The sequence below is a fragment of the Sinohyriopsis cumingii genome, chromosome 16 (assembly GCF_028554795.1).
Source record: "Sinohyriopsis cumingii isolate HCF-2022 chromosome 16, ASM2855479v2, whole genome shotgun sequence".
Lineage (NCBI taxonomy): Eukaryota > Metazoa > Mollusca > Bivalvia > Unionida > Unionidae > Sinohyriopsis > Sinohyriopsis cumingii.
Genome location: NC_142976.1, coordinates 43,948,438 through 44,161,335, shown reverse-complemented (window position 1 = coordinate 44,161,335; position 212,898 = coordinate 43,948,438). Strand labels below are relative to the sequence as shown.

At 34.3% G+C, this 212,898-nt stretch overlaps 3 protein-coding genes and 1 long non-coding RNA gene across 9 annotated transcripts; 2 read left to right on the top strand and 2 right to left on the bottom strand.

Moving 5' to 3' along the window:
- Window positions 1–13,209: 13,209 nt before the first annotated feature.
- LOC149780331 (acyloxyacyl hydrolase-like) lies at window positions 13,210–82,048 on the bottom strand. The gene is made up of 19 exons (XM_089937207.1): window positions 81,917–82,048; window positions 81,128–81,284; window positions 78,122–78,227; window positions 74,331–74,402; window positions 71,055–71,125; window positions 69,367–69,427; window positions 55,249–55,319; window positions 53,463–53,511; window positions 48,295–48,442; window positions 43,832–43,897; window positions 41,962–42,084; window positions 40,564–40,603; window positions 35,655–35,729; window positions 31,953–32,028; window positions 28,815–28,970; window positions 25,243–25,302; window positions 24,059–24,161; window positions 21,671–21,747; window positions 13,210–16,354 (listed from the first exon to the last, which is right to left on the bottom strand). Exons 1-19 carry the CDS (start codon window positions 82,023–82,025, stop codon window positions 16,223–16,225), a joined length of 1,752 nt encoding a protein of 583 aa, XP_089793333.1. The 5' UTR covers window positions 82,026–82,048; the 3' UTR covers window positions 13,210–16,222.
- A 164-nt stretch (window positions 82,049–82,212) lies between these two features.
- On the top strand, window positions 82,213–172,994 carry LOC149780329 (uncharacterized). 4 transcript variants are annotated; one of them, XM_089937202.1, is made up of 22 exons: window positions 82,213–82,312; window positions 91,839–91,977; window positions 95,080–95,205; window positions 97,383–97,545; window positions 102,979–103,339; window positions 108,776–109,136; window positions 111,245–111,405; window positions 115,138–115,623; window positions 116,972–117,083; window positions 121,749–122,620; window positions 125,061–125,203; window positions 132,215–132,268; window positions 133,762–133,806; window positions 140,924–141,068; window positions 142,683–142,821; window positions 144,906–145,061; window positions 146,577–146,749; window positions 148,805–148,877; window positions 155,041–155,150; window positions 157,667–157,861; window positions 159,254–159,426; window positions 169,525–172,994. In XM_089937202.1, the coding sequence occupies exons 1-22, from the start codon at window positions 82,295–82,297 to the stop codon at window positions 169,649–169,651; spliced, it is 4,332 nt and encodes a 1,443-aa protein (XP_089793328.1). In that variant the 5' UTR covers window positions 82,213–82,294; the 3' UTR covers window positions 169,652–172,994. The 4 variants fall into 4 exon arrangements, with proteins under 4 accessions (XP_089793328.1, XP_089793327.1, XP_089793329.1 ...); XM_089937201.1 differs by having other exon boundaries at window positions 121,707–122,620; XM_089937203.1 differs by lacking the exon at window positions 133,762–133,806 and having other exon boundaries at window positions 121,707–122,620.
- On the top strand, window positions 106,764–108,157 carry LOC149780330 (uncharacterized). The gene is made up of 2 exons (XR_016415056.1): window positions 106,764–106,888; window positions 107,706–108,157. It is a non-coding gene; the product is annotated as an uncharacterized LOC149780330 (long non-coding RNA).
- Window positions 172,995–176,761: 3,767 nt separating the features above from the next.
- Window positions 176,762–203,712, bottom strand: LOC149780328 (TAR DNA-binding protein 43-like). 3 transcript variants are annotated; one of them, XR_016415055.1, is made up of 6 exons: window positions 203,388–203,712; window positions 200,160–200,213; window positions 194,757–194,926; window positions 192,867–193,007; window positions 183,138–183,912; window positions 176,762–180,977 (listed from the first exon to the last, which is right to left on the bottom strand). XR_016415055.1 is itself a non-coding variant. In XM_089937205.1 (5 exons), the coding sequence occupies exons 1-5, from the start codon at window positions 203,647–203,649 to the stop codon at window positions 183,262–183,264; spliced, it is 1,278 nt and encodes a 425-aa protein (XP_089793331.1). In that variant the 5' UTR covers window positions 203,650–203,712; the 3' UTR covers window positions 181,024–183,261. The 3 variants fall into 3 exon arrangements, 2 of the variants coding, with proteins under 2 accessions (XP_089793331.1, XP_089793332.1); XM_089937205.1 differs by lacking the exon at window positions 176,762–180,977 and having other exon boundaries at window positions 181,024–183,912; XM_089937206.1 differs by lacking the exons at window positions 176,762–180,977; window positions 200,160–200,213 and having other exon boundaries at window positions 181,024–183,912; window positions 203,388–203,711.
- Between the last annotated feature and the right edge of the window lie 9,186 nt (window positions 203,713–212,898).

The following is a 212,898-nucleotide window of genomic DNA, read 5'->3' as shown; positions in this document are numbered from 1 at the left end:
AAAATATTAAACTGATTGGCAAAATAACAATAGCCATAAGAAGGTTTGAGAAATGTTTATTTTAGTCTTATTCCAGCGATAACAACGTAATTAGAGGGCGCTTCAGTCAGCCCGAATGCCACCATCTTACTATTTTTGTACAGAGAGGGTATCCCTATTTACGGGGCTCCCATTCGTTTAACTTTGATTGATAATTTCATAATAGCGGGAACATTTTACGTCATAACCTGCGCAAAGGAAACTATTTGGCTTTTCTTTTAAACTATACGTTATTGGTAAGAATCTGATACGGCTCAGAGAATATTTTCATGAAAAATACACAAAAGATGTGGATCATGGAGGGTTTCACGCGGGAGAGGTTTTATTTATGTATCTAAATATAGAATGTGTCAAGAATATTTTGGTATTTATCTTCGTTTCGTGGGAATATAGTTGTATTATAACGTACCCGCTGTATCATCTTTAACCGGAAATGTGTGTCAGTTCTCTCCCTTGAGTATCTGGGACAACAGTCCACAGGAGTCTGACGTTTTATCAATAAAGTACGGCAAAATCTTAGTCTTACATGTAAGACCTTGACGCTGACATTTATGTTGTGTGCGTCAAGGTCTTACAGCCTAACTAACGGCGCTGTGTAGCGTGTTTTTATGTCGACTAACATCGTTACGAGTGTGTGTGATGTCCAACACGGTCACATTATCCTGACACCAGGCCAACCAGTCCTAACACTAACCTCTTAATGTTGAGCGCCAAGCGAAGCAGCTGTTAGTACCATTTTTGCAAGTCTTTGGCATGACTCGGCCGGGAATCTAACCCACGACCTCCCGCATCCGAGGCGGACGCTTTAACCCCTAGGCCACCGGAGCGGTTAACAGCGTTACGAAAGTCAAATTTTCAGGAATATTTCACACAAATGACAACTAAAATAACGACTCTTTTCTACAAAGTAAAGTCATAATGTTTAAGTCTGACTTTACTTACTCTGATGTCTTTTCTCTAAATAAATTCAAATTCTCACCAAAAAATGGACCTGTTTTCAAGTTTCGTTGGCCTACATTTCAGTTGGCTGGAAAGCGATGAAAGCCGGAAATGCCGAAATCGGGTTAAGTTGAAATATTACTCTTTAATGAAACGAATAAAAAATATATTATGCCTATTGGAACTGTAAGCAACGGTTCGTTTCGTTCAAGAAACATATCCCCAACATGAAGTTAAAATAATTTTATTGGCAAGAATACGGTTTAGAACTTAAAATGTCCCACAAAATTAAAAAAAAAAAACTTTGGTGTACTAAAATTTACCAATTTAGGGCAATCCCCTTCATTAATAAGCCAATGCATGATAAGATCTCTTTGATATGAAACACACCAAAAAGATTTTTTTATGATGGCTTGGTTTAATTTTAGTGAGCTCAGGACAGAGCCGCATAAGTGTCCCTGGAGCCAAATAGTCCATATTAAAATCTAATTGTGTGGATTGATTGTATGACTCCATGTGCAGTATTTAAGTACCGGCGCTGCGTTACGGAAATGTAATAAGGAGAAACCATCCAGTTATGAGGTAGGCAGGCACTTGTGAAGTTGTGATGTAAATGTGTAGTTGTGATATTGGTGGTCATGCATTAACTAGAGGAAAATTATTAGAGTTTCTTTCGTTCGTTCACTAACGAGACCACTTGCATGTAACAATATTAACGCTCAGAGTTAAAAAGGAGATACAATATACAAGCACAGATGAACGGCTAGCATCTCTTGCCCATCGTAAAAACCTTGCATAATATCTGCATGAAACCTTTTATTCAGTTTTCTTGTGTTCCCGATCTAATTTGGCGAAATGTGTTATGAACATTGAACTACCCATTAATTAACATGTATATCAATATTGCTCTCTGTGTTAAAAAAAGAAAATAGATCATATGTACTTGTCTATGTTTATATAAAAGATTGAAATAGTGTTAGCTCTTCTTGATGCCATCTTTGGTCAGTAATTCAGAAGTAAAGTGCGCAAGCCTACAGCAAAATAAGGTGAACTTTTACCGCATAAACGGGGACGCAATTTTCCGACTGATACACATGAGGTTTTGAGTCGAGTGGGATGTGTGTATCGCTGGATATAGCATGATCTGAAAAATACCGACAAAACGGGGAGGTGCTCAGATACGCTTTTTTTAAGGTTTATGTCTTTAAGTAAGGTCTTGGCATTCTATTTAAGCCGACATGACATGTCCCCGTTTCGAGGTGTTCCCCGGTCTGTTGGTGTCTATTCACAATGATGCCCCCGGTACGCACATTTTACAAACGCAGACACACACACACACACGCGCGCGCGTTTTCGACAAGACACACACAACATTATTATTTATAATTTTGCATTTCTCACACACTTTTACCCCATAAGAATAACCGAGACTGGACACAAATAGTATGTTTCTGTGAAGATCCAACTAGGATTGTATACGTTATCCCACGGTAATCGACCATCGTCTCAGTCAAAACATCGTACAGTGACCTGAAATCAACAAATGTATGCAAGCAATCATACAAAATTGATGCATTTATGTTTAAAGACAGTACAGCGGTTGCACGTTTCATGTTTGTATATGATTACCAAGGAGTTCAAAATCAAGTTTACAATAACGTTTCTCATATTCTTTGCAAATATTACTAGTATTACTTGCATATGCGTACTCTTCTTCAATAAGATTCAGTGGACCAGTGTTTCTGTCACTGATATCGAATGACGTGTCTGTGTCGAGAATCTGGTCAATTGTACTCGCACCATATTGATCCACTTCAATTTCCGTTGACTCGGCCACAGGAATATCATTCGACAACTTACCAATATTAGGGATCTATGAAATAAATCAAACAATAAAAACCATTCCATTTTCTATTTTTCTTCGCACCAGATAATGATTTTTTAAAAAAAATTTCGTCATATTTATAACGGCAACTTATGACTTATGGAATATAAAAATTAAGGCAGTCGATGACCGAGTGGTTAAAGCATCGCCTTACGAATTCATCCAACTCACCGTCGCAGGTTCGATTCCAATGTCAGACAGGTTCAAACTTTGCATGTCAGAAAACTTGGTACTCGCTTAAGGTAGGTCGATGGTTGTCGCTGGATGTATCCGTGCTCTTTACCCTCACCACCACCACCAATATCGCCAATAGCCAAATCAGGGCACTTTTAGATTAAAGATGTCAGCACCATTTCTGGATAACCGCCACGAATTTTATGAGAAATTAATCAAACATATTTTTTACTTGTTTGTATATACAACATAAATATGCCATGAACACGATTTTATTGTTGTTTACCTTATTACAAGTGTCCTTACAATTCCTCGTTCGCCTTATGAAGTTTAAACACTTGCACTAAACTCCCCAAAAAACGGGTCTACTGGCTCATCTTGGTTTTCATCTGATACAGCTATGGTCACAGGAACCCATTGTAAACGATTAAGGCATATTAATGAAAAGCAAACTTTGCCTCGAATAAACGCTCACAATGAACAAAATAGTGTTACGACTTGTCAGTACCATTTCTGGATTAGCGCCATGAATTTTAGGAGAAATTAATCAACTATATTTTTACTTATATATATATATATATATATATATATATATATATATATATATATATATATATATATATATATATATATATATATATATATAACATGAAACCCACACGAACAACAATTTACTGTTGTTACCTTATTACAAGTTTCAATAAAATCACCCATTCTTCGTATCGCCTTATGAAGTTTAAACACTTGCACTTAATTCCAAAAAAGAGGGATCTACTGGCTCGTCTTGGTCTTCATCTGATACAACCATGGTCACAGGAACCTGTTGTAAACGGTTACGGTATATTTATAAAACACAAAATTTGCCTCAAATAACGCTCATCTTGAGCAAAATGGTGTTAAGATTTGTCAGCACCATTTCTGGGTAACCGCTGTGAATGTTATGAGAAATTAATTAACTATATTTTTACCTGTTTATATATACAACAAAGTTGGGTTCACCATCTCGTCTTTTTCTTCACCTACCACCGCCATGGTCATACGTGGTAAAACTGATTTCTTATATTTTAGTTGCTTTATATCATACTTGATTCAATTCTCTGCATGGCCTGCATGTAAAACTGATATTTACAGCCTCCCTGTATGCCAGAAAGGAAATTCCTAGAATAAATAATTTATTATATAATCTTTTTGGGTAAATGTTTTCGATTCATGCTCTGTAGGATGTACAATTAAAATATGCAAAGGCAAAAACATTCATACGAGATTTAATGGAACACACGATGCTAAATGTCGCCATCATTAGCAGAGAATTGTCTTAAATAAAGAACTGTTTCTTAATTTATTTTTGCCCTGTGTTATAAAAGTTAGCAATGGGCAAAAGTCTCGCTCGTTGATAATTTTATTTTCAATGGCCTGCACCGCCATCTTTATATGTTTCATTGTAGTACTTGTGACTTCGAGAACATGTCGAGTACGTAAGAATAACAAATGTGTTTGCTCGTGCTGCCCAGTTTCAAATTGAAGTTATGCCACATAGAAGTGAATATGAAGATTTTCGCACATGTAAATTATGTATCTATTTTTTAAAGTTAGTGCATACGCGTGTGTTTTAAGCATTACGATTGTTTCACATACTATGACTGACTGTAACCAATTCTAAGGGTAAAACGAATATATGTTATTAAATATGGTTGATATTGGTGGCAATATTGTATATTACCTTATAGCTTAAGCATAGTCTTATTAATATGAAAATGTATGAATATATTTAAAAGTGTACTTACCAGTGTTGCACGTGCGATGTTGCCTAAACCCACACACCTCACAATCAATTGCATACTGTTGTGGCCTAACTTCCCGAGCACAATGTGAACATACGCCATTATACGGATTGCTTATCTTTTTTTTAATAAATGGTAATAAATTAATAGACGGGTATGGAAAGCATATTATGATGAAACAAGATGAAACAATAACGACAAAAAGCTTAATTGTGTGTCGTTGAGATAAATTGTACACAGCAGGTAATTTAGTAAAACAATGCTAAAATTAAAATAAATAGAGTGTAATAACATTAGCATACAAATAAATCCATAAGCACCTGAATCAGTGATCACCAGTAAAGACTTTGCCGTTTATATAGGTATTACATGTTGTAATTATCTTATTATTTGTTGCTGCTCATTCGCATATACCTTATGGGGGTAGATGTTTCCTCGTCCCGTACGAAGTACAGATAATCGTTCGGGGTAGTTCAGTCAGGAGTGTCTCAGTAATCGTTACAAAAACTTTTTAAATCGTATGACACATCAAGCTCTGTTGAGACTGGAGGCATGGGAAAGAGTTGTGATTGTAGAGACTTGTATTTGCGTCTTAATTGTGATTATCAAACTTTCCTAACATATTAAATAAATCTGACACAGAAAATAGGTAAAGGAAGTGTGAAAAGTACAATGCGAACGCTGATTCTTTCCTAATATCCGTACTACAATCTGCGTGATTGGTAAATGTCTTCTCTTTGCTATCCGTGCTTTATTTTTGTCCAGGTGTTAATCCTCACTAACCAGTGCTTCATTTTTTGCAACTCAATTTTAGCAATATATGTAAGTCATTGACTTAGAAGTGCATATATATGGGTATTGTAGAAAAGCTATCCTCTTCTTATTATTAATAATCAATGTTTTAAAGGGTCCTTTGTAACCCGGGCCTTTTTCTGACCCGTTACCGTTATTTGGATAGTAAGACATAGCACTAAAACAAAACCAACATGTGATATGTCTTACATTGTAGGACTAGGCGAAATCTCTGACAACATGAAATCACCTTATCGGTAATATAATGTTCATTTATATAACCGATAAGGTGGTTTCATGTTGTCAGAGATTTCGCCGTACGTTATTGATAAAACAGTCTGACGTTTTATCAATAAAGTACAACGGAATCTGTGACAACACGAAATCACCTTATCTATTTAATAAATATACATTAAAGTGATTTATTGTTAGGCACTTAACTGACAAAACGTCAGACTCCTTCGGTAGCAAATATATACTCAATAAATATAAATATCATTGCTACCGCTAACTGTAGTCCTACAATGTAAGACATAGCACACACACCCCGAACAAAAAATACCGGGTGATGTGTCTTACGTTGTAGGACTACCGCTAACTGTAACCATCAGCTTGTTTTTATTATTACTGCTACAACATAGTATAAAACCTGACCAAAACCTTTGGATACTAAATTAATGTAGTTGTAAAAATAGATTAATACAAATTTATACTTCGCAGATGAGATGTGATTGCTTTCTGTGTGAAGAATAAGACACACACACACCCCGTAATAATTTAAAAGAAAATTTTGAAGATTTTATGGTTACGCACAACTCATGCTATTGTAGCATCCATACCCCCTGCATAATCATCTTCGTTTGTCTGTATTCTGTCATTATTTTACACTGTTCAAAAATTAAGTCAATATTGTTATGACAAAAAATAATCCAGCTATGCAATAACGCAACTGCAAAGTAATTTAAATAAATAAAAAATTAAAAGGTATATACAGTACTGTATTTAACTGTTCACAGGAAATATTAGAGAAAAATCAATATTTTATGTAAACTTACAGTCATAAAAACAATATTTTTAGATGAACTAGTCTAAACAAATTATCATACAGGTAGGCATTTGAAAGGAATAAATACCTGGATTGTCTTGTTACATTTTCCTTATAGATTTCTTGTGAAAAGTAAGGAGGCAGATGTTACCAATATCTTTTGTTTTTCACTTTCACATGAATAAAAACAAGCTTTATACATAATTTGGCTTTTGGATTGGACATACACTCATAATTGTAAATTCTGAGTTATTAAAGCTGAACATTCTGGATTGGCCGAGGCACATTTCCCCAATATTTCCTTTTATATACAACATACATTAGTGAATTATGCTTCAAGAACAGTTTGGTTATATTCTCTAGTGACTGCTTCTTTAATTAACCCCAAAAAAATTTCCATTACTGGATTTGTTTTCAATATATACACTGTACATAAAAGGTTCACTTTCTGGAGAATTCTTTTTTGTTTTGCTGGCAATAAAATAAGTTGTTTGCACTTGCTATGAGTAAAAACCATGAAAAGGAGTATATATTATTTGCTAATTTGTTATTTCTGACACTTTGACCTTCTGAAAAATACCATATTTATTAACCTGAGATGAAATTTTAAATTTGGCCTGTTATCCCTACTTATTCATTGATTTCTGTAATAACGGGAGAGGATAATTTCTGGAAGACTGGTTTTTAACATTAGTTTGTGGTGTGAAGATTGGCTTCTAGCAGAGATGGTAATGCTCATGATGTCTAGCATGGGTACATCATGCAGCAGACATGTTGCATCATGTCCCACCCGGTCACGTTATCGTCACACCAGGCCAACCAGTTCTAACAGTAACTTCTTAATGCTGAGTGCCAAGCTAGTCCATTTTTATATGTCATTGGTTAATTTCGAACCTGTGACCTCCAACATTCAGAGTGAAAGGTCTAACCACTTAGATCACCAGTGCGGTATCATGTTGGAGATGTAATATCCTCTTGTTTTGATTTGATGAATTCAATATATCCAGCAACAACAAAAATTATCAAACTATATCCGTTCAGTTGGTACTGAGTGATAGGAAAGTGCCAGAATGTGTACATTTTTAATAATATGTATCCAGGAATTAAATTGTGAAACAATTCCACACACGAACTCCTGTCAAACCACCTTGTTGACATTGTGAAAACAGGGTTCATGTTGGTTCATGTTGGCTACATGTTTTAGCACATGGGCTATATAATGAAAAATTAGTTTTCCATTGCATTGAAGAGGCAACAAATGATGCTACAAGTTTGTCGGTGGAAGAACTTTGCATTTGATGTGGCTTTTTTACTGTCAAACGTGTTTCACATCAATGTGTTCTGTTAAAAATTCAGGATGGCATGTTGGAAAATGACCATATTTACAGACCAAGTGGTAGAACAAATACAAAATAATACACATGATTTGTTCTCCTTGAGTTTTTTTTCATAGCATCCAACAAGTATAAAACATTGGTCTATCATCCAAAACAAACAGTTGCAAGGATCAAAATGTTAGATATCCATCACTTCAGAGTTATTAATATGTTAAGAGTCCAGGTCTTTTAACACAAATCAGTCTTATTCATACTCCCGTGTGTCGTCCAAACATTATCCTTGAGCTTCTAAGTTCTGGCATTGTTGGGGTTCTTTTGTTGTTGTTGGATTTTTTTAATTTTATTTGTACAGATCTCCTTTGATTAGCTTCGTGCACATATTATATCGCCCAGAATAATGTGTCACATCCGTGCCACAGACATTGGTACAATTTTTACAGGATAAGTGGGTTTATCAAATCATAGCCTTGAAATGAGTATGACCCGGTCTTCTTTTCTCCACAGTTTATGGCATGTTGTAGCCCTGACTTGAGTTTTGCACAAGTATTGAACCAATGGAAGGCCTTGGTTCAATACCGACAGTTCACCAGTTGATACATTTGAGATGGTACAATAGGTAAAGTGTTCTCGGGCATTACATTTCTTAGGTACAACAATCCACAGGCTTTGGAAAGCCTTTCTTTAGATTATAGAGACCATTGTGATCAAGAAATAATTGTCAAAAATTGCACAACAATTTTGCAAAATGTCCACATTAATCTGACAGTAGTGGAGCATATCTTGTTGAAAATCAAAAGGATCAGATGGCCGAGTCTGACATCATGTGTAGAAAACTTTATGCTGTTCTGTTAGCATACTTCCTGAGTGCATCATTTACCTCAGTGTCAAAAAATGGGGTCCCATAGAAGCTCTTACAGACATTGCCATGACAATATATTTATTCTTTTATCATTAAAATATATGCAGGTATGTCACATCTATGATGATTACAATGAAGCCCTATTTAAAGGTAGAATTAAAATATGACTTTCACTTAACAAACTCCCCATGTCATATCGAGTGACAGAACATGCTCGTCTTTGCCCCTTTGTTCATGGCATGCCCACGGAATAGTCTGATCGTTTCATGATAGCAGACTATTTGATTTCCATGGTACTTTCTCTCTCTCTCTCTCTCTCAGAAAGAATGCAAAACCAGCAAGTTTTGTAAAATTTAACAAATCATTTTTTTCTTTAGAAAACAAAGTGAAAACGTACCAGTAAATGGAGTTTACAAGAATGTGAATTAAATCCCAAATCATCATATAAGTTCTAAGTCCAAAAGTATAGAATATCCCAAATTAATTCAAAGTCTTGAATGTGCTGTTGTACCAATAGTCCTGAATGAGCTGGTATACGAATAGCCTTGAGATATCCCAATGAATGAATTCACTATAATTCCAAAGTAGTATTTCAGTCAAAAATGTTAAAGAACTGTAATTCCAAATGAATAATTTAAATAAATGATTCTCCTCAAATTATAATCAAACACAACAGCAAATTATTTCAGAGTGTTATAAGAATGAAGACTTTGCTGACAAAACCATCATATATACATCCCCACTTGACTTAAGTCACAACTGCATTTTCTGGAGAAAAAAAGTTAATCATCATAATTGAAAACTACAGCAAACTGTAAACAAGTCCCAGTCCTTGAACTTAAATTCAAGCAAACTGTAAACAAGTCCCAGTCCTTGAACTTAAATTCAAGCAAACTGTAAACAAGTCCAGTCCTTGAACTTAAATTCAAGCAAACTGTAAACAAGTCCAGTCCTTGAACTTAAATTCAAGCAAACTGTAAACAAGTCCAGTCCTTGAACTTAAAGTCAAGCAAACTGTAAACAAGTCCAGTCCTTGAACTTAAAGTCAAGCAAACTGTAAACAAGTCCAGTCCTTGAACTTAAAGTCAAGCAAACTGTAAACAAGTCCCAGTCCTTGAACTTAAAGTCAAGCAAACTGTAAACAAGTCCAGTCCTTGAACTTAAAGTCAAGTAAACATCATGACAAAAATCAGGTACATAATAGAAATTCCAAGGGAAAAGCTAAGATCCCAAAGTGACTGCTATCACATGTGGCTGTAATAAACTCATTGCAGTGGAGTCCAAAATGGGGTGTATCTTTGGGGTACATAGCTTCCAGTGATGTATAAAAATCCATCAATATAATGCTTTCAGCGATATATGCAATTCTCTTGCCTGCAAACACTGGATCAATGTGATCATCCTTATTATGCATATGCTTTGACGTGGAGAGTTGCAAGCAGTAAAACTGACATTTACTATTGTCTCATCTAGGCATATATAAGCCTACCAAACAAAACAAACCTCCCACACGTTTACAGCAACAAACACACATCTTTACTAAGAACCAATCTTTAAAATTTGTTGCATTTTTTTACTGAAGAATTAAGTTGCACTTCTCTATCCCCATTTTGACGGGTACATCCATCAGGCAGTTGAGCTGTAACGAGCTTAGTCAGTGACACATTTACTGATTACCCAAGTAAAAAACAATGTGTAAACCAGACTTGATGACCATTATTGATTTTATGACATAGAAACAATCTGTAAACCAGACTTGGCTACCTTTATTGATTTTATGACATAGAAACAATCTGTAAACCAGGCTTGATGACCTTTGAATTTTAATTTGTTAATGTGTTTATTTGACAGTTTCATGCATAAACAAATCAAAGGCAATTTGATACAATGATGTATGCAACATCCTATGATTGATGTCAGCTTGCTGTATGTGCCATTTAAACCTTTTTAAACCTTTTCATCTGGCAGTTATGTCCTTTAACTACAGGGATTAATGAAGCCTGATATGTGTATATATATATATATATATATATATATATATATATATATATATATATATATATATATATATATATATATATATATATATATATATATATGTATATAATAAACTGACTATGAACAGTGCAAAACTAGTATCTAACTAGCCTGGGCACTACTGAGTCTTTTTCAAAGGCAAATACAAAACACAGACAAGACAAACGAATAAAACAGAAAAACTGTTGTCTTTGCAAAACTTTACATGACTATGACTTGTTGCAGATGCTGGAAGATATTTTATATTGACCTAGAAATCAATGAGCCATAACAACATCTGTTATTTTATGTAAAGTTATGTATGCGCAAATTATATTCCAGATAATTCATTGTTATAGTGGTAATTATAGGTTACTGGGTGACTAATAAGCAAATTTAGAGAATTATTTAAAAGAAAATGTGTCAGCTGCAAAAAGATAATTTTATCTGTGAATGGCTGGTTTTTTCTAGTCTTCTTGGTTTAAACTGCTTGGTTTCAATGTTCTAAGGCAGCGTATCCAGTAAGATTCCTTTTCTTTCCTGGTTTCGGAACTCCAGTTGGGGTTGTGAGCAATTGCAATAAGTGTTATATCACTGAAAGTGTGGCCAAGGGAGGAGAAGTGTTCTGCAACTGGGTTTTTGTACAGCTTCTTTGTCATTCAGTCAGATCTATGAAGGTTGATCCTTTTGTGTAGCTTTTCAGTTTCTCTGACAGACTGAAGGCTACAGATCTTACATGTGATGCGATAAATTACATTCTCTGTTTTGCTCATTTTGTTTGATCCATGTATGTTCAGTTTTTCTCTACTCACTGTGCTAGAAAATGTCATGGTTTCTATTATATGTTGACAGGTTTTGCACCTTTTATTGCCACAGGGGCCAGATTGACTAGTGTGGTCTTGGTTAGTGATTGGTGTTAGCTTCGCCCTGACCAGAATGTCCTTGAGGATTTTTGGTCTCCAGTAGGCTACTACAGGTATGTTTGGGAGGATTAACATTAGTGCAACACACGATTCCACGGTGGACCAGTGTTTCCTGATGATTTTACCTATTTTGGGGTTATCTGGATGGTTACAGGTCAGGATAAATGGTATCCTAGCAGCCTTTTCCTTCTCTCCATATTTTAGTAGGTCATTACAGTTTGTATGTTTTGCCCTTTGGGTTGCCTCAGCAATCAGGTCTTTGTTGCAGCCTCGGTAAATTGAATGTTTAGATAACTCTTCAGACCTTTTTTGGAATGTTTCATTATTGGAGCAAATTCTGTGTATCCTCAATGGCTAGCTATATGGGATGTTCCTAACGCAGTGTTTTGGATGATAGCTATTTGGGAGGAGATACTGGTGTTTGTTGGCTGGTTTCGATTAGATCTCTATATGGAGGTTTTTTTTTTTACCAGTCTGGTAGTTGTGTCCAGGAAAACTTGGTTTGAGTTGGAGACTTCTGCTGTGAATTTTTATTGAAGGATAGAAGTTGTTTGTCTTTGATATGAAATCATCCAAATTTTCTCTTCCATGTTGCCACTTCATTTCTATATCATCCAAAAAGTGCACCCACTGGTATGGTGCAAAAATGGCCCCTTCGTATGCCAATATTTGTATGGGTGAACTGGAGGGTCAACTTTTAGCATTGGTGGAACTTGCATTCATCATAACATTATGACTGAAATATTGTTAAAGCTATGTTAAAAATCCATATCACACACACACTCATACACACACTAACATATATATATATATATATATATATATATATATATATATATATATATATATATACACACACACACACACACACACATACACACAGGGATTGATTAGGGCACAAATGCAAAACAGTTTCCAAATGTTTCAAGCAAAACAAGCTATTCATTATCTGAAGGAAAAATTTACATCCACTAACCACAAAGACCAGGAGATATTATTAACTCCTGCATGTTTGAATAATTGGGACATATGAACAAAGGATTCAAAATAGCAGAAAGAAAGTAGAACAAATTGATATGCGGTCTTAAAACTTATAAACTTAGTTGGATAACAAATACCAAAGAAGGGATTATCATGCATATCGTGCAGAGAATCAAAATGTTTCGACTTAATTCTAGTCTGGGAACAAAAGAGTCAGACACCCTGTGTGGCAAAAAAACTCAATGCTAGCAACAAAATGTACAATAGAAATTATATCCCAGTAAAGTTATGCATGTAGCTACTTAAGAAATATGATCATGGTGTAGCAAGAGTCAGGAATGTGTGTGTGTGTGTGTGTGTGTGTGTGTGTGTGTCTGTGTGTGTGTGTGTGTGTGTGTGTGTGTGATCATTATGACAAACAAACAACAAACCCAAAAGAACCGTAAGTTTGTTTAGATTTAATTCAATAGCAATCAACTTCTGAAATCTCAAAAATAGATAAAATATTGGCATATTAAAATATACATATGAAAGGAAAATTATGGTAAGGAATGTAAGGAGGTAAATAATTAATAGAAAATATAAACAATTTCCTGATTTGTGTAATACAAATAAATTCTTACAAATTGGTCCATTCTTTGAACAGTATTAACCAATAAGATGTTGTAGACGAAAGTAAAAAAAGTAAATGATAAATTGGTACATTGTTTTATGATTTACATGGAAATTCTAGCCTACATGATTTCTACATCTTTTGAAATTGTTCGGAATATACAGACAAAAATGAGAACAACCCAGTCTGTATGATGTTTTTTCAATACATGCAGCTTGACTACATCTGATTTTATATCTCAATTTTGATTATTATTTTTATCCATTTTGCTACTGAACAATATTTGTCAACTATTTATATAGGTAATGTAAGTAGGTTGTCTACTTGAAGAGTGTATATATAAAAAACAACTAGTCAGTCATAATCTACTACTATTACTACCATAACAACATCTACACCCACTCCTCACCCCACAAGAAGAACATTTGGGAACCAACATAATGCATTACAACAACTTGCTACTGTTCGCAGAAAGATTGGAGGAAAAAAAATTGACAACTACTACTTCTGTGATACCCATTTCTAAGAAATATACCCGAGACCAGCAGAAGCGTTAAAAAAGTAATATCTTTTAGAAAAAGACAAAATATTAAAGATGATGGTAGCAGCACTGAGAAAGTATGTTGTTATTGTTGGAGTTTTGTTGCAATAGAATATGTTCAATTAAATTGTGGACGCATACAGTGACAATTCTGTATGTTATTACCTACCAGTACCTACTGACACCTACCTACACGCATAATTACTGGCAAGAAAAGAAAAGAAAAACAACAAAACATTTGCACCTAGTCTCTATTAATCATAGTGGAATAAATTCCACTGAAAATATATTGCATTTGCATATCTGTATATTCACACTTCACTACATTTGTGCTAACATGTCATGAATAAAAAATAATTATTAAGTGAAGAAAAAAAGTTAGTTTTCTCAAAACTTTGTAAAAATGCCCAATAAATTCAAGCAAAAATGCAGACATTCATTTAACAAAATCTCAGGAATCTATACGAACATATTTCCGTAAATAAATATTGCACACCTATGAATAATAAATAGATGACTAAGTCATTGTCATAGTATCAGTTCTTGAAGTACAAATGACTAATTGGGTTACTCTCATAGTATCAGTTTTTGATGTACAAATGACTGATTGGGTTACTTACATACTATCAGTTCTTGAAGTACAAATGACTATCTGGGTTACTTACATACTATCAGTTCTTGAAGTACAAATGACTGATTGGGTTAGTTACATAGTATCAGTTTTGAAGTACAAATGACTGATTGAGTCACTTATATAATATCAGTTCTTGAAGTACAAATGACTGATTGGGTCACTTACATAGTATCAGTTTTTGAAGTACAAATGACTGATTGGGTCACTTATATAATATCAGTTCTTGAAGTACAAATGACTGATTGGGTTACTTACATAGTATCAGTTCTTGAAGTACAAATGATTGATTAGGTTACTTACATAGTATCAGTTTTGAAGTACAAATGACTGATTGGGTCACTTATATAATATCAGTTTTTGAAGTACAAATGACTGATTGGGTCACTTATATAATATTAGTTTTGAAATACAAATGACTGATTGGGTCACTTCTATAATATCAGTTTTTGAAGTACAAATGACTATTTGGGTTACTTACATAGTATCAGTTCTTGAAGTACAAATGACTGATTGGGTTACTTACATAGTATCAGTTTTGAAGTACAAATGACTGATTGAGTCACTTATATAATATCAGTTTTTGAAGTACAAATGACTGATTGGGTTACTTACATAGTATCAGTTTTTTAAGTACAAATGACTGATTGGGTCACTTACATAAGATCAGTTCTCGAAGTACAAATGACTGATTGGGTTAGTTACATAGTATCAGTTTTTGAAGTACAAATGACTGATTGGGTCACTTACATAGTATCAGTTTTTGAAGTACAAATGACTGATTGGGTTAGTTACATAGTATCAGTTTTGAAGTACAAATGACTGATTGGGTCATTATATAATATCAGTTTTTGAAGTACAAATGATTGATTGGGTCACTTACATAAGATCAGTTCTTGAAGTACAAATGACTGATTGGGTCACTTACATAGTATCAGTTCTCAAAGTACAAATGACTGATTGGGTCACTTACATAGTATCAGTTCTCAAAGTACAGATGATTAAGATTAAAAGTGAATGCTGTCAGAAGTAGAGAAAGAAGAACTCTGTTTGAATTAAATGTTTCCTTAAATGCATGCAATTAATGAAAATGTCAACATTTGTTCTTGATTTGTTACAATACACAGATATAACGAATTTACTAGGAAAATCAAAGACAATTCCTCCTGTTCATATATCATATTTATGTCCATGAAATAGGTGTTTAATTTTTTGAGACAATTATCTAGTAAATGAAACATATTTTCAATAATATATTAATACTGTGAAAAGATTTCATGAAAATTACACAATTCACACATAGCTGGTAATCGAATTCTGGTCAGTGGTACACTGATATCTCTGTTATGTGATAGTTAATTGACTTATGCCATTTTAAGCATAACTTACTGAATCTATTCCAGACAATGATTTATTTGCATTGCTTTTCTATAATTTACCCAATTATAGAAAAGCAATGCAAATATATCATTGTTTGGAATAGATTCAATCAGCTGTGATGCTGCAACAGAGTTTCATCGCTGCAACTTATCTTAATTTGATAAAATGCAAATAGCTATTACATCCAGAACAAATGGGAAACTAGGAAAATCACATGGCTATGAAAAGGATTGATTACAAGTAACCCCCTTGATCCCCATTGTTCTATGACCCTGAAAAGGCCTGATTACAAGTAACCCCCTTGATCCCCAAAAATCTGTGTGATTTTGTCATTATTAGGGTTAACATTTCCGATGAAATTTGGATACAACTGCTCCAGATTCTTCCATGTTACATCAGCTAACAGAGCATTGGCTTGCTGAAGAAAAAAAAACTGCAGGTAATTTACTGTACAAACTTATGACCCTTTATTAATATGGTCTCTGACTTAATATATTTCTCATTATCCCAACAGCTCTTACCTGTGTCCTTAATTTTACAAAATACCCCACTTTTATTAGAGCAGAATTAAGTTTTCAAAAGACCTTGAAAGATTAAAAGCATTCTGTGGCATGTTAGATTTTTAGTTAACTCATCTCAATAGCATTAATACCACCATTAAACCAAATCATTCTTTCATCTGAGTGATCGCATATTTAACACTTGTATTAAAAGACGACTGAACCACGACCTATGCATAGAAAATGGGGGGGGGAATAATGTTAATTATGTCATACATATCTGCTATTATAGCATAACTATCTTTATTCTAGGCACTAGTCTGCAGCCCAAGAAGAAATTACACCTCCAATTAGTAATTGGTCTAGAAAGAAAAACTGAAGAACATAATCCCAACCTGACTGTTCAGGTATTATTGAGAATATTGTTCTTCTTTGACCTGAACTGAGACTAAAGGACATAGGGTGGGGAAAGAAGTGGGAATTAGGCAATAATTGCAGGTAAGTATTAAACAATTATAAGTAGTTTACCCCATCCACCCACCCTCCAAAATTGTATACTACATTTTAGTAATATATTGCCTGCTATTATTGCACTGCTGAATTGTCGAGTCTGGTTGGTGACTGATAGTCTAAAGATAAGCTGTTAAGTGAACTTACCATTTTCTCTATTAAACTGTTCTATGCCAATTTGAGGATGGCTTGATAACTTGTGGCTTGACACTACTGAACCAAAAACCCAGGTTAGCAAAGAAGAGGAAATGAATCATAGGTATCAATGAATCATATGCAACCCTTCTGCACTGATAAGGCCTACATTTAAATCATCTCCTCACCAATGCTAGGTAGAGAAGGGAGGCTCTCTTACGGGTAAGGTTCTCAAGGAGACTAAACTTAAGAATTTATAAAGAGGTTTAGATAACAACCAAACAATGCAGCAAGTTCCAACTTGGCATTCCAGAACAAGAGACTGGTCTGTGAAGCTCAAAGTACCTGATCTGATCAGTTCTGTAAGATGATGGTCTGATCCTTTGAGAACCTTAGAGTATTGGAGAGGGCTAGCCCTTAATGGTGGATATTGATGAGTTTTAGCCTCAGAAGAAAGAGAAGTAAATTAGCAATTGTGGTTAAGAGGGATAGATAAAACCAATGCATTTGCAGCTGCAAATAAATACAGAATATTATCCACTTTGCATCATAATTTTGGAAGTTGACTGCCTCATGGCCTGGGTGATGCAATTAGCAGCCTTGCCTGAAAACTGATCTTGGTTGATAAATCATTTGATATGAGACAGGCATGATGACTGAGAATGTGGATTGTTGTATTGGAGAAAAGATCTATGCCATGAAAGCAGATTCCTCCTCATTGAGGATCCAATAGGGTTGTCTATCAACAGGTCAAGAAGGCCACTAAATTATGACCACTGGGGTCAAAGAGGAGCTATCAGGATGAGCTGCGACATAGAGGTCCTATCCCTGTGAAGAACTTATGGGATTATTCTGAAAGGTGGGAAGGTGCAAATGTACAGATGATCCCAGTTCAGACTGATGATATCAACAGCATTCTGTTTTTTAACTGGTGATACATAAGAGAGGTTTGTTGTTCAGCCTCATATAAAACAATTCTACTAATGGCTTCCCCTACAGCTAGCAATTGGTGCAGATACCATTCTGTTAGGATCACATGATCCTGTCTGGAAAGGCTGTCTGTCATAATATTTCTCTTGCCCAGAATGTGGCATACTATGAGAGTGATATCCTCCTGGGCTGTCCATCGGAGGAGGTTCCAGACTTCCAAGCAAATGGAAGAGACATGAGACTTGACATCTGAGGCATGCCACAACCTATATGTTGTTCATGGTGACCATGATTCAGTGATGTCTTCTGTTGTTGATGCAACTTTATATTGCTAGAAAAACAGCCAGCATTTCTAGGTTGTTGATATGAAGGGAGATTCTTTCTGAGATTAATTCCACAAAACTACCCCCTCTGTTTCCAGGTGAGCACCACAATCATAATCTGACTTGTGAGTGCACAGAAAAGAGTATGGCTTGTGGACATTAATCAGAACTTCAGGCAGAAATTAGTCCTGATTTTACCATAAACTCAGATGGTGATGAAATTTGGATTCCATGGGGAATCTGAGCAAAAAAGAAGTCTTTGTAGAGGATCCAAGCTGGTTTGTGTGTCCCCATCTGAGAAATGTAAAGGCAAGCAAACTTTTCCTTGATGGGTTAGGAAATTCAACCCCATGTAAATAAAACTCAATGAAAGAATCAGATCCAATTTCTGAAGGCTGGGGATTATTCCCAAACAATTTACTATCTCCCAACAGAGTGACAGGTCCTCGAAAGGCATGTCCTGTGCATCAACCAGTTGTCAAAATACTGGATGACCATATGCAACCTGCTATTACACACATCATCCTAGTACAGGTTCTTAGAGCAGACTGAAGGGTTCTACCAAAAACTGAATATCCTGTAGGAAGATTTAGACTGGAAGGTAGGCCTTCTGGATTTCTATGGAGACCACCCAGTTGTCTGATTTTATGCCATTCTTGTCTCAGCTGGATGATCTGAACTATTCTTCCTGAAGATTTTTTATTAATGGTGAATGATTGATAATGAGTCAAAACTTTCCCTCATTTTCTGAAACCAGGAAGATATGGGAATAAACCTCTGAAATTTAGATGTGTGTCAACCTCTCTACCACACCCTTCTTCAGAATGGAGAATGCCTCTTCCTTTAGGGAAACCAGGGAACTTTCATTCAGATGAATGCAGTCCCCTGTAAATCTGTAAATATGTTTAAATGAACATGAAAAAGATTGTGTTTCCTTTGTACCTGGAAGGCAGGACCTCCTTGTATCAAGAAGTGTGGATTCCTCCTATATAGTAGCTTAAAACTTCCTCCCCCCCACCCAGGAAGTGTGAGTGATTCCACCCCTACAGAGGCAGATGATTTATGTGCCCTGAAATTAGCCATGGCCCCCTATTTTACAGCAGTTGGCTAATTCCCTACAGTAATAAGTGCCCTACGTCCCTTCCTGGAAATGGTTGGGTTCTTCCAGTGAAGAAGAGTAGGAAGTAAGATCTTCCTCCTGTCCCTGTATGTATAGTGGCTTTTGGCTAAGTCCCACTCTTCACAGCAAAGGGGCAAAATGAAAAACCTTCCATGCATGCATGCCAAATGTGGGGGGGGGACTTCAGTGTTCTATGCAGATCTTTATTGCCACATTTACAAACACCTTGAAGCACAATAAAATGTTGAAATTAAGTACAAAAATAAACTATCAAATGGAATAAAAAATGGATGGGTAATACTTATCCTAACACCATTTACTAAAAATAGGGCTAAAAAATGAAGCACTGTTTTGCTAATGAAGTACCTAGATCCCTCAAAGTTAATGAAAAAGGACACATAATAATTATGCAAGGACACTGGGTGAAAATATCAATTACAACACAAAAATGTGTATGATTGACAGTAGATATGCCAAAAAACTATGTAGATGAAGAAAAACATAAGAACTATACAAAGTTAAAAAAGAAGGTCAATATTCCAAATGACAGAAATAAATTAGGAACCAGACCAGAATAATGTTGTTTTTTGTTTTAGACCTGCAATTATAATTGGGGGAGGGAATATTCAACTTGGACTGGGGGCTAGCATCATGAAAACAGATAGCAACATGATAATAATAATACAATAGTAGCATTGGATGTTATTAAAAGCCAGCATTACAAGCATAGTTCATGCTTCAGTAATTACCTTCATTAGCTGCAACAGCTGATGCATGAAAAGCATGCAGTCCAATCAAATAATTCCTACACTCATTCTCAAGTACAATACATACATAGTTAACCTGTTAAGGGTAACAGATCACAATAATACAGAAAGTTTACCATTGAATAAACATTTATTCCCACTTCCAACTGCACCAATCAGAAAGGGAAAATACAGCACAGAAGAATCCATGTGGTCATGAGCCAGCACAAATACTTTATATTAGCAAAGCATAAATGTAGGTCACAGTGACATCTTGTGGTTGAAAAGGGATGTAGTGCTAACAGAAATACATCTGATTTTCAAGTTTTATGATTTGAAAATGATTTGAAAATAAACAACACCAAATAAATGACCTTAAAACACAGAATTTGATAAGTCATTTTGTCATCAAATATAGATCACAGAGAACTCATTTTGCAACAAAGGTGTTATACTTATCAAGCAGCATCCCCTGACCAAGTTTCATGATTCTAGGTAGAATAGTATGGATATAACATGCCAAAAACGTGGTTAAATGCCAAAACTTAACAAAACCATGAAATCTTGGTCATAGTGACTTACTTTTTAAGAAGGTGCTGTTCTCATCAAGAAGCATCCCCTTCCCAAGTTTCATGATTCCATGTATGATCTTATGTTTACAGTGTGTAAAAGACAAAGCCAAATACAAAAACCTAACTAAGAATGTTCATCAAATCTACATTTAGTTACAAAGCTAGTTCTTTTAGCCCCTCCCTGATGGCTAATTATTTTGAAACTCACTCCAAAATGCTGATGGGAATCCAAGAAGAACAAAAGGCTGTGAAGACACCAATGCCATACTGATACAATATCTCTGCTTTATTTTGTACTGGTGATTTAAAAAAAAATCTGGCAAAACTTGACCCTTCTCCCCTCCTATACACATGCATACTTTTTTACACACACACACACCCCACCTGTGTATGTACACTTGATCCCCCCCCCCAAATTCTATAGAACAGTCTATATTTAATCCAAACAAAAATGTCAAGGATTAATAATATGAACATTTTAAATAAAACAGATAGTAGACCAACGTTGAATGTCTGGTTGCATCAAAGAAATAGGCTATGTAACTTTAAAAAGTTTGTCTAGTGTCTGCTAAAACTCAAATACCGACTGAACCCCGTCAAACAGGTTAAGTATTAGACAAATTGTTATCGAGGCTTCACACACACACACACACCCTCTGTTTTCTATGCATAAGTACATTATCAGTAGACCCCCCCATATGCAAGCGTATGCATTTGGGTTAACCCCCCTGCGCACTCAATGCATACGTATTACATGGATGGCCCCTTACCTGTCATTTACCAGTTTGACTAACAATTTCTGATATTTTTATTAGATGAAAGATGACAGAAATAAACAACTTGACAATAATGAGAGGTAATAAAGCAAGTACTTGATCCTGTCAAAGTGTGTACTGACCTGATTCGTGTGGAAACCATCCACTGGTTCCAGGAGCTGCCATAGTTCTCCACCTTGCTTTTTCCACTGATCTAGTACTGAAGAAGGCAAAAGTGTGTAAATTTTAGTGTAAATCACAATCTTTGAGCATAATGAAATTATAGAAAATCTTTAATTACAGAGTATTAGCAACATATAATTTTGGCAAAGTAGTGAAAAATAATGCATTTTTGTTTTGTTGAAAACACATTACAAAATCATTAAAATGGAATGTAGTCACTTTATTTCAACACCAAGATTATCCAGCCATGAACATAAATGCAAATGCTGTCAAAAATAGGAACTATTCCAATAAATTTGTAATCACAACATTATTCAACAGAGATCATTTTAAGCAACAGCCCCTGATCCATCTTTCTCACCTGGTAGTTTGATATCCATATTATTTGCTTTTGGTTTTAGCTGCATATATGATTTTAAAGTAATCCCTTGCTAATGCCAAAGCTACAATTTTACAGTAGCTTCTCACTAATACTGTAGATATGATTTTACAGTAATCTGTCACTAATACCAAAGATGATTTTACAGTAATCCCTTGCTAATACCATAGATATCATTTAACAGTAATCCATCACAAATACTGAAGATATGATTTTAAAGTAATCCATTGGAAATAATGCAGATACAATTTTACAGTAACCCCTTGCTAATACTGAAAATGTGATTTTATCCTAACCCCTAGCTAATACTGCATATATGATATTACAGTAACCCCTCACTAAGACCACAGATATGATTTTACAGTAATCCCTCACAAATGCTGTGGATATAATTTTACAGTAACCCTCACTAATACCACAGATATGATTTTATAGTAACCCCTCACTAATGCCACAAATATGATTTTACAGTAACCCTTTGCTTATACAGTACCACAGATATTATTTTACAATAACCCTTTGCTAATACCACAGATATTATTTTATAGTAACCCCTTGCTAATACCACAGATATTATTTTACAGTAATCCATCACACATACTGTAGATACGATTTAAAGTAATCCATTGGAAATAGTACAGATATAATTTTACAGTAAACCCTAGCTAATACCAAAAATATGATTTTATACTAACCCCTTGCTAATATCACAAATATGACTTAAAGTTTACAGTAACCCCTTGATAATACCACATATATGACTTTACAGTAATCTTCACTAATACCAAAGATGATTTTACAGTAACCCCTTGCTAATACCACATATATGATTTTACAGTAATCCATCATAAATACTGTAAGATATGATTTTAAAGTAATCCATTGGAAAAACTGCAGATACAATTTTACAGTAACCCCTTGCTAATGCCGAAAATATGATTTTATACTAACCCCTTGCTAATACTGCAGATATGATATTACAGCAACCCCTCACTACACAGATATGATTTTACAGTAATCCCTCACAAATGCTGTAGATATAATTTCACAGTAACCCCTCACTAATACCACAGGTATGATTTTACAGTAACCCCTTGCTTATACCACAGATATTATTTTATAAGAGCCCTTTGCTAATACCACATATATTGTTTTACAGTAACCCCTTGCTAATACCAGAGATATGATTTTACAGTAATGATTAATCAATCACAAATACTGTAGATATGAATTTAAAGTAATCCATTGGAAATACTGCAGATACAATTTTACAGTAACCCCTTGTTAATATCACAAATATGACTTTACAGTAACCCCTTGATAATACCACATATATTATTTTACAGTAACCCCTCACTAATACCACAGATATTATTTTACAGTAACCCCTAGCTAACACCACAGATATTATTTTATAGTAACCCCTCGCAAATACCACAGATATTATTTTATAGCAACCCCTCGCTAATACCACAGATATTATTTTATAGTAACTGACCACTAATACCACAGATATTATTTTACAGTAACCCTTCGCTAATACCACGGATTTTATTTTATAGTAACCCCTCGCTATTACCACAGATATTATTTTATAGTAACCCCTCGCTAATACCACAGATATTATTTTATAGGAACCCATCGCTAATACCACAGATATTATTTTACAGTAACCCCTCGCTAATACCACAGAAATTATTTTACAGTAACCCTTCGCTAATACTGCTGCTCCTCATTTAATGTGGATTTGGTTGTTGTTGTTGTTGTAGGGTTTAATGCCATTTTTCAGCACATGATAGGCTATACATGGTGGCCAGTATTATTGGTGGAGGAAGAACCCGGGAAAACCCCGGAAAGAACCACCGACATTAGGAGTCTCAAAAATCTCACAAATTTTTCTCATTCTTATTATGTGTATTTTGATTGGAAAAAAAGCATAGAAAAGGTTTTTAATAAGAAATGTTTGTACCTTGATAAACTGGGTTATCTGAATAGTATAGTTCAAAGTTCTTATATGTATTTTTGTTTTTGTCTGCCACATCTTTCAATACAGCACTTAGCTCCTCAGCTCTCTGAAATTGTAGAACCTATTTTGTTAAAAATTCATACCAAAGAAATTATGAAGGTCACATATGCAAAGAAGAGCTTAACTTTTAAATATCAAGGTCAGTTACATTTAACATCAGAAACCTGTAATAATGGAGCAACTGAAGTCTCCTTTACAAGACTGTAATTGTAATAGACATTTGTCAATGGTCCACTTCCTACAAAGAGATATAGCAATAAATATGCTGATGAGTTTAGTATATAGTCTGTAGACCATTCTATGTTTTAGAACTGTTCAAGATTATATTTTAGAAATGGGTTGGGGTGATAAACTGTCATTGGGTGACAGCCATAAACCATGCAACATTCTATTCCTGTTGTATTTCTACACATTTATATACATGCCACCAAGGTGTCTTCTTTATGGCACAAGATTATTAATTACTCTTCAAACAGGGTTCCAGTGTCAAGATTCAGGAACATTTAATAATTTAAAATAGAGATCATGCATGGTGATTATAAAAATATTTTGTTCATGAAGATAGACTCAGATTCCAAAATATGTAACTCCGTGTTAGAGTTCATTTCTTTGAAATAAAGCAGAAACAGACAGGAAATTTTTCTTTGACTGCAATTTCACTGCAATAACTCAAAAGTTATTTTGAGTCTGAGCACAAACTAATGAGTACAGTAAAATCTGTCTTAAATGGCCACCTCTAGGAATTAAGAATAGTGGACTTTCAAGACAGGTGACTGCCAAATGGAGATAAATTCTAACTGTAATTTTTGTCAATGAAACTTGAACAGTTTGCTGTTAAAGGAAGGTTGTTGCTTAATATAGGTGACCTTTCAGACAGATCTGACTGTAGTTGTAAACTTCTGAATTGATTTTGTAAACTTTGATCTCAGTTTATATTCAGATCCTCTTTTTTTGTATACAGTATGTGTGAATTGTAATTTTTCTGGTTGGGTAATATTATCCTTTGCCAACATAGTGAAACAAACTTACTCTATAATGCAGATTTCAATGAATTGCTATTTTATATCAAACAATGTCATTTATATTACTTATCTTCATAATAAATGTATGTAGATAAAAGGTAGTACCAGAGTTGTCATTTCTCTCACTGTGCTATTGGTATTCATCCAGCCAGTGCATGGTGAAATCTGTATAATAAATGTATCAAATATATGTGTTTTGTTTCAAGGTGGCAGAAAGAACAAGTATACGATGTACCCATACATCAATGCTCTGATGTATTTATATGCCAGATAATGCAAGTTCTTTCCCCTGACTTTGAGCAAAATATAAATGTTTTTATGTATTTATTACATATCCACTCTTTTACACTTTCCAAAGATTTTTGGCAATATTGCGTGGATTGAAAATATATAAAAGTTTTTGATTCCATGCCTCTAAGAATATTGACAGACATTGTAAATATATCTAGACGGTATGAGTCTGACTGCCATAAAGAGATACTGATTGAAAATCTATGCTGACACCAGATTAACCCTGTGATATTAAATTTGTATGTAATAAATAAGAAAACAATGTAAATTACTAAATGTTCACGTGCAAAACTTCAAAAGAAAACTGAATCTGATTCAAAGTAAGTAAATATTACATCAGTCTGTGTATGTCACAAATATAATACATCAACACTGTGACAGTTGTTGACATCAAACTGTGTATGTCACAAATATGATACATTGAAAATATGACAGGTATTGACATCAGTCTGTGTATATCACAAGTATGATACATCAACACTGTGATGGGTGTTGACATCAACTGTGTATATCACATATTTGATGCATCAACACTGTGAGAGGTGTTGATATCAATCTGTGTATATCACAAAACTGATGCATCAACAATGTAACAGGTGTTGACATCAATCTGTGTGTATCGCAAATATGATACATCAACACTGTATCTGATTCAAAGTAAGTAAATATTACATCAGAGTATGACACAAATATGATACATTGACACTCTGACAGGTGTTGACATCAATCTGTGTAAATCACAAATATGATTACATCAACACCGTGACAGGTGTTAACATATGTGTATATCATAAGTTTGAATCATCAACACTGATGGGTGTTGACATCAATCTGTGTATGTCACAAATATAATACACTGACACTGTGACAGGTGATGTATATCACAAGTATGATACATCAGCATTGTGATGGGTGATTACATCAATCTGTGTATGTCAGAATCACAAATATTATACATCAACACTGTGTCAGTTGCTGAAATCAGTCTGTGTATACCAAAAGTGTTGACGTGAATCTGTGTATATCACAAATATGATACATCGACACTGTGAGAGATGTTAACATCTGTGTATATCACAAGTATGATACATCAACACTGTGACAGGTGTTAACATCTATGTATATTACAAATATGATAATCGACACTGTGACAGGTGTTAACATCAATCTGTGTATATCACAAATATGATACATTGACACTGTGACAGGTGTTAACATCAACCTGTGTATATCACAACTATAATACATCGACACTGTGACAGGTGTTAACATCAATCTGTGTATACCACAAATATGATACATCGACACAGTGACAGGTGTTAACATCAATCTGTGTATATCACAAATATGATACAGTGACACTGTGACAGGTGTTAACATCAATCTGTGTATATCACAAGTATGATACATCAACACTGTGACAGGTAATGACATCAATCTGTGTATATCACAAATATGATACATCGACACTGTGACAGGTAATGACATCAATCTGTGTATATCACAAATATGATACATCGACACTGTGACAGGTAATGACATCAATCTATGTATATCACAAATATGATACATCAACTCTGTGACAGGTGTTAACATTAGTCTTTATATACTGGCTTTGTTTACATGCTATCACATCATATTTAAATATAAATATGATGAAATTCATTTCATCATATCAATACTATTTTTGTCCTAAAAATTGGGTTGATAAAAGTCCTCCTGACTTGAAGTGAAAACGCCTGATCAAGTTTGGTAAATATCCTGATTGTATCTTACTGGACAGTAAAATGCATGTAAACTCTAGACATAAAACTGACAATAAGATTTTATGTATTTTGGATAAAAAGTCTATCATTCCCGAGTACAATGCAATTTCACACAATTATAATGGGTAATAACTGAGATACAGTGGTTTAACCACATAAGAAAACAACAATTTGACATTAGATACATCCTAATATGACATCTGTTTCCTATATGATGACATCATAATGCCTGAATGACATTCTGCCCCACCCCCTTATATATATCTAAACACACAGCAGAATCTGTTTATAATGAATGCAAATGCAATTAAATGTAAGTTACTATGAAACACACTGTAATTATAGGTTACTACATTTGTATGGGAAAATATGAACAAGTGTTTTGGGTGGAATACTGCATGACCTTGGAAGTGCAGTATATCTGACAAAACAAGTTATCCATCTGACAAAACAAGTTCATATTTTCCCATACAAATGCAGTAACTTTTTTATTATATGCTCATTTTTCTTATTCTACCTAGGGTTTAATTATATAAACAAAATACACTACAAGAAACAAAGTAACTGAATATGCCATATTCCAATCTAAATACACAAGCACAGATTCATCATTACACAACATTATTAATGCACACATAACTCCACCCAGATAAATTTGAACTTAGTTGCACGCTAGGCATAACTTTTGAAAGAAAATGGCATTTTTGTCTACTTAAAATTGAAATTTAGATTCACATTGTGAATGAATGCGCACTGCAACAAGTTTTCTATTTGATCTGGAATGAATAGATTTTGGTATTTTTGTTGATTCTGCGAACTTATGTGATTATGGACTGGATTCATCTGTGCAAATTCTACATGAAATACATCAGATTGAAGTAGCGAGGGAGAAGCGTGTTGACATCTGGAAGTGTGTTTCTGGTCTGTCATTGAATATTTGAAATCATAATGTGGGAAAAATATAAAGTCTTTCAATTGCAATTATCAAAAAGATGCTATGGAATTTAATGTACCAAAATGTACATTGCCTACTATGTGAGTGTACATGATTTGTTTACAAAAAGTGCTGGCCATCTGTGTCTATTGTTTGTTTATAATAGAAAGTAGTTCCTTTATGAATGCAATATGAAGTTGCACACGAGTTTAGTATTGTAAAATACTGAAAGATTCTGACAATGCAAAGTTAATGGAGAAAAAAATGAGCATATAATAATGTTGAAAATAATATTTATAATGAAATTTGGTCATATCAACATGATTTTTTGGTCTTTGTTATCTCTCTCTCTCTCTCTCTCTCTCTCTATATATATATATAAATATACACACACACACACATATACACACACATACACACACAAAGAATTACAATAATTACATCATCATTTCCAGCAACAATTACTGCATTATATCACTAGCTCTCTCTCAAGACCTTTATATTGGGTATCTTTTACAGATGTAAAATATTTGATTTTGAGATATTAATAGGCTGATGTTGCATTTTAATTTCACTTTCCATGTGAGTGGATTCCTGTTCACCTTGTTTACTTGTTTGCGTTAGTGTGACATTGTTTGATTATATTGATCTTATTAAATTTTATATATAAATATATACACACACACCTCTAAGCAATTGAAGTAATCATAAAATTCTGCGTATGTGACATCATTGCGGAGGGAGCCAACTGGATGAGTCCTGTTACTGAGTCCCTCATAGAGCAGACGTCCATCTGCAAGCCCCACCAGCATAACATGACTGTTAGCAGGTAGACGACCATCCTGAAAGAATACATGCTAGTCCAACAGGTGCTGTAATTTACGGCTGATTTTATAATTATAATTTAGCTTTACTGGAGATTCATTAGTGTATGAAGTAAAACAGATTTTTAACAGCTACACGGTAGTTTACATTCACTTGAATTTTTTTATTGCCTTATATTCTGATATTAGATACACAAGATGGTGGAAAAGTGGAATCATGGGTTATGAATCAGTATAATAAGTTTTCTGCCATACATTCCTGTCCACTCTGTAACTTTATACCCATCTGAAATTTAGGGATAAAGCTTGGAATACATGAAAAAATGTACTTACGTGTTTTGAATGTTAAGAATTTTTAATAAGTGAAACTATAAATTACCTGTTGAAACTTTTCAATGGAGTAAAAATCCATATGAAGAAAGAAAATGTATAAAATTTCAAAAGAATATTTTGGGCGATGTATTCATCTTGGAGTGTGAATTCTTCAGGGATGCTAGACTGAATTTGGGTTTAACTATATTATTATATATGACTGAATACTTTGAAATATCAACATTTAATGACAAACAAGAATAAAATCCTAGTGCAAAATTTAAGTTATCAAAATTGAGAATGAATTAGAAACTGATTAGTGCCCTGGATAGTTACACATTCCAACTATTTGTGATTCTTTTAAACATTAAGTGAAACATATCAAAAGTATTTTCATATTTTCATTAAAATCATTGATTATTTTTCATTAGATACTCCTTGGACTTATAATCTTTCGATAATCCATGCCCTCTCTCTCTCTCTCTCTCTTGTTTCTTGTCCCTTGGCATTTGCATTTTCTCACTTCTACCTGTTATTTATAATACAACATTTTTAAATAATAGAACTTTGATTTTACTTAACTCATATGCCTAACTATGATATTTTTTTAATAAAGTCTTTTTTCTACTCTTTTTGGTTTGGTAGTTCTACAATTTTTTAAACTATTTTAATGAGATTATTCCTTAGTGACAAGTGAACACCTGCAAATACACCTGCAAAATCTACTGAAATCAAATTTAATTTGAAGTGCTTTCTCTGTTTTCAGTCTTTTTGGCAACTTTTGATTATGAGAAGTTATCTGTCACAGTATCTGAGCAGTGTATACATGATATCAGTATCATAACTTCGCATGCACAACTTTGATCTTTGTAGGAAGGTTAATTATCATAAAAAGCGTGCTGACCAACAATTCTATAAAGTTATCTTGATATCAAAGGAAATCATTAAATCTATCTTTAGTAAACCTATGAAAGGAAATCAATCTAAAACCACCCTTTCCATTCACATCTTATGGAGAAATAGTATCTCATGTTTTACTATAACAGTGTCACAGATATATTGCAGGCACATATATAGTCTCTGCAAGTTGAGGCACCAAGCAGGGCATGCACAATTAGTGGATAGCCAAGTTCAAATTCAAGGGGTGTAACCTATATTCTGCTAATGCCTATAATTAACTCCCACATTACAAATTTATCAGTGTAATAAACACAGACTTGGTCTGTGGAAAGCAAACACAATATAATACACTGTAGTAACAAACACCTTGCTATAATGAAAGATTGGAATAGACCCAAATTCATTTGTTATAGCGAGGGATCAAAGCACCTTAATGGCAAAGGATCAAAGTATCTTAATGGCAAAGGATCAAAGTACCTTAATGGTGAAGGATCAAAGTATTTTAATGGTAAAGGATCAAAGTACCTTGAAGGCAAAAGATCAAAGTATCTTATAGGCAAAGGATCAAAGTACCATAATGGTGAAGGATCAAAGTGTCTTGATGGCAAAGGAACAAAGTATCTTAATGATGAAGGATCAAAGTTTCTTATTAGCAAAGGATCAAAAGCATCTTAATGGCAAAAGATCAAAGTATCTTAATGGCAAAGGATCAAAGTACTTTAATGGTGAGGGATCAAAGTATCTTAATGGCAAAGGATCAAAGTACCTTAATGGTGAAGGATCAAAGTATCTTAATGGTGAAGGATGAAAATATCTTAATGGCAATGGATCAAATAATTTTAATGGCAAATAATGAAAGTATCTTTATGGTGAAGGATCAAAGTATCTTGATGGCAAAAGATCAAAATATCTTAATGGTGAATGATCAAAGTATCTTGATTGCTAAGGATCAAAGTATCTTAATGGTGAAAGATCAAAGTATCTTAATGGCAAAGGTCAAAGTATCCTAATGGCAAAGGATAAAAAAGGATAAAAATATCTAAATGGTGAAGAATCAAAGTATCTTAATGGCAAAGGATCAAAGCATCTTGATGGCAAAGGGTTGAAGTATCTTGATGGCAAAGGATCAAAGTATCTTAATGGTGAAGGATCAAAGTTTTTTAATGGCAAAGTTCAAAGTATCCTATTGGCAAAGGAAAAAAGTACCTTAATGGTGAAGGATCAAAGTATCTTGATGGCAAAAGATCAAAGTTTCTTGATGGCAAAGGATCAAAGTATCTTGATGGCAAAGGATCAAAGTATCTTAAAGGTGAAGGATCAAAGTATCTTTATGGCAAAGGATCAAAGTTTCTTGATGGCAAAGGATCAAAGTATCTTGATGGCAAAGGATCAAAGTATCTTAATGGTGAAGGATCAAAGTATCTTGATGACAAACCCAAAATTAATCAGCTTCTTCAAAAAGGTTCGTTTAATGCAATTATTCTATCATAATTTAGAAATAATTAGCATGCAAAATTTGAGTTTCATTGGTTCTAATGGCTGAGAGCTTTATAGAAGCAGGACCTGGTTGCTGTAAAAGCCAGATTCTTGCTAGAGAAGATGCACTGGAAACAACACTAAATTTGTTGAACATATTCCTACAGGAAAATTCTGAAAAAATTGGATGAAAACTGGACAAGTGGTTAAGTGAAAGTAGCATTTCAAATGCTAAAGGACAAACAACAGGTGACATAGCTGATGTGGCCTTTGGTTAAATTGAAAAAACAACTGATACAAATATTTTTATACCAGAAAGTCCAGGGTTGCCAGAACATTTTTCCGCATCTCTTTTGGAGTTGTCATATCAGCAAATGTATCTGGGTGACTGAAATATTGCAAAAGCTGACTGTTATAATGCAATCAACTGAAAAACCAAATGACCTAAAAATGATTACTGTCTGTACTTGCTTATAAGTCAAATTCAACTGCAAACTGCACAGACCCATATCTGCCATCCTATATTGTGCCAGAAGATCTGGGTCTGTGCAGTTTGTTAGGAGTAATCAGTAGAACAAAACAACATAGACTCTGATCTGCAGATGCATTATGCTATATAGCAGATCAGGATCTTTGTTGATGCAGTTTGACTTGACTTAATAAGTGAGTATAGATGGTAAAGCAATTAAAACACTGCTAGATTAAAGTAAATTAATATTTTATAGGATACGAAAAAGCAGTAAGTAAGGAATTTTTTGGAGCATTGTCAAAAAAGACAGGTTTAACCAAACTCACATAAATATACCTTTATAAACAAACAAATAATTACCATTTTATGAGTTAGGTTATTTCAGTTGCAACATTTAACAAGAGTATTGTTAACAGAACATTATATGCCCACTACCTGTTTAATGCAGACACCTGAATATTTTGGTACTAAAACTATTTTTCATCTTTCATTAACAGTGGCCTTGATGTTTCTTTCTTACTCTTCAGTGAAGCCATCTATAAAGTTTGGTCCTGGTCTGTGACAAAGGAGTAATGTTTTGTGCAGAAACCATTTCTCTTTTTTCATTCACAGTGATCTTACCCTTCAACCATTTGGACATAAAATCTGCATGCTTCTTCCTTACTTCACGTGCATGTGTGTGTGTGATTTGGATTTGTAACAAAGCTTGAAAAATTTTTCAGTCATATCACTACAATGTCTGCAGTGTTGCAGTTTAAAGTGATGTCTTAGCACTGATGCACCATGCTGCAGACATGTGGCATCATGTCCCATCCAATCACATTATCCTGACACCAGGCCAACCAGTCCAAGCACTAACCTCTTAATGCTGAGCATTAAGCGAGGCAGCAGCTAGCACCATTTTTTAAAAGTCTTTGGTATGACTCAGCCGGGGTTTAAACCCATGTCTGAGGATGATGCTCTAACCACTTAGGCCATCTGAGCAGTCTACCTCAAGCACATTCATTTACAAAGTTTTGTTGAGGTACATAACTCAGAACTAATGCTATTGTGCAGAAACCATTTTTATTCTTTCAGATACACTGACCTCTACCATTGACTTTTGACCCAAAAAGTCAATAAAATTCTTCCTAATCACATATGCAACTGATCCACAAAGTTTGGTAAAACTAAATGATGGAGAACTCAAGTTATTGTGCAGAAACAATTTATCTTTTTTCAGTGATAGTGACCTTGCCCTTTAAACCCCAACAACCAGTAAAGTTTTGTAACTGCAGATGATTGAGAGGTCAAGTTATTTTCCAGAGACCATTTTTCTTCTTTCAGTCAAAGTGACCCTGACCACTGAGCTTTTTGACCCTGAAGTTGATACTAGTTCTTCCCTACATGAAGTGCAAGCAGTCCCAAACTTTTGGTAACTGTAGGTGATGGAGAACTTGAGATATGGTACAGAAATAAAATTGGTAACAGACAGACCAACGGAGGATCGAAGAATGGACTACCATCTCATAATATGCTCTGCCTTAAGGTGGGCATAAAAAAAATGACATCTGTGAATCTAATAAGCTGTCTGAATGGCAGAATGCAAACATCAGCAGCATAGAAATCCACAATAAATTCTGAAGGAAATTTTGATGCTATTTTTATGACTTCCCATTATATAGTGCCATGCATTATGCCATGCTTGGGTACTTTTCAAGAAAAGTTCCAATTAGTGTTGTTGAGAGTGGATTTCAGTTTTGTGTTTGAGGATTTGTGGATATTAATGTTGAATTTACTGTTGCAAATTCGGTTTGACTGGCAGTGCTAATCTGCAGACATGTAAAGAAATAAGAAAATGTACAGCTCAGTCTCTTACAATAAAATGGTCTCCCAAGAAAAGTCTTAAGAAGTTTTGCTATTTAATCTTAAAAGTGCCTTGCATCATTACACTTTGACAAAATGATTATGTATTTATCTTCCTGATTAGAAGTCCAGATAGATACAAGAAATATTAAAAGAAAGTTTTCTGAATCAATTTGGAAAAGGTCTCTGATATGAATGAGAGTAACTAGAGCACACAGCTGACACTATAATGTCACATATAGATAGAACTAGTTGCTGATATTGTAACCTGACCTCATTTTATCATAGGTCTTAAATGAAATCTAGGCTTAAGACATTTACTTAGTTTTAAGTCAGATATTAATTTCAGCCAATCATATGGCTGGATTCTAAACATAAATTTGAGTCTATACTTAAGTTCTGTTGGTGAAATTCAGATACAGTCATGTTTAAATCAGTGCAATCACTTAACCTAATACAGTTAATTAGGGATAAATTCAAGGTGATCAACAACAATATAAGAAAAATCCTAATATATTTGGAATTTCAACTGCAAGAGTTCACAAATGTAGAACTTCTTTCAGCTGAACTGAGTGATGGATAAACTGACACGAACATACAGATGAAATTCCATTGAGGTAAATTACTTATAATCACATAACATTTCCATTATTTTAGCTTCATGACATAAAAGATGAATGTCACATTGTGCCATGACACTTAGCAATGCCACAGAGCAAGGTCAATGAGCAATGCCAAGGCCCTGACTATATGATAACTTTAATCTCAAACATGTAATAACTTCAATCTCAAACATTTAATATAAGATGTATGAAACTTGCTGAATGAAACATGATGGTAATAATACCAGCAGGGTGGCAACATATACTGGTTGAGGATCAGTTTTCATTGCATACCAACTGTTGATCTCATAGGGCTGACATCTGGTGCATGGAGGAGAATTTGTGCTTATTATGCATCCTTTAAAAGATTATTTTGTGAGGTACTTTCAATAATTAAAATCTGTATGTGTTCATTAGACATCTGCAACATATGAGACCTACCATGACAACTGGAATGTCATGAGAATGGGTCCTCTGCCTATGATATTATCTAACTTGTGTCATAAATTTCATATAAAACAATCACGTACTTAAGATATTCTATACATTAATGAAAGAGCTGGCACAATAGGCAAGAATACAGAAATTTCATTTTCACAACGGCCAAGTCAGTTAGTAACAAAGTAAATGAAACCAACTGAATCCCAATAATTTTTGCAAGATAATCAAATGGACTAGTAATTTAATCAATACAAAATTATTTCAAGTAATTTGAATATAAATCATTAGTGTCAAAAAATGGTCTGTAAATCTAAAGTCACAATCCAAATTTCCTCAGAAATAGGATAACCTCTCTAAGATATAGCTATAATGATATTGCCATGCAAACAAAAAACAATACGAAATGAATATAAAAACAATACAAAATGAATATAAAATAATATGAAATGAATATAAAAACAATATGAAATGAATATAAAAACCATATGAAATTAATATAAAAACAATATGAAGGTAATATAAAAACAATATGAAATTAATATAAAAACAATATGAAATTAACATAAAAACAAATATGCTGATATTAGACATACTGCACTGACTTCCTGAAGCTGTGTTGTGAACAGCCAATCAAAATGAAGCTTAAAACAAACTTACCCATTACAGACATCATTGCCTACTAAGGCATAAAAGACAATAAGAGGGTAATCCATCGAACTGTTACGGAACAAACTGAAAAAAGTATCAAATATTATAAATATTTTACAGCATTAAAAGCTGGAAAGATTATACTCTATCAAAGCTCAAATCTGGTTTCTAAATTTAAATGTTAAAATTAAACTTCCAACTTTGCTTTTAAATGTAAATTTTTAAAAACTTCAAACCTGGTGTTTAAATATATATTTAAAAAATTTGTTAAAATAATCATATCTGGTTACATTGTATTGAATGCATAGTTATAATATTCATCCAACATCTTAAAATTGAAGACATTTAAACATTAACTAAAGATGCTGTAATCTAACAACAGTTTCATTTGCCTTATTGCTTTATCATTGCTGACTTCAAACCTATTGATATCTTGCTGACTACAAACCTATTGACAGCTTGCTAACTACAAACCTATTGACAGCTTGCTGACTACAAACCTATTGACAGCATGCTGACTACAAATCTATTGACAGCTGAACAGTCATGCACATGTCCTGTACTGATATGTGTTGGCACAAATTATCAATCTAACAGAATTTTAGGTATTGTTAAAGTGTACACGAAAATCTAAACTTGTAAACTCACTCAAGAAGAAAAATGTTATATTCATAAAGAAAGCATTACAACTAAATGCAAAATATATTACATGTATATACGTATGGGTTAGGATCCATATAGCATGTTATGCAGTCTGGGTTGTTAGTGGCAGTGGCACATGTAGTTCCCTGTTTCACTATGCAGTCATCTCTAAGGCAGGGTGGTTAAACAACTTCAACACTGGAGGCTACATGAACCAATAATGTAAAGTTTGTAGGCCACACATTATATATATATATATATATATATATATATATATATATATATATATATATATATATATATATATATATATATATATATATATATATATATATATATATATATATATATATATATATATATATATATATATATAAATAAATAATACAAATCATGTGGCAAATAACAGTCCTTTCAAGTACACTGGATCCAGCAATGGATCATGTGTGTCAGGGATTGATTGAGATAAATGCAATAAACTGACAACGAACAGTGCAAAACTAGTATCTAACTATCTAACTAGCCTGAGTGCTTTCAACTCTTAAAGAGTCTTTTTCAAAGGCAAATACAAAACATAGACAAGACAAACAAATAAAACAGAAAACCGTTGTGTTTACAAAACTTTACATAACTGTTTTTATATATATTTTATTTTATTATATTATATTCTACAGGAATTAAGCCTTTAAATTTATTATGTTTCAACTAGTTTATTTCAACTTGTTGTGGATATGGATTTAGTTGAAACATAATAAATGTAAAGGTTTTGTTTTTGCCTTTGAAAAATTGTCAGTTTATTACATATATATAATAGTAATTACACTATAATTATAGCACTGATATTTTGTATGAGTCCAGGCCAGAAAAGAATGACCCATGGGCCACATTTGGTATGTGGCCTGTAGTTGGATCACTCTGATATTAGGGTAAAAGTTTTGTGTACAGAAGGACAGCAAGGGGGTAGAAATACAAATGGTTTTAGGGTTATTTGTTGACTAGCAAGGGGTAAAAATACATGATAGCAGCAAAATTATGATTATGTGTTCCTAACTTGCTTTCAACATCTTTGACCATGCCACCAGAATCAGTACCTTGGAGTAAAGAATACATCCATTTTGTATCAAGCTGAGCTTCTATACCATCTGAAAGCTGACCGTGTTATAAATTCTGTCTCTAATTCAATTTGAGATATGTATTTAATATTTCCTCACATACTGATATCACCAAGGATGATATCACAAATATCACCAAGGATGATATTACTGATATCATGAAGGATGATATGTTATCTTTAATGTGCGGAAGTGTGACTTTTACTATTGGTACCTTGTGTGTCACAATTTACACCACTGTTACATTTATGGTATTGTTATATATAAAATATCATATAATTAACATCTTATTAAGTGTGCATTTGTTGTTATCTTGGTTGGACAGGTTATTCTGCTGAAGGTGACTGACATGTCTGTGTGGCATCTGGAACTAGAATTACAAGGGATCATCAAAGGAATGGTAACATAAACATTTGAAGGGAATATTTACTTTACCCTTTATTACCATTTGAGCAGGTTTGGGGTGTTCTGATTGAGGGGGTATGAATTGTTTCTCATTCTTATAATCAGAAAAAATGTAAAAGTCATTTTAAATTGCAACAACTGAAAGTTAAATCCATTCGGTTTGGCTTGGTATATTTTTGCATGTCAAGGTTATTTGGTGAGGATGAGAATAAAATGAAGCTGATTCAAAGTTTTAATTTTACAAAAGACCAGAATGCTGCTTACATTTTAGAAATCTGAAATAAGTTTCGAAACATTGGCGTATGCATGAAGACGAGAAGAAGCCAAAGTTCTGAGCAAGTATAAAGAATGACAGTATTTGCTCACAAATGCCACATGCACCAGACTGCAGCTAACAGCATAGAGTTTTGGGAACCGATTAAAATTTAAATAATGATGGTTTATTTGTCATAAAATCAGTTGGAGATATTATCTCCATTTTTTTCATTGACAATGTCATTTTCACATACTTGGAAATGGTCAAGTTTCTTGTCTCTGATAAATTCAAACAATTCACAAGCACATTTTTTTCACCTGCCATGTTGCTGTTGTTTAGGTTGTACTCAACAATACAAGGCTATATTAACTCAAAAGTATTTTTCACATTCAGGTGACCCTTGATTTAGGCCATAAATCCTGAGGTTATGGCATAAATGGCAGATAAGGGTCTATGCTTACGATTTATAGTAGCCATAAATCTGCCAGTGTATTATGTGACTGTGGAGTTAATTCTGTGTTCATCACAAATAGGTATATATTATACAGTGGGTAAATACAGTAAACATTAATAACAGCAATTCTGATGGCATGAACAGGGTCAGAGAACAGGATCAAATAAAGCAGTTAGAAAGACAACCACAAGACATATTTACTAGCGATAATTTTGTTCAGAAAATCCCAAAAGCTATCCATTACCTATTGCTTTTCAAAAAGATTTAACATGTATTCAAAGAGACAATAAACTGCCCAAACATTGGGTGTTTTACACATTTTTCATGACAAGTTTTTATTTGTTATCTGACAAAGAAATGCCATAAGGATTTTCATGATGAATATAAGTAGCAACGCAATAAAAAGGTTCCATAAAATGGAAACGTGTCTTGCTGATAAGATACAATTTTAGAATGCTGGGAGTTGGAACTATCTCAAATATTCTTGAGCAATAATAAGATTTTTAAGATGACCACCAAATTTGCCATATTGTATCTAAGATTAGCACCATTTTCATTTTGGCCCAACAAGGCATCATATAAAGACTACTGGTGAAAACCCCAGGTGTAGTGATAATAAGATTTTCAAGATGGCCATCACAGCAACCATATTGGATGTAAGATCAATACCATTTTTATTTAGGCCCAACTAGATTACATAAAAAGTGTTTTGGTTAAAACCCCATGTCTATATAAGCATCATTCTGGTGGTGTAACTATAACCAGATTTTCCAGATGGCCACCATAATGGCCATATTGGACATCATCTCAGCACCATTTTCATCCAATACCAATTTCACGTCTTAAGCAGGCTTCTCGTGAAAACCTTATGTCAATATGATCTGACATTTACAAGCTTAGAAGGAATAGTGATAACAAGATTTTCAAGACTGCTGCTGTGGTGGCAAAACTGGTAGTCATATTGACACCTTTTTCATTGAAGACCAGCTAGACAGCCCTTTTGGTGAAAACTTCATTTTGATATGACTATCCATTCAGAAGGAGTAATGATAATAAGATTTCATAGATGACCATCATTAGCAAGATCAACACCATTTTCATTTAGGACCAAGAAGATATCATAAGAAGTCTTTCAGTGAAAATTAGACACCATTAAAAATATTCTGCTGAAAACTCAATATACTGACATGACTTCCCATTTACAAGGAATAATAATAGCAAGATTTTCAAGATGGCTGTCATGGTGGCCATATTGTTACCATTTTCATTTAGGACCAGCTAGACATCATAACAAGTCTTCCAATGAAAATCAGACTTAGTTTTTCTGCCAAAAATATTGAAATGTTTAAATCTGTTATCTGATCTGTGATGTAAGTTTATGTACTTTTTGAGAGACTGGCAGTAGTGTCCTGAACAAACTTGCCATTGGTACATTTTGTATTGAATTGCATATAAAAATAACATTTCCAAACATCGGTGCAAAAATATGTTTAGGACAGAGTCCTATATGTATGTCTCAATGAATATAATTCTCCAACTACTTCTGAACTACACAGCAAACAAGAAATGATTCAGTCCAAAACTACTTAAATGGTAGAAAATACAGTTGACTGGAAATTCAAACTACTTTATGATGTTTACATTCCAATTATCAAATCAGAATAATGTGATTTCAAAAAGACAATATTCCCTCAACCATACACTAATGAGATAAAAAATTATGGCTGATTTATGGAGGTGATCTGTATACAGGGGTTTGATTAGAACTAAAACATCTTTATTGGAACCAATATATGTGGTCAGTCTGCAGAGAAGGGATTGGTTTAGGGAAGTTTTGCTCTAATTCCACATATCTTGACATTTAATTCCAGAAACACAATCAATAACTTTGGTGCTTGATGGTAGGATGCCAGTAGCTTTTTCTCCTTCATGAGGGCTGGGGTTGGGTTATGCTAGGTGTTGAGATGGATGCATGTGCAATGTGAGACAGCAAAATCCCATAATGGTTTTCAGCACAAAACTCATATTCAGTACACAAGACTGATATACCTGTTCTCTATTGTTTCAGCCATTGATCCAGATCTAGCACCTTAAAAAATAAAATACTTAACCAGTCAATCACATGGTGTCTTGCCAAGACATTCAATAAAATCATATAATTTCAATACAGCAGCTTGATACACAGTCCCAGCTGATATCAATGATTACCTAGTTGGGATCAAAAGGGAAAATCTGCTTTATTTAATTAAAATAGAAGGATTGATAATGTTTTAGCTTCATCTACCGATTAATCCAACACTTACAAGCACCAATCATCCTTCAGCTCAGAAATAATGTCAATTGTTAAAGTTCAGATCAATACAACTTCAATTCTTCACATTTTCCCCCTGTTATATTTTGGCATAAAATATTTAAAGTTATCAAAATTATGCACAAAATTGAAAACAATTCACAAATATTGTTCTATGTACCCATTCCATCAACTCAATTAATCATAGAACATATTGTTGCAAAATTTAAAAATGAGGATTGAACCAGGGTATGCAGAAGAGCAAAGTGAACCCCAAAATACAGTGCTAACAAAGCCACGGGTATGCTGTCACCTATCCTAGGTCCAGTGCTCTAATCAAGCAGTGTTTCAAATAATTTGGACCAATACAATGACAATGCTCTTTTAAAGTTTTCCAAGTATGCAATATGTTGAATTTTAGTCTAAACTTGTCAGTGGGCACACTGACAAAAGAGTGTATTCAATATCACTCTGACTAAAGGACAGTATCAAAAAAGCACAGAACATAAGAAACCGGAACATTTTTTTGGGTACATATATACTGTAAATAAGTAAATAGAGATGAAAACAAAAGATACTGTACCTTATCTGAACATATTAATTACTTATTCGAAATCAGCAGATCATGAAATCTATATGCTGATTAATTTTTGGGCATATATAAGTACATAAAACCTCCATTATTAAAAAAAATGAAACATGGTGAGGATCGATTTCTTGAAAGGCAAGGCAATTTTGTTGTTTGATGGTTACAGATAATGACATAAAATATATTTATGGAAGGACATCCTGGAGATGCTGCAAGAAAGATGGCAGTGGTGGAAGATTGAAGATATTGAATGATGATGTCCTGTCATCACCGTCTCAATCCAACAAAAAAACAGTGTTGAAAGTTATGTTGCAGGGACATGCAGTAGAAGGTACTGAAAAACCAAGGTTCAGATAATACAACAGACTACAAGTGGCATATCATTGAAAGCTGCCAGTCATTTCCCAGTATGCAACACATCAAAGCACACAACTGAATACCAAAGGAAATGGAAACATCTGTCATATCCTATCAACAAACCATCTGAGACATGCAGATACATATTGTCTTCAAATGACAACCAGAGTGGCATAAAAGGAAGAAAGTTTGAAACTGTACTCAAACCTACCATTAACTCCCAAGTTTTGGAAGTCTCTGAAGTTGCAGTGATTTCTCTGCCACAGTCTGTAGTACAAGGAATCTGTTGGTCCATGAATCACATGCTGCATGCTGTCAGTTGCATTCATGAAGCCTAGCACACAAAAATAATGGAAAAGGATACATTTTACTTTGCTGAATTTAAATTAGGTACAACTTACTGTCAGCAATCTTTTATAAAGAGGATCAAAGTCATACATGATGAAGGAAACTGGACAAGGGAATTATCTGTATTTTTTCACAACAAATAGAAGATGGGGCTACTTTTCATCTGATAAAACAGAAACTGGAAAGCAACAAAATATCTCAGTGCACTTTTCCATTTTCTAAAAAATATATAATTATTAAGTTTACAGTCTATATGATGTAGTTGAGAAAAGAGAACTAAGGAAAACTATATATGCTAAACATATTATGTTTATAAAACACAGTTGGTACAGATCATACAAAGCCTGGGAAAGCTACAGAAAGCAGAGAAATTTGATAAACAAATTAAAAAACAAGTCTCTGAGAACATCCGTTTGAGAGAGGTGTGCTGGGGACATTCAATATAGAAACATGTGGTCAGTTATTAAACCATTATTTTTAAATAAATGTTTCAGTTGCCAAGATAAAATCATTCCTGCTGAAGGTACTCAAATTTTAAACAATACCAGGGAAATCTGTGAAATCTTTACAATTTTTTATGTAAATGTGGCACTAGAAATTGGTAACAATGTTCCTTTAGACCCTGTAACCCATCAAAGTATCAAGGCTCATAAGAACAATAATAACAAATACAATTTTTAAATTTAAGCAAGTTAATCATGAAGAAGTGCATAAGATCATAAGATGTTCAAAACTGAACAAAGTTTGTTGGGGTGAGTATCAAATTCCTCTTAAACTGTTAAAAGCTGGGGCACCATTCCTTTTTGACCATGTTAAAGATCTAATTGAAAAAAATTCACATTGAAATAGTTTTCTTCATGGTCTGAAAGAAGCTCATGTAGTTCTGATTTTCAGAAAGAATAATCTTCTTGATAAAGTTACTATAGACCTGTCAGCATTTTACCCATATGAGACCCAGTTAGCATCAATTTTTGAGAACATTTTTAACAAACATTTGGGTGCTTTTTGTGAAGGTCATGAATGCTAGACCACTCTGTTATATTTACTTGAAAACTACAAGAAGGCTCTTGTCCAAAACAAATATGTATCAGCAGTTCTGATGGATTTATCCAAGGCGTTTGACTGTCTCCTTCATGATATTTTCATTTGCAAATTAAGGGCTAATGTTATGTCCAATGGCTCAGTAGGACTCTTACTGGGCTATTCTCATGATGTTTTCATTTGCAAATTAAGGGCTAATGTTATGTCCAATGGCTCAGTAGGACTCTTACTGGGCTATTCTCATGATGTTTTCATTTGCAAATTAAGGACTAATGTTATGTCCAATGGCTCAGTAGGACTCTTACTGGGCTATTCTCATGATGTTTTCATTTGCAAATTATGGGCTAATGTTATGTCCAATGGCTCAGTAGGACTCTTACTGGGCTATTCTCATGATGTTTCAATTTGCAAACTAAGGGCTAATGTTATGTCCAATGGCTCAGTAGGACTCTTATTAAGCTATCTGTCAAATCAAAAGTAGCAAATTAAGATAGATATACCCATTATATATATATATATATATATATATATATATATATATATATATATATATATATATATATATATACATGTATATATATATATATATATATATATATATATATATATATATATATATATATATATTAGCACATTATTAGTCACACTGTACATGTTCTACTATTAAATTCTGAATTTTTTGTCAGTCTTACCTGTTGTAGAGGAGAGTTCTGGCCAATCAAATTCATTTTCTAAGATAAATGGTAGCAATTCAAAGGCTTCCTGCAAGGAAAATATATTGTTTTGCCTAATTTATGTATGATGCATACCAAACATTGAACACCTGACTCCATTATGCAAACCCATACTGCATTAGAATCAGTGCTGAATGTTTACAAAATGTACCCCTCAATAAGATTTTTGGAGGGGTGGGGGGAAACAGCCTTATACATTTGTCCCAAAAGTAGAAGGTGATTGTATTATCAGACAAAGATATACTTAGTAAATATTTGGAAAAATTGGGTACAAAATGTGTTGAGGGGTTATCATCAATCATGGGTTCAAAATGGGATAAATTCAGTATCTATTAATTTAAGCGAACAGCACAGAGATTGATTTGTCAGTGCACTTTTGATAACTTTTACTGACATGTTTACTTAGATATGGTTACTTGGTTTGCAGACTTGTTTAATTTTTCCTGCTCTGAATTTAAACAAAATCTTTATCCTATTCTGTATATCTGAATTTGATGATGAATATTCATGCAAGCCATGTACTCAATTAATAATTCCAATTGTTATGAATTGACTAAGTTTTCTGCAATGTGATTGGAAATAAATGGTCATGTGATACTCATTTGGAAATGTTTACACATCAGTAAATTCTGGGGACTACTTTCATTTCACAGTCAGTTTCAATGGCACTTTAGGAGAAGCTTTGTCTATACCAACTCCTTACACCATAATAATAACAACAACATGTCACCCCACCCCCCATGATTTCAGATCAAAATTTGCAACCCAAGAAAAAATTGTCAATGAGAAAATCAAATAATGTTATCACACAGTCCTTCCTGGACTCCAACACTCACCTCTGTTGCCAAAACAAAGCATATAGCAGGCTTTATGAGCCACTTTACATGATTAATGATGGAAAAAAGCAATAGCATGGTAAAAAAATTATACAATGTGACAACATGTCTCAGACTACTGATATGACCTGTCATGTCACTCTACACTATCTATAATACCATATGAGTCAACGACCTTTGTCTAACCAATGAGGGTAGGTATTATGATGCAGTGAGGAGGCTAATGAAAGAAAACCACTTTGATAAATACCCAACCATGATCATATATAACCCTATGCTATGATGTGATCAAGTTATTCTAATAATCATTTTTCTATCAGGCAACAGCAAAGGATATACACTGAAGCAATAGATGTACTATTCTATTTGTTGTTGTTGTTATAGGGTTTAATGCCATTTTTCAGTGCAAGAGAGGCTATACATGGCAGCCAGTATTAATGGTGGAGGAAGAACCCGAGAAAACCCCGGAAAGAACCACCGACCCATGAGAAGCTTTCTCACATATCCACATTGTCTGAGCCTGAGACTCAAACCAACGCAGACAGAGGTGAGATGGCAGTGATCCATGATGGAGAGCGCTTTAGACCACTTGGCCACTTGGGGCCCCTACTATTCTATCAGGCAATAGCACAGGATATACACTGAAGCAATACAATACTTTTCTATCAAGCAATAGCAATGGATATAAACTGAAGCAATACATGTACTTTTCTATCAGGCAATAGCAAAGGATATACATCGAAGCAATATATGTGCTTTTTCTATCAGGCAATAGCAGAAGATCTACACTGATGTAATACAATACTTTTCCATCAAGCAATAGCAAGGGATATACACTGAAGCAATACATGTACTTTTTCTATCAGGCAATAGCAAAGGATTTACACTGAAGCAATACATGTACTTTTCTATCAAATAATAACAAAAGATATACACTGAAGCAATACATGTACTTTTCTATCAAACAATAGCAAAGGATATATACTGAAGCAATACATGTACTTTTTCTATCAGGCAATAGCAAAGGATATACGCTGAAGCACTACATGTACTTTTTCTATCAGGCAATAGCAAAGGATATACACTGAAGCAATACATGTACTTTTCTATCAAACAATAGCAAAGGATATATACTGAAGCAATACATGTACTTTTTCTATCAGGCAATAGCAAAGGATATACACTGAAGCAATACATGTACTTTTCTATCAGGCAATAGCAAAGGATATACGCAGAAGCAATACATGTACTTTTCTATCAAACAATAACAAAGGATATACACTGAAGCAATAAAAGTACTTTTCTATCAGGCAATAGCAAGGGATATACACTGAAGCAATACATGTACTTTTCTATCAAACAAAAGCAAAGGATATACACTGAAGCAGTACATGTACTTTTCTATCAGGCAATAGCAAATGATATACACTGAAGCAATACATGTAATTTTCTATCAGGCAATAGCAAAGGATATACACTGAAGCAATACATGTACTTTTCTATCAAACAGTAACAAAGGATTTACACTGAAGCAATATATGTACTTTTCTATCAGGCAATAGCAAAGGATATACACTGAAGCAATACATGTACTTTTCTATCAGGCAATAGCAAAGGATATACACTGAAGCAATACATGTACTTTTCTATCAGGCAATAGCAAAGGATATACACTGAAGCAATACATGTACTTTTCTATCATGCAATAATGAAGCAGAGCCTTTGTTCAGGCCATGATAATCAAGCTGTCCAGGCCCTTTCCCTGAGAGCAGTACATACACCTTTATATTGCCAAATACATAAATAACTATTGATGTCACTGACTCCTTTTATGGGACTTGAATTTATTTTTCTCAAAGATGTGAAATTGCAATAGTTGCAGTAATTTAACAGTGACCAAATTAACTTATGCCATGGCCAGGGCCATGATCGAACAATTAGGACAAAAGTCCTAGGACCAATAATGGTTAGGGGACCCACTGCAATCATAAATTTGCAATTCATAAAGGCCTATTGGAGGATTTTTCATAGGACCCACAAATCCCTGTTCACAGCCCTAAATTATGCTTAATTTAAATAAAGCTAAATATCAAAGCAAAATATTGTTAATGCTAGTAAAGTACTCCCTCACTGTTAGGTCATTCATTATAACACTGTTCTTGTTACAAGGTAAGTATAGTCATGGACCCCGTTTCATTAAGTGGCAGTAAAATTAAATGTATCTTGTACTTCATTACAAGGTGGTAAAGGTTAACTTATGCTGATGTGAAATAAAGTAAAATATTGCTGATAATAGCACATGTAACAAAGTCATCATATCTTCATATCAGTATTATAGTACTCTCTTATCATAATGCTTTCCATGTGAGTCAGTGAGCCATAGAGTAAAACATTACAGGAAAAACAGCCATATAAAAAAAATGACATATTTATAATTTGAGAACCTTGGTTAGAGATTTCCAGTAAAACATAATTGGGACCTTGGGAAGGCACTTCTGATAGGTAGTAGTCACCCATATACACAATTTAGAACTACCGGTATGCATCATTTTCATATGAACTCAAGATGAATCACAGTACTCTGGCATATGCAGTAAAACCTGTCTTGAAAGACCATTGCTATGACAGACCAACTGTCTTGAGAGACCACATTCTCAATACATGGATATATTCAGTATATAGTATTATGATCTGTCATGGCAGACCACCTGTCTTGGGAAACCATTATTATTTAGCAGAATAGTTGGTCTTTCAAGACAGGTTCTAATGTATTGGTTAAAATATGTCTTCCCTGGCTACCATACATGTTTATGTGAAACAGCCCTAAACAGAAAACCCCTCGAAATCTGAAACTTTTACTTGGTCCGATGGGATTTATATATATATATATATATATATATATATATATATATATATATATATATATATATATATATATATATATATATATATATATATATATATATATATATGTGTGTATATATATATATATATATATATATATATATATATATATATATATATATATATATGTATGTATATATGTATATATATATATATATATATATATATATATATATATATATATATATATATATATATATATATATATATATATATATGTGTGTGTGTGTATATATATATATATATATATATATATATATATATATATATATATATATATATATATATATATATATATATATATATACATAGAGAGAGAGAGACGTTTTACTACCACTTAATGAAATGGGATCCACAGTCATAATGATGTTATAACAGGAACTATGTCATAATGAAGTATCTTATATCATCTATGCTTTGCTCAATATTTTGACTTAAATTACAAATAATCTGAAATTCTGATCTGGATTTTTTACGTTTCTGTACATGCATGAAAATATAATTTAGAACCAAAGCCAAATATTGTCCCATACTATTTTCAAAAAAGAAAATGTACAAATCTATCAACTTTGTCCCAGCAATCTCATTTTAATGCAAGAAAGAACAATATGTAAGTTAATATTTAATTATTTACAGTATCTTTATTATAGTTGCTCAAGAAAATCAAGAAATATTTAGAACTTGCCACTGATAACTCTGAGGAATTGAACCATTCTCGTGGGAGATGGAAATGTGCTCCAATGGAGTCACCCAGAAGAGCAATCCCTCGGGGCTCTGTACCACTACATAAGAGATCTTCATACGTGTCTCCTGTAATAGGATCTTTACCCTAAAAAATAAAGAAGTACAGTTACATTCCTTTAAATATTCTAGAGCTGATACTCATCCTGTTGCACAAGAGACCTAGATATGTTTGTATATGAAAGAAGTTATTTGTCTTTACCCATCAACTATTCATTTGAACTTGTAGATGTGGCACATCCTACTTTGCATGTTCCAACATCTTCATTCTTGTCCACTCCCAACCAGAGGTGGTGTGTGTTCTCAGTCCCAAAAACAACATTCACACTATTCTTTATGTTTGGGTGACAAAGACCACAATGTTGTCATGTCATGAACCAGCTTGCCCAAAGACATTTTTTGTTACACTCACAGTAAAATGACTGTGCAATTTTCATGCACCATGTTCATATTTAAGCAAGAATTCATTTATGAAAGATAGAGAAAACAATGATCTTGAGCAAGATCAAGTTCCTTGAACAAGATTAAAACAATGCCCAGAATGGGACTCGAACCCATGTCCTCCTCATCCTGTGCAAGCACTGCCTATTACTACACCATGCCACCAATTTGGGGAATACAATAATAAGTTTTAAAAATATGTATTGTATTAAATATACAGTAAAGATTGTTGTATAACATTCACAGGAAACTGGGAATTTTCAAATGCTATAATTTAAAGAAAGGTAATGTCTGAATTCATTGTGTATTATTGAAAATATTTAAGTACTTGTCCATGTTAATGACATTGGGCAAGTGGTAAATGATATTTAAGTCCATGTTAATGACATTGGGCAAGTGGTAAATGATATTTATGCAGGCATGATTACTTAAGAACTCATATGACATGGCAATAAAATTTTCAGACAGCATGCATTTGTATAAATACATGTTATCATGAAGAAAAAATAAACCAGTACGTTTTACCATCCAATGAAAATGTCCACATACATGTACATGTACTAGCCAGAAAATCATAAAAATCACTTTTATGTGAAACTGTTTTTATTCAATAACTTGGCTACTTTCTTGAAATCAGTAATTTCACAAACAATATCGTCATGGTACAACAAATTTATTTTTCAATTTTTGATATCACATGTGTGATAGTGTCACTATCTAAATTAGCATAATCCAAGAAATCAACATTTTTTTTTACCAAACAAAAGTAGGAATCATGCATGACAGCAAGGAGAACAACAGAGCAGCATCAATGTCACTGGTAATAACCTCTATTTGCTCACTAAATCCTGCTTTGACAAAAGAGTTTGCAACACAATCTGTCAAAACATCATGCCATGCATGATTTATTATATATACTGCATCAACATGATTTTTTCACACTCAACTTTTTTGTCAAGGTGAGCGAGGTATCTTTGGATTAGAGCACATTGGTACTTTGACTTCTATTCCTCACAGTTTGTTGTTGTTGTTTAATGCCATTTTTCAGCACAAGATAGGCTATACATGGTGGCCAGTATAACTGGTGGAGGAAGAACCCTGGAAAACCCCAGGTAGAACCACCAACCCACAAGAAGCTACTGGCAGGCTTTCTAATGTACCCATATTAGCTGAGCCTGAGACTCAAACCCATGCAGACAGAGGTGAGATGGCAGTGATTTGGAATGGTAAGTGCTTTAGACCACTCAGCCACTCAGAGCCCCTCCTCCTCACAGTTTGTAGCTTTGTGTCAAAAAAACATTTTTTCTTTTTCTGACCAGTGAATTTTCCGACATTTTTATAACAGTCAGAATTTGAAATGAACATGAGTTATTTACTTTTTCAAGCTGTACTTATTTAGTCAACATTCAAGTTTAGGATGGTAGCTAAAGGATACTTCTAAATTATTTAGTTGTACTGAACCAGCAACCAATGATTCTAAAGTATGAATAATGAATGAGGTGTGATTATCATGCCTTTGTTATTGGGCATCTGTAATAGGCTTTTATTATTCACAGATTATGAAAGATATGTGATTAGCATGCTTTTGTTACCCAATACCTTTGTTGTTTAGCCATTTTTATTTAAATGGTTGCCAATGTTTATCTGGTTATGGCACATCAGGTGATAAAAATATTATCTCATTTTGGCATGTCAGGTGATAAAATTGTTATCTGGTTTTAGCATGTCAGGTGATAAAAGTATTATCTGGTTTCGGCATGTCAGGTGATATAAATGTGATCTGGTTTTAGCATGTCAGCTGATAAAAATGTAATAATTGAGCAAATTTTCTCAGGCTGACAAACAAATCAAATCCTGTAATCAATTTAATTTTGCAAAAAAAGGAACATCATATTAAAGCTTTGGGAATACATAGTAATTAGGAATTTGGCCAGAAAAATTAAACATTTTAACGGATAAAATGTTGTATTCAAGAAAGTAATAAACAATCCTTAGTGTACTATAAAAAATATCTTGAAATCATCAAAACTGCAATTCAAGCTCTCACAAGTATGAAATTTGAATGTATGCAACTATATTAATGTTTCTAATGAAAGGAAAAACTAAAAGGTGAACATGTAACAGATACCTATTATATTTGGCAAGGAAAAGTTTGAAGAATGTACTGGTAAAACAAGTAAATGCATACAGTAAAAACTAAAGAGATTGTTTAAAGATCCCAACATTATGCCCATCACTATCATGCACTTTAATTAATTTAAAATTGGACTAGGCTCCATCATGTACTTTATTCAATTTCCATTGGACTAGGTGCCATCATGCACTTTAATCAATTTTCATTGGACCAGGTTCTATCATGCACTTTAATCAATTTCCAATGGACTAGGCTCCATCATGCACTTTAATCAATTTCCATTGGACTAGGCTCCATCATACACTTTAATCAATTTCCATTGGATGAGGCTCCATAATGAACTTTAATCAATTTCCATTGGACTAGGCTCCATCATGCACTTTAATCAATTTCCAGTGGACCAGGCTCCATCATGCACTTTAATCAATTTTCACTGGACCAGGCTCTATCATGCACTTTAATCAATTTCCAATGGACTAGGCTCCATTATGCACTTTAATCAATTTCCATTGGACTAGGCTCCATCATGCACTTTAATCAATTTCCATTGGATGAGGCTCCATAATGAACTTTAATCAATTTCCATTGGACTAAGCTCCATCAAGCACTTTAATCAATTTCCATTGGACTAGGCTCCATCATGCACTTTAATCAATTTCCATTGGACTAAGCTCCATCATGCACTTTAATCAATTTCCATTGGACTAGGCTCCATCATGCACTTTAATTAATATCCATTGGACTTTGCTCCATCATGCACTTTAATCAATTTCCATTGGACTAGGCTCCATCGTGCACTTTAATTAACATCCATTGGACTTTGCTCCATCATGCACTTTAATCAATTTCCATTGGACTTTGCTCCATCATGCACTTTAATCAATTTCCATTGAACTTTGCTCCATCATGCACTTTAATCAATTCCATTGGACCAGGCTCCATCATGCACTTTAAACAATTTCCATTGGACTAGGCTCAGTCATGCACTTTAATCAATTTCCTTTGGACTAGGCTAGATCATGTACTTTTGTTGGAATTTCTTTCCAATGCTGATGACTGTATATGTCATTGAAACAACTGTTTCAAGGCTTCTCTAGCTTTTCTTTCTTTGTTAAGATCTGATTGCACATAAACAACATAAACAATACTGCAAGGCATCTATTCCAGACACTTTGTGTAAAAGTTGGTAAAAAGTCTATTCAACAATTATTTTTTAAGTTGTGGATATGTTTCTCTACTTTTAGTGGTGAATTTGCATCATTTGTTCAACTTTGAATGCTTTAATGCCAAAAGGCTTTCTTTAAAGTTTGGTCATATTCTGTTGAGCAGTTTATGTTAAGAAGTCATTCAAAGGTCTTTCTGTTGTTAGGAACTGTGGCCATATTTATTACTGGATCAGTGTCAGTATTATGAAATTGAAAGCCCTCTCTGCTTTAACAAATTTGGTCAAATTCAGTCAAAAGGATTTTGAGAAGTTTATTTGAATGCTTTTATATTTTAGCAACAATTTTTGATGAGGGATGTACATATTTTGCAAACATTTAATAGGTCTTCATGCCAGGGTGCATTTTATCAAGTTCTATCAAATCCTATTTAGTTGTTTTGGAAAACAAGTAATTCAAAGTTTCTTTCTATTTTAGTAATGGTGGCTGTATTTGATGGCAGATACATGATGCATGACACACAACAGATGCAGGCCACAGCAAAGCTCACTTGGCCTTATGGATTTCTGCATCTTCTTGGTAAAAAAACGAAACAGTTCTAAAGTCCATTCAAAGAATCAACATGTAAATAAATCCACTGTGTAAACTTTCTATGTGAGCTTCACAAGACATTAAGTTTCATAGTTCAGAAAACATCTCATTTTATTCACTCCGAAAATGAAGATTTTCAATATCTTTCTTGCTGCTTGTTTTTCAAATAGGAATCTTTCACTGAACATTCAGCAAGTATATATGACCAACATACAGCCATAATATATCTAACTCTCTTGATAAGATTCGCATTTTATACATCTGAAAACTTTGAGAATTTCTTCCAAATTAGGGAATTCATTCCGTGTTTTTCAAGAACATGTGATTTTTGTATGTGTAATTTTTTATCTTCCTCTGAAGAAAAAACCCCAAAACAATATAATCAGAAGTATTATAAGGCCAAGTAAAATATTCTATGTTCCTGGCTTGAAAAAGTTGTGTTTTAGGCAAGATTTTCAAAAATAAAATTAGCTGAATACTGATTCATATATTTTTAATTAGTTCCAATTGTCACACTGAAGAACTATGAAGTATCCAAAAGTGGTTAATACTAAATACCGAAACAATAAAACATCTGGAACAGACAAGATGTGAAATTTCCTGAAACTAACATCAGAAAAAATAGAATTTCAAAATGGATGATTGTATTAAAAGAAATATGAAATTTCTCGGCCTTAGTAAATTCTCAACATGATAATAACTTCTGAGAATTTACTGAAACTGGAGCCTGACTCTCCCAAATTTTTCCTGTAAGAAACTAAATGAAGATTACAGTTTACCTTTATTCCATTGCAGTTAGAATCAACATCCATATCTGAATCAATAGGTCTGAAATGAAAGTCATAGAATTTAAAAACAAAGTATATTAATAAAACAAATGATGACTACGGCTAGTACGTATTTGCATATATCTAATTATTAGATGTTTTTATATATTTTTTATTATTAAAAAGTGATAATAATAAATTTATCAATATGTTCAAGCTTCAACAGCAGTAAAAAAAAATTAAATAATCATTTGACAAACTGTGAATTCTGTAACATTTATGTTTGTGGGTATCTATTTGTGTGTTTCTGAAGAAAATGACATGTATGTTGATAACTCATAGACACAATACTGAAAGAGGAGAGGTAATATTTTCTTGAATCTGGACCATCATGTTATTATTGTGTCATTAAATTTGTAGCTTACATCAAAATCCATGAAAATTGGACACCATAAAATCAATGTAAATTGGGACACAACAAAATCAATGAAAACTGGGACACCATTAAGTCAATTAAAATTGAGATACCATAAAATCAATGAATATTAGGACACCAAAAAATCAATGAAAATTGGAACACCATAAATAAACATCATTATTAGTAAACTTATTCAACAATATTAAAACAAAAAATGTGTTAAGGGACATGAATATCCCACCACAGTGCCTGAAATGAACAAAATGCAAACTTTAACTAAAGTGTGGAGAACAGACAGATGAAAGTACAAGGTTAACACAGGCTAATCACAGTCATGGTGGGGCATGAAAATGATGTGATATCATTTAATTTAAACTTAAGACCAGCATTATGGGTGAATAATGATATATGACAACATTAAATTTGGTGAATACATTATAATAACCATATCAATGGCATAAAATATTTAGGTATAATCAAGAAGGACTCTTGTGTAGCGAACATTTTATAGAGCTGGACTTCTTCCATATTTCATTACAAAATATGACATGATCTGAGATGTGGGCGTATACTCAGTGGTGACTGATTAAATAGAAAACACTTAAATTGAATAATTGATTAACTGCCTCTCCTATTAAACTTATGTGCCAAATTTAATGGCAATCTGTTTATTTAACCAAAGTTTACAAAGAAAATGACATTCTAATCCCTCTCTCTCCTTTTTTAACACTTTTTGCAGGTGAGACAAAAACTCTTTTATCGGAACTGACTTTAATTAATTTACAATGGACCAGACTCCATCATGTGCTTTAAGCTATTTCCATTGGACTAGGCTACATCAAGTACTTTCACATAAGTAATATATTTACCCATTAATTTCTTCAGTAGCTTTGTACTTATTTTATGTTTAGGAACAATTTGAGATACTAATTTGTGTTAGGTCTGTAAGGAAGTGACCACTGAACCATATCATACTTTGTAGGAAGGAATGGGGGGGTGCTATGACTGATTTGGGAAAAGGTCCTGCTTCCAAATAGCTTGAAAGCAACACTCTTACTGTCACCTGTATCAGAAAAGAACTAACTCTATCATTCATACTGATTTTATAAAAATTATCTTGAGAGAAAATAAACAAAATGTCATGGTTGGAAAGAAAATCCCAGGTCACCTACCCCCTAATACAAAGATTTAATAGCAAGAACCTAAGGAAAAATCCTAATACATGTAATGGGTTCTTCGAACATGAATCCACACCACAGTGCTTAAGAGACTGACCAAAATTCAACATTTAATTGCAAATATGAATGAATGGACAGATGGGTGGAAAAAGATACTGCAAGATTTGAAGTGTAATTATGTAAAATGCTGTGAACATCCTACTTAGCCCCAGGGTGAACTTCACCGTTTGCATCATCACAATCCTTGCCTCTCCAAGAAAAGCCTCGAAGTGTCTGCAAATAGGAAACCATGAAGATAAATTAAAAGTAAAGACTTAATATTCCTAATCAGGCTTGAAAAGCCTCTTGTCTCAAGCCAAGAGAAAATTACCTCTAATGAACCACTTTTGCATTAAAAACATCTGGTGTAGACCCTGGTATGTCCATCCAGTGTGAACTTTTTGTTAAAGATTTTAAAGACAATATCTCTTATTTCCAATTGTGGATCATCTTTACACTTTGCCCACAACTACACCTTGTGGCAGGGAATGTCTCTGGAGATAAAAGACTAAGAGGTAAAAGGTCAAAGTCTTGTGGAGGAGGGGACTGCAATGGTTTAAATTTTAATTTTATGCAGGTGGTCAATCATGAAAGTTTCTGAATCCAGCAATATGTAATTTTGCCATGGCTTATTCATCATCAAACACTACAGCTAACTTTGCAATTGGATATAAATTATCTCTATGGATCTGGAGGTCAAAAATTCAGAGATCAAGGTCAGAGTGGTTAGTTAGATATCTTTATTTTATTTTTGATGAATCCTTGAGAATAATGAATCAAAGGTTCAAATGTCTCAAGGTCAAAAGTAGTTGTTACTAGGCTGATATATTGTGGTACATATTGTGGTACACCTTGACCTTGGAAGACCTATTGTCATTCTACATGTATGCCACCTTTAAGTGTAAATCACTGAGTCACCATGTGTTTCTGTGCAAATTATTGTCATCCAGCCATGAAATATGAGCTTAAAATTATTTGATTTTACTCTTTCTTACCATTATCAAAACAATTTTGACACAAATAATGTAAAACCTGGATAAAAAAAGTGTATGTATTACTTTACAAAATTATTTAAGTACATGCATATATGTGCAGTTAAATCCATAAAAATACAACTGTTTGTAATGTTTTTACATTTATGCTTACTCTACGTCTGGTTACTTTTTTGTATTTTCATTGGTCAAGGTGAGTAAATTTAAGAGCTGGTGTGAAACCATACCCAGTCACAAGGAAAAATACCAGGTCACTGTGATGTGGTGTTATGAACTATGTCATTTACTCAATGTTTCTTGGCCATGCTTCCAGGTGAACATACCGGTAATATAAAATGGTGAACAAAGAGATCATTAAGGTCCTTGGTTGGATAAATTCATTAATAGGAAAATGGAGAGCAAAGATATCATTAAGGTCATTGGTGGGGTAAATTCATTGATATGAAATGGTGAGCAAAGACATCATTAAGGCCATTGGTGGGATAAATTCATTGATATGAAATGGTGAGCAAAGAAATCATTAAGGTCATTGGTGGGGTAAATTCATTGATATGAAACAGAGAGCAAAGAGATCACTAAGGTCATTGGTGGGATAAATTCATTGATATGAAATGGTGAACAAAGAGATCATTAAGGTCATTGGTGGGGTAAACTCATTGATATGAAATGGTGAACAAAGAGATCATTAAGGTCATTGGTGGGGTAAACTCATTAATATGAAGTGGAGAGCAAGGAGATCCTTAAGGTCATTGGTGGGGTAAATTCATTGATATGAAATGGTGAGCAAAGATATCATTAAGGCCATTGGTGGGGTAAATTCATTGATATGAAATGGTGAGCAAAGAGATCATTAAGGTCATTGGTGGGATAAATTCATTGATATGAAATGGTGAGCAAAGAGATCACTAAGGTCGTTGGTGGGATAAATTCATTGATATGAAATGGAGACCAAAGAGATCATTAAGGTCATTGGTGGGATAAATTCATTGATATGAAATGGTGAGCAAAGAGATCATTAAGGTCATTGGTGGGATAAATTCATTGATATGAAATGGTGAGCATAGAGATCACTAAGGTCATTGGTGGGATAAATTCATTGATATGAAATGGAGAGCAAAGAAATCATTAAGGTCATTGGTGGGATAAATTCATTGATATGAAATAGTGAGCAAAGAGATCACTAAGGTCATTGGTGGGATAAATTCATTGATATGAAATGGTGAGCAAAGAGATCATTAAGGTCATTGGTGGGATAAATTCATTGATATGAAATGGAGAGCAAACAGATCACTAAGGTCATTAATGGGGTAAACTCATTGCATGGTTTCTTAGTGGCTCAGAATGAAACAATATCAAGTCAACAGAAAACATACCTGCGCTTGGCACAAGCACCTCACCTGGTAAGTTTCTTTCTGAATCAGTACCATTCAATACCATTTACTATTCTGACTCTTTACCATTCAGCACCAGTTTGCTAACAAGTCATGTAGCTAGTATTATCAACTTATCAATTATACAGCAAATTAAATAAAGATGATGCATCAATGAAATGCAAGATAGCAAGAACAAATTAAATAAACAAAGTATATATATATAAGAAATCATGCAAATCATATCAGAAACAGAACAATCATCAGAAAAAAAGAATTTAAAATCTTTGATGTGGATTTTTCTTCATAATACATATGCCTATTTGTTCTACTAAAATATTGAAAGGTTAATATACATCCAGTTATTGTAGTTGCTTATTAATTGATTAGGAAAGTAAGCATCAATTTCTGGCAGAAATATGGCATTTGCAAATATCCCTTTTGCAACACATTACCTCTGGCTCTGATTTCATTTGTTTTCTTCTTTTATTTCTTGTACAAGTGTGATTACTGTGAACTAATGGTCAACAATAGATGAATTTCTCAATCCCTAATAATCAAGGCAATGCTGGTTGTCATATGATCTAGTTAATTCAAAGTGAAGCTTAGGGTGTGTGCCTCATGTTTGAGTACCTAAGCCAGGTTTAGGGTGTATGCCTCAAGCCTGAGTACCTAAGTCAGGTTTAGGGTGTGTGCCTCATGTCTGAGCATCTAAATCAGGTTTAGGGTATGTGCCTCATGTCTGAGTACCTAAATCAGGCTTAGGATGTGTGCCTCATGTCTAAGTACCTAAATCAGGTTTAGGATGTGTGCCTCATGTCTAAGTACCTAAATCAGATTTAGGACGTGTCTCATGTCTAAGTACTTAAAACAGGTTTAGGATGTGTGCCTCATGTCTAAGTACCTAAACCAGGCTTAGGGTGTGTGCCTCATGTCTGAGTACCTAAATTGGATTTAGGATATGTGCCTCATGTCTAATACCTAAATCAGTTTTAGGGTGTGTGCCTCATGTCTAAGTACCTAAATCAGGTTTAGGGTTTGTGCCTCATGTCTAAGTACCTAAATCAGGTTCAGGATGTGTGCCTCATGTCTGAGTACCTAAAGCAGGTTTAGGATGTGTGCCTCGTGTCTAAGTACCAAAATGAAGATTAAGGTGTGTGCCTCACATCTGAGTATCAAAGTAAGGCATGATCTGTAATAGAGTGCTTAGATCCATAATGATGTATTTAGATCTGTAATGATGTATTTAGATCTGTAATGATGTATTTAGATCTATAATGGTATATTTAGATATTTATTGATTTTTAAGGTCTGTAAGGATGAAGTTAGATATGTATTGATGTATTTAGATCTATAATGGTGTATTTAGATCTGTAATGATTAAAATAATGTTGTATTTAGATCTATACTAGTGTATTTAGATCATTAATAGCGTATTTAGATCTGTAGTGATGTATTTAGATCTATAATAGTGTATTTAAATATGTAGTGATGTATTTAGATCTATAAAAGTGTATTTAAATCTGTAATGATGTATTTAGATCTATAATAGTGTATTTAAATCTGTAGTGATGTATTTAGATCTATAATAGTGTATTTAAATCTGTAGTGATGTATTTAGATCTATAAAAGTGTATTTAAATCTGTAGTGATGTATTTAGATCTATAATAGTGTATTTAAATCTGTAGTGATGTATTTAGATCTATAATAGTGTATTTAAATCTGTAGTGATGTATTTAGATCTATAATAGTGTATTTAAATCTGTAATGATGTATTTAGATCTATAATAGTGTATTTAGATCTGTAGTGATGTATTTAGATCTATAATAGTGTATTTCAATATGTAGTGATGTATTTAGATCTATAATAGTGTATTTAAATCTGTAATGATGTATTTAGATCTATAATAGTGTATTTAAATCTGTAGTGATGTATTTAGATCTATAATGGTGTATTTAGATCTGTAATGATGTATTTAGATCTACAATAGTGTATTTAAATCAGTAATGATGTATTTAGATCTATAATAGTGTATTTAGATCTGTAATGATGTATTTAGATCTACAATAGTGTATTTAAATCTGTAATGATGTATTTAGATCTATAATAGTGTATTTAGATCTGTAATGATGTATTTAGATCTATAATAGTGTATTTAAATCTGTAGTGATGTATTTAGATCTATAATAGTGTATTTAAATCTGTAGTGATGTATTTAGATCTATAATAGTGTATTTAAATCTGTAATGATGTATTTAGATCTATAATAGTGTATTTAAATCTGTAATGATGTATTTAGATCTATAATAGTGTATTTAGATCTGTAATGATGTATTTAGATCTACAATAGTGTATTTAAATCTGTAATGATGTATTTAGATCTATAATAGTGTATTTAGATCTGTAATGATGTATTTAGATCTACAATAGTGTATTTAAATCTGTAATGATGTATTTAGATCTATAATAGTGTATTTAGATCTGTAGTGATGTATTTAGATCTATAATAGTGTATTTAAATCTGTAATGATGTATTTAGATCTATAATAGTGTATTTAAATCTGTAGTGATGTATTTAGATCTATAATAGTGTATTTAAATCTGTAATGATGTATTTAGATCTATAATAGTGTATTTAGATCTGTAGTGATGTATTTAGATCTATAATAGTGTATTTAAATATGTAGTGATGTATTTAGATCTATAATAGTGTATTTAAATCTGTAATGATGTATTTAGATCTATAAAAGTGTATTTAAATCTGTAATGATGTATTTAGATCTATAATAGTGTATTTAAATCTGTAGTGATGTATTTAGATCTATAATAGTGTATTTAAATCTGTAATGATGTATTTAGATCTATAATAGTGTATTTAAATCTGTAGTGATGTATTTAGATCTATAATAGTGTATTTAAATCTGTAATGATGTATTTAGATCTATAATAGTGTATTTAAATCTGTAGTGATGTATTTAGATCTATAATAGTGTATTTAAATCTTTAGTGATGTATTTAGATCTATAATAGTGTATTTAAATCTGTAGTGATGTATTTAGATCTATAATAGTGTATTTAAATCTGTAATGATGTATTTAGATCTATAATAGTGTATTTAAATCTGTAATGATGTATTTAGATCTATAATAGTGTATTTAAATCTGTAGTGATGTATTTAGATCTACAATAGTGTATTTAGATCTATAATAGTGTATTTAGATCTATAATAGTGTATTTAGATCTATAATAGTGTATTTAGATCTATAATAGTGTATTTAGATCTATAATAGCGTATTTAGATCTGTAATGGTGTTTTAGATCAGTAATTGTGTATTTACTTCTGTAATGGCGTACATGTATTTAGATCTAAAATGGTGTATTTAGACCTGTAATTGTGTATTTAGATCTAAAATGGTGTATTTGGATCTACAATGGTGTATTTAGATCTATAATAGTGTATTTAGATATGTAATAGTGTATTTAGATATGTAATGGTGTATTTACATACATAATGGTGTATTTAGATATGTAATGGTGTACTTAAATTTGTAATGATGTATTAAATATATAATGTATTTAGATTTAAAATTGTGTATTTAGATCTTTAATGATGTATTTAGATCTATAATAGTGTATTTAGATCTATAATAGTGTATTTACATCTGCAATAGTGTATTTAGATCTATAATAGTGTATTTAGATCTGTAATTGTCTATTTAGATATGTAATTATGTATTTAGATCTATAACATTGTATTTAGATCTATAATAGTGTATTAAGATCTATAATAGTGCATTTAGATCTATAATATTGTATTTAAATCTGTAATGATGTATTTAGATCTACAATAGTGTATTTAAATCTGTAGTGACGTATTTAGATCTATAATAGTGTATTTAGATCTGTAGCAATGTATTTGGATCTATAATAGTGTATATAGATTTGTAATGATGTATTTAGATCTATAATAGTGTATTTAGATCTATAATAGCGTATTTAGATCTGTAATGGTGTTTTTAGATCAGTAATTGTGTATTTACATCTGTAATGACGTACATGTATTTAGATCTAAAATGGTGTATTTAGACCTGTAATTGTGTATTTAGATCTAAAATGGTGTATTTAGATCTACAATGGTGTATTTAGATCTATAATAGTGTATTTAGATATGTAATAGTATATTTAGATATGTAATGGTGTATTTACATACATAATGGTATATTTAGATATGTAATGGTGTACTTAAATTTGTAATGATGTATTAAATATATAATGTATTTAGATTTAAAATTGTGTATTTAGATCTGTAATGATGTATTTAGATCTATAATAGTGTATTTAGATCTATAATAGTGTATTTACATCTGCAATAGTGTATTTAGATCTATAATAGTGTATTTAGATCTGTAATTGTCTATTTAGATATGTAATTATGTATTTAGATCTATAACATTGTATTTAGATCTATAATAGTGTATTAAGATCTATAATAGTGCATTTAGATCTATAATATTGTATTTAAATCTGTAATGATGTATTTAGATCTATAATAGTGTATTTAGATCTGTAAAGATGTATTTAGATCTATAATAGTGTATTTAGATCTGTAAAGATGCATTTAGATCTATAATAGTGTATTTAGATCTGTAAAGATGCATTTAGATCTACAATAGTGTATTTAAATCTGTAATGATGTATTTAGATCTATAATAGTGTATTTAGATCTGTAAAGATGCATTTAGATCTATAATAGTGTATTTAGATCTGTAAAGATGCATTTAGATCTATAATAGTGTATTTAGATCTGTGGTGAAGTATTTAAATCTATAATGATGTATTTAGATCTATAATATTGTATTTAAGTCTGTAATGATGTATTTAGATCTATAATAGTGTATTTAGATCTATAATAGTGTATTTAGATCTGTAATAGTGTAGTTAGATCTGTAATGATGTATTTACATCTGTAACAAAGTATTTAGATCTATAATAGTGTACTTAGATATGTTATTGTCTATTTAGATATGTAATTATGTATTTAGATCTATAACACTGTATTTAGATCTATAATAGTGTATTAAGATCTGTAATACTGCATTTAGATCTATAATATTGTATTTAAGTCTGTAATGATGTATTTAGATCTATAATAGTGTATTTAGATCTATAATAGTGTATTTAGATCTGTAATAGTGTAGTTAGATCTGTAATGATGTATTTACATCTGTAACAAAGTATTTAGATCTATAATAGTGTACTTAGATATGTTATTGTCTATTTAGATATGTAATTATGTATTTAGATCTATAACACTGTATTTAGATCTATAATAGTGTATTAAGATCTGTAATACTGCATTTAGATCTATAATATTGTATTTAAGTCTGTAATGATGTATTTAGATCTATAATAGTGTATTTAGATCTATAATAGTGTATTTAGATCTGTAATAGTGTATTTAGATCTGTACTGATGCATTTAGATCTATAATTGTATATTTAGATCTGTAATAGTGTATTTAGATCTGTAATGATGTATTTAGATCTGTAACGATGTCTATAGACCTATAATAGTGTATTTAGATCTGTAATAGTTTATTTAGATCTATAATAGTGTATTTAGATCTGTAATAGTGTATTTAGATCTATAATAGTGTATGTAAATCTGTAATTGTGTATTTAGATCTATAATCGTGTATTTAGTTCTGTAACAGTGTATTTAGATCTATAATAGTGTATTTAAATCTATAATGATGTATTTAGGTGTATAATAGTGTATTTAGATCTGTAATTGTGCATTTAGATCTATAATAGTGTATTTATATCTATAATAGTGTATTCATATCTATAATAGTATATTTAGATCTGTAATGATGTGTTTAGATCTATAATAGTGTCTTTAGATCTATAATAGTGTATGTAAATCTATAATAGTGTATTTAGATCTGTAATGACGTATATAGATCTGTAATGATGTATTTAGATCTGTAATAGTTTATTTAGATCTATAATAGTGTATTTAGATCTGTAATAGTGTATTTAGATCTATAATAGTGTATGTAAATCTGTAATTTTGTATTTAGATCTATAATAGTGTATTTAGATCTATAATAGTGTACTTAGATCTATAATGATGTATTTAGGTCTATAATAGTGTATTTAGATCTGCAATTGTGCATTTAGATCTATAATAGTGAATTCATATATATATTAGTATATTTAGATCTGTAATGATGTATTTAGATCTATAATAGTGTATTTAAATCTGTAATGATGCATTTAGATCTGTAATAGTGTATTTATATCTATAATAGTGTATTCATATCTATAATAGTATATTTAGATCTGTAATGATGTATTTAGATCTGTAATGAGGTATTTAGATCTATAATAGTGTATTTAGATCTGTAATGGTGTAATTAGATCTATAATGATGTAGTTAGATCTATAATAGTGCATTTAGATCCATAATTGTGTATTTATATCTGTAATAGTGTATTTAGATCTGTAATTGTGTATGTAAATCTGTAATTGTGTATTTAGATCTATAATAATGTATTTAGATCTATAATAGTGTTTATAGATCTATAATGATGTAGTTAGATCTATAATAGTGTATTTAGATCTGTAATTGTGTATTTATATCTATAATAGTGTATTTAGATCTATAATGATGTATTTAGGTCTATAATAGTGGATTTAGATCTGTAATGATGAATTTAAATCTATAATAGTGTATTTATATCTATAATAGTGTATTTAGAACTGTAATTGTGTATTTAGAACTGTAATGAAGTATTTAGATCTATAATGGTGTATTTAGATTTATAATAGTGTATTTAGATCTGTAATAATGCATTTAGATGTATAATAGTGTCTTTAGATCTATAATAGTGTATTTAGAACTGTAATTGTGTATTTAGAACTGTAATTGTGTATCTAAATCTGTAATGATGTATTTAGATCTATAATAGTGTATTTAAATCTGTAATGATGTATTTAGATCTATAATAATGTATTTAGATCTATAATAGTGTATTTAGATCTGTAATGATGCATTTAGATCTATAATAGTGTCTTTAGATCTATAATAGTGTATTTAGAACTGTAACTGTGTATTTAGAACTGTAATTGTGTATTTAGATCTGTAATGAAGTATTTAGATCTATAATAGTGTCTTTAGATCTATAATAGTGTATGGAAATCTATAATAGTGTATGTAAATCTGTAATAGTGTACTTAGATCTATAATAGTGTCTTTAGATCTATAATAGTGTCTTTAGATCTATAATAGAGTATTTAGATCTGTAATAGTTTATTTAGATCTGTATTGATGTATTTAAATCTATAATAGTGTATTTAGATCTGTAATAGTTTATTTAGATCTATAATAGTGTATTTAGATCTGTAATTGTATATTTAGATCTGTAACAGTGTATTTAGATCTGTAATGATGTATTTAAATCTACAATAGTTTATTTAGATCTGTAATGATGTGTTTCGATCTATAATAAAAAGAACATCACAAAGATAGTCCATGCAGCAAAATCATCCCACTACAGTACTAAGATCATGGAAAGTTCCAGCTGCAAAGAGCTCTTCAAGATAACGAACAAGCTAATGTCAAAGAACAAATGTACATCACTTCCAACTACTTTCTCTCTAGTCAACCTTCCAGACTTGTTTGCAAATTTCTTCTGTGACAAAGTACAAACCATTAGAGATAAGCTTGACAACACAATTTCAACTGACTCATCATCACCATACAGTTGGGATACAGAATTTCAGCAGCAACCATTAGCAGCATTTGAACCTGTCTCTATGGATTTAGTATGTACAATCATGATGAAGAGTGCACCAAAGTCATGTGAACTTGATCCAATTCCAACATCACTGCTGCTTGAGTGCTTAGATCCAGTATTGCCTTCACTAACTGATGTTATTAATACCTCTCTCTCATCCGGGGAATTCCCATCATTTTTAAAAACCGCCATTGTAAAGCCTCTGCTAAAGAAACCAACACTCGACCATAATGATTTAAAGAACTACCAACCAGTTTCTAATCTCCCATTCATATAAAAAATCTTAGAAAAGGTTGTTCCATCCCAACTAGTATCTCATCTGAATTCAAACAGTCTTTTTGGCAATGTACAATCTGCATATAGCCCTTGCCACAGTACTGAAACTACTCTTCTAAAAGTAGTTCATGACATTCTCTCTGCTTTGGATAGTGGAAAGATTACAGTCCTCACCCTGTTTGATTTGTCTGCAGCATTTGACACAATAAACCATATATATTACTTCACCATCTCCAGCATGTATTTGGCATTCATGATACAGCCTTATTTTGGTTCAAGTCCTACTTGGTCAACAGGACACAAATTGTGTCTGCAAAAGGAATACAATGCCCAGTTAATCTATGTTGCGGTGTTCCACAGCGGTCTGTTCTCGGACCTGTTCTCTTCATTTTATACACTCAGCTGCTCTCAAGTGTCATAGATCATCATCCAGTGTCTCACCAATTGTATGCTGATGACAGGAATATATATAAATCTAGCCACCCAACTGAAGTTGATGCTACCATCCAAGGTGTAGAGAGGTGCATTTCTGATGTGAAATCATGGATGACATGTAATAAGCTGCAGATGAATGGTGATAAAACTGAGGCCATTCTGATCACAACACAAAGACTTTCTCAGTCACATCCTTTGCCTCAAACAATAAATATCAGTAATACCGACATTAAATTCACACAGCCAGTACGAAACCTAGGTGTGGCTCTGGACAGTACTCTCACGTTGCACCAACATGTCATGAACATATGCAAGGCTGCATATCTTGAGCTGAGACACATCAGCTCCATTCACAAATATCTTTCAGTTGATGCCACTAAAAAACTTGTGTGTTCATTAGTACTTTCAAGACTGGACAATTGTAACTCAATTATGTCTGGTTCATCTCAATATCTACTTCAGAAACTTCAGAAAGCTCAAAACACAGCTGCCCAGATCATACTTAGAGTACTACAATCAGAGCACACCTCCCCGCTGCTCTGTACCCTACACTGGCTATCCATTCAATCCAGAATCAAACACAAAATTTGTTCTCTGTGCTACATTTCACTGATGGACTCCAGTCCAACATACCTATCCAACCTCACCCATGTGTACACACCAGCAAGATACTTATGCTCCTCTTCTGACAATCGTATATTCATTATTCCCACTATGAAAATGAAGTTATATGGACAACAATCTTTTGCATACCAGGGCCCAGCAACGTGGAATGAATTGCCCACTGAACTTAGACACAAAGACACAGTGATCCTATTCAAGAGTGCTCTTAAAACTCACTTATTTCGACTGCAAGAACAAACTTAAAGACCTAATAATGTTCCCTACCTTAAATATTTACTGCATGTTTTTATGTTTTCTAATTTAATGGTATTTCTTTTCTGTGATAATATCATTATATATGCTTTTTTATGTTATAAGTGTTGTGTAATGTTGTAAAGTGCTTAGAGCTTCTAAAGATTAGGTGCTATACAAAGTCCTCATTATTACTATTATTATCATTATTATTATCTAGATCTATAATAGTGTATTTATATCTATAATAGTGTATTTAGATCTGTAACAGTGTATTTAGATCTATAATAGTGTATTTAGATCTATAATAGTGTATTTAGATCTGTAATGATGTATTTAGATCTATAATAGTGTATTTAGATCTATAAAAGTGTATTTAGATCTGTAATAGTGTATTTAGATCTATAATTGTGTATTTAGATCTGTAATAGTGTATTTAGATATGTAATGACGTATTTAGATCTATTATAATGTATTTAAATCTGTAATAGTATATTTAAATCTGTAATGATGTATTTCAATCTGTAATGATGTATTTAGATCTGTAATGGTGTATTTCAATCTGTAATAATGTATTTAGATCTATAATAGTTTATTTAGAAATATTATGGTATATTTAGATATGTAATGGTTGTATTAAGATATGTAATAGTGTATTTAGATCTGTAATGGTGTATTTCAATCTGTAATGATGTATTTAGATCTTTAATAGTGTATTTAGATATGTAATGGGATATTTAGATCTGTAATAGTGTATTTAGATCTGTAATGGTGTATTTAGATCTGTAATGATGTATTTAGAGCTGTGATGGTGTATAAGTTGTTGTAATACAGGGAACAATCTTTTAAAACAAATAACAAATAACATAATCAAAAAGTGTCACAAATTGAAAGTGTTCTAATAACTAGATGTTATGTTCACGATCCATTACACAAGACTTGCATCACTTCAAAACCAGTTGGAAAAACTAGTGTGACCACAGTGAATTTACAAGAACAAAATATCCTTACTTGTATCTGTATATATGTAATAAAATATCCTTACTTGTATCTGTACATATGTAATAAAATATCCTTACTTGTATCTGTACATATGTAATAAACTCTGCACAAAAAGAAAATCAATCCTGAAATCAGTACGGTAGAAACAAAATTGAGGTTACATTGATTTTCATAACATTTTCTGTAATTACTGTATACACTTGGTGATTAGATGAATCCATCTGCAAACTGCACAGACCCAGATATGCCACATCCAATGTACTGTCAGATCTGTGTCTGTGCAGTTTGTAAGGAGTAATAAGTGGTCACATAATGTGAATGCAGATTGGGTCGATGTTGTTTCCAGTTGGACTCAACCTATAAGTGAGTACAGAGAGTAATCACAACAGTTTGCAATAGTTTTAAAATACTGGAGACAGTTTGAAAAGAAAATGAAGCAGCAGATTTACAAGTTCAACGAAAAGGGAAAATTTATAAATTTCAACCCCGAAAATCTCTACTTTTGCATTATCCATCTGTATATTGGCGGTTATGACACCCTCCAAAAAAACTTATAATGGTAAAAAAAGCATGCGTTCAGTCTAGTATTTAGGAAAAATATGTTCAGCAAAGGAAAATAACCTAAAAAAATAAATAAGGTTTTACACAGTGGACATTGTCTTGGATGTAAAGATTGGACATAAATAAATAAATAAATAAATAAATAAATAACATGGGATAAAATTACTTTATGGGGGATGGGGTGGTGGTGAAATGATTGCTACCTTCAGCAAGTTGTTGACATTTATTACAAAAGGAATACATAAAACTGACTTGATGAACCAAAGAGATCATTATTCCGAATTTAATTCATTTTATAAGAACAACCTTAATTGTGTCACCATATTTAATTCATAACACTGGCACCAGGCAGTGACTTTACACATTAATCATTATTTTTGATCACTTCTGCAAAGGAGATAGCTCTTACATATGACCATGAAATGGTTATATACTTTTGAGAAATCCAAATATTTAATACCAATTAAACAATTAAGTTAGAATGCAAGTTGTAATAATATTTATTTCATATTTATTTCATTAAAATGCAAGGGTCTGTTATTTAGTTGAAAAGCATTGGCCTGTATATTGTGAAATGATCTGTGAAGATGAACAACTGAATGTGGATATGACTGTGAATAATTACACAGTTTCTTAAGATACAATTAAACTAAAATTGATTTGCTTTTGTATTCAACACTGTGATTTTTGTTTACATCATGTTGTCTTTTATGTTCATCTAAAAAATAATAATTGACAAATGTATAACTTGAATTGTTGTAACATAATGTTTGTACTAATTCTATAAATATGTTCCATCAAAAATATTAATTTTTCCAACATTTGTAATGAATGACATCCATTTTAGTTAACTTAAAAAATGAAGGCAAGAAACATCAAATTGTACTTGTCCAGCAAAATATTTAGCTTGCCCTAATAAGGAATTTTTCTCATGCTACCATGTCTTCGTGTGCAGCTAAGTCAAACAGTAATGATTTCTTTACTTACCTCATATGGACTAAAGCGATCTGAGTCCAAGTCAACACCAGGATCATGATTATCAAAGACTCTGTTGAATACAAAAATATTATCTTCCTGTATTACATGCCAGCTTTGGGGAGGGAGGGTGTGAAGAAAAATGGCCCTACTAGCATAAGGTTGCTCTCTGAAGAGAGAATACCCAATACTAATCATGCCATTTTGTCCTGCATCTCAACACTAGTATCAAAAACTTGTCCCCTTTATGAGAAGCCAAATGTCTTTTAGGACTTATTTTCTCAGTAAAACCATACATCTGACAGAACTTGTCCTCTCATGAAAGTCAGTCTCTGTAAAACATGTTTTCTCATGATAAGTCACACTTCTTACAGGATTAAAGAATTGGTCCTGTCATGAAAGTTAGTCTCTGTAAGACTTGTCTTCTCATGATAAGTCACACTTCTTATGGGACTAAAGAATTGGTCCTGTCATGAAAGTTAGTCTCTGTAAGACTTGTCTTCTCATGATAAACCAGACATATCATAGAACTTTTACTGTCAAGAAAGTCAGTCTCTAATAGGATTTGTCTTCTCGTGATAAGCTAGACATTTTATAGAACTTGTCCTCTCATGAAAGTCAGTCTCTAATAGGACTTGTCTTCTCATGATAAGCTAGACATCTTATAGAACTTGTCCTCTCATGAAAGTCAGTCTCTAATAGGACTTGTCTTCTCATGATAAGCTAGACATCTTATAGAACTTGTCCTCTCATGAAAGTCAGTCTCTAATAGGACTTGTCTTCTTATAATAAACTAGACATCTTATAGAACTCATCCTGTCATGAAGTCAGTCTATAGTAGGACTTGTCCTCGTATGATAAACCTGACTTCCTATAGGACTTACCCTCTCTAGAAAAGGCTGACTTTCAATAGAACTTGTCATCTTGAGAAAAGTCCAACTTCTTTTAAGATGACATTGCCATTGCTGATGCAGACTTTTAAGGGTAGTAAAGTAAATGTCCATGATAGGCTGGTGTTCCAGCAGAAAAAAGGGATAGTCCACACCCTCCCCTACCCTTTATAACATCTCCAAACATCCATTTTTATCTTCCTAAAACTGTGTTATTTTTCATTAATCGTCTGAAGGATACAAACTTTAATGTGCATTTGTTTGTTTCATCTACCAAAAAGAAACTATTCAGTGTCTTAGCACAGCAGTATGTTCTTTGGTCACAAAAAAATGTCACATTGTTTAAAAAAGTCCATATTAATGCCATGTGTCCATGAAAGTATATATTTATGCCCCTCATTCCTTAACAACAGTCTTACTTGGTGCTGATAGTACAAATAATCTTAACATGTGCTATTTAAATTCTTCACAATTCTTCACAAAATGAGTAAGCATGTATGTATGTATGTATGTATGTATGTATGTATGTATGTATGTATGTATGTATGTATGTATGTATGTATTCAAAACATGATAGGCTATAGAGGGCAGCCAGTATAATTAGTGGAGGAAAACCCACATGAAGAACCACTGCCCCATGAGAAGCTATTGGCAAGGTTTCTTACATACACACATATGCTGAGTTCGAGACAGACAGATGTGAGATGGCAGTAATCAGTAAAGCAAGTGCTTAAGATCACTTGTCCACCCTGAGTCTCCTGTGTGTGTGTGTGTGTGTGTGTGTGTGTCCTTGTTAACATTGATACTCACAATTTTATCCAATCACAAATTTCCTTTATCCCAGGAAGATCACAAATTTTGATACCAATCTTCATGGGATTCTGCAATGTAACAAAGAAACTGTGATTGTAAAACATATTCACCACAGTTAAGTATAAGTCCAAAAATTTTTCAGTTGTCAAAACTGTTATAATGAAATCAGAACTGAATAAGGCATTCTATGCATCGTATGCAATGTTCTAATTTATATTTGCTGTTCTTATTTCTCCTTCATTGATCAATACAGAAAGGTTAAAATGGAGATATACTTTCAATTTAAATTTTTGTACCTCATGAAAGGACAATTCTTTTCAATCTTCATTTTCTACCTCCTCTCATTTTTCCCATGATGATTGCCTACATTTTTTGTCTCAATCTTTTTTCAACCTTTAGAATGACTTGTGCTAACTTATTTTTGGCGATTTTTAAAAGCTGCAATATGCTTGGAAGAAAATTTTGAATAAATGGTACTGACATGGCTCTTTATCGTATTAGCGCTCATATACATTATAATCACTAGGTTCATATTTGATTACCTATTCTCTTTTAAAAAATTAAAAAATTCCCCTTTACTTCTATTTTGTTCACTTGTTGTAACTACATTATGCATACAAAGAACACTTTAGAAATGATCATTCAATCAATACACCTTTACAGTAATTGATGGTCTGCTTATTTTGGAATGACATCACACATAACAGTAAAGAGAGTCTAATTCAAGGGAGGTAATGCAGTATGTACTGTAGACAAACTAACCCAATGTTGATTTTAGTGGTAAAATTTCGAGAATTTGATGGGAGTAAATTTTACTTGAGAAGTAGATATTTAATCTACAGTTATTGATAAACAAAAAGTTGGAAACATTTACTCACTGATTATTATCTTCATTAATTGACTTTTAATCATAATAACAAAGTTCGTCATAAAATTATATGTCCAAAAGTTCAAAACTGTTTAATAAATTGAAAATTGCTGTAATAACCTGAAAACTGAAAATCTAATCAGGCCATCTACAGATAAATACAAATATACCTATTAAATTTAATTTCTTTATCTCAAATAGTTATTTCTGAAGTCAGTTACTTTCATCTGAATCCAACAGTTAGCACCAACAGAAAACTCAGTTAAAAAATCTATTATAATGCATTTTGGTATATCTCAGTCTATCTTCCTTAGCTAAAATTGTTCTTACCACAATAACACTCTTGTAGGAGTAAACTATATTGTGTAAACTTGATTGATAAATACAGTGTTTTTCAATGTAAATCAAGGCATGTATCTATAAAAAAAATATTAAAGGTTAATAACACTTTTAAATATTTTATATTTAATTTCAAAATATCTAATATTTGTATTTTTGATTTAAAATATTTCATTGTAATACTAATTATTAATAATTTATAACCATAACTGATGATGACTTTTGATGTTCTTCTTCTTAACTGATTAATAATTAACTTAACTTATAATTTACCAAATGTTTTGTCAAATTACATGACAGTTATGAAAATAATATGGTATTTGGTTCATGCGTATTGGGTAGGGATTTATTTTTCAAGAGGCAAAAATTAATTTTGTAAAACACATTCTTACATTCTTTAGGTGGTACATATCTCAAGACTTTCATATTTTTTCTTTCTTCTAAATTAACATGAAAGTGTTTTCCACTGAAATATTATCTGTTAAGCCACAGGTATATACAACTTTAAATTTTATGGGTGATACATATATATATATATATATATATATATATATATATATATATATATATATATATATATATATATATATATATATATATATTAGGGATAGACAAGTGTCTGACCCAGCCACACAGGTTTTACACTAACCAAAAATATATACCATGCCCTACCAGGTTTGGAGATAAAAACTGTATTACCTCCCCTCCAGTCTTTTTGGGTAGTCAGTAATAAAATAAATCAAAAATGTAAGAAAAATGTTTTACTGTTGAAAAAAATGGGAGTGGAAGGGATGGTAGTGATGGGGAAGAAAAACAAGACCCAGTAAAAACTGACAAGCCAGGTAGTTCCTTTCTGTGTACCTTACAAAATTTCCCTATCTGTCCTTTCCTAATATATATATTAATATATACTTAAAAATTATATCACTGAATGGTTCATATCACTGAATGGTTCATATCATATAATATTAGAACAAAGTCTTTATACATGAAATAGCTTGCTATTATCAACTGTCAGAAAGATAACTTGAAAGTAAAGGTTTTATATGATCATGAGTAGAATTCTTGATAAATGCAGTTATATAAAATTTAACTACAACATGGTCATCAGAACGAAAGAAAGATCTGAATAAATATTACAGATGACAGCACCAATCAACTGCACTCTAAAAGTTGATACCAAAATGTGTACTTACAGCTCCTGGAAAATTATAAAAATAAAAACAGTGCTTTTGGTATTTAAAAATAATCTTTTCCTGTGGTGCCATCTAATCAAAGGTAATATACTAATGAAAGGCATTATGTTTAAAATGTTTCAGTCAATAATCATTATCATCATCACTCCCATAACCCAAAATAGGTTGTTGAGATGCACCAGATGACTTCACAACCAATTCTCTCCATCTTTCCCTGTTCTCTACTGCCCTTTGGGAATCTCCAAACCCCATGCCTGTCCACTCTTCAATGTTGTCTTCCAACCTCTTTTTTTCTGTCTGCCACTTCTTCTGCACCCTCACACTGTGCCTTGCAAGACTGTTTTTGCCAGTCGAGATGATCTTGAGACATGACTGTACCACTTCAGTTTGCATTTTTTCACAGTGGTCAAGAGGTATTCATAGGGTCAGCTGGCTCATTAGAGCCTGTTGTGAATCTCTTTGTTGGTTACATGGTCAATGTATGAGATGCCCAATGAAGTTCAATCATAAATTGTTTAAAAGTAGATAAAATAAAATTACTACATTTCTGTAATTGCCCGAAAATCTAATCAAGTCATCTACATATGGATACAAATATGATATGCAAATTTAGCTTCTTGATAAAAAATTTCTACAACTCTGACAGATAGATGGACTATGCAGATGAATACAAAAACAGGTAAGACCAAAATCATTTTCATCAGTTACTTACCTGTTATTGATAATTATGAGAAAATTAAACAATAATGATTCTTTTCTTAACCTGATGTAAAAAAAAAATTCTCACTCAGACAATATTGAAAATAATTTGTCAACTTTAATTTGAAGTACCACATGGAAGACAATATAGTCTCAACATTGCCATACAACCTTAAAATATGCTTTGTCTTTCTCCATGTTTACCACAAGATCTCTTGTAGAGTGAATTTTCCTTGATTTTAACTGAAAAAGAATCATAAAACAAGTCATTTTTTATAAATTCAAAAATAATTATCAACGAAAAAATTTAAACTTTTGTTTTCTTGTGTGCATTTCTAACCCAATTGCCATCCGTACTTGCTTATAAGACCAGGCCAACTACAAAGGACACAGATCCAGATCTGCCATTGTATAATGTGCTGGGTCTGTGCAGTTTGTTAGGAGTAATCAGTGGAACAAACATCACAGACCCTGAACTGCAGGCGCATTATGCTATATCGGATCAGGATCTTTGTTGTTTGCAGTTTAACTTGACTTATAAGTGAAAATATACTGTAATAGATTGTCATGTATATCAGGATAAGTATATGGAGTTAGTAGCATATCAGCTGTAAATATGGTTGAGGGAGATAACTGTTATCAAGTCCATTAAGCCCTGCTGTCCATTGAAAATTGTTGAAGTAGCTAAAAACTATATTCTATGATAGACATGATTTGCATTGACTTTTTAATAATATTAATGTATTTCCTTTCAGTTATTTCAGTTTAATAATTGGATTTTTAAAATTATTGGTCATATTATAATAGATAGGGACTTTCATCTAAAGTACCAAAATTTCAGAAGGAGGATTATGAGGGCCCATAACACTACCAGGCTGGATTGGTTTGGTGTTTTACAGTAAATCAAGCAACACTTTGAATGCTATCATGCACAGGCAAGTGGAGGAAAGTGCCTTAAACAAGGTAGCCAGTCTCATTGATCTAATGGTGAGAAATTAACCTGCATGCTTTGACTCATGAGTTCAACACCTTAGCCATTAAGCCACCATGATTCTAGAACATGCTCAAATATCCAATGAACCATATCATTTGGATAGTATTTCAAGTGATACCTTCCATGTCAGTTATTAACCTTCCTTATTAGTTCACCTGCTACAAAGCCATGGAGCTTGTGTTATGGAAATGCATTCATCGTGTGTTGTATGACATCTGGCTGTCAACAATTGCTTGTTACCATGCTGGAGGTCATACTTCTGAACCAATAGTGATGAAACATGGAATGTAAGTTTATATTATCAAGATATAAGAAGAGTCCAATAAGTAGTGAGATCCATTCATACTGATGAGGTGATCTTATTGGCTGAACCTCTTGAGGCCAAATTTCTGATAACATTTTGAGCACACTTTGAATATATTATGCTCATCATCAAGACCTTGAAAAGTTTGATAATGCCTGAGATCCATGCATATTAATGTAATAATCTTTCATCTGCTTGGCTGAATTCGTTATTATTCTGGAGATCATACTTTTTCTAATTCCATTTTGATCAAACTTGGAACATATGCTTATATTATCAACATCAAGGAAAGGCTCAAAATGATCAAGATCTATGAATATTAATGTGATGTTGCATCTGATTGGTTGAGCTTGTTACCATGCAGGCCATATATTTAATATCATCCAAATCACGACAAACACGAGTTTTGATTCCCAAACCTCTTATTTATAAAAACATTATGCGCAATAATACTTCATCAAAAACAGAAAAGAAACCCACTTAACTTTCTTTACAATACAATACGTCTCTAACCTGTGGTCTGTTAAACAGTAACAAGCAGATTATACAGCTAGAGATAAACAACCACATTCCATTCTTAAGTGACTGAAAATAACAAGGGTGATTTTGTATTGGACAGTCCTGTCAGCATGCTGTGGGAGATCCCATTAGACTAATTTGCATAGGGAAAGTACAGTAGTGGAACAACTCAGATCATTTCAAGTTGGATAAATCAGAGATATATTAAGATTATTAAACTTCATGCTTTGCATGAAAATGTTTAAGCCATGTTTATAAATGATTACTGATTAGTTCATGATCAGGGGAATGCTGTGGGAGATCCTATTAGACTAATTTGCATAACAAAGTACAGTATGTTTGTAGCTAGATTTTACTCCATGCATCAAGGCAAAGCATGATCAGTAGCTAGAATTGTAAGTGTTGGAGCAATATTTCCATGGGGTGTGAATCATTCTCAATATTAAAATGCAACTGTAAATTTGGCTCTGTGCTAACTGTAAATCAGGGAAGAATGAAACAAATAATAATGTAGCAGAGCCCACCAAACTGAATTTCAGAACTCCTGATTTCCAGAGTCTGATTCTGTGAAATGCTGCAGCAAGGAGGAAATAAGGGATACTTTGCTCATACTATAACACCATATCAACATTTTTCATTCTAGAGTATGAAAATATGTTGACATAAAAACATCACCCTGCATTGGGGCAGATGAAGAAAGACCATTTTCAATGCTAAGAAATATTCAACTAAATATTCAGGAAAATTTAAACAACAGTAACAATCAGTCTCTAAAGAGTACAAAGAGGAACACCACTGACATCTGCATCCCCCTCAAACCCTTGAATAATCTATGGAGAGAACCAAAGTTAGCCACAATAAATTAACAATGTAATCACTTGTCCAATGGAACTTATAAAGACAGAAGCACTGTAGTATACTTATGCCATGTCTTTGTGTATGTGTGTGTGTGTGTGTGTGTTTGTGTGTGTATGAGAGAGAGATAGAGATTGTGTGTGTGTATGTATTTGTGTGTGTGAATAGAGAGAATGTGTGTATGTATGTGAATGCATGTGTATGTGTGTGTGTGTGTGTCAGTGTGTGTGTGAGAGAGATTGTGTGTGTGTGTGTGCATGCATGCATGTGAGTGTGTGTATGTGGTGATAATATCTGACATTGCTATATCTATTTTATGCTAGAAAGTATATTAAATGTTTGAAAGAAAACATTTATTTTATCTCTTATTTAAATTTGACATTCCAATCATTTCCAATATGCTTATATGAGTAAAAGACTTATTCTCAACGTCACTTATTTGGGTCATGCACACTCAGACCATAAAACACACTCTGAGTCTTTTGGATCCATTTTGAGCAAACTATCTGTAGTGTATGACAGAATATTATGAGCCCAACTTCAGTCAAGAGGGAATAATCCCAACAAGTACAACAGGCGAAATGCCTGAAAAAGACTTTCTATGGCTCAGGCATGACTAGCAATGCTGATAAAGGGAACAATTGTTGCATCTTGTGCTGATACAGGCAACAACTATTTTATCTTGTGTGCATCAGCAAGCACTGGGGCTTGAGAAAATAGGGGAAAGGCTCACTCTAAAAATTCCTTTACTCATGCTCCGTTACATGTAACAGTACAATGAAATCAATCATCACTAAGAATCATTATAAGGTATTATATGACACTAAAACATGCAGAGTTTATACCAATGTGACAACAACAAAAATACAATGCTTGCTCCAAAAAGTAAATGTCAACCAAACAAAACAGCAATATCTATTCTTAAATTTGACTGATATAATGACAATCTAGAAAAATCACAAATCAACAGACTAGATGCATATATACTGCCCATCCTACATACATATCTTGTTGGAATATGAGATTTCACGTTATCTTAATACTTGATCTGCGACCCCCTCCTCCCTTCCAAAAACCCAATAAGAAATAAGAAAAAAAAGTATGCCCCTAGTGCAAAAGGTTATCACATGTATTTGACAAATTTCTTTCAAAACCTTTTAGGGAGAGATATATTTACAGACAAACAGATAGACAGACAGGGAAACAGAAAAATACAATTACAATATCTGGAATGCTTTTTAAATGAGTGTAGAGCTAACGATTACAAAATGACCACATTGGTTCACTCACTCCATATGCTTTCTTAGGGAAGAGACTGCATTCTTGTTTTCCTGACTGTGTAAAACAAAAGCTCAGTTTGTGGCAAACTGTATCAGGTGTATCATCTTCCATCAGTCTAAAAATAGATATGTTTAAACTATAGCTGCATCAAGATGATTACTGTATATATTCGCTTATAAGTCAAGTCAAACTGGAAACAAAGATTCTGATCTGATGTTATGATTATATAATATTGCACCTGCAGATTAGGGTCTATGTTGTTTGCTGTACTGTTTACTCCTAACAAAGTGCACAGAACCAGATCTGTCAGTGCATTATGTGATGGCAGATCTGGTTCTGTACTAACTGTAGTTGGACTCATAAGCGAGTATATATGATAATTTACCTAATAAATTTGAGCAAAATAGTTTTCCAATAATGTCTAAATATAGTTTTTAAGAAGATTATACTTAATTAGTTCATAAACACTCAGTCTATCCAACCACACCATGTATATATATCAATACAAACACATCTTTGAATAAATTCTGACAAACTTTCTCATTACCCACACCTTGATTATTACAAGCATCTCCCAAACTACAGGTGTAAAGTACTCTGCTAATTTCATGAACTCATTAATTACAATTGTTTATGAAAAACCATTTAAGTTGCATGTTGCAAAAATGTTGAGGAAGTCATCAACTTGATATTTTAAGCAATTGTAATTGGCATTTAATTGATTTTACCATATACATAGGTTAAGGCATATTTCTTCTTAACTCTTTATAAATTTCATGATGTATTTTCAGTAATTTGTTTTAACTGCTCTCAATACCAGAGGCATGATTAGAATGCCAGAAAATAGCCCAGAAGATAAAAAGGGAAATATCTTTACACTGTATATTTACTGTACTAATTTTGTAGAATTTAACTTCCAATCCCCATTCATCATATTTAATCTTGTTTAGCAATCATTGCATTTAAATTTTTTAAAGCTACATTAAAAATCCAAATCACACACAAGCACACACACTATATAAGATACTTTGCTAATTGTGTAAGACACTTTGCAAATTGTCAAAGATACTTTGCTAATTGTATAAGACACTTTGCAAATTGTCAAAGATACTTTGCAAATTGTATAAGATACTTGCAAACTGTATAAGATACTTTGCAAATTGTATAAAAATAATGAAAAGAGCAGTGATGGATTAGAATATAACCTTAATATACTGTACACTACCAGGGTAGTTGAAGGTCAAATCATTTATAGTTTATTCACAGGCTTTAATATTTTTATATATTCTCTTTAGAAAATAATCACATCCAGGTGTTCTACTAGGTTTTTTTTTATAGTTTTAGTCCAAGACTTCCATGGTTGGAAATTTGAAAGTCTCATACCTATCACTTGGAAGTCCCATCATTACACGGACTTGAAAACTTACATGAATATAAATAAATTTTAGCAATTTTTATGTAAAGAGAGATATTATAATGCAAAGAGAGATACTATAATGCAAAGAGAGATATTATAAAGCAAAGAGGGATATTATAATGCAAAGAGAGATATTATAATGCAAAGAGAGATATTATAATGCAAAGAGAGAAAAAAGTATATTAACAAAAATATTAATTGTATAGCATTTCTGAATAGCATCTATTTGGATGAGACATCATGAAACACACATTTCCATCTGCAAACTGCACAGACCTGATCTGCTATTGCAAATTGTACTGGCAGATCTGGGTCTATGCAGTTTGTTAGGAATAACCAGTAGGAAAAAAAAAACAGCCCTGATCTGCTGGTACATTATACAATAGTAGATCATGCTAGCAAGTATATACTGTAGTTCAAGATTTTCAATGGCACTGATGTTGATATATTAAATATAAATGGAGCTGCCTGGTGTACCCAGGTAGATCTATTTATATTTAATATATAGTTATTATTGATTGAGTTGTACAATGATTGAAAGAGCTGGACAATTGATAAACTGGATAATTGAAGACCATAAACAAGATATCTAAGAAAGTTCCTAATTATTCAAGGCCATTAATGTTAAAATATTTACATTGTTTATAGTCAAACATGTTGTTTTTATGAGAACTTTCCAAGGTCACTGTAGTCTGTTCTTTGCTTTTCATCATAAGTCTCTTTCACATCAATAACAAAATATAGAACCAAATGCTAACAATGTCAATGCTCAAAATGCTCATGTATATGTTCAAAATGTTCATGGCAATGTTAAAAATACTCATAGCAATGCTCAAAATGTTTATGTCAATGCTCAAAATTCAAAATGCTCATGATATAATGCTCAAAATTCAAAAAATACTCATGGTAATGCTCAAAATTCAAAATGGTCCTGGCCACACTCAAAATTCAAAATGCTCATGGATATGCTCAAAATGCTCATGAAATCAATGTCTCACCTTGAGCATACTACTGTTATTACAAATCATCTACTGCCTTGCTCAATTTGAAATGCACAAGGCATAAATAATATGGTAGCTGATGTCCAGGACCCATGTTTCTGACTTATGGATTCATCTATTTTTAACACACCAAAAATATGGTGGATTCTGTCTCAGTTGAGCCATAAAAGGTATATTAAACCATAAAAATAAAGATGTAGGCAGAAATAATGACAGAAACAGACAAATATATTTACAATTGTATTATACAGAGTATTATGTACTATACTGGTGTGTTGAGACTCAGGTGCCATAGGACCAGGACCACCATACATCTTATTTAAAAATCTGGAACACAGGGAAAAAATTCTTCTTTAGTTCCTGTAATCTATGTTCACATATTATAGATTTTTCTTTACAATATGTATGGATGTGTGTATATATATATATAAATGAAAGATATTTCCTTCCTAATGTAAATACTAAATGTATCAAAGAATAATCTCAATTTGAACATTCTAACAAAATGACCAAAAAATATTTAAAACAATAAAAAAACCCACAATAAATAAGTTAACATCCTAACAATTACGCCAAAAATGTTCCCTAAACTCTCACATATCTATAAGGATGGGACCAAAGAAGTCCACAAACTCCTTGCATGCTTTCTGGTAGGTGCCTGGGAGGTATCCACAAATCCGATCTAATGCATGGATAATACTTTCATTGTGGATCGCAGAGGTTTGCTCAGCTAGCGCCACTATTACTGTGCATGCTGAAATAAATAAATATTTAGAATTTAAAATTAAAAAAATTATATAAAAAAATTTATATTAAAATAAATTCAGTTGTTAATATAAAGTCTTTTTACTAAATAATAAATTGGCTATATACATACCCATCTCTATGTGTGTGTATGCAACAATTTATTGTCTGAATAATCATTCACTTTGGTAAAATTAGAGAATACTGATGAATGCAGACACAGAAGTTTAGCCCTTCCTAATTTTGTGGTACTTAATGTTTAAGATATCATTATACAAGTTGTACAAGTATCTTTACCAAGATGTTTAGAATGTATATTTATTAACTTCTAAAAAAACAACAGTAAGATTTTGTTTATCAGCAATGAATTTCGAATTGAAAGAAAACACCAATATCTGACATCATCATATCTTGTTTAAAACAGGGAACCAGTCCAATTTTTATATTTAACATGAGTAAAAGATTCAGTAACTAAATAAATACAAATTAAACTTTGTAAAAATGTTCATATTAATTGCCGACAAGGAAATCCTGTTCAGCACAACAATAGATCAGGATGTAAAATTCATTAAGTTAAAATAATTCGACAATATCTGACATGTCAACTGATCTTGATTTATTTACAATAATGTGACAACTAACTTGCACATGATGCTCCTCCATTTGCGTCTGCACTGACAAGAGATGACTGAACAAACAGAAAAATTGCCAAAGCAATTATAACTGTTGACTTTTGCGAATGATACTCCATCTTTGAGTCATGTGCACGTTCCATATTTGGAACTATATCACATGATTTAAGATAATAAGAAGTCATGTGATCAATCAGTATCACATAAACACTTAAATGTGTCCAAGAGAAGGATTATTATACGCTTCAGCGACATGAGCCTAGATCTCGTTGGCGTGCGAGATTTCACGTTACCTTAAACCGCCAAATTCAAAGTGATTAGGTCAAGGTGTCGGCAAATTTTCAAAGGAAAACACCGCAAGTCTGATGGTTTAAATAAGACATAGACGATGGATCCATACACAGAGGTGATGAATATGTTTTTATTTTATACTTAAATGTGGCTTAATTTAAGAATGAAATCAGTCTTTTTTACCAATACTTTGAAAAATATTCTTGCGTTTACTGTTATTATATGGTTCTTGTCCCTAATTTGTACTCTGGCCCGTGGCCGTTCACTCAGTTATAATTAAATCAGTTTATCACTATGATTTTCATATTATCCGCGATGCAAATGCATGGCATATGATGCAAAATATTGCTTTAGATCATTTTTTCACTGGCTGGTCTAATAAACTTGTTCAGAATCAGTGTTCTACACTTGGGTGCTGTGTCACAATTTAAGATGGCCGACTTGAACCTATAACAAGCACAGGAAATGAATAATGAAGTACAAGCTTTTGTAACTAAACCATACATTTGTCAATAGAGTTGCATCCAATAATGATCATAATCAAGTCTGAATTATTTTGTCATAATACTTGGCTTTATTTCTCTAACTGAAACTAGTGGGTGTGTGCAATTCAAAAAATGTGTTTATACAGGACTGAGGTGCTCATCAACTACTAGTCAGAGTTTCCTCTGATCCTTGCCACCCCATTTTTGATATTGGACATTTATGTTGGAGTGTAGGGTCAGAGTCCATTCCCTATTGAAAAGTTGAAATTCGCCGACACCATTTGGTGTTGGCATGGGGTAGCCGCTTACTAGCCTGCACACCAAAATTGAACATTTCATTGAGATATACTGCATCAAATCAACAGAAATATGATTTTTTTCTCAAACATTGAGATCATAGCATTGGTTATGTATTTAATCCTCTGACAGACAAGACGAATGTACATTGTTGCTAAATTTGACCTGGATCTGGCCATTTGCATTCCTTGTCATGTGACAACACAACTCTTGCAACCTACATGTCAGTGACATCAGAGGTCGTGCAGTCACTCGGACTAATCAACTTCAAGCTTCTGAAATTTGTCTACATACTCCGCAGCTCCTTTGTGGTGTGCAGACCATTTTTCTCTGCACACTTTATGCATGGAAATTCCATGACTCTTCTTGAACCTTTGAAGCCATCCTTCACTATAGTCACACTCATGTTCTACTTTAAGTTCTTTACGACACAAATGAGTCTGGTCCATTACCATCCTGACCAACAAGTCCACTCTGACGTCGAAACCATTCCATCATCACTAGGTCATGCTCAGAACTCTTACCATCTTTCATAGTTTTTCTAAAGTTCATTTGCTTATTGGAATCATTGTCTGAATAAAATTTCAATATTTTGTCCCTCTGCTTCTTTTTTTTTTTTTATAAACAGTTGATGAACCAATGCCATATGTGTCGCACAGCTTTTGCGTGGAAAGACCACAATCATTTTTCTCAACAGTTCTACTTTATCCTGTATCGATGACTGGTGTTTACGCTTGATGCTACTACTGATGTTTGCTTCTTTCTTACAAGCCTTAACTAGGGTTAATTCTAAGTAAAATAAGTAAAGAATTGCACAAAATACAAGTATCACCAACAACAACTGCAGCGTAAACAATCCAAGTGAGTGTGCACCCAGTAAATTAATTTGGCAGTGTCGGGAATTTCAAGTGCCCTCTCGTAATTTTGTCTGAACTAAAAGAGGTGCTGGACCATCCGTTGCCAGAAAATCAGTGGTTTACCTCTTTCAGTTCTCAAAAAAGCATCATCCCCACATAATTTCAACTTGACATCTTCCTTGGCATTCAACCAGTCAAACACCGCTATCAGGCTCATTCAAGTAGATGATTGACTTAGCTATTATCCTTTTAGGCAATTTGCTATAAGGTCATGTTTCGTTGCCCATTTCTGTATTTCTCTGTTTGTCACAGTCAGCTATGTGACCAACAAACACTGAGATAGAGGGGGAGAGCTGTCTGGCAGCATTTTAATATTCAAAAATAGTCTTTTTAGTACCTTATTGTAGGTTTTTACAGAGTGTGGCCTGTATTGAGAGCATTGTTGCTAGCTAAGGTGGGTTCGATCCCCGGGCGGGTCATGCCAAAAACTTACAACAATGGTACTAACAGCTGCCTCACTTGGCACTCCACATTAAGAGGATAGTGTTAGGGCTGGTCGGCCCGGTGTCAGGATAATGTGACTGGGTGGGACATCATGCCACATGTCTGCGGCATGATGCCACAGTGCTAGACATCACTATAAACTGCTATATGACTGAAAAATTGTTAAAGCTACGTTAAAAATCCAAATCACACACACACACATTCTGATGCATTATTTTTATAGATAAAGGTTCTTGCAAAAATAAATTTCAGCAACAGTATATTTCATCTGTTGCCCAATTGTAATATCGATCGGTTGATCGAGAGAGATGTTTGCATGCCCTACATTTACTCCATCCCCCCTTTGTTATTGTTCTTACGATGCGCAGATCTGATAAGTAGAGAAACCATTTAACTGCAAACTGCAATAGTTGTATAATAAATAACTACTCACCTGTACATGCTCTAAGGGTGTAAGACAAACTTAACTGGTGATCATGAAATATATATATATTACATCACAATAAAATGCCACACTGCAGACATTGTAGCGATATGATTGAAAAATTATTAAAAGCTACATTAAAAATCTAAATCACACACACACACACACAGAGCTAAGGTGGGGATAACTTTAATATGCTTTTAAAAATTAACATTAGGCCCGGAGATCAAAACAGGTCTCTTACTGCATCATACCCTGTGTTAACATGATAACATCTTGCATGGAATTATTGGTTTTTATGTCATGTAGAAACCCCAAATCCTGATCATCTGGCATTATTTTAATTTTAAAGTAAGTAAAGGCGTGGCAAAATAAGTAAATTCCATTTTATCCTCTTATTCTGCCAAATATTCGTTCCACACATACAATTTTAGAAAGAGCAAGATACCATTTATTAAGATTTTTTTTAAATACAATTTTAGCCTATGTGCATTGCCTGAAATTGAATTTTGAATTCAGTGGGTCACATGTGTAATCCAAACCTGAAGATGCATTGCCAGGATGATGGAAGTAGTACAGATACTTAGTAACATCATTCTTAAGCTCGAAAATATTTTACATTGCAATTTTTAAAAACTTTTTAACCAAAATCAGAACACCATATAAAAAATTCATAACTTTCCAAAAACAATATATGTAACCGCTCTGGTGGCCTAGTCATTAAAGCATCTGCCTCATATGCGGGAGGTCATGTGTTTGATCCCTGGCCGAGTCATACCAAAGACGTACAACAATGGTACTAACAGCTGCTTCGCTTGGCGCTCAGCATTAAGAGGTTAGTGTTAGGACTGGTCGGCCCGGTGTCAGGATAATGTGACTGGGTGGGACATCATGCCACATGTCTGTTGCATGATGCCCCAGTGCTAGATATCACTATAAACTGCTACATTGCAGACATTGTAGCGATATGACTGAAAAATTGTTAAAGCTACATTAGAAAGTCCTAATCACACACACACACATAAGATATGTAATTTTAATAAGACTGATCACCAGCTTATGAGGTATAGATGTCTGAACTGCTACTTTGGTGATTTTCAGTGCCAACCTATTATAAATACGACTTAACCCATTGCCATCCTGTCAAAGTGTTAAGTATAATCTCAAATTTTAATTTCCTGCTCAGTTTTAGGAAAAATATCTGAAATTGAAACAATTGATACGCACACACATTTCGCATTTTTGATTCATCCTGATTGTGCCTATATTTTTGAGTAAACCAAAGTGATGTGAAGGCTCTAATGCATAATCAGAGACAGTTTATTTCAAATTACCATACACAGAAAAAAATGAATACACGTTTTAAAAGTCTGTTTTTATTTACTTGTATAAATTTATTAATACCGTAACATTTATTTAGTTTAACTTATTATAGACAATATTTCCTTTTTTTAGTAAATTTTTCAAGTTCCCCTCTTTTGAGGGGGTCAGAAATTTTGACAACTCATTATTTTGAGATTTAAATTTTTGGACATCTCCCAGCGTTATATCTTAAGGTTTAAGGGGGGGAAATATAAATATGTGATAATGAAACCATCATAATTCCAAAGAAGTTAATGTTATATTTTATATGTGTATTAATGTGCCATGGACATAAAACAATCTGGCTGTTGGTATATCACATTGTTATATGTCTTCACATTAAAAGCCGTGGTATATGTATATATATTTATAATATATTGGTTACCTTACTTGAACTACCATATTTGATGTATTTTTTTGTGCACAATCCAGTTATCAAAATAATAATATTTAAATGCATCATAATTTTTTGTACATTTCACTTTGTATTTTTCGAGAGAAAAAATACATTAAATTATCGCACATAAAATTTCTAAGAAGATTTACATTTGCAAAAAAAGATCGAAAATACTGTATTGCCATTTTATTGTTACAAACATTAATAATTAATTGTTGGTGAGAAGATACACTGATTGGTGTATAAGTATGGGTGCCTGTCACATAAGTCTGGGGGGGGGTCACATGATCCCCCAATCATACTGAAACATATATATATATATATATATATATATATATTCATTCTGACAAGTTTAATCATGCAAATGAAGCTGAAAATGTCAGAAGATTCATGTATTTAAAAAAAAAGGTTTAGTATATATCAGCTTTAGTCTCAGACTGCTTACTATACTAACTCTTCCAGCTGTGACTGACTGACCCCACCCTGCCAAAAATCCTGTGGGCGCCTATGTGTATAAGCTCTCTTATTGTCATTACAATATCTACTGGTGTTTATTAACAAATGGACAAAGGACTTCACAGACCATACCTTTAAGTATTGTCGTTATTTAGTTGTCCTTATTAAGTCTGTCACCGTAACAAAGCACAGCGTGCATTTTAAAATTAGTTTGATGTTTTCTTATCCAACGGATATTACATCTCAGTACCTGTTAAAGTGAAGACCACAGACCATTGGTCAACTAGTCTTACTGTTTCATTATAGTCATACAAACATAAAATAGAAAAACCTTGTCATTTTCCATCGTAAATTTGAAAGTCACACTCTGATAAATCGATATATATATATATATATATATATATATATATATATATATATATATATATATATATATATATATATATATATCTTTTAAGTGATTGTTCTGTTTTGACTTGGATATATCTAACATTTTATTGCAAATATTTTTTATGATATACCCCACTGTTATCTTTATTGGCAAGTTCAAATAACAAGTACTGCGTATGATCACTTGTCCTTATAGCATCTACTGTATTAAACAACAGCTTCAATAGCACACTGACAGATTTTCATTTCCCTAAAGGACACACGGTACTAATGATATGGAAAAATGGGAACCAGCCTGGAAATGGGTGAACATAAAATAAAGTATATATGGGTTTGGCTGACCAGGATTGGCTAATAATGTTAAGTTATGGTTTAGGAAAAAGAATCCTTCGAGAGCTTATCCTAGTTGTAAATGAAAAAAAGAATAGAGGCATTGTTTTATTGATGGAATTTTAGTCCTTTAACAGTCTTGAATTTGGAACACTCATTACTAAAATTAGCACCTGACTCTTTGGTGCAGAATTAAAAGCACATGTTTCAAACACGTGCAGGTCCAGAAAATGCAGTGGCTCATATCCTTTCCTCAACGCATTAAAAAAATGTAAGTTTTTGAATTTTTAATATCATGGTGTTTGCATAGGTTTACTATGGGAACTGAATTAATACTGTGAGTCCTATAGAGAGCCTCATTTCCTTAGTGATAGCCTTGCTGATTTGACCTCTAATATCTATTCTTGCACTCAATCTGGTTTCAACTGGATAACCAAAGTGCTAAGCATGTTTAATTACCGTGTAAATAACATTGCATAGTCATGTGGTTGTTGTGACAATGTACATTGTGATTAATACAAGAAAGAATTGTTGATTTAACTGTATATTGATAGTGGAATAACGTAGAAATACATGAGGATTATTACAATCGTCAGGTAACTGAAAATATTCTTTTTTCTCTTTGCAAAAGCTACAAATAAAAACCACCCTAAATAAATACAGTCCTGTATACTGACAAAATTTTATTTCATCTCACACACACATGCACACATAATCACATCCATTAATTAAAACGTGATTTCGTGTTCTTTATTATTATTTTTTAATTTGATGAGATTGTTGCTGTACAAATACAAGTTGCATTTAATTTCTTGACAACGTGGGCTCTCGTTGCATACAATTTACCAGTACATAATACCCATAACTAATACATGTTCAAACCATCTTAATCGTTTTGCCAACATTACAGCTACATATGCTCTAAATGCAGACAAGCTTACACACTGAGACATAATCCTACATCTCATTCACTAATAACAACAAAAATCATTTTGAGTGCTTTTATTTTTATCGTAATTAGATTCTTGAATTGAGAGCACAATGAGACAGAAAATATGTTTACTTTGTACGTTTGTACCGTTAGGTTGTCGAGTAATGTGTGTTCTATAGAACTTGTTCAGGTACGACCCCTTTATTTTTCATACATGGTCAATACCACCAAATGATAATTATTTATTTTACATATAGATTTTTGTATACTGAAATTAATAATTATTTTTTCGTGTATGAAAAATTATATGAAATACAGTGTGTCGTGTATTTTTCAAATCTGGTAACCTTAAAAGTGTATGTTTGGATGGAGAGATGTATGCTGTGTATTTTGACCATGTGACTTTAAAAGAGAACAGCAGAAATTATACATTGCAATAAATTATAACAGGGTACACCTATATTACATTATTGTATTTGCAAATTGGTAAAAATACTTATTCAGTTACCACTTAAACAAGACTTTATTTTTAACTTTAGAAAAATCCACTATTAAAATGGCAGTCAGAAAGTAGACCTGTGAACCCATATGATTTTGTCCTCAGTCTTAGGAAAATGACCCTCAAGATGTGAACTTTTAATGAATAAAGCAAAAACTATGGAAATAAGATTGTTGTGGTACAATCCAGAAAATAAGCTTGTTTTTCATTAATATTTAGATCTGAGTTTCATATTAGATTTCGTGGAGTTATTCAGCGAACCAGACTAACTACAGTTCTTGTCTGCCCTAAAATGGTAACATTTTCTTTTAGTGAAGTCCCAGTTAATAGGAAGACTGCAAAATAGTTTTCCAAAATGCTCCTACTCTGAAATGGTGCACATTTATGCACTAAGCATCGGCATCTCTAGCCATTCATTTTTATTATCCACCACAGTTGCATTTGCATTGGAACCTTTTGTTAGGTTATTGGAAGGGCAGTAACAAAACAGCATGTCCTGCAGCATGTATAATGTGGACACAAATGCCTTTCCCAGGAAGAACAACTGGATTTGCACCCAATCGCTTTGAGCCACTTTTAAATCACAAGAAAGGGATATATTGTTATAAATACAGGAAGAATCCTATTGATTTTGGAACTCAAATGTCAGGGTTTCTATAGCTGAAAGAATTGTTTTTGCAAAATAATATTGGTTCTTTGTGACATGACTCGACCAAACTTTGTATTGTTATTGTGGGCTTAGCACCATTTTTTAGTTCATGAAAGGCCATAAATAATGAGTATAAATGGTAGGGCATAACCGATTAGCATTTTTCTACTGATTTCCGATTCCGGATTTTGGGCATTAAATTTTTCCAATTCCGGATACGATTCAATTAATCGGAAATGCTAAATTTAAAGGTTTTTCTAATTAACTTTTTAAACCGTGTTACACACGTTTTGCATATCACAACGATGTCACAAGGGGAAGGATATGGCAGGACTATAGCAAAATGCAACGAAGTTCAAAGCCACAAAGAATCCATGAAATTTTTTATTTTTTTGCCAGTTCCGACCCATTCTTTGTTCAACAATTAGTTGATCTTGCCGCCAGGCTTTTATTTTCCCGCCTTAATCGTTTATGTCAGCAAGCGGCCAGTTCCATCCTGTACTTTATTCAACAATTAGTTGATCTTGCCGCCATGCTTTAATGTCGCGGTCAAATAAAAATAAAACAGGCTTTTGTTTGGTCCTATAAAGTTGGCCTCTTGCGGAATCATTTTCTTTTAATACCTCATTAGCATGTGTCAATGTATTCAATATTATGCCTTCATTATTGAGGATGTTGACATAAACGGGTAGGACTGTATTATATATTTTAATAAATTTAAATCTTTCGGTCTAACTCAAGTATTATCGTTTCACCCCGTTGTGTTGACCATATTGGACTTTTCTGACTTCTTATTTAACTTTATTAACGCACTATCAAATGACACGCAGTGTTAGACACGGTACTATAGAAATTCAACTTTATTATTTTTATTATCCGAATCGGTCGTTCCTGCCTTGTCCGACTCCGATTAATCGGAAGTTCATACTATCCGGTGGAATCCGATTTCCGGATCAAAAGTCGGTTATGCCCTAATAAATGGTGGAGGAAGAACCGTGCAATAACCAGCAACTCAAGGGAAGCTACTGTCAAGCTTGCTAACATACCTGCATTGGCAGAAGTCAAGACTCAAACCCATGTGGATAGAGGTGAGATGTCATTGATATGTTAATTCGAGTGCCTTTTACCTTTGGCTACCTGGGGACACAACTTTATGTATAGCTTGCACTTGGGGTAAGGAAGAAGACTTTTGATTTTGAGGTTAAAATATCAAAGGTCATGGTCACTTAATGAAAGAATGATGATTTCTGCACAAGAAAATTAGTTTTACATCACAGATTTGGTCTAAAACCTTATTTATAAAATTTAGATGGTTACTTATTAACTATGGGTACAAAAGAAGATCAGAATTGCCAAGGATGATTAAGAGGTTCAGATATCAATTCAGTTCAAATTTAAACCGAATTTGGAAAAAAGAAAATATGGTGGCTTGTGCTGTAATTTGCAGAATTTTGCTATGAAATTGCAGAACTCTACTAATGAATATGCCTTTTTGAAGATGTAGAAATGATATCAATAAGGTGAACTTTGGTAACAAAGGGTTCTTTGATTGAGTACTAAATCAAAACTTTTATCAGACTAAAATAGAAAATTAAGTAAAGGAGGGATTATTGAATAAAATTGATGATAATAATGCGGACATAGTACAGTGTTTAATTTTTAGGAGGTCTAAGTGCTTTACATTATTTGATAACACAAAAACATGTACCATGATGACACTATTACAAAAACAAACAGCTAGAAATTACAAAACAAAAACATGCTGACAGTAATTAAGGAACTAAACATTAACTCTTTTCATGTGTTTCTTAATGTGTAATGACTTGGATAGGACACAGACATGGGGCCATGAATTCCAGTTCATCATTGTTCTGGTACACTATTTAAAATCAGATGTGTGACTAATTTTCATTGCAGAATTTGGCAGCTACTTGTGATGTTCTGAAAGTAAACCCCCATCCCATAAGCTGTGACCCAGAACTGAAGTCTGGTGTTAACATTGTATGAGTTGAAATTCGGATATGTTAGGTTCTCCTTTATTCATCTTAATGTTTTGACAGAGGTTACTGGAGCAGACCAGATTAAGACGGGAGCGACTGAATGAAAAGCTTGGAAAAACCCCTGATCCTGCCCCAAGGAAGAGAACACTTGAGGAAAATACATCCCATAATATCATTCAGCCCAACTTAATAGATGATGGTAAGCATTGATACAACTGTAAATGTTTAGGGAAGGAGTACTGACATTTAAGAGGGAATTAACAATGAAATCAACATACGGCTTGCAAATATAATGCTGCTGTTCAACTAAGTGTCAGTCCTGCAGCCTCATGTCTGAGAAATGTCCAAGTTTTCCTCCAACCCTTCCAACCCCATTTTAGATATTTTGATGCTGGGGTTGGTTTGAAAAGTATGATTTTGCTGACACCCATGTGGTGGTTGGCACAGGGTAGCTTGTTACTATTTCATCCAGCAATCTTAAACTTCCATACATCAAGCTCTACCCACATGAAATCAATTGGAAATTACGAATATAACATTTGGTGTGTTTAATTTTTATGTGATTTCATTTCATTAAAAGCAGTGTTTCCTCCAAGTTTTGATGTTAGAGTGGCATTGATATTTTTTTATCAGTGTATGTACTAATCAGTAAAACTGTAGCTTCAAGTTTTGAAATTATTTCACGTCATAATATAACTTAGAAAATACTCACTCCATAGAAAATACTAACTCATATACATGTATCAACAAAACCTTATGGTTTGACTGTAAGTCTTTCTAACTGGTATGACCTGTAAGTAAAAGCCTACGGAATAATAGCGAATATTATGGACATATGGTTGGTGAGGAGAGATCTGAAACTCGCTTGTTCATGTTTGATCTGCATCAGTTTCACATTAGGTTCACTGGAGTCGGTCAGGGAACCAGTCTACGTTTTACATTAGTATATCAGATGCTTTAACCTGCCCATTCAGGCATCTTCTGACTTGTGTCACTATAGTATAAGAGGAAACATTCATATATTTTTCTTGTTTGGCCCAGTCTGACTCTGATGATGTCCACCAACATAGCTAATTTGAAGGTGTAGTTATTGCAGCAGAATATCCGAGATGAATTCAACACTTGGCTACTTGTTGCTGCCCTTACTTAATTTACAATTTTTTAAGATCAATAGAGACCTTTCTTGAAAATGGGTGAATATAGTTCCAGTACCAATTATTTCTCTTTTCAATAGCATTGAGGGGAATAGATAATAATTTAATGGGGGAAATTTTTATTTTGAATGGTAAGGCCAAATAAAAATGTGTGGTTCTGATTTAATTAGGTGGGTTGGGTAAGTATTAAAACTTCTAGTTTTTATTTTATCAGTATTGATTTAAATAAAGCATAAATTAAAAAAGCAAGCTTCAGTCGTATCTTGAATGGAAGTTAGATCATAGTTAGGTTTCTTTGAAGCATTATTTGTGAATTCCACAAAGTAATTTCTGGCATTTGTAATCATTAAAGTACTGATACTGTTGACTTTTCTGGCTATTTTGAGAATGGCAGAAAAATCCCACGCTGCAATATAAACAATTGTGAGCTTAATCACTATCAGGTGCTATGGCCCCACCCCCAAAAATATGAGTTTCTGATTGTACTGTTTTAAACTTAGAGAAGTTAAATAGGTTTTATTGAGTGTGTATATATATATATATATATATATATATATATATATATATATATATATATATATATATATATATATATATATATATAAAAATAATGAATAGTATATATAATGTACTAAGCACTTCAAGTACTGGGCTAAACCAGAACCATTAGATATAAAAGATGCTCAGATGCACAAATCGATTTTGGGAATTTGTATTTAAAAAAGTTTTTATACCCAGGGATGATTGACTGACCAGAAACACATTGGGTGTTTGGCCTAAGGGTAATCATAATCTAGATCAGAGGTGGGAAAACTTTCCAGTGCAAGTGCTGCGTACACAAATTTACACCTTGTCGTGGGCCGCATAGTTCATTAAGTAAAATGATTAATATTTGAAATAGCAAAAACAAAAGGTTTTTCTAAATAACATCATAATTAATTTTCTGTTAATATTTGAAAACTTAGACTTGAAAAGAAGCACATTTATTTGATAATCAGAGTCAATGCGAATGATTTGTTCCTAGGCCACATGAAAACCATTGGCGGGCCGCAGTTTGCCCACCCCTGATCTAGATGAATAAACTTTTTGCTTATTGCAAAAAATTGACAAAGCTAACTGAATGACGTAACTGGGTTTTCAGGATTCTTACACAGTTTGGGGAAAATGAGGTAGCATTTTCAATGCCTTGAAAGTTTGGGAAAATCAAGCAGATTACACTGAGGTCTTTAAATGTCTTTGAAAATTGAAATAAACTCAAACATTTTGATTTCTTTTCATAATTACAGATAAAATTGCCCAATGTTGTTAGATTTGAATGTAGTTGAGTTTTCCTGGTTTCTTTCTTTTCATTAATTATATTTTGAATTTCATCATTAAACAATATTGTAGTATTTTGTATTCGTTGTTTTCTCATATAACATAACTTACGTTTGTGAAAATATGTCTTGAAATCTGTTTGTGGTATTTGAAAGTTTTGGAAAAGTCTTTGAATTTATCATTAAGAATTCTGTATGAACCCTGGCTTTTTTAAGGATTCTGCAACATGGACATCAGTCATTTAGATCACTGTAAACCCATGCTAATAAGCAACATGAATGCTGAGCCTCTTCTGATAGAAGAGAAAGGTCACTTTTTCTAAAACTAATATGAACTTCAAATGCTGTCATGCAAACAGTGAAATGCTTGAGTCAGAATGGTAAGAATACCAAATTTTTGTCTTCTCAATTGTAATTTCTGTATATATTTGCTTACAAGTCAAGTCCAACTGCTAATGACATTGAACTTGATCTATTGTCATATCGTGGTCTATGTTTGTTCTACTGAGTACTCTTAATGAACTCTTATCTGCCTGTGCATTATGTGATGGCAGAGCTGTGTTCTTGCAGTTTGACTTGTGAGTATGTATATAAGTATATATGTGTTTGTATGTATGTGTGTGTATATATATAAATCTGTACATGGAGAATCTGGTCTCTCAAGACAGGTTTTACTGTGTGTGTGTATGTATATATATATGTATGTGTGTGTATATATATATACACACACACACACACATACATACATACATACATACACACACATGCATAGTAGTTATTTGGTGATAGTTGAATACATATTTAGAATTTGTTTGTTTTTTGCTTTGTTAGATTCTCCAAAGAGACATTGTGTCAGGGAGGTGGAAAACGCTGTTCATCCAGACACTCCAGCCATCACTGGAGTCAAGTCTCGACTGACTGTGCTGACGCAGGCAAGACAGCAGTGGTCAGATCCAGGCATGTACTATTCAGGATGAAACAATACAAATTAGATCACTCGTCATTCTGTCACATAATCCCAACAGTCACTTTCTGCTTCATTCCATTTGTACTGAAGAATCTTCATTTAGTTTGTTTTGTATACCATTGTTTTATTACTTACTCTTGGTCAAAATAAATTGATAACCACGTTTGTTTGGTGGGGGACTTTAGTCTGATCGACGCAGTATCGCAAATTTTATCCTATCTGTTACTTCATCAATGTTCAGGTAAGCATCAATAAATGTAGCTAAAAGTGTCTAATTCATTTTAAATATTTTGTTTAAAATGAATAAGGTACTTTTATCTACATTTTGTGTGGCTGCTCTGATAAATTATTGAATTACAGATAAAATTTGTGATGATGTGTGGAAAGATCTATAGTGTCGTGGTGTTCCATTTTGAAGACAGTTCAGTAACTCATTCATTTTTTTATTCTTCAGTTTTGTTTACAGCTTAATTTTCTCCACTTTATGCAAGTGATAAACCATGCATTAATGAGATTAAATAATTAGAGTATGTACTGGTAAAATTTGGTCATGTACTGACTTTTGCCAGTACAAGGTGCAAATAGTAGCGCAACCCTAGTGGAAACAAAATATTTATATTGATTAGTGCCTGCTCAATATGCTGATATCCATACTACTTCGAGCATTTGCACTAATATTGTTTGTCCACTCGCGTTTGTACTTTTATGTAACTTTAAAATGTTAGTAGTTATCACATATGAAAGGAATTTTTTGCAGAAGTGTTGGTCAAGAAAAATATCAAAGGTGAGAATATGGGCCTTGTTATAGATTATAAAATGTTTCGATTTTTGAGGATTTATTTATAGTATCGGACATAGATGTTCTGCAAATAAATTTGGTCTCCATTGATCTGCTTAACTATTGTAACTATGTTTGAAAACATTCAGCTTTGAAAGCTGTTACTTCTGCAATGTGTAAAGGCTACTCATTGGCCTATTGTTTACACTTGATGTAATGTGCATGTACCAGGCTTTGTTTTACTTCATGCATGGCTTAATATATTTCTGGACTGATGACTGGCCTCAAAACTGTGATTGCAGTCTAAAAAATTTGTTTAAATTTTAAGAGTAGTGGGATTTCGGTTTACTGAACATTTTGTATTGAAATTAAAGAAGGAAGAACTTGGAAACCAGAAGAATATTTCAGTTTCAAGAGGGGTTCCATTTAGTGTGTTTTTGCTCTTGAGACGTTTCCACCATCATAATAAGCTTCTAGAAAAGTGTTAATAAGCAACACAGTAGAATAAAAAATTAGTATTCAGATTCCTGTGGAAAAAAGCTGGAAAGGACACAATTACATTTATTGAACATCACGTGCCAATTTAAGTATGTCTCGTAGCGGGAGATATGATTGTTGTCATTTGAAATGGAAAAGAATTTCAAAAGAATTATGTCAAGTTAGCAACAAGCCACTGATCTGCATAGGGTTTAGAACTAGAGTTTGTGCAACTGTACTAGTGGTACATACGTCCTTTACAAACTTTTTCAGTTGAACATAATGTTTATCGTCAATGCATTAAACTTTTAATTACATTTTCCATCTTTACAGAAGCAGATATTGATATTTTGCTACACCTTACTGAAAACTGGTCATTCTTACAGAAAATAATCAACTGCCTTACTGAGACCGACTTGTCAGGGTTGGCATGTCTGCTAATTAATAATTTTTTTGACTCCTATTAAACTTGCCACTGTTCCGGTGGCCTTGTTTTTAGAGCATCCACCTCGGATGCAGGAGGTCATGTGTTTGAACCCCAATCCAAGTCATACCAATGACTTCTAAAAATGGTACTATCAGCTGCCTCACTAGGCACTCAGCATTCAGAGTTAGTGTTAAGACTGGTCAGCCTTGTGTCAGGATAATGTGACTGGGTGGGACATCATGCTGCATGACTGAGGCATGATGTCTCCATGCTACATATCACTATAAACTGCCACACTGCAAACATCATAGCGATATGACTGAAAAATTGTTAAAGCTACATTAAAAATCCAAATCACACACACACTTATTAAACTTGCCCCATTCTAGTCATCATATGGTGGTGATACTTTGAAAAACAGGCTTGATAGGACTGTTGGAGAATATACTCAGTAGGAATATATATATCATTTAATCTTTGATTAGGCCAGGAAAATGGAAGAGATGAAGCCCCTCCCGCCATGTTGCAGCAAACCATTGAACAACGGAAAGACCATTCTCCCGAGCCTGGTAAGAGGAAGAATCGTTTTGCACAGCTGGCACAACATATCAATAACTGGGAGGATGACCTAAGTCATCACAAGATACAGTAAGTTATCATGCTTTTGATTCTTTTCACACTTATGCATCCATATTAAGACATCAGTATCATTTTTCATATGATGGCGATAGTATCGTGTTACTAGTTTTTATCCAAGTCAGATGGGGGGGGGGGCATGCATAGGGATGGTACATCATTTTACAGTAGATGAGAGACATGTTTGGGTTGAAAACTTGTTAAAATGCTTTCCTTTTTTTACTGGCCCAAGGTTGCCACAATCTGCTTTCATGTTTGAGTTTCATGAATTTACTTACAGAAGTAGAACTTCTGCTTGCATCCTGCACAGCTTTCACTTAAAAAGGTTTGAATCCAAACTCTTAATAAAGGCTGGATAGACACCAATGAAATTTTCTTTCGAATTGTCCCAAGAGTACATATACTTGGTGTGTGTGTGTGTGTTGGCTGTTGGTTAAAGGCATCTTTTTTAGCTTGCCACTACAGAGAAGAGATGAGCTGTTGTACTGCCCCAAGTATTTGTGTCTGCACATATACAAGTATATACATGTATTCATCTGAACTGCATCTAAACCATTCTTTGGTCTTAGGCAAGTTATAAGTGGGTTTTTGTAACACTTAGCTCTTGTGTAAGGGCGCTAACTTTATACATGATTGTACATTCATATTGTGACTTTGCTTATTAGAAATGGTTGTTCGTTTCAATTTGTGATTATTAATATCTCTTGTAACTCACAATACATCAAAATATCAAACGAAGAAATTCATTGCACATGCAGTTTGTACAGAACAACATCCATTTTTTAATTTGGTGTGTTGTTGAACCCTGATAATATTCACATGACAAATCGACAAATGCTTGAGCCAGCATGGATCCTGAAAAGTACCACACCTCCATGCCAAAAATAGGCCATAAACTTTATTCATAAGCCATTGATTATGAATACTTTTTGTGGTTAGGTGAATTTCATCGACATTGTTTTGTATAAGCATTGTGCAATTTATATGTATGCAGTCTGAAGAGATGTGTACCATGATATCAAAAGTAGGCACCATGATCTTTTGTTATCATATAAGTGATTGTGTATACCTTGCTGTTTGAATGAGTTTTGTGGATTCTTTTTATTGTAGTCATCAAACTATACATGAGAATTGATTCATAAACATACATTATCACTTATCAATGAAAAAGTAACCTACATCAACCACAGATGGCAACCCATTCTGACTGGCAGAATTGATTCTGATTTTCATGTTGCATAAAATTTATGCAGGTGAGGCACATCTTGGTCACTGATGTATATATAGATCATGCAGTGCACAAAGAATTTTTTTTAGACACATGCCCAGGGCTGGTGACTTAAATAAACTCCAAGCCCTGACTGAAATTCCACAAGCACAGACTCCAGTTTCCATTTGCCCAAAATTTCCCTGTTTTTAATATTGTCAAACTTTGCAATAGCTACAATTCAAATATGAATTCAACAGGGTTCAAAGGGGTTTGAAGATAATGCAAGTGTCATTAGTTTTCATCACTACATTTACTAGGGACTGGATGGTCCTTGTGTTCAAGCTTCTCTGCTGGATTCTCTGAGTGAATCCTGGTCAGAACTGAGTTGAAGTATGTCAGTGTGTTTGCAGTATGTGCAAAGAACTAATAGCTCACATCCTTCTGCTTTTTTTTGGGCCTGCATGCTTCACAAAGTTAAATTCTGTCAACCAAGAGTTCTGAAATTTATTTTTGTCAATCAATGCTGGTTGCTAATTGCTTCCGAAATCAGCTTAAAAATTAATTAAACTTTCAACACTGTTCTGACAACTAATATGATCATGCTTTGCATTCTATATATACAGTAAAATCCGACTTCAAAGAAATATTGCCAAAGTTCACAAACTTTTCAAAAGTATAATACATATGGCTTAAACATTCTCATTCAGGCAATGATATGTAATAACTTTTGCCTTGTACACACATCTAGCATCTCTGATTTACCTGTAATGGGTTGTTCTACTTCCTGGTCCTACCTTTGCAAATTTGCACAATGGACTCGCCCACTGCAGCCTTCAAATATCTGACCTTCAGTTTCTGTTACTTAAACTGCCAATGTGATAGTTTTACATTAGATCCAATCATGACTGCTTACCTTTTATGTGTAACATATAATGGGCATATACGGAAATGGTGGGTTTCTTTTTTGTTGTTGCAAATTGTGTCAGGTAGTTTGGGTGTACAATATCATTTTTAGCACAACACACTGTGCTTCAGTTTGATTAAAATCAGATCTCATTTTCACATAGGACAGTGGTGATCTGTTTTAGATTGCACAGTGTTATGGCAGGTATGTCAACATCTTGAAAATACATTTTCACATTTTGTTAGTTTCCTCAGTCAAATTAGATTTTTTTCAACTAGCCTGATGGGCAGAATACAGGATGGGTCCGATCTAAACTTAAAGGTGCCCCATGTGTTGGGCTATAAGATTTTTTTTAGCACTGTCACAGAAATATATGTAATATCTAATTCTTATGTGAAATCATATCTCAACTGAATATTGACCAATCCAGAAATCAAATCAGCTTACCATATTTTCATGCATATATCCAATGGGTTATACAGGATTTTACATACCTCACACATGCGCACACACACATTGACACTGTGTGTCTTGGTGGATGGGCTATATTAATTCTTTTTCGCGCAGCATATTACTTTTAAAAAGTACAGTTAAAGTTGGTGTTAAACAGAATGGAAGCTGGGAAGTTAGTGCTAGCGACAGTATTTATTAATACACATACCTGAGCAGAGTTTTATCTACAAATGGCTTTAAGTAAGTCATTTGACTCATGGCATAAAACAGTGAGTCAAAATCCAAACCTGAGTCTTATTCAATTCGATGATCAGTTTTCAGTGGTTTTTAAAAATAATATTGTTTAAATACAAAACAAAAATATTAGTTATATAATGTGACTAAAGCCAATAAGGCAATCCCCTTGCCAGAAGCATCTGAACATTATATATTTGTTAAAAATCTTGTTGATGGTTTCATGTCATCAGAAATAATCGGAGCATATATGAAAGGCATTTATTGTTGACTGTGTCAGTGCTTTCACCTGCCACTGATGTCACAAATGACAAATTTTGCAGGAGATTTATAAGACTATCCTCAACATTTGATAGGCTCTCCAACCACTCTGAACAGGTAGTAGCCTAATTATACTGAATGGCAGAATTCTTCAAAATGCCAATGGCATCATTTTCTTCAGCTGTTAAGTCGTGTATTAAATTATGAACAGATTTGTATTTTAAAAAAGGGATGTCTTCTACACTCAGCCAATGTACATGCTTAAGTAGCACTTTTACTGTTCTTGTATGGAAGAATGTTTTTTTAAACCTGCATTAAAATCTGCCTGGCGCTGTGGAACTTCAATCAGCAGTTTGTGTTCTGGCAACCATGCATACCTTGCCATTTTACTGTTCTGAAATTTTTTTTTTAATTTTTTTATTTTTATTTTTGCACATTTGGTCATGGATGTCTTTTTTTTTGTTGAGCCTCTGTACATGTACGGCAAAACATAAAGGCATATTCACTGTCAAATTCTTCATGCGACTTAACTTATTGAAAACGTAGCCAGCTGTGTTTTCAACCATTGCTGCACAAATTACGTTTTATCTTACAAGTAACCGTTACCTCATTTTTGGATAATGAAGGCTCCACTGGTTCGATAACAATACTCTTATCATTGGTCATAAATGCAGTCCAAAAGATAATTTAGTTTGTTTGGGATCAATTTTAATTCTTTTGTCTTGGACACCATCTTTAGTCGAATGCTGACAGTATCTTGGAACAAAAGGCATATAACTGAGCAAATGGAAATTGTAGCTTCATTGCGTGACAAAGGTGTGCATTAAATAATAGATTCTCATGAGAATCACTTCAAAATCACGTGTTTGTTTTCAGCCTCTTTCTTGGGTGGGGTGATTATACGTTTCTAAGTTCCTGTTGCTACAAATGATGTGACAGTTACAGGTCACATAAGGTCAGATCCAGGCTCCATACTCAGTTGTAACCCTATGCATTATGATAACATTAGCATAAGAAACTGATGTGCACGAGTTTTCCATGTTTGGGAGAGTTGTAATCTAGCCATTAAAGTAGTTAGACCAAACCTTAATTTTGTGTTAATCAGCAAAATATAACATTGGGTGCATCATTTTACATACCAGCAACGATTTTTGTGCGCCAGATTGGAATAGTCTGCATATTTGATGCATGACACATGGGTAGATACCACACTGCCTAATAATCTTCAATCCTGTAATACTAGTGTGCAACTCTGGCATTTTAACAGAAATATTGAAGGAAACCTAACTAATGTTTATTCAGAAAGTTGATCCTCACTGTTGGAATTTCTGTCCAAACCATCAAAGCTTTATTCTGTCTTCTCTTGGAAAATGTCTGTTATTGTTATAAGACATGCTTCAGTAATAAGTGTTTCCCGCATCAGCATCACCATCTTTGTCCAACTGCTACTGTTGAACTTGTCCATTTTGCTGAAGTTTTCCAACCTTGGTAAGTCTTTTGTGATGGTTGCTGCTTAATATTACTCCTAGCGTTCACAACCCATTTGCACACCCCTGTGTACATTGTGATGTGATGTAGTCCGTTGATATTAGTTTATGTTAAGGTTTGTGCAGGGCATAAGTGTTGGAAAGGTGTGCTCGATCTTTTTATACGATTTTTTAAAATTTTGCTGGCTATATGCATTGTAGTGCTCTTATTCACATGGTTAAAGTTAAAGACAGATGCTTTGCTAATAATGGTCAATGAGGATCGTACCACAGGAGAAAAAATGTGTTCAACATTTTAACTGGACTTTGCAAGGCCTTGCCTTTGCAGTTTTCTTTGTGGACTTCATTCTGAAAAGTGATAGACAAGATGACTACAAAGCATATTACAACTAAACACCAATTTACATTAACAAGATTTAATGCCTGTAAAAAAATTTAGGATAAAATTTTTGAAATATTCCTATATGTATGTTCAGATTCTGAATTTTTTAAAGCTGGCATTTGTATTTCACATTAGTGGCAAGCATGAATATCTTCAGGGAATTCCCTGATTTCAAGGATTTTTCTCTTCTGCTGATTAATGATTGATCCAATAGGTTCAAAATAATCAGAATTTAAGGATTTGCTACAGGTATGGATTGAGAGAATTTTGAAATTTTCATTTTGATGCCTGTAGTTGAGTTTGGCATCTGTGCATTTTGACCGTTGACCAGTACAAAACTTGCTTCAGAACAAATACATACAGACATCAGTTTCTTTTTCTGGTGGCTTTTTCTTTCGTATAGAAAATTTAAATGCGAGAAAAGACTTTTGGATGAATGTTATAGAAAATTTTTGGTTATTTAGCTTTTGAATGAACTTCTCAGTATAATTTAAATATAATGCTATTGTTGCAGAAAAGAGGAAGAAAAGAAGCCAAGATGGCAGCCACCTAAGCCAGAACCTGAACCATTTCAAAGCCAGCAATCATCCCTGTTATCATCTGCTGTTGAATCTAGAGAAAGACGACCCTCAGTACCAAACGCCAAAAAGACAACACCACCATCCCCCAAAAAGACAGCTGCTCCTCCTCCTCCTCCACCCCCACCTGCACCCATTGTCGTACCTGTCGTCTCAAGGTCTCCAGTGGCAAAATGGTCACCAAAGAAGAGTAAAGCCCCTCCACCACCTACAGATTCTGCAGTCAAACCTAGCACAACAGCAGTACATTTACGTCAGCCATCAGGATCCTTAGTGGCTGAGAATCCCAAACACCAGGCAAGTAGGAGCAAGTGTCTGAAACAGTTTAAAACATAAGATACAGGGTTAGTTAAGCCCAAAATTTTCTACGAACTTGGAATTTTCAGTGTTTCATTAAAATCCTTAAAATTTGAATTTCCTTTAAGTGCCAAAAGTATTACAGTGTTGTAACGTCCCTCAATCCTTCTTGTGTTCTTTTGACCATCTCATTTCCATGCAATAACTTTAGTTTTATGCAGTCAATCTCTATTAAACTTTGTGGATATATTGCACTTGATGTAAGGAAGAAGCCCATTGATTTGGGGTCAAAAGGTCAAAGGCCAAAGTGACTAACTGAAAGAAGAAAATTGGTTACAGCAGAATAACTTGGGTTTTACATGAGAGACCTTGACCAGAGTTTGTGGATGGTTGCCATTGGAGCATGGAAGAAGCCTGTTGATTTTGGAGTCAAAAGGTCACTTTCACAACAAAATTAAAAATGGTTTCTGCACATAGATTAAAAGTCTCAACCAAATACCTTGTCCAAAGATTGTGTAGGGATATCACTTATGGTAAGGAAGAGACCTATTTGAGTGTTAAAAGGTCCATGGTTAAGGACGTTTGTGTTGTCAGCTATCAGCTTGTTATGTCCTCAGTATCTTGGACCCTTTTCTACCTACATTTATGAAATTTGGTATGTAACCCAACCATACCAAAATTATGTGACCCCATATTCATGCTAGAGTGATTTATGTTTTTCACCTATTTGTTCATTACATCACTATTTAACCTACAGTGAATGATGATCATACATCGTGTTTTCAGTGATTTTATCCTGTTACAATCAGTATCTAAGACCCTCTTCTATGTACACTATAAAAAATTTAGCATTGAATCAGTCTCAAGGAAGGTAACTTGACCATACCAAAACAAGTCACTGGGACATCATTTTTACACTTGAATGACTTATTTTCAGCTATCTGTTAATTACACCTTTAGTATTTTAAACTGTTTTACCTACACATGAAAATTTATACATTTTCCCAAAAGGTTGTATCACCTTGAAATAATAGAGAATTGAATTATGTAATAGCTTAAAAGGGTCAGATGTGTTGCCATAGTTACATATGCAGTATGTTGTGACATATATGCTGCAGCTGGATTACCTAGGTTTCATGAGCAGTAATTTTTGTCTGATTACAAAGAAGTTCTGGGTTTTGGATTGATGATGACTCACCAGAAGTCTGTCTTTTGTCTGGACTGAGGTTAGTGTTTACATTTAGGTTATTTTCTCAGACAGTGTTTGGGAGTCATGGCAGTTCAGTTGGTAAAGCTTTGGACTTTTAATCCAAAGGTCATAGGTTCAGTGCACACCCAGGTCAGATTTGTTCTTTTCTTTGTGTTTGTATTTGAATGTGTTTATCCATTGTTCAAAGGAACCAGAAGATCTACAGATACTGGTGTGTGTGTGTATGATTTGGATTTTTAATGTAGCTTTAATAATTTTTCAATCATATCGCTACGATGTCTGCAGTGTTGTAGTTTATAGTGATGCCTAGCACTGGGGCAACATGTCGCAGACATGTAGCATGATGTCCCACTCAGTCACATTATCCTGACACAAAGCCGACTAGGCCTAACACTAACCTCTTAATGCTGAGCGCCAAACAAGGCAGCTGTTGGTACCATTTTTGTAAGTCTTTGGTATGACTCGGCCGATGCTCAAACCGACGACCTCCTGCATCTGATGCAGACACTCGAACCACAAGGCCACAGAGCAGTCTTACAAATACTGGTACCTGATGAACCAAAAGAAATTTATATTATTCGTGCTTGCAATAAGGTCATGCAGCGAATGTCATCCTGCTTCATGCACATGATTTAAAGTCATATTTCATGTACAGATATGGTCTCTGCAAATAATTACTTATATAGTTGGTAGAATCCAGAACTCTAAACAGTATTTGTTTTAAATTAGAATTGACCTCTCATATAGCAGTAGAATTTGTGTTTCTAATACCAGAATTTATTGAAATATTGCAGACAATAATGAGATCATTTAGCATGATGATATATTGTGTTATTGAATGCATTTGTCTGATGGAAGATCTATCCCACTTGACTTTCTCTATATCACTCATACATATGAATTGCAGACCTGCCAACTCTTACGATTTTGCCTTAAGTCTTACAGAAATGACCTTAAAATATGGACTTTAGGAGTAAAAAGCACAAATTACAGAAATATGATTGTTTGTTGTAAAATTTGGATTATCCGCATTTGATTTGGATCCTTGTTTTAGATAAGATTCAGTGGAGTTGGTTAGTGAATCAGACTAACTTGACAGGAGTGCCTGTGATGCTTTAAACTGCATTTATTTTGTGATGCAAGACATCTGCATGATCAAGCTGTTGCTTATTTTTTCAAAATATGGCATCCAACAAGACAATACACTTTTTTAAAATGTTTTAATAGTTGGTACACGAGAATAAATGGGAATATTTAGATTGGGGGGGTTGAAGCAGGAATGGCATCAGTTATGTTTAGTGGACATGTGTTGATTTGGATAAGTCTTGTTACAGGAAAGATAATTGCCATCACCATGGTTCACATGAAATGACATTTTTTAAGGATTAAGTAAAGATGGGTGATAGCAAGAAGCCATGTAGTTCCATAGAGTTTGGAGCCGCAGTTTGTGAAACTGTACTGGAAGTAATAAAAAGGTCCAAGTGAACTTTATAAACTTTTTTGTTGAACACAAATTTTAATCTTTCTGCATCAGTACTGAATCACATATCTGGACTTTATCGACTGCCTTACTGAGGTCTTGTTAGGGTTGACAGGTCTGGAATTTGAAATAAATATTTTCTTTTGCTACTAATAATATGTACTGGCAGCCTCCCTTAAGACGTGTAGCACTTTCGACAGAGCAACGTAAAAACGATCATCTTCTACCAGCTATATCGTCATTGTTAGATGAACCACCAATATTACAATTTATGCTGAAATAAAGTTCATTTCTTGCTCTTTTTAACTGTTTGTTTGGTTTGCTGATAAAAATAAGAGAATGAACAGTAATTTTCATCTAAAAAAAACACAGTTTCATTGTTGGGCACGATTCGGTCAGCTGAGTGCCTCGCAGTGAAAGCAAGAAATATTGCCTTCGCTAGGGAAATTCCATTTAAACTCTGAAGTCACTGGGTCAACACCTAAAAATAGCACCACACGGTAGAGCAGGGAACGGCCTTTATTTTCATATAAGTTTGAAATATGTATGTTTAAATTAACTTTTCTTGGTAAGCATTCAAAAAATAGGTTCATTTTTCTGGCTAAATATCTCGGCCATTTTTTAAAATTGATATATGATACCTATATGCGCTGGAAAGCCCAATTTTCGCTGAATTTAATGATATGCATGGCTTCAAGATCTTATTAAAGGCAGCCAATCGCAAGCGTGTAAACCGCAAGGTCATATTCAAATATCTCGAGTCACGCCCTGTGATGTGATTCCGAATGAAATGGCTGACCTCTCATCGACAGGTGGTCCAGATTTTGGTCTCGTTTGTGAGAAATTGCAAAGCACATTGGTAAGTATTGTTTTTCTTGCTTTTCCAAACATTCATGAATATTTTTATGCATTTCTTTTATTTTAATTTTAATGGATTAAATAAGATACTCTTCGATAAAATGCGTGTATACTGCGACAGGAAGTTCACAATTACCGTATGTTAACCTATCTTGCATTCCGAGACTGCGAGAGTGATTTAATTTTAATAAATAGTAACTACCTATATTGAGTCGATGAATTAGTAAAATGAGTGAATAATTAATCATTCTGTTCATAAATATTTTGTTTTTTTTTTTTGCTCATTTCCTCACAGTTATTGGACGTTTATAAACCGGAAGTAGGTTTCTGTTACGATGTATTTCTTCGTTCTGTTGTTTTTCATCCAAATATTTTTCTTGGTCGAAGTTTCGTTGTTATTTTTAGTTGGTCTCTCTGGGAAATCAGCACTTTTATACTGTTATCATACACAGATAGTAATTAATCTCTGTATGTCTGTCTGTTTCTTTGCTATAAAAATAAATAAAAAACACATTTCCATCCTCCCAATCTAGTAATCAATCATTCAATGTCATGATTTGGTATTATGTATAAATATATCAAAACGTTTTTTGGTAAAGTAAAATAAAACAAAATATGCTCACAAAGTTAAACATTTAAAATTCTACCACCTGAAGATCTCAATCTAGAATATACACAAAAAAAAATATTAAAAGTTTGATAATTTTTGTTTACAATGTTTAAGTTTCAAACTGTGGAAGAAAAAAAATCAGTTTCCCAAATCTTGCACTGATACAGGTCTTATAAATTATTAACTGTGCTGTTTTGCACTTTTACAGAGAATGAAGACTTCCACCGTATGTCTACATGGTTGATTAAAAAGGGCAAAGGAGAAAAATAGCCCTTGAGCATCAAGAGCAAGATGTCATCACCTTCAAGTTTTTTGATCCAGCTCCATCAGCTTAAAAGTAAATTTCCAGTCACATTCTGATCAAATTAAAGAACTTTTTGAAAAGATTTGCTCAGCCTCTTGTCAAGATGATTTTAGGCATACAAATTTGCAGAAGGAGATACATCATGCGCTGACAGCTGCTGCAGAAGCAAATTTAGAATCAATTTCTGAATCAGATGTTTTGTTGTTTCTTAAAGTTTTCCTGCAGTATTTGTTTTATTGAGATTTTGATATTATGCAAAGCTGACTGGGGATTTTCCAAACAGACATGACATTTTGATGTTGAATTTGTTATATAACATGAATTTTTATATTTCAATAAAATTTTGTTATTGGTTGTGCAGATTTTACTTTTTTGTGTGGTTGTATGTTGACGTCATGTAAGTTCTGCCCAGGGGGTAGGGAGATGTTTTTTTTTTTAAATTTTTTTAAATCCACGGAATATAGAATCATTAGATAGATTACAGCAATCTGAACACAATACACCTTAAATTTTAAAAATTGATAAAAAAATGGCCAAGATATTGAATTTTTAATATTTGCGGCTGTATTTGCCGCTGACCAGTTTAGTGAAGATCGTTAATTTGGGGGGTCTGCTACATTGTTATTTCCGATAATTGAGTTCCAAAAAAAATTGAGCAATGTCTCTGTATAGAATGTAAGAGATCTGGAAAGTTCCAGACTTAAACTGCAATTAGTTTCGATAATATCAACTACTTAATTTGGCCATTTATGCAGTTTGACAAATTTGAAGAAAATCTCTGCATTTTATGAAGAATATTTTTACCCATAACTTTTGAACCAGACGAGGTAGACATGTAATCTTTGTTTTGTTCTTTTAGTTTTATAAAGATCTATCTATTGGTTATAAAATCCACACAGAATTTCTAAGTTGAAATTTTGGCTGCCAGTACATACTAATAATTGGTGAATTAATGCAAGGATGCATCTCCACAGGTAAAACAGGCAGAGGATCGAACCCCAGTTAATGCATCTGATCTGGAAGATAAAGTGCCACAACAAACTTCAGTGGAGAACACAGTTAAACCTCTGTCCGAACGTATCAATACATGGAAGACTGACACACCTATCAAGACCCAAAAACCAGCAGACCCAGCTCTGCAGCCTGTGTCAGCCCGCATGGCAAGCTGGGAGCAAAAAGTTTCCCAGACTCCCACCACAGAGAGAGCTGTCTCCACCAAAGTTCTTGCCACGCCTAAACTAACGTGTACCCCTGCACAGCAGACTGGTTCGGCTGTGAAGAATTCAGCTCCACCAAACACAAAAAGTTTTCCTGTGCAGACACCACAACAATCAGGTATTATAGTATAACTCATATGTTTTAATAAGTATGCAGATATGCTTACTATGTGCATATTGTTGACATGGAAATCAAACCAATGTAAATATGTTGACATTTTCAAGTATATCCCAGATTTGCCAGTCATCACATGGATTTCATTTTGTGCTCAGCTGACATTATCCCACTTGGCAAGTTTTAAACACTGTTTTAGATACTTCACTCCAGTGCATGACTGGTAGTCAGTTATTGGTGTATCCCTCTGGACAAGAATTACATCATTGGCAATTGAGTATTTTATTACTAGGAAACTAGATACTGTTTTACTTGTACACAGTTAGTATCAATCATTGCCACTGAATCCAACAGATGTGAATGAGACTCCTGGATTTGACAACTTGGGTCAGTTTTTGCCCAATGTGGAACTGCTAGTTGGAGCTCTGTGTTGTCTCATTTGTGACAGCAGCCAATGAGACTGTCTGTATTTGCAATTCTTTTAGCATGATAATCAACCTTACTGATATTAAAATTCTTTTGCTTCATTTTTGAAAGTTTATATGCATAATTTTTACACATTAGACTGTTTTGCAAAATTCTTTTTTCTTTTACATAGTATATGGCTTATATAAATTGTTGGATCTGTCAATTCATTTCCTATAGTTTGCTTAAATTTTTAAATAATAACTATGTATTACAGTCATTTAGATTCACACGAGTTAATAGGTGTAATATGCCCATGATAACAAAAAAAATGTATTCTTGTGACTTTTCTGTTTTCAGTATCATGAATATATGTAATTCTGCAACATGTATACGTGTAAATGGCTTAATTTAGTTTACAGCCTGTAGATGTTTACAAAATTGCTAAATATATCAACAAATATGTATGCTTCTGTCAGTGATGCAGAAATCCCGTTTCAGTTAAATTATACATTTCTACATCTCTGCATGGATTCGGCCAATGTGGGTATGTGAGAAAGCTTGCCAGTAGCTTCTTGTGGGTCGGTGGTTCTTTCCAGGGTTTTCCTGGGTTCTTCCTCCGCCATTAATACTGGCCGCCATGCATAGCCTATGCATTGAATAGATTTTGCCATGTTCTTTTGTATGGTATACCGCTTTGTAGTTTGTTACAGTGGTCGATTGAATAAAGTGTGATACCACATCATTTTTTTCATTTAATTCGTTATCAGATTAATTAGGACCAATTATCAAATTTCTGTTGTTAATGACGGAACCATAATTTGCGCTGTTAAGTGAAATGCACAAAATCTCATAATTTCTTGTTATAGAAATGTACCTTTCAGAGGCAGAAATTGACTTCATCTTCTAATGCTAATATTTCATGACTGTGTTTACAATGGCCACTGCTTTGATTCTACAGAACATCTGCTAAGTCAAGTCTTTATAAGGGAATGGCGTAAACAAACGCTGACTATTGATAACCGAAACTTACTAGCCCATCAGACTATTAACATTATGAAAGGTGCTAGTCCGACAGGAAATCTGCTAGCCTCGGGCTAGCAGACTACCGCTAATTTCGAGCCTTGTGTACAGAACTTGTTACATCTAAGGTCACATTATGGGGCCTCCACATTGAAAATAGTCATATCAAATGGGATTCTCTGCTGGAAAAATCATACTTGAGACTCTAATTTTGTATGTATATGATCAAAACTGTGATGTTAAAAGGAATGGATCACAATTTAAACTGAGCTATACAATCCAAGCATGTGGCCATTGGTGTTTTATTGATTTTATGAGTCTAAAAAAACACATGTTCTGTTTGGGATCGTGCTTAATGCAAACAGCAGAATGTTTAACATGCCAAAATATTATAATTTTTTATTTTTGGTCACAGTACGTACTTAAGTTGTCACTGTTCTACATGAAAATTTATGAAACAGCTTTTAGCATTCTCAATAGCATAAGCTGGTGTATTTATGGCTTCAGTGATCAGTTTATTTTGGTACAAGATAGAAATCAGTGTTGTGGTTGGCAGACCATGTTTTGCAGATGAAACAGTACCATTATTTTCTTTTCCATTGGCTTATACTCCTGAAATGTACAGTTAATTATCAACTCATTTCTGTTATTTCTAGTGTTTTTTTGTTTCTTTCTTGTTTTAGAAATGTCCGACACTGACCCAGCTTTGAGGCCTGTGTCAGACAGAATGGCAAGTTGGCAACAGAAGGATGCGATGGCTAATCCACCTCGGGAGGAGGAGCCCACAGCATACTCTGTGCTAGCCAGAATGTCAGCCTGGGAACATGCATCCTCATCGAACCAGGTAAAATTTTGGATTGTTAACATACCCTTGTTGAATCTCCATGGTCCAGTACAAGGTTCATACCAGTCCTTACACATAGGAAATATACAAACTTGTTATTAAACGTTAGTAAGACAGACAAAGTGCTATTGTTTTTAGAAGAAAAGGTAAATTTGTTAAAAGATCTTTAATTGTATTTTGCTGATTTTTTTCATCAATAATATCACCTTTATCGTGGTGGTTACTAACAGATTTTTTTGTTTATCGAGAGAACTCACATGAAACAGAAGTCAGGACATCAATCGGCACACCTTAAAAGAATCTTTGGATTCTTTCACTATGGAGGTACAGAATCAGACAAGTTAAGATGATGAATCTGTGTACAGCATTAACATTACAAAATCACGCGAGATGATTTGCATTAAAATTACATCAACTGTTGGTACTCATAATTGGAGTCATGGTCTTCATTGCGGGAATATTTGTTTTAGACAAATATTTGTTCTTCATTGCGGGAATATTTGTTTTAGACATTAGAGTCGATTTGATTTTGCTGCATTTGTGAAAATACCAGGTGTTTGTAGCTTCAGTTTGTTACTGCTAGAAAAGTGGGAATGGCAATTATAATTGGTTGAAATGAAATAAAGATTGACAAATGAAGTTACTACTCATTTTCATGATTGTATATTTGATTTTCGAGTCAAATTTCCAAGATTGTATCATACGCTCAAATTTAGGGCAAATAAAGTTATTGACCTTTTTTCACAATAAAATTTTTGTTAGCAAAAAAAGTTAAATAAGTTATAAATTAAAGCGTACATTTTCTTTTTGCTTTTCAAAAATTTGCCCACTAAAATACCATCAGATTCAGAGGGTATTATTATCAGCAATGAAGTAATCTGACAGTGCTGAGCCTAACCTAAGTTAAATATTTATGCTTTTTTCATACAGGTAATTTGTTGTCATTGTGTGAAATTGTTTTCACAAAAATTCATTATATAGTGTATTCCTGGATTTTTGTTTATTTTGTAAATACTTGAGAGTGTTATGACATCATGTATTGTTGTGTATGTTATTTTGTGTTGATAATTAGTTTTCAAATTACAGAAAATGGAAATATAGATTGTATTGTTAAAGGAATGTTGAATAAAAGCAAAAATTCTCACTGAGCTTGAAAAAGAATTTGAGAGAAGACCCAAACACTGACATTTCAAATACCATTGGTATATCACTGCAAATACTTGTTTGAATAGTGTATTGCATACAAATAATTGATACATAAAGTTGTGCTTTTGGATTAATGTTATTGAATATTTTCATCACTGTGAGTTTAACAAGCCATTGTGTATTACTTACTTTACCTTGTCTTATTAATTCATAGTTGTGTTTAGTTTGATGTTTGGTCCTGACATTCAAGACATTTTTCCTTATAATATCCTTACCCAATATTTTCATAAAATGGTTTGGCCATGCCAGTAGGATTATTCTTGCCTCTTTTGATTAGAGAGGAGTGTTTTTGTCACTTAAAATCAGTGTTAATTGTGTTGATACTTCCATTTTAGGCAGTTTGGTATCAAGTTAGAGATACGAGTAAATTATGAACATGTATGGAAATAGCACTGTACATATAAAAATAAATATTGTTAATCTAGACACTTTAATGTAGATTTATTTTGTTGTTTGGTCTAAGTTTTGGATAGTTAATTTATTTTTGTGGATTTAAGTATGACTTTATTGTTTTTCAACAAAATATTTTCTTTGTGTACCATAATTCCTGTACAGCTGTAATGTTCTTATTGGTAGTATATGGCTATTTACAGACTGTATTCCACATTTAATGCATAGAGACACTGGTTGTTGGCCCTTATCATTTCACTCATATTGTCAATTTTAAACAAGTCGAACCTATTGCCTGTCTTTGAAAAGACTTGCTTCAATTTCTGCTTTTGAATTTGAATGATTCATTTAAAAAGTATAAGATTTAATTTGTTAGTGCTATCATTTCCAGTGATTTAATAACGTAGGAATGGTAATTAAAAGTGTCCTTTATATATTGGGAGTCAGTCAATGGTACACTTCCAGACTAGTTTTTGTAAGCAGTGGAAATAACTGTCAGTCACCTGCCAGCTTCATGATGTTATAATAACCTTAGGCATTGCTTGTTCTGAGTACTTGTTGTTAAGTTTTTACTGACAGGGATGACTACAGATTTAGCGATTATTTATTTCAATTGCAAAGACACAAAAAGACATGTAAGCTAGTGCATGGTAATAATTTCAAAGTTAAAATTAATAGTAGTTCTATGATTGCTACTGTAAATCTTTTCATGTAAATAAGAAAAGTTTCATAAAAGTAAAAGAATTTCCCAAAGTCATTGTTCAATTTAATTCAAATTATGGCATAAGACAGGGTTTGTACAGTCTTTGGCAGTTTGGGAAAAATGAGGTACCATTTTCAAGGCCTATTTGTTTTAGACATTAGAGTTGATTTGATTTTGCTGTATTTGTGAAAAATACATTTTAATTTCTTTCCATAATCACAAATACAATTGTCCAAGGTTGTTAGATTTGGATGTAGTTGAGTTTTCCTGGTTTCTTTCTTTTGATGACCCGTTCAGTTTTATTTCATCATTAAACAATATTGTATTTTGTATTTGTTGTTTTCTCATATAACATAACTTGTATACAAAATGTTAGCAAAAATAGGTCTTGGAAATCTATGTTTGTGGTCTTTGAAAGTTTTGGAAAAGTCTTTGAATTTATCATTCAGAATTCTGCATGAACTTTGATAAGAAATTGGGTATATTGGTATAGCATATGAAAAAACAAACAAAAAGTAGTTTTGTGGTCATGTATTGAATTTCGAGCTTTATCGTTTTTTTTCTTCTTTTTTTGTATTGGAGACCTGCCATGTTTATCTTCTGCAAAGGAGCTGTGGTGGCTCACTGGTTATTGCATTCGACTTAAAACCAGATGTGTTTAAAATCCTGACCCAGCCAGGTTAGCTGTTGTAGTGAATGTTTCTGGTCAAGACATTTTACTCAAATTGCCTTTTCTGTTCTATGAATACCAGTCAGCCATCAGTCAACCATATACAGCAGAGATTTAAAGATTTATGGCACTTTATTACACAGTAATTCATGCAAAGACATTTTTCAGTCAATAGCAAAAGTGGAATTATGCATAAAGTTGAGATATGGATTGGTATTGGTTTTTGGTGTTTGATGGCACAGTAACACAGATTCGTTATTTAGTGCCCAGGCAATTGGAGTAACATGCCTTGCACAAGGACACACACAAGCTGATCTGATGGTAGTTTTCAACCCCACACACTTTGATCGTGAATTCAGCACATTAATGGTGTTTGCCTATTGTGACATGAAGGAGAGCATATCAGGCAAGAAATTATGAAGACAATTTATTAGGACTTTTGTTTTTATCTATGCTTCAGGTTTGGAGGAGTCAGTGGTATTTCTTTTTTTTTTCCTGAGACCTAGATGCAGTTATAGAATAACTTAATGTCAGAAAGGAATGCAGGCTTGAGTTTGCAAAGTTTTATTAAAGATATAAATGTGGTACAATCATGAAAACTCAAATGTCAAGCACTTTTATTCTACTTGGCATGACTTGAATGACTCTCATTTACATCATAATGTTCAGAGTAATGGTAAATGGAAGTAAAAAATTTGTGACCAAAGCTTTGAAATTTTTTTTAAAGCTTTACTTTATATATATTTCCATTGCATTTTAACAGGTGAGCTATGTCAAGAAGGTTGACCCTGGTTTGTCTCCACAACGTTCCCCAACCAAGGATAATCTCAAACCTGTCTCTACTCCCAGCAAATCCAAGGCAACAGTCACCTCTTGCGAGAGTTTCAAGGACAGTATTATTGAGAGAGCCCACCAGATCAGAACAGGACAGTCACCTATTCATACCCTTCCACCAAGACCTCCAAGTCAGACAAAGGGACTGGGCAACAGTCAAGGTTCTCAGTCCCCTAGGGCTGGGACATCTCCAGTGCGGGGTGCCACCACCCCAACTAAACAGGGCTTGGGTTCGCCAACCATAGTTGGCAGTGCCACAAAGATGCTCCAGGAAAGATTGATGGAGCAGACAGTGAATAGCAAAACAAACCAGCTTGCTGACAAAATTCGTCAGGAGAGGATGGCAGAGGTGAATGCATTAAAGAACAGATGGCAGAATGGAATACTGAAAGATGATACATCATCAGAGACAGAGGTTTGTTTGCTTTCTTAGAACAGATTTAATATTCTACAAGGAATAAATGTGGTGTCTGGCAGATTTGCCAACACTTATGATTGTGTGGTAAGTTTTACAAATTGATGCTAAAATTATGGACTTAAAAATAATGGTCAATTTCTGATATTGTTTTATTATTGTTTGGTTCAGATTGAGTTTTCACATTAGACTTGTCTGGTTCTGGGTTTTCATTTTATGCTACATGGATTATGGAAGGGAAACATACGAACAATGCATTTTTATCCTGGATGCTTTAAACCTACCTAACTCATTCAAAATGCCCAACTGGTCAAAATTTTGATTCAACATTTTATCATCTGAAAATATTCAAGTGAAAATGCATTGAAGGCGGAGAGGAGTCAGTCTCATAAAGAGTTTAAACAGTGGTCACAAAGGTATTTATAAAAAATTAATATACTTGGTTATGTGTTTCTAAACAAACAGTACGAAAGTCAGCCATTATTTATTGCATGGTGTCATATCAACATGAGCATTACCCAAAGCTTGTTGCCTCTATGTTAATTCCAGGAACATAAAGAGCATGTTGCATCGAAATCTAGCTCGTCATTGACCTCTATGGGATTTGGATCACTAGTGTCAGAAACTGAACTTAATGTATTTTAGTTGTGCTTAATATTGCAATTGTTGCATGAGATCATGCATCTATACTGTTCAGAAGCATGTTTCCCAAATTATCATTAGCAGACAGTTACCAGTGTGGTAGAACAGAAAGTACTGCCATTTTTGTATTGAAACAATGCAAGTCAATTTAGAAAGACATTGTGGATAATATTTCATCCCAACCATTCAAAATAGCAACTGATTGTAGCAATGAATCTGAGAAGTTGTACCAAACTGTTATGAGATATTTGCATCACATAGAGGAGATTGTAACTGAAGCTTTTTTGACAATTTTGAATTTGAAACATTGATCAGATTTTATAGAATTAAAGTGTAATGAAGCATATCCAGCACCTTTATCATTGTGATTTGTGACAATGGTAACCATGACATCATACTTCAGAACAGCTGTTTGAACTACTATCTGTAGCTAAATTTACTCGATATCTTGCCAAATGATAGGCTGGTGTCACATTTCCACAGGGTTCTTATCAAATTAATCACTAATTACTGGAGTAATATTTTCTGGCATTTGTGAATTAATATGAGACTAGTTTAACAGAAACTGGATTACTAATGTTTACCATATTAAAACGACAAAATACCTAATTGGATTATCCTTTCAGATCCTGTACAGTATCAGTATGTTGGCTTGTATGTGTTTTTGTAAAAAGTTGTCTTATAATCAGTCTTGTTATGATTTTAGGCAGCAAGAATGGAAGAACATCCACCTCATACATCAGTGCCACAGGTAGATCCATTAGTAGCTGGAACTCCACAGGATAAACGGGAAGCAATCAAGGCTAAAGCACGAGCAGGTAGAGTAAATGTTGTAAATATTTTGTCAAATAATATCTACACCACCAATGATCCTAAATATTGAAAGTTATTCATAAAGTGAATGCTGCTCAGGAGGTAAGGGTGTGGCTTTATGAAATAATGGCCATGTTCAGTGTTGCACATTTAGTGCTGGCTTCTGTTTGCTGTTCATCCTCCATGCATGTTTTTTCATGAGAAAACAAATTAAAAAATATGTCTACAGTTTTTTATTACTGGATGCCCATCTATACCTCTGCTGGCACTAGCAATTGCCAAAGTTGAAAGAAATGATAAAACCCTAAGATAGCAATGAATATCTAGTTTAAAACTATGTATCTAGCATTGAAAACATAGCAGGTTTGTGGTAGTTGGATTAGGTCCTATGTAAATTGTTTCATGGCTATTAGTGTCACATTTTTTCAAGGTTAATGTTACCTGTATGGCAAGGAAGATTTCATTTATTGTAAGGTTGAAATAATGACGTTGTGAAGAGACTAAATTTTTGCAAGTACTCTATTTGTCATTTAATTAATGATTTATTACTTTCGATAGAAAAATAATTCAGAAAACTTATGTAATAATTATAATAAATGCAGGTAGATAGTGAGTATACTAAAATTAAATGAGAGCATTATCTGGAATGGTAAAAATTCCATGGTGCAGTTCATTTCAGGTTAGCCAAATATTCAAATATATTAATGTTTCCCTGAGTTATCCAAGTACATGATAAAACTTTTATTGCAGTAATGTATGGGTCCGAAGAAAATATTATAGTACATTGAAGACTAAAGTAAAATCAGCAGACCTGGGAGCAAGCATTTTTTGTTAGTGTATTCTGTACTATTATTTTGATTTGGTTTTCTAAAAGGATGTGTATTCTCAAAAATTTAGAGGGTATCATTGTGATACTGTGTGTAACACTGATATTATGGGATGTTGCTTTGTGAACAACTATTTTATTCAAAGAGTATTTTGGTCTCACAAAATGATTGTTCACTGAACCATGTTTTAACAATCTTGTATTTAGAGATTTGAAAACATTAAGTTTTACTGCCACCATTTGTAACAGCAACATTATTAGTTTATAAGTTTTTTCATTTTCCTGTTTTGTTTTGTATCTAATGGTAATAAAAATATTTCTGCCTATGTCGTCTTTAAATGTGGAAATTGCAGCTTTAGATCCCACAGTCAAGTTGCAATTGATTTCATTGCTTTGATTATTTGAAATGCTACGTCAGGATTTTAAAAAATGTAAAATCCTCAGAAGAAAACTTTTAACATTCTTAGATCTTAAAACACTATTTTTATCCCTATTCATACAGACTTTGAACATTTTTGTTGAAATGTAACCAAAATAAAATTCTCTGTAGTACTAGGGCACTTAGATAGATAGGCTGTCACAGTGATAGTTTGCAAAAGCATGCTGTTTTCTCTCCAGGATGTGCAATTGCAGAAATTCTCCATAACTTAATTAATCCCTTTTTTAAATGTGCAAGCGTGCAGAAGTCACTCACCTGTTTCGCCATGAGGATAGTGGAACCTGTAAACATTAATGTTTGACTTCTAGATCATCTGCCTCAATTTAGTGCATATATGATTTGGCTTTAGAGCTGATCCGATGCTTTCTTTGATTATCTGGTTATTGTAAGCATTTTACTAACCGCACATGGTGAGGCTGTGTAATGGCAGGCATGCAGTTTTCAATATTTATTGGTAGTGCAGTTCTGATGCATGCAACGTAGCATCATTGTCATAACACGTGACCACTGCCACTGATTTGAAGATTTAAAAAAACTATGTTCTTTAAAAGTTCACACACATTTGTTAAAACATCAAAAGTGATCTATTCACAAATATGGTGCATCTTTAAACAAAAGTGCTCTTTAAAAAAAGTTTTAATCCCCTGCTAAGAAAATCCTGGAGAGGTCACTGCATGTCATTGGTTTCGCTGCTGCAGAGTTTGGCATTTAGCTAGTTTGAAAATGCTTCACATTTGCCTGTGTGTTGGAATTTGTAAAGAAGAAGCACATATTTACAAAATAGCTATTAGTATCATTAGTAGCATAATATTGTTTCTCTCTTATGCTGGAACAAAATGAATAAGTAGGAAGCACACAACAGGTATGCTTCAAAGGGCTATGGTTAAAATAATGAGAAACAAGTAAAATGTGAATATAATTGTTTCCAAATTTAGGTAGATGTGTGTGTGTATATGTCTATCTATGTATCAAAAAGTAAATAATTTTTTATTTACAGTTATGATGTACCTTTCTTTCACTTCCTTATTTATTCAGTTTTTATTACAAAATTTGTTAAGGACTGAGGTACCATGTCAAGCATAGCTTTCATAATATATCTTATTGTAAAGCTTTCCAAGTACACCCTTTTTTTTAATTCTTTTTTTTTTTTATTTACCTAAGAGATAACATGTTTGCTAGGAAAGGTTCCAATATGTTAACCTATCTACACGTTGTGAGAGGTCGTGGGTTCGAATCAACCCCAGCCAAGACATACCAAAGACTTCTAAACATGGTACTAACAGCTGCCTCACTAGGTGCTCAGCATTAAGAGGTTAGTGTTAGGACTGGTCAGCCTGGTGTCAGGATAATGTGATTGGGTGGGACATCATGCTACATGTCTGCAGCATGATGCCCCAGTGCTAGACATCACTATAAACTGCCACACTGCAGACACTGTAGCGATATGACTGGAAAATTATTAAAGCTACGTTACAGATCTAAATCAACACACACTACACCTTGTGGATTGATCCAGTATTTCATTGCTTTGCACAAGTTTCCTCCCTTAGTATATAATGCCAGCAAACCAATAATGTGTAACTTTGGTCCATTGTACACTAGCAGAAATTGGTGGAGGTAACCGTCTTCAAAACCATATTTTGTAAGTTTAACACGAAAAGTCTAACTACATACCAGAAAGAAGATAATACAGGTGTTTGAAGGAAAGGATGTGTTGTGCTAACATGGACCAGCAGTGGAAAATCACTTATTTATGAGTCCATTCCACTTGTGCACCCCTTGGATCAAGGAGGAATAGTGTTTAAAATTGGAACAACTTTATTTTCAGTGGATGCAGTGGCTTGCCACTACATCAAATGAAATTCACATACCTGAAGCACTGAAACATCGGATTGATCCGCCAAGGTGTAGATAGGTTTGCGTATCAGAATTTTGGCTGATCAAAGATGAACAGATAAATAGATCAAGTGTATGTGAAGAACTGTTGAGTACATATATTTCCGTGCATTCCAAGTTGCAGCTTGTTTGTTTTGGGAAACTACCAGTTATGAAAATTCTGTTACCAGCAATTATCTAAAAATTTCTTAGAATTAATTTGCATCAAAAATTTGTTTCAGTTAATTTAGGATGACAAGCAAAGTCATTGGAAAATTGCCAGTGCTGTGTGGTTGTACTTTATTTTAAGCCAAGGGCCAAACTTATGCATCTTCTCTCGTGCTCGATTTAAATAACAGTATGGGTCACATGCAGTCTACAACATTTGAACACTTGTCTTGAACTATTGTTAAAGTTACTGTAATTAAACAAATATGTGGCCATTTATTCAGCATTTATTATAAACTGAATAATTCATTGTTCATCAGAAACATTCATAAATAGATCCAGGTTCTCAAATTGCTGCACCAAACACATACTGGCATATCCTGAGCAGATCTGTCACTAAGGGGTTGTAAAGTCATAGACCTAAATGCCAGGTTGTTCAAGCCATAAATGTGGCATTACTACCTGTGCAGTTTGTGTTTTTTTTTAATTCATGTAGCCTGTATCCCAGCAGTGTTTCAAAAAAAAATATGGTAATTTTAAAACAGACTACACTTAAGTAATTCAGGGGCGTTTGTTTGATTCATATATTTAATGAAAGCATGGGAACATCTGGTGTTTAAATGGAATCATCGATTTTCTGACACTATTCATGTACATGACTTTGTTCAGTTTTCATGGAAAGACAAAATAGTAGTTGAAAATTGTTCATACTGAGATGTCTGAAAACTTAATCAGAGAAAAAAATATGTTCTGCCAGTATTTGATGATGGTCACATATAAATTGTGCAATAGCTTCGATTTGTATCTGCATGCTTTAACATCAAGGATATTGTGATTCCAGTAATTGTCTGCCTGAGATATTCTGTAGCTTCACCTCTTCCTAAACTATAGTTGGAAATTCACCAAACTTGGTTGATAAGTTGCCCATATGGTAAATATATGTGGAATAGCATGTAATTGTTTTTGCCTGTACTTCAGGTATCCCTAGGAGGGTGTCAGAGATCTAATACATAGAAGATTTCAGGGTCATTTTTTGTTTTACCCCCACCAGATGTTGCAGGGGTTAGGGGAGTGATAGATTAATACAAGTTTGAGAATTTACCACAGTTGGCCATGGAATTATCTCAAGTTCCATGTGTTAGAACTGGAGTAAAATATTAACTCGTGTGAAATATAAAATATTTCAGAACTACTAATAGAAGAATGTTAAAGAACAGCTTTAGAATTGTTCTTTACTGATCTTTCCCTGTACTTTGCTTGCTTGGCTACGTTCTAGCTTGCTTTACTTGTGTTTTTTTTTTTCTTATCCTTCTTCCCCAGATTTTGACCGCAAGCTTGCTGCAATGGGCTTTGACATTTCAGATCAAGGGGCCGCCTATACCTTCAACAAAAATGGAACAGTAAATGATGATAATGAGATGCCAAGGACGGAGGAGAAAATCAATGATTCTATTTCCCACTTGCAACAACCCTCCATGACATCAGTGGCAGCTGCAAATGATCAGAGAACACAGAAACAAGCTGAGTCAAAGCCAACATCCAGTATTTACAGGCTGGTATCAAAGAAGTCTGATGCTTCGGAGAAGCCTTTTGTGCGACAAGAGTCTCTGAAAAAGGTTCGTTTTGAAGATCATGCCTCGAGCACAGAAGAGGGTGAAAGTGGAACTGATAGGCAGACAAGTGATGAACTTGATTCAACTGAAGACTTTGATCCACGGTCGGAGGAAAGTGTTACGGAAACCACTCAAGAGTCAGACCTTACCTCAAGTCAAGATTCGTTTGAAAGCGAGTCTGATGGAATGGAGCCACATCATTATGACCACGAACCAGTACACAAACAGCCTCAACAACACAAGCAGTATGAGATGTATGACGATGGGGATGACGTAAGCCTGAGTGCATTTGTGCCACCATCTGTTCGTAGACAGAGCGTCCTCCCCCATGGACCAAATGATGACAGGCAGAGTATTACTAGTGAGGACAGCGTAGAATGTGTCCCATACAGAGGCAGTCATGCAAGCACCACAAACCTGAGAGCCCTGGCACATGCTGATCAAGACAGTGCCAGTAGACAGACAGATGAAAAAGTCAGGCATAGACAACAGCCTGTACACCAGTCTACAGATGAGAGTGATGATGAGGATCACAGTGGGGATGTTGATGCTTTTCTGGATGAGGCCATGGATGAGACAGTGTGTCAGAAGTCCAAAGATAGCCAGCCAGTTGCTGCACCAGTAAGTTTGTAACTAAGTATACACTTGGAGATAACTCTTGGGAATAGTCTTCTTTTATGATATACAAATGAATGTAAAGAGACATTTCCAGTTAAAAGCAAGATGTTTAATAGATAATTTGATTGTTTTTTTTAGCCTGTTTAACAAGGAATGTCTACACACAAAAAAGATTTGCCAAACAAATTAGTATTAATTTCATTGTAAAATTGGGTAATTTGGGAAGTGCAAAGAGACTCTTGGGTTTGAAATCAGGACAGAAAAAGGGATCCTTACATTTTAGGAAGGGTCCCAAATATGATTAAAGCATATAATACCTGTTTCCTGACATTTGGATGCTAATTTGTCAGCTTTCATGAAGTTTCTTTGTTGTCTTACTTGCATTAGCTAATAGTGAGACAACTAGAATTAATCGTATCGGAGGGTCAGAATATATGAACAGGAACAAGTCTTTGCCAAGTTCCAGCCCACAAATTCTGATTTTGAGGGTTTGGTTTCACTATCCAGTGCATACATTTATAATGTATTATTTTTCACTCATTTCTTACTTGAAAATGGTGGGGAATAAAGACAATATTATCAGTATGGATATAGCTTTAGAACTATACAGAATGTTTTTGTCATTAGAAAGCATAAAAAAGTTTTACCTTACAAGAATTTGTTAAAGAAAAATCAGTGTATAGGCCAGCACAGTTTGTCTTGTCATTACAGAAACTTGACCACTCCAGTGGCCTAGTAGCTAGAGCGTCCACCTTGGATACGGGAGGTCGTGGGTTCGATCCCCAGCCAAGTCATACCAAAGACTTACAAAAATGGTACTAACAGCTGCCTCACTTGGCGCTCAACATTAAGAGGTTAGTGTTAGGACTGGTCAGCCTGGTGTCAGGATAATGTGATTGGGTGGGACATCATGCTACATGTCTGCGGCATGATGCCCCAGTGCTAGACATCACTATAAACTGCCACACTGCAGACATTGTAGCGATATGACTGAAAAATTATTAAAGCTACGTTAAAAAATCCAAATCACACACACACACACACAGAAACTTGAGTTAACATTGTAAGTGTTCATGACATAATAAATTCTTTCTACAGCACCAGTTTGCACATGTGTGGGTGTACTAGGTTGTTTATCACATTCCTGTATGTGTATGATTGTGTTTTCCGGGTGTGGAACACTGGTGCAGGATTGCCATGTCCTCCCTGACACGTGATCTTTATACAGACTTGGTCGCTATTTTGATCTTCTACTGCAAGTATAGTGCATGCAAAGTAGTGAAAACATCCCAATTTCAATCTTGTCTTGAACATTCTTTGACAGAAATCAAGATGAACATTAATTGTAACACATTTACATACTTAAACAAGCAGTAGTTGAAGTTAAGTGTTCCATAAACAGGTCACTTTGCATTGATTGACTTAGTTAAATATACAGATTTTTTTTTAGTTCATTCTGTGTTGAACTTGCCATTGTTGATGTTATTTTTTAAACATTCATATTCTCATCATTTTTAAAAGGGTAAATAAGTTCTAGATCAAAGGTGAATCAAGGACTGTTTCATTATTTTTTGTCTTTCTTGATTAATCTTATGCATTAATGTGATTTTTTTCTTCTTTTTTACCTGTTCATATTTGTGTCATTATACAAGCTTTATGTGTATTACCATTGCTGTTGCAATTTCAGCCACTGTTCTGACTTTGGGTAGGGAAATTCTTATTTGGTGTTTTGCTGTTATAGTGGTATTCACAATGCAACATTTTACTTTGGCGTTCACTATTTTACTTTGGCCTTCATTGTTGTTCAGAAATGTGAGAGGAAAACATCATCATACTTCCATGTATCGTAGGAAACTTCTGCCCACAGGGTCAAGATTTTGCATTAGAAACAGCCTCATGTCTGATGTTATATAGGAATAAGAGGAAAAGGTATCTTGTTTACATTGGCATTGACATTCAAAACATCAAGATTGGTTTTAAGGTTTTGTGTCAGTTTTTGGACTAAACTTTGTGAATGGAGAGAAAAAATTGTTTCTGTTCAGGTATTTTAGTTATCTTACTGAAGATTATTCAGCACAGGTCAAGTTGATAACATGCCATTTATGGTACTCTTGCTAATGTTTTCTTAAATTTTTTATTTCCATTTGTCAAGTGTGTCTGATCTCAGATCTGTCCCACAGACATTGTTTGCATAACTAGTTACCATAAAGATGCAGTTCTTCTACTGACTTTGCACAAATAAACAGCAAGAAAAACGAAGGTTCACAATATTCTGGATCTAAGCTTCCTTTGGGAGAAGAAAAAAATATTCAATTTAGCTAGTAAAATACATAATGGAAGCCAAGGAAGGTATATAATTAAGCCATATACTTGATGAATTAAGTTTATTAAACACCTCACATTTATTTTGAAATTTAACAAAGATTGATATTCTGTTTTGTAGCGCAAGAGAATGAGTCACATGATGGCCACAACAGTGGGAGAACTTCCTGTCAGAGACAAGCCCAGTTCCCACCCAGGGAATATGGCATCAAGTGCCCAACCCGGGAATTTGGCCTATAGCGTCAGCATGTACAGATCACAACGGTGAGATAGCATGGGTTAACATATTCTATACTATATACTGAAATTATGCTAATATGTGTTGATTTATCATATTTAGTTTATATTCGTCTTTGTATCTGCATATTTCAGCATGATCAAGATTGGGTTGCATGCCAAGTCTTTATAACATCCTCTCCCAAAAGTTTACTTAGATCAAGGTGCCAAAGTTTTTTCTTAATGTTTTAAATCAGTTCTATAATGGTCTTGTGACTGACATACATTTTTTCACTTCAGTTTGAAGTTTTTGCATTTAAAGTTTTTGCTCTTATTACATTACCATCTCTTTTCTTGGTGCAAATTCCACTCCAAGGTGAAAATTTCTTCTTCCATTAGTACAGTGGAACCTCTCAAGACTGCAATCCTATGGTACGAAGTGTCACTTCAGCCAGGTCTAAAGACTGTTGATAAGCCTCCTGTATACACTGGCCAGAATCGGTGTCGTGCATTTGCCAGCCTTTGTTTTTACATCACACATGGCTCTAGGCTATTATTGTATTGGCCACGTTTTAAATAAATTTCAATTTTATAGGGTTCATTTCAGTGTAATGATGAAAATTGGGTTTGGTAGGGAATTCTCAGTTTTCTGAATAATTCTTTACGGAAGAATTTGGGACTTGAAAAATGTTTCAGTTTGGGGGAGGTGTATTTTGGTTTAGCGAGGTTTTGGTATTGAGAGGTTTAATTGTATTTTTGACCTCCTTGGTAGAATGTGTCTTGGTGCAAGGAAGTTGCCAGTTTAGTGATCCTGCCTGATCAGAGGCACTGTCAATGATGTGGCTCCCATATGGCATAAGCATAGCTGCCAACTCTCATGATTTTGGCATGAATTTCATGACTTCTTTAGCAATTCACATATTTATGCCACATGTCAAAAAATCAAGAATTCCCAAGTCTGAATTATTTTAAATTTTCCTTTTAACTGCTAGTTGTGATATCGGCAGTTGCCGAAACGGTCAGGTACTGCTAGTCGCAGCGTTAGTACAACTATAGCTGATTCGGTAGCACCCATTTTAGCTTATTTTAATCTGTATATAAGAGTAGTTTTACAAGTGCTTTTGAAAGAAATTGGGCCTTGTCCGAAATTTTCTTCAACTGATTTAAGTGACTGTTCAGCATTGCATCTTGAAAACTTCTTCACCACCAAGGAGAAAGAAATGTATTGCACAAAAAGTGAAGTTTAGTTTGGAATATACCAAACATTTGCCATGCATTCAGCCATCAAATTAGACAAATACTGATATTTACATCATGTTTTTTGCACAGTGTGCCACAAGTTTTAGCATTGGGCATGGTGACAGGGACAATGTGAGGAAGCACATTAGTAGAAAAAAGCACATAGAGGTTGGGAAACTACATGAAAACATTTTCGAGTGTTGAAATTTTTTAGATTGAAAGATTAGCATGTATCGTAATTTGCTAGAGTTCATAGTTTTCAGCACCATTCCATGTTTCATCTTCTGGATTAATTCCATTTCATAATTAAGCTACACTGCAGTTAAAATGTGTTCACCTCCAAGGAAAAAGATTTGTATTCCAAATCAAGTGAAGTAGAGATTGTAGTACATCCAAATTTGGCGTCGAATTCAGCCATCAAAACATCAGTGTGCTGCGAATTTTACAATTGGGAAATGGCAGAAATTGTAAGCAACGATATGAGCCCCCAGTGGGCATGTAGCAAAAACGATGTGAAAAAGCACACACACACACACACTTTTAAGCCACCTACTCAAGTCCTGCATGCTACCAATGCTAAAGTATTGTTTGTGAGCTTTCTTGTTGAACATTACCTGTCTTTCTCACTTGGAGATCAGCAACAGTGACAGTGAAAAATTGTTCCTATTGTGAGGAAAAATAAGACAAACTTCACTTCCTCTTTAGGAGCTGAAAATTTGCAACAATTTTAGTCACCAAGATTAACCAGCAGGCAAGAAGCCTAAACTGTTTTGAAAACAAATTTACCATAGCCTGATTGAGGATGTTCAAGACTGCCACAGCATCATATCATGACAAATAGCATGAAGTTTGTGTATATCAGTAAATTGGACTGCAAACAAAGTAGTACATGTAATCAGTGTAAAAAATGTTTTATTTTTATTTTGGGATGTTCATATAATGCAGTACTGATGTTCGAAGTGGATGGAGTTGGTGTCATGATATAATTTTTCACTAATTACATTCAAAATTCACTAATTTTTATCCCACTTTTCACTAATTGTGAGTCTGGAGGGTTGGCAGCTCTGCATAAGGAAAAGTCAGTCTTATTTTAGAGACTTGTATAAGGAGTCCAGATCATCTATTGTCTCTGGTTTGTAAGCCAGGATAGAGACTTCTCTTCAACCTTCATGACTCAACTGGTCCTTTATGGGGTTCTGGTCATCAGGTGCAGGGCTGAACCACCACACTCAGGGCAACAAACTAAGCCAAAGAAACCTGGGTGTAAGTCACCTGGCAATGAGCAAAGTTTCCCATACTGGGTTCTGGTTGCCAGTCATATAAATGGATACTGATCACCAGGTACAGTATAGGCATTGGGCACCAGGTGTGAATTACAGGGTAATTCAAATAATGATTACTGGTGGTTATAGGCGAGAATGCTGCCTTGTCTAGGGAAATGGTTCATAACCCCATCCCATTTCCCTTCAGTCTGATATGGAGCCTGGATCTTTGCATTTTCCTCAGATTGTGCTATGGATATGTTTATGTTGGACAGTGGATAAGGTGGACAAAGTCCCTCCTAGTCCTCTTCATTGTCCTTCACCACACAAACACATACACACATGCCAACAGACTTCAGTGAGGAGAGAGGACCAAACAGTTGAATCTCCTTGAAATCAGACAGTATGAATCATCCATTCACGTGCACTCTGATGAGATCAATGAGACACCAAACGAGTCAAAGCTTTCTCCCAAGCTGGTGTTTCAGTCTCTGTCCCTCACAGGGCAGGTTATGCTCAGTGAGGTTATTTGGGCTTTTGACAAGCTAATCATAAAAGCTTTCCACCTGCACACCTCTGGAAGTGTGTCTTAAATGTTACAGACCATCAGACACAAGGACTCTTTGTCTGGAGACTCTTTTGTGGATGCAAAAGAAAGCCAATCTTAAGTTACTTGCCCTTTTGGTCATGGTAAATGATTGATGAGCAAAATGCTCACAGCATAAGGCCAAGAGACAGGCAGACAGAGGAGGGGTTTATCAGTCCCTTCTGCCACCCATTTGGCCCACTGAAACCTCCTGACCTGGTCTTGGGGGCATCTCAAGTGGGTATTTCCATGGGGAAACTGGTTTGTATCCCTGTAAAGTTTATGGAGCTTAATCACAAAATGGTCTCAGTACCAATCCTTGGCAGTGTTTTTCAGCTGTTGGAGATTCACAAGTTGAGACTAAGCAACCAGCTACCAATTTTTGTCTCTACAGTGACAGAACAGAATACATGGTTGGTGGATGCAATCAGTCTCCTGTGGTTATCAGATGTTCGCATATTCCTTCCCATTTTTCAGAACAGCCTGTCAAGTCCTTCATGGCGTCAGGACATTGTCGTTTCATCTCATCCAAATAACCCACATGTGTGTGTGTGAGCACACACACTCATGGCACCAATAGTCGTGGTTCATTGATCTCCTATTCCTGCTTTTTGACACCTCAGTGGATTTACTGAGGAGGGAACACCAAGTTTCTGCACAGAGGATCCCTTGTTCATTACAATCCAGAAATGCTCTACCTTCATGTTTGGCTCATATCACATGATCTATCTGCCAAGATCAGTTTTTGACCAGGGTTGCAGTCTGAATTGCTTACATTGTAATTGCCCTCAAAATGTTATGACATGAGATCATTGTTATTAGGTCTGTCAGCATGGCATTAATCTAACTGGTCCCAATTGAACTGCAGTTGCAGATTATCTTCTTTCTTTCTGAAGAAAAGGGTTATTGTTTCCACCTTTATGGGCTATAGAGCAGCCAGTGGGTTCCACCATTGTCAGACCCTCGTCTCGGAGCTTTTAATGTATTTTGAGCTCAAGACTAGTTTCTCTCTCAAAAATTACATTTTTTTTTCTCACTTTTGTAACCATGCGCCTGATTTGATTTACCTCCATTTATACATTTTTGCACTTTTTTTTAAAGTTTCAAGAAATTAATGGAGTCACACTATATGTTTTTGAAATGAACCCAACAAATGTTGGAAAAAAAAGAATGAATAAAACAATTCAGTCACAGAAAAATAGAGACAAGACAAAACTGCGAGGTTTTGATGGCCATTTTTTCATAGTTTCCTGCAGACCTTATGGAATTTTTAAAAAGCGAAACATTACATAACATAATCTGTTAGTGTGTTGGTACATTCTGATGGATGATGCTTATATCAAAGCAAGCTCTGTGTATGGCACCTTGATAAGTAAATCATGTTAATACTGTAATTCTCCAATAATAATCCCATGATTTATGATTTACCAGAATTTTATCAAATTTCTATCTGAGAGCATAATAAGGGTCTTCTATTCTCTTTTCCAAACTATTTGCTTGACATATACCCTGGGCTTATCATTGGAGAATACTGTTCGTTTATAAATAACTGGGGGTTGAATTGGTTATATTCGATGCTCTGTTTTGTATGTTATATCTTTTATATTGACTAATACAGTGTTCAGACCAGGCTGCAGCTACACACCATTAATACTATTTTATTTGAGATGAATGTCATTTTACTGGTTTAGTGAATTTAATGCCGTTTTTCAGCACATAATAGGCAAAACCTGACAGCCCATATATTTGGTTCATAAAGAACCTGGGGAGGCCTTGGGGGAAAAACCACCAACCCATGGGAAGCTACTAGCAAGCTTTTTCACATCTGTTGGTTGAGTCACTCAACCTCACATGAAAAAAGGCGAGATGTGACTGATCTGAAAGGGCGAGTTGTTACTGGTTTGTAGATTAATCAGCAGTTCTGATTTGATGCTTTTGTGCCAATAACCAATCAGAGAATAGAACCAAGAAGTACTGTAGCAAATTTTGTTTAAAAATAACATAGGTCTGTATTGTGGTGGGTCTTGGTAGTTGTGGTTGCAGTTTTAAAGACCTTTTCTTTGATCAAACAGAAAGTAAACTTTTAATTTAAATTTAGATCAGCATGCCAGTCAGTTTGCTATTTTAGAAGTAATTTCACAGATAAGGCAATGCTTTCATTTATTGAATTCATTTAAAAATGAATCATCTTTTCTCATGCTGACTGTCCATTTTGACCTCTGTAAATTAAATCCTGGCCTGGGCACTGCTACTTTAGTATATTTATTTTTATCAACTAATAATGTATTGCTGATCTGAAATACTGAAAGTTTTTTAAGAGTTAGACATTTTGCTTTGCATACAGTCTGCATGCTAGCTGCATCATTATGATAAGCATGACCATAATTAAGACCCACCATCAGCCAGTTTTAGCAGCTGTGCGACACAGAATGTGGAATGCAGTAATGACATCTCAGAACAATTTTAGTTTGGAATGTAAATACATTTTATAGGGTTGTAAACATGATTCTTTATGCTAGTTGACTTACTCGGATATTCCATGAGTATAAACATTTTTGTTGCATGAAAAATAGCATTTGTCAGTATTTAAATTTATTAATTGATGATACCCCAGTGGGGTAGGGGATGTAGTAAAGGTGATGCAACATCCTGTATGTTGTAAGAGGCAACTAATGAAGGCAACTTGTTTGCACTGGGATGCATCCTGTGATGAAGCTCCTGCTGAGGTCTTTGACTTCTTTTGTAAAAGAGTGATGCTCATATAAAAGAAAAACAGTTGACTTTAATTTTTGGGGATTTTTCTCACTTTTTTTTTTCTTCTTCGTTTTTCTTTTTACTGTTTTGTATACCTCTTTAGGATTTTTAATCTTGCTCAGCACTATATAGTCAGGATTGTGCTGATGTGCCCGTAAAGCCTGTAAATACATGTATATTAATTTGGGGAAGAGTTCCTCTGGTCCACAAATGGGTCAATCCTTGTTGCATGCTGACATAATTTGTTTTGTTTTTTGGTTGTTTTTTTTTTTCTTTCTTTCTAAAAATCAAAAGTTTATGACAACAGAACATAAGAACAATAGTTAAATTTCCAGTAAATATTTTTATTTTATATATCACTGGATGAGATTTAACATTCTGAATTCAAGGAACAAAAGTAGGTGTAACAGGGCCAGCACCACCTCCATGCATGATTTATTGGAGAAAAAAAGAGCCTTTATTGCAGGCTGAAATGGTTGCATAAATTATTTGATGTCTGAAAAAATTATAAAAACTAAACCAGTTGGAGGTGGGGGCAGGGACTGCGCTTTTTAAAAATATAATTTTCAGTTTCTCTACATGAATTCTTTGCCTAAATATTTATATGCCCCATCACAGCTTTGGTAGGGACAGTTGTTGACTTTGTAAGCCACCCAGCCTTTCTGATCTGTGTATAGGTCAGTTTTCAGATAATGGTGGGGCATCTGATTTCTATGAACACATTTATAGTTTTTATTGAGCCCACTTATGCAAAAGCTTGACATAGTGTTCACTTTGGCAATTTTTTTAATTCAGCACAATTCAAGGCAGGCTCAACAAGAAGGGAGTCTCATGTTTCAATGTATAGAAAATCCATGGATTTCGAAATTTAGATCTGAAAGAATCAGTTTAAATCTTTCAAACACATGGTTTGGTAAATTAAAGATGATGTGTGTAATGTGAATCATATACATATATGCACCATCTTAGATTTTGTCAATTGTGTGTCAAGGCATTTTTATACCATTTAAAATCCACTGTACACTAATATTTTCATAAATATGTTGTGATTTGTTTGGAACTTTCTTTTTATAACAACAAAATGAAAGAATTTCTTGTAAAGAAAAATATTTAAAGAGCATGTACAAGTCTGTATTCTGATGCAGTTTTACAAAAAATACACACTTAATTTCAGCCATAAATACAAGTTTAGAGTAACCTCCCTTTCTTGATTTCCAGCGGAGTCACTACAACAGTCCAGACAACAGTAAACATCACTAGATCTCCACAGCAGTAAGTGCAGAATCCTTGTAAACTCGGGTGGAGGGACTGAGAGTTTATAAAATATGCATGCCATCATATAATGGCAGAAACTCTTGTTCTGGCATCCACAGTTAGTCACTAAGCTGACTGGTTGACTGCCAGTCATTGTGGCTTTTTAAAGAAAAATCATGAAAATTCAAAAATATTATGGAAAGAGTTCTCTTTATCAACAGGAGAAAAACTTGGTTTAAACCCTTTTTCTTGGGTCTTTACTTCACAAATTTGGCATTAGAACATACACACAATTGACCTACTTTTCTCTTCTGGAAATGAAGTCACTGTACCAACTATCATGATTCAAAATATGCTTTTGAAGAAAAAAAGATATTTCTTATGATTTGAGAATTTGTCACTCATTTCAGTGAATACTTATTATGTAAATCAGGAGTATGAAGAGAAAAAACTTAATGTAAGATTAATTTACATGATTAATGCATGCCAGTCATGAGCATACGTTAACTAGAAGTTCTAATCACATGTTCCTTGGCCAAAATGGGCACTTTGTTATTACAAGGGAAGCAAAACTGTATGACTTTAAAGTCAGTCTGCTGTTTGTATCTAGTTCTCTTGATTTAGATTTCATAAGATAGCCTTTGTCAAATAAGAATCTTAGTGGATGGTAAATTTGAAGTAGCCTGTTGAAGTGCTTGGCAGGACAGACTCATGATGAGGAAGCCATGGGTTCAGTTGCCAACATAATCATTACAGTGAGCCAGGCATTACACCTTGGCCTGTTTGACCCAGTAGATGAAGCTTTAATGGGTGTCAGCTTTGGCATGGTAAGGTGCAGTGGAGTGGCCATCTGGGAAGTGAAGTGGCATCTGCATCGGTTGCTCTGCACCATTAAAACTGGGCTGTGCTCTAGTTTGTTTATGTGATATATGGGCTCTGGATGAATCAACCCTAACCTATAAATCAAGATTGCTTTTCTGTATCACATAACATTCACAGAACTCTATTTTTTTTAGGAACAAACATTAATAGCTGATTAAAATAGTCTTGATAGAAGTCAGTATTGCTTCCATGTGTAATCAGATTAAAGTGAAACCTACTATAGGAACACTTACATATAAAAGAAACCTGCTCATGCATGAATATGTTTAGGTGTTCTCTTTCTTACTTTCATTGCAAAAATAAATTTTACTCCAGTATAAAGAACACTTGTATATAAAGGGCAGATGTTCCCCTGCATGTCCTGTATAGACAGGTTTTATTTCAATTCATACTCAAGATATAATCAAGATTTTCAGTACTCTCTGCAAATATACTAAAAGTTTGCTTGCTACTGAAACAGCTTTTTATAGACCTAAGCACAATTTACTGTACTCCAAATTTCTCTTGTGACAGTGTAATGAATTATTAATGGCATTGCACATATGTACCAATCAAACAATTTGTAAAGTCTGGCTGTAATGTGTTGCTAGTTGTACACATTTTTTTCCAATTTACCCATCCCTTTACAGAAAAGCAACAGTAGAGACCACTGTGAAACTTCCCCAATACAAACAGTAAGTTGTGAATACTGAATTAGTAATTATGTAGCAATAGTGCGTAGTAATGCTTGCCTCTTGTGTGTTAGCTAGGGTTGGTATATTGTAACTTATTGGTTTTTGTGTATGCATTGTATACATTTGATGTTGATGTCATTTATAGTTCAGCACAATTTTATTTTTACAAATGCTTTGTAACATTCACTTTCATTAGCATTTTGATATCAAGTCATAAACATTATTGAACATGCTTGAGGCACTTCATGATGACAGAGTAAGGCTAATACCAGAAATACTTGCTTTAAATCAAATCCAACAGCAAGCTGGCCGCATAGATCCATATCTGCCATAATGCGCCAACCGATTTGGGTCTACGCATTTTGTTAATATTAATTATTAGAAGAAAGAACAAAGACTTTTACTTGCTTCATCAATTTCACATCAAGTGAACTTGCTTCAGGTTCTGTTTTAGCCCATTCTAGCAGGAATTTTGTTGTCTTGTTTTATTTGTACATTTTCATTTTCAAGACTGTCTTTGTCTTGTGTACTGCTTTCTAATGAGATTGTATTGTGTAGTGGTGAAAATTAGTTTGTCTTTGCAATGTTAGGCCAACGAAATATGTGTTACTGGTTGCACTGTTTTAAAATTTGGGTCAGCAGGTCAGGTTTTCTTAAACATTGTGTATATCTAATGTGATATTTTGTTATTTTTTTTAACATGGGCTGAAAAAAAAGTGCTAATGTTGGCAGTGAGAAACAGGGACACATACTTTTTTTTTTACCTTAAAATGTACTCTGTTCTTCAATATATATATATATATATATATATATATATATATATATATATATATATATATATATATATATATATGTACTTTGGAATTTTTCCTTCCCCAGTTCAGGTAATTTCAAATGCCCAGAAAGGAAGCACTGGCTAAATGAACCAAAGGAATTTATCATGAAATTAAATAATTGTTGGCGCTTCGCTTAACCCTGACCACACTTACACCTGTCGGTTGGCACTAGTAATGCAGTTTTATACATTCCAGCAGAACGTATTTAATTTGACACAATTTATTGTCATGAAAATGTATGAGTTCACTTTGGATTCAGAGAGAGCAGAATTTCACATGCTTGTGTCATTTATTTCTATCATATCAGAGTTTATCGGTTTGTGGGCATACATGCAGGCTATTAATTTCATGCAGAATGGAGAAATTTTACATGCCATGTGAATGGAGCTGACTTGCATGTGCTGTAACCTACATATATATATATATACACACACACACACACACAGACACACAAAAGTTTAAATCTCTCACAAAATTTTGTTTTAGTTTTGTATTGTAGGTGTTTCGTATTATCCTGGAAGGAAACAATGTCCATGTCCAGTTTAAAATCCCCATAATTTTAAGAATATATTTGAATGTGAATGTTGCATTTGTCAATAATATCAAAGTCTGGATATTAATTAAATGTTGCACCTTGTACATTTTGATAATAGAACAATTTTTTTAATGGTGAGTTTATAATAATTAGGTTTTCCTTAATTTGGCTTGCATTAACCAATTATCAGAGCATGATACTTGAATCAACCTCTTGAGAGTTCCGCAATCCATCGCTATATGGCCCTTCATTACAACATGGTTCCAGTTAAGATTATAGATTCCATTTTATTGAGCGACACTAAAACTGCATGAATAATATATGTCATTGTAAGGCATTTTCGCTGTAAGGTGAAATTCTTTACGGTTTATATGGACAGCATTATAAATAAACAGAACTGCAAATGTTTTGTTCCAGAGTGGGAAGAAAGAACAAGCTTGATAACAATATTGGAATATGCTGAGGCTGTCAGACCGAGTCGTATGTTCCTATGCCATATCAAACGAGTTCGTTCCCCCCCCCACTTGGAACAGAACACTTACGTGGTTTTTAATTTATTACATATACTCCTTTTTTATTGACACAATATTTTCAATTTTTTAAATGTATGCTTTAAAAAATAATTTGGCATATGGCATTTTATGAAAGATATTGTACAGCCCCCTGAAAAATCTCCATATCTGTAACTGGAGCTATGTATAGATATATAAAGTGCAGTTGCCTCATTGGTCTGTCCCATTGCAGAGATGGTGATTTACTCTTTAGCCATCAGTTTTCAAAAATGTTGCATGGAACATATGAATGAAGTTAAACTGCAGTCATAGGTGAGTGGATTTTTTTCCTTTTTTATCAAATGGAACAGTAAGATGATGGATTTTGTGACACTATACCTACTCAATACACATACTGTACTTCGAAGCAAATTTCAGGGCAAACATTTTGCAAAAAGAACTTAATACATTAAATGTTTTACAGAAAGCTCATTAATTTACAATACTTTCAAACTTTTCATTTAAGACAAAACAATTATTGCTAACTTAAAGGCGATAATTTAATTATATTTTACAGAAAACTAAGATTCTGTCGCATTCTACCATGTGGACTAGAATTTTTATATTGATTTGAATATTTTTGACAAGAAAGTTCTAAACTATTGTGCAGTTTTCTTCTCTTTACTTTCTACTTGAACAGTCACTGGAATTTTAAACATAAACAATCATAAATGTCACGGCTTGCGTCCCAGTGAAGAAAAGTCTCCACAACATTGTCACAAGATGTAATTCTTCAAAATTGATGTCACATTCAGAACAGCTTTGGCTCTGTGTGATATGTATAACTTTATGTTGCAAATCTGGTTCCTCAGTAATATTAATTGACAAATTGAAAGTTCTGCACTTACGCTTGCCCCTCTAAAAAATAGATTTTTTTATGTATATAAAAATGCATTTTAAGTTAAAAATTCTGCATACAGTATTTTTAAAACTGAAGCTGAAATCAAAATGGAGTTGGGGTAAGTTTGGAATTTTAAATAATTTACAGTGTAGAATGTCTCTTATCTGTGTCATCATTGCTGTACCTTGGAAAGAGATCAATGGGTGCATGGTTAGAAATTTCAGTTTTCTTACACCTTTTTGTTTAAGGTTACTCAGAATTCAGTACTTTGTGGCAATTAGTAAACTAGTGTGAAGTTCAAATGTTGTAACTATAGTTACTGTCCCTTAATTATCTGTTTATGCTGTCATGACTATTAGCCTGTCATGATTTTACTTTCTCTCTCTCTCTCTCTCTCTCTCTCTCCCTCCCTCCCTCTCTCCAACACTATTCTCAACCTAAACTTGGCAGTAGAGATCTTGTTGCTACTTGTACTCACCCATTATCCCCAGCAACAAAAGCAGTGTATTTCACCCAGTATGGCTGCATTTATTAACATTACAAACATGTGTTGGTATTTTTTAATAATTTAAAAATATACAGCAATAAATCATCCCCAAACTTTTATAACTGGACTACTTTTGAATATTTCAACTTTTAAAAGTGGTTACAGGCTTGGTGTTCGTTAGGGAAATTTTTGGTGCGATACAGAATCAAAGATTGTACATCTGTATTGAACACCACACCAGATCAGCCATGTAAGATTAAATGGGTATGTAATAATGAGGAAGAACTGAACATAGCTTTTATCTGATTAAACCATTTGCTGATAGCAGAATGTTAAATTCGTTTCTTTCGGCTAATGTGGGTTAGCTTCCAGGAATTCAATACATCAAGCATGCAGATGAGACGAGTCATATCATAAATGCATTAAGAATCCTTTTTTTCAACTAAACTTACACATTTGCCAACCTTGAAAATAAGTTTTTCAACTCCTACCAATGAGTTTTCCTGATTCTGTAGATAAGCTTCCCAATATAGTCGCATAGAGAAATTTGTATTATGAAACTACCTTTGGAAACTAAATAAGTGTTATTGATCCAATAGTAGCCATTGTCGTGATGACTTGAATATATATATATATATACAGTCAAACCCACTTATCTCGACCTCGGTTATCTCGACAACCCGCTTATGTCGAGCGTTTTGGTCCGGTCCCGAAAAAATTCTTCTTTGTTATGCTATTTTTTACCCGCTTATCTCGACCTCTGTTAAGTCGATAACCCGGTTATGTCGGGCATAAGTTTCGGTCCGAAGTAACATGTGGACCCGCTTAATTCGACGAAATGCAACTTTTTAACGTCAATCTCACAGAAATTGTACAAGAAATAGTCAGCAAAAGCGATCGATTTGTAGAAAATATGAAGTAATATCAGTCTGCTTTTGTTTACTCCGGTGCTGATCTGTAACGAACGATTCAAAAGCACTTACGTTTTCATACATATGCTCGGCACCGTCGACACTTGCCACAAACAATTTCATTTTTTTAATGCATTCAGCCATTTCACTGTAGCTTGGGATAGTGATAGGCTGATCATCATCATCATCATCATCATCTTGCTTGCATGATTGTATCTGCTTCGTTGTCACCGATTGGATTATTTCCTCATCAGTAAGTTCACCATAGGCATTGGCATCATCATCCACGTGAACATAATTAGAAAATTCATCCCGAGCAATGCCTATGGAGTCCGCAATCTCATCAGCCATCGCTTCAAGACCTATTTCTGATTGAGGCTCTTTAATTTCTTGTGCAATTAAACACTGCTGGTGAAATTCTTCATCAGAAATTTCCGGAAAAATACAATGGAACCAGCAGTTTTGAATGGTTTTCGGCGATACACTGTTCCAAGCTGCACGGGCATACATGATGGCGTCTAGCATAGTTGGTTTATAGGATCGCTTTTCCTCATTTGCACTCACAGTCAATGTACATGTACATGTACATGTATTTTCAAAAACATTTATTGATCTTTATCTGCGAGATACTGTCATATATTAACCTGGATATAATACAATCTTGGTTATTTTGCACCTAACACCGCGTTATGCGTGAATGGCGGGTGCCTGAAAGCAATCGGTGGATGTTTCTCTCTCACTCTCTCGTTTGTGATTTTCTTTGATCCATTTTTCAATCTGATAACATATTCAAACCTCTGAGTACAACCAAACATGATTTGTTTTTCAATATTCACATCAATTATAAAAATGCGTCGTGTGTTATCTGACATAAGTGATGCACACTACAGTAATGGATGCATACGCTACATGTGATATAAGGAGTTCATAGATATATTTTTTCTTTAATAAATTACTTATGATGATAAAAAAGGAATAAATGATAACAACACCAGGTTAGTTCATTTCATTTTATTATCAATTAAGCGTTTTGTTTATTTTATTGTAACATGCAGTGGGAGGGGATTCCAGTAAACACCAGCAAGAGACAGGAGTAATGCTCAAGGACATTTTTAAAATTACCGGTTTTTATGAACCCGGATATCTCGGGACCCGGTTATGTCAACGATTTTTTTACACCCCCGACGTAATCGAGATAACCGGGTTTGACTGTAAAACTGAACAAAGAAAACAGTTGTGTGAACAATATTATGTACATCTAAATTATATTGTGTGGTTAACTTTTGTAAATGATTGTAAATTGTAATTTAGATTATTGCCACTTCTAAAAAGGTTTACGTAGGTTTTGTGTTCAAGGTTGGTCTTATTTACAATTGGACTAGGGCTTTCCATTGGATTGCTTCTTATAATGTAGGTCAAGTGAAAATGTTTATAAATAGGGATTTGATAAACAAATAACTCCTTCCTTTTTTAGATTAGTCTGTGATAACCCATTTGTTATCAGATGTTGAAATCAGATACATTTGTAGAGAATTTATAAAAATATTCACAAGGAAGAAAAATGTGCAAGGAACTTTAAATGAAGATAAAGAAAATATTGAACATTGATTAAATACTAAATAATCCATTTGCTTTTAGTCATATAGTTACATGACTTGTAATCCCTCACAAAATCGATGTCTTCATAGCTGCCGAGTGTCCCTTTTTTCCCGTATTTTGGACCTGAATACAGATGTATATTTGTTTGTGGAAAAAATGTTCTTTAATTTTAAAAAAATTTCTTGCAATTTTCAGTTTAGAACGGGTACTTGGTTCAATTATGATAGAAATTTATTGCACGTATATAGGAATATAGTTCTACAATATGATTAGTTCATTCGAAATCGAGCATACCATGCCTGCCTTAAACTGCCATATTGGATTTTGCAAACAGTTACTGCTGTCAATGTATATCATCTTCATAATATTCAACTTTTAATCATGTTGAATAGGAAAGCAGAATATTCAGAATTTTCTCCAGGAAAGACACAAAACAGAACTGGAAGGACAATTGTGCCATCTTGTTTAGATTTGTGAAACCATCTAGCAAAGGAGAAAACTCAACATTTTGCAAATTGTGTATTGTGATTTCGCTATTGGGCATGGAGGTGCCCATGAAATACAAAAGCACGAAAAAGGTAATAAACATCAGCTTTCTGCTTCATCATACACAACTCAGCCTGAACTTACGACGTATATAAATACCAGAGAGAGCTTTGATGTAATTCGATCAAAATTCGGTTTATTACATTTCTTTTAGAAATGAATCTTCCTCTTTCAGTTACTAGTGTTGCAGGTGATTTATTTCGCACACGTTTTCCAGACAGTAAAATCGCAAAGGATTACTCATATGCCTGAACGAAAACAGTTAAGTAAGAAAATCACACATAATTGAGTTCATTATTGAAAGTTGGTACAATGAAATTGATAATGATTGGAAAAAAATAAGGTGTGGAAAAGGCTTCTATAAACAGCCTGTGTCTGAGTGTGTTGCACTCTTGCACCTTCTGAATGGGCACCTGAATGGAACATGCATCTTTGACATTAAATGATTGTGTAAAGCACTGTCCTACTTCACTGATGGTTGTGTATGTTTTAAATATTTACATATCCATTAAAATTTTAGAAATCATTATTTGTTCCTGAAAATAGGAGGTTGGCAGCTATGTGTCTTTGGTACTTGGGTCCATTGCTATTCAAGAAAATATAATGTATCAAATTGCACAATTTATTTAAACTGGAATTTACAAAAGTTGTTTTTCTAATTATAGAAGCATTCTTAAATGTGTAATGCAAATGAGTAAATTACACAATTTAATCATTTGAAAATATTTTGGACAATTTTTTTTTTTCTTCTAATTTATGCAGATTACCTTCTTGTTACATTAACGAAGGAACAAATAATGCTTCTTTGTAGGTATGAAAATGAAGCATCCCAATCTCAGATGAAAATTACCAGAAACTCGCACTATGTACAGGAGGACATTGCTGAGGAGGATATAGAGATGCCAGAGGAGTTACCTCCAGAACAACAACGAAAAACTATTAGAGAAAGAATACAGGTGAAATTAATTTTTGTGTCAAGAATTTTTGTCAAAATACTATATATATTGGGTGGGGAGACAATTTTTTATTGTATGATTTTGAAAATTTGTTGATTGATTATCTCCTTAGTCTTTCAAAGTTTTGTTTTTATAGGCATGTTTTTGCACCATTTTAATCATTTGTGCTCTTAGTAATTTTAGCTGATATAGGATAAGTTTCATCTCCTGTCATAATTCCGAACTATATTAATATTTGCTTCGTCAATAATCCCTTCTGTTCTTTCCATTCTTAGGCGAGTTCTTCTATCCAAGTGTGGTTCTGAAATTTAATTTCCTTGTTCAAGGAATCACCAATTAGTAGGTACTTGCTTTGACAGTGCACTAATTCATGCATTTAAATCATTTTCCGGGTGACACTAAGTTTATGCCACAGATGTGTTCCTGAGGTTATGGCATAAATCAGAATTGACCTAGATTGAAAATAATGTACCTGCACATATCTGAGCTGTATGCAAGTCACAGCACATGGCGCCAACAATGGCGTAAAAACAAGTAGTGGCAAAAACTTAGAATTTCTTCATTATAAACAGCATTAAAATGAAAGCGCTTAAATCGAAATGGTATATATTGAAAATCTCTTGTATTTTATGCATCATCAGTGTATTTTTGAATATCTAACTGCTGTGCAGTACTGTTACATTTTTGCATGAAATAATTTTGCACAGATCTTTTGGTACTACTATATTAGGCAGTACTTACATAATTGTTGCATTGAAAAGAATCTGCATGATAAAGCTGTTGCTTTTAGAATTTTGTAAATATGGGGTCCAACAAAAAACACATGTTCAAGATGAAAGGTACAATAAGCCTCTTAAAACATTTTAATAATCAGTATAAAGGAATATTCAGATTCTTGGGAGGGTGGGGAAGCAGGAATGGCAACAGTTATGTTTATTGGACTTCATGTGTTGATTTGAGCATGTCATGCAATGGTCATGTGAAATTCTGGTGACATGCTCAAAACTCACGCACAGGTCCATTAGATGGCATCATTAATCTGTTTATATATCAAATATTGCCTCACAGATGCTGATGTTTTATCTCTACCCACCAAGTTTGTGTTACATTGAATCTAGCACATGCATGTGGTATCAGCTTCGGTGCTACTCATGAATCATGTATTACCCAAGTTCCATGTCAACAAAACACACAGGGTCATGGTATTAATACTTTTAGGTCATGGAGACTGTCTTCTTACAGCAATGTTACTAAATGTGTAAAAGACCGCTCCGGTGGCCTAGTGGTTAGAGCATCCACCTTGGATGAAGGTTGTGGGTTCAATCCCCGGCCGAGTCATACCAAGACTTACAAAAATGGTACTAACAGCTGCCTCGCTTAGCGCTCAGCATGAAGAGGTTAGTGTTAGTACTGGTCAGCCTGGTGTCAGGATAATGTGACTGGGTGGGACTTCGTGCTACATGATGACACAGTACTAGACATCACTATAAACTGTCACACTGCAGACATCGTAGCAATATGACTGAAAAATTGTTAAAACTACGTTAAAAATCCAAATCATACACAAATGTGTAAAAGATTTTTTTTTTCTTCTGCTTTTTATTGTTTAAACAGGAGTTGCAAGAACTTGTGAATCAGGAGCAGAGTGTTATCATGCAGACAAGTAATGCCCTCAACCAATGCTGTTCTGACAGTTCGGCTTTTGCTGGCTCCTCTGAGCAGGTGGAGTGTCATCGACTCCTTCTGGTGTCATGTGAGTATCTGTCTTCATTTTAAAGATCTTATGAGTGTAATCTTTAAACTTTGGTATTGGTGGTGCTCTACAGTTACCTATTTTGCATATTGATGGGGGTAAGTGAACTTACAGTATGGTTTTGCATGTCTTGTGTTCTTCATCTATCAGTGGTTGCTTGTTACCACATTTTCATATTTCTGATCCAAGTTTGAATTAAACTTGAAATTTGATCTTAGATCATTAAGATATCAAAATAATTTGATGATTTGCACATGTTAAAGAGGTGTTTTCTCTTCAAAATTGTAACGGCTTGTTAACAATCAGGAACCTCTATGTGCACTATGATTTTGACCAAACTTGGAATATGAAATTATATCATCAAGATATCAGAAACGTTTGATGAGCAAACTTCACGGGTATTAATGAGGTGTTCTTGCAATATCACTGGCTGAGTTTGTTCACAATAAAAAAGAAGACTTATGTCATCCAGTTTTAATCAAATTTTGAATATGTGCTTATATCAAGATCTTGGGTAAGATCAGCCAACTAGATGCAAGATCACTTCATTAATATGCGTGGATTTGCATAATAACCCATCCGATATCTTGATTTTAAATATATTTACCAACAACGATCGTCTAATTGAACCTGTTACCATTCTGGAAGCCATATGTAATCTGATTTTCATCAGACCTGGAACATGGATTTATTTAATCAAAGTGTCGCACAAGTTTCATAATGAGCAAATGATCAACGCATATTAATCAGTGATCATACTTCATTGAGCTTGTTAATATTCAAGAGATTTTTTTTAATATCCGGTTTTGATCAGTCTTGGTAAATAAGTTTAAATCATCAAGAGTGAGATCCATGCATTTTAAGGAAGTGATCTATATCACCAAGATGGCCAGCAAGTTTTATTATGATCAAAAAATATACTTGTATTAATGGGATGATCTGATTGGCTGAGCTGCTTACCACTGAAGAGTTCAATCGGATCAGATTTGGGAAATAGGCTAATATCATGGAGATATTCTGACAAGTTTTATTATGTGAAACTTATAAATCTGATTAGCTGCTAGTTCTTTTACTATTCTGGAGACTATTTTTGGAAGGATTTTGATCAAACATGGTAAATAGGCTTATCAAGATCGCAGATGCTTACAGTCATAAGATCCATATATATTAATAATTGTTTGTGGCTGGACGGGATTTTCAGCACTCATTTTCTGATCATATCTTGATCAATTGTTTTGTATTATCAGGACAAGTTTGGTTATGAGCAAGATCTACACATCTTGATGGTTAAAATTGTTATCACTCTGGATACTGAAATTCATTTGGGTGTTGCTCCAACTTGCTAAATAAGTCTATATCATCATCTTAACTCATTAAGCTCTGGAGATTTTTGTTACTGTCCCCCACTCCACCCCCACCCACATTAGATCTAGAGATTGTATTTCTCAGGCAATTTCAGTATAACTTGGTAAATAGGTTTATTATCAACATGGACAAGTTCTATTTTGAGCTAGAGGCTATGCATATATATTATACTTTTGGAATAAATTCTTATAAGACTATTCTAAAACAAGTAAAATCATTATGATGTAAAGTTTGGGAGATAGTTTCCATTGGGTTGTGTTCTTTCAACACTTTATAAGCCTGCTTTGTAAAATGGTGAACTGTATAGTTAGGTAAGCCAGGTGAATGATATCAGGCCTAGTTTGTCACAAGTTGAGACCACAGAAACTTATTTTCACTTGAAAGACTTTCATCAGTACGCTTTTGCCTTGTTGATATTACACACATAATCAACATATTGTGAATCAAGGAAGGTAACAGAGTTTGTAATTTTGACAATCAAAATCTTTTGTTATAGCACTTAGTGTCAGGAATTTGGTGGAGGTAGATAGTACTAAATGTAGATTGTTTTTAATTTCTAATACAAAGTTGTTGTACATTTTTCCATACTCAGCCTTTAATCATGAAATTACTTGACTGCTTTGCCTTTATTCATCATCAATTCATACATCTATTACACAGCTCTTAACTCTTTGATCCTGCAGTAATCATGGCATTTATAAATTGTTTTCACTTGTCAGGTCAGAAACGGCAAGCATATTTGACAGAAGTCCAGCGTCTGAAGGAAACTGGCAGATTAGATCCGCCTGGCCATGGCCCCAAAGGGTCCTTCACAATTAGTGATATCAGACTGCCACTGAAGAAAGAATTTGTTCAAAAAATTGGCACAGCCTCAGGTACGATTATTGTTTTTGCAGATTTTGCTCCTCCTAGATTCATGATTGTGTTTCATAATTTTTTGTTATGCCCACCGTCATGGCAAAGCATGACATTGCATTCACTTTTTCAGCATCAGCAGCAACATGTTTGGCAAGGTTTTTGTTAAGCTTTTAATGCGTGTATGATGAACCGGCAGATTCTTGCCCATTTAGTTGTATGCCAGAACACTAAAACATTTCTTGCAGTGTGTGATTGGTTCTGAATGATAATGATGCAGATCTAATCACTAACATATCAGCAAGGAGTTTGAAAACAAGGCCGTTTTGACATTGGAGTTAAGTCAGTTTTGTCATTGCTTGCATTTTTTGTGTGTGCTTAATTTGGCTTATGAGCAGTGACTGGTTCCATGTCCTTGAAATTTGAATTTGCCAGAAGCCAATTTGATAACATTTTCAACATTTTTTGTTCATTAACATCAACTCAAAACAATGACAAATGTATAACAAGACTCACTGAAAACTGAAAGCTTCATTTTCATTTTCTGGATATAATTCATCATCAGTCCTAGGTCCATCACCCTAGTCTTTTCCCTTGTGTTTCTTGGTCCAACATGATGCATTGAATGTATACCAACAACCTATAGATGTTCTTTGGTATAATTCTGGATGATTCAATGAGTTGGCCAACATGAACATTTCCAGTTACTGAATACTTGTCTCATACTCATAATCTTTTGTTACCAGTATTGAAATCAGTGTTAGGGGCCAGTAGAGCAGACTAGTTTGACATGTGCAATGTCTATTGACAATAATCACCCTAACTCACTTGATGTATAGAACAACACTTATCAACTTTTGCTGCAAGCATTTATTAAACTTTGTTAAGTGAAGGATGTAGGTAGGTATTCAGTTAACACATTAACCCTGGAGCTTTTTGCCATTTTTGCCTGAAAATCGAGTAGGAAACACATTTTGAAAGCTATTTCTGAATAGATGAGAAAACACCAAATACTGTAACATCCTTGTCAAATTAGTTATGTGCAGGTGTGCATTGGTGCTGTATCAGCACAAATATACAACTGTGAGAGAGTAGATATATAATAGATGATGATGATAAGGGGATTTACTGATAGAAACAGCATAATAGCATGAAATTAGAGATGTATTCAATAAACTGACACCTCCAATGAGTAAGCAGAATATTAATCTTGAAATGTGATAGGCATGTGATGGAACCCTAGACTGATATGTAACATTGTTTGCAATGCAAAGTGTTATAATGGAAATCAGCAGGAGTTGTGTGATTTTTATGTCAAGCAACTTTTTTTGGTGACATTCAAGCCTTCATATTTGACACATAAGATGTACAATACACACTGCTCAGAGATAAAACATTGCACAGAAACCCTGTCTGTATGATTTGAAATGAACAAGGAATAAGCTTTGGATTGAATTCTTTACTGTTACTAAAATGCTTCAGCACCCTAATTATTGGCCAATATAAATAATATAGTAAATACAAATTTATTTCAGATAACATTGTCCACTACTTCATTATTCTGGTAAGAAATGGACCGCAGGTTATAGTGACACAGATGTTGTCCACACATGATCCCATGATGAGAGGCAGTTTAGACTTTCCGAACCTCATCAAAATACATGGAATTACTGGAGACTTCAAGGTCATCCTCGAGATATATAGCATGGTATGTTCTGTTTTCAAGTCTCGCTCTTTTTGTTTTTTAAGCTCAGTCCTGAAGTCAGTAAAAATTGATTCTTTAAGTAAGAATACCAGAATTTTGGGACTTGGGAGTTTGAGGTTTATACTCAAAATGTTTCAGGAACATGTGGGCAAGTTCCTTTCCAACCTTTTGTTAGACACAGAAGTAATTTTTGTCAAATCAATACAGCTATTTATTTGTTCTAAAGTGATGGGACCTACATTTCTAACTTGTTTGCTTTCCCTCCCCTGACCAACCCAACCCTTTACCTATACTCCCCAAATTATGAAGCCTCAAAAAATTTTCAGTAATTTATGGGATCTTTTTCCAGCTGTTTTCTCAATATTCCATTTTGCATATCTCAATCCTTGCCCTGATATTGCTTTTATAATGGTATGACACAATAATGTCATTGCTCGCACTCATACAAAGGCTGGTCCATTTCATGCACTTTGGACACTATTAGAAATTGGTGGAGCACATCCTTCTTGTGTCTGTCTTGTAGAAGTAGGGTTTACATTTTTATGACATTCAATAAAGTTTTCAGGAAATATCTTGAGAAATTATTACTGAAATGCTTAGGATATTTCAGGCAAAGGGCAAAGTCAGAGTGCTCTTCTTTCACTACCAGAATTAACAGTAGATTCCACTGGAGAAAACATTTTTTTTATTTGCTTGATTATGCTTTGAATAAATATAAGTTGGCCGAACTGTATGGGGTTTTCAGCTGGTACTGTATCAGTGACAACTGAAATTCATAAAGGAGTTGCCTTCTATATTTTGAAAAATGTCTCCATCATTGTTCATATCAGGTAGTCTCAGTCATATGCTGCACAATGCTGCAGGAAAGGCTGGTGATAAATTAGAAGGAGAAATGAAGTATCAAGTTGGCACTCTGCCTGATAATGTACTTCATGCGGACAGAGTTGATTTTTTTCCATCTTATTTCCCAGCTAAAAGACCCAATAACTGGAAGATATAAATTTCCTCTTCTTTTGTCAGGTTATGAAAGGAATATTGGTTCTTTACTATTCTAATGCTGACTGTGAGTGATTGTTCAGTATTGTTAACAAAAGTAAAACTGTATTCAGATCCAGGCTCTCCAATCCAGCACTTAGTGCTTTACTGATGTGCAGAACATTCATGGTCTCAGCTGGTACAAAGTGTTTTGAAATGCAGTATGAGAAAGTCTGTTGCTTTTAAAGCTCCAAGTATTATATACAAAACCTGAAGCAGTAATTGATGTTAAAAGTCCAGAGGGATAAAAAAAATCATTTTGTACATATGCTCATTGAATTTTTATCATGTTATATGTGGATTACTCTTTTTCTGCTTGGGTTACTCATTTTGTCCACATGGATTACACTTTTTCCTCGCCAGGAGTTGGCATATATGCATATGGGAGCAGCTGCTGAACTTTTTAGTCATTAAACCTCCTTTTTATGGCATCCTTTGGAATCTGTTTTAAACTTGGATTCTGTACCAGAAGAAGACTTCATATAGTATACTATGAATGCCCTTTTATCCATAGTGTACTAGTTTTCCTGGTTACTCCAAACTACAAGACCGCTCCGGTGGCCTAGTGGTTAGAGCATCCGCCTCGGATGCGAGAGTTCGTGGGTTCAATTGCCGGCCAAGTCATACCATAAACTTGCACACAAAAAATGGTACTAACAGCTGCCTTACTTGGCTCTCAGCATTAAAAGGTTAGTATTAGGACTGGTCAGCCTGGTGTCAGGATAATGTGACTGGGTGGGACGATGCCCCAGTGCTAAACATCACTATAAACTGTCACACTGCAGACATCGTAGCGATATGACTGAAAATTGTTAAAGCTACATTAAAAATCCAAATCACACACACACACACACAAAAACTACAAAATAAACACCCATCGAATTGTAAAGACAATAATAGCTCTGTGTTATCAAGAGTATAGCTAAGAACATAAGCACAGATAAAAATATAATTTTTGGGCAAACAAAGAAAATTAATTTACTGCACTAAATTTAACAAGATTCATATCTTTTCTTTCTTCAGTCAGTGTCCAGAGAAATCAAGAAGGAAAAGAAAAAGAAGACACCCCGTAAGCAGTCCCGTCATGGAATAACCAGTATGTCCTTTTGAGTTTAAATTAAGCATTGTAATAGAACTAGTTGGGGAAAATAGCTTTAGTATACAATATTTACAGCATTTAAGTTTTTTTTAATATAAACTCTCCAAATGCTGAAAACTTTTAACATTTGCATTAACATTCATTACTTGGGGAACGAAAGCTTATGTATACAACAAATTTTAAAATAAGGATTTCTCTAAAATACATTTTTATCACTACTGGTCATAAACCAGAGGAGCTTATGGGATGGCCACTTGTAAACATTCCTTGATCTAAGCTTATGGGATGGCCACTTGTAAACATTCCTTGATCTATCACCACAGTTTTGTTATCACTACTACTGCTTCTAAATGGATGATCACATCAACATGGGGTTTTCAATAAATGACTTCTTACAATGCCTAGTTGGTCCATAATGAAAATGGTGCCTTCCGACATTCAATATGGCTGCCACTGCAGTGATCTTGACAATCTTATCACTACTAATCCTAAACAAAGAGTTATAATGACATGGAGTTTTCACCAGAAGACTTAAGATTTTCAATTGGTCCCAAATGAAAGTGGTGCTAATCGGACATCAAATAAATTGCACCATTGCAGCCATCTTAAAAATCGTTTTTGCTACTCTTAACTCATTCAGCCCCAGCACTGTTATCAATATTACTGCTGCTATGCCACAGCAGCACTAAGCTGTTTCTAGCTGCTTGTGCCCCAGAGAGTTATTACCTGTCTGGAAAATTTTGTAAACAACATGCACATGCATCCGATCCACTCTTACCTTAATTTCTCTTCTTGTATCCAATAAAAATCCACCAAATTTTCACCAATTATTCCAAATGAATTTGTCCACACATGATGTATTTTATTTCCTATTTGTTCAAGTCTTTCACAACTTATTGATACTCTATTTACAAAATTATGTGCAACATTTTTAGAAATATGTTATCAGTCCTATCATCATCGCTATCAGCATCCTCTTTTTCTGACGATTCAATCTCAGAAACTTCTATGTCTGAATCTAAATCTCACAAAATATCCAACTGCCAAACATATCTTTCCTCTGCGTGCTCAATATTTACGAGATCAAATCCGAGAAACTCCTCCTTTTCGTTCTCATCATCATCGAAAATCACTTATGTCCGCCATCATTTACAATTTTTCATGAACAGAAAATGTATAGTGAAACTGCTGTCAGTTAGTAACCCTTGGCTTCTGAACAATTCAAATTTGCACAAAAGAAAGTAAAATCATTTCTGATTGGTTTCATAATGGTCTGATTATTGGAGAGAAAAAAACATTTTGTAACCAGTCAGAGACATTGGATCTAACACACATTCACCACAACTGAAGATGGGATTGGCCATTGAATGCAGAAACCGGATCACGCATACAGACAGGATCGGGGCCAAATGAGTTAAATGAAAGTCATTTCAATACAAAGGTGGGGGCCAACATAAGACTGCTTATGAAAGTCATTTCAATACAAAGGTGGGGGCCAACATAAGACTGCTTATGATATCTAGTTGGTTCAAAATGAAATTGGTAACAATCTGACCTTAAATACGTTAGCCATCTTTAAAATCTTTTTGTCACTACTAATTGTATTGGCAAGTGGTTTAAACCACATAAAAGGTTTTCTTATGGTGTTTAGTTGATCCTGAATGAAAATGAAGCTGATCTGATATCGAATATGGCCACCATGTCATCCATCTTGAAAACTTATCACTTCATCTCCACAACTGGTGGTCTTGTCAACATCAGGTCTTCACCAAAGACTTATCTAGTTGGATCTCAAATGAAAATAGTGCTCTGCAGACATCAATATGGCTGTCACTTTGAAGATATTGAAAATCTAGTCAATAATTCACCTCAATAGATGGTCACTTTTGGCATGGAGTTTTCATCAGAAAACTTCTAATAGTGTCAAGTTTGTTCTAAATGAAAATGGTGCCAATTTTTCATCCAGTATTACCACCACAGTGGCTAATTTAAAAATCTCACCACTCAAGAATATCAGAAATGGTTTTCAACACTCAGCTGCTCAGAAGAAGAAATGGTCTTGTACTGAATTCCTGGACAGAAGAGCACCAGTCCCATTGAAAGACTCACATCGAATTCACATCTTTAGTAACGTTTTGGCGTTGTTCTTGTGCCTGTAACAGAGCAAGTGTTGGAGAGATTTTGATGAAACTTTGCCCTGAATCCTTATCCGGGCTGTAACTTTCAGATTGCTGAGGATATTTCAGTGGAAATTTACAGAGATGCTGCCAGGCAGTAGGATCATATGTTTCTTGAGAAGCAGTTGAGTCATGCAACTGTTAAAACCTAATTGGGGGAAAGATCACACAAATTACCTGCAGTTCCTATGATTTGTTTTACCCAATACACAATTTGTTTTTATTCGGAATTAAGGTTGATCACATCGTCCTTTTCATAATGATTTCAACCAATTTCTAGAAGGGTATAGCAATTTCTAACTGAATTGTTTTCTAGAAGGTTATTGATCAGCCATTAGGGACAAGTGCACCAGCAATGAGTTGTGTCAAAATAATATATACCGGATATCTTTAAGAAAACTGGGAAGACATAAAAATTGTCTGCTAAGGATGAAATTAGGGAAGAGGAAAGGTCTTATCAGTTGTTACTCATCAAATATAGGGAAAAAAACAGTGGATACAGACAGATTGCACCTTGTCATTTAGGCCTTGCAAAAATATTTGATACTTAGATAGAAATATCCTAGGAACATCCATAAATTGTGCAAAATTTTGTTTGGATATCCTAAAGACCAGTTTACAGATCCTTTCAGACTGGCCAGATTGCACTGGTTCTGCATTTATAACAAAATAATAATATGAAAAATTGGTTGTGCGAGGAGATTTGGGTTCTTGAAGCAGAATTCAAGCTAACTTTAGGAGCAGGCCAACATCCAAAGCAGTGAATAAACTGATTATACAGATGGAGCTGTGTGTGTCCAATAAATTATTTTCCATTTGCAAAGTTTTCAAGAAATCGAGTGCAGGGTCCATAGCGGACCTTGAAAAGCCTTGAAAAATGAATTTGTCCCTCAGTGCCTTGAAAACACCTTGAAAATTCAAAATATTGTCTGGGTACCTTGAAAAGCCTTGATTTTCTTGAAACTGAAAGGAATTAATAAATAGTTTTTGTTTTACAGATTTAAATAAAAAGGAAAAGGAAAAAACAAACCAAAACAGAACCATCTTTGCTAAGTTTGTGCCGGAACAGAAATTTCTACATCTGGTCATACATTTTGAACTTCCAATTGTATGAAGCCCGGATGTAGCCATGGCTTAAATTCTGATCATTTGTACACTTTTAAATGTATGGCTGCCGATTCCATCTTCAGTTGCTAGACGAAGAAAAATATAAAGTTTGGATTATGAGAGTTTTGCAAAATGCAAATTATTCCAGGAGGATATTGATTTGCATGCAATGGGAGAGAGTGCTTTTCAGTCATATGCATCTGGGAAAAATAACCCATTAGATCAAATCGGCAAACATAAAGTCTTCAGCATGAACTCATTTTTGATGAAAGTATGTCTGTGAACACGGACATTCAAGCTTTAACATAGAAACTGTAAAGTCTTAATTATGAAATTAGTTTGATCCGGTTTTATTTTTTGGATTGAGTGGAAACAGGACAGAAAATAATTGCAATGCACACAATAAATCTAAAAATATGGAATATAGCTAAGCCGAGAGAAATATTAATGTAATATGAAATAGTTTAAAATATCCGTGCGCTGTTTTTATATAAGTGATAACGTAAATAAAACAAATATCTTTGTTACTTTTTGTTTTTGTTTTATGGGGGTGGGTGAAGAAAAGCAGGTACTGAAAAAGACATTGAGACAATAACAGCTGCTGATGATGACTGTGCATTGAAAGCAGACACTCATAGGAAAATTTCCTTTCTCACGACATCAAATAGTTTGAGGGAAAGTGTTAAGGACAAAATTGATGAGCTTGGAGCTCTTGAAAAACAGATTTACAAGAACTCAAAATTTCACTTTAAAATATTTTGGAGTTTGTAAATAGTGTAGTGTAGACAGAGTAAAATGAACATTATTCAGTGACTGTATATTAATCTAATGCCCAGATGTAGCATGTTTTGTATTAATGGGAATGATGGTTTTTAAAAAATAGATTTGCAAAAACTGTTCCTCGTAAAAAGTAATAGTGAGTATTAAGTTTTGTTTATATACAGTTTCATTTATGTATCCTTTAAAATTAATATAAGAATGCACCCTGTAAAACTTGGTTTTAAACCCTGACAAACCTTGAAAAACACTTAAATATTTTGAAAGAAATGTGATTCTAATCCTGCAAGTGTTAAGAAACAGAAGAATATTTTCCAACATAGCAAAGTAAATTAGGTGTGCAGACAACTTTATTGATTATCAAAGTAATTAAATTCTTGCTTTCAATTAGGTATGTATATACCTTATAATATAGTGTGACCCATCAGCTGTCATTCTCCATTGTCCCAACCCCACTCCCTTCCCAACTCATGATCCCCCCTGTAAAGAAGTAAATTATGGGGATCAACCCTGCAAAAGAAAATTTCTGGCATTATCTCTATGACTAGATGATAGGCTGCACACTACTGCCTCATAACCTACCTAAAAGTCATGGGCAGGGAAAATTTCAATCATTGACTTGCATCTTTGAGTAAAGCTTTTCACCACTGAGGGATGTTTTTAAAACATTCTAGCCACATATGTAACATGATTAGATGGTGTGTTGCATACTACAGCCATACCCCTACCCCCTGTAATGGTCAAGGTCACACCAAAGGAAAATGTACAACAGTGACTTAATTGTACATGGTTGTTCTGGGTATTTTAATGACTATAAATATTTTAAAGATTCTTTGGTCATCTGACTTGATAGTGTCAAACATCACAACCATACTCACAGTCCAGGTCAACTTGTATATCATGACTTAATGCAGTGTCACACATCAGTCATGTCCCCAGTCTCTCATTTGTTGTCGTTGGGTTTAATGCCATTTTTCAGCACACGATATGCTATGCATGGCGGCCAGTATTAATGGTGGAGGAATAACCCTGGAAAACCCCGGCAAGAACCACCGACCCACGAGAAGCTACTGGCAAGCATTCTCACATACCCACATTGGCCAAATCCTAGACTCGAACCCACACAGACAGAGGCGAGAAAGCAGTGATCCATAATAGAGAGCGCTTTCGACCACTCGGGGCCCCTCCGTTCTCTCAATATTGGTCATCTACATAGAGATCATGGTCACATACAAGGAAAATAAACTCTGGCACATTTATCTTCATCAAAGTGTACAGAAAAAAGAGCCACTTGTATAAGCATTAGAGGAGAATATTTTTTTGTTGTCCAGGCTGTTCCACTTTCTCAAGATATTTTCAGGGTATCTTACCCAATTATGTATGTCTGAAAGATTTTCAAGCGCAAGTAACTGAATGACCACCTTGAAAATATTTTGGGCATAAAACATGTACTTGCAAGCGTAAAAATAATAAAAACTTTTCTTGCATTGAACTATTGCACAGGAGATATGCTAATAGACAAGACTGTAATTTTATTCCAACAACTATAATGTTTATTCAGTGTTCTAATAAAGAGCTGTTTTGTCCAAAAAAATGTTGTAGTTATTCAGTGTTTCTCAACACTGACTAATCCCCATTTCTCATTAGCCTATTTCTCTGAGCTACAAGGTGATATTAATTTTTACCATTTATCAATAATAGATACAAACACTTTCCCAATAATTACCCCAACCCAAGCACTATAAAACTTTAAGATGGATGTATCATGTGCCACATTAGGTGATCTCATTAACAATATCACATTTGTAGAGATGCTGCAGCAAGGGCATCAGTGTTACATGGCATTTGTTAATATATTTTCATTGCCCCCCCCCCTTTTTTTAAATGGACTTTACTGCATACTGTTCTTGATTGGTACTTTTCTGTATAAAATAGCTCTCCTTTATAATGTATAAAAAATGTGCATGTTATGTCCATGCATCTTTTGTGCACAAAATTGCCATTTTATTTTCACGTATCACTTGTGCACAGATATCTTGGATATTTTATGCACGATACTGATGAAAGAATGAGACAACCCTTGTACTGTCTTGTTCCAGTGGAAAGCCCAGGCGGTCCAAATGCAGTGAGGTCTACCAGTTTCACCCTTATCACAACAGTTCCTCTTACAATGAAGTCATTGGACAAGAACTCCTTCACACTAGAGAGAGTAAGTACCTCAACATTCTCAGATGTGGGTGATTGCAAGTTAAAGTTCACTTTGTAAGAAATATGTACAGTATTTTAGATTATTATGTGCTCATTTTTTCTCCATCAACTTTACATTGTCAGAATCATGCAATATTTTTCCATACAGCAAAGCTTCATAATGCACGATGTGTTTAAAAATAGTATTGTTTAATAGAAACTACTTTTTTTAAAGAATGTATGCTCATGTAGCAGATGCTTTAGCCTGTGGTTTGTTAGATTTGTTTGTTAATAAACTAAACAAGCTTGTTTCATCCATTTGAAATTAGAGATGCTAAAGTTAATGATGTGGATGAGTTCAACAAATCACAAATGAAACTTTCAGACAAGCAAATGAACATAATATTTTCCATGTCCACAACAAACATGAGCGATACATTATTGAAAATACCAGTTTGATCATTTAAACAGTTATTTATATGAAATGTTCGTAACTTTTCGCAAATAGAATGGTTCAACCTATGACCAGTACTCTCTAGGGTCTATAACATTTGAACTGTTAACATAAATCCGCACCCATTTTAGGCATTGTTAGTTATAACAAAAATAGGGCAAGGTTTACTTGTCAATCAAATGCTAGTGCTTTCACTAACTGTAGAACAGGCGGTTTCTTGAAATAATCAGTCTCATAATTGATATCAGCAATTTTAATAATCGGCTATACGCGGTATTGGCATAATCATCAAAAAGTGGCATATGTATAGCTTTACTTTTTATGCACTCACCATTGTCTCCCCTGCATCTGAGTAACATGCATTCCCTCATTTATTGTGTTCTCCTTTATTTAGCACAACACCACTGGTAGTCAGACAGTGGTGAATTGGTATAGTAGTCAAAGTTGGAGGAATTTTCAAAAATATACACTCATTGTTTCCCTTTACTCACATTTGTGCATTAGGGACGCATGCTGGAGAAAATTGATGCATGTTTTGTTGCCATGCGTTTTTTTTACACAAAGGATTTGCATAATGCGATCAGGATTTATTTGATATCCAATGCATTGGACGAGGTATGGCATTGTGTATGCTTCGAGCATAGGCGTTGACTGCTTCTCCGCTTTGTTTTCTCCCTGCATTGCTCTCCTCTATTTGTATAGTAGAATGCAATGCAGGGAACATATGAAATAAAGAACCAGACTAGCATAGGCAATGTTATGACAGAGTAGCTTCACCTAATCTTTTGAGTCTCAGGCGATTTCCATCAAGCTCAGCAAGATGTCATCTAGATGTTTAACCTCAATGCTTGTTGCACTAGAAAGTGTTGTTGTTGTTGTAGAGTTTAACGCCATTTTTCAGCACAAAATAGGCTATACATGGTGGCCAGTATTAATGGTGGAGGAAGAACCCGGAAAGAACCACCAACCCACAAGAAGCTACTGGCAAGCTTTCTCACATAACCACATTAGCCGAATCCGAGACTCGAACCAATGCAGACAGAGGTGAGATGGCAGTGATCCGTAACAGTGAGCGCTTTAGACCAGTCGGCCACCCCACTAGAAAGTGATCACCAGATTAAAACGTCATGCACTAAGAATCATTAGCGAAGAAAGTGAAAGAAGCAGAACACAAAAGAGTAACTGTGGATCTAAATTTAATGAAAAAAGAAAATAATTCCCTTGACTGGAATACAGCACATCCATTAGGATTACCGGTGTGACTTCTGATCGCGTGATTGCAAAGATGACAAAAGTGAATAATCCTTTTGTGGCAGGGTTTAAGAATTTTACAAAATCTGCCCTCATTCACCACAAGATATCTGGAGAACACATTATCACCCAAGACCTTTCACAGCAAAGAAATCAGTAAACTTGCTGAGACAAATGCGTTATTTGGATTACAAAGTCAGGGAGTCATTGCAGATTTTGTTGGTTTTTAACTTTGCTGCAATAAAAGAAAGATCTTAAAGTTCAAGTGTAACTTATTAGAAAGAAGATGAATCATTAGCCTCCTTGATTTTTGGATAAATTTATTCTAGGATGAAGTACAATGAAACCGATGATAGTACACATTTTATGACAGGCACTAAATTAACTGCCATTTACTTAGAAAGATTTATAAGGCATTTTGTATTGGCTTGTATGTAATGTGTTGATCTATAATATTGCTTCAAAAAGATTATAAGGAGACTGTTAAAAGTACGACTTTAAAAGAAGAATGAACTAATAAAATTATTCTTTGAATGGACAATGCATTTGTTTGTAAATTGTGCATGTTGGTTTATTTGTATATTTGGAGAGACAGAGAGAGTATGTTGTGCAAGTTGCAATATCCTATTTCAAGCTGAAAAAGTACAAGTCATCAGAAAATTTGTCAGTACATTTTTTATTTGACCCCCAGTTCTGACACCAAGGTTTTTTTTGTACCCTCAGTTTTACACCCCGGGGGGGGGGGGGGGGTTTAACTGACACTATACAATGATTGACAGAAAAATTAGTGATTTAGGAGGTATGTCCATTCAATTTCTTTTAAATATCCACAGATAACATATTTGTCACCACTACATGGTACAGTCTACATGAAATTGAAGTGTATGATGGAACAGAATGTAGAGGAACGTGGCTTCCTGACCATGTTTGAGGATGTCAGCGGTCTGGGGGCGTGGCATAGACGGTGGTGCGTTCTGTTTGGAAATAAACTGGCCTTCTGGAAGTATCCTGATGATGAAAATAAAAAGGTGAGAAACAAAAAATGTAGAGCTGTGCAGTAGTAAATTTAAACCATGAGACTTGTCCAGTAATATTTAAACTGTTACCACTACAGTGGCCAAGTGGTTAGGGCATCTGCCTCAGATGCGGGAGGTCGAGGGTTCGATCCCCAGCCGAGTCATACCAAAGACTTACAAAAATGTTACTAACTTCTGCCTCGCTTGGCACTCAGCATTACGAGATTAGTGTTAGGACTGGTCGGCCTGGTGTCAGGACAATGTGACTGGGTGGGACATCATGCTACATGTCTGCGGCATGATGCCTTAGTGCTAAACATAAACTGCCATACTGCAGACATCATTGCGATATGACTGAAAAAATGTAAATGCTACGTTAAAAATCCAAATCATACACACATTAAATATGTTAGACTTGTCCAGTACAATATTTAAACTGTTAGAGCTGTCCAGTAGTACAGTTCAACTGTTAGAGCTGTTTAGTAATACAATTCAGCTGTAATACCTGTCCATTAGTAAATTGAAACTGTTGGAGCTGTCTAGTAGTACAATTCAACTGTTAGAGCTGCCCAAAAGTAGTATATTTAAACCACTAGAGCTGTCCACTAGTACATTTAAACTAAAGAGCTGTCCACTAGTACATTTAAATCATTAGAGGTGTGCATAGTACATTGAAATTGTAAGAGCTCTCTAGTGGTATATTTAAACCATTAGAAATCTTGAGTGGTATATTTATACCATTAGATCTCTCTATTAATACAATTAAACTGCGATACCTGGCCAGTAGTATATTTGAACCATTAGACCTGGTCAATATTATGTTTAAATTGTAAGATCTGGCCAGTATTACACTGAAACTGTTAAAGCTGTCCAGTAGTACATTTAAACCATTAGACTTGGACAGTAGTACATTTAAACTGCTAGAGATGTCCATTAGTACATTTCAGTGTTAGAGCACATATGGTAACACTGGAACAAAAGCATCTTGAAAACTTCTGAATTTCTGAATTTAGTTTAGATAAGCCTCGAAATATTTATAGTAATTAACCTAGATTTTGAAACAATTGCTATATGATCTTTTTCACTTGTTTGCAAAGATATAAATAATAAATGTATTAGTAACAAAGGAAAAATAATTCTCAATTATTTCCATTCTGAATGATTATTTGCCATCACCACTTAAGTGCATTTTGTTACAGCCAGCTCCAACATAACCTTTATGAAACATAAACTTTACCTGTCTTTCTGAGTTAGCCATGTGTATTCTGTTGTATACATTTTCTGCTTGACAAAGTATGAGGCAACTTTTCTTTGCATTTTACAGTATTATTTAGTAAATGTTAGATCAGTGATGACAAAATATATACCTTCTCATTTCTTTTTCCTCATCTCTTGTCTTAACAGGATCCTATTGGTTACATAGACCTCAAGCGATGCATCACGGAAAAAGTAGGACTTGTAGCACGTGATATTTGTGCAAGACCAAACACTCTTGAAATGATCACTGTGCGACCACCACGGAAAGGAGAGAAGGACACATTGATTACTAAAACCTACAACACGTTAACTACAATGAAGTAAGTAGTGTTCAGTTAGTTTATCAAGATGATAAATTTTTTTGATAGTTAAAGAAAATGAAATTAGAAGTAATAAAGTCTGTGTCTTTGATATGTCTGTGATCAAAACTGCAATATTAAAATCACAAAATTTGCCCCTAATCGCCATTAGTCCTACAGTACAATGCATGTTATCAGCGGTCGACTTGAGGACATAGAATTTTTTAAAATTACATCCAGAAAGCAGTGCATGTTTAAGATGAAAGGAAAAATAAACTTCTAGAAAAGTGTTACTAATCAACACAGAAGAATAAAAAGGAGTATTAAGATTCTTGTGAATAAAAGCTGGAAAGGACACAATTACGTTTATTGGACATCACGTGCCAATTTGAGTATGTCTCAGGGCAGGAGATATGATTGCTTCATCATGTAAAATGAAAAAGAATTTCCAAGAATTATGTCAAGTTGAGAGATAGCAACAAGCCATTGAGCTGCGAATGGTTTGGAACTAGAGTTTGTGCAACTGTACTAGTGGTAAATAAAGTACTTTTCAGTTGAATATTTTTTATTGTCAATGTGTCAAACTCTTAATTATGTTTTCCAGCTTTACAATAGCAGTTATTGATATTTTGTTACTCGTTACTGAAAAAATCAACAGCCTTACTGAGACTGACTCGTCAAGGTTGGCAGGTCTGCATCATGCTACATGTTTGCGGCATGATGCCCCATTGCTACAAATCACTATAAACTGTCATACTGCAGACATTGTAGCATATGACTGAAAAATTGTTAGGTACTGATTCAAAATTACATCATTTCAAAACATTTTCTTTCTGTCATGCAAAAGACACCGCCCACATATCTGGGGAAAATTGCCTTTTTAAATAAATGTCATGCTTCACATCATCGTTTAATTGATTCCATTTCACTTAAAACCCAGAAAAGTGTAGAATTCAATATTGGCAACAGCTCAAGATATTTAGGTATTGCATTAAATTAGCTGTCACTAGTATTTCTTAACTGACATCCAAGTATAATTTTCAGTTGTCAATATTTGGCAAGAGTTACAACTCGTGTTCAGTTGTGCATTACAGGGTCCATAGGGACCTTGAAAAGCTTTGAAAAATGAATTTTTCCCTCAAGGCCTTGAAAATTAAAAATATTGTCTGTGTACCTTGAAAAGCACTGAATTTCTTGAAACCAAAAGGAATTAGTAGTTTTTGTTTTATAGAATTAAATAAAAAGAAATGGGGGAAAGAGAATAAAAACAATCTCTCGCTAAGTTTGTACCGGAACAGAAATTTGTCCACAACTGGCCACTGCGCAGTTGTACATTTTGAACTTCTGATTGTACATAGCCTGGATGTAGCAGTGGTTTAAATTTGAATCATTTGTTCCGACACTGCTGCCAGCCAATTCCAACTTCAGTGGCTAGATGAAGAAAATATAAATTCTGAGATACGAAATCGTTCTCAGAGAGCTTTGCAAAATGCAAATTATGCCAGAAAGTTATTGATTTGTGTGCAATGGGAGAGTGCTCCACTGTCACATGCAACTGGAAAACAAACAAGCTCTTGTAATGGTGCTTAATACAGGCAAAACAAGAAGCCTTCAGCATGAAATCATATTTTGACGAAAGGGTTATGTCTGTGAACACAGATTCATGGTTTAAAATAGAAACTGTATATAGCCATAATTATGAAATTCAGTTATGTTCTATTTTGGGATGGAGTGGAAATAGGACAGATAATAATTGCAATGAACATGATAAATATAAAAATATAGAATACAGATGATAGAAATATTAATATATCGAATATGAAATAGATTAAAATATCCATATCTGTCTTTAAATAAGTGTTAATATAAAAAACAAATATCTTTACTTTTTTTGATTATGGGGATGAGTGAAGAAGAAAGTATGGTACTGAAAAAGACATTGAGACAATGACAGCTGGTGCTGATGACTATGCATTGAAAGCAAAGATCCATATGAAAATTTCCTGTATCCCGACATCAAAATAATTTGAGGAAAAGTGAAAATGACAAAATCGCTGAACTTCGAGCTCTTGAAAAACAGCTTGATGACAAGCTACAGGAACTGAAAAATTCACTCTAAAATATTTTGGACTTTGTAAATAGTGTAGTGTAGACAGAGTAAAATGAACTTTGTTCAGTGACTACATTATTCTAATGCCCAGATATTGAATGTTTAATATTAATGGGAAAGATATGAATGATCATAAAATTGACTTCATGTTTTATTTTTAAATTTCATTGCAAGAAATGTTCCTCATACGGATTAATAGTTATGTATTAACTTTTGTTTACCTACAGTGTTATTTATTTATCCTTTAAAATGAATGTAATAATGCACTTTGAAAAACATGATTTTGAACACTTAAAAAACCTTTGAAATTTTGAAAATATGCTACTAACTGTGGCATTAACTCCTGCACAACTTGATACATATGATCAAATTCAACATGAAGGTTGACATCTAAAATTCAATGTTAAATTAGTTTAAATTGTGACATTTCAAAGCATTATTACATAATCACACTTCTACTTAAATTAACTAGAGGATAGAATGACCTTTAATATTCCAAATAACTATCTAATCCTTTTAACCCAAAGAAAATTATGTAACTTTTAGATTCCTTTGGGGTAAGCTCATTCTTGGTATTTGAACATTTTCTTGAAAATTCTCTTACAAACAAGAGCATTGTTCACAAACAAAGTTTCTTCTTCGAATACATTACCCAATCATAACACCTTAGGAGAACTACCACTACCTCAAAAATCCAGCCCTCGCAGATACTACTTTTAGCTTAAGGGAGCTAAAAGTTGTCTGCCAACCCATTGGCCGTCAAGCAGAGTGATCTTCCCATACATATAAGACTTGGTCCCAAGGCATAAGGATACATTAGTTATTCCACTCGTGCCAAGAAGCATGCTCTCATCATGAGAGACCTTGCAATGCCAAAGCTACATGGAAGATATGTCACTTCAAGCTGGAGGAGTTTCTTCACTTCTAAGGAAAGTATACTTCATCTGTATTTCCAACTCTTTCTCTCACGACAAAGTTCTGCCTTGACAGATTAGTCACATTTTGTCGTCTTCACACTTAGAGCTTAAGCGACCTCCGTCCATTTGCGCTATACTTAATTTTACGTGCAAGTCTCTTGTGCTCATATAACTCCTATATATGTGTAATTTCCTTTTTTATCCAAGGCTTTCATAGCATCCAGGTGCCATTTTAGTGTAATTAATTGTATGGGCGATCTATGGTCCTTTTTTTCCCTACAAGTATTGCCTCATAATGGATTTTGTTGCACCTACCAGGTATTTATCGATAATGGTACCTTTGTGAAGGTTGTTTGTGTGTAATGTAGATACTGGTACATTCTGTATTTATACATGCAAATCTGTAGTGCTCATTTAACTCCTACATATTATATACCTTTACAAACGGGTACGCATTGGCGAGTTCCTATGCAAGGCTTTTGTAGTGTCAGAGTGCCAGCATGACTGTATTTACTTGTATGGATGGTCTCTGCGCCTTTTCTCCTTTAAGTATTGCCTCATAATGGACTTTGTCATGCCTACTGTGTACGTCTCTATAACAGTGCCTCAGTTCCTTTTTACGCGAATTTTTTTGTGTGGGTGTAATGTAGACACTCTGGTACATTTCTGTGTTTCTTCCATTATAGTCGGACAAGTACAGTTCAGTGCTCTATACATGGTTCATTCAGTCACCTCCTGCACATGCATGTTTATACAGGCGATCCTTGAGTCATGTTTATCTGCATAACTTTATCTCATGTTGAGTGGGTTCGAGTCTAGGATTCAGCTAACGTGGGTATGTGAGAAAGCTTGTCAGTAGCTTCTCATGGGTCGGTGGCTCTTCCCGGGTTCTTCCTCCACCATTAATACTGGCTGCCATGCATAGCCTATCGTGTGCTGAAATATGGCGTTAAACCCCACAACAACAACAACAATCTCATGTTGAACGAACACTTAGTCACACACACGTGTAGCCCACGTCTTCATAGTTAGGCTCAGGCTACACTATTTACATGATTGCATGTCTTTATGCTCTGAAGAACCCCTTTATAAATGTATAATTCCATTCTTTTTGTATATGAAGGTGAGTTTATTTACCATGGTATTTTTAGCCTTGGCACACCATGCTTCAACGAGTCTACATTGACCTCCTTACAGGTAAGCATGGTCGTTAAATCATCTGCTTGCAATTTTTTCCAGGTAACCATTATTTGTATAGCTCTGCACCCAGAATCAGGTGGTATTGTCACACAGTATGCAACATAACATGTGCAGGCACAAAGGTTTGTAAACAGGTGATATTGTCGTCTTAGTTTACTTGTACACTTCCTTACCTTATTAGACATTAATTTCTGGATAACCCTCTCAATGAATTGGCTCAGCACTGACATAGCATTCTAGAACAGGTGCAGGCTACATCTTCATCCGTTTTGCTGGGGTTTTTTTTGTATCTTACAGATTAGAACTATGGGCAAAGCACAAACAACATACAGTTCGGACCAAAGACATCAATAGTATGCATGCTGATTTCTTCTGCAGTGTGAACTTTTATGGTAGCAAAGAAGATAAATTCAACTTACCCTTTAACCACAAAGCGCCAGACATTGACACGCTTGGAAACAGCTCAAGCAACCAAGTCCTTTTTGGAATTCCCACTTATCATGCCTCCTTGGGGTCTGACATGATTCCTCCGACAGCTAACAAACAGCCAAGTTCCCTCTCATTCAGCAGACATACAGACAGGTTAAATTGACTAAATATACCATAACCCATCCTAACTGATGACCCTAATGACATTTTCTTAACTCTGACGGTGTATTTTCCTTGCGACTGTCCTAGGCCATATACTACAGATCATGAAGGACCAATCATCAATATTATGGGCATTTGCAGTATGTCGAACATGACTTTTACAGACATGTGCAGGGACCAGTCTAACTCATAGCACCTCATAACACTTCGGCATCATACTACGAGTAGATCCTCATGCCTAAACAGATGTATCGCAATTTCTCTACACTCTGCCATGAGAAGAGCCCTTTTACTCACTGACTTTCTTGGTCATGGTTTCTAATTCAGAGCATTCTACATGCTTAGTGATAGACCGCATCACTCTTCGCCAGGTAAGTCTTAATGTATTACATGGACTGTACCCTATCCACACAACCGGATGTTGTTGATCGTTCTACTAGTATCATCGATTCTCTCCTACATAAGGGCACAGGAAGTTTCTGCCTTCCGACCTCCATTGAGGACACGTTTCCAGAGCTATGTCCTCTTCCAGCTCCATCAACAACATACACCAGCGTTCTAGCACCTATTGATCTTACAACGAACAGACAGTTCTGACTTAGTTATGTTTGCAGTCTTCGCAGAGTTATGGACTTTCTGGCCCACTATTATCATCAGTTTGTTGGCAGTTCCACGTTTACACTCCCACCAGCTAACATTCAGTACCCCAATACTAACAGTGATCTCACAATGTTGGGGGTAACATAGACACACTTCATATGCATGGATCGGATGGTCTTTGTTTACACTTAGGATTTAGTACACAGTATCGATAATGTAATTTGCTGTGGGACCTTTCTTTTCCTGGGTTATCTCCAAACCGACAATTCATACCTTATTCTTACCTAAGGCATACATACTCAATCTTGAGGTAAGAACATCACCTCGGTCCTCTATCACTCTGCTTAACGTCCCGATGGATGAGTACGCTAACAGGCCATCAAGGTGACAGGTTTCCCTCCCTCCGCAACCACATCGGTACAGGGATTCAACAAAAGGACCCAAGGGTCACTCACAGGGCACGAACCTCTGAAAGTCATCCTATCATAGCTCCACCAATCAAATACGATGCAGATATATCACTGTGATGGCTCTATCGTTCATTTGACACCTTTTCTTGGTCTGGTCATCAGCCGAAACACCCTCATTTTCCCACGCCCCTCAGTTTCCTTCAGAAACCCCACAGCGCATTTTGAACAATATCCATGAGGGAGACTTTGCCTTCACTCTGGGCACATACCTTCATGTCCCATATTCCGGGACTCCTAAACACATTGATTGTCCCTTCATCATGGAACAGTCGACCAGTAAAGAAGGAATGGTCTCTCCATCCCTAGGTTCTCGTGCAGATCTGTACCCGATGGGATCAACAATTGGAAGGCTTTTTTGTGACAATAAGGAATGCAAAACCCCATTCTTTGTCTCAGCATTCCCATACCCAACAGCTTGGGATGCCCTATCATTGGATTGGACCAACCTTAACTCGTGCACCAACCACTAATACCTCTGATTCCAAGTGATACAGCAAACAAGGGAATCAGCCTGTGACCTCATTTTATCACTCTCTGACACTAGTTTCCTATGACCTCAGAGGTCATATTAGTCATGTGATATCAACAATAAACAAATTTCCAAATGTACACAGAATTGGAAATATTATATTGAGGTAATTTAATATTTGTAAATAACTATAATGCACACTTAATTCTCAACATATTTATTCTGAGAACAACCAGAAACCTGTTGGTACTGCAGCAGGGTGGTGAAAAACATTTTCAACATGTACCGAGCACAAATCAGCGATATTTATGATGGTATCATGTGACTACCACATTGACATGTGCTCTCTGCCTAGTGAATCTGGCTCTACTTAAGTTGCTTCAACATTGACATATTTCCGGTCATTGTTTTCAAAATAAATATTTTGAAAAGTTCATGTTCTTTTATTTTTCTATAAAGATTACACGACTTTCATTTATTTGTTCAATTTGTTTTCCAACAGCAACACTAGCTGGGTTATTGTTGATGTTGTTTGACTATATGACCTCTGATGTCACTGACATGAAGGTTGCGAGTTTTGTATACTCATTTAACTAGGAATGCAAATGGCGATATCCAGATCAAATTTCAGCAAAGTTAATACTTTTTTCTTGTCTGTCAGCTATGCTATGCTTGGAATTTTGGAGAAAATAAATCATATTCCTATCGATTCATGCAGGTATATCTCAATGACAAGTCATTCAAGTTTGCTAGGCCAGCTACTAAGCAGCTACACTATCCTGACACCAAATGAAATTCCAACTTCTTGATAAGCATTGGACTCTGACCCTACACATCAAAATCAATGTCCAAATAATCAAAACTGGGGTGGCAGACTATCAGACACAAACAATTTTCACAACTGGTAGTGGAGAGAATCGCTCACAAGCGATGGCCCTCCACGCACATCAGACATGATTTTTCTGTTTTAAAGCGGAATTCCGCTTTTCTCTCGCGTCGAATAATTTTTCTCGATATAGTTGTTTTTTTATATATCATCTCTGATCTGTTTTTTAAAAATGGTCTGGCCGGTCTCATCCCGCAATGACCCTTGTAAATGAATCCTTCCATATATTTTATTTAGCACACACAACTCATATAAAGCGTATTCGGATTGGTTAAAGGTTTAAATTCAGTGAATTTTTGTGTAATGGAAACTGATGGCAGTGGAAAGAAGCATGTAAAGTTTAAATAAAGGTTTAAAAAATGTATGGGAATGGGAATGGCTGGAACGAAAAGTTGATGGAAATTTAGTTGGTTAGTTTATAACAAAAATGAACGCTAGAGGACTGGCATTTTGTGACCTCTGCAAGAAAGATCTGAAGTATGGTAATTGCAGTTGGAAGAATTTGGAACAGCACCTATAAAAGAAGCTGCATACAGAAAAATTGAGCTCAGAAAGCATCTGGAAAAAGTGCAATTAATTACTATAAGAAGAAAGATTTCTTGCATGAGGGAACAGATGTAGCCCTCTCTCAGAATATGTGCACTGCATGTCGCCAATACAAGCACCAGCTTGAAGGGAAAAAGGCTTTCATTGAGAAGGGGAAAAAAAAAAGAGTGTACATTGAGCCAAAAAAGTCCGTGGTGACAGAAAGGGAGACTAAAGAAATCTTTGCCAAAACCGCAAAAAGAGCTCGACCGGCAAGTCAACAGGTTGTGTCCATTGGAGAAAAAGACACGTGCATGTATGGGATTATTTGTATACAGTTGATGTACTTGGGTGTTTATTTTACAGATTTGTTATGAAAAGAGAGAAGTATATTTGCTGCAAAATTTACAAATTATTGTGACTTAAGATGTGAACACTGATATGTTCATGAAATAACTTCAGCATCAATAGTATTGGAAAACAAATTCATGCGACATTAAATATTGTGAAATTATTGAAGTTGAACATTTTTGGTAAATTTATTAGTTTTTCAAATGATTATTTTATGATCATAAGTTGCACCAGGAGCAGATTTTTATGAGTGTAAAATGCGTTTTTGGCTGGGGGCCTTTGGACACCTGGATCAGGGGCACTGCCCCTCGAGACCCTGTTGGGGGAGGACAACTCAACAACCCCTACAATTTTTTCAGCTTTTTTTTATGAAAGACCAAAATCATGTCTGAATCTTATAGAGGCAAATGGCACTTTGCACCCCCTGGTGTGCAACGAACATATCTTAATCTCTAGGCATCGATATAGCAGATAGTTAATTTCATCCTCTTGCTCTTCGAAGAGAGAACATTAGCTCCAAGTATGATCAAAGGTTATCGCTCGATGATAGGAGACACCTTTTGTCATCATGGGCATGAAGATATGGTACAAAACAAGGATGTATACGATCTCTTTGCAAATGTTAACCCTCTGCCTCAAGGGGAACCATCTTGGGTATTAACTGAGCTGAACTAGAACCCTTCTGAACCAAATACATGGGCATCTCTGGTGCACCTTTCCTACATGCCCCATTTCGTTATGGCCACTTACAAGACCCTATGGGATCTTTGAAGTGGTAACTTAATCGAACGGAACCGGTGCATAGAGGGAGATCACGCCTTTTTCTGTCTTAAATCAGGTCAAGAAGATATATCAGCACAGAATATCTTATTCTGCATCAAGTGGGTTATTCGCTCAGCATACAAGAAAATAACCTTGGTGCAATGAACTTTTTTACACATTTCGGCTCATGATGTAAGGTCAGTTGCCACCAGCCTAGCAATCGAACAGAAAAGTTTTCTGTCATCATTCGGGCTGTGGGATGGAGATCAGAGTCCACACTTTCTAGGTTATATCTCCAAGATTTGTCATCCCAAAGTGCCCAGTTCGATCTGGTGGGACCTATATACACAGCTCAACCATTCACATTTCCAGGTCGATAGCTTCTCAAGACGGCTTCACAATTTGCGTGGGTAAAATTTCCCATTTTGAAGCCGTGCCCCTACAGATGGAGTCTTCTGCAGTCGGGCTGCTTAGAAGCTGTCTGTTATACCATAGGGGATGGGAGATTTTATCTACAGGGTAAGAGGCTGTACCTCCCTCCACCTCTTATTCTCCTATGGTATTATGGTTGGGTAATGTATTCGAAATACTTTACCAATCATAATACACATCCAACCTCTCCGCAGTTACATCTATAGCGAGCATGCCTTCTGCTCCAGTAATAACATATCCTTACTCCTCACAGCCAGATCTTATATGTAAGGGGAGATTGCTCTGCCCGACCACCAATGGGTCGACAGACAACTTTTAGCTTCCTTGAGTTACAAGTAGTATCTGGGGGGGTTGGATTTGTGAGGTAGTGGTAGTTCTCCTAAGGTATTATAATTAGGCAAGTACTTTTGAAGAAACACATTTTACTTTTAAAAAAACCTATCCTCAAGTCACACCACCTCTGAAATGAATTTAGTACATATGGCAAAACATACCAAACATGATCCACTATTTCTTCTTAGTTTATGATAATTCTTAATGTGGACATCCAAGAAAGTGATTTTGATGTGTAAGCAAGCATTCAAAAATAGGTCTCCCAGTAACGATGTTTTCTTCTGACCAGTATTATAGAACTTCAGTAATGATGGAATGGCTGTATTAATACAGAATCAGAAAATGTTTTACTTTAAATGGCCTTAGAATTTTGAAATTTACTTAATTTCATTAACACCAGTGTGCATAGATACTTTCAAATGGTGGTATTCTTTTTCCAGACATAATCTTTATTTTGTTTTTCTTTCTTCCAGGCACATGTTGTCAGCAGACACAAAAGAAGAGAGAATAATGTGGTGCAACAAGATAAATCGGGCATTGGCTAACCTTCGCACATGGCATGCAGATGCTATGCGACCAATAAAAGCTCAAATCCAATGAGGATCATCATTTTTTGATACTATCAAGCAAATGTGATACTTTGCAGGTGTTGAACCTTTTGCTGTGACAATGGTGTTGTGTATAATCGTTAAGACTGGAAAAATGTTTAAAAGAATGGAGGAGAACTATGCATATATATAGTAGTGGTGGGGGCATGTTGGACTAAGCAGATATGTACAGCTTGTTGTCAGTTCATATTTATTGTGATATAAGTTGCTTTGATATTACTTGTGTATGATTTATACTATGTGTCAAGATTGCATATAATTTATACTGCCCTATATCACTGCATACAATTTATACTGCCCCATGTAAGTGATTAATTTATATTACCCCATGTCAGAAGTGCATGCAATATATACTGCCTGATGTCATGAAAACACTGAACTGCACACACAAAAGGTTTCTTTTTTTTTTTTTGCTTTTAAACTAAGAACTTTTATCACAATCTTTCAACTCGTTTTGTAGAGCTAATAGTCTTTCTGCTTTCAATTTTATGTACTTTCATATGGAAGTAGGGCATTATCTATAGAAAGTAAACGGTGTCTTTGTGAATAAATCTAGGGCTGAATATGGACCAATAGCTCTACAGCTTAATGATGTCACAGATGTTAAGACAGGGTGTTAGCCTGTCTTATAAAATCATCTTGATACCATTCAGTATTAAATATCTTCATCTTAATGCCACCTTAAGTTAAAAACATGATAAAATTTATCTCAGCTGAGAAGCACTGCATAATCTGCTGCTAGATAATTGGATTTGTGTCAGTAATACATCACATTTTTCTAGGACTTGGTTCCTACAATAACTTTTCTATACATGTATGATAGTTTTGTTAATAAAGTACAAGGCAAATTTGTGATGGCATTAAGGGAAATTGTAACATTTTTTACTTGGATTATGATGTTAGCTCCCTTTTACAGAGTATGTGAGCTTTTTGTACAAAGCCTGGTGTCAGCATATGTAAAAGCACATACGCGTATATTCCCACTGAATCTCAACCATTCTCTCGTACTGTTCACAGCTTCCATCCTCCCTTGGAAGGAGATCAACTATGTACTTGTATGTATATTTTGTATTTTTATGTTTAGCTCGGGGTTTACTGCATGCTACATACGTTTTACTTAAAATCATGGAACTTCATGGGTATGAATCTTACTGGCACTATACTTGTCTCAAAATAATGGGTAATTATGATCCAAATGTAAAGCTTTTCTGTGTTTAATTTCTCAAACTCTATTCATGCTCAACTCATCAAAATGAATTGTTTCAAGGGCATGTATCACCACATCCTTAAAACAAATGTCACTGTGACCTACATTTTACCAATTAGTAGTTATTTTATGAACATATAGGACTGAGACCCTGTATGTGTGTGTGTATATATATATATATTGGGAATAATAACACAAATTACAATATACAATCATTGCAGTCAAATCCAGAAACCGACTTGTCCACATTTAATTAGGATATTGGTGTACTTGGTGCATCTGACCAGTACAACCACACTGGTATGCAAATTATGTTGCAGTGTCCACTAGCACTTCCATTTAAATGGGGCAGAGGCATTCGAAAGTGCTTGTGGTTAAGGATTAAGGTTTGTGTAGCTAATTTGATCATTACACTATATACCTGTGCACATGACATTAGCACAGCTGAAAGTATACACTGAAATGAATTTTGACTGACTTGGTACCATAATTACATTATGGTAATTGCTAAAAGGTAACAATACTGTAATAATATTTTGGGGGGAAAAAATTGGTTTCCACAACTTATTTACATAAATGACACCATAAAGGATACAAGTTTAATGAATGTGTGTTAAATGGATTAGTTTAAATAAGCAAGACTTTGATTCTGTTTTAAAAATGTTTATTAATAGCGTGATGTTTACATGCACAATAACTATGGGTGAACTGCATGCTTTACCAGTGACTAGATGAGCTAAATTTGTTCAATTTCCCCCCAAGATAATGTGTTTCAGCAACACTGTTACTGGACCAGCTAAAAACAGATTTAATAAAAATATATATATGTAAATTTGTTCATTGTTGTCGGTATTGATTTTGTGTGTTTTTGTTTGTAAAAATGACATTCTTTGGGGCTACCTATATGCATGGATTTGTGATGGAGTATTATTGTTTGTGTAGAGGAATCATTTTAGCATACACGAAATCAATGAAAACTGGTACCCTATGAATAATTTGTGAATTCACCCAAATGTGTGTATTTGTAGGATCTGCCATGTTAAGATTTACACTATGTTCCTTTAACTTGTTCTCAAACATAAGGATTAAAGTCTCCAGTTTTTTTTATATTTTCCTAGAAGTATGCATCAGAATCACCACCCTCCTTTTTGTAATTCAGTGTCCATCTTCTTACACAAGCAGGTGATGTAATTTTTTGTATTATGTGCTGTATCCGTCTTCTCTATAAACACTTGTATTGCATGTTTTTTTTCTGATAGCTCATTATTTTGATTTGGATAAATTATGATTAAAGGGTAATCTCTGTTGTGAATTATATTTTGTGTGATGACTGTTTACTTGCTATATACATATATATAAATAACACATAACCACAGTTTCAATGTACTGTAAAAAGCTTTACATCTGTGGAGTAAACTAAAAATTACGGCACAAAATAAAATAGTTAAAATGAAATTGGTCTGTGCTTAAAACTTGTGGGGACTAGGGGTATAATTTTGAAATATCAGTGAAATACTAACAATTTTTACAACCAATCATTAGTTAATACAACTGCAATGCATGGAGATGTGCCAATTTAAACACAATGATGTGAATCACCAAATTTGTGTATTAGTCCGTTTTCTTTGCTCATTTTATAGGAGAGCTACCAAGTGTCTGGCAGGTATTTTTTTTAAATTGTAAAGCCCCTTTATTTCATGTAAGAAATGTAAAGAGCTGTTCCGTAGTTAAATGGGGAGGTGACTATACCACCTGTCGAACTTCCGGATTTGTTACCATTGTGTGCTACTGGGAAAAGCACTTAATTCTGATTTACTTAAACAACATATAACTGAAAATCTTCCAATGCCATAAAACCTTTTTTATTGGACTAATCAACATTGAACACTTGGAAAAGTCTCGATTACCACAGACTAACCATATTCAATTATGTACCTTACAGCCCATACCTCAAATTCTGAAATGGCACCAGAGACTTAATGATGCATACTATGAATTTATTTATATTTCTTATAGCTTTCATGTGCTATCAAATACTGTGCTAATTTTAATGCCTGTTTTAGATCAATATATTGACTTGTAATATGTTGTATTTTATTAAAAAATACACGTGGACATACATATATTATTCATCTACTGTTCATTCTCGTTTTCTTTGCAGGATCTATATTATTCACCTGGCTGGCAAAAATTTAAATTTTAGAAACGGACCATATCTGATGATAGATTTGCACTATTTATATAAAGACCTTTTAAGTTTGGTCAAATACTGTTAAGCAATCTCTGAGAAGTGTGCTCAAAAACTATGGAGTTGTCTGAAGAGTCACTTAAGGGTTGTGAGCCTATGGTATGACTGGCATCCATCAACAATTGCTATTTTAAACCACTGGCATAGTTTGCATAAAAGCTGCTTATGTACCAAATATGACAAGACAAAACAACCGAATACAAAAGAATACATTTTGGTATGATGGCCTCTGAAATTTGCATTAATTATGCTGATCTATCAAATCTGGTCTCTGTTATTAAAAACAAATGTCTCATCTACATTTGCTGTGATCTCCTGCATCCGAGGTGGATGCTCTTAACCACTGCACCACTGGAGCGATCACAAGGAAAAATTCTAATCCCAATTAAAATTCAGGTAATTGAAAGCAAAGTGCAGTTTTCTTTCCTCAAACCATTCAGTCCCAAGGACATGTGCTACAAATCTATATAGCACTCCAAGATAAACCGAATAAGAACCAGAATGAAACTGAAAATGAAGGATATTTATTTGATCAAAAACCTCTATGAATAAGCAGACTATGGCACTGATGGGCTTTAAATCCTAATACAGCATTTTGAAACATGAGAAATCTGACAATGGTCAGCTATGCCCAGTTAAAGAAAGTAAACTTTGGTAGAGTCCATATTAATGAATTTTTTTTCATTTGGAGTAAATATATCCATATATATGTGCCATTAAAGATTGTGTTTAATCTTCTTCTGACTGAAACGGGCCTTCGAAGCGCAGTATATCCACACACAAGGAACAGATTAAATTCGGAAATGACAGATTAATGCTTATACAACTAGGAGACATCTTTTGGGGATCTTTATTTTAATAAAGCTGCAACAAGAGCAGGGGAAAAAAGGAAAGATATTTAAGTGTTGGCTAAATATTGGAGAGCCATTATTCCACCAATAACTAAGGATATATGTTTTAATTCAAATGCATGTCTATAGCATTATGCACATTTGTAATACGTCACTTCATGCCTGATCAACTGATATCAGAAAACATTTTTCTTTCCTCTTACAGGAACAAAAAAATTAGTCTAGAACTTTACCTTTTTAAGGCTTTATATTTTATCTTGTACTTTACAATTATTTAGAAGGGTAATTTTCAAAGTTTTGGGCAATTTTTAATTTATACATTTTTCTAATTTCACATTTAGTTGGTACCATGTAGCCACTTGTGTGCTGAGGAGCCATTAAATATTACTATTTGCATGTCATTATTCTCCCATAATTTTTGTATTACCCTTTGTGAAAATATCAGGAATATGTACACCTCAGGCTCTCATTCACTATATAATGTTGCAAAAGGAAACCTTTCTGATGCTTCAGTCCTCTGCCCATCATAACCTTTGATTGATATTTGATAATGACCTGTAAAATATAAAGGCAAACAGACTGACCAGAGAAACTAACAATCATGGGTTAATCATTACAGATCATACTTAGGTCTGACGTGCATGTTGCATACTCTGTCTTTGTACACTGTTCTCAACTGACAAGTACTTTTGGGTTTTGACAAAGAATTTAAATGTGACACATGGAAATTCCAACCTGTTCATTTTTATGATGCACGTTGATTTGGACTGAAGCATCAATCTAAAATTACATTTGATTCATCATTGAAAAATTTCCCACCATGGTGTCCACACTGTTTCTCAACCAATGATATCCACCCATATAAAATCAATAGGAACTGGGTGGAGCCAACAGGTAACTAATGTTATGCTTAGGTGCACACATCTGAATCAAGGTTATATTGTTTTGAGGTCATCTTTGATATATATGATCAAGGATGAGGGAATTGGCTTTGATCTGATTGGATTACTTTTGATCAAATATTGGCTTTGATTGTCCATCAAATTGTAATCTGTCAAACAAAACTGGAAAATACCATTCTGCAAAGCCAACTGTCAACTGTTTTATTGCAGGTTAATTTGCTTTAATCAGTGAAATGTTTTTTTTTTAATGTGGGTATTTAGCAAGAATTTATTGGACACTATGCTCAGTGATTTCATACTTTGGATAAGGAGTTGGAAAGACTTATCTCAGATGCATTTGTTAACTGTTAAATCCCAAAAGTCTGTCAGTCACAAACTGTTACAGGGAGGGTTGTTGTTTGAAAGACTGTATAAAGTAAAAATAGGATACAATTGACAGGTTCTGGTAACATTCATCCTTTGATAAAACTGAGTATGCCTTGGTCAAGTTGGTTGCAATTCTGAAATTAGATATCTGATTCACATGTAACTTTCACAGATGGTTGGAGGAATGGTGTTGAGAGTTAAAATATAAAGTATTTTTAAAAAATTTCTTTAATACATCAAATATACACAATCGTACAAAATCAGTAATGACCATATTCATCTCACTGTCTGCTCGTCTGTTTCTTACAAAATACTGTACAACTGTTTCTCTTCGTTCAACAAGGCAAGAAATCTTGAACAGCAGTTTGCTTCACAAATAATTTTTTAAAAATTAGTATAATTTCAGTCAAGACTTTTGAGATTATGAGGACCAGGACCAAATAACTCCTTGGTTTTCGAGAATCATGATATACAAATAAATATCAATTTGAAACCTGTTACAAAGAGGCTGTCATCCAAAACATGCCACAATCAAAACTGTGTAATATTAAATTCCTTTAAAGAAATGGTTTATTTTTTAAACTTTAGTCAGTACATGCTGGGTGAATGAGTACTGTCAATGGAACATTATACACCTACTAGGCACTAGTATTGTTTATTTTGGAAATTACTGACCGACAGTACTCAGAGGCCTTGATCTTTGCAGAAACCATTATTTTCTTATTTAGCCTGCCACGAATATGACCAATGGCCTTTAGACCAAAGAATCTAACGGTTTCTTTATTACACCATAAAATTTGGTCAAGAAACAGGCTCTAAAACAAAGTCTGCTCTCCAAAAGGTGCACTCATGGATGTGTGTGTGATTTCAATTTTTAACGTAGCTTTAACAATTTTTCAGTCATATTACTGCGATGTCTAAAGTGTGGCAGTTTAAAGTGATGATTAGCACTGGGGCATCATGCCGCAGACATGTAGCATGATGTTCCACCCAGTCACATGGATGTGTAACAATCCCAATATACCATCATGCACGTCACAACTAATGGAAACAACCTTTTCACCCTGAAGTATGTTCCAGTTGTCTTGGGGCCTTTTTTCTTAAAAACTGGAATTTGCATTTAAAGATTTTTGCCTATTTTGGCCTTATTTTTGCTTTCTGCTGATATTCCATTCAGTCCTATACATACAATACAATACATACATGCATTCTTCAAAGTCAACTGTTCTTTGACATGTTCCAACCTTTGGATTTTTCTTACCCAGCTTGAGTGCCTTGAGGCACATGCACCAATGATTTCATCTCATGTATACAAAAGTGTTCGCCAAACACAGCTCTATGCCTAGCCGTTGTGTCCCCAGCTAATTGTAGTTAGATCACCATGTGTACAATGATGAAATCTCCCTGTGACAAAGCCGTAGAGTTACTAGACAGACATGGAAATTAATAGTTTCATGTCTCTATGTGAAAAAATATTATGAGTAAATAAAGAAGAAGAAACAAAGAGGGGAAAAAATTACCTTGACCATGAAGATAAAATATTTATTGTGATGAATGCCATCAAATAGCACAGCAAGTTTAACATGGTTCATACCTGAACCTCAGTTTTTGAAGATATAAAGCTTAAACAAAAGCAAAAGTTGCAATCCCTCCCATAAGCATATTGGAAGTGACTAAATGTCCAGATGAGAAGAACCAGTAGTTGTCACAAAGTTTAATTTTCCAAATTCTTTACACCACTGACATAGCTCTTGTTTGTCCATTAAAATCGTACTGAATTTTGTAAATTCAAGGAAAGACCTTATTCCAATTACTAAACCAAGCATCACACACTTTCTTGTACTTAGCTAATGTTCCATCTTAACTATCAGTTCTAGCAACTTCAGTACTCTTCTGAATCTCATTACAATCTTTGTCAATTTCCTGTTTAACACCAAATTACTGAATGGCGTTTTGTCTAAGTCTTGACATATCTTGATTTTGAGGTCATATGCATTACTTATTCAGCTGCATGAGGAAATGAACAAGGTAATTAAAGCTCAAGCTGTTCACTTGATGTTAAGGTAATCATAAAACTTCAAATACTGACCTATGACCCATAATGAGTCATTTTCTACTGATAATGTAAAAGTATACCAAGTTTCATCCGTTAATATCTAATGGCAACAAAGTTACAGATCAGAATGGTTTGGTTTATGGGGTTCAATGCCATTTTTCATCACATCATAGGATATACATGGCTATCGGTACATTTGGTGGTGCAAGAACCAATGAACCATGGGAGGCTGCTGCAAGTCTGATTACATACACATACATTACATACACGTTGTCAAACTGAAGCAGGTAGGTGAGCTGTAATCTCAGCCACCTGAAGCTGCATTTACCAGAATGGAAAGTGTGTCATAAAACTTGCAATATAAAGTTGTGACAATGAACACGGAATGCAACACAGCTTCCAATAATGATCTATGAGTATACCAAGTTTCTTCCCTTAATCTTCAACATCTCTCTTGTGTTACATACATGCCAACCTCTGGCAATGAAAAAGTGTAATCCAAGAGGAAAAAAAAAAAAGTAATCCGAGTAGAAAAAGAGTAATCCACATATAACATGATATAAATTCAATGAGGATATGTACAAAATGATTTATCCCTCTGGAATTTTAACATCAATTACTGCTTCAAGTTTTTGTATATAACACTCTGAGCTTTAAAAATCAACAGATTCTCATATTGCATTTCAAAACACTTTGTACCAGCTGAGACTATGAATTTTTGCACACCAGTAGAGCATGAAGTACTGGGTTACAGAGCCTGGATTTGAATTTAGTTTTCATAACTTGACAAAGAAGTTTATGTCTCACAGTTACTGGGTCTTTTAGCTGGGAAATAAGATGAAAAAAATCAACTCTGTCAGCATGAAGTACATTGTCAGGTAGACTGCCAACCTGACACTTCAAGAGTTCTTCTAATTTATCAGCAGCCTTACCTGCAGCATGGTGCATCATACGACAGAGACAACCTGATATGTACAATGATGGAGACATTTTTCAAAATATAGAATGCAAGTCCTTTATGAATTCCAGTCATCACTGGTGCAGTATCAGCTGAAAACCCCATACGTTTCTGCCAACTTATGATTATTCAAAGCATTATCAAGCACATGATGAAAATGGTTCCTCCAGTGGAATTTACTGTTAATTCTGGTAATGAAAGAACAGCACTCTTACTTTGCCCTTTTCGTTGTCAAAGTCTCTTACACAGACTGGGTAAAACTTTGTCATAATCACTACTACTGTCTGTTGCAATACTAAACTGCCCAATTTTCATGGCTTCTGCAATTTTAAGTGAAGTGTCTTCTCCTAAACATCTAACAATATTAGCTGATTTTGTTCTTGCACATGCATATTTTCTGGAATTTTGAAATCAGGAAACATCTGTTTAAACAAAGGACCAATGTAGTCTTCTACCACTAGGGGTAGTCCATGTTCTATTAAGAACTCGGTAGATAACACCTCTGCAGTTATAAAACTCGTGTCCACAATTTAGTTCTGCTGTAAAAAGGAAGTTACCTTAGTAATGGAGTTAGTAAAATGAGCTAATTCAAGGTTGCTTTGTTTTACCATCATGGCCAATATTAAAATCCTTTCCACATAGCCTGTAAGGGGCGTGAAGCTTGCCCTAGAAAGGAACGCTGTATTGTGTCATTCATGTATTCATCTCTGAATCGGTTTTTCGTCTTTCCCTAATCCATCTATGAAACTATTTGAAAAATATTTTTGCTCTAACACATGCATCTACTAGAATAAATCTGACTCAACTTTTAGCACCAATACCTACAGACCGGTTCTGTACCATATTAGAACAGAGAATCTGTGAGCAAAAATTATAAGTTAGAAAACCAGTCTGTTCTCTCCTTAACTAAGCCATACATCTGCTATAAATAGAAACCATGGTCAAAAATACAAACCAGCATGCTTCTTGGAAATAGTTCAACTGAACTACTAAATAGAACATAATACTGTTAGGAAAGTGCATGCAAGTCTTTGGACAAACACACTCTTATGCCGTAGTTACATAGAAGCAGTCTTTTCTAGAATACGGTCTGTGGGATTAATGAGATGTTAATAAAAATGAGAAAACAAATTATTAATTGTTCTGAGAGGGGGATATACAGAAAACACGTAATCTGAATAGTTACGCATAAGGCGTAATTTAGTGACAGAAAAAAGTGTAATGATTACGCCAAAAGCATAATGGTTGGCATGTATGGTGATACTACAGGATGTAAACTGTGATGGAAATTTTAAAAAATGAGCCATGGCTTTGACCTTGAAAACAGAACCTCCAGTGTGGTACACGACACCTTCTCATGATCTAAATATGCCAAGTTTCATCCCTTGATCTGAAAATCTTAACTTATAGAATGAAATGGAAATGGTCAGGAAAAACCTGAAATATTGACTCCTGACCTTGAAGACAAGACACAATGTGGCATGTAACATGTCCTGTAATGATGTATATCACAAGTTTCAGTCCTTAATGTCAACTGGCTTGAATGTTAAAGAGTAAAAAAGGAATGTTAAGAGTAAGCAAAATATACTGAGCCATGAAACTGGCTCTTGAATATAGGACCCCCAATGAAGTATGCAACCTTCCAATGATGATGTATACCATATTTCATATCTCAATCTAAAATGGCTTTAAATTTCAAGGGTGGAAATAAAAGCGATACAGAGACAGAGGGAATGAAAAATCCTCTGCTTTTAGCAAGAATATGTACAATATTATCATTTTTTGAAAAATATCTCCCTAGACTTGGCTGACCAGGCTAAATTAAGACCAATGCTTACTCTAGCCTAGTCCTACAACGTTTGACACATCACCCGATATTTTTGTTCTGTGGGGTGATGGGTCTTACTGCCTAACTAATGGCGCTGTGTAGTGTGTTTTGATGTCAACTAACAGTGTAATGAAAGTTAAATTTTCAGGAATATCACACACCCCTGGCAATCAATAACGACGCTTTCCGACAAAGTAAATGTTTTTGCCAGACTTTACTTACCCTGATGTCTTTTCTCTTAGACATTCAAATTCTCACAAAAGACATGGACCTGTTTTCGAGTTTCGTTGGCCTACATTTCAGTTGGCTGGAAAGGGATGAAAGCTGGGAATGCCGAATCCGGTTAAGTGGAAATATTATTCTTTAATAAAAACAAATAAAAATATAATATGCCTATTGGAACTGTAAGCAACGTTTTGTTTCGTTCAAGAAACATATCCTCCATATGAACCTACTTAAACATACTTCGACATACTTTGACTACCGTACATTGCAACAAATTCAAATGTATGTCAATGGAACATGAAAATGCATCCATTTGCTACTGTCATATTTTCATTCCACCAGAATAAAGACAGTACAGTAAGTTTATTAACTACACATAAATTAGTGAAAGAGTGTCAATATAGGCAGCCAAGTGATTGAGATATTCCTGAAACTTTGACTACTTTGTCAACCGACATCGGAACAGGATATACAAGGCCAATATTTGGGTAGTAAGACATAGCACTAAAACAAAAACATGTGTTATGTCTTACATTGTAGGACTAACTCTAGCCCTGAATCTAATCAAGAACAAACTTAAGGGAATGTTTCCTTTCGTTTTTCTCTCCAATGACACCTTCTGGACAGGAGGCTGGCCATGTCATCCTCACCTTGTTGGAGGTTAGTTTTTTTAAAACCTGCAATAAAAGATCAAGAAGGGAAAAGAAAACAGAAGCAATCTGATATAGACAATCTTCTATTTAATGCAAGCCACACATATCACACATACCAGTATCTCACAATATTCAATATTCACAACAAACCCTCTAGATGAGTAAGATTTTGATCCAAATTTGACGATCTTCAAACATGTAAAAAGTGTACAACACATAAAACAATAAATTTTTAAAAAATTATAAACAATTAGATGCTGCTGCTTAACTCTTAACAAGATAATTCTGTAAACTGATGTTACTCATCTAAAGTTTCCACAAGCAATCGGTTACCTTCCTTTCAAAATTCCATGTTTTAAAATCCTTCATGAATGAATCAATTTTGTAAATGGCACACTTTCCAAGTAAAATGAAGGTTCTAGCAATCTCCATACAATAAACAATCCAGACTTCGAGAATATACACTCGGCATTTGTCTTTCCCATGAGTGTCATACATTCCACTTGAGAAGACACGCATCATTCACTTTCGAAGGACCTCGCAACACTGCTATAAAATCCAGCTTCTAGCACACATCTTGCAAGTTCACGCAGTAACATCCAGTCTATGTCACACTTAATTCAGTATTTCCAGTCCTGTGTTTGAATTCGAAGATATGGTTTACATCCAAGTTTCTTGTAGAAGAATATAAATTACATTAGATAGGATTTGTTCTCATAAATTAGCATTAATTTCCTATAGTTTAATTCCATTTTCTGATGTACCTTACAAGAATTTATCATACATTACCATAACTGAGATACCCCGCCCCAAAAAAATTAATTCATACAGCTGACTGCAAATACAGCTCTCCCTCATTTTAACACAGTAATTGGCATTCATAAATGCTGATGAAATTATGTACTACCCAATGTATAATCAGAAAGCTCGTTGAGTAACAAAATGCCACAAAAAAAAAACAAGATAAAATTTTGCTTTTTATGATCACAAAATGATATCGCCAGGTCACAGTGAGTGTGCACTCAAACTAGTCAAATAATGTAGTGTATAAAAACCATGTTTTCCCTTGAGCATGATTATCAGTCTTTGGCAAAATGATCTAGTTAACGCATTTTCTGTATCTCAATAGTGATACTAAATACATTTTTGATCACAGAACGTGATTGTTAATCTGAACAATTTATTGGGACATTAATTACTGCAAAAACACTTCAATAACATGGTCATACATTAAACACATGATGAAAATGAACCATGATCTGCCTAAAATGGTTTAATTTTAACTTGCTCTGAACATTTTCCCGTAATTAAGTAGAAACCCTCTAAACACCGGCAACTGATGCCATTTCTTTCATCTAGTTGAGAAAATCAATATAAACCACCAAGATCTGAACCAGAATTACATCATTAATTCTTGAGAGATGTTGAACTTGTGTAACTGAGATTATCAGTAAAACCAGCACAAGTGTCAATATTCTGAAACAGAAATTTACAACCGTGGAGAATTGCAATTACTTGAGTATTACAGGCTATACTGCAAACCTTCAATCACTGGTCGTTGGATTGAATAAGACAAGTTCATTACACATTTATATAATATGTGTTTTTTCCTGCCAAATATGCTGTTTCACGCCAAATGGAGGATAAATGAATGCATGCTCAGAAATATTGCTTTGACTGACCTATAATGGGTGCACAGCTCTTTAAGCCAACCAGCCAATTTGACACTTTGGTTTGTGACGAGGCAATTTTAAGTATCCTTTTGTTAATAAGAATAAAATAGAGCTAAACATTTCCACAATGTTAAGCTTTATAAAAAAAATTCTTTTTTTGAAATCTTAATTGGGTTCTTGGTGCAACTGTGTTGTATCCAGGATAACGATGGAAAGCTGTGATTTGTTAACTCCATGTTATACTGAAACATTATACTCTAATGAAAATGAATAGAAACCAATTACACATGGCAAAATATATGTAACACAACATAAGAAATCCAATATAAATTTAAACGTTACAAAAATTATAACTACAGATATACATACTAGTCTTTGTTTCTCCACTAGAGCTTGCTTTAGATGAATACTGTAGTACCATACAAAGCAAACATAAAATGGACATATCTCAAACCCATTAATGCTTACAGCTCTTTCATTCAATTTGACCCAAACATGTTATCAAACTGACCTTTTACAGCCCAATTTTTCAGACTCTAAATGATGCCCCGTTTTTAGACTTCAAATCCAATTTTGATGTCGCACAAAATCCTCAAGCCTGTATCACTGTTAGATAGCTGTAATATAAATGATGATTAGTTCCATCCCCCTTGGCGAGTTGCTCCTCCACCCCACCCTTGGTAACCCCCTGCTGCACTGTCTGATTGCTGTCCCCAACCCCAGTTTGAAGCTGACCCCTGGGAGGTGGAGTAACTGCCTGGCTGGGTAGCAGTATGATGTGCATTATCCCCAGTACTTCCCTGCGGAGGGGCTCCTGGTGTTCCCCCTGGCCCCCAACCTTGCTGCTGAAGAACAGCCTGTGCAGCTGCCAACATGGCCGAGTTAAAGAAATTCATCCCCAAGCTATTCATCTCTGGCATGTTCCCGGGTTTTCCCCCAAGATTTCCCTGACCATGTTGTGGATTCCAGCCTGGCGGCCCTCCTTGTTGGTAAACTCCTTTAGATGGGATCTGGACCTTCTTTTCCCCATGTCTGTCTGTTCCTTTAGGGGCAGCATAACTGACATGAACACTGACTCCCTTAATAATATGATCCTCCCCACAAAGACTTTGAGCAACTTCTGGGTCAGCAAAACTAACAAAGGCAAAAGAGCGGAATGGTTTGGGGATGAAAACATCTACCACTTCGCCAAAGCGACTGAAATACGCTTTAAGGTCTTCCCCTTTAATATCTTCTGTGCAACGAGCAATGAAGACCTTCCGGCTGACCAAATGTTGGGCTCCTTCCTGCAAAAGAAAATAAAATATTACCGAAAGAAGCATACAAAAGTCCACTGAAGGGACTGCAGGAATTTAAGATAAAACCACTGTTAAATGCTTAGTGCTGAAACCATTTTGGACAGTCTTCAGCAACAAGAAGATTTTCAAATCAGCTGCAGTGGTGGACATATTGATGCCAGATTGGTACTATGTTCATTTAGGACCAATAAGCTGTCATAAGAAGTCTTCTTGTGGAAATTCCATATTGATATGACTTCCCATTTTAAAGCAGGAACAAAATGGCAGCAATGGTGACCATACTGGACATCAGATCAGCACCACTTTAATTTAGAACCAACAAAATATGACAAGAAGACTTCTGGTGAACACAACAAATTGATACAACTTTTCATTCTGGAAAAGTGACAATAGTATGAATTTAAAGATGGCTGGCATGGTGGCCATACATTATATCAGATTCACAACATTTACATTTAGGACCAACTAGATATCACAAGTATTCTAGTGAAGCACAATATTAATATGCCCTCTCATCTAGGAGAAGTAGCCATAACAAGATTTTCCATTTGGAGCCATAATGGAAGTCAGATTGGCCCATTTTCATTCAGGACCAACTAGACATGACACAAAGTCTATCAGTGAAAATGACAACCTGATATAACACCCATTCATAAGTACTGATATCATGAGTCGCTGTGGAGACCCTACTGGATGTCTAACCAGTACCATTTTCATTTTCATATAGGATCAACTAGACATCAAATAAAAATCAGTATGTGATTCAAGAGATGTAGCCACAACAAGATTTTCAACATCAACACTGGTGGCCATATTAGATATCAGATCAGTACCATTTCAATTAAAACCAACAAGCCATAATAACAAATCTTCTGGTGAAAACTCATATCAATATGCCTTACCATTCAGAAGGAGCAGTAATAAGATTTTCACCATTTCTGCAGTGCTAGCCATAATGGACATAAGATTGATACCACTTTCATTTTGGACCAAACAAACATCACAAGAAACCTTTTTGGTCAAAACCCTATGACTTTTTTTGTCAACCTGCCATTGCTGACGAGCCTGTCCCAGTTTTCAGTAAGGTGTAAAAAACATATCAAACTGCTTTTGTAAAGCTGCAAAATGTAATTAACAGTTCAGTATTCGAAACATGCAGTGAAGATAAACATTATGTTCAACTGAAAAGTTTGAAAAGTACGCACAAACTCTAATTCCAAACCATATGCAGCTCAATGGCTTGTTGCTCTCTCTCAACTTGATGTAATTCTTGGAAATTCTTTTTCCATTTCACATGGCGACAGCAATCGTATCTCCCACTACGAGTCATACTCAAATTGGCATGTGATGTCCAATAAAAGTAATTGTGTCCCTTCCAGCTTTCATTCACAAGAATCTGAATATTCCTTTTTATTCTTCTGTGTTAATTATTAACACTTTCAAGAGACTTATTTCCCTTTCATCTTAAAATTGCTTGACACAATTGTAAAAAAATTCTATAATCAACAGTTTGATCATGCAGACAATTCGCCTGAACAAATATGTGCATTTTAAAGCATCTGAGGTGCTCGTGTAAAGTTAGTCTGGTTCCCTGACTAATTTCACTAATTCTAATATGAAACCCGGATCTAAATCCAACAAGGATGAACAAATGTTTCCGGATTTTTTAGCAATGACCATTTATCCGTAATTTTTGCTTTTATGCCGTAAGCCTGTATTTTTAAGGGTAAATTTCATAAAACTTTAGACAAAATCATAAGGGTTGGCAGATCTGCCTAGGAACTCAGAACAATCAACAATCTTATCATCTCTGACAAGCTAGGATGAGATTGCACTTCCATTATGCAGGAGATGTGGGACATGCTCGGTGATGTCTACGACTCCCATAAATGGGGAAATGTGCATGATCCATCCTGGGACAGAAAATCTGGCTACTTATGTGAACCAGAAAGAGCTTCTGATATTTCCTGGGATTACAGAGTCAGCAACTTCCTTGAGTTGGAAGTGCCATAGCCCCTCCCTGGAATACAGTCAGACCATCTGCAAAGAAGAATTGGTTGCTTTATTCTTCCTGCTTTGGTGTAAGCTGCAACTTTCAGCAAAGTCCCACACTTCAGCTGCCCATAAAGCTCCTCCTAGGAGGAAACTATGGACTACAACCAGGAAAAAAGAAAAACAAATTGCTCATTAACAAATCAGATAAAAAAAAAATATTTTAGATGTTTGAGTTTAACTCGTTCACAGAGTATCTATAAACACAGTACAATCTTCATTATTATGGATCATGACCTTGACCCTGATATCATGGATAGAACAATGAACTGTGAACTTGTACCCAGATGCTAATGTTTGGTTATGTCAACAATTAACAATGTCTGGGAAAATCCTAAATTACTGAACTATCATAATGTAAGGAATTCTTCAAATATATCCACAAACCATATTTCATAAAAAATGCATCCATGATTGTTATCGGACTCACAGTCCAGTAAATATATCAAAAGTCCCCAAAAGAGATCTACACTCCACTGACTGAAGACAAAAAATTGAGTGTTGAAATCATATCTTATGTTCTTGAACCAGAACAAAATCTTATAAATGGCAACTATGGCAGCCATATCAGACATATGATCGGCACCATTTTCATTTAGGATCTAATGGACATCACTGGATGTCTTGAAGAAACCGCAATGTCAATATGACTATCAATTCAGGAGTAGTGATAAGATTTTCAAGAAGGCCATTGTGGCAAGTATACGGAATATAAGATTGGGACCAATTTAAGTCTTCGTCAAAACCACATCAGTGTGACCATATAACGTATTCAGTGGAGTAACAACAAGATTTTCAAGATGGCCATCACAAAAGACATACTGACCATTAGACTGGCACCATTTTCATTTAGGACCAACTAGACGCTGTACATACATGCCACCCACCCCCAGAGACATAAGTGTAATTATTTCTATTTTAAGTAGCAAAAGGCAAACATATAGTGTAATCTATATAGAACACATGCCAGAATTACAGAACATATATAAAAAAATACATTTATTTTGCTACTAACCTGGTTCTGCAGTAGGTCAAAATTCTTGTCACAAAGGGCAAGATCCATATGGATTAGAATCAGAATACAAGTACAAAATATGCTGAAAAATTATTTAAATCAGGACTCACTTTAACTAGTCTATCTTTCACTGAATGATCATGAACTGAAATTCTGTTCTCTGAGAGCTTATTACATTACTCTCATATTCTTCTTTTAAAATCTGTAAAGAGGTGTTGATTTGTCCTTTATTTTTTATTGTATAACATCCACAACTCACATCGTACAGCATTTTGCATAACATCTGGCACCATGTTGTTTAAAAGTATAAACTGATCCGCCAACTAGCTGATCAATATAACAAATCTGTGAGGAAAAGTTCTTATTTGAAGAAACCCTTCTGTTTTCTTGGAAATGGGTTATATACAGTTGTTGTACATAGCAAAAAGGGAAAGTACACTTATGCTATTCTTATGCAGCAGTCATCTTTTTAAGAATATTCTCAAATTTTTATGAGTGGAATTAAAGAGATGATAATAAAAATGAGAAACTTTTTATTGCTTTATTGTTATTTGTTTTTTTTATCAAAAAAAGCATAATGCATATACAGGCAAGTGTCAAACGTAAGTTTCATTAAGGTCAACTAAATATCATGGCCTTCTGGAGATAGCCCCAAGATGATATGCTCATCCATTCATCAGGAGTAGTAATAATATGTCTGAGTAACTAGCCTTCAGATGAACATAAAAATTTGAAGTCAATCCTCAAAGTAGTCTAAGAGTAATGATGTGCGTGTGAATGTCATTTAAATTTTTAATGTAGCTTTAACAATTTTTCAGTCATATCGCTATGATGTATGCATTGTGTCAGTTTATCGTGATGTCTAGCACTGGGGCATCATGTTACAGACATGTAGTACAATGTCCCACCCAGTCATGTTATCCTGACACCAAGCTGACCAGTCCTAACAGTAACCTCCTAATGCTGAGCACCTAGCGAGGCAGCTGTTAGTACCATTTTTATAAGTCTTTGGTATGAGTCAGCCAGGGTTCGAACCCGTGACCTTCCACTGATAACATACCTGGATGACAAACAAGGGGCTAACATACAAGTTCTTCTGATCTTTGAACTTAAAATCAGAGTGCCAACTATCAACTTGCTGATTAGAATGCAACTAAATACAATATTTCATCAAAATTACATTGTATATTTGCAAGTTTACAGTGTTTTTACACACAACTAAAGTACAAAATGCAATGACCTTTATCAGATCTGCATCATTTCATTTAAGAGGCATAGTGATAAAGATATCTGCTCAATGTCCACTTTGGTAGCATAATTTTCCGCCGGAACCACCTAAATAATGATGGTGTTTTAGTGAAAATCCGATGTCAACATGACCATCTACTTTCTAATTTCCTTTATTGTCTTACTGACATAGTTTCTTTTTTCAAGATTTAAATTCATATCATCTAGCTTTAGATCTTAATATAACACCTTTTATGCATTTTTTCCTGGATTCCTCTAATTCTGCATTTTTTTCTCTAAATTTTCCAGGGTTTCCCCATCTATGTTATCTGACTGTCCCCCACCCCCAAATTTCTTTTATTTCCTGCTCAATTTTCTTTAATTTTTCCTGTATCTCTTTTGTTTTCCTAATAGAATAACATAGTTTCAGATCTTATTTTCATTTTCAGAATTTCAAAGAACATTTGATCATTACAGAAAAGAGAAACATGGACAGAGTCATCTTTATTTCCACCTACATAATATTCATTTACAGTGTCAGTTATACACATTTTGACCAAATTGGTATACTCAATGTTCCTCAACAGATGGGCATAAAATGTCCAATATCCTTTTCCCCATGGACATGTTGAAAAAGCCACACTCAAGACAATAGCTGAATGATCAGTCTTATGCCCTGGTAAGATACATGCATCAGCTGTATTCATATGAATGTCATCCAATACAAGAAAGTAATCTAATCTACTTTGTTTCAAGGAAGATTTTTGCCTCCAGGTATACATCTTTAAGTCTTGATTGGAATTTCGCCAGGGATCAATTAATTCCAATTCGTTTTCTCAGGTCTTGAATCGCTGCCCTAGAGTGTTGGTGTTTGTCATATAAAATATTATAAGTATCCAAATTTAAGTCTCGAACAGTGTTCCAGTCTCCACACACTAAAATTGATGAGTTCTCAAAAAATAAGATCTCCTCCTTTAACTTTCTAAAAAAGCTAGGATCATCATCATTATAACCATACAAATTCATGAGGGTTATTCTGTTGCCATTAATTGTAATATCTAAAATAATAAATCTCCCTTGACTGTCACATCTTTTTCTATGAATTATAAATTCAAAAGTATTTCTAAAAAATATTGCAACCCCAGCACTATTATTAGAGCAGTGGCTAAATATACATTTGTATCCCCATTCAGCTGCCCAATATATTTCATCGTTCTCTATACTATGAGTTTCTTACAAACATACTATAGATACATTCTTTTGTTTTACACAGTGAAAAATGTCCCTTCATTTAAAGACTGAACCTTGCAGGCCTCTAACATTTATAGATATAATTTTTATGCTATTATCCATGAAAACAGCATAACTTTTACATATACATTTCTTGTACAGGAATCTATGAAGTAATTATCACCTTGAGTTTATCATGCATGGCTTTCACACTCACACAGAATACAAACGTCCACAATAAAATCATCCATGGTGTTACAGTACATGCTGTAGATTTGGCTGCAGTTAACATTGATACAGTATACTATGGACAACAAGTGAAGCAACTCCATTTGCGATAACTCTTATGCACCTCTGACAGACCTTACCAGAGCTAAGACATTTTTGTAAACCAAAAGGCACAGATTAACAAGAGTATAAATTACAAATTAATGAATGAAAGAAGGGGTAAAAGGGAAGAAAAAGAAAGTATGAATGAGCGCATACATGGAAGTGGTGGGTGATTGAATGATTGAGCAAGAATGGGAGACTGAAAAATGACCATCTACATAATGCTAGTGTTTTTTGAAAATCCAATGACAACATGACCATCTACATAATACTAGTGTTTTAGTGAAAATCCAATGTCAACATGACCATCTACATAATGCTAGTGTTTTAGCGAAAACCCAGTGTCAATATGACCATCTACATAATGCTAGTATTTTAGTAAAAATCCAATGTCAACATGACCATCCACATAATGCTAGTGTTTTAGTGAAAATCCAATGTCAACATGACCATCTACATAATGCTATTGTTTTAGTGAAAATCCAATGTCAACATGACCATCTACATAATGCTAAAATCCAATGTCAACATGACCATCTACGTAATGCTAAAATTAATGTCAACATGACCATCTACATAATGCTATTGTTTTAGTGAAAATCCAATGTCAACATGACCATCTACATAATGCTAAAATCCAATGTCAACATGACTATCTACATAATGCTAAAATCCAATGTCAACATGACCATCTATATAATGCTAAAATCCAATGTCAACATGACCATCTACATAATGCTAAAATCCAATGTCAACATGACTATCTACATAATGCTAAAATCCAATGTCAACATGACCATCTACATAATGCTAAAATCCAATGTCAACATGACCATCTACATAATGCTAAAATCCAATGTCAACATGACCATCTACATAATGCTAAAATCCAATGTCAACATGACCATCTACATAATGCTAAAATCCAATGTCAACATGACTATCTACATAATGCTAAAATCCAATGTCAACATGACTATCTACATAATGCTAAAATCCAATGTCAACATGACCATCTATATAATGCTAAAATCCAATGTCAACATGACCATCTACATAATGCTAAAATCCAATGTCAACATGACTATCTACATAATGCTAAAATCCAATGTCAACATGACTATCTACATAATGCTAAAATCCAATGTCAACATGACCATCTACATAATGCTAAAATCCAATGTCAACATGACCATCTACATAATGCTAAAATCCAATGTCAACATGACCATCTACATAATGCTAAAATCCAATGTCAACATGACCATCTACATAATGCTAAAATCCAATGTCAACATGACCATCTACATAATGCTAAAATCCAATGTCAACATGACCATCTACATAATGCTAAAATCCAATGTCAACATGACTATCTACATAATGCTAAAATCCAATGTCAACATGACCATCTACATAATGCTAAAATCCAATGTCAACATGACTATCTACATAATGCTAAAATCCAATGTCAACATGACCATCTACATAATGCTAAAATCCAATGTCAACATGACCATCTACATAATGCTAAAATCCAATGTCAACATGACCATCTACATAATGCTAAAATCCAATGTCAACATGACCATCTACATAATGCTAAAATCCAATGTCAACATGACCATCTACATAATGCTAAAATCCAATGTCAACATGACTATCTACATAATGCTAAAATCCAATGTCAACATGACTATCTACATAATGCTAAAATCCAATGTCAACATGACCATCTGTTCAGAAGAAATAGTCAAAACAAGATTCTCAAGATCAGCAATTTTCTTAAGTTGAATCAAAAATCAGTTTGCTATATAAACTACTAATTTCACACAAAAAATCTCTAATTGTTTTTTTAGAACACATCAGTGTGACTATCCAATCAAGACAAATATATGTAATGAGATGTTTCACTATTAGCACTGTTGTGGCCATGTTATGAGACCATTTCTGCATCATTCAATTTTGGAATTGTTTTAATGAAAACCTCATAGAACCATCTATTCATCAAAAGCAGCAATAATAAGACTTTCAAGGTTGCATCAATGGTTGCTGTTCATTTAATATCAACTGGAAGTCATACAATGTCATATATCAAAACTTGATGTGAATGTGACCATCTGTTTAAGAGCAGTAGCGATGAAATTTTAAACATGGTAGGTATGGTGTAGTTCTGATTGGAATCATTTTCAAATTTGAGCAAACTACACAGAAAGTCTTTTTAATGAAACCTTCATGCTGCGACAACCATCTTTGGAGGATTAAGATTTCAAGATGGCTGCAATAGTGGCACTATTTCCATTTCAATTCACAGTACAACTCAAGAAATCTTCAGTGAAAAGACCACATCTCCGCTATAGTCCATCCAAAAGAATTCAAGATAACATTCTCAGGATTGCTGCTATGGTGGCCTTTGTTGGAGGTTTAATCAGTACCAATTTCACTGAGGACCAAATATTTATCACAAGTCATTCAATTAAACCCGATGTTGCTGCAACCATGTGTTGAAGAGAAGGAGCAATAACAAGATTTTCAAGACCAATGCAACAGCTAACTTGAAAGTTGTTTCAACACCATTTTCTTTGGGACTAGCAAGACATTAAAATAAATATTTTAGTGAAACTCCAACTAAATTTTCTTTAACCTTCACTTCTACACATCATTTAAACCAAGAAACTCAGACTTTGCATTTTCAGATTACCTTATTTGTCAAAATTCATTACAAACAATAGCTGGACAAAAAAAAGTGCTGAATAACGCACTGCTGAAAGTGATATAACAAATATAAAGAAAAGGTTCCTTGGAGTGAAAAAGCTGCTATGAGACAATTTAATTGGTTCCCTTGAAATGATTCATGAACCCCATATCTACATGAGGAAAGCGCAATACAAACAAAATTTTGAGGAAAGCGCAATACAAACAAAATTTTGTTCAAGAAAGGTAACTGAATCAATGCAAACAGTGTCAGGATGACAAATCAATCTTCTCAAAACTCTGATATTCTATCATTTGAAGAACATGTACCAGGTCTAGAGTTGTCTGTATAATGCTATGCAGTAAAATAAAAGAATTATGAAATAATGCTTACGTTAGAATTGGGAATAGTGACATCACACCATCTACCATCAATGTTATGCCGTTGTGACATACATCGCATCTGGTCATCATACTTGTTGAATCGAATGAAACCATATCCCTTCGACAGCCCAGTTTTGGGATCTCTTTTTACCTGCCAATAAAATTTGGTAAACTAAAACTACAGTTAAAATCATACAAGTCATGTAGGCAATTATTTCAATACTAGGTGTCATTTTTTATAATTTTATTATACATACCTTTAAATGGCAATCATTTACTTTATTTGGATCCTCATACAACCATAGTCCTTTGGAAGGTCATTATTCACATGCCCCAAATAAAATGTATGGCATAAATGTTAAAGTATGTGGACATTTTCAGATGAGATCAGTCTAAAGGTGTGACATCACAATGAGAGCTACACATGCTCATAAATTTGTGCTACCCTATATTTGGACGATTACGCTCGATGTGTACTTTTCTTGCCCAGTTTAATACATGGTCAATACTGTAAAGGTCCATAGTGATTGATAATTTTCATCTTGAGGTTTCATGTTAGCAGTTAAGGTGCAGATTATTCAATATTCAGGAGTGAATAAACTTTGGTAAAGCAAAATCATTATTTTAAACCAACAATTTATATTGAAGAGGAGTAAATGCACATACTTGACCTGTATGACTTTTACTATAAATGTTACAAGCTGTGAAAATTGTAAGTTAAAAAAATTTCATCTATTTGATTCTTGTGACTTAGAACTGCATATGCTTTTCTACAAAAATATACAGATTTATCCTCTATCATACTGGTGCTAGACCATCTTTTAGCCAAGTGGTAATTTGGGGTTTCTGACCCGTGTACCAAACTAATGGTCACTGTAATGTAAAATGGAAACCTGCTATACACCACACATTTTTCAACTGCATAACATGGAATTCACCAGAAGTGTTATGGGGTTTAATGTCCCTGGTTTCAAAGAGGCAAAAGGTAAACAAAAAGTCATATTTCCATTACACAAAATCGATCGAGCAGTTTTTGAGAAGTCATTTCAAAACTTTTCTGTTTTTAGCAATGGTCAACTTCTATTCAGTAGTTTTTACTAAGTCATTTCTGAATTATTCTATTTTAGAAATAACTGCCATATTTGATGGGAAATCAACATCACATGTATATATTTGAAATCTCACTTTGCCAGAATGCTTTTTTATTTGGTCTAAATTCTGCTCAGAAGTTCCTGAAGTTAATGATTTTCAGTTTTTAAGGGACATATATGATAACAGATTATCTGTCATTTGTAAAAACTGAAGGCATTTTGGTACCATTAAGCTTTCTGTCAAATTTTCTAAAATCCTGTGAAGCACTTTTGAGAAGTCGTTTACAGGCTGTTATATTTTTAATCATAAGGGAAATATCTGATGGTGAATTGGAAACATCTGTATAAACTTTAAAGGCCTTCATGCCAGGATACTTCCATTTAAACATACATGGTACCAGGGAAGGCAGGTTTATAAAAATATATCCCAGGGTACTTTGATTTCACAGAGTTCATATTAAAATGACAAGAAATTTTAAATTGCATATATGGGTGAGTATCGCACTTTAAAAGTGTGATCCCAGGTCCATCGCATTTCTTAATTGCACAGCCCTTACTGCCAAGTGTGACTGAGGTGACTGTGTGGTTTTTGAGAAAGTTCAGAAAAAGCAATTGTTGACAGATGTAGGGCCGTAACATAACTCACTAGGGGAGCTAACACATATAGCCTCTGGTATGGAATTATATTTGTCCTTTATTAATTTATTCATTTGTAAATGAATGGAACATAACATCATCTGCATGCATAAATGTACATGGCAGAATAAAACAATAAGTGATCAATCTATCAAAGACCTGATTGTCCTCACCTGGGACAGAACAAGTTCACCAAACTGACTAAAGTAATTCCTTAGATCATCCTCAGTGCTTTTCCATGGCAACCCTAATACAATCAGGTCACTGCATTTCTTCTGCTGGTCAACCCTTTTTGTCTTGGCACTGATGTTCTCAGTGACTTCATCTCCTTTGCGTTTGTTGTCTGTGTTAGAAAATAAAAATGTCTTCATGAGTTAAGTAATCAAGTAAACACAAATCATTTACCCATATACAAATCATATAATTAACAGATATTAAGCAGAAAATTAAAACAGTTTAATGAAAACCAGATGCAGATATGTTTGTTTACCTGTGACTACTAGTGGCACACATAACCACCAAGTCATGCAGACCTGTCAACCCTAGCAAGACCTTCCCAGTACGGCAAGTGTTTTTTTCCCCCATTAGTTAGACCAGTTTTCAGTAAGGTGTAACAAAATATCATGTACTGCTATTTTAAAGTTGGAAAATGTACATTTATCATATTCAGAACCTATATTTAAGACTTATTCAGGGACTGTAAACATTACGTTAAACTATAAAGTTTGCAAAGTACACTCTGACCTTCATTACCTCCAATAGTTTCACAAACTGTTACAAACCCTATGGCACTCAATGGCTTCTTACTATCTTTCAATTTAACAATTCTTGAAAAAAAATTCTTCCACATCATGATGGCAATTATAATTCACACCATAAGACATGACCAATATATTTAATTGTTGCCCTTCCTGCTTTTCCCCAAAGAATAGGAATATTTCCTTTTATTCTTCTGTATTGACTATTAATACATTTTAAGGCATATAATCCTTGCCAACCTGAACATTGTTTGATGCCATTATTTAAAAGATTCTATATGCAACAGCTTGATCATGCAGACATTTTCATCAAAAATATGTGCAGTTTAAAGCATCTGAGGTACTCCTGTAAATTTAGTGTGATTCCCAAACCAACTCCACTAAATCTAATATGAAACCAGGTTCCGAATTAAATCCAGACAAACCAATATCTGGATTTACTGCAAGAAGCATATTTCTGTAAGTTTTGTTTTTTATTCCAAAGTCCTATATCAAAAATGGACTCTTTCACAACTCCAGGGCCAACATGGCAGATTACCTAAATACAGACTACCGTATTTACCATATATGTTGGGGCACCGTATTTGTTGTGACACCATAAATTAATTTTGAAAGTAATTTTTTTTGTGTACTGTATGTTCTGGGACACATTGTATTTTTGAGTTGTGGGACACCCTTTAAATCATTCAAAAATTACATTTCTGAAAATACACTCCAACCGACATTATCTTTTTAAAAAAATTATAAAACTGTGTACTCTTTGATCCACTGCAGCATCATCTCATCAACACAACCCTTCTCCTGCATATTTTATTAGCTTTCTATTACCATGAAAAATTATCATTAGAGGCAACACATCACCTGAAGCAGAAACTGCAAGGACTAAAGTCAGATCGTTTCAAAGGTGCACAAGTCTCACACTTTTCTCACAAGTCTCACACTTTTGACCACCATCTTATTGTCAGTCCATCCAGGAATGAGATCAAAGTACACTAGAATTTCATCCATGTTAATAATCATACTGTCAGCAAAATCATCTGCTTCTCTTCTGTATTTCATGAATTCATCAAATGATTTTATTTTCTCAAAATCTTCTGGGTGACACTGGGTCATCGCTATCCATGTACGATGCACAATAATGTGTCACTTTAAAAACTGTTCCATTGTTTCAATTTATTTTCAAAATTCCTGTGATCACCACCACCTGGGCTTCTATGTGCCTGGCATCTGTAGTTATAATACAAACGGGCATTAATGTCTGTGGGTAAATACCATTCACAGAAATAACTTGCTTTAACGATACTTTTGTAACCTGTACTAGCAAAATGACTGTCACTTGCACACAAGTGAATATATTTTCAAATGATTTTTACTTGCAAGATACTGTCATATAGTTCACCTGGATATAATTCAATTTTGGTTATTTGGTACCTAACACCATGTGAATTGCAGCTGTCTTCAAAATATTAGTTGATTATTTCCCTCTCATTTGCAAAATCTGCTTCTCTTCTGGTCTTCACGAATTCATCAAATGATGTTATTTTCTCCAACTCTTCTGAGCGATGCTGGGTCATCGATGTCAGTGCATGAAGCACTATACTGTGTCACTTTAAAATCTGTTCCAATGTTTCAATTTATTTTCAAAATTCCCGTGAATACCGGTGAAAATGAACCAAAGTTAGCTTCCACATCTCAGCCATCTTTGTATATTCGTCAAAGAAAATCAAATCAAAAGCAAAAATCAGCACACTTAAAAGCCGGTTTCTGAGGTCGGCTTGCTTTGCAGTAAAATAACCTTTGTACTGATATCCTTCTATAAAAAAATAATCCAAAAGTCTGCGTACAAGATCAGCTTGCTTTGTAATAAAAATAAACTTTGTCTTTGATGTCCTGTCGGTAAGTTCAAAGAATGAGTTTACTGCTCTCTGCCAGGTGTATTTATTCACCACCGGGCTTCTATGTGATTGGCATATGTAGTTACAATACAAACAGGCACTGATGTCTGCAGGCAAATAGTATACACAGCAATAACTTGCTTTAATGATGCTTTTATAACCCGTGCTTGCAAAGAGACAGTCACACTTGCACTCAAGTGAATGTGTTTTCAAATGACGATTTTATATGTAAGATACTGTCATATAGTTCACCTGGATATAATTCATTTTTGGTTATTTTGCACCTAACACCGTATCATGCGTGAATGACAGTTGTCTTCAAGATATCAGTTGATTATTTCCCTCTTGTTTGTGATTTTGCTGGATTCAGTTTTCACTCAGATAACATATTCAAACCTTTGAGCACAACCGAAACATGTTACAATATGGAAGTCTACGCTACATATACAGAGTTCGTGGATATATTTTAGTCGATAATGCTCATGATGACAAAAAAGGAATAAAGGATAACAATACAAGGTTAGTTTCTTTTTATTATCAAATAAGTGTTTTATCTATTTTATTGCAACCCGAAATTTATTTCGTTTCTTAAGTCTTGGGACATATGACCTAGGTGAAAAAGTTTCACCATAAGTTCTGGGACATGAAAAGAATGCATTATTTTATCATGTCCCAATATATACAGTAAATATGGCACTCCTTCTAGCACGTGTTCAAGTGTTGAAATCATTCACACACAAAACAAATTATGTAACTTTATCTATATTCTGAGATGTACACATGAACATTTACTGAGCTACAGGCATAGACATCTTTTGCGATGCTGAGCTGAATATTAACAACTATTGATAAGTGGTTGATCATTTATAACACCTTACTAACTGGGAAGAAACAAGTTTGCCTTAATGAACATATTTCATGGGACATCTGAGTGTTAATAATGGCGTATAGACAGCATCTTTGAAGTCATAAAGACTTAAAGCCTCACAATTCTAATGCATACTTCAGGGAAATTCTGGTGCACAGTACATCCATTGGTAGAACCCCTGCATCATCTCCTTTATTGTTAGTTGTACTACTATTTGTGAAATGCATCACTGAATTTTCCTGATAATAGGACACCTCAGTGTGCACATGACTTGTCCATGCAAAGTATTTTTAAATATTAATGTTATTATTCATCATAATCATTTATGTTTACATTGATGCCAAATGGATCCAAACTTCAGTAGGACGAATTTTTTTTAATTCTTCACTTTCACTCGTTGTCTCTAATTATTAAACAGCATACATGATTTTATGAAAAAAAAATTCTTTTATTCATGCCTGTGTCTGTCTTTTGGTGAAAACTTCCAAGTCCAGGGGTTTCTATGTGCTTGATGAACCATGTTAAACAACCGGTATGTATAAGTCAATCAAGTCACTTATTATGCTAACAGGTAACTCTATTGCAGAATGGTCTGAGACAGAAAAGAAAATATACTTCTCTGAACAATTGTGATTTAATAATACATGCCAGTGTACGACAATACCAAAGTAAATGGAAGTGGGATGTATCTCACCGTTTAGTGCAAGTTTTTTTGTCATATAAAATCCACAAGCAAATTTTGTTTTGTTTACAAGATCACTGCCCTGTGACAACTGATGGACACTGTGACTAAGTTTCACACTTAACAGGCCCTCAGTTATTTTCTGGTCAAGGTTTTTCCTTGAAACAAAATTGCTGACTGCTTTCCAATAATCCTCCAAGCTACTTTCATCCTGTGGAGGAAGTTTCTGAGTTGAACACGAGATGTATTCTTGCATTTCATATTTCTCAGTCTGTGCTTTTTTTAGTACTGAGAGAAAGAAAATGTTTTGGCATTATGACATAAACTGAACTAAAACATATCACGAGCCCTCAAAAAGTTTAATTAATAATAATAAAAATAATAATAATAATCTTTATTTTTCAACTGAGGTACAGTAGATTTCAACAAAAGAAATGGTATGTGCTGTAGACAGTCTTTAAACTAATTCTGTCCTACCACTGGTAGGATCACATGTATGCTGATGGGCAATCAAAACGATTGCTGATATTTGATCAAAAGTTCAATCAATTAAGACATAATGTAATCCCTCTACCTATAAATATCATAAACAACGATAATTATTTCAAAACAATTTAACTCTGATTCAATTATGCCCACCTAAGCATGACATCTATGACCTGTTTGTTCTGCCCAGTTCATAGTGAGTTCAAATCGGTTGATATTATTGGCTGATAACGTGCAAACAGTAGATCATATAAAATTTTAATCTGTGGTTCATACAGTCAATTTGCTAAGGACAGCACCAGCTTAAGTGGGAAAATATGCCAGAGATGATTCAAGAGTAATTAAGATCGATGCTCTGACCCAAAACAGCATGCATTATTAAAACTCAAGGTTGGAATTACCAATCATCAGAAACAAGTAAAATCTAAATTCCAAGCATCAAAACCCAAGGTTAAGAATCTACCATTGTGAACTCGTTGACAATTAAAACCTCATTTGATGTTATTATGACCTGATATTTCTTCAAAGACAGTTAAGAACAGTAACCAGAGAAAAATTATATGTCTGAGTAGTAAAAAAACACAATACAACACACCATATTTTAAATGGTTTTACAACTCATACAGAAATACACATCTGCTAAGAAGCAAATACTGGGTAACCAGTCCAATATATTAATATGGCTGCTGCAACCAACAGTTAAGGTGTGAAGTGCCCCACGTCCTCTGAAAGAACATGATGTCTCAACAGAATCCTTTAAAAATTCTCAATTGCCTTTCTCCAGCATTGGGACAAGTGCAAAAGTGTTCATTATGTGTAATGAGTGACTTAAAATCAGTTTCAAAATTGCGCATGTCCCCCTTCATTTTTGTAAAAAATGCACTTGCCTGACTGAGATATTGGACTATTCCCGGACGTCAGGGGATCCAATATGAACTGCCCTGATAGGAAAAATGAAAAATTCATGAATACCAGATGGACCCAAGTATTTAGCCAGCAGATATGTTTTACATTTGCCAAAAGAAACAATAAAATAATCAAATTTTTTTTTATTTGCCACCCAATACTGTGGCACCAAATTACACCAAAAGACAGACCATTTATTATATATATATATATATATATATATATATATATATATATATATATATATATATATATATATATATATATATAATATTCCATACAATTTACAGATGAGTTTACCATCAACATCATAACAAATTACATTGGCTAATTAGGATGACTTACATACTGTATATGGTCTTACTTGTATTGCTTAAACATACTTTTGGAGAGGAATTGGACAAATTAATTCCTTAAGCAGTGGGGTTCAAATGTATATAGATTCAACTGAGATTTGTAACTTCCAGTGTGAATGTACACTAATACAAAATACATTTTCATGCCCCATTTTTGACAAAGCATCATAAACTCCCAGTTCTCGTGAGAATGCATCTCTCAATGACATCATGACCACGAACATTTGTTTACACTGGTCAGCACAGTAACATAGTCAAGATGTGGTTTATAAAATCCTGCCATTGTCAGCTGTGAATTAAAACAAAGATGCATACCATGAAGAAATTCCATGTGCAACAAACAGGATGGAATATTGCCCTTTCTTTCTTTGACCAAAAATAACGTACTGGTTTTACTGATAACCTGGTTTTTTCAGTCAACCAATAAGGGCAATATTCTATTCAGGGTGAGAAGTTGTTGTTGTTGTTGTTGTGGGGTTTAACGCCATTTTTCAGCACGATAGGCTATACATGGCGACCAGTATTAATGGTGGAGGAAGAACCCGGAAAACCCCGGAAAGAACCACCGACCCACGAGAAGCTACTGGCAAGCTTTCTCACATGCCCACATTGGCTGAATCTTAGACTCGAACCGCCGCAGACAGAGGTGAGATGGCAGTGATCCGTAACGAAGAGCGCTTTAGACCACTCGGCCACTCGGGGCCCCCAGGGTGAGAAGTAAAACGCTATTATGTGAAAGAGACACAACAATGAATAGGATGTCATGTGTTTACGTCTTGTTTATGGGGGAAAATTACTAAAGAATTCTGAAACTATACACCGAAGAGTTTAATGAGAATCCCGTTCAAGCAGCAAGTTGTCATGTTGGGTAGCAGACAATTTTGTATGTGTGGGACAACTTCTTGCAAAACTGGAAAACTGGAAACTTGAATTAAGATGCAAAACCTTTTTATGGTATATAATTCCATCTTTTCAATAATGGATTTATCTGCATGATTCTAAAAAATACATAGTAAATAGGATTTTCTGGGTTACAGGTTCAAGAAGGTCATGGAGTGTGTCTTCATGTTGACATTTATAGTCTGACAATACAAACCCATTTGCATCCCCCAACTGATTTAAATAATGGATAAAACGTGCAAGGAACTTAGTCGATTCATTCACTGATTTATAGTTTCTAACCTGACTGTGAGTAGAGTGGCCCTAACACCGTGATCTTATGCACGTTTCATGCTTAACGAAGTTTTCAGTGTAACAGACGGACATGCTCAGATCCATTTCCAGTTTCTGGACAAGTCCATTTTCAGAAAAGGGGTGTATCACGACTACAGATGTACATACATAAGTCGTCTGCTTCCGATATTTACAATGTCAAATTAAGCAAAGGAAAATAATGACAACTACAAATTTGCTTTTCATGTGGATTTAACAAGCGATTTAATTTCTATATTCACATATGCAAAGGGATATAATTCCAAACTCTCAACGTTATGTAATTTACGAAATTATTCAGCAGTTGCCGAACATGATGAACTAGGTCTTTATGTTGTCTGATGGAAATAAACTACCCTATAGTGTACGCAACATGGTACCGTGTTAATATGGAAAGTCTGTTAAGCATGAAAGAGTACAGGGGAGGCCAGCAATAGTGCCATTCTGGTCCGTCAGGTTAGAAATTACAAATCAATGATTCAATTGACTTAGTTCTGTGCACATTTTATCACATTAAATGTTCTCGTTTTTTAAATCTGTAGGGGGGTACAAACAAACGGGGAAGTCAGACTATAGTCCTACATGTAAGACTTGATGCTGATATTTATGTTGAGGGCGTCAAGGTCTTACAGCCTAACTAATGACTCTCTGTAGCATGTTTTGATGTCGTTAACATTGTTACGAAAGTCAAATTTTCAGGAATATTTCAAACGATTGACAACTAAAATAACACTTTTCTACAAAGTAAATTCATAATGTTTTAGTCAGTCTTTACTTACTTTTGTCTCTAATAAATTCAAATTCCCACAAAAGAAATGGACCTATTTTCATGTTTTGTTGGCCTACATTTCAATTGGCTGGAAAGCGATGAAAGCCGGGGATGCCGAAATCGGGTCAAGTTGAAATATTATTCTTTAACGAAACGAATAAAAATATATTATGCCTATTGGAACTGTAAGCAGCGGTTCATTTCGTTCAAGAAACTTATCCCCAACATGTACCTACTTGAACTTACTTTGGCATACCTCGACTACTGTCGCATTGCAACAAATTCAAATGTACGTCAACGGAACGTGAAAATGCGTCCATTTGCTATATCATATTTTCATTCCGCCAGGATAAAAACAGCACAGTAAGTATATTAATTACACATAAATTTGTGTAAGTGTGTCTACATAGGCTGCCAAGTGTGTGAGCTGTTCCTGAAACTCTGATTACTCATTCCGATGTCAGCGACATCGGAACACGCTATACAAGGCTGTTATTTGGACAGTAAGACATAGCACCTAAACAAAATAACATGTGCTATGTCTTACATGTAGGACTGTCAGACTATAGAAATCATTTTCATATGCATTTCAAGTCAAAATGGGGGGTATCTTTGTACTTTATGAATATCACTTAAATAAAGTACGATCGTTCTTTCTTGATTATAAAAAAAAAGGGATTTTTGACCCAAAATAACACGTGATCCTATGTGTACAGAAATGAAGTATCGTTGCGCAGAATTACCCCACACGCAGAATTGGCCGACATGGTGGTATACTGAAGTGCCTACTGAAAGTAGTAAAGACGCCTCAAAACCGACGACTTAATAGTGTTACCTTTAATGCTAAGCTTCGTAAAGATAAATAAACCAACCTTTAGGAAAGACTACAATGTATACATGCGAGCCCCAATGACTCTCGGGAGGGTGTAAATGTCCATCAGTCAGTCTTATTCCACGGTAATTGCCTGTCTGTGGATTCCGGTATTTTAACCCACAAGCGGTGGGGAACTGGGCAGCTAATGTGCTCAACAACAAGGTTCCGTCTTCTTCACTTGGTATTTCTATTGGCTCTTCGCTCTCATCATCTGTTACCTGAATATACTGACTCATATTTTCTATCTTAATGCAGGTCATTAAGAAGCTGTTTTCCGTACAAAATGGATGCCGCCTTACGCTAGACTTCTTTCTGGTCTTGCTTTACAAAACAATCACACATCTTCTGTCACCAAATTGTGATACACCAGTCTATAATATCGAAGGGAGATAATGAATAATGATTAACCTCCCCTTAATGTCCTGCGTTAGCTAAGGGGGCGCTCTACAGATATTAGGAATATTTTGCGAGTGCAAGGTGTATTTGTTTGCATTGGCAACAGGCATAATGTAGGGAATCTTGGCATAACTCAATGCTGTTTTCAGGTACTTTGGCTGAAATGTCTTTGGATATTGTAGTTGTGGAAATTGCATATGGCTAAGCAAAATTACTGATCCAATGTGCTCGAACAATTGGCATGAATTAGTCTGAAGTAAACTATCTGAAGCAGTTATTAAAACTGGAAAAACAAATTTTGCCAGACTAGATAATACCAGTTTCTGAAAATGCAATTATTGAATTACCAAACATATAAAATGTAATTTAAAAAGTCACCAGCTCTTTATTTTTACAATTAATCTCACTCTGTGCCACAGTTGCTAAATAAGCGACTCTGCTATCTGGCGATTTACTATCCGATTTTGGGATATTATCGCTACACTGACCAGCTCAGAGTATATGTCTGTATGTTAAGAGTAACGGCGCTTTGCTGTGAATGGCCTTTCTGCCCGTTGACCGTCTGGAGTAGTGGTTCCTCCGCGCAGGCAGCCGAATCCAAATGTGCTATGTCTTACATGTAGGACTAAGTCTTCACATGCTAGGTAGATAAAGCCTAACTCACCGAGGGTTTAAGTCCCATCGGCTACCCACAGCTTGGTTTAGCTGACCAGTCGACCGTTTTCCGGGACGTGGCCGCTGCGCATGCAAGGTGGGCAAGCTACCCATGAAGGAGTACGACTGCTTCCCCCAACCAAAGGTGCTACCCCTCCCCCCGGCACCCCATACACCCCTGATATTCTATGTTAAAACCCAATCATACACCAAAGAAAAGGGGAAAATTAAACGTTCTTTTAATATTAGCTAAGAAGTACAAGGTCTTTTACAAGTAGCCGGTATAACCAGTGAGGAAAACCAGATAAAATAATTTTCTTTAAACCCTGGGCAAAATACGAAACTCTAGAGCACCACGTAAAGAGCTATGAAGCATATCGGGGGGGGGGGGGGCAAACATGTAGCGGTCAGTTTTACGGATGTAAGCCAAAACATGTTAAGAGGTTAAATGGGGTGGGGGGAGGTAGATTCCCATATAGGCAATTACATTTTTGGAGCTTTATAGCTTTGCCACTTCTATCGATTTAGTTTTGTAAATTAATATTGTGCTCGTTACGATGACAGCTACGACTGGAAATCTGGGTTGATCAAGTATTAATATTAGTACCACATGAAATGCATGCTCAGATCTTAGATCACTGATTCGTTTTAACACAGAAATTATTAGATTTACGTTGCTATCAATTCATCTTCGCTAACCAAGGTTCCGATGTTAAGCTGTCTTGATATATCAGAACATCGGTTTGCGAAGATACTATCAAATGAGCAATGTTAATATCAAACAAAATGATCTCTGTTGTAAGGTAGCTGCTATATTTAACTAGCGATCTTAAGAACTTTTTATAACTATAGCTCGTTTTCGAACTTATATTTTCCTTCTAGATTTGTCGTGTATTAATATTTTAACTCTCAGGAGCAGGGCCATAAAGAGCTATCACGCGCCCTGGAGTAAGAAACACCCGTGCCTCTCCTAGTTCTTGTTCAAACAAAAAAATTCTTTTATAAAATTAAAAAGCGTTGTTCGGAGCCCGGGCCCCGTGGATATATCCGCGGTTTTAACTACTAGACATGTTTTGGCCTACATCCGTGAAAGAATAGCTGACCACTACATGTTTTCCCCCCTCGCCCCCGAAAATAATTATGCGGCACCCGTACACAAAAACAAGCACTACTGTACGATTTCGCAACCTCTCACAGTTTCACCGTTACCTCCCTGCCACCACACAAACAAAATGGCTAAAAAAAATAATAGTACCTCATATAGACACGCATTTTTGTATTACTTGTGCCAGCTTGAATTTCTCAGTGGTATCGACCTTCCAGAGATGCGTGCCTGGACTTGTGTGTGGAGGATCATGGGAGGCGAGGGTAGCAGCTTATGTCTTAGATTATTAAACAATAAACCACGATTTTCCCCATTTACATTCAAGTCACAATTATCTTCCCTGTATAGTCACTATATTTGCTTGTCAGTAATGAACTTTCCAGAGTACGTAAATCCTTATAAATCATGTTAATATCAAGTATCTTAAAAGATCAACTAACACTGCTGATCTTGTCATAGCTAACTGGTATATTTTTGAAAGGCTGGACTGTAAACAAAAAAAAATGTCATAGGACAAAATTCACAATTTAAATTGTCATAGAAATTATAAACATGTAGGACAAAAGGTCTCAGGAAATAGTCACACTTCGAATTTTGTGATGTTGCACGGGGAACTGCACTTCAAACAATTTCTGTTTCGAGATTGACAATGACAAAATTTGAGTAACGTAATAATCTCACACAGAAAATTTAAGTTATCTTTCTGTTAACTTAGACGTATTACAACAAAACTGTATCCAAAGTAATATCATCACCCTAAAATTTGAGAGTGGAAATTTTAAAAAAGTAAAATTAAAACTGAAAATTAGAAATGAAAAAAAAATTAAAGTTTGAAAACCAAAATAATTTAAAATGAAAGCTGAAAATTAAAACTAGTTCAAATTAATTTTGAAAACTGAGCTGAAAAAAATAAAAAATAAACAACAAAAACCAGTTCATAGTTAGTGCGAGCTTTAAAATGTTTAATAAAACAAAATGATTGACACATTCCACAATGTTAAACTGACAAAGGTACATAATTTCTTAACTGCCCCAATCCTCTTGTATGATAGTATGTTTGTGGGTATAGCGTGTGTGTGTAAGCTATGCAACTGTTTTCGATGTTTTAAGGCATCATTCAAGAAAAAGAAAATGTAAACACATGAGATATAGGAAACTGTATCTTCATCCAGGCTAGTTCAACACCATACCAATCACACTTGCAGCCTCTTTTTGGAATTCTGTTTGGGGAAGAAAGAAAAAAAGCATCCTTTGACACAAAATTACTTCTCGGAAACCAAAGTAATCAAACGGTGATTAATCATTTCTATTTAATATTATCTTGTGGCACTTCTATGGACATATTTTCCAACAACATATTCTGTTGTTTCACAGATAAATTACCTCAAGCCATATACATGTAACTACATCACAAACAAGTAGCTCCGGTAAAAATTATTCCACTCCGGTCAAGAATATGGTTGCAGATCAAACCACTTTCCTAGTCGAAATCTTCATCGAACGAGTTCGTAAACACCTAGATAAAATTATCCTCTCATTAAAAAAAATGTATCCTCTCATTTACGAATCCAAAACACCACCACCAACGAATTTCTAATTGAATATCTGTTCCATGAGACTTCGTGTAGGGGTTTATGCTAATGCTTAACATCTCATCCCTAAGACTGCAATGATTAGTTTGGCAGAGCACTGGAGAAAGCTTGCCAAAGTGTACAGATCGAGTATTGATGCAAAAATGCATTGGCAATAAAGAAACAGTGTTAAATCAGTATTTTCAGCGGTGTCTCCATATGTTTTTTTTTCGTTGTCTTAGTCATAATTATATCCATTAGCGCTTGTTTAAAGTGTCACTGTGCAGTACTGCTATTTTAAGCCATTATGTGTGAGTTGAGGTAGAGTACGGGAAGAGATTTGGCAATTGTATGATCGAGTACCATAAAATTGCGCATTGTCATAAAATGTAATTTTTCTCACAACAAAATGATCTGTATAAGATTTTTTCCCAGTTTGCTTTTTGGGTGGAAACGTAAATATAGCACCTCTGTCAAAAGACATTTACAGCAACATTTGATTCCAAAATTATTTTTGCAACCCTATCAAACTGAACGAAGGAATGAATTTGATGTTTTGTGTATTTTGATGTTGAGAAACACAGCGTCATAGAAAACACAACTGTTCTGTTGCCCAGTCATTCTTGTCAAAGTGGATTCTACCATAGTTGTTTACAATGAAGGCGGAAACACTACTAGGTTCGGGGTCTCACTAAACACCCCAAGTCACCCCAATACTTAAAAAAAAACACATCAAGACTCAATCATTTACCTACTTTAAATTTCAACAACAACACAAACAAACATAGAAACAAAAAGTGAATATTTAGCGATTGTTTATTTAACAGAAAAAGTAGCGAGATCAAAAATTTGCCAAGGGAAACAACTCTCATTTCCACGAAGAGTGTTCGGGTGCAGTAATGTGAATATTTATCAACATTTATAAATAAGTAGCAATACCACATGGGAGCAAGACATTTCGACCCCAAGAAAATTTCCTAGACATTTCGACCCCAAGACACTTCAACTCTAATCAAGGGATAATTCGCCCCCAATTCATGCATATTGAAAATAATAATTAGCACTAATATTAATTTCCACTAATCACGCCATTATTCATCGACGTCTACAATTAAAGAAGATACCAACACATCTCTAAGTCGCCGAAAAAATTTCAACAGTTAATTAAAATTAAAGTAACATTTATTAAGTTAATGAATGCACGCTAATCTGAATGAAAAGAAATTACATTTACTGCACACTAGAAATTTGCAAAGAAATCCGATTTGTTTTAGAAACAATAATTAGCACACTGTTATTGGTCATTCGCACTAATCACATGGTTATTCATTGATGTCTGCAATAAATAAAATAAAAAGATGTAAACAGTTAATTATAATTAAAGTCACTTTTATTAAGTTAATCAATGCACGATAATTTGAATGAAAATAAAAAGTTTGAAAATTAAACGCACCACACGCTTTAAATTTGTACAAAAGAGTCACACATGTGTGTAAATTGTGGAATAATTTATACTAATTACAGTTTATATTGTGACTTTTCGATCTGATATATTTTGGTACAATTTGAACTGAAATGTGTTAATTGTGACAATAGCGTTTTGTCCTTGTGTAAAATGTCATAATCATGTCAGGCCTCGTTAGCGTATTTTGTCTTGTAATATATGCGGGAAATGTCAGCATCGCATTTGCGATACAGGTTAGTGTAATGATTCATTATCCTTTTTTATTCTGTCAGTCTTCCTCTCTTAAATATTTATTTATTTATCTATTTCTGAATTGAACATACCAAGTAGCATAGATGATGCTTGTATATTCATACATTTTAGATATAATAGTATATATATAATTACTTTTTTCCCTTCAAGCTTACCAACTTCATACATTTATAGAATTTCTTTATTTTTAGAACATAATGTAAATAATTAAATATTGAATCAATTAACGATTAGTAAAACCATCTTACTAATTTCAATATTTCAGGCTGACTCCAACATTGTTTGAAGTAATTGCGAAGTATTAAATGTTTGACTTTAAATGCCAATATATCATGTTCTGTAGTTTCCAAAATTATTTCTAAATTAATTATTAATGAGCATGAAGTTGGTAGCTAAATCTAATTTACAATAAATCAATACAACGATTACAGATACATGTAAATTCTTAATATCATTTAACTTTCCAAAACACAATATATATTTAATAATTAGTAGTATATAATAATAATAGCTTTATTAATTACGGTGTATTTTCCATTTAGTGATTTCATGTACTTTGATTTCTATATACGTTTAATGTCCTTGAGGACGTTTCCGAAAATCTCCGTGGTTTGCTTTTCGGATTTGCACCTCCAGACGCTGTCATGTATATGACAAATGTGTTCTTTTTTCGTTAATTGACAATTCGCGCTGTCGTAAAGAGCGCTTCTATCAACCATGAAATGGTGCTGTGTCACGCTGAAACGTTTGTGTATTAGATCTTGCGAGTGTTGTGGTTTCCAGTCAAACGAAAAGTTGTAGAATGTTATTGATGGATGCATTGTCATTAGTCAAATTCACGCGTTCAGTATTTTTGCAGCTATCTTTTTGAAAAAAGTATGTAGTCTTGGTTTCAAGTTATTTATAAAGTATAGTGCAAATGTCGGATACTGTTCGTTGATGACTGTTTCCAAAAGTTCCGATCGACTTTCAAAATCTATTGTAGTATTTGCGTCTGTGATGACACTGGTATCAAATATTTGGGTCTTTATTATATCACGTTCACCCTTTTCCACCCATATTTTATTTTGACGGAAGTGCCTGACATTATCCTTCAGATGTTTCGTGCGAAGATAGCGTGTAGCCGAGGGGAATACAGGCTCTATTGGCTAGGTTATACTCTTCTCGTCATCACTTCCAAATTCCATCATTTCAGGCACTCTTACTTCCACGGACTCAACACCTCTATCTAGCTCTGTAGCAATATGCTCCAGAAAGCTCTTGTAAGTTCTGTAAGAAGCGTCTGTGTACAGAAGGACAGGATCAATACATATCGGATGATCGTTTATACTGTTTCCGACAACTCATTGATACGTTATACCATCGTTTTACTCATCAATAACTCTTTGATACGTTGTACTATCGTTTTACTCGTCAATAACTCTTTATGCAATTTGTTTTGTAAATATAATGCGAAGAAAGTACGATTTGCTAGAGAACTCAATAGTCAATAAATATGCATTGTTTTTGATAGTGTTGTTGATGGCTTGATTTACTAAAAGTTAATTTTATATTTTCTTTATGGAAACATTGGAAAGTTATTTTGGTAAAAATAAATGTAAATTCGATAGCTCATATATATTCTTTTTTATTTCAGCTAGAAACTTGCTATATTAAATAAATTTAAAACGATGAAAATCTACCTTGTATGTTCTATTACTATGCTTGCGAAAACATTAATAACTTCTAAAATAAACCAGTTATGTGTGTTTCATCGTTTTTCTTCTCTTAATCAGTCTGTAATTTGGCTAATATATTTGGCATGTCCTCTGGATTTGCTATCGAGACAATAATTCATACTGAGAATTAAACGACTTGCTGGTTTGTGAGTTATTGTTGATAATTAATTGTCTATGTGTCTGTACCAGTCATTAAATGGCCTGTATAATCAGTCAGTTTAGATAAATTACATCTGATATATCAAGCACAACATTGATGTAAAATCGAAAGGAATTACAGAGCGACTTTCCTTCACGGCTACATAAAATCAAGGGAAATCACTCGCGTGGAGCTTGTAACACTCTTTGGTCATGTATTCTAAATGTCTCTGTCAAAAATGTTGATGCACGATTTAAAATTAAAATTTGTATATAAACAGTTTATAACAAAATAAATGAGAAAAGTATGGTGCATAACCATTAAATAAGGAAATTGTCTAATAATACATGTATTATATAATTAAAGATATTTGATGCATAAAAGTTAGTTTCCGTAGGTTATTGGAAATATGGACATCAACCAATACTATTAATCATTGATGGTAACAATTTACGTATGTGTTTTTGCTTTGTTTTCGCTTCTTAGTACGTTTTTGAGAGCTTTGGTGCCAATATATGTAATATTAGGGTGTTCTTGGAGAGTCTTGGGGTGTTTAGAGAGACCGCCAGGTTCGTGCAGAATTTGTAGATCCTCATTTTCTTCCTATCAGTAAGTCATATTTTGACTGTTTTTAATTGGTATAAAACGAGATCTTTGACAAAATATTATATTTTCTAAAGGAAACATCACCATGAAAATATGTTTTCAAAAATGACTCTCAAAGTAAAGTAAAACAGATGTATTCTTTATAACGAGAAGTCTCTCAACAACGAGGAATTTTTTTAAAGAGATATGCTAAAATCAGCTTTTTATAAGGTAGCGCCATTATTGCTTGATGATGTTATGCTTTAAAAGATGCAGGATTGATGCAAGAAGGAGAATTTCTATAAAACGTACTAATTGGCCAACAAAGTCCTCAACAAGCCTTGATGAAAGCAGGAAAAATGTTTTAATTTAGATAGAAAAAGACACCCAACGGATCCGTGACACTACTATAAGTTCACTTCATATTCTGACGAAGATGTTACTTTCTCCTCTGTGTCACAGCATGAGAAGGCAGAAAGACGGAAACAATTCATACCTGATAGATACAATCGGGGAAAGAATATGAAAAGATGAGATCTCTCAAGGACACAAAGGTATTATTGCTTGGTATCTTGGTGTTGGTATCTTTCACCAAGATAGGTTTTCTCTCATCTAGAAATCTACATGCTCAGAGGGCCAGGAAGATGTATAGAAACAGCCCATGCGGCAGGCATGTTAAACATGAATACATATCAATATACAGAATGGACATTTTGTGTCAACAATCTACTAGCTAGCTTAAACATGACAAGTGCAGCGCGATGTTTGATAACTTGTTGTAACACAGCGCCGTGATGGTCAACTGTCATGGCAGCGGCAAAAGCGTGTTTGCCTGCATTTAAGAGTCACTTTGATTTGATAGTCATCATTTGCCCAACGATGCTGATCAACAATGCATATAACTGGCCATGGGGTATCAGATAAAAAGATGGGGAGTATTTTTGGCCAAGCTAAGAAATCATGATCTGAAAGACCTAGTCTGTGCACTTGCTGAAACATTCCAAGAAACCATCATGCCGTTTCTATTCAACAACTGTACCTTTTTTCCTGATATCTGGCATAAGGAAATGGCCATCACGGGGGGGAGGGCTCATCTTCATTAACCACCACTACAACATCAATGTGTGGGTCATAACTAAAAAATATTACAATGTAGCTTGCGATTTCTGCCAGAAAACATGGTGGGTGGCATTTTTTTTACTGTTAGGACAAAGATTCATTTAATGATACACAAGATGAGAACTATAACATGGTGTATGAGTAGCGTAATGAGATTAACGAATTTTGCAATTAGTTCTTTTACTAGCAGCACAAGCACGAGTTTCAGGTGGTAGCTTCATATTCTGTATATCCTTAGCCATGCTTTTTTCACTTGTGTTCTTCACCTATGTTATTTATATGTCACTTAAAGTGAAGCACACAGTCAGTCATCGGAACTGAATAAAAACTATTGCAGTATAGCTTACAATATGCGACATGGTAATGCGGTTCTTGGTGGCTGACTGGTAGTTTATGGTTGCAGTATCATAAATGTTGGTTGAGCATAGCATGAGTGTAAGGCAGAGCCAGGCCAGCAAACATTGCATGCATGGTATTGTGGAGTGGTTTAACCCTACTCTGTCTG

What these genes read in the sequence shown, in the direction of transcription:
- LOC149780331 (XM_089937207.1), bottom strand. Translation starts at nt 82,025, where the DNA reads ATGGAGTATCATTCGCAAAAGTCAACAGTTATAATTGCTTTGGCAATT. An exon ending in TGGAGGAGCATCATGTGCAA is followed by an intron (nt 81,285 to 81,916) that starts GTTAGTTGTCAC and finishes TATTTATTTCAG; the next exon opens with CATGCACAGTAATAGTGGCG. An exon ending in AAGACAAAGCATATTTTAAG is followed by an intron (nt 71,126 to 74,330) that starts GTTGTATGGCAA and finishes GTTACATTGCAG; the next exon opens with AATCCCATGAAGATTGGTAT.
- LOC149780329 (XM_089937201.1), top strand. An exon ending in CTAAGTCATCACAAGATACA is followed by an intron (nt 97,546 to 102,978) that starts GTAAGTTATCAT and finishes CTATTGTTGCAG; the next exon opens with AAAAGAGGAAGAAAAGAAGC. An exon ending in AAACTTCCCCAATACAAACA is followed by an intron (nt 133,807 to 140,923) that starts GTAAGTTGTGAA and finishes GCTTCTTTGTAG; the next exon opens with GTATGAAAATGAAGCATCCC.
- LOC149780328 (XM_089937205.1), bottom strand. Translation starts at nt 203,649, where the DNA reads ATGACCTGCATTAAGATAGAAAATATGAGTCAGTATATTCAGGTAACA. An exon ending in TAGTCCAATATCTCAGTCAG is followed by an intron (nt 194,927 to 200,159) that starts GCAAGTGCATTT and finishes TTTCTAACACAG; the next exon opens with ACAACAAACGCAAAGGAGAT. An exon ending in TCACTATTCCCAATTCTAAC is followed by an intron (nt 183,913 to 192,866) that starts GTAAGCATTATT and finishes TTTCTTTTGCAG; the next exon opens with GAAGGAGCCCAACATTTGGT.